At 40.0% G+C, this 264,657-nt stretch overlaps 7 protein-coding genes across 7 annotated transcripts; 3 read left to right on the top strand and 4 right to left on the bottom strand.

Annotated features, from left to right (window-relative positions):
* Positions 1–31,384: 31,384 nt before the first annotated feature.
* Positions 31,385–42,248, top strand: CSTA (cystatin A). The gene is made up of 3 exons (XM_065876868.1): positions 31,385–31,450; positions 38,368–38,469; positions 42,120–42,248. Exons 1-3 carry the CDS (start codon positions 31,385–31,387, stop codon positions 42,246–42,248), a joined length of 297 nt encoding a protein of 98 aa, XP_065732940.1.
* A 15,719-nt stretch (positions 42,249–57,967) lies between these two features.
* MIX23 (mitochondrial matrix import factor 23) lies at positions 57,968–79,523 on the bottom strand. Its single transcript, XM_065876873.1, has 5 exons — positions 79,473–79,523; positions 69,697–69,822; positions 64,875–65,021; positions 60,154–60,213; positions 57,968–58,018 (listed from the first exon to the last, which is right to left on the bottom strand). The coding sequence occupies exons 1-5, from the start codon at positions 79,521–79,523 to the stop codon at positions 57,968–57,970; spliced, it is 435 nt and encodes a 144-aa protein (XP_065732945.1).
* Positions 79,524–80,789: 1,266 nt separating this feature from the next.
* FAM162A (family with sequence similarity 162 member A) lies at positions 80,790–118,779 on the top strand. The gene is made up of 5 exons (XM_065876583.1): positions 80,790–80,901; positions 109,738–109,860; positions 112,588–112,696; positions 115,775–115,883; positions 118,557–118,779. The coding sequence occupies exons 1-5, from the start codon at positions 80,868–80,870 to the stop codon at positions 118,647–118,649; spliced, it is 468 nt and encodes a 155-aa protein (XP_065732655.1). The 5' UTR covers positions 80,790–80,867; the 3' UTR covers positions 118,650–118,779.
* Positions 118,780–121,594: 2,815 nt separating this feature from the next.
* WDR5B (WD repeat domain 5B) lies at positions 121,595–122,587 on the bottom strand. The gene has a single exon (XM_065876910.1). The coding sequence runs from the start codon at positions 122,585–122,587 to the stop codon at positions 121,595–121,597; it is 993 nt and encodes a 330-aa protein (XP_065732982.1).
* A 9,088-nt stretch (positions 122,588–131,675) lies between these two features.
* KPNA1 (karyopherin subunit alpha 1) lies at positions 131,676–210,816 on the bottom strand. The gene is made up of 14 exons (XM_065876913.1): positions 210,630–210,816; positions 176,502–176,635; positions 163,229–163,336; positions 160,148–160,247; positions 157,984–158,078; positions 151,169–151,300; positions 149,837–149,925; positions 149,377–149,476; positions 148,481–148,644; positions 146,139–146,217; positions 142,322–142,447; positions 140,052–140,179; positions 134,189–134,367; positions 131,676–132,723 (listed from the first exon to the last, which is right to left on the bottom strand). The coding sequence occupies exons 2-14, from the start codon at positions 176,628–176,630 to the stop codon at positions 132,536–132,538; spliced, it is 1,617 nt and encodes a 538-aa protein (XP_065732985.1). The 5' UTR covers positions 176,631–176,635; positions 210,630–210,816; the 3' UTR covers positions 131,676–132,535.
* A 12,083-nt stretch (positions 210,817–222,899) lies between these two features.
* On the bottom strand, positions 222,900–249,865 carry PARP9 (poly(ADP-ribose) polymerase family member 9). The gene is made up of 10 exons (XM_065876341.1): positions 249,851–249,865; positions 248,903–248,978; positions 245,532–246,376; positions 243,194–243,421; positions 241,745–241,945; positions 238,668–238,728; positions 235,546–235,911; positions 231,669–231,805; positions 230,879–231,053; positions 222,900–223,270 (listed from the first exon to the last, which is right to left on the bottom strand). The coding sequence occupies exons 1-10, from the start codon at positions 249,863–249,865 to the stop codon at positions 222,900–222,902; spliced, it is 2,475 nt and encodes an 824-aa protein (XP_065732413.1).
* A 5,295-nt stretch (positions 249,866–255,160) lies between these two features.
* Positions 255,161–261,353, top strand: DTX3L (deltex E3 ubiquitin ligase 3L). The gene is made up of 5 exons (XM_065876995.1): positions 255,161–255,350; positions 256,200–256,402; positions 258,262–259,797; positions 260,224–260,441; positions 261,284–261,353. The coding sequence occupies exons 1-5, from the start codon at positions 255,161–255,163 to the stop codon at positions 261,351–261,353; spliced, it is 2,217 nt and encodes a 738-aa protein (XP_065733067.1).
* The last annotated feature ends 3,304 nt before the right edge of the window (positions 261,354–264,657 follow it).

The following is a 264,657-nucleotide window of genomic DNA, read 5'->3' as shown; positions in this document are numbered from 1 at the left end:
CGGAAAATATTCAAATTATAAGCAGAGATTTCATGGAAAAAGGTATTCCATGCAAGTGGAAATTGAAAGAAAGCTGGAGTAACAATACTTATACCATGTAATGAAGTTTCAAGCAGATGAGCATACCATATTAAATAAGAATCACCCTACTAGGTCAGTGGCCACGCCTATAAAGTTTTGCTAGAGCTCTAATTGGTCCCAGGACTTCTACAGAAATATGTTTTATTTACTCATGTTTTATTTATTCCACTATATGGAATAGTGTAAAACCAGGAGTGGGATTCTAAGCAGCATCGCAGATAGACTATATGTCCTTGGATGAGTTGCTTAATCTTTCTTTCTCTCGGTTTCTTATATAAAGTGGATATAATATTACCTGTCATAATTACCAATTATTGTTACTTTCCAAATAAAATAATTGATGTAAAGTCACTTTCAGGAACATGGGAAAGCTATGGAAAATCATTAACACTACAAGTGACTGAAGTTAAGAGGGTTTGCTTTTGAATACTCAAAAAAAGAAAAAAAAGAAGTACCACGGAATTCAATGATTTCATCTATTAAGTTTCTTAGTTAGAAACAATGGAATCCACTCTAGCTACTTTAAGCAGAAGGGGATTTGTTATAGGGTATAAGAAAACTTATAAACATTTTTTTTTTTTTTGCCTGTGCCCTGCGGCTTGAGGGATCTTAGTTCCCCAACCAGGGATCGAACCCGGGCCCCTGCAGTAGAAGCACAGAGTCCTAACCACTGGACTGCTAAGGAATTCCCAGGAAGCTTATAAACTTCTAATGATCCAAGTCTGGATGCTACACAATCAGGAACAATACAAGCAGAAGAAATGCTTAATTCCTCCATGGGGTCATTTTGGCAAAAACCTTACTACCTCCCATGCCTTGCACTCAGCACCTGTGACCCACTGAACCAGACACTAGAACCTTCATTGCAGCTGGAGGAACCAAAGTCCTCTGCCATTGTGCTTGGCCCCGTTAATATCAACTTTCCAAGACTCCCATCAGTCATATGCAGAACTCTATGTACAAGAGAGTCTGGAAAAGTGGCCTTTGCTGTCCAGCCTGTGGAGTACAGGAAAACGTGCTGGAAGAAGGTGGATGATGAATGAGCCAGTCTGCAGTATCCACTGCCCACAAACAAAGCATGTTTAAGATCAAACACAGGGACTTTCCTGGTAGTGCAGTGGATAAGAACCCGCCTGCCAATGCAGGGGACGCAGGTTCCATCCCTGGTCCGGGAAGGTCCCACATGCCGCGGAGCAGCTAAGCCCGTGTGCCACAACTACTGAAGCCCTCACGCCTAGAGCCCATGCTCCACAACAAGAGAAGCCACCGCAATGAGAAGCCCACGCACCGCAACAGGGTAGAACCCGCCCACCGCAGCTAGAGAAAGCCTGCTTGCAGCAACAAAGACCCAACACAGCCAAAAATAAATAAAATTAAATCTTTAAAAAAATAATAAATAAAGGTTAAACACAAAATGAAAAACACACTCTGCTGAGAAAAAATAAGCAAAATTTGATTCCCTTTCATCTTAACAGCTGTGGTAGATAGAACAGAAAGATACTGTGCTGAAGACAGAACTGCAGCCGGCATTTTGCCATCAAAGAGATGCTGCTGGCAGGTAAGAGAGAGCAAGCAAGGGCAAGCACTGCAGGGGGTGGGACTGGAGGGGTGGGAGGATGGGAATTTGATTATAAGGTCATTAGCACTACTGGACTTTTTAAATGATATGCAGAAGTTTGTGTGTCTGTCTGTGTTTGTTGAATAGCCTGGAGAAAGATACATAATCATTTAATAGTGATTATGTCTGGGTTAGAATTATGAGTGATTCTTATTTCCTTTTTAATATTTTTTCTGGGTTTTTTCCAGGAGTGTGACTTATAGTAAAACAAGAAAAATCTGTTTCTTGGATTATCAAATGTGATGATACTATGGTCATGTTTTTTGTTTGCTCTTTTTTTTTTTTTTTTACTTTTTATTTAGAAATCATTTCAAACTTACTTCTACATAGACTTACTTATTATTAACATTTTACCACATTTGCTTTGTTGCCAACACTGTGATCATTTAACAAAATATGATGCACACTGAAGTATTTATGGTTGCGATCATACAATGCCTGGAATTTGTTTTAAATACCACAATGGGGGAGGAAATAAGGATGTAGGGAGAAAGATAAGAAAGAACAGCAGAAAGTTAGTTAATGGTTGTTGAAACTGGGTGATAGGTACATAGGGCTTCATTTTTCTACTCCTATTTTTTAAATTTTTTTCAAATTTCCATTAAAAAATTAATGTTAAAAACCAGCCAAAGGATAAAAAAGGATTCACCAGTCAAAAAAATCACACAAAAGATTTCAGTGATTTGAATGGCCCTATTCATCACAAGAGAAGTTAATCTATCAAACACACAAACAAAAAGAACCTGAAAGTCTGCCAAGCAGCTAAAATTTTAGTTGCAAAGCAAAAAAATTTTAATGTAAGACCTTTACAACAAGGTTCAAAAAGCAATTCTCTGGAGTATATCAGAAAGGCCTTGTTGGAGCCTGATGAAAGACAAGTCTTCCTGGATCTTCACATGATCTATTATGATCCTATCCTTAAATGAACCAGCTGTGGACTGGTTCAAGTTTTCTGGATTGTCCTCGGGCAATAGGTTTAACAGATCCCTCTTAGCTTTAGTGCCAGTAATTTTTCTTTTATGAATATACTCCCAGGGAAATAAGCCAACAGGCAGCAAAATTAAGTACCTATGTGTTACAACTACATGAGCCCCCACTGGGGCCACATGCGGGGAGGCCTGAACCCAGGGGAGCACAGACACACTGCTGAGGTCCCAAGATGCAGATAAGAAAGAGTCCAGACACTCAACACCCAGGAGATGGCTGAGGAAATTATGCTATGATCCCATTGCTGGAGAGCCCAGCCACAAACATCAGATGTGACAGGCATGTGCACTAAGTCAAAGTAGGTAATCAAGCTTAGAAATAATAATAAGGGGGAGGGCAGGACACAGAATAGTTATGTCCACACAGAATAACATGAATAAAGTTTCATTGAAAAGAAGAGGAGGGAATACAGGGGAGGAAAATAGTTTATTGTTTGCTTCTTTCTTTTGTAAAGTTACATAACTTCATTGAAATGAGGGAGGCAGGAAGAGAAGAGGAACAAACACAGCCTTCCCTGAGGTACTTTAGCTATGATTTAAGGACTAATAAAGCCAAGATACAATGGACAGTAGATTAGAAGAAATCACTTGCAGGCTCAATCCACCAGAATTCTTGATTGGATAGGCTATGGAGAGCATTAACCCATTCATTTCCCAATACCCTGGCCAATATTAAGTGACCTTAGATAAGGTAGAAGATAAAACATACAAAGAAAAATTTCAAAAATAACTTCGTTATACAGGTGCGGTAAGTAAACTTTAAACCAAATATGAAACAAAGAAAAAGTTATTGGCATTCCTCAGCGTCTCTTTTTTCAGTCTCTTGACCCTCCTCCCCTCCCCCACGCTAATGAAGGCACGAGACATCTCTGTCCTGGACTTTCGCAACTGCAACCATCATATTGAACAAGCAAGGCTCCAGAACCTCAACTCTTAGTAAAGTGTTACGCTGTGACACTATACGAGGCTGGGTGTCGACCCCATGACCCACCTCAGATCTGATTTTACCAGATAACCCAGGAGGAGGTGAGTGTGACCCACCCCCACCCCCACCCCCAAACTTACGGTTTTGAAGTGATAGAAGAAGATAACTAGAATTTAAGATGTTGAGTTGAAGCAAATTATAGGATTTACGCCACTTGGATTCTCTTATAGTCAAAGAAAACACAACTTCCTTATCAAAATCAAACAAAACTAGCAAGTGAAACTATCTCACTTCAGATAAATCAGATACACAAACCAGCACTATCTTCCAGAACCAAATTATGGCTCCACCTGGTTATGAGAATGTAATTTTGTGATAAAAACCTTCTAATGCCTCTTATATTAAATTCTCTTGTATAGGGTTCAACATAGGATCACCTTTTACTAAATTCCAGTGCAAAACAAACAAACATATAAGGTTGCAGTGGGACTCCTGTGAGTAAGTAATGAATCTTTATCAAGCCACTTCCTGTCATAGGCAGAATAATGGCCCCCAATGATGTCTATGACCTAATCCACAGAACCTGTGAATATGTTATGTTACATGGCAAGGGAGAATTAAGTTGTATATGCAATTAAAATTGCTAATCAGCTGATCTTGATATAGGGAGAGTATTCTGGATTATTCAGGTGGGCCCAATGTAATCACAAGTCCTTATAAATGGAAGAGAGAAGCAGGAAAGTCAGGGTCACAGTCAGAGATTTGAAGATACTACTATGTATAACATAGATAAGCTACAAGGACATATTGTACAGCACAGGGAATAAAGACATTATTTTATAATAACTTTAAATGGAGTATAATCTGTAAAGGTATTGAATCACTATGTTGTATACCTAAAACTAATATAATATTGTAAATCAACTATATGCTTCAATTTTTAAAAACTATATATATTTTTTTTTAAAGAGAGATTTGAAGATGTTATGCTGCTGGCTATGAAGATATAGGAAGAGACCATAAGCCAAGGAATGTAGGTGGCCTCTAGTAAGCTGGGAAAAGCAAGAAAGAGTTTCCCCTAGGGTCTCCAGAAAGGAATGCAACACCTCGATTTTAGCCCTTTTTGGACTTCTGGCCTCCAGAATTGGAAGATAACAAATTTGTGTTGTTTGAAGCCACTATACTTGGAGTAACTTGTTACAGCAGCAATAGGAAACTATTACACTTACCTTTTCTACCATGTCAGTGGCGGGTGGGCTTTCTGGCTTCAACATTCTATGGCTGCAAACCTTCAGGAGCCATGAAAGAATGAGTCAAACCAAAAGATTTTGTGGCTTCAAACCACTGCAGCTTCTGAAAACTTTCACATGGTAATAGGAATTGGTTGTCATAAAATTAATTTGACAGTCTACTCTTAGAGTTAAATGACACTGCGAGGAAAAGTCAGACAAATGTCCTGGTCTCTTCGAAAAGTCAGTACCATTTTTAAAGCCCTTTGTAGATTATAAAATTCTAAATAGCAACCAAAAGTAATGTGTGAAATTTGAATTTGAGTGAAATTTGGGAAATGAGAATATGGGCTGGTTATTAGATGAAATTAAGGAAGTATTGTTAATTTTTTTAGGGGTGATGATATAGTTATGTAGGAGAATGTCCTTATTTTTAGGGGATGCTGGCTGAACTGTTTAAGGGTAAATGATCACAGTAGTTGCAAATTACTTTTAAATGTTTCATGAAAAATATAGATACAGGGCTTCCCTGGTGGCACAGTGGTTGAGAGTCTGCCTGCCGATGCAGGGGACATGGGTTCGTGCCCCGGTCCGGGAAGGTCCCACATGCCGTGGAGCGGCTGGGCCCGTGAGCCATGGCTCCTGAGCCTGCGCGTCTGGAGCCTGTGCTCCGCAACGGGAGAGGCCACAACAGTGAGAGGCCCGTGTACCGCAAAAAATATATATATAGATAGATAGATAGATACATATTGAAATATATGGCAAAATATTAATAATTGTTTAATCTGAGTGGTGCTGTGGGGGTGTTTATTGCACTATTTTTCTGACTGTGTAGAAATTTTATAATAAAACTTAAGAATTTATTTTTTAAAACTTTATAAATGTTTGTCAAGCTACTGCTCAGAAACTTTACATTTTAGCTTAAAGTGCCCTCTATGCATAGAACTTTCTTTCTAAAATTATTTGTAGCAAGTCAGATTTGTGGTTAGAATGTGGCAAGATAAGCACCATCATATGTAAAATAGTTTAAATGAGTTTCCAGTTAGAAAGCTGATGGGGAAAAAAGTAATGTCATCCTATGAATCAGTGGAAAGTTACTGCTCTCTAATTGAAGAAAGTAACCTGGTGGAATGGGGATTTTGGTCTCAGCAGGTCAGAGATTTTCATTTCTTGATTTTGTCAACAGAAGGAATAAAAGTGAAACCCTGAAAATAAGAAGTGGAAACTATGGACAAGTAAAAGAAGGCAGGCACAAAAATTATTCCCTGAGCCTCCACAGCCTGGAATCAGAAGCAGAAGGAAATTGCAAGAAATATGTGTTACCCAGTTTCCTATGGACATATTACTACAAGAGAACATCAGAAGGAATTAAAGAACAGGATTCTTGTCAGTCCATAGATAAGAATTAGTTAGACTTCCACAACTTATGCTGCCAGTGTCCTTGTCCCTATGGTGAGCCACAGCCACCCCTCCCGCCTCTGCAGGAGGCCCTCCAACACTAGCAGTTTCAGGCTCTGGACCAGCTTCTCCAGTGAAAAAAGGCATTGCTTCAGGCTGATCTGGCACCCCGTCTATAACCAGAAAGGAAAAAGTTTTGCCTCTTCCAAAATGTCATTTAAATGGAATCATACAGGGCTTCCCTGGTGGCACAGCGGTTAAGAATCCGCCTGCCAATGCAGGGGACATGAGTTCGAGCCCTGATCTGGGGAGATCCCACATGCCATGGAGCAACTAAGCCTGTGCACCACAGCTACTGAGCCTGCGCTCTAGAGCCTGCGAGCCACAACTACTGAGCCCATGAGCCACAACTACTGAGCCCGCGTGCCACAACTACTGAAGCCCATGTGCCTACAGCCCATTCTCCACAACAAGAGAAGCCACCGCAATGAGACACCCGCACACCACGACGAAGAGTAGCCCCCGCTCGCCGCAACTAGAGAAAGCCTGCGCACAGCAATGAAGACCCAACGCAGCCAAAAATAAATAAAATTTAAAATAATAAAAAATAAAGGGCTTCCCTGGTGGTGCAGTGGTTGAGAATCTGCCTGCTAATGCAGGGGACACGGGTTTGAGCCCTGGTCTGGGAGGATCCCACATGCCTCAGAACAGCTAGGCCCATGAGCCACAACTACTGAGCCTGCGCGTCTGGAGCCTGTGCTCCACAACAAGAGAGGCCGCGATAGTGAGAGGCCCACGCACCGCGATGAAGAGTGGCCCCCGCTTGCCACAACTAGAGAAAGCCCTCGCACAGAAACAAAGCCCAACATGTTCTTTAAAAAATTTTTTTAAAAATTAAAATTTCTGGGGCAAATAAATATATGATGGGAGGACAACCAGATAACCATTCCAAAAAAGATCAAATTGGATAATACCTCAAACCATACACAAGACTAACTTCCAAATGCATCAGAAGTTCTAAATGTAAAAAATAAAATTATAAAAATACTAGAAGAAATATATGGTGAATTCTTTTTTTAACCTGAATGTGGGGAAAGGCTTTCTATCTATGACTTGAAATCTAGATTCAGTAAAATACTGATAAAGTTGACTACATAAAAATTAAAAATTGTCACATCACAAAAAAAATACCAAAAGTAAAGTCATATTGGCAAATCACTAACTGAGGGGAAAATGTTTGCAACATATATCACAGATAATGGGCAGTATCTCTAATATATAAATTATTTTTAGAAATCATAGAAAACAAAGACCAAAAACCCAATATAAAAATAGGCAAAAGATATGAACACACAATTCACCCTAATGTGAGAGAAGGAAAAGGCTGTAAAGATGAGCAGGCTCCTCTCCTGATGGTTTATAAGCAGAGTTAGAGGCCACCAACTTCTCTTTTAATAAAACAATAAATACCAGCTAGCTGCAATGGCTTTCAAAGAATATCAGGTGTTTCCAACACTTCTGAGTGGTACTTAATTGAAAACAACCTAATGAGTTAGAAAGCTGTGGTACAGTCTAACAACAGGGTCAGTTTTATCAATGATTAATGACAAAATACACCAAATTGTATGTGTGATTTTGCATTTCTTTACATCTGGCTTTAAACGTGAGTAAGGAAGAACTAAGGACTATGCTTTTCTAAGACACAAAACAAAGCAGAAAAAAAAAACCCTCTATTTTTATTTCTAACACTTGACTAGACAGCATTATGAACCCTTTAATCAATGTTCACTATTAAGAGGCTGGAATTTAAGGTTGGTTCCAACGATGAAACCCTGTGATACTATGATAATTCTCTGATAGCTCAGCTGGGCAAGCATAACCAAGGTGCCACTGGCCACTTGGTGGCAATAGATCCTAATTGTCTTAAAGTCCTAAATGGGTGGATTTGGAAACTAATTTATAATGACATTTCATGCAGGTTACAAGGTGCTTTAGTTGGAAAGGTTAGCACAATCCCAAATATCCTTTAAAAGGGCATTAGAAGGAAAGAAAACATATCCTGTCTTTGTTAAAAACAGTTATGGATACATTCTAGAACATTCCATTAGGAAAGATCTTTGGAGCTAGAAAAGGTTCAAAGGGAGGAGAGAACTGCTGACATAGTAATGATAACTAAAAAGATATAGGCTGAAAAGAGACATCATGAATAATATTAAGAGCCCACTTACTGTTTAGCCATCTGAGCTAGCCAGTTACCCTATCAGGGCCTCATTTACTTCACCTGAACCCTGAGCTAGATCAGCGGTCAGCAAATTTCCTGTAAAGTGTCAGTTAATAAATGTTTTAGGTTTTGTGGGCCACACATTGTCACAACCGCTCAACCACGTCATGGTCGCACAAAAGCAGCAATAGACATTACATTTAAAAATAAGCAGGGCTGTGTCCCTGTAAAACTTTAGTTATGGACAGTGGGAAATCTGAATTTTACATAGTTTTCACATGTCATGAAATATTATTCTTCTTTTGATTTTTTCTTTTTTTACAACTGTAGTTTGCTGACCCTGGGCTGGATGGTCTCTGAGCTCCCTTCCAGCCCCATGTCTCTGTTGATTGAACTGCTGTAGATTCCCTACTTAACTAGCACTGGGGTTACACTTCTTTTACGCCTTCTTTTACAACTTAAAGCAGTTTCTCAAGCTTTATTTACTCACATCTCATTAGAGAAGATTTAGAAAAATGTCACATCATATGTAGCTCACAATTTTTTTTTGGCTGCGCGGCATGTGGGATCTTAGCTCCGGCATCAGGGATCAAACCAGCACCCCCTGCCTTGGAAGCGCAGAGTCTTAACAACTGGACAATCAGGGAAGTCCCTGTAGTTCACGATATTTTAAAGGCAGCTAACTTGGGTCTCCCAAACATGTACAAATATGGGTTTTCAACTTTACATGTCCTTCCTCTCAACTCACCACAAGGAGAATCCAAGGCTTGTGCTCGTGCATTTGAAAATCAATGCCTTACAGTTGCTTAGACTTGAAAACTCCCAGCGGGAAAGCCCCCCCCAAAAGCCTCACTTCTGCTTTCTGCTGGAAAAGAACACCAGTTTTCCACAAAATCCTATGTAAGGGAGGATGGCTAACTTAATCTTACTCCGTGGACCAGAGAGGGTTCCAGGTAAGACCTGGACTTCACTTCCTCTCAGTCCTTCCTTTCTTCCACGTGGTCAGAATCCACAGTATGAGAGCGAGCTAGGGTTCCTGCACTTGCCCTTCTCCCCTGTTCGCCTAAGACCATGAGACAAGATCTGATCAGCTTGATGACCACGTAACTGGTTACAATTGCTACAAGAATAAAACGTAGGAAGTTTACAGTTACGGTCCATGTGTATAAAATGTCTTTAAACTGTAGAGGAGAGAAAGAAGTTAGTTGCTTTTAAACACCTACCTGGTGACAAGCAGCCTTAAAACTTCTCCTGGAAGGATGGGACATTATAAAATGGCCCATCTTCATAAATGAGTCTTTCCCTGTTAAGGAGCCGCATCAGAAAGACGCCCTGGGGGCGTGAATACTGAGTGCCCAAGGTGAACCAGCAGAGCAGCACTGGGTCACATCATCTCTTGTGTGAGCCTGCTTATCGTGTGAAGTCCATGCAGACCATTAGCATCCTGGGGCACATGAGGCCTTGAGGTTTAACCCACTTACCCCAGCTCACCTGTACCAAGGAGGAGCTAGGACTCAATTCAGACCTGCCTAGAAAAGCAGTTATCCATTCATTCTAGTTTTCTGTCTCTCTATCATATCCATCTGTCTAGTCTAGCTATCTATGTACCTATCTCATCTCAACATCTCCTCCCTGAAAAGCATTAGGTCACTTACGTTTGAATAATTAAAGTCCCCTAGGAGTTATTTGGCCAATCAAACCAGGTTAAAAGACTCCAAAGAGTAGTTGTCCACTGGGAATTTACCAGATAATCTTACCTGCAATGTTCTCTATCCAATCCTTATCACAAACCTCGTTATGAGAAATGTTATTTTTGCAGGATAGCCAGAGAGAGTGGAGCTCAGGCTCTTAATACTCCAAGTTTGACTATTAGATCAAGTCAGAACATTAGAGACCCTGATAAGCCACTCTTTGACTTTACTAAATTATAAAACGTGACATCATTAACATGACTGAAAGTTAATAAAAACTAAAGTATACTTTAAAGTTCTAAAGCTTCTTATTTTTTAATATTTATTTATTTGGCTGCGCCAGGTCTTAGTTGCGGCACATGGGATCTTCGTTGCAGCATGCGGGATCTATTTCCCAGACCAGGGATCGAACCCGGGGCCCCTGCACTGGGAGCAGAGTCGTAACCACTGGACCACAAGGGAAGTCCCTCAAGTTTCTGATTATTATAAATTAATTCTTAAAATATCCAAATCACTGCTTCATTCCTTTGAAATAGTGTGAAGGAATGTCAGATATTGTTTAAATAACTCCATGATATTATCAGATGTTGTATGGATTATATCTTACCATTCTGCCCCATAAAGCTTTATGCCCCATAAAAATACGTGCCTGGATTTGAAGCAATGTAGCTGAGAATGACCCTGTTTCTCATTAGTACTTTTGTTAGGATTTTGGAAAATTTTATTAATTTCTACAGAAAGTAGAAAAACAAATGAGTGGATATAAATTTCAAACCATAGTCTAAATATCAAAGAAATATAACTTGATTTTCTGTATTTCTATTCCTATTCTGAGCTCTCATCTCACAGAGAAACAGCTTTAACTCTTTGGGGGTTTCCCTTACTTCCTCTGGGTTGTGCTGTTGTTCCAGAACCTTACATGATGCCGAAGATGGGGGAATACGGGTCACAATCTGGTTCCAAGTCTCAGCAGAGATGTCCACCATTCCAATCAGCCTTCCCCTCTGCTCCCATCCCTCACTTGGGCACAGGGATTTTTGCAAGGCTGCCTAGCATCCCACATGCCTGGATGCACCTTGGAGCTGCTTCCTTTTTAGGGTTTTGCTACCACCCCCCTTTGCTCCAGGCCCCCACGATCTCTATTCATTCATCACTTCCCTTCCCCTTAGCCAGGACAATATTTTCAAGTCTCACTTTGGTTTCAAACACCTTTTCTACCTCTCCCTATTCTAGAACGTAACCTCTTAGAAACAGAAGCCAGAAAGTCTAGCAGACTTCTGCTTTCTGACATGCAACATCCCTTCCTTAAGACAGTGAGGACAGCGTGACCACTAGCTTGAATGGGCAGGGGAGATGTATAAGAAGAGCAAAAATATAGATAAATATCTGAAATACTATCTGGCCATTCTTTTATTTTTCAGTATTTACATAGGCTCTTAGATGCCTTGCTTGCACAATTTTGTATCTGTCATCAACCCACTTACTGAACTAAGTTGGCAAATTTAATTTCTACTTTTAACCCCATTTTTCTCAGTTGAATATTCTCTCTACTTTGTCCCTGTATTTCTGTAATACCAAGGATCCTGGGACTTGAAAATATAAACTAAACCTAACCCCCCAAATCAGGGCATCTGATCACCTTCACTAAAGAAATTGATATACTAACATCCTCTAATCAATAAATATATGTGGGCAGGAGATTATATTGAACAATGTTTATGCAGCATTATTTATATTGGCAAAAAATGGAAACAACCTAAATGCTCAATAATGGAGAATTGTTTAAATAGAGTAAGATCACATGATAAAATTCTAAGCATCAATTAAATGTCGAGTTGTAGAAGAATATGTGATAATATAGGGAACTAGTCACAATAAAAATAATAAAGGCAATATGAACCGTACAGTCACAATTTTATGAAGGACATACTTCAATAGAGTCTATAGCAAAAGGTTGGAGAGTTAAAAAGGATCTCTGGGCTTCCCTGGTGGCGCAGTGGTTGAGAGTCGGCCTGCCGATGCAGGGCACACGGGTTCGTGCCCCGGTCCGGGAAGATCCCACGTGCCGCGGAGCGGCTATGCCCGTGAGCTGTGGCCGCTGAGCCTGTGCGTCCGGAGCCTGTGCTCCACAACGGGCGAGGCCACAACAGTGAGAGGCCCGCATTCGGCAAAAAAAAAAAAAAAAAAAAAGGATCTCTGTGTGATGGGATTATTAATGATAATTATTTCCTTTCCATATTTTTAAATATTTCTACAATGCACATATGTTGTTTTCATAATCAGAGAAATAATGTTATTTGAAAAACTAAGCATTTATTGAGCTTATGATTTGTGTACCACGTATATGCTATACCTCAATAAAAAGATTTTTAAAAATAAAAAAGAGCAGAGATCTTTAACAAGGAGAATAAGAAAGAAAAGAAACATCTCCTGAGATGATCTCAGCCCTGACTGGGCTTCCTTGCTCACCAAAGAAATCTTTTGTACTAATTAAATTTCTTGGCTATCCCATGGAAAATGTGCTCATTTTTTAAAAATTCTCATATACTACTGTGCCTAAGAAAAGTATTTTGCAAACCATATGTACACTAATTACTGATCCAAAGAGGAGATTGTACTGCAGTCTCCCCACAGCTGACTGCAGAACCAGGAAGTAATCAGAATATGTCATACAGGTTATGAATGTCCTGGATCACAGGTTAAATGAGTCATCGAGAACCTGGTGGGTAAATCTGGTCTGACTACTTGTCCTGGACTTCCTAGCTCCTGACTCCGTCCTCAGAGCTCTGCTCTGGCTGTTTGACATCCCCACCCTCTTGCACAGGCTTGCAGAGCAGATGAGGCCAAACAATGATATTCAGAAGGAGGAATGGCGCTTGGCTGAGGCATGTCTAGTGCAGAATGATGGATATGAAGGACAAGAACCCGCTTGCCATTGCTGAATCTGGGCCTGACTTCACCTATAAGCACTTTATTTTTTTTTTCTTCTATCTGAATCAGTTAGCTCCATTTGGAGATATCAGGTGGTTTGTTTCAATCAACAATGTCATCCTCTAGTGTCTTCTGCTTGGTTTCAAGGTTATTGTGTAACCAGAATTGTAGAAGAGGGTTGATTTCTATGACTTGTGCTGGTTAATGTTCTTTTAACTGATCTCTGACACTGAATATTCAGAGAAAGCCTCAAAATTACATCCTGAGCCTCTAGGTCTAGGTGACTTTTAATTAACATTAGTTTAACTTGTAGGACTTTAACCATCCTCAATTCATTCATTCATTCAACTATTTATTGAATGCCTGGAATGTATAAGACACTATGCTAGGCACTGGGGATGATGTAGGGAACAAAAGAGACATGGTCCCTGCCTGTGAAGCTATGGTTTAGATAGAAGTGCAGACCAAAAAACAAAAGCAAAATAAACAATTCAAAAAAAAAAACAGCAAAATAAACAATCTAAAAAAAGCAAAACAGGCAATTCCAATACACTGTGGTAAAAGCTCTGATAGAGAAATTACCATCACAAAGTGCCATAGGAGTACCTAGCAGAGGCATACAGCCGGCAGTGAGGGGAGGGGAAGTTGAGGGAGGGGGAGTTGGGGAAGATCGTGTCCCCAGGGCTCAGGTCTTGTGTTAGTTTGCTAGGGCTACCATACAAAGTACTACAGACCAGATGGCTTAAACAACAGAAATTTGTTTTCTCTCCTTGGCATCTAGATGTCCATCTTCTCCCTTTTCTTCACACGGTTTTCCCTCTATTTATTTGTGTCCTAATTTCCTCTTCTTATAAGGTCACCAGCCATATTGGATTAAGGCCCACCCTAATGACCTCATTTTAACTTAATTACCTCTTTAAAGACCCTGTCTCCAAATACAGTTGCATTCTGAGGTACTGGGGGCTAGGACTTCACCACATGAATTTAGGGGGGGACACACTTCAGCCCATAACAGGCCTGAAGGATAAAGAAGTATCAGCCAGCCACATGGAAACACTGGGAGAGGTTTCCAGCATGAGTAGAGGCAGCAAGAAAGGCACTCTAGGAGAATTTAGCAGGAACCAAATCAGAAAGTGCTTGTGAGCCATGTTAAAGAGGGAGAATTGTATCCTAAGTACAATGGAACGCTATTGAAGGGTTTTAATTAAGGAAACGATATGATCAGATTGGCTGTTTCATATTTGGCTGTTGTGTGAAGAATGGATTAAAGAGGAGCATGGTTGAGACTTCCCTGGAGGTCCAGTGGTTAAGACTCCATGTTTCCAGTGTAGGGGGCATGGGTTCAATCCCTGGTCAGGGAACTAAGATCCCCCATGCTGAGCATGGCATGGCAGGAAAAAAAAAAAAGAGGAACATGGTTGAAGGGGGAGACCGGGGGGAGCTATTGCTGTTATTTCAGGGAAGATCCAATGGATCTATTTTTCTAGATTCTTTAGATTTTATCTTTGGATTAAACTAACTCAAGGGATTTTTACACTGATTATTTTTTCTTTTTTTTTGGCCTCGCCATGCAGCATGCAGGATTTTCCCCGACCAGGAATTAAACCCATGTCCTCTGCATTGGGAGCACATAGTCTTAACCACTGGACCACCAGGGAAGTCCAAAGTTGCTTTTTCTGCATTGCCCTTCCATCCGTATACAAGAAACAGAATTCGTAAGCCTTGTGGAGCTTGCAATTACCGTAAGGATGTGTTGAAGACAGCCCTCATTGTTTTACATAACTTCTCTTTCTAGGCCCATGGGAGAAAAGTCCATCAGGCCTTGCTATCAGGAGACAGATATGCTTATCATTAGAAACTCTTTTTTGTTGTTATTATTGGAGTATAACTGCTTTACAATGTTGTGTTAGTTTCTGCTGTACAATGAAGTGAATTAGCTATGTGTATACATATATCCCCTCCCTTTTGGACCTCCCTCCCCACCGCATCCCACCCATCTAGGTCACTACAGAGCACTGAGCTGAGCTCCCTGTGCTATACAGCAGGTTCCCACTAGCCATCTATTTTACACATGGTAGTGTATTTACGTCAAACCTAATCTCCCAGTTCATCCCACCCTCCCCTTCCCCCACTGTGTCCACACAACTGTTCTCTACATCTGTGTTTCTATTCCTGCCCTGCAAATAGATTCATCTGTACCATTTTTCTAGATTCCAAATATATGCGTTAATATACGACATTTGTTTTTCTCTTTCTGACTTACTTCATTCTGTATGACAAACTCTAGGTCCATCCACATCTCTACAAATGACCCAATTTCATTTCTTTTTATGGCTGAGTAATATTCCATTATATATATGTACCACATCTCCTTTATCCATTCATCTGTCAATGGGCATTTAGATTGTTTCCATGTCCTGGCTATTGTAAATAGTGCTGCAATGAACATTGGGGTACATGTGTCTTTTTGAGTTATGGTTTTCTCAGCTTATTTTCTCATCTCCATGAATCGTGTAAGTAATCCTGTTTCCTTCTTCACTTTGGCTCCAAGGACCTTAAAAGCCATATTTGTAGTTTGTCTCCAGCAACTAACCCTACCTTAGATATGCCAGCATTTAGTGTAATAACCTCACCTTGGCTTCATTTTTTTTTTCTTCTTACCCTTATTTTTCTTCCCTCCTCCATTCCCTATTCCTTTAATTACATATGGTACATGTTTATCTTGTTGATGTGTTTTAAGCACCTGGGCAGGCGGATTGGAATCCTTTTTAGAATATTGCAGGGTGGAATAGATCATCAGTTCAAGATGGAAAATTGAAGGCTGTTGTATGAATGTTGATGAATGTTGTTTAAACCCAGATGTGTAAGGAATGATAACCAGGGCCAAACAAGGGTTCCCTTTACAGTTTTGAAACCTGCTTCAGTTGTTCCACAGGTTTATCAGTTCTGACCTGCTTCCTGGCTAGCCCTCAGTTGCTGCCCAAGACAGAGATCGCCAAGGCTCTGGCTACCCACAGTTTCCAGGGGTGTCCTGCTTTTCTTGCCATTAAGTTGTCAGTCTCTCTAGAGCCCAACCATTTTCTGTATGAAAATACAGAAAATATTTTTCAGCTTATCTGTAAAATGTAAGCCCAGCTTCTCTGTATGAAGAGAAGAAAGAAAGCAAAAGAAGAAAAGAAGAATGTGACCCTTATCATTCTTATATATGTGAAACTATGTTTTATCATGAGAGAGACACAAATAAGCAGACAGACACCCGAAGGTGTTACAGCCTGCCGGCAAAGTGATTGACTGGATTTCTCTCTCTTTGTGGTTTTTAAGATCATTTAAACTGGTAGTTAAGTCCAGTCCCAGTCCTATGATTAACAAGCACCGTGAACCCCAACTGATCTTCAGTTTCCTCAACTGAAAAATGGAGAACTTGACCAAAACATGTTCAGCAAATGACCTTCAAGGACTCCAGAGGTCTATGGTGGGTGGTTGACCCCTTCTCCCAAAATGAAAGTGGTGAGACTTATGAATTTTCTCACACATTTGCTGGGCAGATGCTGTGTTTGATAACCTCGGAAATACAACGGGTAGCAGCCAAGACAACAGGGTCTGCCACGGAAGAGATTACAATCAGATTGTGGAGAAAATAAACAAAATAGAAGTGTAATACCTGCGAGAACAGGAATATATAGTGCAAACCAAAAGCTAAGGGGAAACAGAAAGCTCTGGGTGGTGTGGTTTTTGAAAGCAGTACTGAACATAAACTGATGGAGAAGAGGAAGGATAACATCCATGTGAAGGGGCATTGTAGGAGCAAGAACGTGGAGGCAAAGATGAGAATGAGGAAGGGCGTGAGAGACACTAGGACTCACCTGGAGGGGAGTTCCGAGGGAGGAGGCTGGCTCAAGAAGGATCTTGAGTACTTGAGTGTGATTCTTAAGAATTGAGGGTGGATTTGATCGATGACAGGAAATTCCCAGGTTATGGAGCAACATTTTTGATGGTGAATGAGAAAGAGTTTGATTTTCAGGAGGGACTAGAAGGGCGAGACCCAGCTAGGAAGCGTCAGCAATAATCCAGTAAGGGGAGGAGGACAGTTTTGATGGACTGATACCTGTGAAATCAAGGACGGGTGAATTTGAGAGACCTTGTAGAGTCATAAACCGCCAGTGTATTTCAGTAATTCCTGGCAATATTGCCCCTGGGTTTCTATGCAATTGAGCCTTTAAGTTAGCTTCCCAGGATCGCAATAATATGATGCCCAGACCTCATTTATTCAGTTTAATGCTAGGTTTGGGTTGCTAATGCTCCATTTCAGTCTTTAGAAAGCCCTCTATAAGAATACAGTATTTCGGGGCTTCCCTGGTGGCACAGTGGTTGAGAGTCCGCCTGCTGATGCAGGGGACGCGGGTTCATGCCCCGGTCCAGGAAGATCCCACATGCCGCGGAACGGCTGGGCCCGTGAGCCATGGCCGCTGAGCCTGTGCGCCCGGAGCCTGTGCTCCGCAACGGGAGAGGCAACAGCAGTGAGAGGCCTGTGTACCGCAAAAGAAAAAAAAAAAGAATACAGTATTTCTAAATATCAATGGATGTAAGATAAGCGATGGTTTAATGTTTAACTCTATCTTACCTTCTTTCCCAGGGTGGCTGAGTCAGTGCAGGGGAAAGGGAACACTAGAAAGGTTAAAATGGAAATGACACAGTAGGCAAAGGGATTCCACAGATTGCAGAGAAATATTGATCAGTTTGAGTTTTGATTAACAATGTGGTGAGGCTATGATCATCTTCTGTCCTCTGCTGATTAAATAGCTCCACCTGGGACTTCCCTGGTTGCGCAGTGGTTAAGAATCCGCTTGCCAGTGCAGGGGACATGGGTTTGAGCCCTGGTCCTGGAAGATCCCACATGCCGCGGAGCAACAAAGCCCGTGAGCCACAGCTACTGAGCCTTCACTCTAGAGCCCGCAAGCCACAACTACTGAGGCCACGTGCCACAACTACTGAAGCCCGGGCACCTAGAGCCCGTGCTCCGCAACAAGAGAAGCCACCACAATGAGAAGCCCGTGCACCTCAACGAAGAGTAGCCCCTGCTCACTGCAACTAGAGAAAGCTCTCGTGCAGCAATGAAGACCCAACACAGCCAAAAATAAATAAACCTGCCTGGTCACAGAATCCTCAGCTAGGATTGGGGCCATGGCTATTGGACTAGGACAAGCACTTTTAAGGACTGGCTCATTACATGACCCCAGTTGAATGTGCTACAATGTGAAACCCAGAATCGACTTGCCTTTAGCTTGATATGAACGACACGTTACCAACATCCGCTTTAGCTCTTTCCTTGAGCTGTGTTCATTTGTTTTCTCTTTGTAAAAATGGCTTCCAAGTAGCAATGGACTGGTCTTCCAGATTTCCTCCTTTTCACTGCCCTACTACATCTGTAAGCTTAGGACACCAACATTGTTATTTGCTAGGTCTCTAAATTTAATGCACACAAGACTTGCCTGGGGAGCTTTTTTAAAATGCAGATTCGAAGCCTCACCCTAGAGACTGTAATTTAATAAGTGTGGGATGGGGCTCAGAATCTGCATTGAACAAGCATCCCAGGGGATTCTGGTGTAAGTGGCCCCCAGATCATATGTTGGAAAGCACTACTAAGTTGAACTGGCAGCACAATTAGCCCATGCCAAGCCAAACATAAATTAACATATAACAAGAAAGCTTTGAGAGCACAGCCTTAAGTTTATGTATGAGTCCATTTTTCCCAGGGTGTATGCTGACACGAAGCCATACTGGAAGATACCTATGATCCTACAGTATGCAGCAGGACAGAATTTTCTCCCTAGGGAGAGGCGTAGTAACATTGATTGCATAATACTACTCCACCCTGGCATTTATCAGTCATAAAAATTGACTGAGCCAACTCCAATTCTGCCAGGTCACTTGATGAGTATCCAGGGTGTGTAAACCCCTATAATTCCCTTCCCTGTCCCCTCAAAGGGCAATAACACAATGTAACTCAGAAACTAAGCTACTGGGCAAAGGTCATACAAGCGTTTCTACATTGTTCTGAGAGTTCCCAAAAGCCAGTGGGTTTGCTGAAATCACAGTTCCTTTGTCCTGCAGAGAAGGAGAAGGTGATCGATGCTTCACTCCCTTTTGAAGTGAGAAAAGCTGCAGGTTGCTGAAAAATTTATTCTTAAATTCTAATTCATATGATCCAGCAGTTCCACTTCCGGGTTTTTCTGAAGAAAACAAAATCACTATCTTGAAAAGATATCTATCTGCACCCCCACGTTTATTACAGCATTATGTATGTATAAAGCATACATATATATATATATATATATATATGCATGTATGCGTGTGTGTGTGTGTGTGTGTGTGTGTTATTCAGCCATTTAAAAAAGAAGGAAAACCTGCTATTTGAGACAAGGTGGATGGGCCTCAAGGGCATTATGCTAGGTGAAATAAGTCAGGCAAACAAAAGCAAGCACTGTATGGCCTCACTTATATATGCTAGCTAAAAAAACAAAAAAAAAGAACAAAATTTTTAAAAAAACAAACTCATAGAAACAGAGAGTCAATGAGTAAATCAGCCATTTCCAGGGGCAAGCATGCGTGAAATGGATGAAGGTGGTCAAAGGGTACAAACTTCCAATTATAAGATGAATAAGTTCTGGGGATGTAATGTACAGCACGGTGATTATAGTTAACAATACTGTAATTGTATACTTGAAAGTTGTTAAGAGAATACATATTAAATGTTCTCAGCACACACACAACAAGGCAACTATGTCAAGTGATGGTTGTGTTAACAAACCTTATTGTATGGTAATCATTTCACAATATGTACATACATCAAATCATCACCTTGTATACCTTAAATTTACCCAGTGTTATATGTCAATAATTTCTCAATAAAGCTGGGAGAAAAAGACAAGAGATAACAAATACTGGGGAGAATGTGGAGAAAAGGGAGCCCTTGTACACTGCTGGTGGGAATGTAAACTGGTATAAACACTATGGAAAGCAGTATGGAGGTTCCTCAAAAAATTAAAAATAGGGCTTCCCTGGTGGTGCAGTGGTTGAGAATCTGCCTGCTAATGCAGGGGACACGGGTTCAAGCCCTGGTCTGGGAAGATCCCACATGCCGCGGAGCAACTACGCCCGTGAGCCACAACTAATAAGCCTGCACGTCTGGAGCCTGTGCTCCACAACAAGAGAGGCCGCGACAGTGAGAAGCCCACGCACCGCGATGAAGAGTGGCCCCCACTCGCCACAACTAGAGAAAGACCTCAAACAGAAATGAAGACCCAACACAGCCAAAAATAAATAAATAAATAAATAAATTTTTTAAAAAAGTAACAAATGTTCAAGTACAATTGGTGTCTTTTTTTTTTTTTTTTTTTTTGCGGTACGCGGGCCTCTCACTGTTGTGGCCTCACCCGCTGCAGAGCACAGGCTCCGGACGCGCAGGCTCAGCGGCCATGGCTCACGAGCCCAACCGCTCCGCGGCATGTGGGATCCTCCCGGACCGGGGCACGAACCCACGTCCCCTGCCTCGGCAGGCGGACTCTCAACCACTGCGCCACCAGGGAAGCCCCCAATTGGTGTCTTTAAAACAAATAGAGTGACCATATGATCCAGCGATCCCACTTCTGGGTATATAGCCAAAGGAAATGAAATCACTATCTTGAAGAATACTCCCATATTTATTGCAGTATTATTCACAGCATTCAAGGTATGGAAACAACCTAAGTGTTCATCAACAAATGAACAGATAAAGAAAATGTGAGATAGATGATATATTGAATAGATAAAGATATATGGAACGTTATTTGGTCTTTAAAAAGAAGGAAATTCTGCCATTTGTAACAACATGGATGAACGTAGAAGGCATTTTACTAAATGAAATAAGCCAGACATGGTATCTGGCTTATTACTGGGTAAACACTACATGGTATCACTTATATGTGGAATCTAAGGGGAAAGAAAGCAATTGAACTCATAGTAACAGAGAGTGGAATGGTGGTTTCTAGAGGCTGGGGATGGGAGAAATAAGGAGAGGCTGGTAAAAGGGTACAGACTGTCAGTTATGAGATGATTAGGTATGAAGATCTAATGAGAAATATGGTGACTATTGTTGATAATTCTGTATTGAATAATTGAATTTTTTAAGAGAGTAGACTGAAGTTTTTCACTACCCCCACCCAAAAAAGGTAAATATTTGAGGTAATGGAGGTGTTAATTAACTCAACGCTGGAATCCTTTCACAATGTACATATATATCAAATCATCACAATGTACACTTTAAATACCTTACAGTTTTATTCACTAGTTATACCTCAAGAATGCGATGAAAAAAATATTAAAGAAGATTTAATGCAGACACCAATCACTAAATTGTATATTTAAATAGAGTTTAAAATCTAGTGAAAATTTAAGAAAATGTAAACACATGGGGACAACTAGATACTTTTTTTCGAAGTTTGCAGCTCTTCTCTAGAATTGTTCAATCCAACATGTTTTTCCCATATTATAAAACTACGTCCTCTCTTGTGAGCAACTTCTGCCAACTTTAGATTGTTGGAATGAATAAAGGTGGGTCCCTGGAGAAGGATGGAGGTAGAAGAGGCATTTGTGGTTTAGCAAAGTCAGAACAAGTTTTTGAATCAAGGAAACACTGCTTTATCTGTACAAAGGGGAGGTGATCACCTAACTGGTGTGATTAATAGATTAATAGACTATAAATACTTCCCAAAATGTATTTGCTCGTCTCATATATAAAATTTCACCATCGTATTTCTTCATCTCAAAGCACTTACTCCAGCCAGAATGTCAACATCCATGAAAGATTTTTGTTAGTCATTTGTACCTTTTTGTGACAGATTTGCAGATTCTTTCCTAACAGTACATTTTAATAGATGGGACAGGGAAAGTAGGTGAGTATAGTAACAGCAAAGGGGATTGGGGAAAGGATGAAAATCTGATAGCCTCGGTCACAGCCTAGGTCACTCCCTAAATTCACATAACCTGGTTACAAACCTGGCATTTAATGCCTTTACCAACAGAAGATCTATATGCATTGTAGGAATATAGTTCTTAGGGACGGGGTAGGACAAACTTAACAAACGTGTGCCATTTCCTTCCACGTGCCTTACTCTATAGATCTAGATTTCCTTGGAAAGATACCTGAAATTTGCTGTCTTTTCCCCTTTCTCTCTCTCTCTTTTTTAAAAATTTTATTTATGTATCTATTTATTATTTTTGGCTGCATTGGGTCTTCGTTGCTGCACGCAGGCTTTCTCTAGCTGCAGCGAACAGGGGCCACTCTTCGTTGCGGTGCACGGGCTTCCCATTGTGGTGGCTTCTCTTGCTGCGGAGCACAGGCTCTAGGCGCCTGGGATTCAGTAGTTGTGGCATACGGGCCCTAGACCGCACGGGCTTCAATAGTTGTGGCGCATGGGCTGAGTAGTTGTGGCGCATGGGCTTAGTTGCTCCGCGGCATGTGGGATCTTCCCGGACCAGGGATTGAACCAATGTCCCCTGCATTGGCAGGCAGATTCTTAACCACTGCACCACCAGGGAAGTCCCTTTTCCCCTTTCTCTTGACTTATCAGGACCTGATGGGAAAGAGACACTTAATAGTAAGTGTATAGATCTATACTTATATAGTCAATTTATTTTCAACAACTGCATTGATTAAATTCAGTGGTGAAAGAAGGCTTTTTGTTTTGTTTTGTTTTTTTCCAGTAAGTAGTATGGAGCAACTAGCAGTCTAGCAGAAATTTCCAGAACAGAAGAAAAAAAAAAAAAAAAGTAGGGAGCATGGGGCAAGACTAAAATAGGCACTTCATGAAAGAAAACATCCAAATAACCAATAAGCACATGAAAAGTTCCCCAAAATCGTTACTCATTAGGGAAATGCAAATTAAACCACAGTGAGATACACTATATAACCACAAGAATGGCTAAAATTTAAAAGACTGACAAAACCAAGTGTGAAAGTGGATGGAGCATTTAGAACTCTCATGAACTGTCAACGGACTTTAAATGGTACAACCACACTGAAAATTATTTGGAAGTTTTTAATAAAGTTAAACATACACTTTCCCTATATCCCAGGATTTCCACTCCTAGGTATATACCCAAGAGAAATGACTTGTTCACAGCAGATTTATTCAAAATAGGCAAAAACTAGCAACAACCCAAATGCCCATCAGCAGGAGACTGGATAAACAAATGTGGTACATTCTTACAATGGAATAGTGCACCACAATAAAAAAAGAAAACAAAAAAAGAACAAACTATTGATAAAAGCGACAACATCGGTGAATCTCAAAAACATCAGAAAAGAAGCCAAACACAAAAGAACATCTATTATATGATTCCACTTATATGAAGCTTAAAATGGGCAAAACTGGTGGTTGAGCGAACGGTAGCGACTGGGAAAAGGCATGAGGAAAATTGGGGGGATGATGGAAATAGGATATAATTTACTATATGGGTGTATACAACTGCAAACACATAGGCATGTATTACTGGGCTGTGCACTTGAAATGTGTGCATTTTGCCACGCATAAATTATGCTTCAATTTTTTAAATGGGGGAAAGAAATCCCACCTGGAACCTCAAAGTACGTGTAGCCTAGATGGGAATTGGGAGCCTCCGTGAAAAGAGATCTAGGTAGGGTTACCACACCCCTACTCTGGAGCTGGGGGAAACCCTATGACTCCCCAAGAGTTTACTGAGCCCTAAGGTCTCCCGATTCTCTTCTGTTCACTCTGCTTTCCTCCACAGCAATACAGGCATGAAACTGAGACAGCGCACTCCCCCTCAAAAAAAATCCTCTCATGCCAAGCATTTTGCAAGTTTAGTCACCTTTCTGCCGGTTTGAAGTCACAGGGAGGGGTCTCATCATGGAGCACAGGCTGGCCCCCTGCCACCTGGCGGGCTGAACTGTTCCCCCTCCTTCTGAAGGCAGAACAAAAATTGCTTTTCTCAAGCCAGGAAGCCAGCCAACACCCAGGCCACAGGGTCTCAGCTTCCTCCCTAAATGGGGCTGAAGAAGAAAATTCTTTTGTAAGAATAGAGCACTCCTTCTAAAAGGAATTCTGGAAAATACAGAATTCTCCTCTCTCCTCTGTGCGTAGCCATGCCACTCTGGTTGAAGCAAAGAGCAGAGGCAAAGCCTCTAGGGGAAGCTAACTGCTATTTCTTCTTCCATGCTTCCCCTTCCCCTTCACTTCCAGGCGCTGGGAGAGCTCTGAGAAAACTTTAGAGTCCCTTGAGGACAATTTGAAAAACACTGCACTAAACTTTAGGAAAGGAAAGAACTGTGACAAAAAACGCAGTTTAAAAAAGAGGGCATTAGCCATGTGTCCAAAGAGCTGGAGTAGGGAGTGGCTGGAGGGGAGATTCTAGTTACACGAGTGTTAGCACCGGGTGCTTTGGGATCTGCTATGGTCACAGGCAGCCACCCTCTAACTGCCTCAACAGTCCATGTGCATTTCTAACATGCAAACATCCACTGGAAGAGGCCACTGGCCCGTGAACTCCCCTTTCCCTCCACTGAGGCCTCCTCACCTTCTTCCTTCCTCTTCCTCTCACTGTCACAGCCCCTTCTGCAGGCCTGGCCCTGCTTAGATGTTAGTGACAGGACTGATGTGGGCTCCCTCAGTCCCAGCATCTTCCAACCCCTCCTCAGAGGCTGGCTCTATTATTTTAGAGATTTTCTATTTCTTCATGATTTACTCTTAGAAGACCGTATGATTCTAAGAATTTGTCCATTTCTTCTAGGTTGTCCAATTTGTTGCCATATGGCTGTTCATAATATTTTCTTATAATCCTTTGTATTTCTGTGGCAGCCATTGTAATTTATCCGCTTTCATTTCTGATATTATTTACCTGAGCCTTTTCTCCTTTTTTTTTTTTTAGTGAGTCTAGCTAAAGGTTTGTCAATCTTGTTTATCTTTTCAGAGAACGAGCTCTTAGTTTCATTGATCTTCTCTGTTGTCTTTTTAGTCTCTACTTCATTTATTTCCACTCTGATCTTTATTATTTCCTTGTCCTGACTTTGCGCTTCATTTGTTCTTTTTCTAGTTACTTTAGGTGTAAGGTTAGATTGCTCAGTGAGATTTTTCTTGTTTCTTGAGATAGGCCTATAAACTTCCCTCTTAGTACTGCTTTTGCTACATCCCATAGATTTTGGTTTTCATTTGTCTTCAGGTATTTTTTTTATTTCTCCTTTGATTTCTTCATTGACCCAATAGTTGTGGTTTTTTCCAGCTTTCTTCTTGTAGTTGATTTCTAGTTTCATACTGTTGTGGTCAAAAAGATGCTTGGTATGATTTTAATCTTCTTAAATATGTTGAGATTTGTTTTGTGTCCCAATATACAGTCTATCCTTCAGAATGTTCCGTATGCCCTTGAGAAGAATTTGTATTCTGTTGCATTTGGATAGAATGTTATGTAAAAATCTATTAAGTCCTTCTGGTCTAATGTTTCATTTCAGGTCACTATTTCTGTTTTGACTTTCTGTCTGGATGACTTATCCATTGATGTAAGTGATGTGTTAAAGTCCCTACTATTATTGTTCTGCTGTCCATTTTTCCCATTAAGTCTGTTAATTTATATATTTTGTGCTCCTATGTTCAGTGTATGTATATTAATAACTGTTATGTCTTCTTGATGAATTGTCCCCTTTATCATTATATAAGGTCCATCTTTGTCTCCTGTTACAATTTTTAGCTTGAAGTCGATTTTATCTGATGAGATATGGCTACAACTGCTTTCTTTTGGCTTCCAGTTGCTTGGAGTATCATCTTCTACCCCTTCATTTTGAGCCTATGTTTGTTTTTAGAGCCGAGATGATTCTCCTGGAGGCAACATATAGTTGGGTCTTGTTTTTTTAATCCACACAGCCACTCTGTCTCTTTTGGTTGTTGAATACAATCCATTTATATTTAGGATGTTTATTGATAAATGAGGACTTAGTACTGCCATTTTATCTTTTGTTGTCTGGTTGTTCTATATCTCCATTATTTCTTTTTCCTTATGTTTCTGTCTGCCACTTGGTTGGCGGTTTTCTATGATTTTTTTTCTCTGTTTCTCCTTTTTTTATGTTTTGCATCTCTACTCTAGATTTGTGTTGTGTGGTTACCATGAGGTTTATATAAAACAGCTCATAGATAAAATAGTCCTTTTTCTGTGATAGCATCTTATCTTCATTTACCTATACGAGTTCTGTCCTTTTCCTTTTCCCTTTTTATTATTATTATTTGTTATTGTTGTCTCTATCCCTTCTAAGGTTGTGATTTTCTTACCAAGTTGAAGTAGCTATAGTTATTTTTATTGATTTCCTCCCTTTAACCTGTGTACTCTAATTAAGTGTTTAACAACCTATTCTGGATTGATGTGGTGATGTCACACTCTCCTGGGCCAGGCCAAAGCCACACCAGACAAAGGACAGACGTTCATGGCAAATGGGCCACTCTTCTCGTTCTGTCCATGGGGCCCCTTGCCTCTCCTCCCTGCCCGTCGGTGGTGTGTGGAAGGCAGGGGTGCAGCAACCAGCTGGCGGTGCTGGAGTCCTCTGATACAGCAGACACTGTCGCTTCAACTCCTCCCCGTGGTGGGGAGGGCCATCCTGCCACTGCACTGCACTCCCATCCGTCAGCATGTGAACATGTCTCACCTGGCCCCCTGTGGTGCCCACGGAGCACTCCAGGTCTCCCCTCAGGTGCCTGAGGCTAAGCGATGAGTCGTTTCCCTTTCCCAGCTAGCCCCTCGGGTCTCCACTGCAGTGGTGTGTCCTGTGAGCAGCTCTCTTGGGGGGTGGAGACAGAAAGGGAGGCACACCTGTCCCCCTTGCAGGGCCAGGTGCTGCCTCCTCATGGTCATCCCCACTCCATGGGGGCAGGGGGGACTGGTAAGTGATCACCAGAGAGGTCGCCAAAGAATATGGGGCTGGGTGTGGTGGGAGAAACTCCTAGAGATCTGAGTCCACGCTGCTATGTCCCATCATCTCTGCATAGTGAGGCAAACACTGGTTTACCAAACCTTTGCTTTTCCATCTCCGGGTGAGTGACCCTCCTCCCCTTTGAAGTCCCAAACCACCACCCTCCACACCCTCTTTGGTCTTTAGGAGCCAAAGGTGTTTTTCAGAGGAGGGCTTTGGCCATTTTGGCAAGTGACTCGGTTCTCCCGGCAGGGTTTCTCCCGTGGATGCATGTGTAGGGGAGCAGAATTTGCCACCCTCACCTATGTCTCTTTGGCATATTGTTTGAAGCTGGTTATTTCTTGAGTTGTGGAAAGGGCTCTGGAAACCAAGTAGGAGTTGCCCTTTCATAAGGAAATTTTCCATTTGTAAGCGTGACTCCCTCTCAGGACCTGGAAGAGGAAGATCACCCATTCTCTAAAAAATCTTATTGAGGACAAGGACGGCCAGAGAGGGGAAGGCACGGACTTAAATGTGCATCACAATCACCCTTGTCCACTGTGTTTTCCCTGGTCACCTCCCCAAATTGATTCTCTCCACCCTTGACATCCTCGTTTGTCTTTAGCTGAGAATGGTATTGAAGATGAGGGCTTCAGCCACTTTGACGAGTGAGTCAGTTTTCCTGGGACTCTCTCACGTGTTATTCAACTTTGACTTTCTCCTGTTCATCTGCTGTCTTGTGTCAATTTAATTCTTAGATCAGCCAGAAGAACCTAGAAAAGTAGAGGAAAAGCTCTTCCTCACTATCGATACACTTGTCACTATGAGATACACTTGTCAAAACCTATAGAATGGGGACTTCGCTGGTGGTGCAGTGGTTACGAATCCGCCTGCCAATGCAGGGGACACGGGTTCGAGCCCTCGTCTGGGAAGATCCCACATGCCGCAGAGCAACTAAGCCCGTGTGCCACAACTACTGAGCCTGCGCTCTAGAGCCCGCGAGCCACAACTACTGAAGCCTGTGTGCCTAGAGCTCGTGCTCCGCAACAAGAGAAGCTACTGCAGTGAGAAGGCAGCACAGCGCAACAAAAAGTAGCCCCCGCTCGCCACAACTAGAGAAAAGCCCGCATGCAGCAATGAAGATTCAATGCAGTCAAAAATAAATAAATTTTTTAAAAAATTCTTTAAAAATGAAAACAAACCTATAGAATGTACAACACCAAGAATGAACCCTAGGGTAAACTCTGGACTCTGGGTGATCATGAGGTGTCCACGTAGGTTCATCCGTTGTGACCAAACGTTGCTCTGGTGCAGGATGTTCACAGAATAGTTGAAGAGTGAGTGCCAGGCTCTGAGCGCCTGGAGGGCGTGGGGCAGGCAGGGAGGAGCAGGGGACAGAAGGGAACGCTCTGTCCTCTCTGCTCAATTTTGCTCTGAACCCTAATCTGCTCTAAAATATAATTCAGACTATTTGAATACAAACAAACAAGAAAAAAAAAACCCTATTCTGATATAGAGTTGTGATTTTCTGATTCTATTTACTACTTTACTCAAAGTTTTGTGTACTTTTGCCTTTTTGTTTCAGGTAGAAGAGTTCCTTTCAATATTTCTTGTAAGGCAGGTCTAATGGTGATGAACGCTCTTGGCTTTTGTTTGTCTAGGAAAGCCTTTATTTCTCCTTCATATCTGCATATTCTTGGCTGACAGTTTTTATCTTTCAATATTTGAGTATATCATTCCATGCTCTCCTGTCAGGTAAAGTTTCTGCTGAGAAATCTGCTGATTGCCTAATGGAGGTTCCTTTGTAGGTTACCATCCTTCTTTCCCTGGCTACCTTTAAAATTCCATCTTCATCATTCAATTTTGACAGTTTGAATATAATGTGTCTTGGAGGAGGTCTTTTTGCACTGAGGTAATTAGATGTTCTCTTAGCTTAATGGACTTGTATCTATATATCCAGTTCCTTCCCCAGGCTTGGGAAGTTCGCAGCTATTATTTCCTTAAATAAACTTAAATAAACTCTCTGTTCCCTTTTCCCTCTCTTCTCCTTCTGGGATATCCATTATCCTAATACTGCCCTTCCTAATAGAGTCAAACAATTCTCAGAGAATTTCTTAATTCTCTCCCCATTTACCTGTATCATTTGTACATTTCTATCTTCCTGATCACTCTTTCTCTCTTCCATGTGGTCTGCTCTATTTCCAGTGCTTTCTGATGCATTCTTCCTCTAATTTATTGAGTTCTTAAGCTCCAGAATTTCTGTTTGGTCCTTTTTAGAATTTCAATCTCTTTGGTAAAATACTCCTTCTGTTCATTAAATTTATTCCTGAGCTCACTGAACTGCCTTTCTGAGTTTTCTTGTAGCTCGTTGAGTTTCTTCATGACAGCTGTTTTGAATTCTCGATCAGTTAGGTTGCAATATTTCATGGCTTTTTGTTTGGTTTCTGGAGAATTGTCCATTTCTTTTTGTGATACCATCTTACCATGGTTTTTCACGGTGCTTGATGAGTTTTCCTCTGCCAGTGCATTTGAAGTGGCAAACACCTTTCTTCTTTAGGTAAAGCTTTTTTTTTTTTTTACTTGATTCTAATCAATTCACCAGATTACTAATTAGGAGGCTTTCTTTTGTTTTTCAGTAGGTGGAACTATAACACATTTCTGGTTTCTTTTACCTGAGCTGTCTCTCATTATATTGGGTTGGCCAAAAAGTTCGTTCGTGTTTTTCCAGAAACCTTATGGAAAAACCCAAACGAATTTTTTGGCCAACCCAATACTTGAGAATTGGCACTTTCCACTCTCACTGCCTCTGCCAAAGATGTCACCACGTACCCTCATTATAGCTGCTTGTGCCTCCAGGTTTTCTGGTGCCTTGCTGCTTCTGGTGTCACTGATGTCATTGGTGTCACCACCTGGACTCCAGGATGGCTGGCGCCTCCACCTTGTCTGGATTATGTGTGGCCAGAGCTGAGCCAAAATCTTAAGATGACTTGTGGCCTCTTGAGTGAGCATCATGTCATCCACATTTGCTATTTTTCTAAATACATAGATAAAGGCATTCCAGGGACTTCTTTGGTGGCACAGTGGTTAAGAATCCACCTGCCAATGCAGGGAACACTCTTATATTGGAAACTCTTTTGTTCCTTTTGAACATTTTTATCATGTGCACATGTTACACATTCAAAAAATTGAATAAAATAATACAAATAAATATTCACACAAAACAAGTTTTACTTCTAGATAATTTGCCTGCAAAAGCCCTCACACATGTACAAAAGGAAAAAAAAATGCCTCTTGTTTATAAGGGTAAAAAACTGGAAACAACCAAAGTCTTCATCAGTAGGGGAATAAGTATGTAAAATATGGAATAGTATATAGCACTTAGAGGGAATGGATAAACGGTAGATAGATAAATAGATAGAGATAAGTAGATAGATAAATAGATCTATCATAGAATAACACTTAAAGGAAATGGACGAGATTGATCTCTCTGTGTATCAACACGGAATGACTGAAAAATATATTAAGTAGAAAAAAGCATAATATAGAGTATATGTTTAGCATAAAATTTAAGTAGATTTTTAAAAACACACTAAATAAAAGTATAAAAGATGGGCTAGAAGGATACCAAACTCACAATGTAGCTTACAAGTGTGGAGAGCAAGATTGGGGGTTGAGGAGTGGGGAACTTGTGATATCAATAGTTTATTTCTTGAAAACAACTACCAGGAAAAAAAAAAGGAAACAAATATGACCAAATGTTAAAAGTTTTCATTCTGGATGATAGGAATACAGGTATTTATTGTTTTATCCTTTGTGTTTTTCTGTATTTTAAACAGTTCTAGAAATATAAATAAAAGTAAAATACAAACATCCAGCCAAGATTCTCCAGATAGATCTTTACTTTCTTTATAAAGTCAAGTCCACTTTAAACCATCAGCCTTGACATTATTAAAAAAATATTCCTTTAAAAAATAAAGTTTTTGTTAGAAGTTAAACATTGGGAAACTCTCTGGTTGTGGTTTAGGATTTCATACTTCAGATGCAACAGGATGGAACCAAGGTCAAAGAGAATGCAGGGAAGTTTGACTCTTGTTCCAGCACTACGCCTTGTACACACCCACTTGTTCCTCCACAGCCCCTCCTTCTTGCCAGCTCCTGTTAGCATATTCTGCTGAGGAAGCAAGAAGACTTACTTCAAGACATACCCCCTTTGTCCCTTCAAGATGTATTTTCCCTTTGCCTTTTGTTCTTTGAGGAAAATAAAACATTCTACAGGTGGAGCTTGTGAACAACACCTTCTTTAAAAACCAGAGCCTCCACCCTTACCTGACCACTTCAGCGCCAGCATCCTGCCCTGAAAAGACGCAGTTAGCCAAAATGATATGTGGAGGCTTAACTGAAGCCAAAGCTGCCACTCCAGAAATCCAGGAGATCGCTAACACGGTGAGTAGATGCAGCTCATGAAAAGGTTTGATCCCAAATCTTGGTTTAGGTTGGCCCTGTGTTAAATGTGTGGGTGAACATCAAAACCAGAATATGGGGAAATGTGTGGTTTCGTTCAGGTTTCCTTACAACTGAAAAGTTTTTCAGATGAAACCTCTGATAATTCTAAATGTGAGAGTGATATTGAGCAAGTCATATCTCTTCTCTGAGCCTCAGGTTCCCCATTTGTAAAAGAAGAATTTTTATTGGATCATCTCTAAGGCTCTTACAATGTATGGTTCTAGGATTACTAATTCAGTTTCTAATGAAACTTTTCTATTCTCACCAAGTGGAGCCAACATGTAATTAAAGTCTGAGGTTGTTAACAGTTGATGAACTAGGGACTTCCCTGGTGGCACAGTGGTTAGGAATCTGCCTGCCAATGAAGGGGACACAGGTTTGAGCCCTGGTCCAGGAAGATCCCACATGCCTTGGAGCAACTAAGCCCGTGTGTCACAACTACTGAGGCTGCATGCCACAACTACTGAAGCCCGCGCACCTAGAGCCTGTGGTCTGCAACAAGAGAAGCCACCACAATAAGAAGCCTGCGCACCACAACGAAGAGTAGCCCCCGCTCGACGCAACTAGAGAAAGCCTGTGCACAGCAATGAAGACCCAATGCAGACATAAATAAATTAATTAATTAAGAAAAAAAAAGAAACTGCTTATGGTAAAAAAAAAAAAAAAACAATTGATGAACTAGACATCAAACGCACTACAGGAAAAAAATTTTAATAGATTGAATGAAGAGCAATATCATAAAGATGATCCACTTACAAACCTCCTACAAATCTGACTCAATGTTTTAGTATTTGGAAGATGATTAAACTAGTAGAGAAGTGGCATAGTCTATGGTGATTCCAAGATTCATTATGGTGAAAATAGAATTCAATGTGTTTAGCAGGTTAATACATTTTTCTAAGTGTTGTCTGGTTAGCCATTACCTATATAATAAAAATTTATTGTATTGCATATTTTATGAAAAGAAAAAGTATATAAATTTCTATTTTAGGTTTGTAAATTGTCGCCCTATTTTCTTGTATCATTCCTTCTTGCTTTTTCTCGCTGAAACTTCATTCTATGACACTGTTTGGCAAAGATTAGCTTCTTGTGTAAGTGGAAGAGATGGGATTCTCTATGTTAGGGCACTGAGAAGCTCTCTAAGAGAGCAGATGCCTGAAATTCTACCACTCATTCTGTGGGGCTAAGTATTTCCCTCTCAAGAGTTCTTTTAAAAAAGTAGTTACTCTACAATAATGTGAATAAATATATGTGAAAGAATATTAGATCAAAAGTTTCAATTAGACACCAAAATACAAGGTGTCTTAGAAAGTGCACATTCCAAAGGATATGGTAATCCAGATGCAAGTTTTCAAAGGAAATAGCTAATAATAAATTAGATGATTCACCCATGTTAAGAGTAAAAAAAAAAAAAAGTAAATACCTTGTCACTTTTTCTTTCTTGAAGAAGGTAATATTAAGTTATTAATGCCTTCATTCAAATCCCTGTATTGTCAGTGTTTTCAAACTTGAATGTGCACACAGGTCACCTGGAGGTCTTGTTAAAAGACCAGATTTTGGGGCTTCCCTGGTGGCGCAGTGGTTGAGAGTCCGCCTGCTGATGCAGGGGACACGGGTTCGTGCCCCGGTCCGGGAAGATCCCACATGCCGCGGAGCGGCTGGGCCCGTGAGCCATGGCCACTGAGCCTGCGCGTCCGGAGCCTGTGCTCCGCAACAGGAGAGGCCACAACAGTGAGAGGCCCGCGTACCACAATAAAAAAAAAAAAAAAAGACCAGATTTTGACTCAGTAGGTCTGGGGTGGGCCTGAGGTTCTGCATTTCTAACCAGCTCTGGTGATGCCCAGGCTGTCCATGACCTCACTTGCCTGCAGTACTACAGATACAGGGTATTCTGAGAGGCCTATGGGAGATGGGCTTTCTAAAATCAGAGGGTGGGCAAAGAATCTCAATTTCATCTGTGAAATGAAAATAACACCTCTTGCCCTTCGACCTCAGAGCCGTAAGGACTAATGAGAGCACCTGCATAAAAATGACTTGGAGGGAATTCCCTGGTGGTCCAGTGGTTAGGACTCTGAGCTCCCAGTGCAGGGGGCATGGGTTTAATCCTTGGTCGGGAACTAAGATCCCGCAGGCCGTGACTTGGAAACGAGAAAGCAATGTGCATAGGTGAGGCATTACAATTGTTTACTTCAGATTTTTGCCTGAAGGAGGGGAAGGTCATCCCATAGAGAGGGGAAAGCATCAGAAAAATGATGACTGCATGTTCAAGGAATTTGACATCATAATGAAAGAGAGAGGTTGGATCAGTTCAGAAAGAGAAGAAAATCAAACAAAAGGCTTGGAAAAAAAAAAAAACAACAAAAGGCTTGGGGTTGAGAAGACTTGAACATTTTTGAAGGCAGAAGAAAGGAGTTTCTCCATTCTGAAGATAACAGAGACTGGAAGGTAATGCTGGTATCAGGTACTAAAGGCTGTTAGTACTTGGGTCCAGAGTACATGTGGAAAAAACCCCCTCTTCCAAAGATTCTCTATGCCCCTCTTCTTTCCTCTTTCCTATTTGGGGAGACAAGTTGTCACGAAGGAAAACAAGCCTGGTTTCTTCATTCAGAAAACATTGATTTGGGAATTAGCTGGAGGTCCAATGGTTAGGACTCTGTGCTCTCACTGCTGAAGACCCAGGTTCAGTCCCTAGTCCGGGAACTACTAAGACTCTACAAGCCGTACAGTGTGGCCAAAATAAAAAGAAAAAAAAGAAAGAAAGAAAACACTGACTATGTACACAGTACTGTGTGAATTGCTATAGGGAGAGAAGGGACATAAAAAATGTCCCTACCCTCAGAGAAATTTGTAAAATAGATTGGAGAAAATGGATACACACAAGGAAATAAAGAGCCAAACATGGCCCCATCCATAAAAAGCCATAATTAAGGAGCAAATGAATGGCCCACTGGCAAAAGCCTCTGGATCACTATGGCTGATCCATTATCTTATGCCATATGTAAAAGACCACTGGATGAGAATTCTGAGTATGTTTATGTGCAGGAAGGAAATGTTATTTCAATAATTAGTTTTAGAAATAAGGGCTATTATTACACATGCACAGATGCATACACACAAAACATACACACACACACACACACACACACACACACACACACACACATACCCCTAAGTCAAACATGACTGCTGAATACCATTCCTGGCATACACACAGATCATGCTTTTTGTCTGCCAGGACACCACACAAACACCCCATCTGCATATCATTATGGACACATCCAGGAGCTTAGCATGTCATGGCTCTTGCCCACAAATCTGTGTTCTCCTCTCTGACTACAGCCCCCTCATCAGTCACCTCTCCCATTGTCCTCACGTCCAGAGAACCTGCCATTCATCCACACCAGAATCCTTCAGACACTCACCTCCCATCTTCATCAGAGCATGCCTAGGCCCACTCTATCACTCACCCAGCTGGATCGCATGATGGGTGGTTTCATACTCTCCTCTACCCCTGATTTCCATGGCTTCATGAGCTCTGGCATTCCAGTCCTTAATTAGAGGTCACTCCCACTGCCACAACTTCCTCCTCAGCTTCTACTCCAGGTTCAGAGAACTTTGCTCAAGGAAGATGTAGAAACACAGAAAACTCACCCATTACACATCTACAGATTCATGCCAGTGAACAACCACAGCAGGACCCTAGGGCTGCAAGGACATCCTTTCAGTCATATCCTGTTGATCCTTTTCTAGAAACCCCACAGAGGTGGATCTGGACCTTCTCTCTCCTCAGTTTCTCAATCCATCCCATCCCCATGGCCCAACCAGATGGCGTTTCAGTTCTTTCTCTTAAAAGATTGCAGCTGGGCTTCTCTGGTGGCGCAGTGGTTGAGAGTCCGCCTGCCGATGCCGGGGACACGGGTTCGTGCCCCAGTCTGGGAGGATCCCACATGCCGCGGAGCCTGCGCGTCCGGGCCTGTGCTCCACAACGAGAGAGGCCACAACAGTGAGAGGCCCACATACCGCAAAAAAAAAAAAAAAAAGAAAAAAAGATTGCAGCTATCTTGTTCTAGAATGCCCTGAATTACTTATCCCCTGTTGATCTCATTCCTCTCTCCAATCTAAGACTTTGAACTCCTTAAGCCAGGTGCCATCATTTCTTGCATACTGGGTGCCTTGCCCCATACATCCCCTGCCCTCAAAACACAGGTGACAAATGTCCACAAATCACCTCTCACCAACCCTACTGTACTCTCATGTTGCTACCCAAACTCTCCTTTGTTACTCTCTAAAACTTCCCAAATATGACCTATCCATGCTGCCACCATTATCTTTCTATGCATATTTTCCTAAATTATGCATAGTCCAAGTGTTTCTGCAGAATGATTACAGGTAGCCTGGGTCTTGGGTTCAGTGTGGCTTAAATCCTCAGATCCTGGAGAACTAGCAGCTTACCGAGATTCATGCTCTGCAGCAACAAGAAATGCTTGAACAGCTCTGGGGTAACTGCATTTTACCAGGCGCTCCTCCCTGGAAGCATCCTTCCCCTGCTTGGGACCCAAGTAACAAACCTACACTGTTCCCTTCAGCACCTCAACCACCACCATGCATGGCAGGCGGAGGAAGGTGAATGCCAACTGTGTTCAGTTCAATGTCTGTCTGTTTACCACCAGACTCTGGACCACCATTCCCAGGTGCCCTTCACCCTCCTAGCACCCGTCCTGGGGGGTCTTTCAACAACAACCTGCCTTCTGAATAAGGTTTCACTGATCAGCTCCTTCCAACTCTGCCCCTTTTCCTCCTGCTCACCTGAAATCTCATCATCCCAGGTTCACAGCATCCAACAATAGAGCAATACCGATCTGTTTTACTGGAAAGGGGGAGCAGGGCTACGGGTTATAAGTACAGTGAGCCTGCAATCAAGGCACGCAGTCTGATAGGTGCCAGAGCACTTATAGAAACAAACCAGGACATTTGAAATCAACTCTCTGATGGAAAATTCTGGACTTGTGGACTGCATAGATACAATGGAAAGGTTACAGATTTGGATGTGTTTCTAGGACAGATAGAAATAAAAATGTCTGATACATAGTTTAAAAAAAAAAGATAAATCAGATACTCACTATTCAAGGCATTTAAAATGCCAAATAACTATAATCAGTAATTTTTCAGCCATTAGCAGTCATGTTCTCCTCACAGCCTTAGGTTCCTCATCTGCAAAATGAGGCTTAAATAGATAATTTGGGGTCTTGTGTAGAGATTAACCCTTCCGCAGCTCCTAACTTGACTGGTACCCAGTGGCTCAAAAGGCTCAAAAGGATTAGGTAGGGGGGAACAATAAGACACTGAACTCTTCCCTTACTCATTCTCTCTGCATGCTTGTCCACTTTTCTCTTCTCTCTCCTGTGCCCTACCGCTTCCCATTTCTTTCTTTCTTTTTTTCTTCACTATTTTTTTCCTTACTTTCTCCACTTTTCAACCTCACTTTCCATCTCAAGAAAGCAATCACATTCCTCCCATCTATTCTGAATGTTACAGGAGAAATGGGTAGTGGTCGGAGAAGTGTTTGCCCTTCAAAAATGGTCTGAGAACTCAAAGAGTTTGCAAATGTCTAGATCTTTGAAAGCAATCTGGTACCCAAGCCGAGGCACAAATAGAAAAGGTTTCAAAATGCTTGCCCACTGATGGGAAGGACTGTGTGGCCTTGGGAGAACCCTAGATGCACTGGAGGCCTGACTAAAGCTGTATATGCACATAAAATGTTATGGGCTGTGGCTTCCCTGGTAGCGCAGTGTTAAGAATCCGCTTGCCAATGCAGGGGACACGGGTTCAAGCCCTGGGCCGGGAAGATCCCACATACTGCGGAGCAACTAGGCGCATGAGCCACAACTACTGAGCCTGCACGTCTGGAGCCTATGCTCCACAACAAGAGAGGCTGCGATAGTGAGAGGCCCGTGCACCGCAATGAAGAGTGGCCCCTGCTTGCCACAACTAGAGAAAGCCCTCGCACAGAAATGAAGACCCAACGCAGTAAAAATAAATAACTAAATTAATAAACTCCTACCCCAAACATCTTCTAAAAAAAAAAAAAAGATGTCCACGTCCTAATCCCTGAATCCCTTAAATATGTTACCTTGCACGGCAAAGGGACTTGTGGGTGTGATTAAAGTAAGGGCCTTGAGATATGTTATACTATTTTTGCAACTTTGAGTCTGAAATTATTTCAAAATAAAAAAAAAATTGTAATGAAATAGTAATTACAGTCTCCCATTTTTATTAATCAAAGACATGTTTACCTATTTGTAAATACATATTTAACAGATTTGTAAATCACATAAATGGAGTTCGATATAGCCTTGGTAATTTGTTTCCTCTAGTCAACAAAAAATTAATCAGTTGATTAAGAAAGAAATGGGAAATTTTTTCGAGCCAAATTATGGATTATAACTCAGGAAGAACAACATCTCAGAAAGCTCTGAGAACTGTTCTACCCATTAGAAGTCAAGGCAGATATATAAGTTTTTCGAGACTGAGGGCTGTACATCAAATGATGTATAGTTGACAGTTTATTTAATCCAGATCTAAGCAGCATGGTGGTGGGTCATGTGATTCCTTACAAGATAGAGGAGGGATGCTATCTTTTAAGGAATTGTCTTGTCGATGCTAGGAGCATGTTACTCTTTATGGTTGAACAGGTATTCCTGATGATGGGAGTGGTTTGGCCGATGCATAATGCAGATACAAAATGCAAAGTGGGGGGAGAAGGGAGGCCAAAGGGCAGAGAGATTTTGTTGTTGTTGTTTAAATTTCTCTTGTCTTGCCATAAAAATATGACTTTTATTTCATACTCTTTTCTTAAGGTTAAACCACAGCTTGAAGAAAAAACAAATGAGACTTATGAAGAATTCGAAGCTGTGGAATATAAAACTCAAGTGGTTGCTGGAATTAATTACTACATTAAGGTTAGAGTTCAACATTCCCTTTAGCACTAAAAGATATTGTTGTATCTTTCACTTTATGCAATGCTCCCTGTCGCCCCTACCTTATAATTTGTTCTTTCTCCTTGTCCTAAATCAAGATGCCCACCTAGCATGGTACTGCCCAAGTGGTAAACTCTCAAACTTGGCAGATGATGGTATATCATCTTTTTCTTGTGAATTTAGAAAGCTTTCTTATATTAATTCTTAACTTAATTTCCAGGAAATGTATAGAAAAAGACTTCAGAAGTCAGAGCATGCTTAGCTTGTGGCCATGGCATCTTCATGTGGGATCCTAGGATCCTAAAGATGTGGGGCTGGACCAGATGCTATCTTGAAGTTTATTCCATCTCAAAGCTTTGTGATTCTACGTGTCTAAATTAAATGGGTTTAAGGAATGATTTGAATCATTAGCTGGGAAAATAATTTAAAACAACTTTTGCCCTTTAAATAAGCATTTTGATTAATATAATTTAAATATATTATTTTTGTAACTCAAATAACTAGTTTCAACTTGTGGCACTATAGGTGTAGTTTGAAGCAGTGGAGTATTAAAAGTAGTTTAAAAATTAATTTTGTAATTATATCAGAAAATTAAGTGATGCACTGATCCAGTTCTAAATGAAGAAAACTTTTGTGAAGTTATTGAGAGGGAACCAATCCAACAAATCAACCATGGATATTTGGAAGCCATTTTCAACCTTTTGTATTGAGAAGATGATAATTCTCACTTCGTAAATAATTACAACAGACATTCAATTGTATTTACTTAACCTTTACTAACCTACTTGACGATGGCACAATCCGGCTTATTTCTCTTTAACAAACAATTAACCACTTAAGATACAAAATTTTTTTAAATGTTTTCAGCAAAAAAAATAAAATGTGTTCTTAAGCAGCTCTGCATGAAAAAATTACAAGACTGGGTCACGTGAAAAGATCAGCCCAAATTGGGAGATTGGGATTGACATATATACACTAATATGTATAAAAGAGATAACTAATAAGAACTGCTGTATAAAAAAATAAATAAAACAGAATTCACACACACACACACACAAAAATCAGCCCAGTCCTACCGCATTTGAGGTCCTGGTACATGCCAGGTGCTGGGGTGCTACACAGGGGTGAGATCCTGCCTTGTCCTCAGAAAGCAATGGTCTTGTTTCCTCCCTTCCTGCTTTCTTCACAGCTAGAAAAGAATGGTTTCTAGTTAAAAGTGGTTTCGTTCAAAGATAAGAAACATTCCATCAAAATCGGGATCATTATTTTAATAATTTATGATTAATCCAAGTACAAAAATTTCACATACTAACCAGCTCACACATTTCTTAAAAGGCCCATCAGAAAACTATCTTGGAAATTTCTTCCCTTAAGACCACAGTCCCCTTCCCTCCCTACCTCACCCTCCATCTGCTATCAAATTTCTCCTATGGGATTAAAGTCACTGACCACAGTTTCCTCCTTACTCCCTGGCCATCTAGCTGTTGACCTCTTTGATCTGAGACACTCACTCTCTGGATTTCAGATCTGGCTGGTGATGTGACTTCCTCTTGTTTTTCTCAGGTACCTGTCAAGAGGCAGGTGGTAAAATGGAAGGATTGTAGGCTTTGGTGTCAGACAGTCCTGGGTTTGAACATTTACTCGGCTTGTTTGACTGGTTAAAACCTGTGCGATCCACAGCCCCTCATCTTCTCTGAGCCTTAATTCCTTTAGCTTCACAACATGAGTAATAATAACCTACTTTGCAGGGTGTTGTGTGGAATAAATGAACTAGAAATTTACTAAGCACTTATGGGGACTTCCCTGGTGGTCCAGTGGATAAAACTCCATGCTCCCATTTCAGGGGGCCCAGGTTTGATCCCTGGTCAGGGAACTAAAAGTTCACATGCCACAACTAAAGATCACACATGCTGCCACAAAGATCTAGTGTGCCACAACTAAGACCCGGCACAGCCAAATAAATATATAAAAATTTTTTCAAAAAAGAAAAGAAGGGCTTCCCTGGTGGTGCAGTGGTTGAGAGTCTGCCTGCCGATGCAGGGGACACGGGTTCGTGCCCCGGTCCGGGAAGATCCCACATGCCGCGGAGCAGCTGGGCCCGTGAGCCATGGCCGCTGAGCCTGCGTATCCGGAGCCTGTGCTCCGCAACCGGAGAGGCCACAACAGTGAGAGGCCCGCGTACCGCAAAAAAAAAAAAAAAAAAAAAAAAAAGAAAAGAAGTTTACTAAGTACTCACAATGTGCCAGGCACTGTCCTAAGAGCTGGGCGTGTATTATCTCATTTAATCCTCTCAACATGTCTATAAGTATGATCATTTCCTTCCTGTTGCTGATAAGAAAATTGCCCCCTGGGGAGGTGAACTAACTAACAAAGGTCACAATACTATAAGAGCACAGCCAGAATTTGAACCCAAGTAGTCTGACACTTACCTATTAGCTGTGCTGCCTCTAATAATGTATGCAAAAGCTGGTGCCCTGTTCCAAGCACAGAATAAATGTTTTTGAAATGTTACCCCATAGAGTGAAACTAACACAGATGTTGAAGTTTGGCTTTGTCACTTATTAGCTGACAGATTTATGAAAAATTACTTAATCTCTCTTAATCTGCTCTGCATCTGTAAAATGGTCCTTGTTCCACCTTTCTTCTTGCCTGGAACAAAATGTAAATATAATCAAGTATATAAGATGGTCATCATAGTGTCTGACTCATGGTAAACATTTGATAAATGACATTTATTAAAATTAGTTTAGTTAGATTTATATATAAAGAATGAACTAGTGGTTATCTGTGGGGAGAGGGAATGTGGGAGGGGCAAGATAGGGGTAGGAGATTAAGAGGTACAAACTACTAAGTATAAAATAAATATGCTACAAGGATATATTGTACAGCACAGGGAAATAAAGCCATCCTTCTATAATAATTTTTTTAAATAAAATAAAATTAGGTTAGGAAGGGACATCAGAGCACAGTAAATATTATTCAAAGACAAAACTTTTACTGTCTGAACCAAGAACAAAAGTTGGAATTCTTACCATAGTTTTCTAGGTCCCAGATTCATGCCCAGATTACCATTTCAATCTTCATACCAATGATTTCCCAGCAAGATCCCTTTACTTCAGAAGGGAAACTAGACTCTACACCCCTGGGCCCTGCTCAGTTTTACCTATGGGCATTTATAAAGCAGGTTCTAATATAGATATGGGAACCACACATCCCAAATTCTCTAGGGCAATTCCGATTTTCTTCTCCTTGCTCAAACCATGTGACAAAGTATCCCAATTTGGGAGTTGGAAAATGGAAACATCAAAAAGACTGTCACTTGTTTTCTTGATCTGTGCATCTTTGAAAATGAAATGCAACTCTGGACTTTCATTTGTGCACAGAATATAGTAAACTATAAAATAAAATAAACCTAGGACCTATGTCTCTTGCCATGCCTTTAGCCTGCCCTTTCTCTCATAAAAGAAGATGGAAGGTTTATGTAAACTAAGGGTCTAAGAATGGTGGTCTAGGAATGCTATTCCAAAAGAGCTTATTGCAGCTACATCTTTAGAGGTCTGTAGATCTTTCATTTGACATGGATCCGTGTGAATGAATCTCCTTTTTCTTTTTTTCTTTTTTTTAACTTCCAGATACGAGTAGGTAATGATCGTTATATGCACATAAAAGTATTCAAGAGCCTTCCTCAACAAAATCAGACTTTGGCACTTACTGGCTACCAGGCTGACAAAAGCACGGATGACGAGCTCACCGGCTTCTAGCGACATGTTCTGAAAGCAGTCGATTCTTTCCACTGTCTCCTGATTAATGGCCCCTGCTAATAAATGTAACTATCAATAAAGAAGTATTCCTTTTCAAATAAATTAATCTCTTCTACTAGCTCTCGTCTGTTGTTTTTTTTTGTTGTTTTTTTTTTTAAGATGTTGTGGGGAGCTTCCCTGGTGGCGCAGTGGTTGAGAGTCCGCCTGCCGATGCAGGGGACACGGGTTCGTGCCCCGGTCCGGGAAGATCCCACATGCCGCAGAGCGGCTGGGCCCGTGAGCCATGGCCGCTGAGCCTGCGCGTCCTGTGCTCCGCAACGGGAGAGGCCACAGTAGTGAGAGGCCCACGTACCGCCAAAAAAAAAAAGATGTTGGGGGTAGGAGTTTATTAATTAATTTATTTATTTTTGCCGTGTTGGGTCTTCATTTCTGTGCGAGGGCTTTCTCTAGTTGTGGCGAGCGGGGGCCACTCGCTATCGCGGCCTCTCTTGTTGTGGAGCACAGGCTCCAGACGCACAGGCTCAGTAGTTGTGGCTCACAGGCCTAGTTGCTCCGCGGCATGTGGGATCCTCCCAGACCAGGGCTCGAACCCGTGTCCCCTGCATTAGCAGGCAGATTCTCAACCACTGCGCCACCAGGGAAGCCCTCTTGTCTATTTTATATAAGAGTAAAATTACTTTTTCTTTCTCAAAATAAATGCTATAGCTTGAGAGTAGAAATTCCATACAAACTGATGTCAGTTGGAAATCTTAGAAAAATTACGGAGGCCTAATGCAACTAGCTAAAGGATAAAACCACCACCACTCCCACCATTGGCAGGCCAGATCTTGGGTTATCAGTGCCCTGGGGCTGCTCAGAATTCAACGCTCCACCTCTACCCTCACATTTTAAAATTAAATCAAGTATTTTATTAAGCATATTTATATTTTAAAACAATCTCAAACTTACAGATAAGTTGCCCCCCCAAAACTTTTTTCCTGGACATTTGAGAGTAAGTTATCTACAGTGATGTTCCATCACCAACAAATTTTGCATTTTGCACCTCCTACAAATAAGTACATTCTCCTGAAAAACTGAAATATAACCACTAAAATCAGGAAATTAACACTGAACCTGGAACCAAGCAAGACCCCATGGGGCTCCTGGGCACCAAAGCCTTTCTGTGTCCCCTGTTTCTTGTTTGTAGGAAATAGGCTTCATTCAACCTCCATGACCTTCCCTGAGTTCCAAAGGGCAGGTTCAAACTATTGCTAATCTGGGAAGGGAGGGGGATGTGAAGACAGGGAGGAGGAGTCAAGAAACAATAGTGCAGGGCTTCCCTGGTGGCGCACTGGTTAAGAATCCACTTGCCAATGCAAGGGACACAGGTTTGTGCCCTGGTCTGGGAAGATCCCACATGCCGCGGAGCAACTAAGCCCACGTACCACAACTACTGAGCCTGTGCTCTAGAGCCTACAAGCCACAACTACTGAGCCCGAGTGCCACAACTACTGAAGCCCGCGTGCCTAGAGCCCATGCTCTGCAACAAGAGAAGCCACATCAAGGAGAAGCCCGTGCACTGCAACGAAGGGTAGCCCCAGCTCACCACAACTAGAGAGAGCCTGTGCGCAAAAACAAAGACCCAAAGCAGCCAAAAATATTAATTAATTAATTAATTAATTTTTTTTTTTGCGGTATGCGGGTCTCTCACTGTTGTGGCCTCTCCCATTGCGGAGCACAGGCTCCAGACGTGCAGGCTCAGTGGCCATGGCTCTCGGGCCTAGCCTCTCCAAGACATGTGGGATCTTCCCAGACCGGGGCACGAACCCATGTCCCCTGCATCGGCAGGCGGACTCTCAACCACTGCGCCACCAGGGAAGCCCTAATTAATTAATTTTTTAAAAAGAAACAATAGTGCAGCCTTTGGGCAGGGTCCTGGTTCCTCCTCAAGGGATATACATGACAATATCTTTGAGCTCTTCTGCAGAACTAAAATCCACACCAGACTGAAGACGTTAACTACTTGGTGAAGCATTCTTCCTCCAGATAGAAGATCACAGTTCAATACCACCTGATGCCAGATGATCTCTAGATTGCAGGAATGCAGGTCCTGCAGGCACCCTGATCCTTATCAGCAACCCCACCCCTTGACTATAAGACTCCTCACAAGCCCCCTGGGTTGGGCTACACAATTTTGAAGGCATTAGCCCACTGTGGGCCCCTTTGCCTGGCAAGGCAATAAAGCTATTCTGTTCTACTTCATCCAAAACTCTGTCTATGAGATGCAATTTGGTGCTGGTGCATAGAGGCCGGGTTTCGGCATCAAAACATTTGTTAACATCTAATCTTCCAGACAACATTCAAATTTCCCCAGTTACCACAAAAATGTCCTTTATTGCAAAAAGATCCAGTCCAAAACTTTGTGTTCCACTTAATTGCCATTTTTCTCTTTCTTATTTAACACTTTTATTGAGATATAATTTATATACCATACAATTCACCCAAAGTATACAATTCAGTCGTTTTTAGTATATTCAAAAATATGTGAAACCCTTACCACAGCAAATTTTTGAACTTTTTTAAAAAAGATTTTTGTTTTTGATGTGGACCATTTTTTAAAAGTCTTTATTGAATTTGTTACAATATTGCTTCTGTTTTGTGTTTTGTTTTTTTGGCCACAATGCATGTGGCATCTTAGCTACCTGACCAGAGATCGAACCTGCACGCCCTGCATTGGAAGGCGAAGTCTTAACCACTGGGACACCGAGGAAGCCCCACGAATTTTAGAACATTTTCATCACCTCAAAAAGAAACTCCATGAACTGTCAGCCCCCATCCTTCTCCACACCCCCACTCCTAAGCAAACACTAATTTACTTACTTTCTGTCTCTATGGATTTGCCTATTCTAGACATTTCATATATATGGAATCATATTATATATGATCTTTTGTAATGGGTTTTTTTCGCTTAATAAATATTTTCAAGGTTCATCCATGTTGTTGCATATACCAATATTTTATTCCATTTTACAGCCAAATAATACTCCATTTTATGGACATACTACATTTTGTTTATTCATTCATCAGTTGATGGATATTTGAGTTGCTTTCACCTTTTGACTATTATGAACAATGCTGCTATAAACATTTGTGTATATGTTTTTGTGTATACAAATGTTTTCTTTTCTCTTGGGTATATACCTAAGAGTAAAATTGGTGGTTCATAAGGTAACTCCATGTTTAAATGTTCAAAGAACTTACAAACTCTTTTCCAAAGCAGCTGCCTTATTTTACATTCCCACCAGCAGTATATGAGGGTTTGGATTTCTCCAACTTCTTCATTAATGCTTGTTATTACCTGACTTTTTGAGTCTAGCCATCCTAGTGAGTGTGAAGTGGTATCTTATCATGGTGTTTATTTGCATTTCCCTGATGACTAATGACATCAAGCATCTTTTCATGAGCTTATCATCCATTTGCAGACCTTCCTTGGAGAAATGGCTATTCAGATCCTTTGTCTATTTTTAAATTGGGTTATTTGTCTTTTTATTATTGAGTTGTAGTTTTTGCATATTCTGGATACAGGTAACTTATCAGATATATGATTTGCAAATATTTTCTCCCATTTTGTGGTTGTCTTTGCACTTCTTGAGAGTGTTCTTTTTTAAAAATTAATTAATTTTTTGGCTGCTTTGGGTCTTTGTTGCTGCACGCGGGCTTTCTCTAGTTGCTGCGAGCAGAGGCTACTCTTTGTTGCAGTGCACGGGCTTCTCGTTGCAGTGGATTCTCTTTGTTGTGGAGCATGGACTCTAGGCGCACGGGCTTCAGTAGTTATGGCACACGGGCTTAGTCGCTCCATGGCATGTGGGATCTTCCCGGACCAGGGCTCTAACCAGGGCCCCTGCATTGGCAAGCGGATTTTTAACCACTGAGTCACCAGAGAAGTCCCCAACAGTGTTCTTTAAAACACAAAAGATTTTAATTTTAATGAAATCCAAATTATCTGTTTTTTCTTTTGTTGCTCTTGCATTTGGTGTCAGATCTAAGCATTCTTTGCCAAACTCAAGCTCATGATAATTTACTCCTGTATTCTTCTAAGAGTTGTGTTGTTTTAGCTTTTATATTTAGGTTTTTGATAACTTTTGAGTTAATTCTGTAAGTAGTATGAGGTAAGGATCCAATTTCATTCTTTTGAATGTGGCAATCTAGTTGTTCCAGCACGATTTGTTGAAAAGACTATTCTTTCCCACATTGGTCTTGGCACACTTGTTGAAAATCAGTTGATCGTAGGCACATGAGTTCATTTCTGGACTCTCAATTCCATTCCATTAATTTATATGTCTATCTCATGCCAGTACCACACTTTCTTGATTACTGTTGCTTTGTAGTAAGTTTTGAAATCAACAAGTGGTGAGTCCTCCAACTTTGTCCTTTTTCAAGAATGTTTTGGTTCTCCTGGATCCTTTGAATTTCTGTATGAATTATAGAATCTGCTTATAAATTTCTACAATTTTAGCTACAAATTTCAGCTAGGATTCTGATAGGAATTGTGTTGAATCTATAGATCAATTTGGGGAGTAGTGCCATCTAAACAATATTAAACCTACCAATCCATAAACAAGGATGTTTTCCCAATTATTTACACCTTCTTTAATTTCTTTTGAGAATGTTTTATAGCTTTCAGAGTATATATTTTGCACTTCTTTTGTTAAATTTATTCTATAGATGTTCTTGTAAATGGAATTGTTTTCTTACTTTCATTTTTGTTAATTGTATGTATATTAAAAAATGCAATTTTTCTTGAATTCTTCAAACTTGCTGAACTTGTTTATTGGTATATTCCTTAGAATTTTCATATACTACAAATCAGCTCATTTACAAAGAGATAGTTTTACTTCTTCCTTTCCAAACTGGATACCTTTTATTTTAATTAAATACCTAATTGCACTTGCTAGAACCTCCAGTACAAAGTTGAGTAGAAGTGGTGAGAGTAGATAGACTTGTCTTGTTCCTGACCTTAGGGGGAAAGCATTCAGTCTTTCACCATTAAGTATGATGGTATCTGTGGGGTTTTTGTAGATGCCCTTTATCAAGCTGAGGAAATTCTGTAATATGTTGTGTTTTTTATCATGAAAGGACATTGGATTTTGTCAAATGCCTTTTTTCCTGCATCTATTGAGATGATCATGTGGTTTTGTTTTTTTATTTTATTGATACAGTGTATTACATTAATTGATTTAGGAATATTAAGTCAGCTTTGCATTCCTAAAATGAATCTCATGTGGTCATGGAGTATAATTCTTTTTTATGTGCTACATTTGGTTTGCTAGTATTTTGTTGAGGGTTTTTGCATCCATATTCTTAAAAGATATTGGTCAGTAGTTTTCTTCTGATGCCTTTGGTTTAGTATCTAGATAATACTGGCCTCATATAGAATGAATTGAGAAACATTCCTCCCTCTTCTATTTTTCGTAAGAGGTTGTGTAGGATTGCTATCAGTTCTTCTTTAAATGTTTGGTAGAATTCAGCAGTGAAGCCATCTGGGCCTGGGCTTTTCTTTGTGGGAAGTTTTTGACTACTAATTTAATCTCTCCATTTGTTATAGGTCTATTTAGATTGACTATTTCTTCTTAAGTTGGTTTTAGTAGTGTGTCTTTCTAGATATTTTTCCATTTCATCTGTATATTCTACTTTATTGGCTTATAATTGTTCACAGTAATCCTTCCTTGGCCTTACCTAATGGATTTTGGACTGAATTGTTTAGGAAGGAGAGGGAAAGAAGAGGGAGAGGTGGGAAGGGAGAAAGGAGGGAAAGGAGGATGGGGAAAGAGAAGAGGAAATTTGTTTTAAAGATGCCCTAAATAATGTCTCCCTCTGTGTTCTGCACTCTGCTCACTACCCTGCTAGTGCCACTTGCCAATCCGCCACCCCCAAATAATAACATAGTATATATTAAGTGCTTATTATGTGTCAGGTAGAGTTCTAAAGACTTTACACATATAACTCATTTAATCCTCATAACAACTTCATGAGGTAACTATTATTATTATCTCCTCTTTACAAAAGACTGAGCTGTAGAGAGGTTAAGTTACTTGTCCAAGGCCTCATGGCTAGTTAGTAAAGTAAGGATATGATCCCAGGCTGTTTGCCTCCAGGAAAAATGCTCTTGATCCATACACTTCACAAACACAAGCTCAGAATTCATTTACTCAGCTATCCTGACCCCTGAAGGAGGTAAGTGAGAGCTTGAAATAGTGATTTTTTTTTTGTAACCACTGACAACTCTAAATGTTTCTTAATAAGGAAACTGTTCTATTCATCTGCCTTCAGCTCTTAGCACATAGAGATTTAGTTCAATAAATGATCTAAAAGATCTCCACTGGCTGGCTAGTATTAATATTGTAGGGCTTTTAGGGAACAGGGACTGCCACATGATAGCACTGGCCTAATAAGAATCTTTTTCTGAACAATGCAAACACGGACACAAATATCTATAGCTGTATACACAGAGGAGCTAGACAAAGATATATGAAACTCCATAATCAGATTGATTAGATTTATTTTTACTTTATCCTGATTTTGATATAGAAAGTCTGAATATACCACATGTTTAGGAATTAGTCTAATGAGGGGACTTCCCTGGTGGCGCAGTGGTTAAGAATCCGCCTGCCAGGCTTCCCTGGTGGCACAGTGGTTGAGAGTCCACCTGCTGAAGCAGGGGACACGGGTTCGTGCCCCAGTCCGGGAAGATCCCACATGCCGCGGAGCGGCTAGGCCCGTGAGCCATGGCAGCTGAGCCTGCGCATCCGGAGCCTGTGCTCCACAACGGGAGAGGCCACAACACAACAGTGAGAGGCCCGTGTACCGCAAAAAAAAAAAAAGAATCCGCCTGCCAATGCAGGGGACACGGGTCCGAGCCCTGGTCCGGGAAGATCCCACATGCCGCGGAGCAACTAAGCCCGTGCACCACAACTACTGAGCCCACGTGCCACAACTACTGAAGCTCGCATGCCTAGATCCCGTGTCCCACATCAAGAGAAGCCACTGCAATGAGAAGCCCGCGCACCACAACGAAGAGTAGCCCCCACTCGCCGGAACTAGAGAAAGCATGCGTGCAGCAACGAAGACCCAATGCAGCCATAAATAAATAAATACATTTATAAAAAAAAAAAAAGAATTAGTCTAATGAGGAACACACAGAACCTATGCAAAGACAATTACAGCACCTCACTGTCAGAAATTAAAAACTTGAATAAATGGATAAACATATCCTGTTGCTGGTTAGGTAGACTTCATGTTAAAGAAAACATAATAATAAATAGGAATAAATAGGAAAGAAGATCAAGTAATATGTGTAGTGATCCTCAATCTTGCCTACATATTAGCACCAATTAATTTATAAATTAAAAAAAAAACCTAGATGGGGACCCCACTACAGACCAATTAAATAAAAATCTCTGGGAAACAGTCCAGGTGATTCTAATGTTAGCTAGGGTTGAATACCTCTATGATATAAAGGAAAAGAGAAAATGGTTTAATGGAAATGCTTGCCCTAATGGAACTGAAAATATATTTCAAAGTTTAAAATATTTCATTTTTCTGATAGTAGGTTAAAAACAGAATAGACAATGGGAACAGAAAAAAAAATGTAGGAAAGTGTGACCCAAATCTGTTTAAACCAGGTAAAATAAAAATAGTATGAAAATAATTTTTTATTTACTAAGTTTTGTTGAAAAATACATTTGGGGGGAGATAATCATTTGGATCCATATTTTGTATATATCATAATAGTTTGCAAATTGGTTTAAATTTAGAAACTGGAATATTTTAAAAACAGTTTTAAGATAGATGATTTTTTTAAAAGGGAGTGGCTTACTTAAAGGCTAAGGAAGTGGTGTGTGAAAAAGTAGATGTATTCCCCCCAAATTGTTGGGATTCCCAGAGTAACAAAAAAGAAAATAGACCTACAACTGGATAAACTGTTGATGGAAAGGGTGTTCAAAAGTTGGTTGGCCATTTAGGACTCATCCAAATAAAGGAGCAGGATTTTCCCCAAAAGATCTGCCTTCTCTTAGCAAAACCACTGCAATCAAAGGAAAAAATTACATTTCTGAAACATTTCCCCCACCAAATTTGAAGTGGAATCTGGGAGCAAGAATCTGTTCTTTACTGCAAAAGTTATTTTCCCTAACCCCAAAGGAAAGACTGACAGAATGCACTCTCGCCTTGCAAAGCTGAGGGACTCAACCCCAGATATCTGTCAGGCACTTCCAGAATTCTCTGCCAAAGACCATGGTTAAATGGGTCAACTGAAGATTCAGAGGGCATGATTCTGCCCAGGGTTGTAGGCAATGCCTACTCTGTTCTTTCTTGGGAAACAGGTTTTTTCCACTTACCTAAGGGAGTGAATTGATCAATTTCTGGCGTGTTTCTCACTTAGAAGGCCAAAACTCATCTTGGATGCTGGTCTGACTCTTCCCTTGCTGGAATTGAAGTTCAGACACCATGGGGAGTTTCTTCCAAGGTATCCAAACACATCCATTGTGCTCTAAATGACAATATGAGAAAGTATTGGATGAAGAAAAAATGTCCTAATGTCAGTGGATTATTTTTTAATTTAATTTATTTATTTTTGGCTGCATTGGGTCTTTGTTGCTGCACGCAGGCTTTCTCTGGTTGCCGCAAGCGGGGGTTACTCGTCGCGGTGTGTGGGCTTCTCATTGCAGTGGCTTCTCTTGTTGCAGAGCACGGTCTCTAGGCACGCAGACTTCAGTAGTTGTGGCTCGCGGGGCTCTAGAGCGCAGGCTCAGTAGCTGTGGCACACGGGCTTAGTTGCTCCACAGCATGCGGGATCTTCCTGGACCAGGGCTCGAACCCATGTACCCTGCATTGGCAGGCGGATTCTTAACCACTGCGGCACCAGGGAAGCCCCGTCAATGGATTATTTAAACAGGGAGATACTGCTTGGCCACCTGAGTCACTGGGAATGTTCTTGATAGGCTCCTTCTGTTCAAGAGAACTTTATTTTATGTAATGCAGGGATTTATCATAAAGATGTATCCGCTGAGGAATCTGAATTCATTCCAAACAACTAGGTCTCATGGAAAAGAGGGACCCACACAGAACTGGATCTCACAGCCAGAACCAGGATCCAAGGCAGCTCTAAGAAACCGAGGAGCTGTGATGGTATGTTTTTGCTCTAGGGGCCCGTCGTTAATGGGTCTCAGCTATTCCCCAAGAAGCTGTCTGCATCTCTCTCTCTGTCCACCTTTATGCCAGCTCCAACTGGCATTCTCTTTACTATTCTATATACCTTTCTCTGCCTCATGGCGTGCATCCTCACAGCTCCTGCTTTCTCGGAACACTGGACTCACTGTCTTGGTCCCTGTTGCACCTCATCATCACTCTTCTTCAAGCTTCACCTCCCACTGCTAAGTACATCATTTTCACAGTATTGTCCTGATCACCTGTTTGCTCCAGGACTTGTCACAGAACACTGGCTAACTTAAGGTTTGGCAGTTCTTGGGTCAGTCGCCCAGTCCTGGTCCAATCAACATAGTATAAAATGGGCTACCAAGGAGTGCTCTCTAAGTAGGAGCTGTGAATCAGAGTATTCCCTAGAAAGGGCTCTTGTATGGTATCACATGACAAGTATATAGACGGGTAGATGGATGGATGGACAGACGGACAGGAACAATTTGTCCTCAGAGAAGTAAGGCATGATTGATTAGGGAGACAGAAACTGAATGTGGGTTGAACAGCTGAGCAAAGAGAGAATTGCATTTGCACATTGATATGTTTGAATGAGATCTGACTCCAGCCCTTAGGAAACAAGTAATGCACTGATCCTGGCTGGACTGGCTATTAATGCCAAGTCTCCCTTCTTAGGGAAATGAGACAGATTTCCCCCCAGCTGCTTCACACACTTCTGGCTGTTCCTTCATGTAGGGCCTGGACTTCACCAGCCTTTCCCTAGTTATTAGTTTCTCCCAAAGTTCATTCCCCTCCCTCCCCACCTTCCCCGTCCTACCTCCCCGCCCACCACCATGCAGCTTTCAGGATTTTAGCTCCCTGAACTGGGATCGAACCCCGGCCTGTGGCAGTGAAAGCACAGAGTCTTAACCGCTGGACCACCTGGGAATTCCCCCAAAGTTCATCCTCTAAATGGGGCAATCATGTAAAATGTTACCGAAAGCTCTGTACACAGGTCGAATCTCGGAAACAGAGTTTTGGGTGAAGTAGAAAAGGATAGCTTTATTGCTTTGCCAGGCAAAGAAAGACACACTGGGCTTCTGCCTCAAAAAACTGTATCTCCTGGGCTTCTCTGGTGGTGCAGTGGTTGAGAGTCCGCCTGCCGATGCAGGGCACACGGGTTCGTGCCCCAGTCCAGGAAGATCCCACATGCCGCGGAGCGGCTGGGCCCGTGGGCCATGGCTGCTGAGCCTGCGCATCCGGAGCCTGTGCTCCACAATGGGAGAGGCCACAACAGTGAGAGGCCCGCGTACCACAAAAAAAACCAAGAAGACAAAAAAACAAAACTGTATCTCCTAACCAGGGAGGATTTGGTGAGAGGTTTTATAGCAGTGGTTCACAGGTGGGGTCTCTGACAAGATCAGGGTGTATGCAGGGCCTGCCCTCCCTTAATCTCATCTCAGGTGGTGGGTCTCCTAATCTTGAGGAACTTCTCTAGTGCCTTTAATCTTGCCTCAGGTGGTTTCTTGGCTACTCCTCCCTCGATTAGCAACTGTTCCACCCTTTGGAACTCAGGGTAGGTCATGGAGGCTGTAGTCTTGCCTACAAGAAATGGGGGAAAAAAGGGCCCCCATGCCTGGGAGCCCCACAGGGCCCCGCTTGGTTTCAGAAGTACTTAAAATGTGCCTAATTTGTAGTACACACAGAGCAAATGAGCTATTATTAGTAGCATACTTTTCATTCATTGAACAAATATTTGGACGGTGGGCTGCATTTGGCTAAATATAACAAAATCCTAAATATAGAAGCTTAACCAAACAGGTTAACCACTCCTGTTACATCCCTTGAATGAACAGATAAAAAATCCCTGCCCTCACATTATAACAAATTTGTAGACACAGATAGCCCGGCTGGAATTGGCAACCCACAATGCCATCAAGGATCTAGTCTCCTTCTATGTTTCTGTTCAGCCATCCTTAACATGTGGTTTTCATCTTTGTGTTTGTTATCACATAGGCAAATAGTCCTCATCCTTGGCACTCTAACCACACTCCGGTAGAAAGGAGGAGGAAGGGATAATGCCTTTATTAGGAAGGTAAGTTTCTCATAATGCCCCAGCAGTCTTCTGCTTATATCTCATTGGCTTAAGTTGTCTCACTCTTATCTGGGGCTGCCAGGGAAGCTGGGCACACTGCTACTCTAGACAAAATCAGGAAGGGGAAAATGGATATAGGGTAGAAAACTAGTAGTTGCTCAGGTTCATCCATCCAGGCACCGAGAACCTTGAAAGCTGGTGGGGTAGAGGTAAACCAGTAATTGAACAGTGTGATAAAGATCACAATAGGGGCTTCTGGAGCCTGTGCTCCGCAACAAGAGAGACCATGACAGTGAGAGGCCCGCGCACTGCGATGAAGTGCGGCCCCCCGCTGGCCGCAACTAGAGAAAGCCCTCGCACAGAAATGAAGACCCAACACAGTCAAAATAAATAAATAAATAAATAGATAGATAGATAGATAAATAAATAAATAAAAAGATCACAATAGAGGTGTTTATCATGGGAGCACATAAAAGAGACACCTAATTTGTATTTCAAAGATCAGGAAAGGCTTGCTGAAGGAAGTGATAACTGAGCCAAGTAGGAGCTGGCCAGAGAAGAGAGTGTGTTCAGAAGTTCAGAATTGAGACCAGGTCTTTTCTGGGAACAGAAAGTAGCTCCCTATTGGTGGGCAAAAGAGTGTGCTATAGAGAGGGGTGATGTTGGAGGTAAGGACTTCACAAACTGTTTTGAAGAATTGGTACTTATCTTCAAGGTACTAAGAAGCCAGTGAGGAATTTCAAGCAGGAGACAGATTTTCTTGCTAGTTTTAAAAACTGGAATGGAAAAATCACTGTCTATAGCAATTATTTCTAAATGCCAGTGGATCTGCTGTCCCTTTTTAACGCAGCCAGGAGATGCACAAATTCACTTGGCCTAGCCCTCTCCCCTTTTACAGGGATGCCCTCAGCTGGCCACTGCATTCAGAAGCTGGGAGCTATCTTTGTTTAAAGTTACTAACATTTTGGCCTTCCTCCCTAACATAATGCTGTGGGTAAATTAGGCTTTTTCTGGAAATGCCGTCCCTATCAGAAGTGATCACTTTTTTTTTTTTAAACATTGGAGTTTTTTTAATATATTAATTTACTATTTATTTTTGGCTGCATTGGGTCTTCGCTGCTGCGCGGGCTTTCTCTAGTTGTGGCGAGTGGGGGCTACTCTTCGTGTGGTGCATGGGCTTCTCATTGTGGTGGCTTCTCTTGTGGAGCACGGGCTCTAGGCGCGTGGGCTTCAGTAGTTGTGGCTCGCAGGCTCTAGAGTGCAGGCTCAGTAGTTGTGGTGCACAGGCTTAGTTGCTCCACAGCATGTGGGATCTTCCTGGACCAGGGCTCGAACCCGTGTCCCCTGCATTGGCAGGTGGATTCTTAACCACTGCGCCACCAGGGAAGTCCCAGAAGTGATCACTTTTTGACTATTTTCTTTACTCTGCAGTGTTCATGCTCAACTAAGTATTTTTTTAAAAAGAAACAATTAAGGCTTACCTAAAAGGTTAAGTAGAGACAGAAATCATGAGTACCCTAAGTGATGATCTCTGATGTCTTTGATTAGATCATCCATCTCCAGGCGGAATATTTTTTTCTTGATTTGAAATGAGACCACACGTTTGACTAATCTCCCAGCTTCCAAGTTATTCCTGGATGGTCAAATAGGTGGTGTGGCACAGAAGCACAGTCTACTGCAGTAGCACTGGGTACATTATTGCTGTTTCCCAAACTGGTATCTTTGGAGCACAACCTGAAAGAGACTGACTGAACAGTCATTTGAAACCCACTCTTTACTCCCCATTCCTGGTTCCTTGCTTTGGGGGCTGCGGGGGGGTCAGGGGGGAGAGCGGGGGCAGAATGGAACTTTTAACACTTCCTAGCATGCTATATAATTACTTTCTATTGTTTGTCTCCCCTCACTACATGTAAGCTTTTTCAGAGCAGGTATTTTTTTTCTGCTCTGTTCACTGATGTGTTAGCAGTGGCTAATAGTGCCTAGAATCTGGATTTGGAAGGTACTCAAATACGGGGTTGGCCAAAAATTTCGTTTGGGTTTTCCCATAACATCTTACAGAAAACCAAACAAACTTTTTGGCCAACCCAATACTTGTTAAAAGAATTTGCAAATGGATTATCATCAGTGTTTCCTCTATGGTTATCTTCTGTTCTGCTGAGGAAAGGCCAAACTCATCTCAACTTTTGCACCTTCTGTTTCTTCTCTTTTTGGCTAAATCCTACCTATCCTTCAAGCAACAAAATCAACAAATTGTTTTAAGGCAGCGATTACATGCAAGACACTGTTTCAGCAGGCAAATCAACTTTCAAAAGCAATGCACCATCCCTTTCTTAAAAGTTGGAGGCTTAGGACTTCCCTGATGGCGCAGTGGTTGAGAGTCCGCCTGCCGATGCAGGGGATGCGGGTTTGTGCCCCGGTCCGGGAGGATCCCACATGCCGCGGAGCGGCTGGGCCCATGAGCCATGGCCCCTGAGCCTGCGCGTCCGGAGCCTGTGCTCCACAACGGGAGAGGCCACAACAATGAGAGGCCGGTGTAACGCAAAAAAAAAGTTGAAGGCTTAAAATGCCATTCATCACAACTAAACATACTATTATTCATTTATACTAAAAGTCACTCCATACTATCATAATTGCACATTTTCATAATATGGTACATTGGAATGAGTCAAGCATCCTGCTAAAATTGGATTGCCTAGATAATACTTTAGCAGATGTGAAATTCTGGAAAGGCTCTTATGAATCCTTTCCAAGGATTCTGTTTCTGAATTCCCTGTTGAGCACCTTTGTTGAGTTTTATTTTTATCCTCACATGTATCCTTTCAATTCACTCATCCATCCAAAAATTATTAAACATCAACGTTCTGTCATGCACCATTCATTAATAGGTAAGTCCTACAGAAAATCTTTTTCACTGCTGGCACTAGGAAATTTTTTTGTTGAAAAGACTACATTATAATCTTAACAAAAGTAGGTCTTGTTTATCAATATCCGCAACAACTACAACAGTATCTGAGCCACAGTAGATGCTCAAAAGCTTTTTTTGAAAGAATGGTGAGCACTTTATACATTTATTGCTCACTTCCAAGTGCAGAATCTGATGAGAGTCAACATACTGAACACACAAGCCTATCCACAACCCCGCTGGGTCTATCCAGCTGTGCCAGAGCCAGGAAGCTTCTGTTTAAATCGTGGTAAGCAGAGTCCTAGAATGACTCTCCAAAATGTCCCACTCTAATCCCTCAGACTGTGAATATGAGACATTACATCTGTGATGTCACATTTCCCAGCAAAAGGGATTTGCAGGTATGATTAAAGTTGTAATCAGTTGACTCTTGAGGTAATAAAAAGGAAGATTATTATGGTAAAACTAATATAAACACACAAACCCTTTAAAAGCAGTCTGTCTATAGCAGAAAAGGAAGTCAGATTCCAAGAATGAGGATTCAATGCACTGTTGCTAGCTTGAAAAGGGAGAGGACCATGGTGTCAAGAAATATGGGTGGCTTTCAGGAGCTTAGAGTGGCCCATGACAGGCAGCAAGGAAACAGGGACTTCTCTTCTTACAACCGAAAGGATCTGAATGAGCCTGGAAGCAGATTCTTCCCCTGGAGACTCCAGACAAGAGCCCAGTCTGGGCCACAACTTGATTTCAGCCTGTGAGACCCCAGGCAGAGAACTCAGTCAAGGCTTCCTAGCCTTCTGACCTACAGAACTCTAAAATAATAAACAGGGGTGATTTTAAGCTGCTAAACTTGTTAAACAGCAACAGAAAACGAATACAATCATCCTGTACTAGAATACCATTATGCAAGCCCTCCTCTACTTTTCCATTTTCTGAATTTGTTTTACTTTGCTTTCCTTTTCATGGTCCACGGAAACATTATCCAGGAAAATATTTCCACCCAATATTAGTTTTTGCATATGAAAATGAGGTAAGTTAAGGTACTAAGAGAATTTCTTTGGACAGTATCCAGCCTATATTACTGCCCTTTAACTTAAGAGCAATAAACCTAAAGAGATAAAACTATCAATGACCAAAAAGGTCTATGCTCATGCCAATAAATTCGTAAAATTCAAAAAGGTACAATATAAATCAAATCAGATATTAAAATTGTATTTAAATTCTCTTACAAGAACTTACTGCCTCAACTTGGAAAACAATCAAATAATTATGTACACTGAGTCAGAAAATTATTTTAATAGTTACAAAATATCTTTTTTTTTTTGTTGTTTTGTTTTTGGTTTTTTTTACAGAATCAGTATAAAATAGCAGTTGATTTCTCCATAATTATCAGAATTATTTATACTTGAGGTCTTGGGTAAGTGGGGCTGAAATCAACAAAAGGTCTTGGATTGTTGGCTCAGAAATCTTCCTGGGAAGCCCACCATGTTGATGTCTGTCATGCTTAACTCTTATGAGATGACCCGGTCCTTTTTTTAAAAAAGTATCTTTTTATTCATTCTTTGGAGGCTTGAAGTGAATTCGGCAGCGTTCATTAAACACCTAAGATATGTGAACAGAAACAAAGGTCACTGAGTCATCCTGTATAAATCAGGCCTGGAATTCAATTAAATTTGGCATGGGTCAGGTGGATATAACCTTTTCTTGTCCCAGGTCAACAGGTTTAGGAAACAGAGGTGTTTCCTCACTGGTTCAAACTGACTTACTAGGTGCTAAGAGCTAAGAAGGCCTTGATATTCATTTATATGATAATTTTAATATTTTAATAAAATTTAAATTATTCAAGGAAAAAATCATCACAAGCTAGCTTATTTGGTAAACTAACAAATATGCTAGTTCCATATTCTGGACATAGTTTGGACAGTCAGACAAAAATATCTAAATTAACTTTAAGATAAAGCTTTTTAAAAATCCTTTTATAATGTAGATTTTATTTAGATATCTGTCATGCTTTTCTAAATGAGGGCCAGATCCTTCTCACATGGAGATATACTTGAAGGGAGTCCAGTCTTTTGCTAAACTGTATAAATTTATATAATGTTTTATTCTATTTATCTTGCTTCCTAAAAACTAAACAAATAACGTATCATAATGTTAAAAGAACATTCTATTATTACGTGTCATGTGGGACTATGTCAAATAACAATTTTGGTACATCCATTCAATGGGATATAAGCAAGCATAAAAAATCAGGAAGTTCTTTATGTTCTGATTTGAAAAGATCTCCAAGATATATTAAGGGAAAAAAACAAAGTGTAGACAACATACTTCCATTTGTCTGATAAAGGGGGAAATGTGTGTGCTTTCAAGGAGCAAACACCTTATCACGTAGGTGGAAAGGGCAGAAATAAGAAATCTCGGCAAAGAGGATAGGATAAAGAAATGTGATAAAGCAAAGGAAATCGATTTGTATTTCACAGTTTATTCACGGCTCTGCAAGTTGGTACACTCCAGTTTTGTTTTGTTTTTTTTGCGGTACGCGGGCCTCTCACTGTTGTGGCCTCTCCCGTCGTGGAGCACAGGCTCCGGACGCGCAGGCTCAGAGGCCATGGCTCACGGGCCCAGCCGCTCCGCAGCATGTGGGATCTTCCCGAACCGGGGCACGAACCTGCATCCCCTGCATCGGCAGGCGGACTCTCAACCACTGCGCCACCAGGGAAGTCCAGTACACTCCAGTTTTTGGTTCAGTTAACCTCTCTCTGGATCCAGCCCCATTCCACTGGTTAATTTCAAAGGGTAAAACAATTTTCAGTTCATTCTTTCAGATTTAATAGATTTTGCCCTTTGGAAATCTTTGAAGTTTTAGAGAGGATGTGCAGACATACTTTTTCAGAAAACTAAAGTTGGAATTTTGTAATTTTTTTTAAGTTTTATTGGACTATAGTTGCTTTACAAAGTTGTGTTAATTTCTACTGTACAGCAAAGTGAATCAGCTATACATATACATACATCCCCTCTTTTTTGGATTTCCTTCCTATTTAGGTCACCACAGAGCACTGAATAGAGTTCCCTGTGCTATACAGTATGTTCTCATTAGTTATCTATTTTATACATAGTATCAATAGTGTAGAATTTTGTGATTTTTAACTACATGTAAAGTCCTGGGATCCTGGTCCCCCAATCTAATTCCTAATTAGAATCACGTAGGTGGTAATAAGGAGCATGTGAATCTAGAAGCCATAAAAAGCCCTATTATCAAATACCAGTAAAACTACATACAAACAAAGTTTCACGATCAGATATGTTAGAAAACAAACAACTGTGAAGGATAATGATATGAAAATTTATGGAAAGTAACTGAGCTCAGAAAAGCTAACTTGAACAAATAACCTGGTTGAAGGTTCTAAGTTAACAACTAATAACTCTAAATATCAAATAGCCCATAATTAGTATTAGGAAACATACCGAATGTCTCCAATTCTGTTCCCATGACGATCATGCAACTCTACCATATGACTGTAAAGCTACTTTTTGTAAGATGGCTCTAACTTGGATTCTAAACACAACCTGCACCGCCCCCCCCCAAAAAAAGTTAAAGCCTTCAATTGCTTGTAAATGAAGGATCTTTATTATTCTTAACTGCCCAAGGCACTCTTTGCCTCCCCCCTCCCTTGGTTTCCCTTTGCTAGTTCTGCTTCCCCTCCTAGTTCTCTCCAAGAACCAACATTATTTTATACCTTCCAGCTCCTGTCATTTACCACTTCTTCAACATTCAGTTCTGACTGCATCCATTTCAACTGCAAGAAAGGAAAACAAAAATGAAGTTACAAAAATTTAAATTAAAGAACTAAAACCAAACTCTATGTTTTCCTAACAAAACCAGCTGCTGCTCCTGCATTCCTTATTAATGGTAATACTTAGGCCAGATTTCAAAACCTTCTTTGACATAGCTGTTCTCCTCATATTTGATCAGTTGCTAAATCGTATAAAGCCATAGTTCTCAAGCTTTGCTGCATGTTATAATCACCTTGAGCTTTTAAAAAAAAAAAATCTCAAATGTCCAGGTAGTTCACAGAAAGAAAACAAATGGCCAATAAACCTATTTTTAAAATGTACAATTTTATTCATGTATGAAGAAATGTAAATTAAGCCATAATATGACAAAAAAAATTTTAATACAAGAAATCTGATGTCTGATAAAACCTAGTATTAGTGACGGTATGGGGAAAGATACACTCACATATATTTTTAGTAGGAGTACAAATTGTTTCAACTTCTATGGAGAGCAATTTGGTAAGACTTACCAAAAATGTAAATTCACATGTCCTTTAACTCAATAACTCCAGTTCTAGTTATTGATCCTACTACATAGATTTGCAAAGATAGCACAGACGAACAAAAAAAAGGACAAGGAGGTGGCAACCTGATTTGAATAAAAGAAAAAAGAAACAGGAAGAAAAACAGAGAAGAAGAATATATAAAGCTCAAGTAATTGAGAAAGGGATGAGTTTTCCATACCTTAACCGTACAGCCAGAGGTGTGAGGCTAAAAATGCTAGTCTTTCTTTTTAACTGCCAACCTAATCACTCCATCAAAAACGTAGCCAATTCTATTGCCAGGTCCAGATGGCAGGCCCATCATCTCCTAGTTGCCTCTGGTCAGAGAGACCTGAAAGGAAAGAAGCTAACCAATTCCAGGAGGAGAACCTGAAAATATTCAGGAAAATTAGGAGAAAAAAAGCAGTACAGGTTGAGGCAGCCAAGAGGTTAAAAGCAGGATGATTTCTTCAGGCCAAAGTCAAGACCCAGGCCAGGAGATCTGGGAACAAAATGCCAGAGGGATTCTGGGCAACCATGAGTTAGGTACCCAGACCAAAGAACCTAACCATAAATTAGGAGTACAACTCAGGCAGGAGGTTTGAGAAATATGCATATAACACTAATAAGACTGGATGTGGTACTGATCCAACGCTCCTTGTAAACTCCCTTCGTAGACTCAAAACTGCTGTCAGAGTATGGGCCAGTATATAGGATTGAAACCATGAACAAGGGGAAGGACTGCATTTCTAATGTGCTGTGGAGTAGTAACAAGCCTGAGGAAGCCCACCTGCTTACATCACAGCAACCTTGGTTTCAGATTTTAATCAATTATATCGACCCAGAAATCATTAAAGCTTCACTGCTCTGTCAGAGCCTGGACTTTCTGCCAAAGAAGTAACAACTTTAAAGAACAGTGTTACAACAGGCCACTAAGACAGTATTCATAATTGCTCTCAAATATTTAAAGGGATGTTGTGTAGAAATGGGTTTAGACTTATCCAGAGGGAAGATTAAGGAACAGTAATTACATGCTACAAGGAGACAGATTTTCACACTAAGTAAGAAAATCTCTGAACAATTACAACTGTCCAAAAAGAGAATGCACTGCCACATAAGACTGTATATCCCCTCAACCCCCTTAATACTGGTTAAACAAAAGGTGGAAACCACTGGTTGGGGGGGATATTGTAAAGAGGATTAATATAACAAATACGGAGTCCCAGCGACTCAAAAAGGAAAGAAACTGCTACTTCATTATCAGTCAATATGCAAGCTCTTACATATATTATACAATTTAATCCTCACCAAAAAAAGAAAATATAAGGAGTTACTATGTATCAATTCCATTTTACAAACTGAAAATCAGAAGTTTCAGAACAATTAATTTACAAGGTTACAAAACCTCCAAATGGTAGATGGGATTATTTCTTTAGAGCTGTCTGGCTTTACAATCCATGTTTTTTCTATTCTTGAACACCGCAGATATTACAGCCAGCTTCTAATGCAATTTCAGTGCCAACAACAAAATGCTACCTTTGAGATGGTTTTTTTTTTTTTAAATAAATTTATTTATTTATTTATTTTTGGTTGTGTTGGGTCTTCATTGACACGGGCTTAGTTGCTCCGCGGCATGTGGGATCTTCCTGGACCAGGGCTCGAACCCGAGTTCCCTGCATTGGCAGGCGGATTCTTAACCCCTGCACCACCAGGGAAGTCCCGAGATGGTTGTTTTTGAGGCTCTGGGTCTTAAACAGGTAAACTTCATCTCAAAGGCTACTAAGAGGTGACAGCAGGTACATAGTTCCAGCAAGGAATGTGCTTTTTCTGAGGTAAGGATTCAGGTAAAGAACTGGGAACTTTCAGACGGGCATCACTGTATGTAAATAAATTGTTCACTAAAGTAATCAGAATTTGACTCTTAGTCACAACTTAAGGTAAAAACACTGACTGAATTTAGAGTAAGATGAGATGGGTTATAAGGTCCCAGTTCTACCACGTACTAGCTTGTGACTCTGGGGATGTCAGTATCTCTAAGTCTGTTTCCATATATAGAAAATGAAGAGGTAGAGCTGGAACATCTCCAAGAGCTGACTCTTTCTGATTCTATAATCTCCATAGCAAACTTGAAAAAGAAAGTCAAGTTTCCTTATTTGCTTAAATACTACTACTCATGGTTAACTTCTACTCTAGTCCTATGCAGTATCACAGGCCAGAAAACTACCTTTCATAACTCACTGGCTGGTTTCTAAAACTCCTCCTTACAGTGACTGTGCTGGGCTCTAAAGGCATATGGGCAGAACAGAGGGCAGACAAAATTGTGTGACATATCACTCACAAACACTCACACTGGTTTTTGAACTTTGCACTCTGCTGACAAGAGTCACTCTATTCTTTGTCTGACTTAATTTGCAAATAATCATTTTTCAGTTTCTAATTTAACAGCCCTGCCCTGCACTTTCCTTTGTCAATACTTCAAGAGCCTGTTAAAATACAAAATCCAAAAATACTAGATCTTAACCAGCTTTCTATAATTTATCTATAAGCCTTCATCAACATGGAGGGTAGGCTAAGATGACCATTATAGCCTAAGTTCACTGTCTGAAGAACCCACCACTGGCTGATGAATGAGCAGGTGTGGAACACAGGGCTGAAGCAGTTGTCATGAACAAAGAGAACAGAAAAGACAGTGGATGAATCCTGTATCCAGTGAAACACACTGCATCAATGGGATGACTAAGAAAGTGCACACCTGTGTGCAGCAGCAGAACAAAGGCTTGAGAGACAGCAAGATCCCTTTTTCAAAGTTTGGCTACATCTACTAAACAAAGAGCAAACTTCACAAGTTGTTCGGTATGAAAACATGATTCCATCTCACTGCATTTTCAGTCACCTGACATGTAAGGATCAGTAAGTCGCCTGTTACACCATCTTAAAATACAGACGTGATTTTGATAATTATACAGTGGTCATGTAAGGAAAAGCCCTTGTTCTTAGGAAATAACCAACATATGTAGGGGTAAAGGAGTATAATGTGCCCAGCATATTCTCAAAATGGTAAAGGAAAAAAAAATGTGTATGGGGGAGGGGGAGGAAGACAGGGAAAGAGGGAGGGAAGGATGGAGGGGGAAAGAAGAGTAGAGAGAATGAACTGTAAAGCAGGTGGAGCAAAATGTAAATAGGTGAATATACGTAAAGGGTATATGGGACTTCCTTGTACTGTTCATGCAACTTTTCTGTAAGTTTGAAATGGTATCAGAAGAAAAAGTTACCCCTGAAGGCCCCCTCCCACCCCCACCCTCCTCAAAAGACAGCAATGCAGTCCACAAAATAAAATATGGCATACACTTCAACTGTTTTCTTGACGTGTCACGTTTAAGGGCTATAAAGAAATAGCTCTGCTTCATTAACTCTACTCTGAGGTCCACACCCCATCTACATGACGGCTGACTTTGGGAAAATAAAGCTTGCTCTGACATAGAACTCACTGGACACTTGGTGTTCTCCTAAAAGGGAAAATGGCAGGCATGGGAGATGAAGTGGAAACAAAGGAGAGTCTGAAAAGAGTCAAAGACCCATACCACCCTCTCCACAGCAAAGAAATAAACATAATGAGGTTCTGGTGGCCCTGGTTATATTTAAATAGTACTATACTTTTATGGCAGAAGGGGGTAATATCCTGAAGTTAAATATCTATATTACATTTCAGCAGATTTCTACAGCTGAAACCAGAGGTAAATATTTTCAAAATGTAAATATATTTAAAAAACGTTTCTTCTCAAGTCAAGCTTCAAAACATAGATACAGATGTGATTTCCCTAGACTTTTTGATGTGGTGTTGGTCTATATTAATCCTTGTATCTTTGTGGAATATATAAAGGAATGGAAATAACATGATTACATGCTTCTTTTAGCTAAAACTTGCTACACTCCATACGTTCATGAAATGCACATTAATTTACCAATTAGTATTGAAATGTAATAAAATAAAGCCCATTAAAAATGAAGTACTAATCTCCTAATCATTTTGTTTTAAGTAATAACCATCTCTTACTCTGAGTTTTTCATATTAAAAACTGGCTTTATTTTGAAGGCTAAGTTTGGAAACCTTGCCTCAGAAATGTAAACCCTGTTCAACTTACCTTTGTCTGTTCTTTTCTAAGTTGCTTTAATAATGTTAAATTGTCCAAATTCTTTTCTCTCTCTTCTCGGAGCTGTTTTACTACTGATGAGGTCTGAGCTATACAGTTTTTTATGACTCGGTCCCTACTGGCATGAGCCGCCATCAACTAAAAGAACAAAAGAAGGAAATGAGAAAAAAAAAAATCACACCAATTTGTCACATTTCAGTGTTTTAAAAAAACTTTTTTAGGCTACAGAAATGTAATACTTTCTAAAACAGTTTTTAAAAACTGAATCTGTGGAAGAGAAGATTGTGCTGAATGAGCCAGCTCAAAGGCAGCAGCTGTGAGGGTGAAAGTGAAGAGGTTGGGCCGTCCTCTTCCTCACTAAGCTCCCAGGCCTTCCTGCTCCTCTTCCTGCACTCCTTGCGCTGCGCTTTGATTCATCTCAGTCTCCTTCCTACACTCCCTTCTCTCCCCTTCTTGCACCTGTGTGTTCCTCTACCCTACACCCACCCTCACACACCTTCTGGGCCACTTCCTATTGCTGTTCTCTTTTTGTTCTTTCATTGTTTTTTTCAGCCTCATGTTGTCAACAGTGCAAAAAATTATAAAGTAAGTGATATAGAGAAGCTCTTAGTTACAATAAAGAAAAACAAAGAATGCTACATTTACCTATGTCAGATAGAACCCTTTTCAAGATTTTAAACTTTAAGTACTAACAAGGAAAAATTGTACATGAAGTGGAGGTCACTGATTCCATCAATTGTGTGTGCTGACGGAGAGTAAAGGATGACAAACAGAGCAATTATTAGCCTTCATCTTAATGTAACAAATCCAATACAATAATTTGCATCTATTTTCTGCCTTGTTTCATTAATTATGATAGTCATGTTTCAATTCAAACATACTCCCATGATCATAGCCAAATTCTGAAGATACCCCCAAAACTTGGGGTGGAGGCAGAGCAAAATACTAAAATAATATGCAATCGTCATTATAATTAATGGTGCATAATAACAGTGGTTCACCTCCAACTAAAATTTAAGTGTTGGCTTGCTCCATTTAATCACGTTATATCATTCCTTCTCCCCTCTGAAGGGGGAATATCCCAATGCTATGCTAGTGATGGCTGTATAGAAATAATCCATTATATATATTTTATATAAAATATGGGACTAACAACCATTCTATAGGCATTCCTCATAAGTTATTTGAAATACAGCTCTTAAATGGTCATATTGGGACCCCGTGGTTGAGAACTACTGGTCTAATACACACCAGAAAAGAATAAACCTTTATATTTCTAGAGGGGAATACTAAAAGTGCATTAGTTAAAAGTTGTACCCATGTGAAGGGAGGGAATTTCATAACAGACGTTAATCCCACCTATAGTATATTTCTCTAATAAGCTAATTTTTTTCAGTGTAACATTTAGGGTTCACAAGGACAGCCTCAAGGCCCATATTTATTAGCTAATATGCTGCTTCTGTTACAGGCTTCAGTTTCTTCTTTTGGAAAATTATGGATTATGAGTAAATAATCACTAATATCCTTTCCACCTCTAAAATTTAGGGGCAACATGACTCAGTACATTGCTCAGATACCAGATGCTATTTAATTACTTTGATATTTTGTCTAACCCCCCAGCAATTAGTGAAACAGCATTAGTACCAACTAGAAGTCTATCACAATATTCTCATTTTTCTGTCTGCATTTTAAAATCAATTTCAAATTTTGTACATTTTATTAAAATGTTCAGTATCTTTCTTTTGGTCTCTCTCCACACAGTTTCCTTCCTTGGCTGGGCTTTCCTCCATTATTCCCCTCGTTAGCTTGGCCCCTTACCTGTGGATACACTTCTAGATGCAGACTACCCTCCTACCCTCACCTGCTTACATTTCCTTCAGATTAGCCCCACTGTGAACCCACTTCTATGTGAACAGGAATTACTGGGCAAATCACCTTTTACTCAGTATTATCAATTATTGTGGTCTGTTTTCATGACCATCCTTCAATAAAATTCAAAACTAAGAGCATATGCAAGAGGAATATGCATGGACTTCTTTCTGTACATATATGTCAAAGAAATGAGGACGCTTGATAACTAGTAACAGATGGGGTGACATAAGCCTACTAGAGAAAAAATAACATGAACCCAGGCTTATTAGCTCATTAGTATCAGATGCTTGAGGATTTGGTCATAAGAGAATTATTTCTGATACCTAAAGTGCTTATAAATGAACTGAGATAAAATTAAGAAACTCAGTAAAGTAAAACTTTGGTTAGAGGAGAAATATAACCATAACATAACCATACTTCCTTTGATTTGGGGTAAGCAATTCTGAAATGAAGACACTTGGGGTGGGGCAGGAGAATGATTCAAAACTAGTCTAAAGGGGGTATATCTAGGACTTCCCAGTTTTATTTTACCACAACTTTGAGAACTTCTTTTAGTCTGAAATTTTCACCTACTACCTTTTAATCATTATTTTAAAATAATGCTTTTTGCCTTTAAGGGAAACAGAATGTCATTTTCCTGATTATAGTTTTTTGGTGTTTTTCTTTCTAGAACAAAGGTTAATTCTAAATTTCCCAAACATCATTTTAGAATCCTAACAACGACCCTTAGTTTAACTATCATTAAAAGCAAAACACTTAAATATTGTGAATCAGTATGTTGTACACCTGAAACTTATGTAATATTGTACATCAACTATACCTCAATTGCAAAAAAAGTTAATAAGTTTTTGTCACAGCATTTTTTGTGTGTTTTAAATCTTCCTCCAGAACTTCTGACAAAAGGATGTAAGAAGCATACTTTTTAAACATAGTCCAAAAGTTCATTATATTAAAGAGATAGCTTTAAGAATTACTCTAAATCAATCATTATGACACTGGTAACAGTTTTGCATTTGTAAAGCACTGTTCCAAGTTCATAAACTCTTTAACTGTTCAGTATTGATTTTTATGTTTACCTTGAAACTAAACAATAAAGGAAAACTTCATATATTGAGGGAATATGCTCTAATAAGGGAATCTTACTGAAATTATTTCATTTTTACTAAGATTATATTTTTAAAATTTGGAATTTCTAAAATCAGTGCTTTATAATAACTTTGCTTATCTTCTCCTATGAAGAAGTATTATCATTAGAGTGCACAAATATTCCTTCATCGACTATAAAAGGAAGGGTCAGGGACTAAAGACAGTCAGGGTGACCGTAAACAACTTGGACATGTCACAGAGTTCCACTTCTTAACTGAGACAATATCTAAGGGAACTCAGTAGTACTTGTTAGCATGGGTGCTCTATTGCAGGCTCAACCCCTGGAACAGAGCTACTTGATAAATAATCCTTTACATACATTCATGTTGCTGGATCCCTCTAGAATACAGATGGAGAAAAACCCAAACACATACACAAGAATATCTAAAACAGAAAGGTTCCAAATTTAGCATGCCAGTTTATCCTGGTTCAACAAAGGAATAAGAAATAATAACAACAATAAGAGAAGCAGCATTTATATGTAAAACATTTAGTACAGTAAGCACTTTATATTAACTCATTTAATCCTCTAACAATTGACCGGATACTTTTCTGATACTATTTTACAAATAAGGAAACTGACTCAGAGGTTATTTCAAGGTCACCCAGCTAGGAAGTAGCAGAGGTGAGATTTAATCTATGTTGTTGGAATCCATGTTGTTAATCGCTATACTATAAACCTCTAGGTTAATAAAAAGATTCTAAATGGAAACAATTGAATAGATTATAGAGATTATATATATATGGGTAGTGAGGTGGATCACTAAAGCCATTACAAACTTCTACCAATAGTTCTTTAGACAGAGCTACCCAAAGAAACTAAGTGAACTGTCGAACCTCATAATAAATTAGGCCTTGGACCCATGCTCTCTACTCCCAATACTGGAGTCTACTCCTTAAAGCCCCCGTCCTTACAATTTTATGAAGCCACAAGAATTACCTGACCACTCAACAAAGTAACATACTTTCACATAAAAGCAGAAAAAAAATCAGCAGTTACTACTTTGAATTTAAGTGATATGAATAAGTTTATCCAAAACTCATTTTTTTTTCATAATTGAGAAACTGACTTTAGATTTTAAGTAATACAGTAATCTTCTGGTAGAGCCTAAAAGAGCAAACGCCATATATCAGCTTCCAAATTAATGAAAAAAAATAAGTAAGCTATAAAAAATGCTTAGCTACATCGTTATTTCCTTTCACTTTTAGAAATTAAAAAAGAGAAATAAAGGGGATCTTTAAGAGGCAATGAAAAAATATATACTTGAGAAACCAAAGCCTCAGAAAAGGACAATTTATCTGTGGCTTTTCCTTCTCTCCTACCAAATGCTTCTTTTCCCTTTCCTGATGAGTCAGGGAAGATAGAAGATATATTGATAAAAAGTGTGAAGGGTTTTAATTCTTCCTTAAATCAGGTGTCTAGCTTCTTAAGATTGATTCATTCAAAGATCCTGCTCTTGTTTCACTGTTTTATTGTACTTGACTGTTTCACTTTCTCCTTCATTCCTTGAAGCATAAGCTTTCCTTAAGTTAAAGGCTGCTCAGGAGGGGGTCAAAAAAAGGCTGCTTTCATTCCTTAGAACTGTCTCTACCCAGACTTGTACTTAAGATCACACATTTTCTTTAGTTTGTAGAAACCAGATCAAAACTTATATATACCCTCAGGTGTGGGCAAGAAAACATGAAGATTCCATTCTTGCATCCACAGTTTAATTATGTCAATTGTTTTCTTATTTTGCCTACAGAGAAAGGCATAAAGGAAGCACAAAAGAAAAGACTCAAAAGATACACTTACAGACTCATAAAGTTGTTTACAGGTTTGGCTGGCATCAATTTTCCCTGCAAAGGAAGCTGTTGGAACCGTAGTGTTTAATTCATGTACTATTCTGTCATCAATCGTCCTCATCACCTTGAGTAATTCCTATATATATTTAAAATAAAAGAATAGTAACTTGAATGGAAAGTTAAGTGGTTAAAAAAAGACCATTTAAGCAAAACTAAATAAATAAATAAAGCTCTTGGATATGTTACAACCCTGTGAATTAGGAGTGGGGAAACCACACTATATATAGTGCAACCACAGAAAAATCTTTTTTACAAGAATGAGAGGTAGGTTATGTAATAGTAATTCTAACAATTGGCACAACTCTTTCCTTGGTCCCACTGTGATCATCTTAAGTGTAAAGATGGTTTCATTCATTTGTAAACCCCATGTTCCGGCACGGTGCTTAGCAAACACTGTGTTCTTTCCATCTCCAGCATACAGCCAATAAAGGATTCTACTGAATTTGATTACCTCAACTTGTCCAAAACAACCCAGCATCATTGCTTGCTCTGTTCCCTCTTTGTCTATCATTCTAAAATGTGGTGCTAGACAGAAATTTCCTAGAAAGATACACAAGAAACTATCAGCAGTGATTAACGGGCAGACGTTAATCTATATCTTTTCAAGCTTTTTTTCCTTTCAGGCTTTTTCTTAGTTTTTTACTACGATTGTGTATTATTTTTGTAACAAAAATAAAGTATACTGCTAGAAAAGGAATCAATCTCTTTGTGGCTTTCTTGTTCATAGAACAAGTAGTTTTACCTTTTCTCAGTTACCCAAGTTCACATTTCCCAAGGATCTCTCTCCTCTAAAAGAGGCTCCAACTCTCAAAACCCAATCAAAATAAAAATAATACCAAAAGGGCAGGGAACTTAGAAAGACCCTGATGAGTATACCAACACAGCATAGTCCCTTCTCCCCACATTTTGATTAGGGTGCTTCTTTTCACTTGTCACTAGACAAAGGCTGGGCATCAGCTACCTTCTGTCTGCAGATGATATAAACTCTAGAAAAGGTTTCTAGTAGTATACCCCTTTCTTTCTCTTTTAATCCACCCTTACCTCACCCTGGCCCCACAAAACAAAACAAAACACAATCACAGAAAAATCATTAAGAAAACAGAAGTGTATAATACTACGACTATACCTAATGAAAACATCCAGGAAGTTAACATTCAATATTAATGTGTATTAAAAGCATCTTTGCTTGATCCTCTACTTCGTTCAACATATGAACCTATTTCTTTGCCAAACTTAAATCCATCACTGAAATCAACTTCTTCATTCCTTTCATCCTTTTTTTTTTTGGTCATATTAAAAATGACAGATTTTGGGCTTCCCTGGTGGTGCAGTGGTTGAGAGTCCGCCTGCCGATGCAGGGAACACGGGTTCGTGCCCCGGTCCGGGAAGATCCCACATGCCACAGAGCGGCTGGGCCCGTGAGCCATGGCACTGGGACTGTACATCCGGAGCCTGTGCTCCGCAACGGGAGAGGCCACAGCAGTGAGAGGCCCGCGTACCACAAAAAAAAAAAAAGACAGATTTTAATCTGAAAATTGGCAGGAGTGCGATTTGCATACATTATTTAATCCTATGATTGTGAATTAGTTATAGTTACCATTCATTTTTATTGAATTATAGTTGATTTACAATATTCTATTAATTTCAAACATACAATGTAATGATTCAGTATTTTTATAGATTATACCAAATTTAAAGTTATTAAAAAATATTGGCTATATTCCCTATGCTGTATCATCCATCTGTTAAAATAAACTTTTATTATGATTAAAGTATTACACAATCATTTTGGAAAAATTAGAAAAAAATTTAAAGAAAATAGAATCATCCATATTTTTAAATTAATTTTTATTGGAGTATGGTTGCTTTACAATGTTGTGTTCAGTTTTTTCTATACATATCTGCAAATATTTTTATCAAATTGAGGTATTGTATAACATTTAAAAGTTTTACTTTATGGAATTATGAGCATTCTTCCCTTGTTACCTTGAAGACATTTTTAATAGGTGCATAAATATTCTGTTCTGTAGAGGTATCACAACTTATTTGACCATTTCCCTCATAATTAACAGCTAGGCGTTTCCAATTATAATAACCATTTAGGCCATTCAGTCTGTCTGCAGCCTAGATTCTATTCCTACCAGGCTATTAATCTTTAATTAGTAATTTAATGCCCTTTTCTAGAACCCAATCTAGAAGCAAAACAGCTTGTAGAAGGCTCATAATTTAGACTAATAAAAACAGGCAAACATCAGATCTAAAACCAACTTCACTGTCTCATCCCCTCTTCTTGTATCTTTCTATTTTCGTCAATAGTATCAAGATTCTCTGTAAACTGGAATTCTTAGGGGATAATCTTAACATATTCACTAAGCAACCACAATTTAAAATAATGTTTTATGTACAGTAGAGGATATATAATGTCAGTAAGTGGCAAATTTCAAACAAACAGCGGCAGTACTATTTAGAGTCAAAAAATAGGTAAATAGCAAACAGGGACCTTCCTTGCCAACTTTACCTCCTACAACTTGCCTATTAAAACAAAACCAGAAAAAAACCTTTAAAATCCCTCTCGTCTTTCCCTCTCTCTAAATCGAACTGATCCTGAGGCCAAGGTTTACATTATATCTTTTAGATAAGGCTTTCCTTGACTGAGAGTCCTCAGCAATCTTTCTTCTTTAAACATATGCAGCAATTAGAGAGACCACAGAGTTGATTCATTAACTCACTCTTCATTCAAAAAATACTTACTAATGTCTACTGGTTAGGCACCATTCTAAACACCAGGGCTATAATGGTGAATAAAATAGAAAAGGCCCTTGCTCTTATGGAGCAAAATTCTCAGAGGGGGAGAGAGACAATAAACAAGTACCGCAATAAATGAGATAATTTCAGTACTGAAAAGTACTACAAAAAAGAAAACTGGTAATGGGATGAAGAATGACTAGGTGGGGCTGAGGGGGCTAATACTTTAGATAGGGAGATCAAGGAAGGCTTCTCCAGGACATAACATTTGAGCTGAGATCTGAGTGATATAAATAAGCCAACTAAAAGGACATCTGGGGGAACAAGTCAAAAATTAAGAGGCAAGAACAAACTTGGGGATGTTTGAAGAACTAAAAGGCGGCAAGTGGGCTGGAAGTGAATAAGGGAAAGAGTGGTATTAGGTGAGATCAGAGTTGAGGAGAAAATAAAGGACAGTAGAGACAACAGAAACAATTAAGGGTTTTTTCCTAAAGGCAACAGGGTTTTAGGCAAGGGAATGATATAACGATTAATTTTTTAAAAGATAACTTCGACTGCTATGTGGAGAATGGAAACAGGGTGATCATTCAGCAGACTACTCTGGTGGTCTAGGCAAGAGACAAAGAGGTAGCAGTGGAATCAGGGAGAAGTTGGATTCAGGATATATTTTGAAGAGAGAGCTGATAGGACTTGCTGATGAATTGGTGATGGGGGATAAGAAAAGAAAACAGAATGACGCTTAGGATTGAGACCTGAGCAACCGAATGGATGGTAGAGTCATTAATTAATGGTGGGGAGAGAATGAGAGAGGAAAAGATTTGGAAGGAGTGGGAAGATCAAGATCCTACTCTGACTCAGGATATTTTACATTTAGGATTATTGTTAATTGTTTGCGACACTGGTATTGTTTAAAATTGTAACCTTTTAGAAATAAAGACTGAAATATTTACAGAACAAAAGATCTACCTGGGATGTGCTTCAAAATAATCTGGTTAGGATGGGGAAAATGGTAGTATATAAATGAAACAAGAGTGGCCATGAACTGATTGTTGGAACTGAAAGATGAGTACACAGGGATTCATGGTACTCTCTCTCCTTTTGTGAAATTTGAAATTTTGTAAAATAACAAGTTTTTTTAAAAAATTCTGTTTTGAACGTGTGAAGTTTGAGATGCCTGTTAGATATGAATAAAAAAGTTAAGCAGAAAGTTGAATATACCAGTCTGACACTGAACTGGGCTGAACTTATATTAACAAATTTTATTTATTTATTTATGCATGCCTGCATGCTGCACGGCTTGCGGGATCTTAGTTCCCTGATCAGGGATTGAACCTGGACCCTCAGCAATGAGAGCCTGGAGTCCTAACAACTGGACTGCCAGGGAATTCCCCAAATTAATGTTTTTAAAGCCATGAAACAAGAAGAGATCACTGAGGGAGACTGTAGCGAATAAAGGGGGTTAACGATCAAGAAGGAACTCTAGCATCTAAAACTACAGGAGAAAGACTGAGATGTCACAGAAGTCAGAAGAAGAAAGGTTTCAAGAAGGAAACGGTCAACTGTTTTGAATGTTACTAGGAAGTCAATAAAGATGTGGACAGAAATTAACTTTTTAGATTTAGCAGGATGGAAACTATGGGTGATTTCACAAGAGTCATTTAAATAGAGTGTTTAATGGACTGAAAAGTTAATGTGGCTTAAGTACAGAGAATAAGAGAAAGCATGGTGTAAAATGAGGTCCACCATTACAGATCATGTTATAGGATTTTAGTCTTTTTCCTGAAAGCAATAGGGAACCAATGAAGTGTTTAAATACAGTGGAGTTACATGATCTGATTTGTATTCTGAAATGATTGCCTAAGTTAAAGAATTAAAGTGTGGAAAATGGATTAGAGAGAAACAAGAGTAGATGCAAAGAGGTTAGAAGACTGACGCAGGTGAAAGATTTTATCATTTCCTAGAGTTTTGATTTACTTTGAACTTTAACTAGTTTTGAGTCTGATCATTAGCAATACAGCCAATTTTCCCTCCAATAAAACAATTTGGACATACTGTTAAGTTCCTTACAGCAATGGGAATTTATTGGCATTAGCTAGGTAATAAATCAAACAATTTCAGTCTTACAAATGTGAATTTTCAAATATGTGTTCTCTGTGTGCTAAAGAATCATCAATATATGATCTAGAGCTTGGTTTTTAATATGAAAGACACCAGCTATCTATATAACCTCTATCTAATCTAACCTCTAAATAAAATGAGGTTATTTTAATCAAAATTGTTCAATTGCACGAGCTACATTTCAAGTGCTCAAGAGCCACATACTGCTAGCGGCTACCATACTGGACAGCACAAGTTTCCACCATCACAGAAAGCTCTACTGTACAGTGTTGAATTCGAGATAATATGACAAACTGATAGTGCACTTGTTCAGGAATTGTTGAGAACTGTAAGCTACTTTTAACTATCACAGAAAAGATACTAGGAAAGCTAAAGATAAGGGGGGAAAAGGGGTAAGGCTCAGGAAGGAATTTCTTTCTAAATTGCAAAAGGAGAAGGAAAAGAACTATAAACTACCTCACTAGGCACAAATTTCTTTACAGTACAAAAGGTGCCAGAGCTCTTAAGGCAACTCCAAGGGGGTCTAGAGAAAAGCCTGGGTACCCTCACAGACTGAGAGCAGATGAAGGTTAATACAGGCACATAAGTGCTGCCATTAAACTATATGTGTCATTCATAAGGAATTACTAACTACCTACCTGATACTTAGTTCCAATGGCATACCCTCTCTCTCACAAATTCACCAAGAAAATATAAAGAAGACACCCCTGAGCAGATAGCATACAACAAACTGCAACACAAGTCCACAGAGATAATACAGAAATATACACAGTTCAGTGGCTCTCTGAAGACTACATCTTTGTATAGGAGCTGGAACCCTAATCAGCTTCTAAGTGTCAAAGAACAGCAGAAGATAACTCTCCAAACTTTGTAGTGCCTCCAGCTTCTCCTTTCTCCTCAAAACAACAAGAAATTCTGATATATCATGAATCTCTAACTTTAGGCTAACCCTTTATTCAGGCACTTACCTTGGAATTGCATTTTATGTATTACCTTTAACTGTGGGGTGAAAATCTCACCCTCTTGGAAGGCAATTTCAGTACTGAAGGACTGACCATATCTAGCAGCAGGGAGGGGTGGAGAAAATTTTCTACTGCCCCTACAATTATACTATACTCTATTCCTAAGGTTACTCCTTAGATAAATTCTTTTTATTATTTTGGGACGCTTTTAGAGTACACGGGGGGGGGGGGGTGGTAAAAGGTCTACTACTTAACAGTAAAATTAAAATGTACTCCACAGAATGATCTGAAATTTCTTAACCTTTCTTCTCCTCACTCTCTGCCTGAAGGTACCCAGAAGTAGATCCCATTCACATGGTGCTCTTTCTGGCTCCTCAAACTCCATTTTCATAACAATGCTCACACTGTGCTTCCCCCAAGCCAGAAATATAGACTTGCCTACAACTGCCAGAGTCCTGTGCGGTCCTCTGCACTCCTAGGCAAGGGAACAGGGAGCAGCTAGGTATGCTGCAAAAGATACCATCACTGATGCTAGAAAATAGTCTATTTAGTCTGTACCTAATTACCAAACAACTCAGAATCAATTGTGTGTAAATAAATAAATATTCTTACCAGAAATACCAAGACTTAAACATTCTAGGAATACTTAGTTGATTTTCCTCAGGTGATATATGAACTGGGTCTCAGAGTCAGGAAGAAGGGATTTCAGAGTGTTAAGTGGAAAAAAGCACACAGAAATGACAAAACATCATGTGTTCAGGGAAAAGTAGGCCTATGTGGCTGGACAGCAGGGTTCAAATGTACATTGGAAGTGGCAGGGGTTGGGGAGAGAGAAGTATGTATGAATACGGGCAGTGGTGAGAGTTAACTAAGCAGAGGCACTTTGGGATTGGATTTTAAAAGGACTTGTATGTCATGTTAAGTAGTTTAGACTTAGTCGTATAATCTTGAAATTAGATGCATGGTTCAGATCCTAAAATTTAGAAGATAACAGTATGAAGCCATAGCATTTTGAAGGGGAGATATATTAGAGAAAGGAATGACTGAAGATAAGAAGAGCTACAGCAAAGCTAATTGCAAAAATGATAGGGCGCTAACGAAGACTGTGGGCGTGGTAATAAATCTTCCTAAAACATTTTTGATCAATTCACCCCCTCTGCTCACTGACTCCCTAACCTCACACTTGGCATTCAAGGCCTTTCATAACCTGGTTCCAATCTTTTGTGTAATCCCAATGTGCTCCTGTGCAAATTCTGAATTCCAGCAATTTGCTATATCCCCCCCAATATATAAAACTTTCTGCCTATATACTATTCCTTCTACCTAGAATTCTCCTGGTTCTGTCCACCTCTGGTACAACTCAATTACCATCTATTGACTTAATTCTCTCTGAACTGTTACAGCATTGTGTTCATATTCTAAATATCCTCTACACGTTTTATATCTCTGCTTGAGTTCCTTGTCTTATATCCTGCCCACTCAGTCTCTCCAAGTGCCTGATACCTAGCAGGTTTCTGTTATGGACTGAACAGTGTCCCCCCTCGGCCCCCCTCCTGCCCCCAATTTCGTATGTTGAAGCCGTAACACCCAGTGTGACTGTTTTTGGAGACAGCGCCTTTAGGGAGGTAATTAAGGTTAAATGAGGTCATAAGGGTGGGACACTAATCCCATAGAACTGGTGTCATTGTAAGAGGAAGAAACACCAGAGATCTCTCTCCCTCTGTGTGCACACAGAGGTCATATGAGGATACAGTGATGAGGTAGCAACTTACTTTGAAATGCATCAAAAATTAAAAATAAAAAAGGTGGATTGACGGACAGATTGAGGGATGGTATGTGATTTAGTAAATACAGTGAATCACTGTAGAACCTACACAGTGGGTACATGAGTATTCATTGTAAAATTCTTTGAGCTTTCTACAGTGTTTCAACATCTTCATAATAAAATTCTGGGGAAAAAGTAACTAAATCTTTATAATAAAAAGTACACAATTTTCTGTTTCTCTTCCACAGTATTCAGTGCAGTGCTTTTCACATATAAGGTACCTACATACAAAATGTAATGGTTTCACAGCTCTAAAAAACATAAACTTTGATTAATAACTTGTGAGTGTGCCAGTTAACTACAGTTTATAATTTTACAAAATTCATTTAAATGTAAATGTTATACTAAAATTTTATTTTCAGATACATTTTTTTACATTTGTATGCCTCTGAAGCAGTAGGGGCAAAAGTTCTTATACTCATTCACAATGAAGTTAAATGATATGCCAAGGCCAGCTCTGGAAAACCTGATCTTCTGACTTTTAACCCAGGGTATTCTCCATTATAAACCACACATTTGGAAAAGTCCTAGAGAAACAATCTAAAAACTTCTCCAGGTTTCACTAATGAGATTCATTTTATGACTTTTTAATTTACATTAATTTACATTATCTCTGTGAATAAAATGGTTCTGCAAGACAGTTTAGCTTTTGCCCACTTACAACATCTCATCTGAACTTCCAAAAGAAAATGAAAGTGTTCTTTTAAGCACTGTTGAATGTTTCAACAGCTCAAAGAGATCCTTTGAAATTTGATTTTAGAGATTTAAATAATTATAGAGATGGAAGCCATTTTAAATGTTATTTAACATAATCTTATTTTACAGATTCAAAAGTTAATTATGGAAGGGGTCAGGTGATTAGCTCAAGGTCCCAAAGCTGTTAATGGCAGAAGTAGTACTAGAACCCAGAACATCCAACTCCCTAACCAGGGTTCTTTCAGATAAACTTTAAGGCTATCATAGCTCAATTATCTGAGCTCATTAACCCAAGTTAAATCACAGGACTAACGTGACAAGACCAAGGCCACAAATGGGCTGGTTAACCTTAGAATCCAACAGTCTTTTTTCTACCTTATTTAAGATTTTTACAAATATTTGTTAGGCACTTTGATCACATGATCACATTTGAAGTCTGCTGCTGTTGTGCTGATCTAATCTGCGCAGCTGAAGTGGTGAAAAGGGTGTATATAATGCTGGAAAGACTCCACAGAAACTTCTTTGACCAAATGATGTTTGTCAAATAATTCAATCTGTTGAGATTATCTTCAAGAATATCACTCCCTAAAAACGGATGCAAGCACACAGCTTACTACAGAGGTCAGTGATACGTGAAATGATTTTTCATTATCTTTAGTTAAAAATACATTTTTCTTCATTTTTAAATTCCACACTATTATCAAGACAGCAGCACTTATGCTTACATTGGAACAGATAACTTTCATTGCAACTTCGTCAAAATCCAGACCCCCTGTTCTTTAATTCGTGGGTTAATAATCAGCCCTAGACCTCTGGTGTTTGAATATATAAAAGACATAACCTTTTTCTTAAATGTTACATTTTCTCTAATGGTTGGGAAGGCAGAGAACCAGCGCAGGTACTAGGATTAATCGACCCTTCAAACCTCCAAACGTTCTGACCCATCAAAATACTGAAACTCGTACAATTTTTTTGTTTTGTTTTATCAAGTAAATAAGCTTTCCTTCACTTTCTTCTCTCCTATAAATACTCAGCTTTAAACAGGAGGGGAATGACAGAGACTAAGAACTGAGTTCAGAGAATGACTAAATGGTTGTTGCAATCCTTACCCACCCGGCCGGACTCGGCTTTGCCACCGAGGAACCACTGGAGTTTCTGGGTGCAGTTACTCAAGGCCTGGGAGATCCATGACCCCAAGGCAGCAGCCTCGCTCCCTAAGGCCAAGCCCGCGCCCCCATGACCTCCAATGTCTCGAAAAAGGAGTTTGGAAATATCCGCTTTTGCCACAACTGGTCCGCACTCCCTCCCAGGCCAGAATAGGGAACAGGGTCCGGGGACAAAAGGAAGGTCACGCCTGCCGCGTGAGGAAAACCCCGTCACCTGGAACTCGGCGAACTCCTCACAGTTCACACCGCCACTGGGCGCCGCCATATTGGACACACACGAGGCCCCCGCCGCGAGCCAATCATCGCGAAGCAAAGCTGTCCGCGGCACCGCCTAACAAAAAATATTGAGAGGAATCTCAGCAAGAAAGCTGAGCTCGAGGTTTGTCTTTTCCCCTTAGCCTCGCCCACATGTAAACCCGTAACGCTGCTATCCTTCTTTTCACTCCTGTGCTTTAAACATGTCCTCCTGGAACTGGCCCAGGTGCATAGATCGAAGAATGTCAGAACTTGAAGGGATCGTTTTACTCCAATCCCATTTACTTAACAAAAAGGGAAACAGTTTCCTGGTCGCACCAACAACGTGGTTTGAGAAGGAACTCTCAAGTAGAAGTGAGGTTTTTCTTAACCCTCCCGTCCCAACGCTTGAGCAGAGGGGCTTTTGTTCTTTAAGAATTTGCGCCCACCAAGAAATGTCAAGAAAAGACATTGATGGCAGTGGGGGGTAAGGGTTGAATAAGGTGTTTAGGTGTGGAAATAATGAAATGTTTAGTTTTATAAAAATAGGCAAATAGAAAACAACATAGGAAGCATACATGTGAATTTCTCAGGTAGCCTGAGAGTTACTCGCTAAAGCCAACCAAGAGATGAAGGCCACTGGTCACTAAGAACCCAATTACGCAGTTTTGAAAAAGGCATGTACACATTCATTGAAAATACTGAAAATGTACTGAAATACTGATTTATCTAGGCAGGGTGATTTCGGGGTCTACAGGTCACAAAAGTCCTACTTAGTAAGCATATTACTTTTCTCCTTTTTTGTTTTTTTTTGCGGTACGCGGGCCTCTCGCTGTTGTGTTCTTTCCCGTTGCGGAGCACAGGCTCCGGACGCGCAAGCTCAGCGGCCATGGCTCACGGGCCTAGCCGCTCCGCGGTACGTGGGATCTTCGCGGAGCGAGGCACGAACCCGGGTCCCCTGCATCAACAGGCGAACTCTCAACCACTGCGCCACCAGGGAAGCCCGACTTTTCTTCTATTTTAAACGGATACTTTCTTAGGTGCAGAGAAGGCCATTGCAAAGGCCCTCGAAACCAAGACTCCAAGACAGCAGTTTTAGGGCTGCTTCCAAGACGCGGCGCCAACAGAGGCGTGGCTAGGCAGGGCACGCTGCCCGCACAGTCTGAGCGCCAAGCACGACCCACACGCTCCACGCTTCTAATAGGCCCCGCCCAACGCCCGGACGTCACTCATGACCCGTTCGCTCTGCCTTCACCTCCCACAAGCCCCAACCCAGAGTCCGGCTCGGGTCTCTCAGTTCTCTGCGCTCGGCGACCTTGAGCTTATCCGCGCCACCGGCCTTGCAGCACTGTGTTGGTCGGCGGAGTAGGCGGCCATGGGGAGCCTCCGCGGCCTGCGCCTGGCGGCTGGTGAGACGCTGGCCGGACAGGGGGTGGGCGGGAAGCCAGTTCGGCCGCTGTGGGTGGAGGAAGCCTGCAGCCTCCTCAGGCGTGGTAGTTGCTCTGTTCCATTACGCTTTCCCCTCAGGTAGTTCGGAATCCAACCGCAGGGTAGTAATAGGGGGAGAGAGCAAGGGATGAGCGAGCAACTGGTAAGCAAGACACGGCGGGCTAGCCGAGAGTGACCCTCTGTATCCAACCAGCTGCCACCAACTTAACGAACCCTTTTGCTCCCGGATCACTTTTCCGACCCCCAGCCCCTGTGAGCTCAGTTCTTAATGCACTTCCCATCCCTAAAACTACCCCATTGCCTGATTCATTCAGCTTTCCACGAGTCTCGAGCCTCCCCCTCCCCGCCACTCCCACCCCCACCATCTCTAGAGTTTATCTCTCAGAGAAAATTTTGAGTCTAGGGTTTCCTACCTATTTGTTATCTGATTAGGCAAGGGATGTATGGTCTCCCAGAATAACAGTAATTGTTTTCCTAAAATGGGGGGGGTACATTTCTTGTAAATAATTCTACAATAAAGTGCTTTAAATTTCTTGGAGGAAAGTGTTATGTAAATGCAGGATCTGTGGTTTGTTTCCCTTGTAGACATTTGTGTAATGACTATTTGGAGTCGGGGTTTAATTTGCCTTCTTGGGGAACCAGTAGAGCCTTTGCTTAGTAGGGGCTGAGAAATCAGTGTTTGCCTCTTGGCTGTTTTCTAGGCACCAGGGCAAATCACACTTTTGGTTACCTTTATGAACTTTGATAAGGTGTAATGATGGATTCCTTAGTACCAAAACGTTGTTTAATTCAGATTTTACAAGAAGAATCGCCCTAAATTTGACTATTGAGATAATGCAAATGTACACTGTAAATGAAATAATGTAAAAAAAAAAGTTATCCTTGACATTTCTTATTTTGCATTTCAGTGGAGAATGGACTGGAAAACATGTCTCATGCTGAATATTATTTACTTCCTTTAAAACAAATACCCTTTCTGCTAAAAGAGATTAATTTCATTGATTTGTTCAGCTTAGATGAACTAATTCCCCTAAAATCTTTTGTACACATCCTGTTAACCTTTTCAGCAAGGTGAGTGAAAGAATCATTGCTCTGTAAAAAAAAAAAAACCCTGTAAAAGGGACTTTGACTACAGAACCAAGACCGAGTGTTTGTAAGTAATTCATCTTCTTGCCTTGAGAATATATTTATGTACTATAAGGATTCCAAAGCCTCTCTCCAAACTTTTGACGTTTAAGAACTTTACCATTGGGCAGTCAGTCAAAACAAAATTCCTTGAGCAATTTAAGAACAATTTATTTTACTCCAGATAGATCCACTAAGGATGTTATATGAGCAACTCTTCCCAAAGGATCTCTGAATGTCTGATGTTTTGTGAGCAACTTCAAGCAATTTGCTCCTTCACCCACTTTTGCCCATTTTATTTCTAAATACTTTGACCTACATTGTTTTACTTGATTGATTTCTCATAGTAGCCCTCTTAGGTAAGTCTTATTGTCTCCTCTCCATTTTACAGATGAATAAACATGGGTCCGAGGGTTAGATGACTTGTCCCAGGTTGATCCGCCATAAAATGTTAGAGTCAGGAGATGAGTCAGTGCCCTCTAATTCTGGAACTGTACTCTTTGCTTTGTTCAGACTGCTTGTTCAGATATATATGTACATGTATTTGTCATAGCTAATAGGGTCTCTTTGGTGTGAAATGGAAGAGTCATGAAATGCAGATTTACTTGTGAAATGGAAGCAGTCATTCATATGCAAATAGTTTTCAAGTAAGAACGATTTAACTGGCAACTTTACTAAAGGAATGGTAGATCAGATAGAAACATAATCTAGGCATACCTCATTTATCCAGAATATTATTTGGAAGAAGATACTTTAGGTGAATGAAATTTCAAAAAGCCAAGGCTTAATCCTTTAAATGATGGACCCTTATTTTTAATTGTTTCTGTTGGAAATCTTTGCTATAGTCCCTTAACAAACAGAATGTAGGCTTTTTCGATCTTGAATTTGTTTACTGTTTTGTAGATGTACCTGTAGAAATAGGTCAGGGTTGTTAACTTTTGGTTCTTGGTTCTTGGTTCTTTGGTTCTTCACAGATGAGAGATTCTGTGAACCTCTGAAATTGCATTCACATTTTTATGATTATATGCCTGTTTGGGGAAGAGAGGATCCATAGCTTCCATCCATTACTCAGAGCAATCTGTGCTAAGCTAAAAAGCACTTTTATGATGATTTGGAACTAAATGGCTATTGATCCACACTACTGTGGGTTCCATGAGGGTGAAGATGGGGTCTGTTTTGTTTTTACTAAATCTTCAGCACTTACCAGTGTCCAGCTCATAATAGATAGGCAGTAGATACTTTTTGGAATAATTGTTTTTAATGTTTTATTATTTTTAATAAAATAATTGTTTTTTATAATTATTACTTTCTATATAATAATTATTAGATCAAAGGAATGGAATGGTCTTATAAGAATGTTTCTTCACACCTTCAGAAAAGATTTACTGCCTTAAACTCCTTTGACTTAACAGCAGATTTTAAAATGAATTTATTATTGTTATTTTATCAATGCAGTGGGCCATGGGCATTCTCCTTGTCAGTTTTACCCACATCCTAGAGCATTAGAATCAATGGATAACTTAAAAGTCATGTAGTCATGTACTACCCTAAGTTTACAGATGAGGAAACTTAAGGCCCAGGAAGGAAATTGACTTGCTAAGGGTCACACAATTACAAAGCTGGGAATATCTCCTGGTTCCCATTCTGATTTTATTTCTACTACATTCTGCTCCTTCATTGTACTTTTTGTTTGTTCTTACTAATCAGCCCTAAATGAGTACATGCCCATTTTTACCATTTTATGCCTCCAGTCTTTGGCTTTGCTTATCCCTCCCTCCAGGTCTTGCCAACAGGTTTTTACTGAGCAAACACTGTGTGCCCTGTTCACTATGAAACCTCTGGAATGAGTGGACTGCCACTCTTCCTAGGGCTAAAGTTTATTGCAATGAATAAGCAGACCTATATAATATACCTGGAGAGCTTATACAAGACAGTATATATTAAGTTCTAGATTGCAGAACAGATTTTTTTTTTTTTTTTCGGTACACTGGCCTCTCACTGCTGTGGCTTCTCCTGTTGCGGAGCACAGGCTCCAGACGCGCAGGCTCAGCGGCCATGGCTCACGGGCCCAGCCGCTCCGTGGCATGTGGGATCTTCCCAGACCTGGGCACGAACCCATGTCCCCTACATCGGCAGGCGGACTCTCAACCACTGCACCACCAGGGAAGCCCTGCAGAACAGATTTTAAATGCTGCTCTGGTGTCCTGAAGCTGGTTCCTCCTGGCTTTGTGCATATCTCTTTCCAGTTTCACAGGTAGTCATGTTACACTGGTAGCTTGAGATCTGCCATGGTGAGGGTTATTGGCAAACACTACAAATCAGGGCTTTTACCCACCACCCCCCTCCCAAGAGCCAGCATACCACTGGTTTTAAGAATTCAGAGATTGAGGGTTCTTTTCCCTAAACTATGTAGCCTCTGAGAGCATAATCTGACCTTAAATATTTTTACCACTTCATCCTCATTTTCTTAGTGTTGACTCAAGTTGCAATCCCCATTTTTTTTAATGAAAGTACATAGAACAGAAAATTTTACAATTCATCCCAAATGGTAAGAGTAAATATTGTTTTAGTCATATATATGTACACACACATAGGTATACGTATATATAAATGTATGTGTCTGTATTGGTGTACTTGGTCATTAAATAAAATGCATTTTTCCCTTGGAAAAAAAAAAGAATTCAGAGAAAGGAAAAGTAGTGTAAGTTAGGATTATCTACTGAAGGTTCCATTGAAACAGAAGGGATGGGAGAGTGACACGAGCAAAGGTGGGGGCAGTAATGAGTCTGCAGAGGGTGTGGGGGGAGAAAGGGCAGTAGGGAGAGAGGATTATCTTGGATTTCAGGAGGTACTAATAGGAGATGCAGTTGGCCTTTGAGGGTTTGAACCAGATGAATTTGGACAAAAAGGAAACCTTCAAGAAGAAGTAATTAAAAAATATTTTTGGAAAATTAACATGGTTGCTGCATACAGCATGAATACCTGCTACCTGTGAAAATATTACAGTAATCCGTAGGTGAAGTGATGATGAGAATGACGAAAAGAGAATGTATCTAGGAAGTATTTTGAAGAAACTGTTAGTATGACTTTCAGACAGAGTAATTTAAGGAAGACATAAAGACTGAAGTTTTTGAGCATGGAGGACTGAAGGAGTGCTACTCCGTTGTCAGAAATAAGAAAGTTGGGAAGGCTTACTGATTTGGCAGAGAGGATGGTGCACTATTGAGTGGGAGGTGGCATTGAGTTATAGGTGAGGATAGAACCTCAGTCCCAGACCTGAGGACAAAGGAGGGGTAAAGTTAGGGAAATATATGGGAGCCATCAGTGTAGAGCTGATTATTAAAACAGAATGGAGGAGTCCTCCCTGAGAGCAGTGCGGGACAGAGGCAAAAACTGAACCTTGGAGGCCTGACGTAGTGTAAGCAATAGGAAGTGGCAGAGGATATTAAAGAAGGTAGATCACAGAGGTCGGAGATGAAGGGAGAAAACGTGGTGGTGTAATGTAAGGGAGGACTGAGTCCTTGTAGAAGGATGAGATCATTAGAGTCAAATGGCCACAAAGATGGGAAGAGGAGAGTCAGATGAGCTAATGAAAAGATTCTAAAAGACATATTCATATGACTAGAAAGAGATCACTAATTTACAGCAATTTTAGTAAAATGAGTGGGGGAAGAAACATTGTAGTTATCGTGTGGGTGATGGGGTCAAGGTAGTAAATACATGCCACTTATTCAGTCACTTCCACTATGAAAGGAAGGAGGTAGTATTTTATTTATAGGAGCTGTTGAGAGCAAGTGAATGTTTTGTTTGAGATAGTGGACCCTCAGTACGACTGTGGTGTAATAAGTCAGGAATTCTCATCAACTACCCGTAGATGTATAAATTGATTCAGCCTTTCTGGAAAGCAGTTTTTTATATATTTTAAGAATCTTAAGATTGGACCTAGAGATTATCATACTAAGTGAAGTAAGTCAGAGAGAGAAAGGCAAATATCATATGATATCACTCATACGTGGAAACTAATTTGTAAAAGATACAAATGAACTTATTTACAAAACAGAAGCAGACTTATAGATATTGACAACAAACTTATGATTACCAAAGGGAAATATGGTGGGGAGGGATAAATCAGGAGCTTGAGATGAACACAATTGCTATATATAAGATAGATAACCAGCAAAGACCTACTGTATAGCACAGAGAACTCTACCCAATATTCTGTAATAACCTATATGAGAAAAGAATCTAAAAAAGAATGTATATTTGTATATGTATAACTGAATCATTTTGCTGTACACCTGAAACTAACACAACACTGTAAATCAACTATACTCCAATAAAATTAAAATATTAAAGAAGAAAAATGAATCTTAAAAGGGTTCATGTCCTTTAACCATCATATCCTTTAGCCCTCCACTACCAGGATTCTATATAAGAAAATAACCAGAAATGCCATTAAAGATTTATGTAGAAAACTATTCATTGAAATATTATTTGTAATAGTGAAAAATGGGAAATAAATCCAGCCATAGGAAATGATTAAATTCAGGTTATATCCATTTGATGTTATACAGGTATCAAAAAGGTTTTTTTTGGTTTTTTTGGGTTTTTTTTGCGGTACGCGGGCCTCTCACTGTCGTGGCCTCTCCCGTTGCGGAGCACAGGCTCCCGACGCGCAGGCTTAGCGGCCGTGGCTCACGGGCCTAGCCGCTCCGCAGCATGTGGGATCTTCCTGGACCGGGGCACGAACCCGTGTCCCCTGCATCGGCAGGCGGACTCCCAACCACTGCGCCACCGGGGAATCCCTCAAATGTATTTTTAAATTAATCTCGGAAAAGTGTGACATAAGCAAGATATGGAATTATCTGATTTTGGAAAACGTATATGTTGTGTATAAGTATAGGAAAAAGTCTGGGAAGAAATACACCAAATTGTTATCCCCAGATGGTGTGATTATGGATGCTTTTGTTTTCCTTCATATGTTTTTTTAGTTTCCCAAATTTTCTGTTATGAGCAAGTGTTACTTTTATAAGTTAAAAGGTTTTTCGTTTGTTTTAAGAGTGGAGAGGCAATGTTTGGCAGGAAAAAGGCAGTGGAAAGGAAGGATCTAGAGTTTTTGAGAATTTTGGTACAACATCTCTCAGCAAGAAGGGTCACAGTTGGAGTGGTTCAGAGTGAAGGAAGGCTAGTTTTCTTCCAAGCCTGCAGGGATGGATGAGAAAACAGATGGAGAGGTAGGGAATCTCTTTCTGTCACAAAACCTATTTAGGTCAACAGCTAAGGCAGAGAGGGTTTCAAATAGCCACTGTTGGGAGTGGGCTGGAATGATGGGCGGAAAAAAGATCACCAAGGAGTGGCCCCATATCACTGAAATTTGGCCACCAGAGACATGGATACTTTGCTTTCCATAGGCCCACTCCCCCACCCCAACTTAAAAAAACTGGCCAGATTCCAAAGGTTTATTTATAAATCTGTTTTTTAGAACTCTTAAGATTTTTTTTCCCATAGAAACAATGTTACAAATGGTAGTTAGGGTTCTAGCCAGCCCACAAATCTCATAATGTCAGTGTGTCTTGCCCATTTTTCCTTCCTAGAATTTTTCACATCTGTTAGTTCCTCTGCATTAAGACCTATAACTGTCCTCTTTCCTTTGCACAACCCACTTGAACTACAGTGTTGTGACACCACTTAAAAGGTTTCCACATTTATGTCTACCCACTTCTGCTTCCTTTACCCTACTTCTCCCCCACCCCTGGCCTTCCCTGCCTTCTGCACCCAGATTTATCTGCCGTAGTCACCATGGTTAGTGTTACTTTCCTGCTCAAAACTGCTCTGCCTGTTTCCCAAAATCTTTTTGGGGTATGGCAGACAAAAGGCTCTCACTGTGGGAGAGCATGCATAGGCACAACTCTCATAGCCAGAGTGCATTAGGCCAGTATCATCACTTAAATTCTCAACCCTAGAGCATCAGCAAGGGTGTTAGCAAGGCAGTTAGGCTTGGGAGCACTGGTTGCCTGGCAGGCAGCTGGAGAATTCTCTGTGCAAATCATTGTTTGAAGCCAGAAGAAATCCATCCCTTTTCAGAATAGGTACAGACAGGAGTCTGCAGTTGCAGTCAAGCTGTTCAGGTCTCATCGCTGAAAAAGCTCAGAGCAAGTTAATGTTTCAGGTTTGTTCATTTGTTTTGTTGTGGTCAGCCTTTAGGGCATTCCCACCCAGCTTCTTCTAATGTAGAAAGTAAATCAGTGGTTTTCTATTCTAAATGAGCTCTGGGTGGGAATAAGAGCTCCAGCTTCCGGAAGTGACATAATTGCCCTAACTTATTCTTCTTTCTAGTAGGTTTACTGAGCAGCTACAAACATTTGACATATGATTTCATCATAACTATAAAATACAGTATTGACTAGATAGCCTATGTGTAAGAACCTTGCCATCCTCAGGATAAGCATACATTTAGTTTTTTCCTCCTGAGACTTAAAATTGACTCCGATTCACAAAACAGACTTTCAAAGTTCCTTATTCAGACTTGCTTTTTCCTATCACAGCAAACATTTCAGGACAAGCAGTATCCTATTTCAATTCTAGAAGGATTAAATAGGCATTTGTGGGCTAGCATGAATACCGCCTAAGTATTTAGATCAAGAAATCTTTCCATGGGACATGAAAAAGGAATATTGTTGCCTCATAAACAAGGTGCTTCTCCCAGCCAGGATCATGGTAGCTCCTGGCCTTCTGGAACACTAGGAAAAGAGTAAGGTGGTTGGGCTGAGAGTCTCACAGCAGTGTTCTCGGGTCAGCTCTGTAGCTCCAGTCATTCATCGTGAGATAATGAGACAGTGGCTGTTTACCCATGGGGGCCTCCAGCTGCTGTAGAGGAGGGATGTGAAGTAAAGCCTTTTCCACGGAGGATGAGGATGAGAACATGGAGGATGAGCTGTAGAACAGTTCACACTGCATGTCATCAAGTAACTGAGAAGTGTATTAGAGACTGCATGCTCTGTAAAATCTGGAAGCTGGGGATATTTTAATACTCCACAGGGATTCCAAACTTTCAGTGTAGTGAGTTACATATTGATATGCAGAAGTTAGAAATAAAGCAGAGCTCCTTTTCAGTGAATTGCTGTTGAAAAGAGCGATTTTTTTTTCTGTAGGTAGACTGTTTATTCAAGAAATGAGACAGTAAAATATAACCTTAAATACAGACAAAAGCAGATCTTCTTAAATCTCATTAGAATCTTATTTATAGGATAGATTATAGGAATAGACCAGTGTATCTGACCTTTATAGCAAAACATGTCATATTTAAAATAAAGTACGGAAAAATTGTTTAGAAAATACATAAAGTAGGGAGTAATATTTTGCAGGAAGTAACCTAATTTTGGAATAAGAACATGTTTATTTCCACAGTGAAATTTTGTTTGTTTTTTGTTTTGTGTTTTTCGGTACGCTGGCCTCTCACTGCTGTGGCTTCTCCCGTTGCGGAGCACAGGCTCCAGACGCGCAGGCTCAGCGGCCATGGCTCACGGGCCCAGCCACTCTGCGGCATATGGGATCTTCCCGGACCGGGGCACGAACCCGCGTCCCCTGCATCGGCAGGCGGACTCTCAACCACTGCGCCACCAGGGAAGCCCTGAAATTTTAATAACATCTTTTATAAGAGCATTTTTTTAAATTGGTTTATGGTTGATTTACAGTGTGTTAGTTTCAGGTATATAGCAAAGTGATTCAATTGTACATATTTATATTCTTTTTCATATTGATTTCCATTTTAGGTTGTTACAAGATATGGAATATACTTCCCTGTGCTATACAGTAGGTCCTTGCTATTTCTCTATTTTATATATGATAGTGTGTATCTGTTAATCCCAAACTCCTGATTTATCCCTTCTCCACCCTTTTTCCTTTGGTAACCATAAGTTTGTTTTCTATGTCTGTGAGTCTGTTTCTGTTTTGTAAATAAGTTCATTTCTATCATTTTTTAGATTCCACATATAAGTGATGTAATATGATATTTGTCTTTCTTTGTCTGATTTACTTCACTTAATATGATAATCTCTAAGTCGATCAACATTGCTGCAAGTGGCATTATTTCATCAAAAAGAGGGATTTTGAATGCAGCCAGAGACATAGGTATTTAGCTCTGCAGGTGTGCCCTGGTCATTCATGTAGCCTATGTTCAACAGGGACTCTAGCTGGTTGTGCTAAAAAGCAGCAATTCTCAAACATGGCAGCACATTAGAATCACTTAGAAAATCTTTCTAAAAAATACTAATGCCAGAGTCCTCGTCACAGAAATTGGGATTTAATTGGTGTGGGATGGCCGTGTGTGTTGGGTTTTTGTTTTTCTGTGGTGATTCCAGTATACAGAGTTCGAAGTCCCTCTTTTTAGAGTAGTGCTTCTCAAACTTTAGTATGCATAAGCATCATGTGAAGGGCTTGTAAAGACATTTTTCTAGATTCTGAAGGTTTGGGGTGGGGTCTGAGAATTAGCATTTCCAGGAAGCTCCCAGCTGAGGCCGAATAGCACTGTTCTAGACTTTAGAGTGTGTGGTATTGGTTTTCCTGTGTCTGGCACACAGTGTGTACTCATCAGCTATTGAATGAATGTAGCTATTTGATTCTTGAAATTTAATGTTCATATGAATCAGTTGGATAGCATTAAAAATACAGATTCAAATTCTGTAGGTCTGGTGTGGGAGCTGAAAGTCTGCATTTCTAACAAGCTCACAGGTGATGGCAACAACATTTGAGAACAGCAAGGTGTAACAAGATATGTATCGTGTGTAATTTTCTCCTCTCATTTCCACCAAGGTGCACTAGGCAGATGACCTTCACCTGGACATCTTTGGTCTACCCTGAATTGGACACATTTCCTACTATACCCCATTTCTTTCCTTTTCTATCCCATTACAAAAACATATTGGAGTACAAATGAGTGAGAGTGACATTTTTATAGAGATAACATCAAATCCTCTCCAATTTTTAAAATATTAAATAAATATAAAAATTTCATAAACTATGTATAAAGTAAAAAACAATAAGATGTAATTAATACACGTTTAAAAATATTCTTATTTAGAATAATTTTAATTTACAGAAAAGTCGCAAAGATAGTACAGAGTTCTATGTACCCCTCACCCAGTTAACCCCTAACCCCAGTTAACATCTTACATAACCCACAGTACATTTGTCAATACTAAGAAATTAACAATGATACTTTGCTATCAACTAAAGGACAAACTTCATTTAGTTCTCTCCAGTTATTCTACTGTTGTCCATTTTGTGTTCCAGGATCCAATCCAGGATACCACATTGCATTTAGTTGTCATGTCTCCTTAGTCTTTGCTGATCTGTGATGGTTTCATATTCTTTGATTTTCATGATCTTGAAAATTTTGAGGAATACTGGTCAGATATTTTGTAGGTTGTCCCTCAATTAGGTTTTGTTTGATGCTTTCTCATGGTAAGACTAGGGTTATGGGTTTGGGGGAAGAATAAATAGCACAGAGGTAAAGTGCCCTTCTCATCATGTCATATTAGACAGTATATAATATCCACATGATTTATACTGGACTCATTTTATTTTTTATTGATGGACTCATATTTTTTACCTTGTTATAATCTATTACTCTTATTTATTTTGTTGTTCAGATTATGCCAGTTTAGGCTTTATCAGATCAGCTTCTGTGTTCCTTTACAGGCCCTCATCATTTTGTTTTTTGGACACTTCCTTACTTTCTGGCACTACAGGATGGATATTCCAGACTCATCTTGTATTTTCTCTGCCCCAACATAGAATCAGCCAGTTTTCTCCAAGGAGCCCTGGTTCCTTTCATTGGATAATCGTATTTAGACACCAGGATCTGGCAATGAGTGTGCTTGTTGCTACTCAAGTGTCACTGATTCCAGGCCTTCCCAGTGGGTAGAGCTGGAAAATACATGTGTGTATACTAAACCATGTGTATACACATAATTATGTCTCTGTCTCATATCATCTTTCTATATGTATACACACATGTATATATGGAAAACTAAAGGTGCACACACTGAGTTTTCTGACTCTGACCCAGCACCACATTCATTCTAGCCTTCCACCCTTGCTTTTGGAACTTCTTTCTTTGACAATGAGAAACCTGGCTCTCATTATCTACCATTTAGTTACTTCCTTGTTCAATCCTAGTATATACTTTCTTTGACAATGAGAAACCTGGCTCTCATTATCTACCATTTAGTTACTTCCTTGTTCAATCCTAGTATATACTTATAAAGTAGTTTCAGAATTGTTAACCAGTACTCCTGTAAGAAACAAATTTGCCAACTAAAGTACATTTCTCTTTGTCTTTAGTCTTACAGTTTCCAGTCAAAACAATATTTTCCAAAGTTACTTAGGTCAGCTCCTTTTTTCCCACCTTGAAGTTTATAAGGTTAGATCACACATTATTTCTAATACAATTAGATACATTTGTCACAGTCTGCTTTCCATCCTGGGAATGATCCAACACCCTGGTTGATATTATAAAATTTGCATATATTAAAGCTCTCTGTGATGTAGTTTTAGGGGTTTTGACAAATGCCATGATTTTATTTTTAAGCAGATCATTGGCAGACTTCATAACTAGCAACATACGTGCAACAAACCTGGCAGCTGATCTTCACACAGGTTAAGAAACAATAACTTAGATAATCTAAAAACCTCCTCACCAGCATTCATTGAACCTTCATTTATCATCACTGGTTCCCAGAGATTGGTCACATTCCAGGTAACGTCACTGATGGTTATCTCCAGGAGAGTCTTGAATGATTCTGAGAAAAAAAGCATCCCCACCACTCTGCACTGTCCATCATAGGTAGGAAAGAATGCGAAGGAAGGGACAACAGGGCAGAAGGCAGTACTTGAATCAGCCTCGAGACTGACCCACTAGAGCCACCAGCCAGCAGTAATAACTCTAAGGCACAGATTTACAAATTGTGAGCCCGCAGACCAACAGTACTGGCATCAGCTGGGAAATTGTTGGAAGTGCAAATTCTCAGGCTCCACCTATACTTACTGAATCAGAAACTCTGCAAATGGGGTCCACTAGTGTGCGTTACGAGTCCTTTGGGTGATTCTGTTGCATAGTAGAGCTTAAGGACTTCTACTCTTAAGATTAACTAGCCATTTGCCAGTCAGAGCCTTACGGGCACAGTGAGGCTTCATCTTGACTTCTTGCTAAGGCTTTGGGGACACAGAACTGGTCAGCCAGGGACAGGCTGCAAGTGTAGCCAGATGGTTTAACCCTCTGGGTTTAACAGCCCTTTAAGGGCTGGTTTTCTTTTGGTTTTTTTGTTTGTTTTTAATTGTGATCCACCAGAGGATGGAAAATTTGGGGCTTGGATGTCTGGGGCAATATATTCTATCTCTTTGAGTTAGAAAAGTGGTCTTAATAATGATACTAGGGGAGGGGGAAGGGTAAGCTGTGACAAAGTGAGAGAGTGGCATGGACATATATACACTCCCAAACGTAAAATAGATAGCTAGTGGGAAGCAGCCGCATGGCACAGGGAGATCAGCTCGTTGGTTTGTGACCACCTAGAGGGGTGGGATAGGGAGGGTGGGAGGGAGGGAGATGCAAGAGGGAAGAGATATGGGAACATATGTATATGTATAACTGATTCACTTTGTTATAAAGCAGAAACTAACACACCATTGTAAAGCAATTATACTCCAATAAAGATGTTAAAAAAAATAATGATACTAAAACTTTTTTATGCTTTAATTTTTTTGTAATTGCAAAATAAAGACCGCAATCACATCAAGACTTCATATATATATATTTTTAGTGATGTCGGGTTTTTTAATTATTTTTTACAATGGTTTGTTATTTCTAATGTGTATAATATCATGTTTGTTTATGTTTTAATAACCATTTATACCTTAAGGAGGTACAAATTCCTGGCCTCCAGTATGAAGTTGTAGTAAGAAAAGTTGGGAGATATTTTCTGATCTAGGTAAACCTCTCATGCCTTTAAGTCCCTATTCTTCACCTCCACCCCCAGGTATGTCTGTGACCTCAAGTACTACTTCTCTTTTCATTATTCCTCTGTTCTAGCCATGCTGGCCTCCTCTTTGTGTCCCTTAGGGCCTTTGCACTTACTGTTGTTTCTGATTGAAAACCCTTCCACCAGATACCTGCATACTAGCCCCCTCACTTCCTTCAAAAGTAGCATTCTCAAAGAGAACTTCTACTTCCCTATCTAAAATTTCACACACACACCACATTCTAAGCACAGAAACACTGTCACTCCCCATTGTTTATTTTTTCTCTCTGAAATTTACTATCTAACTATATATATACATATATATACGTATATATGTATATTTTCCCCCCTTCCTCTAGTAGAATGTAAGTTCAGCTGGCATAGATTTTTATCTGTTTTTTATACTGCCTGGAACAATACCTGACAAGTAGTATTTGTTGAATGAATAAATATCTCCAAACGTGCGTCTGTGTGACTGACAGTAAGTAGGTGTACATGGTAACATTTTTGCTTTATCATTATTACCCAAACTGAGCTGAGAGGCAGCTTGTCTTTTATTCTCCTAAACTGCCTCTGTTCTAATTAAGAGGGATGGGGAAGGACAGTACCTAAGGAGATAAATATTGATTCTTTTTCTGTTTCCTCTTTAGACAGTAGAGCTCACTGCCAGTTAACTTTGTTGCTTTCTGTCTCAGCACCCGCCAGAAGGCAATGGGACAGGATGGTGTGAGATAGGGATTTATAGGTCACATTAAACCAGTGGTTCTCTGGGGAAGATGAAAAAGTCGAGATGGATGGTGGTGATGGTGGCACAACGATGTGAATGTACTTAATGCCACAGCCCTGTACACTTAAAAATGGTTAGAATGGTAAATTTTGTGTTATATGTATTTTACCACAGTTTTTTTTTAAAAAAAAAAACACCAAAACACAGTGGTTCTCAAAGTGTAGTTTCAAACCAGCAGTAGCAGCTTCAACCCAGAATTGTTGATTCCAAAACTGGAGGTAGGTGTGCCTAGTGATTTGTATTTTAACAAGCCATTATGGTGGTTCTGATGCATACTGAAGTTTGAGAGTCACAGCATTGAATACTTGTTTTAATCCTTAGAGCTATGGAAAACTTTTGAAGAAGTTCATAGAATTTCTTCATGCCCTGAGAACTGTATAAAATTACCTTGATCAGAAATTCTGACCACCTTAGGGGTAAAATTGAAGTGCTCTGAAAATGTTTTGAGGATTAGTGCTTTAAGTAACGTTTCAAGAAACAAACTTAACGCTTAGAGTGCCTGCTGTGTTTCAAGCATCTTGCCAAATGCTCTCACACTTGTTTTCCATTTAACCCTCAAATCAGCCCTGGTGAAGTAAATACTACATTACCTATTATACATTTAAAACAAGCCGAGATCAGTTATAATTTATCTACTTTTCTTACAGTGTATACTTACTGTCACTAGGTGGCACTGGTGGTGTGGTTACTCAGACCCAGGCAAAGCTTTCTGGGACTACCTGCCTAGAAAACTGAAATAAATGAGGCCTTTTATGAAAGAAATCAGACTGCAGACAACCACAAATCTTGATACAAGTAGAGGTTCTAACTTAAGGTATGTCAGAGTTAGTACCTCTGAAAAGTCACTCCTATAAAAAGCAATGAAAACATTACCATAAAGTCTTAAAATCAACCTTTTCAGAACTCTAGGAAATAACCAGAGGCTTGTGACAGTCTGTGTGGCATTTGTCGAAGAAAATGACTTCATGGTAAGAGCAACAAGGCTAATGGAGTTTTAACTGATTCCTGTCTCCTCTTGGCTTCACAGTAGCCTTGAAAACTAATACCTCAAAATTGCAGTAGCTCTAAAAACCTAGCAGACACTGAAGAAGGCAGAATGGATTTGGAGCTCCCCCAAACCCCTAGCCCCAGAGGACTGTTACTATTTGGCCTGTGTGGCAGTTCCATGGAAGTGCTCACTCACAGGGCTTGCCTTTTTTTTTATTAACCTGACTCAGAGCTAATACAATTCGAACAGCTTCTTTCTCACTCACCCCAGAGCATGCCCCCAAATGCACACATAGCCCTCCAGCAAAGGCTGGCAAACTTATTGGTGCAAGGCATTTAAGGAAGTTTCTGTCCAGTTATTAGTGGACTACTAAGCTAACATAGAACATAGACTTCTGTGGCAAAACACAACAAAGAATATTGGGGAATACAGAGCATTGGAAATAGAATTGAGAGTCTGGAAATAAACCCTCATATTTATGGACAAATGATTTTCTATATTATGTCAAAACAATTCAACAGGGGAAAGAATAGTCTTTTCAACAAATGGTGCTGGGAGAATTGGATATCCATATGCAAAAAAATGAAGTTGGATTCCTTCCACACATACAGATCTAAACGTTAAAGCTAAAACTGTAACGTTCTTAGAAGATAACATAGGAGTAAACCTTTGTAACCTTGTATATGACACCAAAAGCTCAAGCAACAGAAGAAAAAATGGATAAGCTGGACTTCATCAAAATTAAAAATTTATACATTTAAAGGACATCATCAGGGACTTCCCTAGTGGCACAGTGGTTAAGAATCCGCCTGCCAATGCAGGGGACATGGGTTCAAGCCCTGGTCCAGGGAGATCCCACATGCCACAGAGCAACTAAGCCCATGCACCACAACTACTGAGCCTGTGCTCTAGAGCCCGTGAGCCACAACTACTGAGCCTGCGTGCCGCAACTACTGAAGCCCACATACCTAGAGCCCATGCTTTGCAACAAGAGAAGCCACCACAACGAGAAGCCTGCACACCGCAATGAAGAGTAACCCCTGCTCGTTGCAACTAGGAAAGCCTGCACGCAGCAACGAAGACCCAACGCAGCCAAAAATAAAAAAATAAATTTATAAAAATAAATAAAGGACATCATCAGGACTTCCCTGGTGGTCCAGTGGGTAAGACTCCACGCTCCCAATGCAGGGGGCCCAGGTTCCATGCCTGGTCAGGGAACTAGATCCCACATGCACGCCACAACTAAGAAACCCACGTGCTGCAACTAAGCCCACGTGCTGCAACAAGAACGAGCAGAGTCAAAAATAAATAAATAGGGCTTCCCTGGTGGCGCAGTGGTTGAGAGTCCGCTTGCTGATGCAGGGGATGCGGGTTCGTGCCCCAGTCTGGGAGGATCCCACATGCTGCAGAGCGGCTGGGCCCGTGAGCCATGGCCGCTGAGCCTGGGCCTCCGGAGCCTATGCTCCACAATGGGAGAGGCCACAGCAGTGAGAGGCCCACCTACCGCAAAAAAAAATAAATAAAAATAAAGGATGTCATCAGCATCATGAAAAGACAACCTGCGAAGTGGAGAAAATATTTACAAATTGTATATCAGACAAGGAACTTGTATCTAGAATATATAAGAATGCTTATAACCCGATAACAAAAAGACAACCAAGTTAAGAAATGAACAAAGAAGCTGAATGAACATTTCTCCAGGGAAGATATACAAAGAGCCAATAAACATGTGAAAATATCCTCATCCTCTTTACCCAGTAGGGAAATGCAAATCAAGACTATGTTGGGAAGGAAGAAATTTTCCTCTACCCTTCTCGGTTCTTGTGGCGGGTCTAAGAATTAAGTTGACATGAGACATAGTGAGTTGACATTAACTAACATGTATACATGAGAGAGACCCTGGAAAACTGAGTAATTTGCTGAAACGGCTGAAACCCTCACCTTAAATACCATCTTCAGGTAAAGACAAAGAGGATGTTGGAAGTAGGGGTTTGAAACTTCAAAGGGGAGGAAGGCAATTGACATGGAGATGGAATAGCAAATGTTTGGTAAATAAATGTTTGCTGGGCCATGCAGAGACAATGGCAAACAGGATGGACTCTGATGTCCAGGCTGTTTCCACCACCACACTTAGCCCATATTCTTTACAGATATCTCTGATGATAGCTCTCTTCCTGGAATAGACCCTCTATCTACATTTTTTTTAGGAAATTAGGGGAAGGCTAAAGTTTCTTCCTGAGTCTTCTGGGCCTTGATTGTTTTCAGCTAAAATAATCCACATGCCAAAGAAGACATTTTGGGGTGGCAAATTTCGCTTCACTACGACCACAGTGAGCTACCATGTCACACCCACTAGGATGGCTTTTTAATTAACAACAACAAAAAAACAAGGCAGGATGTAGAGAGATTGGACCCCTCATACATTGCTGATGGAAATGTAAAATGTAAACACTTGGAAAAGAGTCTTGAAGTTTCTCAAACAAGTAATTCTGTGGAGTTGCCATATGACCCAGTACTTTCACCTCTTACTATATGCCCCAAAGAAATTAAAATAGATGTTTACTCAAAAGCTTGTACACAAATGTCCATATCAGCATTATTCATAATAACCAAAAAGTGAAAACCACTTAAATGTCCATCAACTGACTAATGTATAAACAAAATTTTGGATATCCATGAAATGGGATAAAATTTATCAGTTAAAAAAATCAAGTACTGAGTACTTCCCTGGTGGTCCAGTGGTTAAGAATCCGCCTTCTGATGCAGGGAACGCAGGTTCAATCCCTGGTCAGGGAACTAAGATCCCATATGCCGTGGGGCAACTAAGCCCATGCCCCGCAACTACTGAGCCTGTGTGCTCTAGAGCCTGTGTGCCACAACTAGAGAGAAGCACGTGCGCCACAATGAAAGATTCTGCATGCTGCAATGAAGATCCCACGTGCGGCAACTAAGACCAGACACAGCCAAATAAATGAATAAATAAATATTTTCAAAAAACCAAGTACTGATAAATGCTACAACATGGACAAACTTTGAAAACATGCTAAGTGAAAGAAGCCAGTTAAAAAGGCCACATATTGTGTGATTTCATTTATATAATTAAATACTGTAGTAGTGATCAGTACATAACTTTGTGTATATAGAAAAAACTACTGAATTGTACACTTTATTTTTCATTTAGTATATATATTTAAAAATTTTTTACTTTATATTGGAGTATAGTTGATTTACAATGTTGTGTTAGTTTCAGGTATACAACAAAATGATTCAGTTATACATACCTCTGTTCTTTATCAGATTTTTTTCCCATTTAGGTTATAGAATATTGAGGAGAGTTCCTTGTGCTATACAGTAGGTCCTTGTTGATTATCTATTTTATATATAGTAGTGTGTATATATTAATCCCAAACTCCTAATTTATCCCTCCCCTCCACCTTTCCCCTTTCGTAACCATAAGTTTGTTTTCTAAGTCTGTGATGCTATTCCTGTTTCGTAAATAAGTTCGTTTGTATCATTTCTTTACATTCCACATCTAAGTGATATATGATATTTGTCTTTCTCTGTCTGACTTACTTCACATAGTATGATAATCTTTAGGTCCAGCCATGTTGTAGCAAACGGCATTATTTCATTTTTTTTTTATGGCTAGTATTCCATCATGTATATATACCACTTCTTTTTTTTTTTTTTTTTTTGTGGTACGCGGGCCTCTCACTGTTGTGGCCTCTCCCGTTGCGGAGCACAGGCTCCAGACGCGCAGGCTCAGCGGCCATGGCTCACCGGCCCAGCCGCTCCGCAACACGTGGGATCTTCCCGGACCGGGGCACGAACCCGTGTCCCCTGCATTGGCAGGTGGACTCTCAACCACAGAGCCACCAGGGAAGCCCTACCACTTCTTTATCCATTCATCTGTCATTGGACATTTAGGTTGCTTCCATGTGTTGGCTATTGTAAATGGTGCTGCATTGAACATTGGGATGCATGTATCTTTTCAAATTGTGGTTTTTCTCTGTATATGCCCAGAAGTGGGATATGTGGATCACACAGTAGCTCTATTTTTACTTTTTAAAGGAAACTCCATACCTTTCTCCATAGTGGCTGTACCAATTTACATTCCCACCAACAGTGTAGGAGGCTTCCCTTTTCTCCACACCCTCTCCAGCATTTATTGTTTGTAGACTTTTTGATGGTGGCCATTCTGACTGGTGTGAGGTGATACCTCACTGGAGTTTGGATTTGCATTTCTCTAATAATTAGCGATGTTGAGCATCTTTTTATGTGCTTTTTGGCCATCTGTATGTCTTCTTGGAGAAATGTCTATTTAGGTCTTCTGCCCAGTTTTTGAGTTGTTTGTTTTTCTGGTACAGTAAGTCCCCTACATACGAAACTTCAATTTGCGAGCTTTCAAAGATACAAACGTGCATTCGCATGTACAGTCACGTAAGTTAGTTCATGTGTCTGGCGTTCATTGTCACGTGCGTGCATCCTGTACAAGTGGTTGTGCTTTTATGTACTGTACAGTACTATACAGAGTACAGTAGTACAGTATCTTTATTTCAAGCTAGATCTGCAAGGGAATTACTTCATTGAACTCCTTGCTATGCAACACGAGGAGCTTACTAATGAAGACCTGATGGAATTGGAGGCTGAGAGAAAGTACGAAGAGAGACAAGAGGAAGAAGAAGTAACTGAAGAACTGAAGAGATTCATGATGCAGGAAATGACAAGGGGATTTTCTTTATTTGAGGAGGCATAGGACCCGAACGTAGAATGGTACAGAAAGGTTGCAGCAGCTGTTCAGAATGCAGTCCAGTGCTACTGTGTCATCTATGACAAGAAAAGAAGAGCTACTACCCAGACATCACTGGATCGTTTTTTGAAGAGTGTAGATAGAATTGAATCCAGCAAGGAACCAGAACCTGTGCCATCAATGTCAGGCATGAGTGAAATTGCAGCTTGCCCTGTCTCCTATTGCTGATGACCCTTCAGCTCTACCATTTCCCACCTCCTCTCCCTCCTCTAGTCAGTAAGTCTTCTTGCCTTTTCTCTTTTTTAAATTTTTTTATTTTTTTTTGCCTTTTCTCTTGATGCCAGCCCGTGGATGCCAGCTGTTGTGCTGTACTACTGTACTTTTCAAGGTACTGTACTGTGAGATTAAAAATGATTTCTTTATTTTTTGTGTTTGTTTTTTATGTATTATTTGTATGAAAAGTATTATAAACCTTTTACAGTACAGTACTATATAGCCAATTGTGTTAGTTGGGTATCTAGGCTAACTTTGTTGGACTTACAAACAAATTGGACTTACGAATGCATTCTTGGAATGGAACTCGTTCGTATGTAGGGAACTTACATTGAGCTGCATGAGCTATTTGTATATTTTGGAGATTAATCCCTTGTCGGTTGCATTGTTTGCAGATACTTTCTCCTGTTCTGTGGGTTGTCTTTTTATTTTGCTTATGGTTTCCTTTGCTGTGCAAAGCTTATAAGTTTAATTAGGTCCCATTTGTTTATTATTATTATTATTTTTTAAACAAAACGTTGGGGGTAGGAGTTTATTAATTATTTATTTTTGTTGTGTTGGGTCTTTGTTTCTGTGCAGGAGCCACTCTTCATGTCTGTGCGCAGGCCTTTCACTATTGTGGCTTCTCTTGTTGAAGAGCACCGTCTCCAGACGCGCAGGCTCAGTAGTTGTGGCTCACGGGCCTAGTTGCTCTGTGGCATATGCGATCTCCCCAGACCAGGGCTCGAACCCGTGTCCCCTGCATTAACAGGCAGATTCTCAACCACTGCGCCACCAGGGAAGCCCTATTATTGTTTTTATTTTCATTACTCTAGGAGGTGAATCCAAAAAGGTATTACTGCGATTTATGTCAAAGAGTGTTCTGCCTATGTTTTCCTCTAAGAGTTCTATAGTATCCAGTTTTACATTTAGGTCTTTAATCTATTTTGAGTTTATTTTTGTGTATGGTGTTAGGGAATGTTCTAATTTCATTCTTTTACATGTAGCTGTCCCAGCACCACTTATTGAAGAGACTGTCTTTTCTCCGTTGTATATTCTTGCCTCCTCTGTCATAGATTAATTGACCATAGGTGCGTGGGTTTATTTCTGGGCTTTCTGTCCTGTTCCTTGATCTATATTTCTGTTTTTATGCCAGTACCATATTATTTTAATTACTGTAACTTTGTAGTATAGTCTGAAGTCAAGGAACCTGATTCCTCCAGCTCCATTTTTCTTTCTTAAAATTGCTTTGGCTATTTGGGGTCTTTTGTGTTTCCATACAAATTAAAAAATTTTTTTGTTCTAGTTCTGTGAAAAGTGACACTGGTAATTTGAAACAGATTGCACTGAATCTTTAGATTGCCTTGGATACGATAGACATTTTGACAACGTTGATTCTTCCAATCCAAGAACATGGTATATCTTTCTATCTGTTTGTGTCATCTTTGATTTTTTTCAAGGGTGCCTTATAATTTTTGGAGTATAGGTCTTTTGTCTCCTTAGGTAGGTTTATTCCTAGGTATTTTATTCTTTTTGATGCAGTGGTAAATGAGATTGTTTCCTTAATTTCTCTTTCATTGTTAGTCTATAGAAATGCAGCAGATTTCTGCGTATTAATTTTGTATACTGCAACTTTACCAAATTCATTGATGAGCTGTAGTAGTTTTCTGGTAGCATCTTTAGGATTTTCTGTGTATAGTATCTTATCATCTGCAAACAGAGACAATTTTATTTCTTTCTTCCAATTTGGATTCCTTTTATTTCTTTTTCTTCTCTGATTGCTGTGGCTAGGACTTCCAAAACTATGTTGAATAAAAGTGGCTAGAGTGGACATCCTTGCCTTGTTCCTGATCTTAGAGGGAATGCCTGCAGCTTTCCACTGTTGGGTATGATGTTTGCTGTGGGTTTGTCGTATATGGCCTTTATTATGTTGAGGTAGGTTCCCTCTATCCCCACTTTCTGGAGAGTTTTTATCGTAAACTGGTGTTGAATTTTGTCGAAAGCTTTTTCTGCATCTATAGAGATGATCATATGGTTTTTATTCTTGAGTTTGTTAATGTGGTGTATCACACTGGTTGATTTGTGGATATTGAAAAATGCTTGCATCCCAGGGATAAATCCCATTTGAACATGGCATATGATCCTTTTAATGTATTGTTGGATTTGGTTTGGTGGTATTTTGTTGAGGATTTTTGCATGTATGTTCATCAGGTATATTGGCCTGTAATTTTCTTTTTTGTGTGATATCTTTGTCTATTTTTGGTATCAGGGTGATGGTGGCCTTATAGAATGAGTTTGGGAGTGTTCCTTCCTCTGCAATTTTTTGGAACAGTTTCAGAAGAATAGGTGTTAACTCTTCTCTAAATGTTTGATAGAATTCGCCTGTGAAGCCATCTGGTCCTGGACTTTTCGTTTGTTGGAATTTTTTAATCACAGTTTCAATTTCAGTACTTGTGATTGGTCTGTTCATATTTTCTATTTCTTCCTGGTTTAGTCTTAGGAGACTGTACTTTCCAAGAATTTGTCCATTTCTTCTAGGTTGTCCATTTTATTGGCATATAGTTGCTTGTAGTAGTCTCTTATGATCCTTTGTATTTCTGTGGATTCAGTAGTAACTTCTGTTTCATGTCCACTTGAGAAGAGTGTGTATTCTGCTGGCTTCAGATGGAATGCTCTATATGTAACAAGTAATTCCATTTGGTCTAATGTGTCATTTAAGATCTGTGTTTCCTTATTGATTTTCTGTCTGGATGATCTGTCCAGTGATGTAAGTGGGGTGTTAAAGTCCCTTACTGTTATTGTGTTACTGTTGATTTCTCCTTTTATATCTGTTAATAGTCACCTTGTATATTAAGGTACTTCTATGTTGTGTGCATATATATTTACAATTGTTATATCTTCTTCTTGGATTGATCCCTTGATTATTATATAGTGTCCTTCTTTGTCTCTTGTAACAGTCTTTATTTTAAAGTCTATTCTGTCTGATATGAATATTGCTACTCCAGCTTTCTTTTGATTTGCATGGAATACCTTTTTCCATCCCCTCACTTTCAGTATGTATGTGTCCCTAGATCTGAAGTGGGTCTCTTGTAGACAGCATATATACAGGTCTTATTTTTGTATCCATTCAGCCAGTCTATGTCTTTTGTTTGGATCATTTAATTTGTTTACATTTAAGATAATTGTCAATATATATGTTCTTATTGCCATTTTGTAAATTGTTTTGGTAGGTGTTTTCTCTTCCCTTTCTCTTTTGTTCTGTTCTCTAGTGATTTGATGACTAATGTTAGTGTTGTGTTTGGATTCCTTTTCTTTTTTGTGTGTATCTATTGTAGATTTTCAGTTTGCAGTTACCATGAGGTTTTGATGTAGCAATCTCTCTCTCTCTCCCTCTGCTCTCCTCTATGTCTCTCTCTCTATATATACATACATACATATATATATGTATATATATATATACACACACGTGCACACACACACACACACACCCATATATATATATATGATTGTTTTAAGTTGCTGGTCTCTGAATTTCGAATGCATTTCCAATATCCTGCATTTTTTGTACTCTCCTCTTCTATCAATTGTTGGGTTTTGTTTTTGTTTTTTGCAGTATGCGGGCCTCTCACTGCTGTAGCCTCTCCCGTTGCGGAGCACAGGCTCCGGACGCGCAGGCTCAGCGGCCATGGCTCACAGGCCCAGCCGCTCCGCGGCATGTGGAATCTTCCCGGACTGGGGCACGAACCCGTGTCCCCTGCATCGGCAGGCGGACTCTCAACCACTGCGCCACCAGGGAAGCCCCGATTGTTGGTTTTGATATCGTATTTGTGTGTGGATTATTTCCTACCTTTACTGTATGTTTGCCTCTACTGGTGAGGTTTCCCATTGGTAATTTTCTTGCTACTAGATGTGGGGTTTTCTGCCAAGAAGTTCCTTTAGCATTTGTCATAAAGCTGGTCTGTTGGTGCTGAATTCTTTTAGATTTTGCTTGTCTGTAAAGCTTTTGATTTCTCCATCAAATCTGAATGAGAGCCTTGATAGGTAGATTATTCTTGGTTGTAGGTTTTTCCCCTTTCATCACCTTAAATATATCATCACTCCCTTCTGGCCTACAGAGTTTCTGCTGAAAAATCAGTTGATAACCTTACAGGAGTTCCCTTGTATATTATTTGTTGCCTTTCCCTCGTTGCTTTTAATATTTTCTCTTTGTCTTTAATTTTGGTCAGTTTGCTTACTATGTTTCTCAGCATGTTCCTCCTTGGGTTTAATCCTGTATGGGATTCTCTGCATTTACTGGACTTCAATGACTGTTTCCTTTCCCATGTTAGGGAATTTTTCAGCTATTATCTCTTCAAATATTTTCTCAGGCCCTTTCTTCTTCTTGGACTCCTATAATGCAAATGTTGGTGCGTTAAATGTTGTCCCAGAGGTCTCTTAAACTGTCCTCATTTCTTTTCATTGTTTTTTTCTTTATTCTGTTCGGCAGCAGTGATTTCCACATTTCTGTCTTCCAGCTCACTTATCCGTTCTTCTGCCTCATTTATTCTGCTATTGATTTCTTTTAGTGTATTTTTCATTTCAGTTATTGTATTGTTCGTCTCTGTTTGTTCTTTGTATCTTCTAACTCTTTGTTAAACATCTCTTATATCTTCTCAGTCTGTGCCTCCATTCTTTTTCTGAGATCTTGGATCATCTTTGATATCATTACCCTGAATTCTTTTTCTGGAGGGTTGCCTATCTCCACTTAATTTCATTTTTTTTCTGGGGGTTTACCTTGTTCCTTCATCTGGAATATACTCCTTTGTTGTCTCATTTTATCTAACTTTCTGTGATTGCGGTTTCCACAGGCTGCAGGGTTGTACTTCCTCTTGCTTCTGGTGTCTGCCCCTGGTGGGTGAGGCTGGTCTAAGAGGCTTGTGCAGGCTTTCTGGTGGGAGGGACTGATGCCTGCCTACTGGTGAGTGGAGCTGAGTCTTGTCCCTTGTTGGGCAGTCCTGTGTCAAGAGGTGTGTTTAGAGGTGGCCATGGACTCAGGAAGATTTTAGGCAGCCTGTCTACCAATGGGTGGGGCTGTGTTCCCACCCTGTTAGTTGTTTGGCCCGAGGCATCCCAGCACTTGCACCTACCGACTGTTGGGTTGGGCCAGGTCTTGTTGTCTAAATGGTGGCCTCCAGGAGAGCTCACACTAATGAGTACTCCCTGGTATCTCTGCCACCAGTGTCCTTATCCCCACAGTAAGCCACAGCTGCCCCCCACCTCCACAGGAGACCCTCCAAGACCAGCAGGTAGGTCTGGACCAGGCTCCTATGAAGTTACTGCCTTTTCCTGGGTCCTGATGTGCACAAGACCTGTGTGCATCCTCTAAGAGTGGCATTTCTGTTTCCACCAGTCCTGTGGAGTTCCTGCGATCAAGCCCTGCTGGCCTTCAAAGCCAAATGCTCTAGGGGCTCCTCCTTCCAATGCCAGACCCCCAGGCTGGGGAGCCTGGCCCGGGGCTCAGAACTCTCACTCCTGAGGGAGAACCTCTGCGTTATAATTTCCAGTTTGTGGGTAACCCACCCAGTGGGTATTGGATATGATTGTATCGCAGATGCATTCCTCCTACCATCTTGTGGAGCTTCTTCTTTGTCTTTGGATGTAGAATATCTTTTCTGGTAGTTTCCAGTCTTTTTTGTCGATGGTTGTTCAGCAGTTATTTGTGATTTTAGTGTTTTTGTGAGAGTAGGTAAGCTCAACTCCTACTCTACCGCCATGTCTCCAATCCTCCTTTACTTTCAAACTGAGAGTTGTGGTGGATGAGCTTTTTGCCTTCCCCAGATGGTTGAAGCTTACAATTTTTGTTTTTGGAAACCCTACCGCCTCCTTATTTCTATTATTATTTTTGCAAGAAAGGTATAAAGAGAGTTGGAGTGGAGGTGAGATTTGTGATTGAGAAAGCCCTGGACTCCCTTCTCCATCTTTCACCTCTTTCTCTCTGATTGGTTCCTGTCCAGCAGCAGATTGAAGCAGGAGATGATTCTGAATTTTATACTTTAAAAGGATGAATTTTTGATATGGAATTATGTATCAATAAGTGTTGTTTTAAACATCTTTAGACATATATAAACATATGCCTATGAGAAGTCCACAGTGATATCTTTTAGATTGCTATGTTTAAAAGTTTTCTTAACAGCAAGAGAAAAAAAAAGCAAGGGAATTATGTTTCTCACCAACTATGGGAGGTCCAGTGCTATAATCACATTTTACTCTTCGTTGCTCTCTTGCATCTCCTTATTGTTTCAAACTCTGAAGGTACAATGACACTCAATTAGGAGTTTGGAATTTCAAAGGTACACACTGTCCACTAACAAATAGATTTTTAAAACTGCTTGAATTCTCCTGTGATGGTTTTTTTGTGTGTGGTACGCGGGCCTCTCACTGTTGTGGCCTCTCCCGTTGCGGAGCACAGGCTCCGGAGGCGCAGGCTCAGCGGCCATGGCTCACGGGCCCCGCCGCTCCGCGGCATGTGGGATCTTCCCGGACCGGGGCACGAACCCGTGTCCCCTGCATCGGCAGGCGGACTCTCAACCACTGCGCCACCGGGGAAGCCTTCCTGTGATGTTTTAAGCACAAAGCTGTGAGGGCACACTCTTGTCGCGTTAAAGGCAAGTCTTGGTCATGTTTTTCTTTGTCACCCAGAGCATCATGGAGGGGCAGGACCCTGGTCAGATTTATCGTTGGTGCCTTTCCAGCTTTCTTTTCTGTTTCATTCTACTGCAGTGCTCCCTTTCTTCCATGTCCTAGGACCCTAGGGCTCTTTTGTGATCTTCTGACTGAATCCTATACCAGCCCTGCTCTCTCTTATACCACGGCACCCCCATACTTAGAATTATCCTGTTTTACCCTCATCAGAACTGTTTATGGCTGTCTCTGCTTTGAATTCTGATTAATTATTGACATTAAAAATGTTCATGTTAACGCTGAAGGTGAAAATTTCTAAGTTCTTAAGCATGCATTCGTTTTAAGAAGGAATGTGTTTCTTAGGTTTGTTCACTGAAAAGGTCTGGAAACAGTGACATACTCAGTAACAATGAACCTCCCTCAGGCATCTCTAAGAACATTTTCTACTTAAAGGAACCAGAGCACTTTGGAGGAATGTCTGATTCCAAATCTGGGGCAGGAAGCATTTAAAATGAGTACAGAACATGTTAGAAAGTAAGGCAGCTATAAATGATTACTGGGCGCATGTTGAAAGGACCCAGGAGCCAATTAGAAAGGTCCCCAGTGACTAAAGATAGGAACATCTGGGCATTAAAAAGAAAAATAACTGGAATAGACTGGAGCACATCACATGTGTTAAATGCAAGAGTTCCTTATGTTACTTATAAACAAAAGGTTACCTGTGGAGGTTGCAAGGAAACCAATTCATTAATTTGAAAACTGGCAAATAAAGGGAAAGACTCAAGCATTTATTCTACATTTCTTATATGACTTTTACCTCAGGATAACCAAATAAGTAAAACAGAAAAAAATACTACCATCTTGCAACCCCTAATGAAACAGTCACCAATGTCTGCATAAAACATTAGATGAAAGGTGATGGAGAACTTTATAAGGATGAGTCACACTGATAGTATCTACTGCTCAATCTTAATATCACAAAAAGACAAAATCGATGTATACCTTAGGATGTCATACGGTAGGGTGTACACAGTACCGCCTATGACATTTTCTTGCTAAAAATTCTAACCTGAATCTGATGAAACCTCAAAAATCTGTTTACAAGAAATAGGGGAATTAGAAGAATATGTTAAATAACACCATGGGGAGGCAATCAGCAAAACCTAAAGCGAGGGAAATTCGAACTAATGATCTAGTTTCTTCAACAAATAAATGACAGGAAAAAAAGGAGGGAGAGACCTATACGGCATGCATCAACCGTATTCAGTGTGTGCACCTATTTAGAATAAATCCACTGTAAAAAAAATTGTGAGTCCGTTGGAGAAATTGAATCATAATGTCATTTGATCATAATGTGCTGATATCAAAGGAATATTTTTTAGTTATGTTAATGGTATTCTGGATATGATTTTGAAGTTATTATTGTTTTGAGATAAGTACTGAAGTGTTTATCGATGAACTAATAGGTTGTTGGGGATTTGCTTTAAAATAATCCGGTTGGTGGGAGGGAGTGGGTGGGATTCAGACGACACAATGTTGGCCATGTATTGATAATTGCTGAAACTGGGTGGTGAATACATAGTGATTTGTAATACTATTCTCTATAGGTGCTTAGAGCTTAGACTTTAAAAATTAACTGCATACATATACTGTATATGATAACATAGTTTTATACATTTGTATGTATATAAATATATATATAGTTTTTAAATTATACATAAATTGTGACTGTATCTAAAGTTGATTTCTAATTGGAGAATTATGTCTTGGAAGGAACAAGGCTTTCTAAAGAGCCCCTTGCTGGCCATTGCAGCCCCCTACCCAGAGTTTATCAGAACAGTATTGGCAACTTGGCATCTTGTTTTAGCACTTCTGGGAGGTTGCTGATCTTTACCTCAATGGCCAAGGGTCATAATCCATAATATTCCCACCAGAATCATTATTGTTATGATAAGACACGTGAGAAGTGCTTTTATAAAACTTACAGCTGATAAAGTGTTTATGGTGTAAATTCGTAATTTCCTAGTCAACAAAACATGCATATTTTAAGATAGCACTAAGCATAGCACCTTAAATATAATACATGTATCTTACATATAGAGTAGGATATTCATTTTTAAGTGAGTTAATCTTTATAAGTGAAATTGTATCTTGCAGGTATTTCTCATTTTGAGACATCGATTTCCTTTCTCTGAAACATTTTTCTCTCTTTTCTAGGAAGTTATTTTAGGTTCTGTGAAAGAGATGCTTTCTCATCTTTAAGGCTTACCAGAAACTCTGATTTGAAGAGAATAAATGGATTTTGCAACAAACCCCAGGAAAGTCCAAAGCCTCCAACCCGTAAGTTAGTCTTTCCAGTTATGGACTAGGCAGCTCCCAAAGACTAGAATAACTTGGAATCAAAAGAACCTAGGGGCTTCCCTCGTGGCACAGTGGTTAAGAATCCACCTGCCAATGCAGGGGACATGGGTTCGAGCCCTGGTCTGGGAAGATCCCACATGCCACAGAGCAACTAAGCCCGTGCGCCACAACTGCTGAAGCCCGCGTGCCTAGAGCCTGTGCTCCACAACAAGAGAACCCACCGCAATAAGAAGCCCGTGCACCACAACAAAGAGTAGCCCCTGCTTGCCACAACTACAGAAAGCCCTCTCACAGAAATGAAGACCCAACACAGCCAAAAATAAATAAATAAATTTATTAAAGAAAAGAAAAGAAAGAACCTAAAAGAGAGGTGGTCACAGGGGTCCCTATATCATACCCTATCATGTAGTTCAAATTGTGCTTATATTAGCTGTGCTTACATGTGGCAGTGATTTCTTCATTTTTCTCGTTTGTCATTTTCATCTCTTCCCTCAGGGATTTGACTGGAGCTTTTTATAGGACTATAGATGCACCAAAGTAAATAGTGGTCTAGAAATCATCTTTTAAGGAACCTCAAAGATGAACCAAATCAAAAAATGATGTTTTAGGTAAAATATAATTAGGGCTATGCACTGGCTTGTACATTGACTTTAGCCATGTTTAGTCCTATCCCTAACTCCAAACCCTGTCATTGTCACCACTGTGGAAGAAGGAGCATAATATATAAACTGTAGGGTCCCAGGAACTATTTGCTTGTTGCTTCTTCATGGCAGTGCACTAGGGCTAGGCAGGTATTGGTGAGTGGAAAAGAATTATTCTCAAAGAATATTTATCAAGAGCTTCAGAATGTTTATACCCTTTGACTTGGTATTTCACTTCTGGAAATCTATCCTAAGGAATAATCCCTATATGTGGAAAGAGCTTTGAATGTCAAGATGTTCCTATTTATATATATATATGGAAAATGAGAAATTAGTCTAAATGTTAAGTAATCTGGGAATGATTAATTATATATGTTAGATCTACTTGATGAGGTTGTGCAGCTGTTGGAAATAGGGCTTATAAATACCGCATACTGGCATGGGAAGTGTTTGTCATCATGTTAATGAACAAAGCAGGCTACAGAATTCTATATTGTGCATAAGCACAAGCATGGTACGTATAGAAATTACGTATATATACATATGTATGGGGATAAGACTTAGGAAACACACCAAAATAAAAATATAGTGATCATGCTATGACAGGAGAATCAGGGGTGGTTTTTAAATTTTTCTTTTTTCACATCTATACTTTCTGAATTGTCTTTAATGAGTATATAGTACATAAAATGGAAAAAAAATTTAAAAAACTCTAGAGAAAGTTGTGCCAAGCACTGGAATGGTTAAAAGATAAAAATCACCGCAGTTCTATTTCTGTACTTCTAAACCTCTTTTCTTGACTTTGGTTCTTTATGGATTTTTTTTCCAAGTGACCTTCCTGTTCCTTTTGCTGTTGCCTTCTGGTTAAGTGAAAAGTGCAGCTTAAGCAAAGGTGATGTGTATGTAGTCAAGGAGATGGTCTGTCTGCAAGAGAGATGTAGGCATTATATGGAAGTTGGATGAGATTATCTCCAAGGTCCTTTCTAACCCTGACATTCTGTGATTCCCTAGCTTTTTCTGCTCCTTGCCTTCAGTGACTTCCCCTTCCTTTGAAAGGTTCTCTTATAGTCTATGTTTCTACCTTTCTTGTTCATTTTCATCTTTGGCTGCTCTGTTTTCCTCTGCTGCCTCTTTCCCCTGTCTCCTTTCTGGGTCATGCCCCAAGGCTCAGCCCCTGGTCTTCTATGTTTCTCTATCATCCTCACTGGTTCTCCCTTTGCACTAGTGGTTATCTCCACTCCCAACTTATTAATGAAACCTACTCAGATGGCATGAATTTAAGTCAGTAGATCTAAAATGGCATTCATGCTTTTTCCTCTCCTGACTGGTTCTTTTCACAATCTCCTTATTTTGGTTAACAATACTGTTATTGTCTTACTCATCCAAGTTTGAGGTTCTTCATGAATCCTTCTTTGTCTTCATCTCCAGATTCTTTCAGTCATCATCATATTGACTTTGTTGTCTCTCTTCCTGCTGTTATAACTCTAGTTCTGACTATATCACCTCACCCTTGTATTGTAATACCTTGTATTATAATCTTCTGTTTGGACTTGTTACCCACTCTGTCCTATCCTTTTGCTTTCCATCCATTATGCAGATTAAATTTTCTAAAATGTTAACTTCTTCCTTGCTTCAAAGTGTACAGTAGTTCTTGAATCAGGTCTAAAAAGCTTAGCCTGCCATTCAAGTTCTTTTATAATCTGATTTTACCTACAAACTTTTTTTTTAATTCTACTGAAGTCAAACAGGCTCCTCACTGTTCTCTTTTTAGTTCATCCTTCTCACCTTTATAACTTTGTTCATGGTGTTCTTTCAGCTTTCAATGGCTATGGCTTATATTGGGAAATAATGCTTTTATTTTACTTCAGTCCTCACAGAATTTTTGAATCTCATTTAAGAAATGAGCAACCTAAGAAATTCCATCCAAACAAAGCTCTAATTAGCTTGAGATTTCTCAATGATTCTGTTTAGTGAATAGCTAAAAAGCACAAATAGCATTTTAATGTTGCTAAATTTGAGAGTCAGTCTCATATGAGTAAGATATCTTCTCTTGTTTTCCTCATAGACACTTACAGCCACAGAGTGCCATTGCATAAGCCTACGGATTGGGAGAAGAAGATCCTAATATGGTCAGGTCGCTTCAAAAAGGAAGATGAAATCCCAGAGACTGTCTCGTGAGTGCTGAATTTAGGGTTGTAAGCAGCTTTTATTTTTCAGTGGTCTATTTTAAAGGAAAAGCAGTTCCTCTGAGTCTGACTACTTAAAACCTTTCAACCAAATTTTAAAACAGTTTCCACTTCTCTAAATGTTTCCTCTTTGGCAAGTACCTGGAATAATAACAGTGCTGGGAAATCTATGTGTTATCATTGATACCTTATGCAGTGCCTAGTGAAGAGCTGTTAGATACTCTGAAGTCAGCTGATTTGATATCCTCTCCTAGCTGCAGAAAGTGACTAAATTAGTTTTTCTTTCTTACATTTCATTGTTAGTGTATAGAAATGCAAGAGATTTCTGCATATTAATTTTGTATCCTGCAACTTTACTGAGTTCACTGATGAGCTCTAGTAGTTTTCTGGTGGCATCTTTAGGATTTTCTATGTATAGTTATCATGTCATCTGCAAACAGTGACAGTTTTACTTCTTCCTTTCCAATTTGGATTCCTCTTATTTCTTTTTCTTCTCTCATTGCTTTGGCTAGGACTTCTAAAACTATGTTGAATAAAAGTGGCAAGAGTAGGCATTCTTATCTTGTTCCTGATCTTAGAGGGAATGTTTTCAGCTTTTCACTGTTGAGTATGATGTTAGCTGTGGGTTTTTCATATATTGCCTTTATTATTTTGAGGTATGTTCCCTTTATGCCCAGTTTCTGGAGAGTTTTTATCATAAACTGATATTAAATTTTTTAAATTAATTAATTTATTTATTTTTGGCTGTGTTGGGTCTTCGTTGCTGTGTGCGGGCTTTCTCTAGTTGTGGCGAGCAGGGGCTACTCTTCATTGCAGTGCACGGGTTTCTCATTGCAGTGGCTTCTCTTGTTGCGGAGCACAGGCTCTAGGCACATGGGCTTCAGTAGTTGTGGTATGCGGGCTCAGTAGTTGTGGCTCGAGGGCTCTAGAGCGCAGGCTCAGTAGTTGTGGCACATAGGCTTAGTTGCTCTGTGGCATGTGGGATCTTCCTGGACCAGGGCTCGAACCCATGTCCCCTGCATTGGCAGGTGGATTCTTAACCACTGTGCCACCGGGGAAGTCCTGCTACTTTCATTTGTCTTTCTGTCTGCTGTTCTGTTTGGGTGATCTCCATTATTTTATCTTCCAGATCACTTATTCGTTCTTCTGCATTATTTAGTTTGCTCTTTATTGACTTTAGCCTGGTTTCACCTCAGCAGTTGAGTTGTCTAATTTTGATTGGCTCCTCTTTATAGTTTCTAAGTCCTTGTTACAGTGATCTGCATTTCTAGTGATTGCCTTTCTTAATTCCTCCAGCATTTTTATTACCTGACTTTTGAACTCGGGTTGTTAAGACTGGAGAGGTCTGTTTCTTCAGCCTAGAGAAACAAACCAACTTGTTTGTTCTTTCAGGAGATTTCTCTTGATCTTTTAATTGGGAGTGGTTCCTATGTTTTTTCATTTTACTTATATTTCTCTGACTCTATGAATTTAAGGGAAACAGTTATCTACTGTGGTCTTGAAGGGCTATTTTTACGTGGGAATGACCCTGTGTAGCCTGTGTGAGTCCAGTATTTTTGGTGTGAGGGCCGTTTTTGGTATGGATGTCTGCCACATCTTTCCTCAATGCGTGTTGGCTGTTATCTCCTTCATAGTGGTGTGATTTGTGTTGTGGTAAGCAGAGTCTGCACTGGATCTTGTGTTGAGTGGGACCTTCTCTTTGCTCTATTGTTGTCACAGCCCTGTCATGGGCAGGGTCTGTTCCCCAGTTGTTGGAAGAGAAGCCCCCAGATCCGGTTCTAAGCTATGATGTGAGGTAGGCAGGAGTGGAGTGCTCCGGCTGGGAAAGGAGCTGCTGTGTATTCCCCCCCAGGAGCTGACTACCCAGACATGTGCTCTGTGACGTCGCCTGCCACCCACTGTGCAGGCTCACAAGTACACTGTTGTTGGCGTGGCCCTCAGCCCCGCCTCTGCTGTGGAGACACCGGTATTGGCTCTGATTTCAGCCCCACTTCTGTGTGTGTGCACCCACGAAGCCTGTTGCTCCTGGCACAGGACCCGTCTCAGCTACAGGAGAGCCAGTAATCAGCAGCTCAGATTATCCCCAGGCGCTGCCACAGGCATAAATTCGCCGAAGTTGCACACCCGCAGGGAATCGCCTCAGATTTCAGCCCTACCTCTGTATGCGGGCAACCACCCAGCACTTGCACATTCCCAGAACTCATAGCGGCTGAGCCACACCCACTGTGAGCTCACCAAGAATGAGGCTGCTGTGGCAAGTCCCTGCCCCTACCTTAGCGTGCTGACAGTGGGGCTCCGGTGATGGGCGTGGGCTGTGTCCTCCACACACTTCCAGTTGCAGCCTGGACTACACCTGAGGCCCTTCGGGCTGCCTCCGCACAGTCACACTGAGTCTTCTCCCCGGGTTTGTCTGCTGAAGCCCAAGTTTCAGCCCCGAGCTGCTGCACACACGCCAAGAGGCGCGCGTCTTGGGCTGGGAAGTGCAGCAAGATGGCCAGGGCCACCTGTGCCGGTCTCTCTCTGTCCTGCCTACTGCAAGCCGGCAGCTTCGCTCTCCGCTGAGGCTTACTGTGTGTCCCAGTGGACCTACCAGTCAGCTAAGGGGCCTCCCAGTGTGAGGGACCTTTTCCGCTTTCACGGCTCCCTCCCGAGGGTGCAGGTCCTGTCCCAATTCCCTTTTTTTTTTCTTTCTTTTGTCCTACCCAGTTATTTGGTGATCTTTCTTGCAGCTTTAGTTGTATGAGATCTTCTGCCAGTGTTCGGTGGGTATTCTGAGAGAATTATTCCAAATGTAGATGTATTTGTGATGTCTTTATGGGAGGATGTGAGTTCTATAATACATCCTTCTATCTTCATCTACACCCCGTTATTGTGTTTCATATACAAAGTGAATTGTGAAAATGCTCCATCCTCCCCAAAGTCCTGTATGATCTCTAGGCCCCATCTCCTTTTTTATATGTATAGGCACTACTCTACTCCTGATTTGTGAGACACAGATTTATATCCTTCTGACAACTTCAGAAAGGGAAATGTTAACTTTCTCTCACGATCCCGTTGTATTACTAGGTTTGAGATGCTCGATGCTGCAAAGAACAAGGTCCGGGTGAAGATCAGCTATGTAATGATTGCCTTGACAGTGGCAGGATGCATCTTGATGGTTATTGAGGGCAAGAAGGTGAGAGTGGACTTCCCGTCTATCTTTGTGTATTTTCCACAAACAAACCTAGAGGAAGTCAGGGGTTGACCCTTGTATTTATCTTCTGTGATGAGGAGGCTACTTCCTACATGAGAAATGATAAGAAACAAAATAAAACATAGTAGGAACAAACCTGAGATATGAGGCCTGGAGATAAATAGCAAATCCTATCTTTGGCAAGGTGAAGGACTAAATTAGTTTTGGTTAAGTAAAAAAAAGTGTTTAGTTATCACAGATGTCATAAGTAATGTAAAACAAGTAGTATGACACTGGCATACTTACTAATAACTCCTTGCATGTCTGTAAAGCACTCTCATGTTTTTATTGCTCCTCACTCTGCTCTTGGTGAGTGTTCTTATCACTGTTCTTTACTTGATGTTCAAACTGGGCCATATATCTAAGCTCCTAAGTGGTACATAGGAATTCAGGTCCAGAAATCCACTCATTATTAACATCTGTGTTACTGTCTTCCAAGTACCTTGCGGTTATCTTATTTAAACCTCACAACAACACTGCAAGATAGATAATTTGATTAGGACCTCATTTATAGATGAGGAAACATCGCTTAGAAACCTTTAGTAACTTACCCAAGTTCACACACATCTCCCTAATGGCAGAGCCACAGTTTGAACCTAGACCTGTCTAATTGAGGTGATGGTAAAAGTGCTCCCAGTTATTGCTTGCTCATTATGTAACAGGTATTGTTAAACTTATTTAATGACCACAATAATTCTAAGAACCTTCTCTTATTATCCATGTCTTGTAAAAGAGGAACCTGAAGCTTAAAGATGTTAAATAATTTTCCCAATGTCACATAGCTAATAAGTGGCAAGACAAAAAAGTGGAGCCAAGTTTGCCAGTTACCAAACTGCATATATACTGTCTTGTGATTAAAATAGTTATTTTTATATGCAGCAGTACTGGCCAAGGCGTTACTTTAACACCATGCATAAGTCTATATATCACAGCTTCCATGTGGAAAGAGATGTCTCATATCTATTGTCAGATATTTAAAGGGTTCTTCTGCAAACCCAGTGGTAACTGACACCCTTATCCCCAGTGAGTCCAGAGTAAAAGAAATGAACTTCTGGCTCTCTTTAGAGTCTTGGAATAGAAGATACTGACCATTTAGGCTGATGTTATGGGAGCATGAAGGGCAAGTGTGGAGGCCTGGGTGAATTTCTCGACTACTCTGTTCCTGCCCCACTTCAGTATTTTTTCTGTCTCCCTCTTTGACTTTTCATGCTTAGCTCTCAGACTGAACCTGCAGAAGCATGTAGACGGGACATAGGGCTTTCTAGAATTCTGAGAAATCTGCATTGCTTTTGTCTACTTGATTATACTAGCTGAGTTTATTTATTTTTTAATAAATTTATTTGTTTTTGGCTGCATTGGGTCTTCGTTGCTGTGCACGGGCTTTCTCCAGTTGCGGCGAGTGGGGCCTACTCTTCATGTGGTGTGTGGGCTTCTCATTGCGGTGGCTTCTCTTGTTGCGGAGCATGGGCTCTAGGTGTACGGGCTTCAGTAGTTGTGGCTCGTGGGCTCTAGAGCACAGACTCAGTAGTTGTGGCACATGGGCTTAGTTGCTCCGTGGCATGTGGGATCTTCCCGGACCAGGGCTCGAACCCATATCCCCTGCATTGGCAGGCGGATTCTTAACCACTGTGCCACCAGGGAAGTCCTACTAGCTGAGTTTAAATACTCCAGAAACAAATCACTTCTGAGGTCTTCTCTAGCCTCATCCAAGGGATGAGGAGTTCCTCTCCTGTTCTATACCATAAAATTTTTTCTCTTTTATGGAACTATCCGTTTCTAATTGGTAAATGCTACTGGAATGAAGAACTTTTGAACTTAATGTGATTTAGAAGACAGAAATTAGCCATTGTGTTTTGTCCTCTCCATCAACTTACCAGTCCGATTCTCCTCCCCTCCCCATACTTAATTCTTTACATGTGAAATCACACAGATAGAAGAAAATACCACCTTATAGGGTGCTGTCTTCACTCATTTGGTATAAAAAATTTGAGACTGGTCTGTTTATGTAAGCTTCAAAGAGATGTAACAAGTCACAGGGAGGGAAATAAGGGAAGAGGATGGTTGTTTCTCCTCCACTCCTGTTTGCTCTCAAAGGATGGAAAAGCAGGGTAGACACTGCTGGGAGTCATCAGTGGTAGTATTTGGTGAAGTCTGGGATTCCCAAAGCTGAATGTTTTTGGTACAAGAGGAGTAAGGAACTAGAAGGGTGTGAAAATATACAAATGAGTTGGGGAAGGAGAAATGGTAGCAACAAAGAAAAGTGAGAGGAGGGAAAAAAGGGATAGAAATGGAAACAAGAAGGTATTTAATACTAAAGAGAGGAAAAGAGAAAGACAAGGGAATACATTATAAAGGGAGAAGAGAGGCTGGAAGATTTGAAGAAAGGAGGCCAGAAAGGAGAAGGTAGAGATGTGGCATTTCTCTCTGGTGCTTGAATGGGTGAGCTGCTGTTCTAGGAAGGATCAGAGGAGGCAGAAGGCGCGTGGAGGGGCTGCTGTGCCCGGAGCACAAGCAGCCAACCCTTCCATGCCTGTACTTCCCGTGTCAGCGTCAATGCAGTGACATCCTCCCCAGACCAGCATAAATAATCACTTGTTCAAATTGGTTTCACTTTAGGGTGCCAAAAGACACGAGTCTTTAACAAGCCTGAACCTAGAAAAGAAAGCTCGTCTGAGAGAAGAAGCTGCTGTGAAGGCCAAAACAGAGTAGCAGAGATATCCATGTTGGCTGGATTTTGAAAATCTAGAAACAATGTTGCAGTAACAGGCCTTATTAAAATGAATGTGGTATGAGTTCCCTAATTCTGCTCTAGAGCTACAAATAAATTTTCTTAAAGAAATGACTTGTCTATATTTTACGGCTTTGATCCAGGTTAAATGCAGCCTCAGCTTTTTTGAGAAAATGAAAGAATGAAAAGTGAGACAACTTACTTGAACTTTAATATTAACTCTTCTTTAGAGAGTCAGGTCCTGTACCTTACTTTAATTCCCATTACCAAAGTGACATCTTCCCAGAAGCCAAATGGTTTCTAGTTCTGCATTTCTCTCTCTTCAGTGTCCTCATTTCTGAAGAGATAATAAGGAGGGCCAGCTGAGTACACTGCCCAGGTGCACGTTGGAGAGCTAACCTCCCCAAATACCCTGGTGTTTCTCGAGAGCCCTGGGAAGCAGCCAGACCACACTATGCCTTTGTCAGGCGTGCTGGAAGACAGAGGCTTTTAGGAGAAGTCTTTGAAAAAGTCCCGGCAAGGTGATGATGGAGGTCTGGCCACAAGTTTCTGAGGATTTTGAAATCCCAGCACTGTGGAGTCGCTTGGGGCCAGCACAGTCACCTCTTCTGCTCCATGGCTTACAATTCCCAACCAGTCCTTTTTATTCTGCCTTTACACTAAATTTCTCAGTTATGAATATCTATCAAATGCATTTTCTTATTAGTGTTGAAAAATAAGCATTTGCATCTGGTATGTATCTTACTTACAGTTCGACGAGGGTGCCAGGTTGTCTCACATTTAGGTATGGATGCTGGTTTCTATTTAAGTATTTCATTTATTCTCATGTGCTTCAATACTATTAACGGATGGCAGGTCCGCATAAACATCCCAACCTGCTGGTTCTCTTCAGAGGGTTATAGCAGATTAAAAAGTAATACATGCAGCTGTTTGGGAATTTGGTTTAATAAAATACTCAGTAAAATGTAATGCACCACTCTACCTACAGCTTCATAATCTATCTGATGATGTTAATTGTGTCTGTCTATATACTTTACAGTACTTTAACCTTAGCTTCATTTTAGATATCAAGCTCTTTGATTTTTATCACTTGCAAATTTATCATCAAAAAGCATTGCTTTGTATACATTTTAGTAGATTAGTTTTTCTTGATTATTTTGGAACATTTATGTTACGTCTTATCTAAATATGGGTTTTAAATATGGGTAAAATCTAATGTACTTCTTTTTAAAAGTGTATCATCTTTCTTTATAGAACAATACCATTTTTAACTTCTAAAGAAGCATTTTAAAGTGTTGTATCTTGGAGATATATTGTAATAAAATGTATGATTAAGTCAAAGCTCAAAAATGCTACCATGCAGCAAGAATTTATATAATCATTTCTCATTTTGTGTCAACTCATATTCAGTAACTTATAGTGACTACCTCTTTTTGGGTTAAATATAAATTTCATGACCAGTATTTACGACCTGCCCCTATCTAATCCCGCTTCTCCCAGTACCCTCACTTATTAACTTCTTAGCAGTCACTCACCTACTAGTAACTCTAGTATCTTATACCGCTTACAACTTGTCAAGCAGATATTTCATGAGCACTATTAAAAGCAACAAGGGCAAAACTGTCTTCTTTTGTATTCTATAATACATACTTTCAATTAAGTGATCATTGTACTATGTTTTGCTTAATTCCTAGATTATTTTTTCATGTTTATCATGTCTCTATAGGTAAAATGGGCAGAAAACATTTTCCACGTCATATTTCCTGTAAGCCCTATTTGAATAAAGTTAACATGTGAGGCTATGGTTAGATACTTTTAATCAACAAAAATAATAGTATAGGGAATTGACTCCAAAAACTTATTGAAAGCAGGCAAGGAATGAAGTTGTGATGGTGGTATAATTCATTGTCATTTATCAAACATTACTTGAGTCTCTCCTATATACAAACAGTGAGAATACAAAGATAAATAAAACATACTTGACTCTGCAGAGCTCATAGTTTACCAGACACATGGCCCATGAAACCATTACAACACAAACTGGTAAATGATATATTTTGAATTTTATAACAAGCTATAGCAAGAAGCAAGAAAACCGAATTCAGCTGTCAGCTGTGGCTGGAGGCAGGCAGCCAGTGATGGTTACACCAAGTGGTGATTTTCTGAACTGAGTCTGTAGCATGGGTAGGTTTAGGTCAGACCTAATGAAAGAGAGCAGCCTCATTCAGACATTGAGCTTGCCCTGAGAATCAGGAGAGGGCAGTCTGACAAGGTAGTGAGAGGTCCTTCAGTAAAATGCCTTTATAATTTTGTTCTGGTTTATTTTTATTTTGATAAAAACTTAAAACTTTTAGATCCTCAGAACAAACACAACCATTGCTTATTTTCCCCAATTTACAAACTTGATTCCATGGACCATTTCACGTCCCATCGTGTAGGCTATCACTTAAAGTGTATGAGTGTCATCTGACATAAATCTCCAATCCACCACCATCCTAGGCTTATTCTCTTAATTCACCTGATCACCCAAACCAAATACCTTGGAGTTATTCGAGACTCCCTTGCTCCCCTCATTTAATCAGTCATCCTGTCTTGTGAGCCTTACTTCTAAATTTTTGTCAAATACAGTGATCCTCTAGAATAGTCACTGAGAGGAACAGAATGAATCTGCTCAAGGACAGACACGAGAGATTAATAACAGACCTTAAGATTAAAGTCAGAAGCCCTGGGATCTAGACTTGCTTTTCCAACTGTGTTGCTTTGCAAATTGAGGTTATAGGTCTTAAAATCTTGTAATTCAAGGCAATGTTTTTTAAAAAATACAAAACCATGCCAGAATTGAGAGGAAACCATCTTTTAAAATACCTAACCTTTTTTTTTTTTTTTTTTTGGCCAATCTGACTCTACTACTTGATTTCTAAAGGGTTTAGTAATTACTCATCCACAATTTAACTGTTTTGTCATTTCCTAATGCTGCTGATGCAATGATGTTTTCTGTAGGATGACAAGCTGCTGAGATTACGACATCTGTATGGCCTTGTAATTTCTGTACAATCTCTTTAGTCTGAAGGTTCCAAATATAAACCAGGTTATCCTCTGAACCAGACACAATCCACTTTCCACCAGTAACTGAAAAACTGGCAAATATGCAGTATTTCTCGTTCTTGTGACCAGTATATGTCTTCAGGCATCTGCCTCTGCTATAATCCCATAGTTTAAGAGTATTGTCCAAAGTTGCAATGAGAATATATTTACCATTTGGAGAAAATTTTACAAAAGAGACAGGAGGGTTATCATCATCAACAAGTGTTTTTAAACACTGACCTGATGCAGCATCCCAGATTCGACAGACACCATCATAGCTACCTGACACTATCAAGGACCCGCTACAATTAAAATGAACAGCAGAAACTGGGTCAGAATGAGCAGACAAAGTCTTAAGGCACTTTCCTGTTTTCTCCTCCCATATTTTCATGCTCTCATCAAAAGATCCTGAAATGATGAGGTTAGATGGTGGATTGAAATTACAGCAAAAAACATAATCACTGTGCCCCGTAAGCGTTTTTAAACATTTTCCAGATCTCACATCCCAAATCTTTAGAGTTTTATCATCTGAGGCAGAAACAAGACGACCGGAATCTGATGACCAGGCAACATCTGATATTTCCAGATTGTGTCCTTTAAGTGTTTTCTCATTTTTTCCATCATAGGCTCCCCAAATTATAATTACTTTATCGGCAGAAGAACTTGCCAGCCATTCTCCATTAGGACTAAACTTAACTGATGATACTGCTTCCGTATGTCCCACCAGAGTAAATTTCAGAGCATAGTTTGGTTTTTCAGACACACAATTGCTCGGATTGGCTGATGAGGAGAGAGCCGACTCTGCTTTGGCACCTCCTGACTCCTTTGTAGTCATGACTCTGAAGCTCCAAGTCTGTAGGCTGGCTAGATGTCCGGTCCTGAACCAGGCAGCCAGTATTTTGGCCCTTCTGTCCAGTAAAATGAAGATAAAAAACATCGGACTCAAAAAACAAAAAATCAACAAACTAAAAAACGGTCTTTTAGTGACAATAATTTCTGGATCGTTTTTAAACTGCAATATACACTGATACAGCAGCACGGCTTGGACCGCTTCAGTTTTTCCTCGCTTTTTCCTCTAAACAAATACTTGAGAAATACTATTAAAAGGGTCCTGTGCGCTGTCGGCAAGTAAGGTATTACTGCTGGGTATTCTGCGAATGTATAAAGCGGTCCAAAGCTGCACGCGGAGGGGTGGGGCGAGGGGGGGGTGGGAATCTACAGAAAGTATTTCTCACCGCTCCTCCCCCCAGCTCTGAAATGTTTGAGACTACTGAGCACCCCTACCCGCCAGACTTTAGGTACTCTACTTGAGCATGAATGAATCACCGCTTTAAACAGATTTCAGAAGCTAAGTGAAAACCTGCGTGGGCTCGGTTCCCTGAGGTCCAGGCCTGCGGTTCCCTCTCCACACCGCTCCGTAGCGAACTAACGCGAGGGCAGCACAGCCGGGCGCATGCGCAGAGGGTGCCCTCCCACCACTTCCGAACCGAGGTGACTTGTGGGGGAAGCCCGCTTGCGCTTGCGCAGAAGAAAGTCCTGAGGTTTTCTTCCGGCATTCTGCACCCTCGCCCTCCAGGCGCGAGCAGTTTGCTGCGTTCTTGGGCGAGAGGGAAAGTGAACAAGACTTCTTCCAGACCTCACTGGCTAGCGTGGGAAGCAGTGAGTATTTCGAAGAACATTCATTACTTTTTGGAAACCGTGTGACGAGAACGGACTGAATTTTGCGATGCCCGTAGCTGCAGGGTTAAGCCCCCATTTGGATGTAAGGCGCTCAGACGGCGCGTTTCTTAGCAGACCGGGGCCCACCCAGCGCCGATGACTGCGTAAGCTCCGTCTGCACAGGTGGCTTTCATTCTGTTCTCCACCTGCTGTGGTGTAGAGCCTGGTGGGGGGTACGAAAGGCTGCAAGTAGGCGAGGGGGACGTAGCTAAATTTACGCCCAGATTGTAAGACTTCTGATTTAAAAAGTGTTCCCTAAACGTTTCGGGAAGGATAAAGAATATGTGTTAGAGGCCTTTAAAGGCCAGTGCCGAGGTAGCCCGACATGGTAGTGCCGGGGGAAATGAGCAGACGTTTGTCTTAGCACTTCCTTATGGTTTAAATTTTCCAAAGACAAGGAAAGTTCACATCTGCATAGGTGTTTGGAACGGAAAAGGTGGAATGGGGTAAGAAATGTGTAAGGTTACTCGTAAGTAGGCTTTAGCCAGCCCTCCCTACTTTAAAGAAATGATTAGTGGCTGTGAAGTACGTGAAGGATAGATGCTTTTCAGGTGTAAATTACTCTTTAAACAAGAATAAGTTTATCAAAAATGGAAGCCTGACTATTTTCTCCAATCCTGTATAGTCTGTCCCTTGGTATCTACAGGGAATTGGTTCCACGACACCCTGCCCCCCCGCCCCGCCACACATCATACCAAAATCCACTGGACGCTCAAGTCTTTTGTATAAAATGCTGGAGTATTTTCATATAACCTACTCACATCCTTCCCTATACTTTAAATCATCTCTAGATTACTTACAATACCTAATACAAATGCTATGTACATAGTTGTCAGGATGAAGCAAATTCAAGTTTTGCTTTTTGGAACTTTCAGGATTTGGGGGGGAAGATTTTTGATCTGTGGTTGGTTGAATGTGAGGATGTGTAACCCACATGTAGGGAGAGTCGATCGTAATTGCTCAACAAAGAGTGCCCAAGAGAGGCTGTTAGTGTTGTTTGAAAGGTTTTCCTGGTAGCCAGTTGAAGTGAAGAGGCAAATGTGTCTCATGATGTTTTCTGTCAGTCACCAATTAAAGCATTTGGAAATAAAGGGTCTCCTGTCCTATACATACTGGGGATAATTTAAAGTCTTGCTTTTATAAGGCACAACAGCATAATTAGATCACCTAGAATAAACTAGTAAAAACCTCATTACTTGACCCTACTACTCTAGTTTGGAATGTAGACAGGAATTGACCTAGCTAGTGCAAATTAACAGTATAAACACAATGTGGTGCTGAGAATGGGAAGAGCATCTTTAAAATGGTTTGAAGCATCCATTTTTATACATTATCTTAATCTGATTAAACTCCACCTCCTCCCTCTCCTTTCCTCCTCCCATTTGCCAGCGTTAGAGTGATTTTTACTGGGAAGCTTAGAAACACTCTAAATAACTCATTAAAAAATAAATTTAAAAGCACTTCACAGAACATAGGTTTTGTTTCAAAGAATATAAGTAAATCTGTATTTTTCCAACACAGAGTAAAGAAAGGCAATTAGACAAGGTAAACACATGGTCTGAGGGCTAAGATGGGTGTTCGTACTGGAGTATATTTAGCCCACTAGAAATACCACAAGCATGAGGGAGAGAGGGGGCACACAACTAAGAATGTGTTGACAGGAATATCCAGAAATGATTTTGCGTCAGATTTTCCCGAAATTTGAGTGAGAGATTTCAGTATTAAAATTCATTTCTTGGTGTCTGCAGTGTTTTTATGAATAGCATCAGGAACTCGTGTAAAGAAAAAGCTATGAACATAACTAGTTAAATCTTTATTCATTAGTCATGTTCTAATACTAACATGTAGTCCTAATATTGTAGTCCGTATGGATTAGGACAAAGAATTAGTTTACTTCCTTGGGAAGAGGGGAGCATCAGCAACTGTGGAGTGTGTAGGAATAGGGAATACTGATACAAGTAAATCCAAAGTGGCTGAAACCGTAACTAGAGATTTGCATTTGGGGCTCTCAAGCAAAATTCCTTACTCGGTCCCGTTTTTAATCATTTCTATTTTTGCTACTTTTAATCTTCGCCAGATAGGTGATTTGGAAGTTTCTCTCCTATTAAAGTTTCTTTAAATTTCCCATAGAAGTTTTAGAACTGAACGTCTCATCTGTGGTTGAAAGGTTTATTCTCCTTGCCACCCAGTAAAGTTGCAATTCTAAGTAGAAATATTGCCACAAATGGGTCATTTTTTTTTTAATTCTAAAAAAATTGGGGGTGGGGGGTGGGTATGTGTGTCAGACCTTAAACACGGCCTGGGAGTGATTCCTATACTAAGGAACAACTTGACTGACGTCCTTCGTAGCAACTGATTACCAAATCCAGACCTCAAAAATCAAGCATAATAGAACTCTATACATACCCAGTTGCCTAAAACCACTAGCAATTTAAATATACAAGCATCTCTTTGGGCTAAATACGGGGTGGCCATGCAACTTATCTAAACTGAGACTTCTTTAAAGTGAAACGGGGCACTAAAATAATTAACAGGTGTTGATTTAAAAACTGGGACTGCCCCCAGCAGATCAGAACAGTAAGTGTGGACTTCCCAAGAGGGTTCTCCTCATTGTCAGAAGTTAATCTTGGAAGATTCTACACTCTTTGTATGCTAATTTGCACTCCAGCCTTCGCAGATCTCTCCCCACCACTGTGGTCTTCTGGGTTTCTATTTTCTCCTTACCCATAAATAATGCTGGGGCCAAGTGTTTTAGATAGGGCAGTGATCCATATTGTGGACACCCGCTGGGCTCCTTTGGCTTCCTCAGGTTAAGTGGGTATAGATAAAGGAATTTAGAGAGTAATTTCATTCTTTGGAAAAACATTCAAGATCACAAAAATGACCATTATTGATTTTAAAATTAGAAAAATACTTTTTTTTAAAAAAAAAGGTCATGAAGAACCTAGGGGTTAAGACGGGAATAAAGACACAGATCTACTATAGGATGGACTTGAGGATATGGGGAGGGGAAGGGTAAGCTGGGACGAAGTGAGAGAGTGGCATGGACATATACACTACCAAACATAAAATAGACAGCTAGTGGGAAGCAGCCGCATAGCACAGGGAGATCAGCTCGGTGTTTTGTGACCACCTAGAGGGGTGGGATAGGGAGGGTGGAAGGGAGGGAGATGCAAGAGGGAAGAGATACGGGAACATATGTATATGTATAACTGATTCACTTTGTTGTAAAGCAGAAACTAACACACCATTGCAAGGCAATTATACTCCAATAAAGATGTTTTTAAAAAATACTTTTTTTCAAAATGGCAAATGAAATAGGGGCAACAGTCATCTAAGCTAGCTTTAATAAACTTGTAAACCCTACAATTGTGTACTATGGATGACAGTGTAGTCTGCAGGAACTAAGACTGTTTTAAGATTTTTTCTTTTCAGAAAAAATACCTGGTCAGTGGAATGTCAAAAATGGTAGAGAAGCAATCACAGAATGAATAAATACATCTTTCTGTTTCTACTGATTTGTCACTTAAATTGGAAGAATGTATAAAGAAAGTATTCTCATGCAGCAATACATACAATGTGTAAAAATGAAAAATCTCTATTTAATAGCCTAATAAGGCAACCACCACTTCCACATTGGTTGGATATAATTGGCAAAAAAATGTTTTCTTCTTAAAGTATGCCAGAAGAGACTGATGAGCTATTTCTGGTGTATATATAAACATGGTGTTGATTATATATTAGTTACCCTGTAAAATATACCCATTAACTTTTCTCAGAAGGCATAGGGTTTTTGGGGGTTTTTTTGTTTGTTTGTTTTAATATAACAAACCTGTGTTATGACAGCGTTTGCTTTTGTAAACTTCAGGTCAAATTATGTCTCCTGAAAGGAGACATAAAACATATAAATAACACTTAAATTTTGAGACACTAAAGAGTGTTATATTCCATATAAAACACTTAAATTTTGAGACACTAAAGAGTTGCTAATCCTTGTTTCAAACAGCAGCATAAAGGAATTCCTTTGAGCTTTCTTTGGTTACCAAGTACCCTTTACTAATATCACATAGATGCACATTCCTTCAGTCATTTAATATTTATTGAATGTCTACTGTGTGCAAGGCACTCATCCATGGCCTGACCAACCACATTCAAGTACAAAGAATCATTAGAACCATTCCAAATCAAAGTGTAAGAACACTTTGACAAAGGACATAGAGTGGTCAAAATGACGAGGTAAGCAGAACATACTCAACAACATACATTAAAAGGTCTTTTTTTTAAACTTTGGACACTCCTTGTGTTGACACTCCTTTAGGAAGCTGTGTTAAATTCACATCCATGGATGGCACTGCTTTCTGTGGCAGCATTCTTTGTTCCAAAGCCTTTCCCTCTCTGTCAGTACTTCCTACATTTGAGTTTGTTGAATGGAAACATGTTTCTGAGTTTAGCCATTATGCTTCTAAACTCAAAATCAAGCATTTATATATTATTTTTAACTTGTCAGGTCATACAGAATTTTAGCACCACAGAAGGGGAAAGATGTTTGGACTGAGAGGGTCTACACTCCAGATTATATAACCTAAAAGCAATTCATACCTGATTTAGTCATTTCAAGGGGACTGATAAGGAAGAACGAGAAAGAATGGCCCAACAAAACAAGAGTTGGCCCCGCTATGGTTGCTGTGTCTTGTTCTGGGAATTCTTGGCACAGAACACCTCACTGTGACTGCTGCTTTCTTCAAGACACACAACCTGCAGGGCTTTTCCCCACCTTTAGACAGTGTCCAAGGTGTGACCTTGAGGCAAAGTAAATTCTCCTAAGTGTTGATTTTGTCACTATAACATAATGACAATTATCCACCTCAAAGAGCAGTTGAAGGATTAAATGAGAAAAAGTGAAAGCCCTTACTTAGCCAGGCACCTGGAACACAACAGTGGTTCAAATAACGACTAGTTGCCTTTATCTGACCTGTAGGAAAACAGACTGGGACCTCCTTGTCTACCCCTAGCTGAAAACAGAATGGAACTTCATCTACCCTTAATCCTTTCTTATTACCCCAGACTTCCAGATGAATTTTATGTCCAGTAGCAATCTGATATTTTTAGAATCAGCAGATAATGATATTTATTTTACTTTATCACATTCTTCTGATGCTCTGGTACCCATTGTTACTACCTGTCCTTTTCTGACAATAAAGCATGTCATAGAATATTCTCCAAGTTAGAGCAGACTTACTGTACTAGTAGTACTACATCTGCCTTCAATTACTTTAGCTTCTTAAAGATATATATGTAACTTTAACTTTTGATGATAGAAAAAGATAGCCAAGAATATCTCCCAGCGGGGTAGATACATATTTACTCTGCTCACCTCACAACAGAAGAAAATGGTTCTGTTAACTTCAGATGGCAAAAAATTCAGATTTGAGACTTCCATATATATGTATACCTGTCTCTGCAAATGAGCAAATTTTGGAATGTAGGAGGTAGAACATAGTAAATAAATATGAAAAGCAAATAATACCTCTTTCTAAAAGTGGATCCCTTTTCTTTAGTGAAAATCACCCTTAGACATCACAATTTCTAATATATGTAAAAAGCCCCAAGCCCTTAAACAGCTATAATGACTTGCCTATTGATATAAAAATGTTCACAAAATTCATTAGCGAGAAAGAAAAATTCTTCGACCTGAGGAAAACTCTTTCATAATGCAACCCCAAATTGGGGTATTAAATAACTGAAATATTTATTTAGCACTAGAGAAGTAAATTCATAGTTGCCCGTGGGTGGCCATGTACAACAAAGGATAGTTGACAAAGTTTGATTAATAAAATATACTACATATTTTTCCTTATGCAAAGTCAGCAACAATCTGGAATAATTCAGATTTATTATGGGATAACTGTTAAAGTTTATATCTGTAACAATAACGATGAAAAATGACCCAGAGCCCATTCAGCTTCATCTGGCAGATGGAAGGAACAATCCTAGGGCAACAGAATTTTCGAAAACAGTACAGCTGATATAAATTAAGTTTAAAAGGGTTCTAATTACTTAGTGACAACATGAATTAAAAGTGTTCCATGGAGAACTCTGTCTCCTAATTCTCACCATTCTTCGTATCTATCATCTTTACCTTTTTTGGTGTCTCTCAATCTGGCCGTTATCTACCTCCTGGTCCTTCAGATACAAAGTGCCTTTACATCCCAAATGTTATCAATGCTTTTTTTTCCCACTAAAGTTCTCATTTCAAAGAATACACTTTGAAAGTTTGGAGGAGGAAGAAAAGGAGAGGAAAGTAAAATCAAGCCACTTCCCAACCCCACCCCATCAGTATATTAAACTACAGAAGAGTTTTCCTGTGTTGAAATTAGCATGCTTTTGTAATAAGTAACATCTTAATGATAAGATTATACAATAAATGGATACAATCTGCCAGGTAGAGAACTAAAAATAGGACTTAACAGCTACCTCCTAAATGTCATCCTATTACCAAAAAGGCTGCTTTATCAGTTACAACAGTTATGCTGGGATTTAACTTTTAATCAATTCCAACTTTTATATTAAAAAAAATTCATTGCAAAAAATTAGCTCGTTATCTCATGGCTCATGAACTTCTAGGACAGAAGCAAGATAAATTCCTCTTGTTTTAGACAGGAAATAGACCACATTAGTTAAATGGACTTTGTTTTAATTCATTCATTGAGACACCTGCAATTGCTAGCAAAAATTCCCAATGTATGCTCTTCTTGCTAACTTGGGGAAATAATTTTGTTTTATATTTTTTCCATTCAAATTGGTTTATCAAAACGAGCTGAAATTTTTAAAATTATCTAATAGAAGGTACATGATTTAAAACATCCTAGAGAAATGTGTTACCAGTAATTTACAATTTAAAAAAACTCAGCCACGAAAAAGTCAAAGCTAAAAACAAAATTTTTACTATGAATCAGTGTTTATATTACCCTTCTGAAAGAAGTTATATTTTAATGTGATGTAAAGGCAACATTGAAAGTTTTTCTTTAAATTAACCACCTAATTTGTCCCTAAAATTACAAAGAATCAAAGTCTTTTACAGGTCAAGTGCAGTAAACTAAAATGTTCTTTCAGCACAAAGCAGCACTAGAAAAAGTAACAGTTATAGATGGGAGTTGACTAGTTTTGCGTGGCTGCTCCATCAGTAACAGACAGACATCAGACGGTATCCATCCAGAGCACAGACACAGTTACAGACTAGATGCAAAAAATGCATCACACGCTTGGCTGATAAATGTCCTCTGTCTTTGTATCTTTCTACTTTGAATGAAGTGGATTTTTTAAAGTTTAAATCAGATCACGTAAGTTGGCTGCTTAAATAACATGATGAGGTATGAAAGCTCTGAATGTCCCTAAAGTTCAGCAGGATTTACCAGAGACATAACAGCTTGCCAGGGGAACTTCCAACTAGTTATGCTTTGGGGTTATAATGAATTCTAGAAGAGGACAAAATTAAAGAGGTTTAATAAAAGGATATTCTCTGAAAAAGTGAGCAACTTTTCCTTCAGAATTCATTTTTGAACAGCACATCAACAAAAAATCTTCTCTGATAATATATCCCAACATTGAGTCAAGATGGCCAACTAGCACCAAGAAGTCGTATTGAACTCAGTTGCAGTTCTCTTGGCAATTAAGCTTATTTTTTCATTCCAGTCTGAGCACAAATGTGGATCACTGAAGACAGTACTGGAAGCGCCATTTGCAGGTAGAGATTGCAGTCATCATTAAATGAGCCAGAAGGTAGAACTGTTTTTATTTTATGGAGGGGACTTGACTGGGTAGTACTAGTAGGAGATGAAATGAAATGATTAGGGAACAATGAGGTTATAAGAAAAAGATCACTGCCCTTATTTGGGTTAAACAGGTCATGTCCAGAAGATGGTTATTTAAGATAAAGATGCTACTTATGTGCAGCATGAATACATTAGAATCCAGCTGTACCCAACTAAGGGAAAAAAAAGAATTCCCTAAGTAACCTTTAAAAGCATGTGTTACTTGCCAGTCACAGAGGGGAAAAGCACCTAGGGTGAACTCCAATTTAATGAGGACCTTGATCAGGACCACAAAGCCTGAAACATTTGTTTTAATGCAGAAACACAGCCTCTAGTCACACTGGTTAAGTTTGGGAAAATCAGAGGGCTTTTTTTTTTCTATTTGTTTTTAACTTGTTTATTGAATTACAGGATACGGTTTCGACCACTAAGGATTCTAAATCTTCATACCAGCATTAGAATTGAACCACTTCCAAATCCTAAGACACATAAGACCAAAGAGAAGCAGTAGCCATACAAATTAATATGTGCCCCTCTCCTTTTTGCTCTAAGGGAATCTTCAAACCAGTATCACATTTAAGAGTCAAAGTGTTAATTCTTCAGCATTCCTGACAACTAGAAAGCACATTCACTGAAGGCTGAAGGTGAGGGAGCGGATGGTTGAATATCTGTGGAGAATGGTGCCAACAGAGGAAAGAAAACCATCCAATCTCAGTAAGGATTAATGCAAATTTGGCTAGAAAAAGCCACCAGGTAATCCAAGGGTTCACTGTGGAAGAACTCATGAAAAGTACTCTGAAGTACACAACAGGTCTAAACATCTCCCTTGTTGCAAGTAGTTGTGTGAAATTCAAGATAAAGGTTTAGTCTCATCTTTTAATGTATTTTTTCCCACATTAAAGGGAATGAGCAGTCCTCTTTTTTCCCCCAGAAATAAAAAAAAGGGAGCCACATTATTATGTGTATATTCCCATGACTCTATAATATATAAGTGTGGATCTCCACAGCCTAGGGGTTTTCCATAAGAGAGCGGGCCGTTCTGGTTACCCTTTTATTAGAAGGGTATTCCACCACAGAGAGCCAGAGGTTTTCCAGATGTGTGTAAGAGAGCAGGTGCGCAAGGCAAGCAAATGAGCGCAAACAGTATTATGGAAAACATTTGAGAAGTTAGCTCCATGAGGACTGTGGGCTCCACAAGAGGACTCGACTGGGTAGCCTGGTCTGACACAGGGACATGAAAGCAGAGTATTGCTTCAAAGCTGGAAACCTTCCATAGGTGCCTCACACTGCTGGAAGATGTACTGCTGCTGGCTAAGGTCAACCTGGGGTGCAATGCTGCTGTCTTCATCCTCGGTCCCGAAGTAATGCTCAATGAGATCAAAGGCCTTCTGGTAGATCTCTTGGTTTTCATGACTCTGTAAGAATTCAATTTTATCCAGACCTAGAATGAAGAATTAAAAAAAAATCTGTTGTATATCTGTTGGAAATTCTAATAAAACTATATTTTGCCATGTCTCTTTCCTTGACATAAAAGGAAGATTCTCTATATCTCATAAGCATCTTGCAGCAACATAGAAAACATTGCTGGGATTACATCTGAATAATACTATTGCAAACTGACATCTTAAACACGTGTGCAAGAGACAGCCCGTCCCCAGAAGCAGCAGTTTCTGTAACAGTCACAGCATCCTGTGCCCAAGGCCAGGAACAGAAGTTTTCCTATTGGACTGTGTCTGTGGCCTAATTTATTCTTTGCTCTGGTTCTATCTACCTAGGCCCTGAGCTATCCAATATCATTTCAACACATGTGTAATATCCTTAAATCAATCAGAATCAGTTTCTATTGCTTAAACTAAGAAGTCTAACCAGAACAATTAGCCAACACATACTCCTCCCTTTATTAAGTTTAAGCACATCTGAGCTAGGCTTTCTTTTACCTATAGCCATAAGCAATCTAACTGCTACAGCGATACTGGAAATAAATGTTAACACTGCTCAGAAGAAAAAAAATACATATTCATATATGTATCCATATTTATATATATATATATATATATATATATATATATATACACACACACATCCAAAAATTAACAAAAGTTCTCTCCTATGGCAAAAGATCTGGGTAGAGGAACATTTGTCTTTTCATACATTTCAAAATTTCTTACACTAAGCAGGAATATAGTTTTTATAATCAGGCCTTTAAAAAATGGTAAACTGTTAAAAGTCATTTTGGAAAACAATTCTGCATTATCTGATAAATTTGAAGATGAATGTGCCCTATGATCCCTAATTCCAATTTTAGGAATAAACAAGCCCTAGAGCAGTGGTTTTCAATCCTGCTATGCATTAAAATCACTTAGGGAACTTAAAAGTTTTAAAGCACAGTGGTAAACCAGTGATTAAGAGTATATTTAGAACTGAGATTGGAAGGATGAGGAAACCAAACAGCAGATAGTGACTCTACTGTTTCTAATGAAACTCTTATTAGAGTTTACAGTCAAGAACACTTTAGGAACACAGGAATTGGGGGATGCAACTCAAAATCAGAACTCTAAAATCTTACAAGAGAAAAGGAGTGGAGTCGGGCATTGTCTACAGTAGATATGGATGCTCTTGAGGCTCAGATGGACTAGTAAGAATACAAAAGTACCCACAATGGCAAGCAGAGTCAGGGAATGGAAGATCCTAACAGCCCAGTGTAAAAAGGGCTCAACTTAAAAGGGTACTTGCTTCTCTTCACATCTACAATGCATCTTCATTTCCAATTCTGCATACTAAATATTACTCATAAGAGAACAACTTTTTTGTATGAGTTTGCTAATGACAGGTGTGGACAAGCCAGAAAAGCATGGAGAAAAAGGAAAAAAATAATTTCAGGACATCTATTAAACAATCTATCTTACCATAAGCTTCTTCAATCAAAGCACAGTAAGGATTAATGCCAGTGCCATTCCTTTTGGCTTCTTGTTCTCCAAGCCTCAGGATATTTTCCAAGCCATTTAGGGCAACCTGTACAATCTTAGAGTCCATGACTGTGAGGAGATCACAGAGTGGCTTGATACAGCCCAGTTCTACGAGGTACCTAAATTAATACAAAGAACAATTTAGTCAAACAAAGCTTTTCATTTCATAAAACTTTTATGAAATTGGTAGGAGAGAAATCCTCAAATTCACTGTAGAAATAAAAGTAGGCACCCCTTCAACCATACAACCTACACCTTGTCAAAAAAAAAAGTTCTCTGGCACCATCACCATTTTTTTTTCCCTCCACAATTATTAGACTCGAAGAAACTGGAATACTCTCTTACTTTGACTATGAGTGATTCTTCAAAATAGTATACTTTTGATTAATTTCATTTTTGTTTCTATAGGTAACCACACCTCTGAAACAGGACACACTTGGTGCTAAAGCCAGCACAAGCCCAACAAGCCAATTCTACTGTGTACAAAGAACTCTTAAAACTCAAAGATAAGAAAACAGAATTTAAGAATGGGCAAAAGATCTCAACAAAGATATACTGATGGCAAAAAAGCATATGAAAAGACACAACATCGTATGTCATTCAGGAACTGCAAATCAAAACAATGATGCCCCTACACATCTATTAAAATGGCTAAAATCCAAAACACTGACAATACCAAACACTGGTAAGGATGTGGAGAAACAACTCTCATTTTTTTTGCTGGTGGGAATGCAAAATACGATAACCACTTGGAAAGACAGCTTGGTAGGTTTTTGTTTTTGTTTTTTTAACAGCTTTCCATATGATCCAGCAATCACACTCCTAGACATTTACCCAACTGAGATGAAAATTTATGTCCACACAAAAACCTGTACAAGAATTATTTACAGGAGCTTTATTCCTAACTGCCAAAAACTAGAAGCAACCAAAATGTCCTTCAATAGGTGACTGAATAAACTGTAGTGCATTCAGACAATGGAATATTATTCAGTGATAAAAAGAAATAAAATGAGCTATCAAGCCATGAAAAGATATGAAGGAACCTTAAATGCATATTGCTAAGTGAAAGAAGCTAGTCTGAAAAGACTCCATACTATATGACATTCTGGAAAACAGAAAACTTTTATAAAGGCAATAGAATAGTGGTTGCCAGGGATTTGAGGGATGGAAGTAAGGGAGTAGTGATGAATAGGTGAAGCAGAGGGGATTTTTAGAGCAGTGAATAATACTACAATGGTGGAAACATTTATCAAAACCTATAATTGTATAACACAAAGAATAATCCTTAATATAAAATATGAACTTAAGCTAATAATGTATCAGTACTGGTTCATTAACTATAACAAATGTAACCACACTAAAGCAAGATTTTACTAGAAGAAACTTAGAAGGGAGGGAAGTATACAGGAACTCTGTATTATCTAAATTTTTCTGTAAATCTAAAAATGTTCTTTAAAAAGGCTTAATTTTTTAAAAAGTTTTATGTAATATTTAGCTTTATTATTTACAAAGGAATGAATTTAATAGTATTGTGTGTAATTTTATTTAAATATTTACTGACAATTTAGATGATATGTCCTCGGAATAGACTAGGTCAGTCATAAAGAGACTAGGTAAGCTAAGGCATGAAGCCATTTCTGACCATTTCCCCTTCCTTTACACCAGTTTTTAGTTAACCATTCCTTCAACATATTTACATAATTCTCAGTTTTTCTTAAAAAAAACAAAACCAAGCCTCTTTAGATTATAAATGTTAGTTGCTGCAAATTTGAAAAATACAGAAAAGCATAAAGAAAAATAAAAAGTACCCAGAGATAACCACCACTACAACATCCCAGCTGAGCTACATACAAGCTGGATGACTTTGGACAAATTATCTGATCTCTCTATGCCTCAGTTTCCTGAACTGGAAAAGTCTGGGAATCAAAGACTTAAGTCTGTCACTAAACCCCAGCAAAATTTTAGAGTAGTTAACTAAACAGATGACTTACATGTCTGCACTTAAACTTCACTGGCCTATATAGGCAAGTCTATAGAACACCAACTGGATTTCAGAGATTTGTTCAGAATCTCCAAATTGTCTGCAAACTCGATCCTGGTCTATGCTTGATATGATTTTCTCTCCCATCTAGAAGTTTGGCTCAGTAACCTCTAATCCTTACATCGCTTTTAAAAACCTCATTTACTTTTGTAATACTGTCTGGTTGTGAAACCTTTTATTATGAAAACCAGTGTTCTGAAAACTTGATTCAGAATTAAAAACAAATTTTAAGTTCTAGAAAGCTTCTAGAACTAGTATATAATTAAATGAATAAATACTAAAACTTTCTTGTTGAAAAACTCTACCCAAAAATGTGCTAACAAGGGCTTCCCTGGTGGTGCAGTGGTTGAGAGTCCGCCTGCCGATGCAGGGGACACGGGTTCGTGCCCCGGTCCGGGAAGATCCCACGTGCCGCGGAGCAGCTGGGCCCATGAGCCATGGCCGCTGAGCCTGCGCGTCCGGAGCCTGTACTCCGCAACGGGAGAGGCCACAACAGTGAGAGGCCCGCGTACCGCAAAAAAAAAAAAAAAAAAGTGCTAATAAGTAAATCCAGAGTTTTGAAGATGTGAGGTTTTATATTTGCAAAAATATGGTATTATTATTATTATGGCACAGTTCATTAAATGAGTTTTGGGTTCCCAATTCTAGCCACTTAAATTATACCTCCTTACAAGATCAGAGGAATTCAAGGTGCTGTTTTCTGATGCAACCACTCATCTTTGGAGATTTAAGACCACCATAGTGGTATTTCACTACTGATGCAAGTTTCTCCAAAGATAGTAATTTGCACCAAAAAGCAAAACAGGTCACCAGAGGACCTGGGCTGTATAGGAGTTGGAAAGTCATATTACTTTGAGAAAAGCACTGCAAGAAGTATGTCCTCGGGAAAGTCTGAAGACTTGAAAAGATGACTAGAAAACTGGCACAATTCTATGATTAAAGTCTGGAACTGGCTCCAATGGGTGGTGTATTTCAAACACTTGGATAAAGCAATCACTGGTCACTGACGCTAGCTGGCTTTTGCAGCAGAAAAGGCTTCCATTAAGAAAACTTTCTGGGTAAGGAAATTTAGTCCACTAGACTTTACTATCTGGAAAAGTGAATTATATTTCTCAAATATTTCTTCTGATGAAAAACAAACTCACTGTGTCTTAAACCATCTCTCTCGGAACTTCCCTGGTGGCGCAGTAGTTAAGAATCCGCCTGCCAATGCAGAGGACACAGGTTCAAGCCCTGGTCCGGGAAGATCCCACATGCTGTGGAGCAACTAAGCCCGTGTGCCACAACTGCTGAGCCTGCACTCTAGAGCCCGCAAGCCACAACTACTGAGCCCACATGCCACAACTACCAAAGCCCACGCACCTAGAGCCCATGCTCCACAACAAGAGAGGCCACCACAATGAGAAGCCCTCGCACCACAACAGAGTAGCCCCGGCTCACCATGACTAGAGAAAGCCTGCACGCAGCAACAAAGACCCAACGCAGCCAAAAATAAAGCAAGCCATCCCTCTCAAACAGGATTTTGCTTCTTCTGTGTCCTAATTTTTATCAACAGAACCAGCTTTTTCTCCGGTCATCTTTGGCTCTTTCCTTTCCTTTGCAATCTGTTAACCTGCCACCAAGTCCTACAGATCGTTATTTCCCATATCTAGACCTATACCTCATGCTACAACACTTTTTTTTTGCCACACCTGGCAGCATGCGGGATCTTAGTTGCCCGACCAGGAATCAAACCCGTGCCCTCTGCAGTGGAAGCATGGAGTCTTAACCACTAACCACCAGGGAAGTCCCTACAGCTATTACCTTAATTCTGGCCATCACAGTATACTAAACTACTGCAATGGCATCTTAATTGCTCTCTTTCCTCTCCTCAAAACACTATGTTCTTGGGACTTCCCTGCTTCCCAAGATTAAGGCCTTCATCCCAGTTTTCAAAGTCCATCAATTCCTTAATTCTTCATCCCTGCACAGAATAACCTATAGCAAGATTGATTTGCCTCTTCCAATAACATTTACTGTGCATATTCCCTCATGCTATTCTCTCTCCTCCAAAATTGCCAAATCTCTACCCAAATGTCAAGTTTCATCTCTTTCATGAAACTTTAATTCCAGGCAACATTCTTTATCCTTCATTTTTAAGAACTGTAGTATGTATTAGCATTTGATTATATTTAACCTAAAATTATGAGTACTTCCTAAGTTATTCTAACTGGTTCTTGCATCTAAATCTTGTCTTCTCAACAATAAGCAGAAGCCACACAGATATCTTTTATCAGTAATAAAGACAGCTTATTTTCTATAATTTGGACTGTAACAGTTTTATAATAATCTTTCAAGATAACTCTTTACCCAGTTAATAAAAAACTGCTAGGAGACTGATAATTAACTCTATTATTATAAATAGCTATGCTGAATTGTAAAAAGGGATAGTAGGCATTCCATTCCTCTCTAACAGAGCAAAATACCCCTGAATACTTTCTGATGAAAGATACCATAGTATTTTAAAATGTCTTTAAAATATGTACCTGTACAGTTTCACTATTTCAATTAAGAAAACATATTTGGTATAAAATATAGTGACAATAATTATAAATCTGAATTTGAACATAAGATAACCATCAACTGTTCTAATAACTTCTATATTACTTCATATTACTGCCATCTGGTGGTGGCACACTTAAAAATCATAGTACCCCAGACCGAACTCTGGAGGTTAAAAAAGACCCAATCCCCTACAAATATGCTCTGAAGACCACTTGAAGTCCTCCTTGGCTAACCTATCCATGATGAACTTCACCGAAATAGCTACTGCATGTGTTAATCTATTTAAGTTGTATTATTTCACGTACATACTTATTTTCTGTAATCTTATTTTCTGATCAGCTTCTGAAATCTTAGGACTACTTTACCTTCTCATGTTGAAATTCCCAACAGAGCACTAAAGAATCAGCACTGGTTGAGCACTTACATTTAACCCACAAAGCGACAATATCAGAAGTAGCTACGTTTCCCCCATATTACTACATATATAGAAGGGGTTAAATGCTTTAACACTCATTGGTAACCATATTCTCTCCTCATTTGAATTCCCCAAAGAATCTTAAGGCAGGCTAAGAGTCTAGGTTCCATTCTTCTTTTTTTTTCTATCTGAAATACTGTATATTTCCATAATTAACCATCTGATTATATGATGTTCCTTTGAGGAACTGATTCCTATCCATATTTATGCCTACTCTAGCCATTAAGATGATAAGTTGCTGCCCTAGGGGCCATTTAAGTCTCAAGCTAATACACAGACCTCTCCCTTTACTGAATAACATAGTCCTTTAGGAGACCTGCCTCTACTGAATTTGGCACTTTATTTTAAGGCATATCAATACATCTCTTTCAAGTCTGTCCAATTCTACTATTAAGACATCTAAACTAGAAATAGCGAGAGTTAGCTATTAAAGTTAGACTCTAAGAATTCTACAAGTAACCTTCTAGACTACCCAAGATGTTTTTGATCAAGCAGCTTGAGAGCAGGCTCAAGCCACCCCTATAAGTATTTCGATCACCTCAAACCTCAAACTATGCCTTCCCTCTTACATCCCAGAATTATCTTCAGCAATAGAGAATGGGAGCGATATAAGGAATCAAATATACGCTTGAGTCTAATTATGAAACTGAGAACAATCTTCCAAGAGGCTAGAGTTGAGCATTCTTAATTGGGAGACAGTAATTTTCCTTTAATTTACAAGACACTACTTGGCTAGTACTTACTTGATCTGTTCAGCTGATCCTCCAGAAGTTGCATTTGTGATGGCCCAAGCTGCTTCTTTCCTTGTACGAAACTCAGCAGTTTGTAATATACTAATGAGGGCTGGGAAAATGTTGGCATCTATCACAGTCTAGAATGAAAAAATTAAACGGAAAGGGAAATTACAAGAGTTGTAAAACTGTTCATGACACTAATTATAACTTTTCAGCTAGCTTCACTAATGACACCCTTCCCCTGTTAAAAATAAACTGGGGGCTTCCCTGGTGGCGCAGTGCTTGAGAGTCCGCCTGCCGATGCAAGGGACATGGGTTCATGACCCAGTACGGGAAGATCCCACATGCCGCGGAGCGGCTGGGCCCATGAGCCATGGCCGCTGAGCCTGTGCGTCTGGAGCCTGCGCGTCTGGAGCCTGCGCGTCTGGAGCCTGTGCTCCGCAACAGGAGAGGCCACAGCAGTGAGAGGCCCGCGTACTGCAATAAATCAATCAATAAATCAATCAATCAATCAACTGGAAGGAGTTTAACTCCTCATTATCCTTAACCTTTTGGCTATACTTAGTATCACTAACAACATCCTCCCTGGAGTTTGTGACCTTGTAATCTCCTAGTTTTCTACCTGGGTTCTTTTCTCTTTTATTTTTCTCTCTTGTTCCACTCACCATAACAAATTATAAAAGTTCAATTTTCTTTCTTTTCCTCTGCCATTCTCATTTCTCTCATAGCATCCACTCTCACACGTGTGCTCTACCTCTCCAGTCCACATTTCTCACTGGGGCCCCAGCCCAAGGTGGCTGACAGCTGACTTAACATCTGCTAACCACCTTAAACATATCATCTGCTCTTTGTATCAGGTCTCCTTTCAAACCTCTCTAGTTTACAAAGGCTGTTTTTATATTTATTTATTTATTCATTTATTCATTCTAAATTCAATCAGTCACCAAGTCTCCTTTACATTCTCAATTCAGGACGTCCTAAGTCCATCTTTTCCTTTCCTTTAGCACTGCCACCATTCTATTCCAAGCCACCACCTCCCACACAGATTACCAGAATAGCCTTTAGACAGAGTACTTTTACTCAATCCCTCTCATATACTAAAGCAGTCTTCCTCAAATTGCTTTCTTCATGTTTCTCCTTAGCTCAAGAACCTAAAATGGGTTCATATCATTTCATTTATCCAAAAACTGAGGAATTCTATATGAGAGCCTGGTGGTAGCAGACAATAAAGTGCAGCTGAAATCACCCTGATGCATGCTATAAAATGCCACAGTTATCAATCTCAGTCCCTGACAGCCTCCTGGGGATGACTAACCATGCTTTCCTGGTCAAGAACTCTTTCTATTACACCACTGAAGGAAGTCAGTAAAATTTAGTGGAAAGGTGCTTCATCTTGGTCCTGTCATTTACTAGAGGTATCCTTGAGCAAATCATTTTATTTCTCTGAGCCTCAGTTTCATCTTTAATTGAGAATGTTGGGTTAGATGACCTCTATGATTCCACTCAGCTCAAAGTCCCATAAGTCTATGGTATATCTTTTCCAGCTCATTATTCCAGCCTTTCTCATGGCTTATTCTGAACCATTTGGCCTATGGCTTAGCCTTTCACTTGGATTACTCTCCCACTAATACAAGGACAAAAGTAAAGGGCAGATAACCATTTAGAGAAAACTGGGTCCCCAAAGAGTCATGAAAAGTTGAAGCAATCCAACACATGGGTCCACTAGAAATTTTTTTTTTTTTTTTTTTTTTTGCAGTACACGGACTTCTCACTGCTGTGGCCTCTCCTGTTGCAGAGCACAGGCTCCGGATGCGCAGGCTCAGCGGCCATGGCTCAAGGGCCCAGCTGCTCCGCGGCATGTGGGATCTTCCTGGACCGGGACACGAACCTGTGTCCCCTGCATCAGCAGGCAGACTCTCAACCACTGCGCTACCAGGGAAGCCCAGAAAAGAAATCTTTTATTTGGCAAGAGTAAAGCCAATCTGTTTAGCGTAAAGTCCATCAAAACATTTTGAAAATACAAGATACTATTTCTCAGATCTTGACAAATCATCAAATATTAAAGGCAAAGAGAAAAAACCAAGGCCTAAGTGTAAGTTTCAAAAGATTTAACCTCTATAATGTTGGATAAAAAAAGTAAGAAATAGACTAATAAGACAACATTGGAAATTAGTGTTCTCCAAGGCAATAATGAAAAATTATACATACTTTAAAGGCTGACTGAAAAAAAACCGTAACTAATAAAAATACAGAACAAAAGACAGGTGCTATGAGATTACCTGGATCTGTGCCCTATTTCCAGCTGTGATGTTAGATATTGTCCAACATGCTTCCTTTTTGATAGACTCCTTTGGGCTACTCAGCAAATGCAATAAACTCTGCAGAGCTGAGCAATTCAAAATTACCTAAAGAAAAAAGTTTGAAAATTTTACTTATCGTATTAATCCAAACTGAAGTAAACCTTTAACTCAAAGACTTTATTTTCAGAAAATACAAAGAAATAACATCTCTCCTTGAAATTATAGAAATAACTTTATATATGTATAAAAGTACTCACAGCTAATAAGAATTCATTTCTAAGATTATCAAAGCAGTTTCACTATATACACTCACAACTGCTAAACATATTTAATATGGCACAATATGCCTTATTCACTTTCCTATGCCTATAGCATATGAAAATGTCTTTTGGGTAAATGTATCAAGTGGCCAGAAATTCAAAAGTGGTCTCAGATTTTTAAGTCTTCTGATAATTCTCTACCTGGAAGTCAAGGAATCAATACATGCTTAGTTAAGTATACCAGGTGCTTTATAGGATACAAAGATTAAAAGTATATGCCCTCAGCTATCAAAAAGCTTACAAAGGTGAGGATGATATACATGACAAATATACATGAACAAGGAGATCTACTCTACCAGAAACTAAAATCGTAAAGTTATAATGATTAAAATAATATGTGACAGGCTCAAGAATCAATCACTGAACAAAAGAATAGGATATCTAGTCTAGAAATAAATACAAGTATTTATAAAGAATTAATAAGTATGTAATAAAATTAATCCTTTCTTCCTCCAATGACTGGTAGTCTTATTTAATAGATGGTATTAGAATAAGGGACAACTAGTTGAAAATATTTTAAAAATCAATTCTTAACCCCAAACAGTAAAATAAATCTGCAACTTATTTAAAGAGTAAATATAACAAAGAAACCATAAAGCAGAAGAAAATATTAGTTAGTAGCTGGTTTGGGGACAGTGAAGGACTTTCCAAGCATAAAAACAACAGAAGAAATTATAGGGGAAAAATTAAAATTTCACCAAATAGAAATTTTTGCATGTCAAAAACTCATATGAAAATGAAAATGCACACCACACAATGTGAAAAAGTATTTGTAATGGAAAAAAGCGTTGCTGTCTTTAGTATGTAAATTGGTAAGAGAAACTACATTTTTAATAGAAAATTACCTCACAAAGTAACAAAAGAAATGCAAATTACAATGAAGCCGATTTTTGCCTATTAAATTAACTCAAAAAATAACAAAACTTGTGGTTTAACAGGTACAGTCTTTCCAAATAACAGTGTGAAAGACATCACAAAGCATTTTTAAATGCCAAAGATGTGGTGTGGAAAATAAGCATGTCAGAAGTTAAAGAATACCTGGGGAGGAGTAGTAAGGAAAAAAACACTTCACGGGAGGGGGTGGGAGGGGAACCCCTTGAAACACAGACAGGATTTCATAAGCAAAGAAGAGGGAGGACACAGCAGACAGAAGGGTTAGAAATGAAAAAATGCTGAAATGGTTCTTTATCTCACAGGCATTAAAGAAGCTCATTGTTTCCAGGAGGAAAATAATGTGAACAAAGTTATTTTAGGAAAGATTAAGCTGTTATTAGGAAGAATACACTGAGAGGGGTAAATGCCTGGGAGATCAGGAGGATGAATAAGATAGGTACAGCAACAACCCCTGCATGTGAGAAAACAGGGCCCAAACTAAGGTAATCAGATGTAGATCTAGAAACACTAAGAATCAGTTAAGACCTGCTGACTTGCTATACAAAGTGTGAGAGATGGAGACACCAAATATGACTGCAAAGTTTCAAGACTGGGTGAACAGTTGTACCATTAACTGAAATGGGAAAAACCAAGACGAGAAGGCAAGACAGGTACTGGAGACATGGGACTGGAACTTGAGAGAGGTTGGAACTAGATGTGTATGTTCAGAACTTCATTTATTCAGTAAATATTTTTTGAGTCTCTATATATTGTGCCAGGGACTATTGTAGAAGCAACAAAAATGAACAAGAATGACACAGTTCCACCTCTACAAGCTTACAATCTAGTAGACAGTTACAATACAGTGTGGTAAGTGCTATGATGGATGAAACAAAATAAGGAGCACCTAATTTAAGAGTCAGCTTCTTGGAGAAAATGTTAATACCAAGACTTGAAGAATGAAAAGGCATTAGTGGCAGAGTGAGGATTTGTGTGAGGGACTGGTCAGAACAGGGATGGGGATGGAAGCATATGTTCCATGCAGAGGGAAGCAAGCCATGTGTCAAATTTCAGAAGTTAGCGTGATCATAGCTAATACAGCGGAACAAACATGGCAAAAGCAGAGAGTATGGCACGGGAGGGGGCAGACAGAAACTTTTTCTGAATAGCAAATATACCAATATGGTTTTAAAATTCAGAAAATAAAAAGGACTATATAGTTAAAAGCCTCCTTTCCATTCCTATACCCCAGCTACCTGGTTCTCCACAGAGACAACCAATGTTATTAGTTTCCTGTGTATGCTTCCTGAGAAATTTTATGCAAATACAATCAAAAACATACATTGTTTTCTTCTCCTCTCCTCCCTGCCTGTTTTTTACACAAATAGTAATATATCCTACATACTATTCTGCCCCTTGTTTTTCTTTTTAAACAACAGAACCTAGAAACCTTTCCATATACACGCCTATGAGCTGCTTCATTCTGTTGCACAGCATTTCATTATACAGGTGCCGTATTTTAAAGGATCGTAAACACTGTCCAAGGACAATAGGGGGCCATAAGAAGATTTTAAGAGAATGACATGATCAAATTTGCATTTTACAAGCATCCTTCTAGTGATATGGGAATGACACAAGAAATGTCTGAACTAAGCACTGCAAGGAATGAGTAGAAATAGCAGTCATTAGTGACTGATGAGAAAGGTGGCATAAAGGGAATAATCAAACTAATGTCCAGGTTTTTGGCTTGGGTAACTGCTGGGGCCATTCACTGAGACAGGAACATAAATAAGCAGAGGTCCAGGTACACCAGTTCCCTTGCAGACAGAATAAATTTAAAGTTAAATATTAAGAGTTGGAAGACACCTGAGAACAAATTCAGTCTCCTAATTTTAGAGATCAGAAAAGTGAAGACATTAAATGTCTTGCTGAAAGTCAGAGCTGGCTAAGAAAGAGCTAAGGCTAAAACTAATCCCCTCCAGGGGATAATCCCATAAACAGAAAAGAACAGGTAAAGGAACTTGCTAAGGAGAAATAAATGGTCAATGAGGCAGAAGACCCAAAATACTTCAGCACCACAGAAGCCTAGGAAGATAATTTTAAAGATGGTGCCAATGCATCTGAGAGATCAAGAAGAAAAATGGCTAGGACAATCCACTGTGAGTGATGTATCTTGATATAAAATTTGAACGGAATAGAAGGTGACATTAAGAACCAGGAGGGAAGATACTTCTCACATAGGAAACTTACCGTGTACAAAAAGGAGGAAGCCATCAGGGAAGATAAGATGAAGATGACAGAAAGGATGCTACTAGAGGCTTCTGATGTTCACAAGAACCCCTTCAAGTAGAAGTAGTGGGAAATAAACCGAACCAAAAGGATAAGTTACACCATAGGGAACCCAAAATTGCCACAAAGCAATAGGTCAAGACAGAGATAGTGAAGGTATTGAAAGTAGTTGCCAAAGCCAACACTTTTAACAAACATTAATGAAACAAAGTATCATTTCTCCCCATGTGAGTTAAATACTGTAACAGAAACATAATCAAGAGGGGTTCTGCTATTTCTGAAAGAAAAAATAAAGAGATACCATTTATTCATACCTGTGTCTGAATATCATCGCCTGTGACAATGTTTCCCACAGCTCGCAAAGCAGGAGAAACCACTTTATAATCATTATGCCTGCAACCATAAAAAGATGTGTTATATCCAACAGTTCTATCTTTAATCTCTTTTCCTTAGGGCTGAAACCCAAAAGAAATTAACATGTGATCGGTTCTTGGAGCAGAAAGGTACCTATGGTGGTTATTAAAGGAACCCTATCATGATGAGGAAATGTTTTTGGTGTCCCCAAGAAAGGCTGTCTTTCCTTTTGTTTGGTACTTTTGGATAAAAACTACAAATCTGTTCTAATAACCCTTCCCAGGTATTCAATCACCTGGAGTCCAAGTTTTCCCTCTCATTCATTAATGCAGGTTTCATTTCCTCTTTACTTGGTCTCTATGGTTGCTGAGATAATGGAAAGAGATAGTAACATTTATACAGCACTTTTAGGTTTTACAAATCACTTAATTTTCACAGGAATAAAAGTATATCAACAGTTGAGCTAACTTGAAAATGAAAGCCAGGCCTCATACTTCAAATAGTAGACTCTTTCTACTAAACCTCAGCTGACTTACTGGTCTGAAAAACCCCTCCACAAATCTTTTATATATCTGAAGACAGATATTAAGTCTTGATTTTAGGCTAAGTAAGTTAATATCCTTTAACTTTCCTTAAATATCTTTTTTTTTTTTTTGCGGTACGCAGGCCTCTCACTGTTGTGGCCTCTCCCGTTGCGGAGCATAGGCTCCAGACGCGCAGGCTCAGCGGCCATGGCCCACGGGACCAGCCGCTCCGCGGCATGTGGGATTCTCCCGGACCAGGGCACGAACCTGCGTCCCCTGCATCGGCAGGCAGACTCCCAACCACTGCGCCACCAGGGAAGCCCTAAATATCTTATTTTCTCTCCCCTTATAATGAGATTGATCACTCTTCTCAAAACTGTGCCAGTTTCTCCACATTTAAGATCCGATGACTAAAAAGAAATGGTTAAAATATTTAGTAATCTAGAGACTAAAGAGTACAAAAGGTTACTCTCCCAGATTCTGAATGATGTACTTCTGAGTCCTCCAGCATTATATTGCTTTTAATTCACAACAGCATTATGCTGCTGATCTGTACCCAGTCTATAACCCCAGTTTTTTTTTTAATGTACAGTTTTACATCTTTATTGGAGTATAATTGCTTTACAATGGTTAGTTTCTGCTTTATAACAAAGTGAATCAGTTATACATATACATGTGTTCCCATATCTCTTCCCTCTTGCGTCTCCCTCCCTCCCACTCTCCCTATCCCACCCCTCTAGGTGGTCACAAAGCACCGAGATGATCTCCCTGTGCTATGCGGCTGCTTCCCACTAGCTATCTATTTTACGTTTGGTAGTGTATATATGTCCACACCACTCTCTCGCTTTGTCACAGCTTACCCTTCCCCCTTCCCATATCCTCAAGTCCATTCTCTAGTAAGTCTTACAACCCCAGAGTTTTTTTTTTTTTTTTTTTTTTATGCGTTACGCGGGCCTCCCACCACTGCGGCCTCTCCCGTTGCGGAGCACAGGCTCCGGACGCGCAGGCCCAGCGGCCATGGCTCACGGGCCCAGCCGCTCCGCGGCACGTGGGATCCTCCCGGACCGGGGCACGAACCCGCGTCCCCTGCACCGGCAGGCGGACCCTCAACCACTGCGCCACCAGGGAAGCCCAACCCCAGAGTTTTATATTCTATATATTATACTATCTAATTCATTCCACATGTCATCTTTGGGGCAATGTTTCCTTGCATCTACTTTGTACTTACTCCAATAAATTTCACATGGCTTTTAATTATACTATTTCCCCATTATGTTATCACTCTTAATTTTTTTCTTTGATACTATTTTCTAAAAATTTGATTAATACAGTCTCAAATTATTTATGCCATCAGTAAATCTTCCACTTCATAAATGAAAGGCATCACAAAGAGATATAGCAAAATAAAATTCAAAGTCTGACACCAGTCTAGGTTAAGCTCTAAATGAGACAAAAAGATGAAGAAATGACCGTTTTTGGTGGCAGTGTGCCTTCTGCTATCCAGTGGTTGGTCTCAGGTCATTAATCATGAGCTAGAATTACACAGATCAAAATTTTCCAAATGTTTCTGCTAAAGGGCTGCTTACAGCAGAAGAGTGAGAGGTTCTTTATAACCCTCAAAACAATCAAACAAACAGATTTGACATGAGTATAAAAAAGTAACAAAAGACAGTAGCCTAAAGCACAATAAATCAGTATAATGCATTAATATTTGAGTATCAGCAACTAGAAAACTAATATGAGAGACAAAAGTACAGACACACTTTAAGATATCTTACATCAGCAGCTCCACAAGTCTCCTACATACTCCTGCATCAATGACTGCTTGAATTTTATCATTGGGTCCATCTGATAAATATGAGAGGGCCCAGCAGGCATCAGCCAGTACATCAGTGTCACTGACAAACAGCAACCAGGAAAGCACATTCAGACAGGGGGAAACCTATAAAGGGAAGATGATATGATTATGAAATTCAACAGAATAAAAGCAAGAAATGAGGGGGGAAACTCCAGAAAGCAACCAGGCACACACCTGGTGACTTCTGGTGTGATTAATACTTCTGAAGATGGAGCAGTAAGTGGCCAAGTGACATTTCCATCTTTGGGAATGCTGTCAATAACCCTGCAGTTTACTTTGATGAGGTAGTCAGAGCCCAAGGAAAACAGTTTCAAAGAGCAAAGTTTAATATATACCAATTCTCAGAGTGAGATTCCTTGTCAAAACACTCTTTGTGGATCAGAGAGGTAAAGGAATTTTCCTAAGTGTTAAAGCTAGGAAATTCTGCATTTTAGATACTTTGTTACAAACAAAAAATGCCATGTTTTAAGAGTAATTCAGAGCTTTTTAAAGGCAGTGAAAATTTATTTCAAATTCAAACAAAAATAAACAAAAAGACCTATTTTTCTAGAAACAAATTATTCTCTTTCTATTCACATTAATATTGGTTCTTAGACTCTTCCCATTGCGGAGCACAGGCTCCGGACGTGCAGGCTCAGCAGCCATGGCTCACGGGCCCAGCAGCTCCGCGGCATGTGGGATCTTCCTGGACCGGGACACGAACCCGTGTCCCCTGCATCCGCAGGCGGACTCTCAATCACTGCGCCACCAGGGAAGCCCTCTTAGACTCTTTTAACTGTACTTTTTCTGCCAATTTCCCACAAGCATAATCCTTACCTTTGCAAATTCTGGAGGGGGACTTTTTCCTCTACAGAGATTAGACAAAGCCCATACTGCATTCCGGGTCATGGTCAGGCGGTTTTGCTTTGAAAATAACCTATAAGCATAATGATGCAATGGTAAATGATATAATGGGCATTAATTCTCTGATGGCATAATATAAATATTTAACCACTTAATGCTACTGATAAACAGATGTCTTCAAACAGCTCTTCTCTACAACAATAAAGCTTAATTAATTCTAACACAAGGAATTCAAAATTTTGGCACTTGAATAAGATAGGATGCCCAAGGAAATGATCTAAACAAGTTAGTAAGAAAATATCTGTAATGAAAAGTAACACTAGGAAATCCAAAATGATTTCCAAAGATGCACTGTTTTCTGAGGAACTTCCCGTATTTTTATTATTCACAAAAAAAAAAAAAAAAAAGAAAAGAAAAAGAAAAAGAAACTTACTGCAGCAGAGGGGGAAGAATATTGCAGTCTAAAACATAGTCCCTGCACATGGTACTATCTCCAGCAATGTTGCCAAGAGCCCAGACTGCCTGTGAAAGAATTATTCATTAATGACAGGCTGTAGAGTTTAATTTTCTCATAATTCCTTCAAAAAAGATGCCAACATATCACAATAACTCTTTACAAAATTATACAGTAGTTAATCAACATATTATACATGGACATTAACTATTAAAACCCCTAAGTTCACTCAACAGGGAGTCAAATGAAATAGTTGTGGGATTGGTGGAAGAAGATCAATACTATTATATAAGTATACATGTATTGAATACTCATGGGAGTAAACTTATTAAAAGGAGGTACCAGTTCTTATACATTTTTTTTTTTTTTTTTTTTTGTGGTACACGGGCCTCTCACTGTTGTGGCCTCTCCCGTTGCAGAGCACAGGCTCCGGACGCACAGGCTCAGTAGCCATGGCTCACGGGCCCAGCCGCTCCACGGCATGTGGGATCCTCCCAGACCAGGGCACAAACCCGTGTCCCCTGCATTGGCAGGTGGACTCTCAACCACTGCGCCACCAGGGAAGCCCCTTATACATAATCTTAGGGGGCCCTACCCTTAAGTAACATTCCATACAGCCATTGGAACATAGCAGAGATCCAAATGGCTTACTCAGCTGATTACAAATGTATTTTAAGCTTACTTACAAAAGAAAACAGTGAGCCAAGAATTTAAGAGCAACCAAAATGCAGAAAACTTTACTCAATTTTTGGGGATGATGGATGTATTAATTATCTTGACTGTAATGACAGTTTCATGGATATATACATATGTCAAAACATCATATTATACACTTTAACCATATGCAGTTTACTGTAGGTTGATTATACCTCAATAAAGCTGTAGAAGAAAGTCATATTCATTTAGTAATGATTTATATTTATGAATTTGACAAACTTTGCGGTAATTAAAATTTCATGTTTTCTAAGTGATTTTCTGCACAAAAGTGGCAAAGACTTGCTATGTCAATCAACACGAGAGATTACTATAAGAAAAAACTCAGTAACTGCTTACATGGTCTAAAATGTATATCTATGGGACTTAAAGAATTTCAGGGTTGGAAGGGAAAAATGGTTTTATGTTTCTACGAGAAATTCTGCCTATATTCACTATGAAATTTTCTATTTTGGTTAAGTTTAGATTTCTAGAACACTCCCTGTGATGAACCATGGATTGTCATATCTAAGCGGTAAAACTGAGATTCTGAATATAAGACTGAAGGGAAAAATTGTATTCTTTGACCTGCTTCTCTTTACTTGTTTCAATTTTTACCTGCTCCTGGACATCTTCAAACTCTGAGCTGAGCAACTCTATGAAGATAGGCACAGCTCCTGCCTGAATCACAATCCGGGTCTGAAGAGAATTTCCTGAAGCAATATTTGTCAGTACCCAAGCTGACTCAAACTATAAAGATAAAAATAATTTCATTATCTTATTAGAATTTAATAGCTTGTTTACTTATAACAATAAGGTTTTCTGTGCATGAAGAAAAGAATCTGAGATCATTATTTACACATAATCTATCAGGTAAATACTATATTAATTTTAAATGAAGAATTCCTGAAGAAATAACCTTAGCCTAGAGGAATACTCAGGGTGTCTAAAATTTCAGATCAAGGCAGAGCTGACATGAGACCGTAAGAAGAATGAGGGAGTGCTTCATATACTGACATGGAATGATCTCCCGAGACATAAATGGAGGAAAAAGAAAAACAATGTACATTAATATGGTACCATACTGTATTTTCCAAAAGGGTTAAGAAGGAATATATGCATCAATTTACTTATTGCACAGAATATCTCTTGAAGGAGTCACAATAAACTGTAAATACTTGTCACTTACATAGAGAGCTCGAGGTGAATGGGAAACAAGTATGGGAAGGATAGGCACTTACAGTAAAGCCTTTATGTACCTTTTGGCCTTAAACCATGTTTATTATCTAATAAAAATAAAATCAAATAATTTCTATAAAATGGGCAGAGTGAAATGGCGAAAGAATAAAACTGTAAAATGTGTAAAATACAGGCAGAGTGAAAAAGGCAGAAGACAACTGAAATGATAAGTAGTCTGAAAGGAGTTAACGGGCATACAACTAACAGAAATGGCAACTTCAGAGCATAAGAGCTTCCAGTAAATGAGAAGTCTCCAAACCAAGGCACAGAGGTAAGACTTTTTTAAAAAGAGCATTCTTAAAGTTGATAAACTGGTAAACAGTATGAAGGAAATTATGGCCAACAAAAAATACAGCACGTTATTAATTCTACACATCTCTACAGTAACTTGACTCTTTAGCCTAATATGATGAAATCCAAGAATGACCTCTTAAAATCCAAGAATGAACTTATATTACAATTCTATTTAGAGTTCTTAAATAAACTTTAGTTTTGTTTCCTTCTCCTGTTCTGTCTTCTATTTAATATTCTTTAATGAAGCACATATGGGGAAGAAAAAAAATTCAGTGACATGCCCCTTGAATGAGAAATCAATAAAAAGTCATCAAAAGATGGAGCTGTGACTCCTTTAAGCTTTGGGGTCAACTGAAAGGCAGGTGTCATATGGAAAACTAAATCGTCAATCACTTGGGGTACTGGAAAATGAAAGAAATGGGAAGACAATCTGATTAGCCCAGTCCAAAGCTACATGAATGGTAGTAAATTTATAGCAGAAGACACTTAAAGAAGGGATATTCAAAGAAACCTAAAATTTGATATACAGAAGTGAAATAAAGTGGTCTGATATCTAGTTAGGACACTGATATTACAGCAGCAGGGAGGCCAGACTAGGAGCACCACAGTTAAACATTTTTTTGCCTGATAACTCTTTGCTATAAGAGAAGTTCAGGAGACTTTTAAACACTGAGTTTCATAAAATAAAAACTCATATCACCTCTGTAATTAAATTACTACTCAAACCAATGTACAAACCCTTTTCAGTCTGTCTGAATTGAAACTTGACATTTATACAGTACTTTATACTTTCAAAGCATTATTCACATACTCTCAGGTGTTCCTTACAACAACCCAGAGAAGCCTGGCTTTTCTAGTTTATGAATGAGGAAACTATCAGAAAAAGATCCAATGATCACTAATCATTTGAGTAATGCCAGTCAAAGAGAGCTAGATTACAGCCTCCTAATCTAGTAGGCTTATGGCCCCAACCATAGTTTCCTCTCTGAAACACACCTGTAACACTGACAAGAGTCTTCCAATTGCTTGCAGTTTTGGTATCTAGGGCAAGAAATTTCAAATAATGATACGACACATTATTTAGGGTTATTATTTATTATTTAGGGTATGCTAAAAGGAAAACACAGTTCACCTAAAATGTAGCTTCTTTTGCTTACTAGGAAAATGAACTATGGAGTGGGTACAAAAGCCAACTTTCCTACAAGAAGAAAGGCTCAAAGTTCAACAGAGAGTCATCAGCATCTGAGACCATGTCAAAAAAATGAAAACTTTGAGGAAAAGCAACCTGTGAAGAATGAATAAGATCAGCATATATAGCAATCTATATCAAAGAGAAAAAGGTTTGCAGTGAAATTTTGATGCAAAAGAAATGGTGACAATAAACTGAGTAGATAAAGGATATATTAAAGAGTTATCAATGAGAAGAAATTAGAATGATAATTGCTAACAGAAGTCAAACTGCTGTTTGTCTGATGAGGTTTAGCCCCAAAGGTCTCCCAGAAAAAGACAGATTTCCAGATGCCACTGAAATGAATAAAATGGAGAAGCAAAACAGAATAGAGTGACAATGATTAGGAGAATGGAGAATAAGTAAATAACAGCCAGAACATGAATGGAAGAAACTCGGAAGTTAGGACTTCTCAACAAAATAAGAATGTACCAGAGTTATGTTTATCACTAAAAAGTACATATCTGAAGGCAAACAAGATTCAAGGTCTCTCTTGGTAAGAATGGAAATCAGAAAGTAGTTTTGCCATTACCGGGGAAAGAAGTAGATGAATAACTATAACCAGAGGGCCAGTGAAAACTCAAATCATATGGATTAATGAGGCATTGAAACACACACACACACATACACACACACACACGGCACTCATTACTGTGATGTTTACCTTGTAAAAACTTATCAAGCTCTATTTGTGCAATTTTCTATACCCATGTGTATATGTGTGACATGAGAAGGAGGCGGGAGGAGAGAGAGTGAGAGACAGAAACAGAGAAACAGAGAGAGAGGCAGAGAGAAAGAGAGACTGAGAACTCCTCATGAGTATAGACCCCTATTAAAGTGTTGGAAGAAGCAACTTTCAAATGTGTTTAATATGTAAGTATGTTTTAAAAAAACTGGTTGTACTTTGAACTATGTAGTTTCTCTTTCACTGGGTATCGCAGTCTTTATTTTTTTGAGTGGGGTGAACATTTCTGTCTCAGGTCCCAGACTAGATTTTAACATGAAAGAGAGTTGTGAAATGGGAATGTCCAGAGTTGATACCAAAAGCAATTGCATAAAGTTATAATAGAAATGGCCAGAAAAGGTAATTTAACCATGCAACTCAAGAAAAACTCAGCAACAAGATGAAATGAGAAAAACTTAAGAAATGGTATCACCTGAAGTAGTACCCAAAACTATTATAATCTTTACTCCTCTTTGTTTTAAACTACTATATTCTTAGTGTTCCAAGAATGGCATCATGCAAGGAAACAACCTGTCATGCAGCTGTGATTGCTTACAAATTGTAATTCCACTATTATTTTTCACTGTCCAGAACTTTCTAAATAAGGCTACAACTGAAATCTGAAGGGCACGCTGAAGATTTTGGTATGTTCTCTTGTTCCTTTCTCAATCTCTACCTTCTGGTGCTCAGTTCCTTAAAATAAGGAAAATGAGAATCCAAAACTGAAGTACTTCTGACCTCCTATCAAGTTTCCCACTCCAGGTTGAAGTACGCCTGGTTCCCTTTCTCCATTTGGATCAGGACTCTGTTGCTGGCCACTTTGCCGGTTCCACTCTGGTTCCTAGCAAATGCCAGGCTCACCTGGAGAGCAAGTGAAAAGAGAGGCTCACATCAGAAAAATAAATCCAGATATCAAACTCTGCAGAGAACAGTGCCTGAGTCATCTGAGCAACCTTTTAAGATAGGTAGAGGGATCAATGAAGATGGGGGAAAAACACAGGAAGATGAAGGCTTAACTGCAGTTTACCACATTAAGCTTTTAGTGTGGACAAGAAAGGTAGAAATGGGAAAACTAAACCAATTTAATTCAAATTTACAACTTTAAGAGGAGTATCTGTTTAATGACTGGAACTAGGAAGCAATTTACTTATTTCTAGCTATTTTTATAAGCTTCTATAAGAAGGTTTGGGAATATACCATCTCAGCACTGCAAAGGACAGTACAAAGATGTTGGACCTGGACTCAAAAAAACAAACCAAGTGGGCCCGGGGAATACACCATAAGGCAGACCAATCTCATGTCAAGGCTCTCATGTATGGCTGAGGCCTACATGTCACTGTGTTTGAGAATGCTGTTAGTTAAACGGCAGAGTCGGCTTCCGAAGTCCTAGATTCCACCATATTCATCTCATCTGAGGGCAAGTGAGTATCTAGGTAGCACTGCCAAAAGCAAGCATTTTTATCTCCCTGGTTTGCAGTATCCCACTGATAAGGAAAGCCAGAAAGAAAGTGAAGAAACCCTTCACTAGGATTCACAGTTCTTTATGTATGGAATGAAGGGAATAATTTTGTCCAGTGATTTATTATTGAGTTTAGCTATCATGACTACATATTATTACTCTCTTTCTAGAAGAGAAATGGCAAACACCCCATTCCAAAGACACACTATTCAAATTTCTAATAAGCAGGTAGGAATATCATGGATAACTCACATCCTAGTGATCTCCAAGAAGACAGAGGAAGGAATACCCTCCAAGCTTCCCAGAGCATGTCTAATTATTTAACAATGAAGTCTCCTGGCTCTAAGGTCTCCATCAATATATTTGCTCCTCCTGCTTCTGGGGTAGTGAAGGGTACCCATTAGTCACACTGGAGAAAGAACACCATATTGTGTTTAAATGCACACAGAAGAAAAGCTGGGGATGATGACCTTTATATAATAAACAGGTTCGTTATCTCTAGAGTCTTTGGATCGCTAAGGTGAAAATCATGAGGTGGTCACTTCCAGAGGAATCATTTCTCAATCTTTCAGCCTAATTATTAGTTAGGCTGCACAAGGGTGGAATCTGAGAATTCTGATAGAAGCAAATTAGAAATTTCTGAAGGCTTTCATCTTCAGATGTGTTAAGATACAAACTCTAGGATTACAAAATCAAAAATGATGTAGAATTTACAAGTGTTAGCCAGGAGAGGGCACTGCCTGAGAGAATATACTGTGCTCTTTAGGGAATACTGGAGAAGGTGGGGATGGGGAAAAACCAAATTCTCTGACATTTTTCATTTTAGGACTAGAAAGTTATACCATCTTCCTTTAACACACTAAGGAACTGGACCTCTGCAACCACCTACTAAAAACTGCTAAGTCCAGAAGTAAATTTAATATCTCTGAATTACTCTCATTGTCAGAGACAGGATAGAAACATACTTCCACATGAACAAAATGATAAATTTTCCCTACCTCCCTCTTCCTACAAAGCTTTTCAAATGATAAACTGCAGTAAGGCTCTTCATTTGGTCCCTCTGGTTCTCTTGACAGGTTGCTTAAGGGGCTCAGGCTCTGTTCTCTGCAGTATTGGTTGTCTGGATTTCCTTTTTTTCTGAGAAAAGTCCTCTTTCTTTGCTCTCTAGGTGAACCTGATTATTTTCCAGGTGTCTGGTGATCTTGGCCTTAGATGGGGACCAGAATTACAATCCAGGAAGCAGCCAACAAAACAGAATCTTAATTCAAATGAACTTGGGGATTAGTAAATGTCAAACTGGAGAAGAAAAACTGATGGGACACTGAAGTACTCTACCTTTTCTGGACTTCCTGTTTTTCCTCTGGAAGGAACTCATCACCGCAACAAAGAGAGTAAAAGAGAGAGAAGGATGGGATGGGAGGAAAGGAGAGAAAATATCAAGACAAAGCATCAAGTCTTATGAATTATCAATAATGCTCTGGATAGTAAGGAACCTGGGGAGAGGAGCTGTTACTTATACTTATAAAGATGCCCCAGTCCTTATTACACCCTTAGAGTAAGGCAAAGGTAAACATGGGGGTGAAAGTTATCTTTATGATTAACTTGTTATTAGCAAATATTTACTTGGAAAAATAACCCCATTTTGTAATCTATGTAGGACCTAACCAATCTTTATAGTTGCAGAATCTTTCTAAAGGGTCTGAGCCACTCAGATTAGATCCTACAAGTGAGAATTTAGGAATCACAGGTATTTGTTAAAGAATAACTCAGAAATTGATTCAGTTGGTTACTCCAAGGAAGTCTAGCTACTGAATTACTTAATTACTAGTTTATTTAAGATCCAACTTTATTCAGGAACAATATAGTATTTTTAAATTTCTAGATAACTCCCAAGATGAGAGTCAGTTGATAGTTGGTTCTTTTTACTGTAAAAATTATCTAATCCAGAAGCTGTAGAATTTTCTCTTGGAACCCCTATACAGCAGTACTAATACAGTAAATTAACACAGGAGAAAGCACACACATTCCCAACAAGGCTACATCCTTGTCAGCTCTTTTGGGGTGGGGCCGGGGGTGGAGGGGAAGGATTAATTAGTACCAGGTTTGGGGATCAGTGAGTGTCTGATCTAGCCCATGTTACAGAGCCCTGAGAAACCCAACAAGTACAATCTAAAAATCCTTCAGAACCAAATTTTACATAGTCCACACTTAGGTCCTTATAATGGCTCCTCTACTGCAAACAATTCCCTACCAGGTAAGCATGATCCATAGTCATCATAAAATAAAAAGTAACAAGAATTTTAAAGAGTAAAACCAAGGGCCTGGATGTTAACAAAGCTATCAAAGCAGCTTGCAATGTGGTTGTCAGGAACATCAGTATCAAAAAATTAACCCTTCATATAGATTAAAATAAGTAACAAATCTGTATACAAAATGTAACTTTGTAAAGGGAATTAAGATATGAGGCAAGAAATGAAAATGGTCCGCACCTGCAATGTACAATTCTCTTTTCGTTTGAGGAACTCCACAAACCTGGCCACTACTCCTGGTGTGCTGATGACTTCATCAATAGGAGGATTAGGTTCTGTCTCCCCATAAAAATAAAAGGAAAGAAGAAAAATAATCCTTTGATTTCAAGGCAAGGACTTTATAAAACTCAAACTTACTTCATAATATCCCTCCCTCCATCTTCAGCATCTCTTTCATATTGTAAATCCAAAACAGGAAAAAAAATGTAAAACTGAGTTCAGTCACTTTGAGACTAGGGTAGTTAAAAGATTTCATAATAAGGGAAGCCTTAATATGGAAATATGATGGGCAGAATTCTTAAAATTACTGCCTCTACTATTTTAGAAAACTTAGAAAGTATGGGGAAAAACATCAAAAGACAACCACTGTTATTATTTTGGTATACTTCCTTCTAACCCTTTTTCTGTGTATGGGTTTTAAGTCTTTTTTATTTAACATAAATTGTCGGAAAAAACTGGATTAGGAGATTCTGTGCTTGCAGGATCTAATTTTACTGCTGTAGTGATAAGTAGGAGTCAGCAGAAATTCACTAAGAATGACTTGCCAAATTAATCTCATTTTCATTTATGACAATAGAGTATCTTATAAATAAAGTCATTCAATAGAAACTTGTTGGGCAAATAGATTAGAAATGTCCTGAACGATTAGCATTGTAATTTCAGCAAGATATTTGACAAAGTTTTTGATGACATTCATGTAGCTACGCAAGAAAAATGGCGGCTGGATTACAGTACTACTAGGGACTCTTAGCTAAGTCAATGGCCTGTACTGGGAAGGGATGACTAATGGTTCAATGTTAATTTGCAGCAAGCTCTAATGACATGTTCTTTGCCTGGTTCAACATTTTTATCAACCATTCATATAAACACAACAAATAAATTTGATGATGACAATAAAAATGAAGTAGTTAACGTGCTAGATTACAGAAACAACATATAGAAAGAATAACAATAAGCCTAAAATGGCAATAAAACAACAGGGATAAAGCAAAATTCAGCTTTTAGATTTTTTTTAAAGCAATTTTTAAAAATCCACATGACTTCACAGACGAAACCTAAAAATAGTTCATAAAGAAAAGTACTAGGGAGTATAGATCGCTGAAAATGCAATGAAGCATTACTATGCCATGACTACCAAAATAAACCAAAATAAATGATGCTAGCCTGGAGTACATTATTGGAATGTATAGTTTCAGGACAGGGAAGGCAATCTCCCACCACACCTTAGAGTAATAAGAATGCATCTGGAGTACTGTATTCTAATTATCACATTTTAAGAGGAATGGCTGGCAAACTAGAATACATGCAGGAAAGTAGCAGTGTTGAAAGACCTTGGAAAACCACATTATCTGAGAAACCCATCTCAGCATGCTGAAAAGAGATAAGACATTTTTAGAAGGGTGGGGACGGTAATATGATAATGGCCTTCAGCTATTTTTAACAGGTGGTCATCCAAAAAGCAATTATTTTATGCTCTGGCAGTCGGTTTTCTTTCCAGTTAACCTCAAGGGATATATTAATTTACCACTAATGACTCCAAACAACCATAACTTACTATGGGGGGGAGGGGGTGGTCAACTGTTTTAATGCTGATTTACTATCAACATTTTAATATGGCTCAGAGTTCCAGAGTTCTCACTTGCCCAGATAACAAGAAGTATTATATCCCATTCTACCCTAATTATACACACACACACACACCAAAAAGGTAGTTATCCTGTCCATCAATAAATCCATACTTAAATTTCAGTGATAAACTGCTAACATTAGAATCAACAATCACTACTCTTTCAAGTGATATTTTAAGTTTTTCTTAAAAAAGAGTGGAATTTCTCAATTTGAATTAACATGAAATATTGCTACTGTTCTTATCACTTTAAGATCTTTTATAAGATACCTCAGAAATGAAAATAATGCTGCCTTCTGGTCCTGGTAAGATCACACAAATAAAAAAGGAAATTCAAAAATTAGCCATGGCTCATAATATACCTATGTCTGTATGTGTCCTTTTATTCTGTTGATAGAGATACTCCAAAGCAAGTTATCTGTAGTGTGAAAAACAGATTATGGGAAAGTAATACTTTGTAAATAAATGAAAAATATACTTAACATATTCAGAACTCACCTTTTGAAAGCAGTTTTCTGAATTTCTGTGTTGCTGAAAGCTGTTGCTCTGGGCTATTGGAAAATATCATTTCAATCATGTCAGAAGTAATAACACCACCCTGGAATCACAAACAAAATACAAATATAATAAAATTTTAACTTAAATTCAAAGGAAAATAAAGATAGTACAAATTGTGGCCAAGTTACTGAGTTAATTATATTTATCTACAAGAGTTACACAACAGTAGGATAATCTTTGCATATATAAATGTATGAGATGATTAATAATGTGATGAAGCCAAAAATCTTTGTCTATCATTAAAAAGCTCACAACCGTGAGAAAGTAATGTTAGTAGTAAACACTAAGACAAGGTGTTTATTCTTCTTCCTCTCCTGCTCATCACATGGCTGGCTGTTCCTTGTCATTCAGATTAAATGTTAAATTATAAAAGAAGCCTTTCCTGACCTTCAAATCTAAAGCAGCTACTCTATCTCTGTGATCACATCACTCTTATTTTAATCCTATGCCCAGCCCTTTTCAGTTATCAGTTATTCTTCTTAGTTATCTGTTTATTGCTTAGGTTCCCCCAGTATACTGTAACCTCCATGAAAGCAAAACACCCTATCTTACCACTACATCCCTGATGGGTGGCATACTTTAGACGCTCAACAAATATTTACTGAATGAGTATAGAGTAGTCTTATATAAATCACAGATTCTTGCCACTGTCAAATTCAACAGCTGACTCTTAAATTTATTTAAAATTTCTATTTTCTTGCCTTATTAAAACTTTCCAGTTTCCCACTAGTTTCTTGCTTTACTAGCACTTTCCCATTTCCCACTACAAGCCATCCTCAGCATTAGTGGTTAAACTTTCTTCTCAGGATCATTTGTCACAATGAAATAAAGTTCTTATCATTTCATGAAGGGTAACAGTCAAGAAGATAAACTGTGAAGAAAGCTGCATTGAGCTGTACATGCAAGATGGTTGGTAAGCAATACCTAACACTTAAGAATAACCCATAGGGAGAATGAAGCATTCTGCTCTTACAAGTCAGAAAAGTAACTACTTTGAAACTTATAAGTCTGATTCCTGAATAAGCAAAAGTACCTGTATGATTTTGCTATGATTATATTTCCACATATATCTTTGTTTTCTTCCCTCTCTTATCCCCTTATCATATAACATAAGATGTATTAACTTTACATTCATAGTATTTAAATATTGTTAACTTCACATCAGAGTATTTAAGTTACAGGATATCCAAGAGAGAAGTAAATATCACCCAAGGACTTTTCCCCTTCTGGGGAAAAGGTTAGTGCATTTTCAGCTGCATGCAGGAGAGCTGTATCATGTTACAAGGAGGCATGACCTTGTCATTGTCTTTATCTGAGACTCAGTATGGTTTAAGGAGTTGGGTATGGATGCCACAATGACAAGGAATACACTGGGACAGTTAATTTTATGTGTCAACTTGGTTAGGTTATGGTACCCAGTTGTTTGGACAAACACCAATCTAGATGTTACTGTGAAAGTACTTTTTAGGTGTAATTAACATTTAAATCAGTACACCCGAGTAAAGCACATTATCCTCCAAAGTATGGGTAGGCCTCATTCAATCAGTTGAAGAGCAAAGACTGAAGTTTCTTGAAGAAGGAAATCAACCTCAAAACTACAATATCGGGACTTCCCTGGTGGTCCAATGGCTAAGAATCCGCCTTCCAATGCAGGGAACGCAGATTCAATCCCTGGTCGGGGAACTAAGATCCCAAATGCTGTGGGGCAATTAAGCCTGCATGCCACAACGAGAGAAGCCCGCACACTACAGCGAAGAAGAACCTGCGTGCCACAACAAAGACCCAGCGTGGCAAAAAAAAAACAAAAAACCTATAATATCAACTCTTACCTGAATTTCCAACCTACTGGCTTACCCTACAGATTTCAGACTTAACAGCTCCAACAATTGCATGAGCCAATTCCTTAAAATCAAACAATTGGTGGATCAATCTATCTCTCTCTTCCTCTCCCCCCACCCCCAAATTGGTTCTGTTTCCTCTGTAGAACCCTGAGTAATATAGTCCACAAAATACTTCATAATCATTTAATGTCCACTAAAAAAAAAGAGAGAGAGAGAACTCTTCAACTTTCTGAAGAGCCTAGAACAGTTCACAAAATAATAGTGTTGGCAATAACGTCTACATAGATTCCAAAGCAATTTAAACTGCTCTAATTCCAAAAGAAAGCTCGTCCATAAAAACTGGATATCTATGAAGTAAAAAAAGAGAAAAAAATCTATAAAATACTGTGAATATGCTACTATTTGCCAAAAAAAAGAGAGGGGTTTTTCTCAAAAGGAATAATAAGAATCTACTAACAGTGGTTGCCAGTGGGGAAAGAACTGGGTGACTAAGGCAGCAGAAAAAGATTTTTTTTTTTTTGAAAACCATGTATATATATGATCTATTAAAACATATACAATTGATCAAAATAAACTGGAAATCTAGACAGGTGTGATCCATATAAATAAAGCATAATTTTTATCTGTTTATGCAACCTCAAGAAAGTTACAAAATGGGTTACAATAGAAAATTCCAATAGTTGTGATGTGGAATCAGTTTTTAAAATCATATGAATATGTCCAATTTTGTACTTGGAATGAGTAACAAATTGGGATTTCCTTTAAAGTATTGCTTATTATCAACTTTTAAGGAATAATTTTATAATTATCCTTTTAAGTTTTAATAGCTGAATTGATCTCAAAATTAGTTAATTCTGTTTAACTGCATGTTATTCAAAATATAATAAACATTTTATGAACCACGAGTTTACAGATATAGTTTCCTTTTAAAACTGAAATGCCAAGTACTTTTTGTAGCCATCTAACCTTTTTTTTTGTTTGGCTGCACCACACAACTTGCAGGCTCTCAGTTCCCCAGCCAGGGATTGAACATGGGCCACTGCAGTGAAAGCCCAGAATCCTCATCACTAGGCCACCAGGGAACTCCCCTAACCTTTTTATTTTAAACTCCAAAAAAGATCTAACCTCATATCTTCATCAGAAAAAGAGTAAAAAGAGGTTCTTTCATTATCCCACTTACTGGTGCCATCTCCATGTTATTAATCTGAGCCTCATGGAAGCCTCCATCTGACATAACTTCTTCTTCTGTTTCTTCTTCTGCTGTAGCAACATTTCTTCGCTTGAATAACTGAAAAATAAAAGTCTGTTACTAAAATAATTCTAACACAAGGTAGTTCAACATCCAAACACTAGGCACCCCACTTTTAAAAAGGCAATAAGGATGGAGCTTTTTGAAAATCATTTTTAAAATTCTAACGTTTGTGCCACCTTCAACCTTTCCTGATGAGGAACTATTTCACAATTCTCCAGTCTTATAATCTAATGCAATTAAGTATCACAACATACTATCACCAACCCTTGATGAGGTAAAACTTAACAAGAGAGGCCTGACACTACATGACATATAAAAAACACACATAAGGTTGAAAAAGGAGCTGAGGCATGCTTGGTCATTTCCCTCTTCACTATTGAAGTAGGTGATAGGATAGTCTTACCAATACATCAGGGGAAATAGGATAAAAATGTTGTTAGAATGACTTAATACCTCCCTCATAACCCTAAAGGACAGTGGATCAAGGCTTCCTGACCTTCCCAACCTGTCCACAACCAATGATGACAAATGACCTCTGCTTGAACACTACTTTTAAAGCACCCGTTAATTTGTGCAGGCAAAGGAGAATAGTTCTCGCTAATGGCAACTCACTAAGATGCTTTCCGTTACATCCTAGGCAGTACACTTATTCATTAAGCCATGACAGAGTAATAATAACTTATCCTCTCACCCTATATGACTAAAAAAAGCAGACCAAATCCCTAAAATCATAGGTTTCAGACATCAGACAACAGAGGCAGTGATCCTTCAGAAGAAAAGAAACAAGGTTAGTCCTACAATTGCCTGGATGGAGTTTCCAGCCTGCAGCACAGGTAGGGTGAACCTAAACAGGGTCTAGAGGCCCCCTCAAGTGAGGAGACAGCATTCAGAACTGATGAGGCCAAGACACCTAGAATCTACAAGGCAGAGTACTGAAGACAAGCGATCAACACAGAACTCCAAAAATCTGTGAAAGGTTCCCCTTAAGTCTTTACTGGCTTAGTACTTACAAGCGCAGGTGTGTGATGAAAAGGTCCAAAGCTGGAAAAGAAACTGCCTTCAAGGAGCATGCAGAACAATTTTGAAGGTCACACAGGTCAAGCAATCATTCATGTTTCACCTAGCTGTTAATTGAAAAGACCTCCAAATATATGGGGCACTAAGGAGAATACTCGGAAGGGTATTGACTCAGTAGTGAGATAAATTAGTCCCAGATTAAAGACTGTTCTGGTCCAGCCCAATGAAACATAAAAGCAAACTGGTTTCAAGTAACTTAACTACATCCAATGATAAATTCAGAATTACACATATTAAAAGAATACAAAAAACTCCGACAAAGGAGGTAAAATTTACAATGCTCGGCATTCAATCAATAACTAATAAGCATGCAAAAGAAGTAAGAAAAGACCACCCACGAGGAAAAGAAAAAGCAATCATATCAATCAACATCACCTATAAATGGAAAAGATGGAAGAACTGGACAAGGAATTAAAATAGCTGTTATAAATATATTCCATGTATTCAAAAGTAGAAGAAAGTATAACCATGAGAAGGAGATAGGAATACATGAAAAAAAAAAAAGGCAAATCAAACACCTAGATATAAAAAGTACAATTTTTCAAATGAAAAGTATGCTGGAGGTGATTATGGTCAGATTAGATATTGTAGAAGAAAAGATTAGTGAATTTAAGGACATCACAAAATAAAAGGGATGGAAAAAAGGCTGAGAAAATATGTACAAAACATAAGTCAGCTGTGGGACATCAAGTGGCCTACTACACACATGCATTGGAGCCCCAAGGATGGGGGTAAGGAAATGTATTTGGAAAATTAATGGTCAAAACTTTCCCAAATCTGTGAAAAATACAAACCACAAATCCAAAATCTCAAAGAACTCCAGGAAGAAATATGAAGAAAACATGATAGGACATTATATCAATGTTTAAAATCAGGAATAAAAAGATAAAATAAAAGATAAAGCAGCCAAAGGAAAAAAGACATCTTACATGCATGCAGGGAAACCAAAGGTAAGACTGACAGCACACTTGCTGCTAGAAACAATGCAAACCAGAGAGTGTGGATCAAACACAGTTAAAGTATCACAAGCGACCGCTGGGATAGCCACTACAGAAGTTCCTCAAAAAACGAAAAAAGAATGAAATTCTGCCATTTGCAACAACGTGGATGGACCTAGAGAGTACTATGCTTAGTGAAATAAGTCAGACAGAAAAAGACAACAACAGATACTCTGTGTTATCACTTACATGTGAAATCTAAAACATAAAACAAACAACTGTAGATAACAAAGGAGAAACAGACTCACAGATATAGAAAACAAACTAGTGTTTATCAATAGGCAGATGGAAGGGGAGAGGGATGAGATAGGGGTATGGGATTAAGAGACACAAACTATCAATAGTATGTATAAAATAAATAAGCAACAAGGATATATTGTACAGTACAGGGAAACATAGCCATCATTTTATAATAACTTTAAATGGAGTATAATCTATAAAAATACTGAATCACTATCTTGTACACCTGAAACTAATATAATACTGTAAATCAACCATAGTACTATTATAAAAAAAAGAAATCCAAAAAAAAAGGGCAGGGGCTTCCCTGGTGGCGCAGTGGTTGAGAGTCCGCCTGCCGATGCAGGGGACACGGGTTTGTGCCCCGGTCCGGGAAGATCCCACATGCCACAGAGTGGCTGGGCCCGTGAGCCACGGCCACTGAGCCTGTGCATCCGGAGCCTGTGCTACGCAACGGGAGAGGCCACAACAGTGAGAGGCCTGCGTACCACAAAAAAAAGAAAGCGGGGGAGAGAAACTGTTAAAAATGGAGGTAAAATACTTTTTTCAGCAATGCAAAAGAATTCATCACTAACAGACCAGCTCTGTGAGGAAATGTTAAAGGATGTTCTTCAGACATAAGGAAAATGATACCAGATGAAATACAGATCAAAAAAAAGAATGACAAACACCCAGGAATTCCCTGGCAATCCAGCGGTTGGGACTCTGTGTTTTCACTGCTGAGGGCATGGGTTGAATCCCTGGTCGGGGAACTAAGATCCCAAAAGCCGCAAGGCACAGCCTAAAAAATAAAGTTTAAAAGAAAGAAAAAAAGAAAAGGAATGACAAACACCAGAAATCGTTAAAAGGTAGTGAAATTGGACTTCCCTGGTGGCACAGTGGTTAAGAATCCACCCGTCAACGCAGGGGACACGGGTTCGAGCCCTGGTCCGGGAAGATCCCACATGCTGTAGAGCAACTAAGCCCACGCGCCACAACTACTGAGCCTGCACCCTAGAGCCCACGAGCCACAACTACTGAGCCTGCATGCCACAACTACTGAAGTCTGTGCGCCTAGAGCCTGTGCTCCTCAACAAGAGAAGCCACTGCAGTGAGAAGCCCACACATGGCAATGAAGAGCAGTCCCCGCTCACCGCAACTAGAGAAAGCCCGCGTGCAGCCACAAAGACCCAATGCTGCCAAAAATAAATAAATTCTATAAAACATTCAAAATAAAGATTAAAAAAGAAGAAGCCGGACAAACAAGAATGCACATTGTATAATTTCATTTATGCAAACTAACGAGTGGTGACAGAAACAGATCAGAAGTGGCTTGGAGATAGGATGAGACGGGTAGAGAAAAGGTACCATAAAGGTGTACCAGAAAAGTCTGGGGAGATAAACATATTCACTATCTTAATTATGGTGATAGTTTCACAGATATATACACATGTTCAAACTCATCAAATTGTGCACTTTATTGTATGTCAACTACATTGACATATATCAATGCCATATTGACACTGTCAATAACGTATGACATATTGTATACCACAAAGATTTTTTTTTAGTTAGAAAAGAGTAATAACTAAAGTAAATTTAAATACTTCTATTATGTTAAACACTATGAGTTTCTAATAATTTTAAAAATTATTTATTTATTTTTAGGGGCGCCAAGGGCATGTCACGCGGGATCTTAGTTCCCTGACCAGGGATTGAACCCATGTCCCCTACAGTGGAAGCATGGCGTCTTAATCACTGGACCACCAGGGAAGTCCCCTGCTAATGTCTTAATACACATTCACCCTTTATTGCTCCCCTTGGAGGATGCTAAGGAACCAACTCATTATTTTGAAAACAAAGGAAGAGAATCAAGTATTTCTCTTTCCTATATGATTAGTAATTCAGGAAAACAAAAAACTTGTTGAGGAAAAGCTCCTCTTTAGAGTGACCTGCTAGTTAATAAAAGCAGAAGGAATGATAAAATGATCACTGCAACTCCTGGTAAAGTAATGGATCTAGGCAATGACCATCAAAGGTTACTAAGCTTGAGGTGAAAAACTGATGGGTGTTGACTAGAGGCTTGATATTAAGGAACTGTTAACTTTTTCAGGTATGATAATACAGGCATGACTTGTAGATATCGCAGGTTGAGTTCCAGACCACCACAATGAAGTGAGTCACATGAATTTTTTGGTTTCCCAGTGCATGTAAAAGTTATGTTTACACTATACTGCAGTATATTATAGGAAGTGCCCAAAAACATTATGCCTAAAAAATACAATGTATATCTTAATTTAAAAATACTTTATTGCTGGGGCTTCCCTGGCGGTCCAGTGGTTAAGACTCTGTGCTTCCAATGCATGGGGCACGGGTTCGGTCCCTGGTCAGGGGAACTAAAAGATCCTGCATGCTGCGCAGTGCGGCCGAAACAAAACAAAACAAAACAAAATTTTATTGCTAAAAAACGTTAACCATCACTTGAGCCTTCAGCGAGTCATAATCTTTTTCCAATATCAAAAAAAAGCAACATCACTGATTACAGATCACCATAACAAATACAATTATAATGAAAAACTTTGAAACGTGAAAACTACCAAAATGTGACATAGAGGAACGAACTGAGCGACTGCTATTAGAAAAATGATGCCAACACACTTGATGCAGGGCTGCCACAAACTTTCAATTTATTAAACACATACACACACACAGTATCTGTGAAGCATGATAAAGCAAAGTGCAATAAAACTACTACTCTGGTAAGCCTTTATCTTTCAGAGATACATACTGAAGTATTTGTAAATGAAATAATTTGATGTCTGGGATTTACTTCAAAGTAATTCAGGGCATTATTTAACTTCTGTCTAAAGCAGCGGTCCCCAACCTTTTCGGCACCAGGGACCGAAGACAATTTTTCCAGGGACTGGGGCAGGGGGGACAATGGTTCAGGTGGTAATGCAAGCAACGGGGAGCAGTAGGGAGTGGCAGATGAAGCTTCGCTCGCTCGCTCGCTCACTCGCCCACCGCTTACCTCCTGTGCGGCCTGGTTCCTAACAGGCCACGGACCGGTATCGGTCTGCAGCCCAGGGGTTGGGGACCCCTGGTCTAAAGGACACCCTCCAACATTGCTTGTAGTACAGATCTGGTGGTGATGAATTTTTTCAGTTTTTGTATGCCTGAACACAGCTTTGTTTCACCATAGTTTTTGAAAAATATTTTTGCCAGCTACAGAATTTAAAGTTGACAGTTTCTTTCTTTGAGTAATTTAAAGATGTTTTTCTGCTGTCTTCTGGCTTGCATTATACACTATTAATGAGAAATGTGATGTCAACTTTATCTTTGTTCTTCTTTATATAACACGATTGTTTTCTCTGGATGTTCTTAAGACTTTCTCTTTATGACTGGTTATAAGTAGTTTGGCTATACCATGCCATAGTGTAGTTTTCTTCATGTCTTTCGTGGCTGGAATTCACTGAGTTTCTTGGATCAGTGGGTTTATAGTTTTCAATAATTATGAAAGTTTTTAGCCATTATTTCTTCAAACATTTTTTTCTCTTCCACCCTCTCCCCTCTGCTTCAGGGACCCAAACCATGTATTAGGTTTCTTATAAGTTGTCCCATCACTCACTGATGTCTGCTCTTCCGTGTGTGCGTGCGCATGTGCATGCGTGCACACGCGTGTATTCTTCTCTCTTTTTCATTTTGGATAGTTTCTAGTCTTAACCCTTGAAGTTCATTAATCTTCTCTTCTGCAATTTCCAATCTACCACTGGTCCTATCTGTGTATTTTTGTTCTGACATCGTAGTTTTTCTCTAGAAGTTCAATTTGAGTCATTTTTCTATCTTCTATGCCTCTACTTAACGTTTTGAACATAGTACAATTACTTGACTGTTCTCCTGATTAATGATCATGTTCTCCTACTTCTTTGTACACCTGGTAATCTTTGTTTGGATGCCAGACACTGTCAATTTGACTTAGTTGGGTACTGGATATTTTTGTATTCCTATAAATTTTCTTGGGCATTGTTCTGATATGTAGCTAAGTAATATGGAAACAGTTTGATCTTCTTGGATCTTGCTTTTATGATTTACTAGGTAGGTCTGAAGCAGTACTAAGTCTATGGCTAATTAATCTCCACTACTGAAGCAAGACTCTCTTGAATACCTAATGCCCCAAGTATTATTCCAGTCTGGCTAGGGGAACAGGCACTATTCTTAGCCCTATATAAATGCCAGGCACTGTTCCCTCTAATCCATTTGGGTATTTCTCCAGCCCTGGGTAGTTTCCTCAAACATATGTGATCAGTACATGCTGAATATTCAAGGAAATCCTTTGAAGATCTCCAGTTCTCTATGTATAAAGGTCTGTCCTTCCTGGTATTCCATCCTATGAACTCCATTTGTTTTGGTGTCCCAGGACTCAGCTCTGTCTCAACTCAGGCAATCTATGGGCTCTGCCTTAGTTTCCCCTCCCTGTGTTGAAACTTGGAAACTCTCAGGCAGCAAGCTGAGGCAAGTTGTAGAGCTCACCTCATTTGTTTCCCATCTCTAGAGATTACTGTCATCAAATGCTTGATGTCTGGTTTTTTGTTTTGTTTTGTTTTTAATTGAGGTATAGCTGATTCACAATATTGTATTATTTTCAGGTATAAAGCGAAGTGATTTAAAGATAGATCATTTTTCATTATAGGTTATTACAAGATACTGAATGTTGTTCCTTGTGTTATACAGTAAATTCTTGTTGCTTATCTATTTTATGTATAGTAGTTTGTGAACCCGATACTTCTAATTTATCCCTCCCCTACCTCCCTTTCCCCTTTGGTGACCGTAAGTTTGTTTTCTATGTCTGAGTCGAGTTCTCTTTTGTATATAGATTCATTTGGATTATATTTGAGATTTCACATAAGTAATATCATATATTTGTCTTTTTTTTCTGTCTGATTTACTCCACTTAACTATGATTTTCTACAGGTCCATCCATGTTCCCGCAAATGGCAATATTTCATTCTTTTTATGGCTGAGTAATATTCCATTGTGACTGTGTGTGTGTGTGTGTGTGTGTGTGCATGCGTATGTGGCCATGTGTATGTCTTCTTCAGAGAAATGTATATTTAAGTTCTGCCCATTTTTTGATTGGGTTTTTTTTTTGATGTTGAGCTGTATGAGCTGTTTGTATATTTTGGAAATTAAGCCCTTGTTGGTCACATTGCTTGCAAATATTTTCTCCCATTATGTAGGCTGTCTTTTTTTGTTGTTTATGGTTTCCTTTGCCATGCAAAAGCTTATAAGTTTGATTAGGTCCCATTTATTTCTGCTTTTCTTTCTTTTGCTTTGGGAGACTGACCTAAGAAAACATTGGTATGATTTATATCAGAGAATGTTTTGTCTATGTTCTCTTCTAGGAGTTTTATGGTATCATGTCTTATATGTAAGTCTTTAAGCCATTGTGAGTTTATTTTTGTATATGGTGTGAGGGACTGTTCTAACTTCACTGATTTATCAATACATGAGGCTGTCCAGCTTTCCCAACACCACTTGTTGAACAGAATTTCTTTTCTCCATTGTATATTCTTGCCTCCTTTGTCGAAGATTAATTTACCATAGGTGTGTTGGTTTACTTCTGGGCTCTCTATTCTCTATTTATCTATGCCCATTTTTGTGCCAATACCACACTGCTTTGATTAGCTTTGTAGTACTGTGTAAAGTCTGGGAGGGTTATGCCTCCAGCTTTGTTTTTTTTCCTCAGGATTGCTTTGGCAATTCTGGGTCTTTTTTTTTTTTTTTTTTTTATACGTTACGCGGGCCTCTCACTGTTGTGGCCTCTCCCGTTGCGGAGGACAGGCTCCGGACGCGCAGGCTCAGCGGCCATGGCTCACGGGCCCAGCCGCTCCGCGGCATGTGGGATCTTCCCAGACCGGGGCACGAACCCATGTCCCCTGCATCGGCAGGCGGACTCTCAACCACTGCGCCACCAGGGAAGCCCAATTCTGGGTCTTTTATGGTTCCATATAAATTTAAAATTTCTAGTTCTGTGAAAAATGTCATGGGTAATTTGATACGGATCTCATTAAATCTGTAGATTGCTTTGGGTAGTATGGCCATTTTAACTATACTAATTCTTCCAATCCAAGAGCATGGGATATCTTTCCATTTCATTGAATCGTCTTCAATTATCCTTCGTCAATGTTTTATAGTTCTCAAGGTATACGTCTTTCACCTCCTTGGTCAGGTTTATTCCTAGGTTTTTTTTTTTTTTTGGACACTATTTTAAAAGAGATTGTTTTTTTACTCTCTCTTTCTGATATTGCGTTGTTAGTGCAATGAAATGCCAACAGATTTCTGTATATTAATCCTGTATTCTGCTACCTTGCTGAATTCATTTATTAGTTCTAAAAGTTTTTGTGTGGAGTTTTTAGGGTTTTCTATATAGAGTATATCATATATCATCTGCATATAATGACAGCTTTACCTCTTCCCATCCAATCTGGATACCTTTTATTTCTTTTTCTTGTCTGACTGATGTGGCTAGGACTATATATAAATACATAAATACTTATTTGCTCTATTTATATATAACAATATATAGTTTCAGAATAAATATCAATCCTATATGATTACAAAAAGCAGTTAAAGATTTGTTTATACTTTTTTGTCCTCACGATATATCCCAATATAGATAATTAATCATATTGCCATATTTTAAAGTTTATTAAATAACTCCTTTCTATGTAGTTTAACCACAACAAGCATGATACACAGTAAGCGTCCTTTAATTACTTTTATTTTTAAGGATAGCCTCCCTCATGTTGATTTAGTTTTGTTTTACAATTACTTAAAACATTTACATGACTCAAAAATCAAACCTAATCACTAAAATTACATCTACTGGTAATGGCAAAACTTATATTCACAGGCAGGGTCCTTAATATGGTATGATGGAATTTAAAATCAAAAACACAATACTATTTACATCACAAGGATGACAAGAAAAGAAGTTAAGAAATCACCTAAGACTACAGCTATGCAACAAGCCCACAGGATAAACAATACCGACTGGAGCAAGAGGACAACAAATATAAGATGAAGGTCTCTAGAGTAAAGAAATAGAACTGAAATTATCTGAGAGTTTAACCAAGTAGAAAATCAGACAAAAATAATTTAAAAGAACTGTAGGACAGAGAAGACAGCCAGGAATTAGAAGAAAGCCAAGCAGTTAAAAAATGAGACAATTAACCCCAGGAAAAAACAAAGTATTAAGAAAGGAAATGCAGGGCTTCCCTGGTGGCGCAGTGGTTGAGTCCGCCTGCTGATGCAGGGGACACGGGTTCGTGCCCCAGTCCGGGAAGATCCCACATGCCACGGAGCAGCTGGGCCCATGAGCCATGGCTGCTGAGCCTGCGCGTCCGGAGCCTGTGCTCCGCAACAGGAGAGGCCACAGCAGTGAGAGGCCCGTGTACCACAAAAAAAAAAAAAGAAAGGAAATGTAACCACAGTATACTATTCAGCTCAGCAGTGAATTCTTACATACTGTTATATAACTCTACACTAGGAAGATACACAGGTGAGGGAAAGAGTGGTTTAAGAGCTTAAATCCTCACCTACTATAACAGAACATCAATAGATAATACTTTAAATTGATAAAGACATATAGTAACATACACATATTACTCAGAAATGTAGCAGTATAAACCACGTTGAATAGCTGAGAGGTTGAAAGTGGTTTACTTGGGAATGAGACCAAGAACACTGCTGGTTTGGTTTCAAGTATTTTAGGACTATTTAATTTTTTCAACTATGTACATGTATTATTCAGAGAAAAGTAGGTTGGTTTGTTTTCATCTGCTTCTTTGACCAGTTTAATTAAGCAATAATTGACATACATCACTATATAAGTTCAAGGTATACAGCATGATGGTGTGATTTACGTTTATTATGAAGTGACTACCACAACAGGTTCAGCTAACATCCATCTTCTCATATAGATACAATAGAAAGAAAGAAAAAAAAATTATTCATCTTTCCTATATATCATACACCAGTGTTAGCTACAGTCATGTTGTACATTCCTCCCTCATACTTATTTATCTTATAACTGGAAGTTTGTACCTTTGGACCACCTTCCTCCAATTCTCCCTCCCCCAATCATCCACCTCTGATAACAAGTCTGATCTCTTTTTCTATGAGTTTGGGTATTACTGTTTTTTGTTTTTAGATTCCACATATAAGCATGTGTCTTTCCCTGTCTGGCTTATCTCACTCCACATAATGCCTTCAAAGTCCATCCTTTGTTGTCTCAAAAAAATAGATTTTAAAAAAGACAAAAACGGCCAAAATAATCATGATTTGTATACCATGTACAGACTACATGTTGACTGAAATTGTAAACAAGTTATTCAGTGGGAAAAGTTGGCTGTCCACAAGTTTTATCAACTTGCTTACTTCACAAAATATTTCTTGTAACTAAAAACATCAATCAAGCCTCCATTCTTTATCACTATGGTTTTTACAAACTTCTTAGCATCATTATGTTACCTACACACATTGAGTTAGCAAGAGTCTGCTTAATTCAAAATATTTTAATAATAAATGCAAATTTCATCTTTTTATACATAAAAAATTATTAAACTGGCTCAATCAGAATGACATCAGCTAGTAAAATTTTTGCCAAAAAATAAATTTTAGTTTGGTCTGCTGGTGTCAAATAAATAAAGGTCAACTATACAGTGCTGCCTAAATAACAAATATTAAGTGCTAGTCTGCTGAAAGGAAAGCTCTAAAAGATGCAGTTATCTTTTGTGTACTTGGCAGCATCAATTCCTGTACTACCCTCGAATCTAGCTGCACAGCTGGCCTAAGCCTGTGACTTTTCCAGATAGATGACTAAGCAACTGCAGAAAGATAAACAGTACCTAAATGAATCTGTATATTACTGATGTTTACTATTTTACAAATTAGGTGTGAAACAAGTACTGCTGTGATATTAAGAAGGCTGATTTGCTTTACAGTTCTCCTTACATAACATGGCACATATGAAACAACAAAATTAAGATTTTAAATAGAGCAATATTCCAGAAACTTATCACAGAAACCTATTAAAGCCCTAGCAGTTTCAGACACATACAATGAAGATGACAGTATTTCAACTACAAATGTTTTTAGTCAGGTAAGTGGGGCCATACTTGCGACCTGACAGAGCATCTGCCTTCAGGCAACTGAATATGAAAAACTTACTTTTTGTTTATATAAATTTTACAATGAAGTCTAATAACATGAATTCCCTGTCACCAAGAAGAAACAGTATAAAATAAACACTGTTAATGGCAGACTGTCATTACTACATCTTCAAATGCCTTTATGCCAAATATAATGTATAAGCTAGTGGTTATATTCAGACCTATACTTGTGCTTGTGTGCGTACATACATGTATTCACATTTACGTGTAAATATAAAATAATGCTGTTGTAATACCTGAAATTTACCCCCAAAATAGAAGCTAAATAAAAGCTCATGCAAAGAAAAGGTTCCACTTCGAATAAGACACAGAGATGAATAAAGATGCAACAAGAAACCAAGAGAAACTCATCCTTTTATGAATAAGTGATTGCTTTCAAAGACAGTAAAGCAGAATGTTAAGAACTCATAACTTAATTTGCTGCATTTAATATAAACTCTATTACAATATTACAAACTCATTGCCCTCCCGCCAATAGTAATAATGATCAAGTGATTCAAACATCTACAGCCCAAACAAATAAAACACTGAGGTTGTAATGCACTCCTGGACTTCAAATAATTGGATTATCTAGTGCAGTGTTACCCAAAAGAACAGTGTATGTTGAATAACTCACTATAACTGTAAACTATTTATAACAAATTGCCTTATTTCTCAGGTATGAAGGATTCTGACTCATTCACTTGCCTTTTATGGAGCTTTCATAGTGTGGGGGTCAAATGGTCCTTCCAAGCTCAAGCCTTAGCAAAAAAAGTCACCTAAGTGTTCTGCCTTTAAATTTTCTTGCCAAAAGGGATGGACCATTTGTCCTAAGCGCTTTAAGAGAAAGGTAAAGAGAAGTTGAGTCTCAGATTCTCCTGTAGACATTCTCAGGTTAAAAATGATCAAAAATCCTTGTCCTAAATGTCCTTATGAATAATACAGAATTCAGGGGTGAAAAGACTTACTCCTTGAAATTTTGTTTAAAATACTACCTAATAAAGAAACATAAAGATAGAAAGACACAAAGCAAGTACAGCAAACTGTTGATAATTACTGAACCCAAAGGGTGGGTTTATGAGGTTCATTATCCATTCTTTATTTTTGTACGTTTATAAATTTTCAGATTAAAATTCAGAATGAAAAGCAATGTTCTGTTGGTCACTTGAGAATTCATTAATAAACACACAAAATCCTAAAGAAGTTGGAGCTCTAGAAAAATAAAACAAATAGGCCAAAATTTTTTTTTTTTTTTTTTGCGGTACGCGGGCCTCTCACTGTTGTGGCCTCTCCCGTTGCGGAGCACAGGCTCCAGACGCGCAGGCTCAGAGGCCATGGCTCACGGGCCCAGCCGCTCCGCGGCATGTGGGATCTTCCCAGACCGGGGCACGAACCCGTGTCCCCTGCGTAGGCAGGCGGACTCTCAACCACTGTGCCACCAGGGAAGCCCCAAAATATTAAATAGTAGTTGGGAACATGAGAACCTGAGAGATTTCTTCATTCTTGTATTCTGCTTTTCATTACCTCCACTCCCCTACCCCTAAAACATGTTGATTTTATAGTTGGGAGGGGGATATACACCACACAAACATATGTATTAAACATTGTTAAAATTAAAATACAGGACAGTGCTGTCAGGATTAAAAAGAAACATTAAGTTCTTTAAGAGAAATTAATTAAGGGTAAAGGACTTACCTGCTCTTCTCTTTTCTGCTTACGTAACTGCAGTCCTTCTTCCTCTCTCCTTCTGCGCATCTCATCAGGATTCAGGGACTTATTTTTGTAACTTTTCAGGCGAAAGTTCTCTCTTCCTGGGGTAGTCATGACTTCTACAAAAATAAGAGGGAGGGAGGGAACAGATGAGCTCAGCTGACTATAAAGAGCTCTGTTACTTCAATAGCTCAATCTTTTAAACATATACGTGCTCAGACCCACCCCACAGGAATGTCAAATGGTTACTTTAACAGCTTTATTAAAGTGTACAATTCAGTGTCTTTTAGTATATTCACAATTATGTGCAAATCAACACCACTGTAATATTTTAAACATTTTCACCACCTCAAAAAGCTATCACTCCTATTCGGGATATTTCATGTGAATAGAATACGTGTGATCTTCTGTGCCTGGCTTCTTCAACTAAGCACAGTATTTTCAAAGTTCATCCATGTTGCAGCATATATTAGTACTTTATTCCTTTTTTTGGCTGAATAATATCATCCCATTGTATGGAGATACTCCATTATATTTATCCACTCATCAAATGATGGACATTTGGGTTCTTTCCACTTTTGGGCTATTATGACTAGTGCTTCCATAAACACTTGTCGACAAGTTTTTATGCAGACTTATGTTTTCATTTCTCTTGGATATATGCCTATACACTCTGTTTAATCATTTCAGGAGCTGCCAGACTATTTTTCCAAAGTGGCTGCACCATGTTACATTCCTATCAGCAGTATACAAGTGTTGCCAATTTTTCCATATCCTCACCAACACCTGCCATCACAACTTTTTTAAACTGAAATACAGCTGATTTACAATATTGTATTAGTTTCAGGTGTAGAGCAAAGTATCACAACCTTTTGATTCTAGTCATTCTAGTGGGATAGATGTCTTTTAACATATTTACCAACTACATATCCTCCATAAAAAATGTTTATTCAGATTCTTTGCCCATTTTAAAATTGTGTTGTCTTTTTACCATTGAGCTGTTAAGAGTTCTTTAGATAGAAGTCCCTGTCAGATACATGATTTGTTAATATTTTCTTCCATTTTATAGGTTGTCTTTTCACTTTCTTGATGGTCAAATCTACTGTTAAAACCCTCTCATGGGGCTTCCCTGGTGGCGCAGTGGTTGAGAGTCCGCCTGCCAATGCAGGGGACATGGGTTCGTGCCCCAGTCCTGGAAGATCCCACATACCGCAGAGTGGCTGGGCCCGTGAGCCATGGCCGCTGAGCCTGCGCGTCCGGAGCCTGTGCTCCGCAACGGAAGAGACCACAACAGTGAGAGGCCCGCGTACCACAAAAAAAAAAAAAAAAAAAAAAAAAAAAAAAAAAAAAACCCTCTCATGAATTTTGAAGCACCTAAAGTTTTAAATTTTGATGGAATCCAAATTAATCAATTTCTTTTTCTGTTGCTCAATGCTTTTAGTGCCATACTTAGGGATTCTTAACCCTCAGTTTCCTTCTAAGAGTTCAAGAGTTTTATCTCTTACATCTAGGTTTGTCATCCATTTGGGTTAATTTTTCTATGTGGTTTGAGGTAAATGTCCAACTTCATTATTTTGCATGTGGCTACCAGTTGTTCCAGCACTACTGAAAAAACTATTCTTTATTGTACAGTCTTGACACTCTTGTTGAAAATCAGTCAATCACATATTTATAGTTTTATTTCTCAACTTTCGATTCTATTCCCTTGATCCATAAATGTATCCTTGTGCCAAATTCCACACAATCGTATCTTTTTTGTAGTAAGTTTTAAAATCAGGAAGTATGAGTCCTATTTTATTCTTTTTCAAGATTGTTTTGACTCACCTTGATACACTGCTATCCCATGTGAATTTTAGAATCAGTTTGTCAATTCCTACAAAGAAGTCAGCTGGGATTCCAATATGAACTGCACTGAATCTGTAGATCAATTTGGGGAGTACTGCCACCTTAAATGTTAACTCTTCCAACCCATGAACACAATTTTTTTTTTACTTAGATCTTTAATTTCTTTTGACAATGTTTTGTAGTTTGCAGTGTTCTACAATTCTTTTGTTAAATTTACTCCTAAGTTTTTTGTTGTTGTTTTTTTTTTTTGCGGTACGCAGGCTCACTGTTGTGGCCTCTCCCGTTGTGGAGCACAGGCTCCAGATGCACAGGCTCAGCGGCCATGGCTCACGGGCCCAGGCATGTGGGATCTTTCCGGACCGGGGCACGAACCCATGTCCCCTGCATCGGCAGGCGGGCTCTCAACCACTGCGCCACCAGAGAAGCCCGTAAGTATTTATTAATGCTATTGTAAATGGAATTATTTTCTTAATTTCACTTTTGGATTGTTCATGACAAATCCATATAAATACAATCGATTTTTATACATTGATTTTTGTATCCTGCAACCTTGCTGAACTGAACTTGTTTATTAATGATATTTTATTAGTGCATTCTTTAGGATTTTCTACATACAAGATCATGTCGTCTGCCAGAGATAGTTTTTGTTTGTTTGTTTGTTTTTTTAAGAAGATGTTGGGGGTAGGAGTTTAGTAATTTATTTATTTATTTTTGCTGTGTTGGGTCTTAGTTTCTGTGCGAGGGCTTTCTCTAGTTGTGGCAAGCGGGGACCACTCTTCATCGCGGTGCGCGGGCCTCTCACTATCGTGGCCTCTCCCGTTGCGGAGCACAGGCTCTAGACACGCAGGCTCAGTAGTTGTGGCTCACGGGCCTAGCCGCTCCATGGCATATGGGATCCTCCCAGACCAGGGCTCGAACCCGTGTCCCCTGCATTAGCAGGCAGACTCCCAACCACTGCGCCACCAAGGAAGCCCTGCCAGAGATAGTTTTGCTTCTTTCAAAACTAGTAACCTTTTTTGTTTTAAAGTCTAATTTTTCTGATATTACTATAGCCACTCCAGCTTCCTTGTGGTTGCTACTTGTTTATCTTTTCCCATCCTTATACTTTCAGTGTATTTGTATCTTTAAACTTAAAGTATGTCTCAGGGAATTCCCTGGCAGTCCAGTGGTTAGGACTCTGCGCTTCCATTGCAGGGGGCACGGGTTCGATCTCCAGTCAGGGAACTAAGATCCCACATTGTGACGCGGCCAACCATAAATAAATAAATAAAGTATGTCTCTTATAGAGAGCATATAGTTGGATTCAGCCTCACAATTTCTGCCTTTTTAATTCGACTGTTTAATTAATTCATATTTAGTGTTATTACTGATATAGTTGGAGTGATGACTGCTTTTCCATTTTTCATTTTCTGTCTCATGTCTTTCATTCCTTTATTACTCTTTTACTGCTTTCTTTTGCATTGATTTTCTAATGAAGCACTTAAATTTCTTTAGTGATTTTTTTCACTGTATTTTTTTAGTTTTTTTCCCCCAGTAGTTGCTCAAGGGCTTACCATACCCTTTCACTTAGAATCAGCTTCAGACTTACACTAGCTTAATTCCAATGAGATATAGAACTGTTATGCTATATAATTCTATTCCCTTCCCCCCCATTTTATCATATTGTTGTTATACATGTTAATGTTACAAATCCAACAACACAGTTATAATTATTACTTTATCATCTACAGTTACTTCCTTAGCTTAAGATAGTTTTGCTCCCACTCACCTCCTGAGCTGTTATTAGCAGATACATTTCAAATACGTTACATTTCTATAGGCCCAAGAATTCATTACGGCAAGTCCCCTACACACAAAATTTCAAGTTGCAAACTTTCAAAGATGTGAACATGCGCTCACATGTCTAATCATGTAAGCTAGTTCATGTGTCTGGTGTAAATTGTCATGTGTATGCATCCTCTACAAGTGGTTGTGTTTTTGTATACTTTACTGTACAGTACTGCATACAGTACAGTAGTACAGTATCTTTATTTCAAGCCCAGGATGTCCAGAAGCAAGCATAAAAGCAGCAGTGATGTAGCCGGTACCGCTAAGAAGCGCCAAGCAATAACAATGGAAACAAAAGTAAAAATACTGAGAGAGTGGAGCAACAAGAGGAAGAAAAAGTAACTGAAGAACTGAAGAGATTCATGATGCAGGAAACAGCAAGGGCATTTTCTTTATTTGAGGAGGCAGTTAGTTTTTGAGGCACATCACCCAAATGTAGAACAGTACACGAAGGTTGCAGCAGCTGTTCAGAATGCAATCCAGTGCTACCATGTCACACATGATGAGAAAAAAAAGAGCTACCCAGACATCACTGGGTCGTTTTTTCAAGAGGGAAGATAGAATTGAATCCAGCAAGGAATCAGAACTTGTGCCATCAACGTCAGGTGTGAGTGAAATTGCAGCTTGCCCTCCTTCCCCTATTGCTGATGATCCTTCAGCTCTACCATTTCCCATCTCCTCCCCCTCCTCCAGTCAGTAACTCTTCTTGCCTGTTCACTCAATGCCAGCCCCTGTATGCCAGCTGTGGTATTGTGCTACGGTACTTTTCAAGGTACTGTACTGTAAGATTAAAAATGTTTTCTATTTTTGTTTTTTTATGTATTACTTGTGTGAAAAGTATTATAAGCCTATTACAGTACAGTACTACATAGCTGATTGTTAGTTGGGTACCTAGGCTAACTTTGTTGGACCGATGAACAAACTGGACTTACGAACATGCTCTTGGAACAGAACTCATTCGTATGTAGGGAACTTACTGTATATACATTATTTCACACAACTGCTTTTTAAATCAGTTTTAAGAAAAAAGGAGAAAAATATATGTGGTTATACACTCTCTTTTAAAATTACATCATTACCTTTACTGGTGCTCTTTGTTCATGCGGATTGAAATTACCATCTGCGGTCACTTGCTTTCAGCCTAAAGAACTTCCCTTAGCCATCTTGCAAGGCAAGTCTGCTAGTAACAAAGTCTCTCAGTTTTTGTTATCTGCAAAGTATTTTACCTTCATTTTTAAAGGACAGCTTTGCTGGATATAAAAAAATTGGGGTTAACAGTATTCATCTCTGAGTTCTTGGAATATATTGGGCTGGCCAAAAGGTTCATTGTTTTTTTCCGTATGCTGGCTCTAGTAGCGCTTAGTTGTCTTTAACTTCATTCGAAACAATTTTGTTAAGATTATATTGTGACAGCTGTCATATCAGCGTGCATAAAAAAAACTTATCAAAGTTGGCGAATTTTTGTGTAGCCATTTTAATACTGAAGATGGAGGAAAAAAAGCAACATTTTCAGCATATTATGCTTTATTATTTCAAGAAAGGTAAAAACGCAACTGAAACGCAAAAAAACGATTTGTGCAGTGTATGGAGAAGGTGCTGTGACTGATCGAACGTGTCAAAAGTGGTTTGTGAAGTTTCGTGCTGGAGATTTCTCGCTGGATGATGCTCCACAGTCAGGTAGACCAGTTGAAGCTGAGATCAAAACAAGACACTAATTGACAACAATCAACATTATACCACACAGGAGACAGCCGACATACTCAAAATATCCAAATCAAGTGTTAAAAATCATTTGCACCAGCTTGGTTGTTAATCGCTTTGATGTTTGGGTTCCAGTAAGTTAAGCGAAGAAAACCTTCTTGACAGTATTTCTGCATGTGATTGTCTACTTAAACGTAACGAAAACATACTATTTTAAAACAAATTGTGACAGGTGATGAAAAGTGGATATTTACAATAATGTGGAATGGACGAGATCATGGGGCAAGCAAAATGAACCACCAACAACCACACCAAAGGCCAGTCTTCATCCAAAGAAGCTGATGTTACGTATATGGTGGGACTGGAAGGGAGTCCTCTATTATGAGCTTCTTCCAGAAAACCAAATGATTAATTCCAACAAGTACTGCTCCCAGTTAGACCAACTGAAAGCAGCACTTGATGAAAAGCATCCAGAATTAGTTAACAGAAAACTCATAATCTTCTATCAGGATAATGCAAGACCACATGTTTCTTTGATGACCAGGCAAAAAATGTTACAGCTTGGCTGGGAAGTTTTGATTCATCTGCTGTATTCACCAGACGTTGCACCTTCGGATTTCCATTTATTTTCGTCTTTACAAAACTGTCTTAATGGAAAAAATTTCAATCCCTGGAAGACTATAAAAGGCACCTGGAACAGTACTTTGCTCAAAAAGGTAAAAAGTTTTAGGAAGATGGAATTATGAAGTTGCCTGATAAATGGGAGAAGGTAGTGGAACAAAACGGTGCATACGTTGTTCAATAAAGCTCTTGGTAAAAATGAAAAATGTGTCCTTTATTTTTACTTAAAAACAGAAGGAACTTTTTGGCCAACCCAATATTATTCTACCACCTTCTGGACTCCATTGTTTCTGATGAGAAGTCGGCTGTAAGTAATCGGCTGTTTCTCTCTTGCTGCTCTGAAGATTCTCTCGTCTTTGATTTTCAACATTTTCACACTGATATGTCCATTTGCAGATTTTCTTACATTAATCCTACTTGAAGTTCTTTGGGCTCTTTGGATGTATATGTAGGTCAGTGTTTTTCAATAAATTTGAGAAATTTTCAGCCATTATCTCCTTGAATACTTTTTCCGCTTTTCTTCTCCCCTCTTCCTCTAGTACTCTCATGTATACTGTGGTACACTTAATTAAGCTGTGACAAAGCGAGAGAGAGGCGTGGACATATATACACTACCAAACGTAAGGTAGATAGCTAGTGGGAAGCAGCCGCATAGCACAGGGAGATCAGCTCGGTGCTTTGTGACTGCCTGGAGGGCTGGGATAGGGAGGGAGACGCAAGACATAAGAGATATGGGAACACATGTATATGTATAACTGATTCACTCTGTTATAAAGCAGAAACTAACACACCATTGTAAAGCAATTATACTCCAATAAAGATGTAAAAAAAAAAGGTTACCCCACATTTCTCTGAGGCTCTTTTCAATTTTATTCATTTTTTTCTCTCCCTTCCTTGGATTTCTATCAATCTATTGGAAAGTTTGCTAATTCATTCTTCCACCAGTTCAAATCTACTATTGAGCCCCTATAACTAATTTTTCATTAGTTATGTTACTTTTCAACTCCAGAATTTCCATTTGGTTCTTCTTTAGAATTTCTGTCTCTTGATTGTCTCTATTTGATATTAGTTGTCATCATACCTTCCTTTACTTCTTTAATGAAGGTTTCCTTTGGTTCTTTGAACATATTCATAATGGGTACTTCAAAGTCTATGTCTGTTAAATCCAACATCCGTTCTCTTTCACAGGCAGTTTCTGTTATCTGCTTTTTCCAGTGTATTAGCCATACTTTCCTGGGTTTTGTTTTTGTTTGCACATCTTTTACCTTTTTATTGGGAACTCAACATCTTATATAATACTCTGTAGCAACTCTAGGTATACTCCCCCACCCATGAGGTTTTATATTTTTATTTGCTTGTTTGTTTAGTAACTTGCTGTTTTATTTTAAAGAAGTCTACTATCCCACCCCACACCCAGCCCCCTGCACTGTTAAGCCTCTGATGCTGGTCCTCAGGGGGACATAACCTGGATATGCCCACAGTCATCTTGCCATAGAGTAATCTTTCAGGACTCACTTTCCCTGACTACTCCCAGCTATTAACCTCCACTAACTGCCAGTTGATTGCTCTACTGATTTAAACGACAGCTTCAGGCATAAATTGCTCTGCAGAGGAATCCAATCAAATTCAGGCTCCTTAGAAGGAGCAGTTTCAGGTCAGTGCTTGACATTAACTCTGTCCCCAGGAAGTCTCCTTCCAGCTGTCTCTTATCCCAGTTCTTGCTGCAAGCTCAATGGCCTGCAGTTTAGCCTGGATCTTTTTGAATCTACAAATCTCCCAAGTGCCTTTCACCACAATCTCCACTGTTTCTGAAAGTAGCCTTAGGTTTGAACTTCTCCAGCTCTACTGCAAATGAAGTCAGTGCCTTGAGGAAGAGATTAGGAACTGTTTCATGACTTGCTTCTCACCCCTACCCCCAAGCAAAATCTCTGAACCAGGGCTCTCAAGATGAAGGTGTGGACAACAGCACACTCTTCTGAGTGACAACACATTTAGCAACTGAGTATTTTGTGGGGGATAGGTAGCAACCTGAGGTCTTCTCAGCTTGTCTCTCCTGACATGGAGCTACCATCTTATAAGACAGGGAAAAGGTGATCTGTTCTCTAGTATGCTCAGCAACTCTGTTACCAAGGTAGAGCCTCTGTTCCACAAGTGGTGACTGGACAGTAGCCCCCTACCTCTCCAACACATTTTCCCAAAACTTAGCCATAACAGCAGGCAGCTGGGGGCAGGACGAGAAATCCTGATCCTGCTTCTCCTGGAAAGAAAACCTTTGCTCCAACAGGAAGCTCTGCATTTACTGTATACCCTAGGACCATTTCCAAAGCTCTAAATAGTTGTTTCTTAATAGTTTTCCTCAGTTATACTAGGGAGCAGATCTGCAGGGCTCTTATGCTATCAGACTGGAAGTCAAAGAAACAGTTATTTTTAAGAAGATGACTTTGATGCAAGCCTGGTTTGAGAATCATTAATTTATACTGTGCTATGTCACATCACCTATTTTACCTGAATCTCTTAAAAACAAACAAACAAAAAACCTACAGGGCAAGAATTATTATTCTCATAGGTAAGGGTTCAGGAGGCTCACAGATAATTAAGCTTAAATGAGGTCATAAGGATGGGGCCCTAATCCAATAGGACTGGTGTCCTTATCAGAGGAAGAGACACCAGAGATCTCTATCTACACCCACTGCCCCCCACCGCCCCACCGCCATGTGCTCAGAGAAAAAGCCATGTGAGGAAACAGAAGGTGGTCATGTGCAGGTCAGGAAGAGAGGCCTCACCGGAAGCCAACCCTGCTGGAACCTTGATCTTGGACTTCAAGCCTCCAGAACCATGAGAAAATGAACTTCTGTTGTTTAAATCACCCAATCTGTGGTACTTTTTAATGGCAGCTCAAGCAGACTAATACATACACCCAGTGGTATTTCGTCAGACTGGACTGAAAGATTGGTGCAATGCAGATGAGAATTTGCAAATAATTCTGAAGGAATCATAACTAATGGTGCTGAGAAATGACACAGAGAAGAGTTGGATTCCTGAGGCAGGCAGCATTTTGGTTCTGAAATACCACAATACAGCATAACAGCAACAGTGTTGCAATGAAGTTTCAGGTTAAAGGTATAGTAGTATAGTAACAGGGCAAGACCTGGATAAAGTTTAATAAGACCAAAACCAATCAGACTTAAATAACTGGAAGCCTAGATTCAACATGGAGCTGGAAGGGCAAGCAGTTAAGGAAAGGCAATGTTGGGAACATAGTACACATATACAGAGAGAAGAAATGATAAAGCAAATGGAGCAAAAGGTAAAATGAACAACTGGGGAATGTGGATGAAAGGTAAACAGGAGGGCTTTGTACATTTCTTCTGTAAGCTTTAAATTATTTCAAAAAAATTTTTAAACTACAAAAAGTCTAGAAGGAAAGAAATGGTCACACAAAAATTAATTATTCATTTGCTTTTTATTAAATTGATGTAAGAAGCAAGTCCAGAGAAGATGTCTGGCCTTGAAGCCCGATTTTCAAATTTACTTCTTAGCACCAAGATGTAAGGGAAGGTACTAAACTTCTGTGAATCTGGGTTTCCCTTATTTGCACTATGGAGATAATACCTTATAAGGTAAAGAGAAATAACATATGAAAGCATACTTCCACTGTCTGGCCCATATATAGATCATACCTGATATTTGTGTAGTGAAGACATGGCTATAAATAGCTCTAAAGGTTCAAAAAAAGATCCTGTCTGACAAAACTGATCAGGGGTGGCTTCATAGAGAAGATGGTGTTTCAGCTAGATTGTGAGGGATAGATAGGAATCATCAGTTGAGGCTAAAAGAGAAAGACCCACGAAACAGGGAAGAGTACAAAATAAAGGCACAGACGTTAGAAAGAACAACTGATGAGAACAGTAGTAAGTCAAGTTTGATTAGAGAAACTGTTCTTTAAAAGAGGTAGGTAACAAGAGAAATGCAAAGGCCTCTTGGTTTTTTTCTTTCTTGTTTGGTTAGATTTCAGTATCCAAGAAATAACAAATGACTCCAGCATTCTAATAATTTCTACCTACCATTCATACAGTGCACTTGTGCCTTTGAATTTCAAAACATTTCAACAAAAAAAGAAATGCAAACAGTATGGAAGGGTATAAAAAGAAAAATGAAAGTGTACCTCCCCCATTGTTTCTAAAGGTAACCACCATCAAGTTCTCTGTATATCCTTTCAAGAAGTGGTTATAGGGGGCTTCCCTGGTGGCGCAGTGGTTGAGAGTCCACCTGCCGATGCAGGGGACAAGGGTTCGTGCCCCGGTCTGGGAAGATCCCACATGCCATGGAGCGGCTGGGCCCATGAGCCATGGCCACCAAGCCTACGTGTCCAGAGCCTGTGCTCTGCAACGGGAGAGGCCACAGCAGTGAGAGGCCCACGTACCACAAAAAAAAAAAAAAAAAAAAAAAAAAGAAGTGGTTATACAAGCACAAACACACCCTTTTGGTTATTACTGTATACTGACAGAACAATTCTATACACAGTTCTGCACTTTGCTTCAACTTTTGACAACTTTCCATACCAACGCCTATAAAGCCTTATCATTTTTAACAATATAGTAATTAATTGTTGTAGCATAACTAGACCCTACACATAACTGACAATTAAGCTTGACTCCAATTTTCTGTCAAAAATAATGCTGTAACCAATATTCTTTTTCATGTATTTGTACATATTTTGCAACTGTATCCATGAATGAATTCTAAACAGTGGAACCTCAAGGTCAAAAATGTTCACTTCTGATTCACTTTGTTATAAAGCGGAAACTAACACACCATTGTAAAGCAATTATACCCCAATAAAGATGTTAAAGAAAAATATGTTCACTTAAAATTTTGATATTGTCAAAAAGTTCCCTCTAAAATATTGCACCAATGTACCAGTGAATATGAGTGTTAACAGTTCCCCATCACCATCACTAACCCACGACTGAATCAAAATTTTTGACATTTGACAATGTGATATGTGAAAAAAATGCTTCCAATGAACACTATTTTCATAATACTCTTAGTTATATGCTTCTTTCATTTTCACTCATAAGTTTTTCAGAGGCGTGGTGATGTGATGGTATCAGTCTGGTGCCTAATGGGATGTTTGCTGTGTATTCCTGTGTTTTAAAATTTTGTTTTTATTTCTAATGCAGTAATTTTGCAGATACACAATAACATAAAGGTTTTTCAGGGTCCTCAATAAATGTAAAGTTCTGAGACCAAAAGTAAATGAGAACCCTTGGTCCAGATAATCCTTTCAGTCTTAAGAGGGGGGAAAAAGAAAACCTTTGATATTCAGATAGCATTCAATTCACAGATTAAGGAAACATCTTTACAATACTCTATCTTCTTGGTCAGAAATTAAATACGCATTTCCATTTATCTCTTTTGTTACAATGATAAATGTGATGCTTCCTTCCACTATATTCTAACTGGCTACTGTTTGTTTATAGGAAAATTATTCATTACTATATGCTAATTTTTTAAAGCCAGCCACTGAATTAAATCAACTACTGAATTGTTTCTGATACTTTAGCTGACACTCTTTATACTGGGGATTTTTCAAAGGGTCATGTTTACTGGGGTACAATTTACATAGAGTAAAATTTGCCATTTAAGTAAATATCACAACAATTAAGATAGACATTTTCCTCACTACAAAAAATTCTGTCAGGTCCCTTTCTAGTAAATCCACTTGCCCCAATCCCAGGCAATCGGTCCCTATAATTTTGCATTCTCCAGAATGTCAAACAAATGGAGCCATACAACAGGTAGCTTTCTGTGTGTGGCTTCTTTTACTCAGTATTAACTAATTTGAAAGTCCTCCATACTGTTGCATTTATCAGTAATTGATTCCTTTCATTGCTGAATTGTGTTCCATTGTATTCCACAATTTGTTTATCTATTTACCAGATGATGGACATCTAGTTTGCAGTTTTGGGTGATTATGAATAAGCTACTATAAACATTCACATATGGCATTTGTTTAGATAAATGATTTCATTTTTCTTGGGTAAAAACCTAAGAGTGAAACTGCTGGGTCATATAGTAAGTACATATTTAACTTTACAAGAAATTGTCCAACTGTTTTCCAAAGTGGCTGTAACATCATGCATTCCTATCACCAATTTATTATAGCTCCAGTCGTGTCATAGTATTGAGATATATATATATTTTTAAATCACATCTAAGTACCACCCATCCATATCTATTTTATTGAAGTTTTAAAAACCTGAAATGTGTGTTGAATTAGATCAAATGCCTTTTGGCAGTTATTAAAACGGTCACTGTTTATCCCCTTTGACATATTAAATATGGTGATATATTAATACACTTTTTTTCTTTCTCGGTATGCAGGCCTCTTGCTGTTGTGGCCTCTCCTGTTGCGGAGCACAGGCTCCAGACACGCAGGCTCAGTGGCCATGGCTCATGGGCCCAGCTGCTCCGCGGCATGTGGGATCTTCCCGGACCGGGGCACGAACCCGTGTCCCCTGCATCGGCAGGCGGACTCTCAACCACTGTGCCACCAGGGAAGCCCCAATACACTTCTTAATAGTCAATGATTTTTGACTCTTGGAATAAACACACTTGGTCACAGTGTATCATTCTTTTTAGTTCTATCTGTTATCTTTTTTTTACACTAATTTAAATTTTATTTAATTAACATACATTAAAATTGACTTGTTTTGTATACAGTTCTATAAATTTAACACATGTATAAATTTGTTCAGCCATCACCACAACCAAGATACAACTGTTCCATCACCTCAGAGAACTGCCTTGTGATATAATTTTGTAGTCACACTCTCTCCAACCTTTAACTCCCAGCAACCATGGATCTTTTTTCCATCACTACAGCTTTGTCATTTTGAGATCATCATACTAATGGAATCATACAGTATATAACTTTTTGAGACTGACTTCTTTCCCTCAGAAAAATGCCAAGTTGTCTCATGTTAATAATCTATTCCCTTTTATTGCAAAATAGTTTTCTATTGTAGAGATGGACCTCAGTTTGTTGATCACATTAGGTTACTCCCTTTTTTAGGAGATCATAAGTAGAAAAGATATAAACATTGATGTCCAGGTTGCTGTATGAAGATGAATTATCATAGCCTAAGCAGGAGTGGCATGCCTGAGCCATATGGCAAATATATGTTTTAAACTGATTTTTAAAAAATACCTGCCAAATTGTTTTCAGATTGTCTATACTCTTTTGCATTTCTACCAGTAATGCATGGGATTTCCAGTCTCTCTGCATCCTCAGCAGCATTTGATATTTTTATTTTAGCCATTCTAACAGCTTGTATAATGGTATCTTGTGGCTTTAATTTCCATTTCGCTGATGGCTAATGATGATGAACATCGTTTTATGTGCTTATTTGTCACCCATATATTTTCTTTGGTTAAACATTTGTTCAATCCTTTTGCCTACTTTTTTTTTTTGCGGTACGCGGGCCTCTCACTGTTTGTGGCCTCTCCCGTTGCAGAGCACAGACTCCTGATGCGCAGGCTCAGCAGCCATGGCTCATGGGCCTAGCCGCTCCACGGCATGTGGGATCTTCCCAGACCGGGACACGAACCCGTGTCCCCTGCAATCAGCAGGCAGACTCTCAACCACTGTGCCACCAGGGAAGCCCTTGCCTACTTTTTGATTGTTTTCTTATTGGTGAGTTTTGAGAGCTCTTATATATTCTGAATATAAGTACATTGTGAGATAAGTGATTTTTAAATATTCTTGCAGCCTATAGCTTTCCTCTTCATTCTCTTCATACCTTTCACAAATTAAATATTTTAACTTTGATAAAGTCCAATTTATTATTTTTATTTATCTTTTATGCTTTTGGTGTCACATCTGCAAACTCTTTTCTATCTCAGGTCATCAATATTTTCTCCTACATTTTCCTCTAAAAGTTTTACGGCCTTAACATTTTATATGTACATCTACGATCTATTTTGAATTAATTTTTGTTTAAGGTGTGAGGTTTGGGTCAAGTTTCAGTCTTTTGCATATGGATGTTCAGGTGTATCAACACCATTTTCGTTGTGTTTTTCCCAGCTTTATTCAAATACAATGGACAAATAAAAACTGTACATATTTAAGGTATATAATGTGATGATTTGATATACGTATACACTGTGAAATGATTACCATAATCAAGCTATTTAAATTATCTATGACATCACATAGTCTTCTCTTTTTTGTGGTATGAACACTTAAAATATATTCTCTTAGAAAACTTCAAATATATAATACGGTATTATTTGCTATAGTCTCCACGATGCACATTAGACCCCCAGAACTTACTCATTTTATAACTGAAAGTATGTACCCTCTCACATCTCAGTTTTCCTACCCCCTCAGTCTCTGGCAACCACCATTCTACTCTTTGCTTCTGTGAGTTCAACTCTTTTATGTTCCACATATAAGTGAGATCATACAGTATTTTTATCTGCCTGATTTATCACCTACCATAATGACCTTAAGGTCTATTTATACAGTTAAAAAGGCAGGATTTTCATATTTCTATGGCTGAATAATATTCCATTTTACATTTATGCCACATTTTCTTTACCCTTCCATCCATCTATAGACACTTAGATTATTTCCTTGTCTTTGTTATATCGCGAATAATGTTGCAATGACATGGGAGTGCAACTCTCTCTATGAGATAACTGATTTCCTTTGGATATATAGCCAAAAGTGGACGAGCTGTATCATACAGCAGTTCTAATTTTAATTATGTGACAAAAGTTCATACTGTTTTCCATAGTAAGCTGCACTAATTAACATTCCCACCAACAGTACACAAGAGATCCCTTTTCTTCATATCTTTGTCAGCATTTATTATCTTCTGTCTTTTTGATAAAAGACCTGTGGGCTTCTCAGATATGGCCTTTATTATGTTAACATACATTCCTACTACACCTAATTTGATGAGAGTTTTTATCATGAAAGGATGTTGAATTTTTGTCAGATGCTTTTTCTGCATCTATTGAGATGATCATGACATTTATCCTTCGTTCTGTTCATGTAGTGTATCATATTAATTGATTTGAATATGTTGAGCCATCCTTGTAACCCAAGGATAAATCCCATTCGCCTCATTGCGTATGACTCTTTTTTTTTTCCAACATCTTTATTGGAATATAATTGCTTTACAAAGGTGCGTTAGCTTCTACTTTATAACAAAGTGAATCAGCTATACATATACATATATCCCTGTATCTCTTCCCTCTTGCGTCTCCTTCCCTCCCACTCTCCCTATCCCAACCCTCTAGGTAGTCACAAAGCACCGAGCTGATCTCCCTGTGCTATGTGGCTGCTTCCCACTAGCTATCTATTTTACATTTGGTAGTGTATGTATGTCCATGCCACTCTCTCACTTTGTCCCAACTTATTCTTCCCCCTCCCCGTATCCTCAAGCCCATTCTCTAGTAGGTCTGTATCTTTATTCCTGTCCTGCCCCTAGGTTCTTCATGATCATTTTTTTTTTTTTTTTTTAGATTCCATATATATGTGTTAGCATACGGTATTTGTTTTACTCTTTTTTTTTTTTTCTTTTTTTGCAGTACGCGGGCCTCTCACTGTTGTGGCCTCTCCCATTGCGGAGCACAGGCTCCGGACGCGCAGGCTCAGCAGCCATGGCTCATGGGCCCAGCCGCTCTGCGGCATGAGGGATCTTCCCGGACCGGGGCACGAACCCGTGTCCCCTACATCGGCAGGCGGACTCTCAACCACTGCATCACCAGGGAAGCCCCTGTTTTTCTCTTTCTGACTTACTTCACTCTGTATGACAGACTCTAGGTCCATCGACCTCACTACAAATAACTCAATTTCCTTTTTTATGGCTGAGTAATATTCCATTGTATATATGTACCACATCTTTACCCATTCGTCTGTCAATGGGCATTTAGGTTGCTTCTATGACCTGGCTATTGTAAATAGTGCTGCAGTGAACACTGGGGTACATGTGTCTTTTTGAATTATGGTTTTCTCTGGGTATATGCCCAGTAGTGGGATTGCTGGGTCATATGGTAATTCTATTTTTAGTTTTTTAAGGAACCTCCATCCTGTTCTCCATAGTGGCTGTATCAATTTACATTCCCACCAACAGTGCAAGAGGGGTCCCTTTTCTCCACACCCTCTTCAGCATTTATTGTTTGTAGATTTTTTGATGATGGCCATTCTGACTGGTGTGAGGTGATATATCATTGTAGAGATTTTTGCATATGTGTTCCTCAAGGATAATGGCCTGTATTTTTTTTCTTATGTTGTCCTTATCTGGATTTACTTTTTTTTAATAGTCACAGTGTATCATTCTTTTTAATTCTGTTAGTTTTCTTAAAAATTTCTAAATCAGTATCCACACATAAGATTGATTATTTAATAAAATACCCTCCTCTTTGGGGGTAGGGGTGGATATTGTATTTGTCACATGATTCCAATTTTATGACATTCTGGAAGAGGCAAAACTATGGAGAGTTAAAAGATCAGCGGTTGCTAGGGGTTTAAGGGATGAACAGCAGAGCACAGAGGATTTTGGAGGCAGTGAAACTATTCTGTTGGACTATAATGGCTGATACATGTCAGTAGACATTTGTCAAAACCCACAGAATGAATGTACAACTCCAAGAATGAACCCAAATGTAAACTATGGGCTTTGGGTGATAATGATGTGTCAGTGTTGGTTGGATTATAACAAATGTACCATTCTGGTGGAAATGTCAATGGTGGGGGCCCTGGGTGTACAGGCGTAGGGAGTAGATGGGAATTCAGTAGTTTCCATTCAATTTTACTGTGAACCTAAAATTGCTCAAACAAATAAAGTCAATATTTTAAAAAAAAAATCGAAGATTTCTTCTCTGATATTCATAAATGAGACTGGGTTCCCCTCTTAGCAGGGGAAAGAGATTATGTTTGCCAAGTGGGAGAGCTTTTTCAAAAACAAGACGCCTCAACTGTCCTTCCAAAGAGTTTGATGAATAGGTCTGAGGCAAACACGAGGTCTCTAGTGTTGTTTTTTCTTTTAAAGACTCCCAAGTGAATTCTGATATGCATCTGCATGCAACTCAAAATCACTATAGCAGAGCAAAAGTTTTATTGGAAAATAATGCAAAATACAGCTGAAATGTAGGCTTCAGTTGGATTGAAGAGAGCTTAGATAACAAATGAAATAAAATCTATAGAGGTTTATGATTTCAAAAAAACATGTAATAGTATGGGAAAATTAATTTATCCTAAGCAAATATTTTTAGGATATTATCACCTAAGTGATTAATTGAAAAACTTAAGTTATTGTCAATAACTTTTCACTCTCTCAGGAATCAGAAGCCTTTAAAATTAAAGCCATTATGCCCCATTTTCCTCTTGTTTTCTAGGGAAATAAAGCCAAAAAAGCAATAAAGTTAAAAACAAGATGCAGGGGACCTTGAAGATGGCGGAAGAGTAAGACGCAGAGATCGCCTTCCTCCCCACGGATACACCAGAAATACATCTACACGTGGAACAACTCCTACAGAACACCTACTGAAGGCTGGCAGAAGACCTCAGACCTCCCAAAAGGCAAGAAACTCCCCACGTACCTGGGTAGGGCAAAAGAAAAAAAGGAAAAACAGAGACAAAAGAATAAGGACGGCACCTGCACCAGTGGGAGGGAGCTGTGAAGGAGGAAAAGTTTCCACACACTAGGAAGCCCCTCCGCGGGCGGAGACTGCGGGAGGCGGAGGGGGTAGCTTCGGGACCGCGGAGTAGTGCACAGCGACGGGTGCGGAGGGCAAAGCGGCGAGATTCCTGCACAGACGATCGGGGCCGACCGGCACTCACCAACCCAAGAGGCTTGTCTGCTCACCCGCCGGGGCGGGCGGGGCTGCGAGCTGAGGCTCGGGTTTCGGTTTTGGACGGAGCACAGGGAGAGGACTGGGACTGGCGGCTTGAACATAGCCTGAAGGGGATAGTGCACCACGACTAGCCGGGAGGGAGTTCGGGGGAAAAGCCTGCACCTGCCGAAGAGGCAAGAGACTTTTTCTTCCCTCTTTGTTTCCTGGTGCGCGAGGAGAGGGGTTTAAGAGCGCTGCTTAAAGGAACTCCAGAGACGGGCGTGAGCCGCGGCTAAAAGCGCGAACCCCAGAGACGGGCGCGAGCCGCGGCTAAAAGCGCGAACCCGAGATGGGCGCGAGCCGCGGCTAAAAGCGCGAACCCCAGAGACGGGCGGGAGACGCTAAGGCTGCTGCTGCCGCCACCAAGGGGCCTGTGTGCGAGCACAGGTCACTCTCCACACCCCTCTTCCGCGGAGCCTGTGCAGCCCGCCACTGCCAGGTTCCCGGGATCCAGGGACAACTTCCCCGGGAGTACGCACGGCGGGCCTCAGGCTGGTGCAACGTCACGCCGCCTCTGCCGCCGCAGGCCCGCTCCGCACGCAGTGCCCCTCCTTCCCCCATCCCCCAACCCCCGGCCTGAGTGAGCCGGAGCCCCCGAATCAGCGGCTCCTTTAACCCTGTCCTGTCTGAGCAAAAAACAGACGCCCTCCAGCAACCTACACACAGAGGCAGGGCCAAATCCAAAGCTGAGCTCCTGTGAGCTGTGAGAACAAAGAAGAGAAAGGGAAATCTCTCCCAGCAGCCTCAGAAGCAGCGGATTGAAGCTCCACAATCAACTTGATGTACCCTGCATCTGTGGAATACCTGAATAGACAAGGAATCATCCCAAATTGAAGAGGTGTAATTTAGGAGCGAGATCTATGATTTTTTTCCCTTTTCCTCTTTTTGTGAATGCGTACGTGTATGCTTCTGTGTGAGATCTTGTCTGTATACTCTTGCTTCCACCATTTGTCCTAGGGCTCTATCCGTTCATGGTTTTTTTTAAAAATTTTTTTTCTTAATAATTAATTTTAACTGTAATAACTTTATTATACTTTACCTTCGTTCTTTCTTTCTTTCTTTCCTTCCTTCCTTCCCTCCTTTAGACAACGAAACACCCCAAATTGAGGAGGTGGTCTCTGAGAGCAAGATTTATGATTTTTCCCCCTTTACCTCTTTTTGTGAACGTGTATGTGTATGCTTCTGTGTAAGATTTTCTCTGTATAGCTTTGCTTCCAACATTTGTCCTAAGGTTCCATCCGTCCCTTTTTTTTTTTTTCTAAATATTTTTTTAATTCAATAACTATATTATACTTTATTTTATTTTTACTGTATCTTCTTTCTTTCTGTCTTTTTTCCTTCTTTCCCTCCTTCCTTCCTTCCTCCCTCCCTCCCTCCCTCCTTTCTTTCCTTCTTTGCTTCTTTCTTCCTTCCTTCCTTTCCTCCTTTCCTTCTTTCTTTACTCATACTTCTACTAATTCTCTCTACTTTTTCTCCCTTTTATTCTGAGCCGTGTGGGTGAAAGGCTCTTGGTGCTCCAGCCCAGGAGTCAGGGCTCTGCCTCTGAGGTAGGAGAGCCAACTTCAGGACACTGGTCAACAAGAGACCTCCCAGCTCCACATAATATTAAACGGTGGAAATCTCCCAGAGACCTCCACCTTAACACCAGCACCCAGCTTCACTCAACGACCAGCAAGCCACAGTGCTGGACAACCTATGCCAAACAACTAGCAAAACAGGAACACAACCCCACCCATTAGCAGAGAGGCTGCCTAAAATCATAATAAGGCCACAGACACCCCAAAACACACCACCAGACGTGAACCTGCCCACTAGAGAGACAAGATCCAGCCTCATCCAGCACAACACAGGCACTAGTCCCCTCCACCAGGAAGCCTACACAACCCACTGAAACAACCTTAGCCACTGGAGACAGACATCAAAAACAACGGGAACTACGAACGTGCAGCCTGCAAAAAGGAGACCCCAAACACAGTAAGACAAGCAAAATGAGAAGACAGAAAAACACACAGCAGATGAAGGAGCAAGATAAAAACCCACCAGACCTAACAAATGAAGAGGAAATAGGCAACCTACCTGAAAAAGAATTCAGAATAATTATAGTAAGGATGATCCGAAATCTTGGAAGTAGAATGGACAAAATGCAAGAAACAGTTAACAAGGACCTAGAGGAAATAAAGATGAAACAAGCAACGATGAACAATGCAATAAATGAAATTAAAAGTACTCTAGATAGAATCAATAGCAGAATAACTGAGGCAGAAGAACGGATAAGTGACCTGGAAGATAAAGTACTGGAAATAACTACTGCAGAGCAGAATAAAGAAAAAGAATGAAAAGAACTGAGGACAGTCTCAGAGACCTCTGGGACAACATTAAACACACCAACATTCGAATTATAGGGGTTCCAGAAGAAGAAGAATAAAAGAGACTGAGAACATATTTGAAGAGATTATAGTTGAAAACTTCCCTAATATGGGAAAGGAAATAGTTAATCAAGTCCAAGAAGCACAGAGAGTCCCATACAGGATAAATCCAAGGAGAAATACGCCAAGACACATATTAATCAAACTGTCAAAAATTAAATACAAAGAAAGCATATTAAAAGCAGCAAGGGAAAAACAACAAATAACACACAAGGGAATCCCCATTAGGTTAACAGCTGATCTCTCAGCAGAAACCCTACAAGCCAGAAGGGAGTGGCAGGACATACTGAAAGTGATGAAGGAGAAAAACCTGCAACCAAGACTACTCTACCCAGCAAGGATCTCATTCAGATTTGATGGAGAAATTAAAACCTTTACAGACAAGCAAAAGCTGAGAGAGTTCAGCACCACCAAACCAGCTTTACAACAAATGCTAAAGGAACTTCTCTAGACAAGAAACACAAGAGAAGGAAACGACCTATAATAACGAACCCAAAACAATATAGAAAATGGGAATAGGAACATACATATCGATAATTACCTTAAATGTAAATGGACTAAATGCTCCCACCAAAAGACACAGATTGGCTGAATGGATACAAAAACAAGACCCTTATATATGCTGTCTACAAGAGACCCACTTCAGACCTACAGACACATACAGACTGAAAGTTAGGGGATGGAAAAAGATATTCCATGCAAATGGGAACCAAAAGAAAGCTGGAGTAGCAATTCTCATATCAGACAAAATAGACTTTAAAATAAGGACTATTAAAAGGGACAAAGAAGGACACTACATAATGATCAAGGGATCGATCCAAGAAGAAGATATAACAATTGTAAATATTTATGCACCCAACATAGGAGCACCTCAATACATAAGGCAAATACTAATAGCCATAAAGGGGGAGGTCGACAGTAACACATTCATAGTAGGGGACTTTAACACCCCACTTTCACCCATGGACAGATCATCCAAAATGAAAATAAATAAGGAAACACAAGCTTTAATTGATACATTAAACAAGATGGACTTAATGGATATTTATAGGACACTCCATCCAAAAACAACAGAATACACACTTTTCTCAAGTGCTCATGGAACATTCTCCAGGATAGATCATATCTTGGGTCACAAATCAAGCCTTCGTAAATTTAAGAAAACTGAAATTGTATCAAGTATCTTTTCTGACCACAACGCCATGAGACTAGATATCAATTACAGGAACAGATCTGTAAAAAATACAAACACATGGAGGCTAAACAATACACTACTTAATAATGAAGTGATCACTGAAGAAATCAAAGAGGAAATAAAAAAATACCTAGAAACAAATGACAATGGAGACACAACGACCCAAAACTTATGGGATGCAGCAAAAGTAGTTCTAAGGGGGAAGTTTATAGCAATACAAGCCCACCTTAAGAAGCAGGAAACATCTCGGAAAAATAACCTAACCTTGCACCTGAAGCAATTAGAGAAAGAAGAACAAAAAAACCCAAAAGCTAGCAGAAGGAAAGAAATCATAAAAATCAGATCAGAAATAAATGAAAAAGAAATGAAGGAAACGATAGCAAAGATCAATAAAACTAAAAGCTGGTTCTTTGAGAAGATAAACAAAATAGATAAACCACTAGCCAGACTCATCAAGAAAAAAAGGGAGAAGACTCAAATCAATAGAATTAGAAATGAAAAAGGAGAAGTAACAACTGACACTGCAGAAATAAAAAAAACATGAGAGATTACTACAAGCAACTCTACGCCAATAAAATGGACAATCTGGAAGAAATGGACAAATTCTTAGAAATGCACAACCTGCCAAGACTGAATCAGGAAGAAATAGAAAATATGAACACACCAATCACAAGCACTGAAATTGAAACTGTGATTAAAAATCTTCCAACAAACAAAAGCCCAGGACCAGATGGCTTCACAGGTGAATTCTATCAAACGTTTAGAGAAGAGCTAACACCTATCCTTCTTGAACTCTTCCAAAATATAGCAGAGGGAGGAACACTCCCAAATTCCTTCTAGGAGGCCACCATCACCTTGATACCAAAACCAGACAAGGATGTCACAAAGAAAGAAAACTACAGGCCAATATCACTGATGAACATAGATGCAAAAATCCTCAACAAGATACTAGCAAACAGAATCCAACAGCACATTAAAAGGATCATACACCATGATCAAGTGGGGTTTATTCCAGGAATGCAAGGATTCTTCAATATACGCAAATCTATCAATGTGATAAACCATATTAACAAACTGAAGGAGAAAAACCATATGATCATCTCAATAGATGCAGAGAAAGCTTTCGACAAAATTCAACACCCATTTATGATAAAAACCCTGCAGAGTGTAGGCATAGAGGGAACTTTCCTCAACATAATAAAGGCCATATATGACAAGCCCACAGCAAACATCATCCTCAATGGTGAAAAACTGAAAGCATTTCCACTAAGATCAGGAACAAGACAAGGTTGTCCACTCTCACCACTCTTATTCAACATAGTTTTGGAAGTTTTAGCCACAGCAATCAGAGAAGAAAAGGAAATAAAAGGAATCCAAATCAGAAAAGAAGAAGTAAAGCTGTCACTGTTTGCAGATGACATGATACTATACATAGAGAATCCTAAAGATGCTACCAGAAAACTACTAGAGCTAATCAATGAATTTGGTAAAGTAGCAGGATACAAAATTAATGCACAGAAATCTCTGGCATTCCTATACACTAATGATGAAAAATCTGAAACTGAAATCAAGAAAACATTCCCATTTACCATTGCAACAAAAAGAATAAAATATCTAGGAATAAACCTACCTAAGGAGACGAAAGACCTGTATGCAGAAAATTATAAGACACTGATGAAAGAAATTAAAGATGATACAAATAGATGGAGAGATATACCATGTTCTTGGATGGGAAGAATCAACATTGTGAAAATGACTCTACTACCCAAAGCAATCTACAGATTCAATGCAATCCCTATCAAACTACCACTGGCATTTTTCACAGAACTAGAACAAAAAATTTCACAATTTGTATGGAAACACAAAAGACCCCGAATAGCCAAAGCAATCTTGAGAACGAAAAAAGGAGCTGGAGGAATCAGGCTCCCTGACTTCAGACTATACTACAAAGCAACAGTAATCAAGACAGTATGGTACTGGCACAAAAACAGAAAGATAGATCAGTGGAACAGGATAGAAAGCCCAGAGATAAACTCACGCACATATGGACACCTTATCTTTGATAAAGGAGGCAGGAATGTACAGTGGAGAAAGGACCGCTTCTTCAATAAATGGTGCTGGGAAAACTGGACAGGTACATGTAAAAGTATGAGATTAGATCACTCCCTAACACCATACACAAAAATAAGCTCAAAATGGATTAAAGACCTAAATGCAAGGCCAGAAACTATCAAACTCTTAGAGGAAAACATAGGCAGAACACTCTATGACATAAATCACAGCAAGATCCTTTCTGACCCACCTCCTAGAGTAATGGAAATAAAAAGAAAAATAAACAAATGGGACCTAATGAAACTTCAAAGCTTTTGCACAGCAAAGGAAACCATAATCAAGACCAAAAGACAACCCTCAGAATGGGAGAAAACATTTGCAAATGAAGCAACTGACAAAGGATTAATCTCCAAAATTTACAAGCAGCTCATGCAGCTCAATAACAAAAAAACAAACAACCCCATCCAAAAATGGGCAGAAGACCTAAATAGACATTTCTCCAAAGAAGATATACAGAATGCCAACAAACACATGAAAGAATGCTCAACATCATTAATCATTAGAGAAATGCAAATCAAAACTACAATGAGATATCATCTCACACCAGTCAGAATGGCCATCATGAAAAAATCTAGAAACAATAAATGCTGGAGAGGGTGTGGAGAAAAGGGGACACTCTTGCACTGCTGGTGGGAATGTGAATTGGCTCAGCCACTATGGAGAACAGTATGGAGGTTCCTTAAAAAACTACAAATAGAATTACCATATGACCCAGCAATCCCACTACTGGGCATATACCCTGAGAAAACCAAAATTCAAAAAGAGTCATGTACCAAAATGTTCATTGCAGCTCTATTTACAATAGCCCGGAAATGGAAACAACCTAAGTGTCCATCATCGGATGAATGGATAAAGAAGATGTGGCACATATACACAATGGAATATTACTCAGCCTTAAAAAGAAATGAAATTGAGCTATTTGTAATGAGATGGATAGACCTAGAGTCTGTCATACAGAGTGAAGTAAGTCAGAAAGAAAAAGACAAATACCGTATGCTAACACATATATATGGAATTTGAGGGAAAAAATATGTCATGAAGAACCTAGGGGTAAGACAGGAATAAAGACGCAGACCTACTGGAGAATGGACTTGAGGATATGGGGAGGGGGAAGGGTGAGTTTTGACAGGGCAAGAGAGAGTCATGGACATATACACACTAACAAACGTAGTAAGGTAGATAGCTGGGGGGAAGCAGCCGCAAGGCACAAGGATATTAGCTCGGTGCTTTGTGACAGCTTGGAGGGGTGGGATGGGGAGAGTGGGAGGGAGGGAGATGCAAGAGGGAAGACATATGGGAACATATGTATATGTATAGCTGATTCACTTTGTTATAAAGCAGAAACTAACACACCATTGTAAAGCAATTATACCCCAATAAAGATGTTTAAAAAAAAAAAAAACAAGATGCAAAGCTGGTGGTAAAATAGAAATGTACTCTACTCTTTCAAAATGAAATCTCCCAATTTCCCCTTCATGTCTATTTAGTTAAAATTATCAAAGTTTGCTTATTATTCCATCCAGAGTGATTTTATCTATTCCTATCTATTCACACTGCCACCAGTCTGATCCAGGCCCCTGTCATCCTACAGCTAGATAACTGCAACAGCTCTAACCAGCCTTCCTTAACCTCAGTCTCTTTGCTCTTCAATTCATCCTTCGCACAGCTCTCAGATTTATCTCAACACCTTTTTCACTATATAACTTCAATGCCTAAGGACCTAAAATGAGTTTTTAGCACTACTTAGATCAAATCTGAACTTCTTTGTCCTACAAGTTCCCTTGGCTTTGATACTCTTTTCATTTCTCATCAATCTATTCCCAAAACACACTGAGTATAGATCTTTTTATGTTTTTATTATATTCAAGTATATATACTGGTATATATATTCAGTGTGCTGAGTCAATCCAAGCAGTCAGTAAGCCCCTAACCATTGTGAATATTTAACATTCACAATATTCTTTGTTCAACACCATAAAATGTTAGTATACTTAATTCCATCATATAAATTGAGTATAATTTTATTAGAAAACATGATGTGTATTTAATACTAAAAAAACCAAAGACCACAAGAAAGTATGACTACAAAAAAAGCAAGTTACAGGTTTATGAATTTAAGCATAAATGAATTTTAAGTATAAAAAATTTTCAGTTCAGTTGCGAATATTTTTTGAACCTATTTTTTCATTAGAGAATGGAGAGGTGTGAGCCTGCACCCCAGAGTACATGCTCTCCCATTTGTAAATATTAATTACTCATCTGTTGTTAACTTCTAGTCAAGTAGCAGTGGGTCCCTTTAAAATATTTTAATAAAACTTAGGAAAGAAAAATGACATTTAAAATATCCTACCCATTTCTTCCCAGTAAAATTATTAGAGTACCTTTATTTTAGTGACAACATTCTTGCGTTCAATGGAGGCAAGGTTTGAAAAACCCTGCAATAACCCTCCTCTGTGAGAAGTCAATGCTACAGATATGATTCGTAGGTGCTCACCTCTGATTACATCTCATAGCTCTAACTCCATTAACCTAATAGAAATCCCTACTTTCTTTCATGTCCCAGCTTCAGACCTTCTTCAACTGAGATGTTTACTAAAAACCTTTGACCCTGAATTCTGACCTCACTTCCAGTATCTACAGGTTCCCAACATGTAAGGTTCCCCAGAGACATTCTCAATATCCAACATTTAAAGGAAAATATTTACCAAAGATTTGGGGAATTCACACCCCAAGATTCAGTAATTCCACTTTTGGAATGTACACAAAGGCAATAAAATCAGCAGTATGTAGAAGAATATTCACAGCAGCATAACTTACAATGAAAAACTGTAAACCTAAAAATTCCAAAACGAGGGCTTGGCTATGGGACATAATCATAACATACTGCGAACTAAGGAAAAACAGAACATTAACACATGACAAATCGGGGTGGTAGGAATAAAACCCCAATTTATACTATTCTCTATACTTTTTAAAACATTTTATAACTTAGAATACAAAAATCTTAAGTGGAAATTAATATTCTTCTTTATCTTCCAAATTTTCTACAGTAAGCAATATACTACTTATACAATAAGAAAAACTTTCAAAAAGTAAAGCTGGAAGCATATATTATATTTACTACAATGAGGCTTCCCAGCCTAACTAAAACATTAAATTTCTTTACTTTTGGCTAGAATTTTATCAACTCAACATGCTGTTATTTCATCAAAGTTCTAATTGAATACTTCAGGTCTTTATGAAAGGGAAAAACTACTTCCCCCTTATAGCTGGATATTTTTAGAGAGAAATCTTTCCCCAAAAATGGCATAATGGACTCCTTCATGGGGGGGAAAAGAAAAAGTGCAAACTTGCCTTTATCCAATTCATATCCATTACTGAATCTAATATATCTATTACATGTACACTTATAAGGGTTTTAATGTTTTAAATTAAGATTTAGCACCTACAGGATGTATGTGCTTTCCTCCCAAAACATATTAACAACTCGAAGCTCAGAAATTTAATTTTAATCTTCAATACTAAACAAAGTACTAAGCGTACAACACTCAAATGCCATGGAAAGAATGAACAGGCCAGATATAAGAGTTCATGTAAAGAAATAAAATGATGGATTTGGTAGATTAATCCATACCAAAATTATCTTTTTAAAAAAAAGGATGAACTACAAAGATAGAACACAAAAGGAGAGAATCAGAGGTGACAGATGAGATGTCAAAAACTTTTTAGAAGCCTTGAAACAGATGGCCCTGGGACTTCCCTGGTGGTCCAGTGGTTAAGAATCCATCTTGCAATGCAGGGAACATGGGTTCGATCCCTGGTTGGGGAACTAAGATCCCCCATGCCGCAGGGAAACTAAGCCCGCGTGCCACAACTACTGAGCCCGTGTGTTCTGGAGCCCGCTCGCAGCAAGGAAAGATCCCCGCATGCTGCAACGAAGATCCCATGTGCCGCAACTAAGACCCGACGTAGCCAAATAAATAATTTTTTTAAAAAGATGGTCTAATGATATTTTACTAGCGAAGTGGAGAACTCTGAAGCCTAAGCACCTGTAAAGAAGCTGATTCACACTGCCCACAAGCAGGAAGCGTCATAGACAGGAGCCCCTGCCCCCCCACCCCAGGCATCTCTGAATGTAGAGTGAGGAACAGGACTAAAAACTAGCAAGTTAGCTGAAAGTCTACAAAACAGCCATCACATTCAGACTTCCTCCTCCATTGTGCACAGCCAGGCAACAGTCCATCCCCAAGCCCCTATGGATGTTGAGAGCATTACTCTGAAGAAACTAAACTAGAGAGACTCTAAAATGAGGGACTCCAGTGTAGGTGATGTGCTATACAAAAGATAGGATTACATGAACACAATTAACAGTGAGAACGCCAGCTTCTTTTCTAAGACAAGTTCTCAGAATTTGGCATCCAGGTGTATCCTCCAGGCAAGACTGGAGGCTCTCTTTTACTTTTTTTTTTTTTAATTTTATTGAAGTATAGTTGATTTACAATGTTGTGTTAGTTGGAGGCTCTCTTTCTCAAGGAAATTGACAAGCCCAAGAGAAAAGAACTATGAGAGTCCCCTCCCCCTGTAAATGGCCACAGCTCCCTGTCCACCCTTTAACAAGCCACACCTATAGTTTCCAATTCAGTTTTTAGCACTTCACTCTTAAATAGGAATGGACAACCGTAAGTTTACCAGACATCCAGGGAGAGCCTCTACAGAGAAAGACTGCAATGGAAACAAAGGAACTTCGAAGAAACAGAGCAATGAGGGGTACAAAACTTTAAAAAAAAAAAAACAAAACACCATCATTAATACTGTCCTCAAGAAGACTATAGTGTCTATAAAATAATATAAAGATACCATAAGAATGAGCTCTAAGAAATTAAAATATGGATAGGAATTAACAATTCAATAGAAGGGCTGTAAGATAACATTAAAGAAATCTCTCAGGAAACAGAACAAAAAGACTAAGTGATGGAAAACAGGAAGGAAAAGAAAATTAAAAGAACCACCTAAGAATTCTAAGACCCAAATAATACAAATTCCAAGAAAGACAAAAAAATCAAATGAGAAAGATTATCAAAGAAACAATGCATCAAATTTAGAGTATTCATTCAATGAAAGACACCATGGACAAAACTAACAGAAAGATGACAGGCCTATAAAAGATATTTTCCATTCCTAAAACCAACAGACCTCCACAAGGAACTCCTGCAAACCAAAAAAAAAAAGACAGGAGGAGTTCCCTGGTGGCCTAGTGGTTAGAATTCCAGGCTTTCACTGTTGTGGCCTGGGTTCAATCCCTGGGTCGGGGAACTGAGATCCTGCAAGCTGCGCAGCACAGCACAGCCAAAACAAACAAACAAACAAACAAAAAAGACAGGGACCGGAAAGGAAAGATAGACAAAGTACAAAACAGACAATTAACAAAAGGGAAAACCTGAATGGATACAAGAGATGCTCGAATTCATTAATTATCAGAGAATGTAAATTAAAACAATGAGATACCACTTTATACCCGACTAGCAAAAATTAAGAAGTTAGATAAAACCAAGTACTGTCAAAGATGTGGGCAAATAAGAAAACTCCTCACTGCTAGCAGGCACATAAACTAGTTCTCCTATTCTATGACCCAGGAATCCCACTCCTGGGCATACATCCCAAAGAACTTCTCACACAGGTCCACAAGGATGTACAAGTAAGAGTATATTTACCACAGTGTACTTGTGATGCCAGAGAGGCAACTCAGATGTCAGTGATTAGGGAATAAAAAGTAAAATGTGGTAGATGCACATTGTGGAATTCTACATTATACGCAACTATATGCACACACAACAAAACAGAAAGGTCTCCAAACAATGCTGAGTAAAAAGAGTAAGAAACAGAACAAGGTCTATAACACAATATATAAACTAAATACACAAAACGCACTACATATTTCACAATGATTCACATACAGTCAAGGAATGTATCAGCCACAATGCAGTGGGTGCCTACTAGAAAGGGTAATGGAAGTAGGGCTCAGAAATGAAAGAAAAATTTAAAGGACCTTGTATAGTTTGATGATAGTGTCAAGAACTGGGAAGCATAATTAACTCAAACTCTTTTTACCCAAGGCCCCAATAATAATAATAAATAATAAATAAATTTCCCAAAACTAAAGGACACAAATCCCCGGCTTGTAAGGGTCCATCAAGTGCCCTTAAATGAAAAAACAAACAAACAAACAAACAATCAAATCTAGGGACATTATGGAATTTCAGGGGTTAAAAATAATACCCTAAAAGCTTCTGGAGATTGGAGAAGACAGGGAAGGTCACATACAAATGAAGAAAAAGAACGCCTTTGGACTTCAACAGCAACATTAAAATGCAGGAAACAATGGAGCTATGACTTCCAAACTTTTTAAGCCTAGGTTTTTATACCCAGCCAGATTACTGATGAAATGCTAAGGTAGAATATAGATTTTTTTCAATCATGCAAGATCTCAGAAAGTTTTCACTTCCCAGGTACGCTTTCTCTGTAAGTTAAGAAAATATGGGAAACAGGAGATCCAATGCAGGAGAAGGGCAAAGAGAATTTTAAGGGCGACATAAAGAAAAGTTCCAGGATAACAGCTGTGAAGTATACCTAGAAAGTAACCAGTCCAGATTGCATTAAAAGGACAGAAGGTTCCAGGACAGCAATCTCATGGAAATGGAAGTGGGGAAAAAAGGTGTTACTCCTGGAAAAACAAAAATTGGTTAAGAGAAGAAATGATATCATAATATACTACATGGTTCAGCTATAAACATTTACATAGTTATAACTGAACGTTGACTTAATAAACACCTGTGATAACTATACTAAAAGGATGGGAGAGGCAGTGTGTAAATGTGGAGGAAAGTCAATAGATAATGTCTAAAACTGCTGTATCAAGAAATAGCAATAGAAGTTATTTATAAATATGAAAGAGGAAACAGCTAAAAAAGGAAATTGGTGGCCTCTAAAGTGCAGAAGCTAGGACAGGGGACAGTTGTTTTCAGAGAATATTCTAATTCAAAAACTGTATTTTTTAATGGCAGTAAAGCAAGGAACTCCAATAGCCCTTCAGCTTTTAGTAAATTAGATCTTCACAATATCATTTCATGATGTTAAACAAACTGCATCTAGTTTGTTCTGCTGGAGACTGCACTGCAAACCAAGACAAAAATCAAGCTTTAATGATTGATGTGAACATAGTACAAATAGCCCTGTGATTGAATACCAGCTCCATCACTTATTCTGTGAAGTAGGGCAAGTTACCTAACCATCCTGTACCTGTAGCCACCTTCTCAAAGTGGTTTTGCAAGGGTAATTAAGTGAAAACACCTGATGCAGTGCTTGAGCCATCAACAGATGTTAGTACCTTTTGCTTGTCTTTCTGCTCCCTAGCTAAAAACCCCCATTTTGACCCCAAGCTGCCTTGCTGGTCACAGAATACGGAGACTCATGGACAACTCAGCACATATCCCTCCTCATGCTGAAAAATCAATCATGATGAGTAAGCAGACTTATCTTTGTATATGAAGAGCAGCATTATTCTTGTTATGTGAAGGAGATTATCCCCATTATCCACATTTTGGATTATTGCCTGCTTTCAAGAACTGTCCCAATTAGTCTACTACACTAGATCAGAACCATTTTGTCACTAAGGTCTGTCATGTAGGGTCGTTATCATCTTTAAAAACAAACAAACAAAAAACTGTACGGGGGCTTCCCTGGTGGCGCAGTGGTTGAGAGTCCGCCTGCTGATGCCAGGGACACGGGTTTGTGCCCCGGTCCAGGAAGATCCCACGTGCCGCAGAGCGGCTGGGCCCGTGAGCCATGGCTGCTGAGCCTGTGCGTCCGGAGCCTGTGCTCCACAGCGGGAGAGGCCACAACAGTGAGAGGCTCGCGTACCGCAAAAAAAAAAACAAAAACAAAAAAAAACTGTACGTTCCACGAGTCTTCATCCCTGCTCTTTCACTGCAAGGACTTAAAATTTCCTAATGAAGGTCCTATCTGGTCCCTCATTATCCTGGGGCCACCTCCTGCTCACTGCAGCAAGAATAGAGGCAAGTCAGCCCCCAATCAGCTAATTGAATTGTTTACCATTTCCAACGTTTTCTTCCACTATTACGGCTGAATTCAGAATACCTTGCAAAGTACAGAAACCTTAAAACAAAGAGATTAACAGGGAATTATCTTTATCATCACTATGTCAGTCACCTTTACTTCCACGGCCAAAAGTCTTAGTTGATTTTATACAAAGCATACATACTTCTAGAAACAATCTGACAAGACTTAAAAAGACTAAATCATAAATCATCAAGACTTTATCATTAATTCAACAGTAAACTCCTCAAGGCTTATGTCGTCTGATTCCATATGAACTTCCTTTGCTATTTAGTACAGTTTCTGCTCAATTTTGACTGATAAAATGTCATGCAGTCAATATTTTTACTCATTATTTGTTAGTCTTCCCTGCAACACTATAAATTCCATGACACAAGAACAGTGTCTTCTAGGGGCAGGACAGGAATAAAGATGCAGACGTAGAGAATGGACTTGAGGACACGGGGAGGGGAGAAGGGTAAGCTGGGAAGAAGTGAGAGAGTGGCATGGACATATATACACTACCAAATGTAAAAACGATCGCTAGTGGGAAGCAGCTGCATAGCACAGGGAGATCAGCTCGGTGCTTTGTGACCACCTAGAGGGGTGGGATAGGGAGGGTGGGAGAGAGATGCAAGAGGGAGGAGATGTGGGGATATGTGTATATGTATAGCTGATTCACTTTGTTATACAGCAGAAACTAACACACCATTGTAAAGCAATTATATTCCAATAAAGATGTTTAAAAAAAAAAGAACAGTGTCTTGATCATGTCTACATCCCCAGTCTCAGGGCCTATGAACACTCCAAGTATTCGCTGAATTAATGGACCAAATAAAGAAAACGCAACCAAGAAGTGTGCAAGGAGAGGAGAAAAAATTCCTAAATTAGCAGTGATTCTGGTTCTAAGGCTGGTTCTAACAAGAGCTGGAACACCTTAGGTAAGTTACCTAACTTCTCTGACCCTCGAAGCTTTAATCTGCAGAAAAGGAAAAAATAACATACTTCAGAGTTACTGTAAGCGTTAACGTTTTACTGTACAAAAAGTATTTAGCACAATATCTAGAAAGGAGCTCAATAAATGTTCATTCCTTTACCTTTCCTCATGTTCTCCACCTTAAAATCCGGTATTACACATAAAAGTGACTTCCAAGAATAAATTACTTCAGTAAAAGTACAATAGAGTTCATTCTCCATTTGCTTTGAAAAGTTAAAATTTCATCTCTTCAATCTTTAAAATGGAGGGGGACTAGCTTGTGAATTACTTTCAAAATATCACAAACACAAGAACAAGTTAAGAAAAAAACAATGTCAAGAATGAGCCTTGAAGCAACGTGCGGGATGGGGGGGGAGCGGCGGGGCGGGGAATCACTCATCTACTGCGAAGAAATAGGGGTTTTTAAGGCAGTGCTCACTAAACGAAAAAAGGCTTGAAAAAGGTAGAAACGTTATTTAATAGTATGTTTTAGAAAAAAATACTTCCCAACTGTTTATTCTGAATTTAAACCTTAAAAAATTAACTATTTTGACATCGTGAGCTCAAAAGTGGAACATTACATATAACTTCCATTCAAACCTAAAACATTCCTTCATGACGACTTCCCAGACTCCAGTCATCCTTCAGTTTCATCCTCCCATTTTGAGCTTAATCGAATACCTCGCCGCTTCCCTTGCATCACCACTGACACACGCTGTGTGCAGACGAAGTTCTGTCATTCCTATAATTACCACACCCCTGTCAGACGCTTCAGGCCCATGTTGTTATGACATCTGTAAACTGCAGTCCTCCGTCTGTCTCCACCCGCACCGCGCCCGCCCCCCCCCCCCCCCCCCCCGCTTCCAAACCACCGGCTCCGGCTCGGGCTGTAACTTGTGAATTCCCGAGACGGTCCCCTCCGGCCTCGGTTAGGATTTTTACACGCCCCCCACCCCTTGCTCTTTCCTGCCTCAGTCGCCGCACTCCGTGCGGCCCACCCACGCCCCCAGCTCGCTCGCGCCGGGCCGCGGCGCTGGCTCCGCACTCCCTCCTCTCCGCCCCGCTGCCTCGGCGCCCCGCAGTCCCCGACGCTGCTTCCAGCTCCGCTACCGAGCCGCCTCGCCCCGCCTCGCCTCGCCTCCACCGGCGTTCCCGATGGCGAACCAGTGCTCCCCACCCCCACCGTCCTCTCAGCGGACCGCGCGGCCGTTGGGACTGCCTGGCCCGTGACGCACGGACGCGCAACGAGCGCCCAGGCCCAGGAACCCGAGCTCCAGCACTGCCGGCGGCCCGCCCTCACCGCGGGGCCTCCCCCGCACACAACCGGATCCGCCGGAGTCCCCGGCGGGAGGGGGAGGGGCCGGGGGCCGCCTGGGCCCCGCACTCACCAAGTTCAAGGCAGCCGATCCCGGTGCCACTGCTGGGGTGAGCCTCTGGCTCGCTCGCTCGCCTGCCGTGCCTCTCCCGCACACAACCTCGAAGACCCAGCTCGCGCCTCAGCTGTGCTCACCAGGCCTCGCTCGCCGACACCGCCGCGCACCCAGCACAGCGAGACCCAGCTCAGCCGGCGTTCGCAGTACGCCTGCGCGCGGGGGCCGGCCCGCGCGCCTGCGCGCGCCTCTCCACCACCCTGCTGCAGAGGCTGCCGGGAGATGTAGTCTTCCAACCGTCCTCGCGAAGCGCCAGCGGTTAGCCGGGAACCAGTGGAGAGTCTGGAGTCGGGAAGGAGGTCTGGTTGACAAGGTTCGCAGTTAGTGGCGAAGGTTGGAGAGCCATTCTGGAGTGACAATGAAATGGTACTACTTAGGCTGAATTGCAAAGTTATGTCTACAAACTTGTCTTCGAAGCTCTTCCAGGGCGGATCGATCCTTGCTCACCTCTGTCTATAGCCTCTGACAGGCTTGTTACCTAATACACGTTTACTGAGTAAATAATGGAATGAATGAAGCCTGAGGGATTACTAAAAAAGAGTTATAAGTCCGCGCTTCGTGTCTAAGGCATTCACATGCAGCATGTTTGAGAAACTTATGGGTATTTCCTTTTTTAGTTCTCTCCCGTCCCCTTTGCCTGATAATGTATATAAGCAGTATCAAAAATCATTAAGAAATTAAATGAAACACAAATGCTTGCTTTACTCAATAAATGCTCTCAGACGAAAATTTGGGACAAATAGTTGTTACTGTTAAATCTGATGGAATTCTCTTTGAGCTTAATCGAATTGTTTTTGAGCAGTGGCTTCAAAAGAAGAAAGACTGAAGCCAGCCAAGCAAAGGTCACAGAATACAGTCTCACATGCGACCTGGTTTGTCAAATCAATCCAAACACCCACGGAGAAGCAAGGTGAAAGAAATGGGGTAGCTCTGTAACATAAGTGTGGGAGAGAGGGCCTTACTGCCTGAATCCTAGGCTATGCGATGTTCATTTGTCCTGGATCTCTTTCTGCCACGTCAGTATTCCCCACTAACGGTGTGTTTTCTAGGATGAGCTGAGTTTGAGCAAGGGCACTGGGGAAAGGGAATGTGTTCTAAGTGAGAGACTTGGAGGCAAGTGTGTGTGACCGCAGCTAAGCTGAGGACAGATCACTTTATTCCAATCAGGAGCTAATATTATTCAGAGCTGGACTTTAGTGTTTGTGAAAACTAGTTTCTTTCTAGTTCACCCTTACTCCTAGTTAAGAGTATCCCGTGAGGGTCTGGACCAAAAGTCTGGGGTATTTACGAGGGCCTCTCTTCCTTGACCCAACCTCTTCAGCCCCATGAGACAGTCAAAAGCTCTACTCAGTTTTTCAGCCACTGCTTTCAGAATTAGCAATCACTTCAAGTGGAAAAGTAACAGCAAACATCAGGCTCACCTCTCATGGGTTCCCTTTCTTTTCTTCCAGATCTTGGATCCACAGATTCTCACTGCTGTGGTAGCTCTTCAGTGCCTTAATGTTTTTTATATTTTGTCCAGCTGTTCTCTGTGGTGGGAGGATTTGTTCAAGACAACAACAGTAGCCCATTGCTGAAGCAGAATTCCTATATATACATTACTTTTACAAAAATGTTATCATACCATACATGATGTTTTGTTAGCTAATGTCTCTCTGACTATATCTTTTTGTATTAAAATTTATTTTTAATTTTAAATTATAGAACAGTAGTTTTGCTATTACAAGCAACACTGCTGTGAACATTCTTGTACATGTCTTTGTGTGTACAGGGAAACTAGATCCTAAGACATTGTCCTAAGACATTGCATCTTTAACCTTACGAGATGTGACAGGCAGAATTCTCAGATGGCCCCCGTGATCTTTGCCCCTTGCTGTTACCCTGTATAATCCCTACCCCTTGAGTGTGGGTGGGAGCTTTGACTTACTTCTGGCCAATAGAATATGGCAAGGATGATTACATTTCATTATAAGTCTCTGTCTTAGCAGACCAGAGCTCGACACTCTCCTGCTGGCCTTGAAGAAGCGAGCTTTCATGTTGAGAACTGCCTATGGAGAGGGCCACGTGGCAGGGAACTGCAGATGATTTCTAGCACCTGGGTGCAGCCTCCAGCTGATAGCCAGTAAGCAAGCCAGGGCCCTCAGCCCTACAACCACAAGGAAATGAATTCTGCCAACAACCTGAGACAGGTTGGAAGTGGATTCTTCCCCAGTGAAGCCTCCAGATGAGAAGACAACGTGACTTACACCTTGATTGCAGCTTTGTGAGACCCTGAACAGAGGAACCAGCTCAGCTGTGCCCGTAATCCTGGCCCACAGAAACTGTGAGATAATAAATGTGTTTTAAGACACTAGGTTTCTGGTATTTTGTTCCACAGCGATGGAAAAGTAATATGCTAGATATTGCCAGATTATTTCACAAAGTGGTTGTGCCAGCTTATGCTCCACAAGCAGCTGATAAGGTTTTCTTTTCTAAACAACCTTGCTAACATTTGGAAATGTCTTTTTTATTTTTGCCAAATGGATGGGTGTGAAAATACATAATAATTAGACACATATATTAACATAAACACACGAAAAATAAGTTTTTACTTGCAATGATATATTCCGTTGTATTTTTTTCTGTTGCATAAATGCTATTACTTAAAATAGCAATAGGACTCATTAAAAGTGGCAACTAATAATAATTAATAGAAGGACAAATTAAGAAAATAATTTGTGAGAAAAATTTATAGCATAATATATATATATTTTTTAAACATCTTTATTGGAGTATAATTGCTTTACAATGTTAGTTTCTGTGTATAACAAAGTGAATCAGCTATACATATACATACATCCCCATATCTCCTCCCTCTTGCTTCTCCCTCCCACTCTCCCTATCCCACCCCTCTAGGTGGTCACAAAGCACCGAGCTGATCTCCCTGTGCTATACAGCATAATATTTTTATGTTTCTTCCTGTCCTCTGGTTCAGCAACTTATTTTAACTCTTTCTTAAACTCTTTATCACATATCCAAATTTTGTAGCCTATATTATTCTATATTCTATATGTATATTAAGATACATAAATGTAGGAATTTTATGAAGGAGAGTATATATACAGTAGAACTTGTTAAACAGATAATACTCCTATTACAGTTTTAAGAAATGATATGTTTCTGTCCCATGATAGAGTGGGATATTTTTTATTCTTTTTGTTTCCTTTTTCATCAATATTTCTCTGAACTGCCTGGAGCCTTTAGGACATCTTTTCTTTTATGTAATGGTAAAACCAAATACAGACAAATATAAAATTAGTTTTGACTTGCAGCTCTGTTCCTCTGCCTGCATTGCACTGATTCTTGTTGGCACAGATGACATCAAGCTAAACATTCCCTCAACAAAAGTGTTTGAGCATAGAACAGTTAGGATTTTAATTACTAGTGCAGCACGTTTTTAAACTTGTAGGAATTTGTTTCTGGTTCTCCAAAATGTCCACCCATTTTGTATCTACAGACTTGCTTTGGTAAACCAACTGTTTGTCAATCAGGTCCTTTGCATCTATAAATTAACCATTTCTATATCTAAAATGCCCATTGTTTTTAAAACATTCTGAAGCACATTGTATGTGATCATAAGTTAAACCTCTCTTCCCCAGAAAAAATGGTTTTAAAGCATAGAGGTAATTTGAACTTGTGAAATTGAAGTTAGATTTCAAATAAATTTACAGTTTTAGTGAAGAAATTCAGAAAGTCCTGTTTAATTTGGTTACTTTTTTCTAGGGACATTTTTTTTAAAGTTCTGAAAGTCTTATTTCCAAAAATTAGTCTTTTTTTTTCTGTTTGAAGTTTTTGTCGCAACCTGCATATAACATTGAATAATTGAGATTCAGATGGTTCATCCTTTTCTAGACTTCTTATGACCTCTTCAAGGATTATCAGACAGTTTTGGAGAACCAGCATGTTTATTTCTGTTTCACTGTAATTCTTCTCTCCGTTCTCATCCTCAATGTATTGCCAAATTGGAGCAGGACATTCTTCTTGTTCCACGCTTTGAAAATATGATTTTATGGCAGGCTGACATTATAACGTCTTTTCTATGGCTAGCAACAATGATCGCCATCTTGTAGGTACATGTTTAAGGAAGCTGTCTCTTGCCATTTCTATAGTCAAAAATGTCGTTAAATGCTTCCGCACATTTTGAGGAAGCTGAAATGCCCAGACACTTTCATTATGAAAACTTCTGTATCGCAGGTAAGCAAACCACACCCCTCTTTAAACAGTGTTCTGTATAAGATGTTTAGTCGATGAGATCGTTTCATTTTCTTTGGTAAGAAGTTTAGAGACTGAATAGAATTTGTCAAAATTAACATTTGCCCTGAAAGCAAATAAATAAGCCAAGTCTACTTTGTCTTTGGACAGATATAACACACTTTGTTTTATGTGTTTGTGGTTTTATTAAAATCTTAGACATCAAGAAGACAATTTGAAACTCCATTTTTCAAGTAAAATTACCTTAAGAGCTAGGGGAGACATTTTCTGAATCAGGAAATAAAACCTTACTCCGTTCCGTAGAGCAATGAAAGGCACGATACAATAATGCATATTGATTCATGTGATACGCCCAAGCTAATTCAGCAGCCACTATTTTCAACTGAGCATTGGTGTCTTTGGGAGAAATTAAACAAACTTTTGATTGATTTTGAAGTACCTATCTGTCTCATCCTGGACTTGTAAATTTCAGTCTCCATATGTGCTTTTACATCCCCTTCTCTGCCATACACATCAGGTTCCCTAGATGCAGAGCCTGAGATGGGGATTCTTGTTCAAGTGACTTATTGGGAGAGTGCTCTCATGAATGTGGGAATAAAGGAAACAGTCTAAGGCAGGGGTGTCTTACAGTGCTGTCTCAGTTGAAGACTAGCTTTAGTCTGATTACATGGGGAGGCTCTAGAGCACACATAGTGCCATTAGAGTAAGTTGAACACTGTAGCAATGGTTGGCCTTTTTTTACTCTGATGTCAGTTATTGGCTGAGGTTTGTCCCTGGGGAAAGGAGTGGGAGCCTTCTAGCAAGCTGGCTCCTGTTAGCCCTGCAATTCGTCAGAGGAGGGGGCAGCTGAAAGTTATCAGCCAGCACTCACAGCAAGTAGGGGAATGGGTGTACTGGCCAGATGAATGGAATACATTTGACCAGTACAGGTGGGAAAGAGGGACAAACTGTTCTGATTTGCCTGACCTTCTGGGTTTTAGCACTGAAATTCCTACATCCTGGGAAACCTCCCAGGACACACAAAAAAATCCTGATCGGCCTTCCCTGGTGGCGCAGTGGTTGAGAGTCCGCCTGCCGATGCAGGGGACGCGGGTTTGTGCCCCGGTCCGGGAAGATCCCACATGCCGCGGAGCGGCTGGGCCCGTGAGCCATGGCCGCTGAGCCTGCGCGTCCGGAGCCTGTGCTCCGCAAGGGGAGAGGCCACAACAGTGAGAGGCCCGCGTATGGCAAAAAACTAAAAAAAATTAAAAAAAAAAAAAAAAAAAAATCCTGATCTTTTATGATCGGTGTGGGAAGTTGGGGGAAAAGTACAAAACCATATATGCCCAAAAATAGAGGCTGAAAGCAACACTGCTTATTGTGTCAAATGGATACAGCACAGATTATTCGACTTCTATAGTCTCTGTCGTTGTTTTTTCCCCCCTGTTCACTGATATTGGTAACCATGATTTACAATTCACGGGAGTGATCATCCATTGTTGCATCATTCTGAGGGATGCGACCAAAGTGTGCAGTTTAAGTGCATTGTAATCATAAACATTAGCGATACATCTTTGGCTTTGCCTATGGACTAACCATTGTGCCTCATACAAGTTAAATTTTTTAACGTTATGAGTGTGATGATCATGTTTTATAAGAGAGTGAGTATAATACCAGCAACAGCATGATGACATCACTGAAAGAAAGCTCAACGACTGTGTAATAGTAATTACATATGGAAGGACAATGTAACTGATTATGAAGGTAAATAAAAACAGAGCATACTGTGCAATATGCAGAAAAGAGTTTGGGATGTGTACAACTTTTGTTAAATTTAATTCTAGTTACCTTATTTTTTGCTGTCGCTATTATATTGGTTAAAAAAAAAGCCTTTACATTTATTGTTTTTCATGCATAGAAATGAAATTGACTTATATAAATTTCTATTTAGAATCTTGCAGAGTGCTTTTATTAATTCTAATAATTTGTCTCCAGATTTTCTTGGATTTTCTATAGACAATCATATTTTCTGTGATTTAATGACATTTTTGTTTCTCCATTTTTAGTGTTTTTTGTTTGTTCTTTAATGTGTTTGACAGGAGCTCTAATGCACTGCTGAAGGTGATAGGAAGCGTCCAGTGTCTCATTCCTGATTTTGTAGGGAATCACTCTAATGTTTTACCATGAAATACGATCCTTGCTCTAGGTTTTTGGTAGATATCCTTTTATGAATTCTTTACCAAATGATTTCTCTCTATATATTGAAATGTGCATACCCTTTAATATATTTATATGGTAAGTTACATTTTAGGTTTTCTAAAGTTAAACTATCTTTGCACTTCTGAGATAAACCCAACTTGACCATGATTTATTTATAAAGAGCTGAATTACATTTATTAATACTTTGATGAGAATTTGTGCATCTATTTATTAACGTAAATGAAGCAGTCTGTACTTTTCCTATCTTGTACTGTTGTCTATTTTTGGTATCAAAGTTAAACTAGCTCTGAAAAATTTGTTGGGGAGGGTTCCCTATTTCTGTTCTCTAGAAGATTTTATGTTTATAATTCCAGAAGATTGGAATTATCTGTTCTTTGAAGATTCGGGAGAACTCACTAGTTAAATCATTTAGCCTGTTGTATTTACTTGTTTACTTGTTAGGAAAATTTTTAATTACTAATTCAACTTATTTAATAGATACTAGAAAATTCAGGATTTCTAGTTCTTCAGTCAATTTTGGTAAGTTGTTTTTTCTAAGAAAATCTATATTTTGTCTAAATTTTCAATGTATTAGCATTAAATTGTTTTGTCTATTTTTTTAATTTTTGCAAAGAAACTGCTATTGACTTTATTACTTTTCTCTGTTGTATGTTTTTATTTATTTTCTGTTTTTATTCAAGTTTATTTTGATTTTCTTTTTTTTTAATTTTTTAAAAATTTATTTATTTTATTTATTTATTTTTGGCTGTGTTGGGTCTTTGTTGCTGCTTGTGGGCTTTCTCTAGTTGCAGCGAGCGGGGGCTACTCTTTGTTGCAGTGCACAGGCTTCTCATTGTCAAGGCTTCTCTTGTTGCAGAGCACAGGCTGTAGGCACATGGGCTTCAGCAGTTGTGGCACACAGGCTCAGTAGTTGTGGTGCACAGGCTTAGTTGCTCTGCTGCATGTGGGGTCTTCCCAGACCAGGGCTCAAACCCATGTCCCCTGCATTGGCAGGCGGATTCTTAACCACTGTGCCATGAGGGAAGCCCCTGATTTTCTTTTCTTACCTTAAATTGGTTACTTAACTGATTAATTTATGCCTGTAGATTTTCTTAATATAAGCTTTAAGGTTCTATAACTTAAGTACTATTTTAGTTTTATGTCAAAAATTGTATTAGTAATATTTTCATTAACGTTCAGTTCTAAATATTTTCCAATTTCTGTTAAGTTTTCATGACCCATGAGATGTTATTTTGAAGTGTATATCTTATTTCCAAATGTATTTATTTTTAAGCTATTTTTTTTTTATTGATTTCTAAGTTAATTACATGATGGATGATGGCCAGAGAACACAGTCCAATAGAGAATATCTTAAAACTGTTGAACTTAGAATATGGTCAATATGTATAATTGTTCTGTGTATACTTGAGAAGAATATATATTCTCTAATTGCTGGGTGGAGGGTTCTGTATATGTTCATTAGGTTAAAACTGTGTTCTTCAAATCCTCTATAGTCTTGCTATTTTTTTTAACTGAGTGTCTACTAGGTCCTGAGAGAGCTGTGTTAAATCTCTAAGATAGTGGGTTTGTCAGTTTTGCCAGTAATTCTGTCAGTTGTTGCTTTATATAGTGTGAGGCTATGTTATTACCTTAATTACCATCATTATATGCCTATCATTATATCTATCCCCAGTTAATTGAATCTTTTGTTATTGAGTAGTCATTTATCCCTAATAACATTCTTTAACTTAAGGTTAAACTTTGGGATTTGTTTGTTCTTATTTTTCTAATTCCTTTAGGTGTCAGTTTAGATTGTTTGAGATTTTTCTTGTTTACTGAGGTAGGCTTGTATCACTATAAACTTCCCTTTTAGAACTGCTTTTGCTGTGTCCTATAGATTTTGGATCGTTTTCATTTTCATCTGTCTCCAGGCATTTTAAAATTTCCTCTTTGATTTCTTCAGTGACCTACTGGTTGTTTAGTAGCCTATTATTTAGCCTCGATATGTTTGTGTTTTTGGCAGTTTTTTCCTTGTAATTGACTTCTAGTCTCATACCATTTTGGTTGGAAAAGGTGCTCAGTATGATTTCAATCTTCTTAAATTTACTGAGACTTGTTTCATGGCCTAGCACATGATCTATCCTGGAGAATGTTCCATGTACACTTGAAAAGAATGTATAGTCTGCTGCTTTTGGATGGAATGTTCTATATATATCTATTAATTCCATTTTGTCTAATGTGTCAATTAAGGCCAATGTTTCCTTATTGATTTTCTGTCTGGATGATCTGTCCAGTGATGTAAGTAGGGTGTTAAAAGTCCCCTACTGTTATTGTACTACTGTCAATTTCTCCCTTTATGTCTGTTAGTATTTGCTTTATGTATTTAGGTGCTCTGTAGTTGGATTTTTAAAATCCAATCTATCTGTGACTTAACTAGCAAGTTTAGTTCAAATTACACATATTATGATCACTTACGTATTTGGAACTATTTCTTCCATTTTGTGTTGTCTCACTTTTTTTCCGTCTGATTCTTTTTTTCCGTCTTCCCTGATTTGCCTTTTTTGGATTTTTTAATTCTTTTTTTTTTTCATTTTTAAATTTTTGGTCTACTATTTAGAAGTTAGGTACTTTATTTCCCTTGTTTTAGTGGCTTCCCTTAATAATGCTAATCTCTTGAATGACACAAGGACTTTAAATCCCTTTAACTATTTAACTACATTCATTAATCCAACATTTTACATGGTTCATTTTTTCAGTATTTTATTTCAGTCTTATTTTATTCCACAAATTATTAGTTGTTTATAAAGACAGTGATTGTTTACCATTTACACATTTACCATGACTTCTTGAAGCTTAGATTTTTCTTTGTTTTTTCCCTCCTCCCTGAATTATATCCTTTAAATTTTAAATTCCTTAAGTAAGAGTTTATCTTTTGTTGGTAAATTCAGTCTTCAGTGGTCTGAGAGTGTCTTTATTCAAGAATTAAGGCAAGGGCTTCCCTGGTGGCGCAGTGGTTGAGAGTCCGCCTGCCAATGCAGGGGACACGGGTTCATGCCCCGGTCCAGGAAGATCCCACATGCCGCGGAGTGGCTGGGCCCGTGAGCCATGGCTGCTGAGCCTGCGCCTCTGGAGCCTGTGCTCCGCAACAGGAGAGACCACAACAGTGAGAGGCCCGTGTACCGAAAAAAAAAAAAAAAGAAAGAAAAAAAAAGAATTAAGGCAAAATAAAAGCTTAGCTAATTACAGAATTCTAGGTTAACAGTTCATTTTTCTCAGCCCTTTGAATATATTATGCAAATGCCTTCAGGCTTCAGTATTAGTTTTCTATTACTGCCATAACGAATTACCACAACTTTAGTGACTTATAAAAGCACAACTATACTGTCTCACGGTTCTATAGGTCAGAAGTCAGGCATAGGTCTCACTGGGCTAAAATCAAAGTGTTGGCAGGCTTCACTCCTTTCTGGAAGCTTTTGAGTCCATTTCCTTGTTCACTCCAGGTGTTGGTAGAATTCAGTTCCATGCAGTTAAAGAACTGATTTCTCACTTTCTTCACTGGTTGTCAGAGGCTACCCTTAGCTCCTAGAAGCTTCTCACTGGTCCTTGCATCTCAGAACAAGCACAGGGCATCAAATTTTTCTCATGCTGCCATCTCTTATGTGATTAGATTGGGCTGACCTGGATAATCCTGGTTAATCTGAAGGGTAACTTTATTTTTATTTTATATTGAGGTATAGCCAATTAACAATGTTGTGATAGTTTCAGGTGCACAGCAAAGTGACTCAGCCATACATATACATGTATCCATTCTCCCCCAAACTCCCCTCCCATCCAAGCTGCCACATAACATTGAGCAGAGTTCCCTGTGCTATACAGTACGTCCTTGTTGGTTATCCATCTTAAATATAGCAATGTGTATATGTCGACCCCAAACTCCCTACCTATCCCTTCCCCTGACCCTGAAGGGTAACTTTAATCACATCTGCAAAATGCCTTTTGCCATGTAAGGTAATATATTCACAGATTCAGGAGGTTAAGGTGTGGACATCTTTGCAATGAGAAGAGGAAGGACATTATACTGCCTACAACAAGAAATATGTTGTCAGTCTAATTGTCATTCTTTTGTAGATAGCTTGACTGTTCCCTCTGCCTGCTTTTAAGATCACCTCTTTGGTGGCCTACAGTTTCATTATGTTTCTTGGTATGGGTTGTTTCTTTTCTTACCCTTGTGAACACTGCCTCTCCTCCATTATCTTTTGACATCTCTATTAAACATATGCTAGATCTTTCAAATCAGTCCTCTCACCCTCAACTCTGTACCACAGCCTCATGCACAGGCGTGTGAACACCTCAGCCCTCATGTCCAAGCTCCATCCCTGAAAACACTTACTCCGTGGCCATTCTTGATGCAGACTGTGGCATAGTCTACCCTTGGGAGAGAGACCCAAGGAAGAGTCCTGGAAGTAGACTTGAAGCTGTGTAGGCGGGAACTTAGAGTTCCAGGTACCTAGTGGGTGGCTTAGAAGTGAGGTGCGCAGGTTCCAAATGGACACATTCTCTTGACCTTGTGCATTCCTCATCTTGTGGAGATGGGCATGGCCAGAGGAAGGTTGAGAGTGAGACCCTCTCAAACCAGAAGTCCAGGGCGGGACTCCTCTTGCCCATATTCAAGGGCAGTAACATATGAGACAATAAACATGCTTCTTTTAAGATGAAGAATGCTGGCTAAGGTAAGATGAGGAGGAGGAAGTATTCTAGACAAGAGGTTGAGGATGTGAAGGTCAGGGAAGTTTGGAAGTATAGAGAGATATTGATTTCAGAATAGGAAAGAGATGCATGCTGAGATTAGCTGGCCACTACATTGCAGAAATCTGAAGTCAAATATGGCCACAGTCACAGTAGATTCAGCCTTTTTAAGAGCTCTCTGCACAGAATACTCTTCCAACTGTGTTCCCAATGTGCTGCGTTCCTAATTTGCCTATCTTAAAAATTCTTCAGGTCTCAACTTGAATTTCACTTTTTTTTAAAGGACTTCCTCCCAATCCCAGATTAATTTATCCTTCTCCTCCTTAAATTTTTCCAAAGAATCTGTAATTCCTCTTTTGTTATACCGAGTCACACTTGTTAAGTTGTCCATAGCTGCCTTTCTGATTATTTCGGCTGAAAGCTTTAGGAAGACATTTGTCTTGTCCAGCATCGTAGCCCCAGCACCGAGAAAGTGACTGAAATACATACATCTGGTGACCAAGATATATTTGGTGAATTAATAATTTAGCCTCATGGTGCCTGAGTGGCATTACTTGAAATAGCTGAATCCAAAAGGGGTAGCAGTAGAATATTGGCCGTCTGGTGTCCTTCCACTGCAAATAAGTTCATTTTACACATAATTTTCAGAGCCAGTTACTTTGACAAAGGTGATTTATTTTGATATATAAAGCACTTTATAAGATTCTCTGGAAAATCTAAAATCATCTTGCCGTCTTAATGTTACACTATCATCATTTTACAAAATAAAAGGATTGGATTATATACTGGAAAATCTCTTCATTACATGTAAAACATTTTTGCTATTGCCTATGGTAAAGAAGATAAAAGGACAACTTGAAGGAGAGGGAGAGGTCCTAAGAGTGTTTTAGTTGTTATCTACCCACCCCAACCCCAAGAGAGGAAGACAAAGATGAAGGCACTAAGATGATAGTTTATTTGACATATTCAAACCACTCTTTGAGTCACTGATGGTCATTATTTGGTTAGTTCCTCCAAAGGAAGGTCATACCTGTTGTTAAAATGATGTGGAGGTTAATCAACAGAGCTGCCACTTGAGAGTTTCCTCCAAGGCTGCTGTGGAGACAGCACCATTTGTCCTGAGTAATCCTGTACATGATTTTGGATGCAAGTCCACAAATACTGGGGCACAGCCTGTGTGTCACTAAAAATGACAAAGGTTTCAGGGCTGGAAACATTGTCAACCACACTGTCATGGCAATCTACGGCTCCAGGATGCAATGGTGGGGGAACAATATTTAACTGATGACCCTTGCAGAAGGAGCCTGTGAGTACTTCAGCCTCAAACACATAGATCAGCTTATCTGTGGCAGATGTTTTCTTGATCTGGTGTGCTATGTTTTTGAGGTTCTTGGTGAAGTATATTCCAGCTCCATATTTTGGGTCTGATAAGAGAAAAAAAATTAAAGATTATTATGATCTGACAAATCACATTGCCTATTTGGGTACTAAAATGTATTCACTCCTTAGTCCTCCAAATAATCACCACTTCCTGCTCTCAAGTCCCTGTGTCTGTAGCAAAGACACCCAAAGTTGTTCACTTGGGGCAAATTAACACTAATATCACGAAAATAATGATAGCTTACATCTTAATATACCATTAGAGTTTGTAGAGGAGTCTATGATTTACAAAGCATTTTTACATTGATTATCTTCAATTAATACGTGATTTGGGTAGGATCTCCATATAGCATGAAAAATCTGAGGTTCAGTGAGAGTATGACTTAAGTCAACTTACCAGCCGAGCAGCTAATAAAGACAGCATAATGTAGGGAAGGTTCTGTTTCTATTAGAACATGGCCTGACATCTACAAGCTACAAATAAGGATATGTCTAGAACTCTTTAGAGCTAGTGAAAAAAGCATGTAAGAAAGGCAAAGTGTCTTCCAAATTCATGGACAGCATTACACGAAAAATATGTCAAAATAAGGGGAATGCTGAGCATATGAAGTAACGTTAGTGTGCATGCTACATTGTTCAGGAGGAGACACTCTGGATTCTGGGGACACAGACATCTGGTTACTAGAGGGATATTCTCTACTGTGGGGCAGGGATAGGTGTGGTAATACCAACCTCAAATAGGAGGCAAAGATGAGACTTGGTTCCTCATCTACTGGCGCTTAGTCTAGGGATTTTTCCCTGTTCCAAAAGCTAATCCAAATAGATGAATCTCTAACTGAGGGATGTCAGTATTGACCAGACAGATGGAAGGAGCATTTGGAGGGTTCTAGCAGCTTCCCTGGTGTCCCTGAAATCACTCCATATAATCATTCACTGCCCCATTAGTTCTGGCCCTTGAGACACACCCCAGTGAGGAACAGAAACCTCTCTAGATCTGAGGCTTGAAGTCACTTTACTGGGTATGAGCAAGTGTCCTGGGCCTGGACACAATGCGGGGCGCTAAAGCCCTGCCCGTCTGTTAGAGAGCATGGCTGAATGTTAGAGAAAGAAAAGGTGTGTCCAGCTCCCTGAACCTCAGCCACAGTTGGAGGCTGACCCCGTCACATCCCAACCCTTCAGGCTGACTTCAGACCAAGCCCTGAGGCAGTTACTGAATGAACCCTGTCACAGAAAGACTCCTAAGGCTGGACTGAGCCTAGAACAGTCTGGGCTCTGGTCCATGTTCTCCCCTCCCTACACCCCAGCCCACAGTGGCCTGTAACCTGGGAACTCTGCATCCATACACATAGACAGGTCCTGGTTTGGGGGTGGCATCAGTGGGGCCATGGACACTGAGATTGGCTATCAGGCTTGGGGCCAGTCCCAGAGCAGGTCAGTGGGGTGCAGGGAACCACTGAGAAGCAGCATGAAGGCTGAGGCCAAAAAAAAAAGGCAGTGATCACCCAGAGCATGAGCCTGGCAAAATAGCCCACAGAGAATTTCTACATGCTTTTGATCTAGGTCTGTGCTCACCAGGAAGTTTTCCATTCATCAGGCATCCTTAATACTGTGATACAAGGAGGATGTGCCCTATTCCAACCACTGGAAATGAATATTCTCCACACTGATATATATGCTTGTCATCTGTCTTCTCTTCTCTGGAATATTAAGAACTCTCAGGAAGCTGAGGACCAAACTCTGGTCCTCAAGGTAATAATCCCTGCTTAATGCCCTCTCTACCCCTACTTAGAGGGGGAAAAAACTGAAAACTTCTTTGAAGCCATATTCTCTCTCCCTCCTTCCCTTCCATTCTTCCCTCTCTCTTTTTTTACATTTACTTGGGACATAACCAAACACTGTTTCAGGTTCTAGAGCAGCACTGAACAATAGAAGTGTAATGGAGGGCTTCCCTGGTGGCGCAGTGGTTGAGAGTCTGCCTGCCGATGCAGGGGACATGGGTTCGTGACCCGGTCTGGGAAGATCCCACATGCCGCGGAGTGGCTGGGCCCGTGAGCCACGGCCGCTGAGCCTGCGCGTCCGGAGCCTGTGCTCCGCAAGGGGAGAGGCCACAACAGTGAGAGGCCCACGTACCGCAAAAAAAAAAAAAAAAAAAAAGAAATGTAATGGAAGCCACATATGTAATTTTAGATTTTCTAGTCACTGCATTAAAAAAGGTAAAATTAATAGTATATTTTTTAACCTATTATATCTAAAATGTTATCATTTCAACATGTAATCAACATAAAAATTACTGAGATATTTTACATTCTTTTCTTTGGCAGTGGTCTTTAAAATCCAGTATGTATTTTTTTGACACTTACAGCACATCTCAATTCGGATTAACCACATTTTAAGTGCTCAATATCCACATGTGGCCAGTGGCTACCATGATGGACTTGAGCTTCAAAAGTGGCTAAGACATGTTCACAAAGAGAACTCCCCACATGTAAACAGATAAAATACAGTACAATTTTATGTGGCAAGAAAATATTTTGAGATAAAATTCAAAGATTTCTTTTTTGGGGGTTTCTTCTTGCTCCTCGTTCCTCTACCCATTGAGTTCTTGCTACTTATCACCTCAGAGGCAAAAAGAATAAAATTTAGAACAAATTCAATTGAATATACATATATATGATATATACATGTATGTATACATAAATGACAAAATTATTTTTAATCAAGCAGAGAATATAGTCATAAAAGTCTGGCTTTCAGAGTTAGGTTTTCTGAGAGAGAAAAAGGAGGTTTTTTTGAACCAAAAGGCCAAAAGCCTGAAGAATTTAGAGCATGGAGTTTATACCATATATGAGAGAGGAAAGAATACAAGATATTCTAAAGCAGTTTTCTTACTTCAAGATAAAAGTTTTGGGCTTCCCTGGTGGCGCAGTGGTTAAGAATCCGCCTGCCAATGCAGGGGACACAGGTTCGAGCCCTGGTCCAGGACGATCCCACATGCTGTGGAGCAAATAAGACTGTGCACCACAACTACTGAGCCTGTGCTCCAGAGCCCGCGAGCCACAACTACTGAGCCCACGTGCCTCAACTACTGAAGCCCGCACGCCTAGAGCCCGTGCTCCGCAACAAGAGAAGCCACTGCAATGAGAAGCCTGCGTGCCACAACAAAGAGTAGCCCCTGCTCGCTGCAACTAGAGAAAGCCTGCAAGCAGCAACAAAGACCCAACTCAGCCAAGACTAAATAAATAAATAAGTTAATTTAAAAAAGAAAGATAAAAGTTTTTCCTTCTACCTGGTAGTAAGAGAAGAATCAGAGAGGACATGACTAGAACTCTTGGGGACTCTGAGAACTTGCTCACTTTACTGCCTCACTCCCTTGAAAGAGCCCTGGGAGCCAAGATGGAGCAGAATAATAGAAATCTCAGAGAAACTGGGGGGACTTCCACAGCAGAAGGGACCATTGCCTGACCCCGCTGAGTGCAGCCCCTCACCCAGCCTGGCACTTGAGTGGAAAGTAGCAATGGCTGGGAAGATGTCCAGAACAGGTGAGGACAGCCCCCCGCAAGAGCCCGCATTTCAGCTTGGAGGATGAGCACACTCAAAAGTTTCCTGTGCTGCAGGAGGCCCACAGACCTGGCCGGGAAACGATTTCCCCCGGCATGAAAGACAGAGCAGCCTGTGTAGACACTACTTAAGAGCAAAGGGCATTGGAAATTTAAGTCTGGGAAGGTGCTAATGACCAAAGCCCAGGGTGGCTTACCTACCAGAGGACACTGGGGGCAGAGGCCAGATGGGGGGCCATAAGCTAGACCACCCTCCCCACAATGCCTGCCCACCATCTAGAGCAATCTCAAGGATATTAGGAGAAGAAAGGGCAAAGCCTTGCAGGAACTGAGTTTAAACACCAAATGGGGACTTCCCTGGTGGTCCAGCAGCTAAGACTCCGTGCTCCCAATGCAGGGGGCCTGGGTTCAATCCCTGGTCAGGGAACTAGATCCCACATGCCACAACTAAGAGTTCGCATGCTGCAACTAAAAGATCCCACATGTCGCAACTAAGACCTGATGCAGCTAAATAAATAAATATTTTTTAAAAAACAGCCCAAATGGACTAAGAAAACTCTGAAAATGACTGAGTTCATCCTGAACTGTCAGGATGGAGTTTTCCATATCTGTGGACATGGGCGCATGAAAGCTAAAGTTCAGTTATAGAACCCTAAAGAAAACAAGTCCCACACCTGAGATGTGTGGGACTGTAAAGTTTTGTACTTGTTAGATTTACAGATGTAACAAAGCAATGAAGTACAGGAGCACACAGGGAAGCAACTTGCTGGGCCTGCAGGAGCTGCAGAAGGTGTCAAACAGGAGATGCCATTTGAACTATATCTTGAAGAAGGAAGAGGAGTTCGCAGGACTAGAAAGGGTGAGGACAGAAGCCATTCCACATGGAAAGGCACAGAGGCATGAAAGCATACAGCACGTCTTTAGGAAGCTCTAAGAAGTTCACAGCTAGTGTGTTGAGGAATATAGTAAACGATAAGCTGGTGAAATAACATGGGTCCAAGGCCTTAAATGCTCTGCTAAGGGGTTTGGGTTTTTTACCTTGTAGGCAACTAAAAATGTAGATGTTAAACGGGCGTGTAATTTTTTAGCATGCTAATTCTGGTAGCAGAGTAAAGGACAGGTCAGATGGTTTTGAGGCAAGGAAAAGACCAGGTAATGGTCTAGGCTTAGGGGAAGATGAACTAAAGCAGTAGGAACAGAGAGGTAAGTCTGGACTGAGAATTTTATTGAGAATCACTAGAACTGCATGACTGCCTCAATATGAGAGCGAGAGAAAGGAAGGAATGGAGGATGATAAAGTTTCCAGCCTAGGAGACCTGGTAGATGGATGGGGGTATTAGCCAGTTTAGGGAGTATGGGGGGTGGGGTGGGGGGAGCCCCTTTCTTAAGGAAAAGTATGGCCAAGAAAAGCGTTCAGTTTGCGGTGGCTATGGGACATCTAGGTAGAGGTGTCCAAAAGACAGAAATATGGGCCTGCGGGTCCGGAGAAACGTAGGGGGTTAGAGTTACAAATTTGCAAGTCATCACCATAGAGGTAGGAGTTGAAGTCATGGGAATAGGTGTAATCACGCAGGGGGACATTGTAGAGGAAAAAGAGCGAAGGTTCCTTCAGAACTCCAGAAAATACCAATATTTAAAAAAAGGACAACAGATGGACTCACTAGATTTAAATTATAAGGGCAGGAACTCTATTTTGTTTCACCGTTGTATCCCTCCCACATAGCACAGGGCCTGACGCTTAGAATGGTTTTCAATAAATACTTATGGAATGAATGAATGAATCCAATAAAGAAACTGCAAGCATGCAGGAACATTCATCCAAGTCTTACAAGCAAGAGATGAATTCAGAATAGAACTGGCTAGAATGCAAGAAAGATAGAAAAAAATAAATAAAGCTTTGTTAATAGAAGCCCCCTCTACCAACACATGGCATCTAAGTTTACTGAGAGTCCCATAATTTGGAACCATGCAGGTGTGAAAAAGCCAGGAGCCTTTACACTCCAAATGAAAACTAGGTTAAAAAAAATGAGTTGCTCAGTGGTGACAAAACTGATGTCTCCAGGGTTTCTCAGGCACGTTCAGTTAAACGTTCTCACCAGACACATTGGCACAGGTCACATTATGAGTATTATCTCCCCACTGAGTCTGAATTGCCTGAATTCCCTCAAGGCAGTAGCTGTTGAGCTAATGGCTAGGGAAGTGGGCAGAGCACAGAGGCCAGTAGGTAAAAGACCAGAATCTTGAGGCTTAAAGACTAGATGGAGACAAGATATTTGGCTGGGTTAAAAAGACACAAACTTGACCAGAAACAAACAGGCCTCATGCTGCTTAGTTTTTAAAGGAATCGTATGGCTGAAAAAAACTACAAGTCCAGCTATCAGTAGCCTGGGAGCATTCTAGATCCCTAGGGCAATCCATAGACTCCTGGTAGGCAGTTCACCTAGAAATGACCAAGGGCGGCAATACGTAAGGAAGATTTTTCCCAGAGTGCAAAACAAATGTCTTACTCCACTCCCAGAATAGAATACTATACCGGTCCAGCAGCACGTGGTTAGTGGTGTAGACCAGTGACTTGTGTGTTTTCCTTTCTCCCCTTTCGAACTGGGAGTTTTTATTGCGGTTTTCCTGCTCCCTCTCATATCGTTGTGTAATGAATGTATTAGGAAAATTACCTTGCCTTTAAGCTTTAAGAAAGTACTGTCTGGACTTGAGGCTGATAATAAGCTAAGATGAGACTTTGTGACAGTCTTCCTTGGGAGGATGGTGTGTGTCTTAGCTACTTGGGGAAGAAATATGTGCACAGATGTTGGGTAGGCAATTAGCAGTGTCTACCACAGAACTGAAAAGAGGGCACTCGCTGGATTTGAAAAATATGAGGATTGTGATGTTCTTAGAGTAGTTTAAGTCAAAATAGGAGGGGCAGGGGTGGAGTGCAGAGATGCCAGCTACAATGGGTTTAGGAGCAAATGGAAGTCGTGAATTTTTAAGATTTTGCCAGTGAAAGGATCATACTGATCATCACTTCCCTGGTTACACTCCAAGACTTCTTGGTGGGGATTCATTTATCAATTTTTACCCCCAGGTGAAAAATTGTTCAGGTCCAATTTTTACCCTGGGTATTGCTTATGTTTTCTCTGGGGCAAAGAGATCATTTCCAGAGCCTTTGCTTTCCAGAAATCAAGCCTTGGAGTAGGCTCTGCAGGAAGGATCATGCTATGTATTTGAAAGGTAAAGATCAAAAGCGACATATTTAATGGACCAGGCAAAATCAAGCTGCCTCGCTAGTATCCTCCATGATGATTACTAAACTTCTTAGCTTCTTATGGAGAGATTTAAAAGAGAAAATATCGCAGTAAAGTATGAAATATTTTTGTACAACTGAGACATAGAAGCTACTACACGTAGAACCCCCATAACTAAGGTGATGCCTAATTCATTCACTGGCAGCTACTGGAAATGAAGAGCATGGAAGAGAAAAGACCAGGGCTTCCCTGGTGGCACAGTGGTTGAGAGTCCACCTGCCGATGCAGGGGATGTGGGTTCGTGCCCCGGTCCGGGAAGATCCCACATGCCGCGGAGGGGCTAGGCCCTTGAGCCATGGCCGCTGAGCCTGGGCGTCCGGAGCCTGTGCTCCGCAACGGGAGAGGCCACAACAGTGAGAGGCCCGTGTACCACAAAAAAAAAAAAAAAAAAAAAAAAGAGAAAGGACCAACTTTATTATATTCAGGAAAATGCTCTTTTAATTAAGGGAGGAAGATTGTTTGGTAGCGTTGATAATAATTTCGTTGAGATAAGAAAAAAAAAAAAGCTCCAGGGTGCTCTCTGCAGATAGGACACAAACACAGAAAGGGGAAAAACAGTGTGAACTGTAGCTCTTACTGCAAACAATTTCATCAACATAAAAGCCACCAGCCACAGTATACGTGAAGGAAAAATTTTAAATATGACCCTTTCCAAATAACTTTACCACTAAATCCCAGTTGTAAATGACCCCCTTACCAAAGCAACAAATGCTGTTAGTGGTGAGTCATCTGCTGATGTCTGCTCACCAATTCCTGCATAGAGTAACCCCGATTATGAGGGACTGACACCTACCGCAGGGCACGGAGTACATTCTGTGAAAGCCGACTCTGCATACCATTTTGCAGAACTGGTGTGGGACTTGCTGAAACAACCTGTGGCTCACAGGTTTCCCATGGGTTCTCTCTTCCATCATTTTCTTCCTTCTTTGGAAGGCAGCCATGAGAAGTGCATTGTCTACCTTCTCCACCTACAGCCCAAGGAAATGAAAAACTGAAAAAGAAACTGGAGAACTGCTACTTAAATTGCCTGCTACTCTTCTTCAAAAATAAAGGCACTTATGTGCATATTACTTTGCATGTGATTTGCTTTTCATATAAAGTTGCTAAGAGTCTCTCCTGGCCCCAACCCTCTCCTATTTTGACTTCTATCTCTTCAAAATTCCCTGTCCCTACTTCGATAAAAATTCCCTGAGCAATCACTATGGGATTGCTGGTAATGAAATGGTCAACTGCAGACACAGTCTTTGCCCTGTTAAAGCTCATAGTTTAGTGAGAGCTAAAAATAGGTAAATAATTATAAGTGTGATAAATGCTATTGCGTTTCTTTTATTTTGCTTCAAGACAGGCAGATAGCTTATCTCTGAGTCTTGGGTCTATGCTTCTGTACATCCTGACATCATTTCTACCACTTGATTCCAATTATATCTCTCATACCTGCCCATCCCTGCCCTCCTTTCAGACTAATTCCTAGGATTCCAGGTCATTGAGCAGCTAGCTTAGAGACATTAGCAGGGGAGTTCTTCTTTTGGCTGTAGAACCAAGTGAGAGCAGATAAGTCAAATTCCTCCCTTAATTAAGTATACCTTTATAACCCACAAACCACAGTCTTCAAACTGTTTCTTTTGATTCTGAATTTCTCGAGTTGAAAGCTTCAGGCATTTCAAAAATGTATTTTCCTTCATTGGATTCTGGTTTTCTGGTTGCTGATCAATCTGCTGCCCTGAAAATGAGTAACATAAAACTTTGTCTCAGTGCTCGTGAGAGGGAAAGGTTTGTAAGGAAATTAAATGAGGGAATTCCCTGGCTGTCCAGTGGTTAGGACTCAGTGCTTTCACTGCCGGGGCCTGGGTTCGATCCCTGGTCACGGAACCAAGATCCTGCAAGCCGTGCCCCATGGCCAAATAAGTAAATAAATAAATAAACAGAAATTAAATGAAACAAATTATAAAAATTTGGAGGAATATATAAGCAGTTTAACTTGTATGCCTCATATGTTTAGGACATGCAAGGACAGCTATAATACCATGAGAAGTCACAGGATAAAATAGGGGGTTAATAAATTTGTCCTCAGGACTTCCTTGGTGGTCCAGTGGTTAAGACTGCACACTTCCACTGCAGGGGCCTCAGGTTTGATCCCTGGTCCAGGAAGTTCCAGATGCCGCGGGGTGCGGGCAAATAAATAAATAAATAAAATAATCGAGCTCAAGAAAAAACGTTACATCCCATGGGAGGCAGAATCTCCCACAGAATAAATAAATAAATAAATTTGTCCTCAGATGATTTGGATTATGAAGCTGAGGGGATAAAAGAAAAAAGAGCATTAATATATACTCCCCCCATCAATGCTGTAATGATGATATATAGTTGTATTGCTAATAGGAAATGTTTGTATTTCTAGCCAGGATGCCAATCAACAAAAAACATAAGCATAAGAAAATGTTAAGGGGTGATGGAAAACGGTATGACATTTATGTAATACCTCAAAGTTTTCGAAACAGTTTTGTATCTCTACCTCATTTGGGTATTACAAACCACCACTGAAATAATTAACACAGTTTTACAAATAGGGAAATTGAAACTCAGAGAAGTTAAGTGACTTGCTCAATATCACAAAGCTAATAAGTACAGATCCAAGATTATAAACCTGGCTTTCACCAGTGCTTTCTGTAAGGGGCAAGGTAGAATATTTAGTATATATGTTATTCATAGGCCACCCAACGAAGAAGAACAAAATTTGGAGATTAATAGTTTGTGGTGTCATGTCTTTCCTCCCTTCCTTCCTTTTCGCTCTTTTCCTTCCTTCTTTCCTTCCTTAACTTCTTTCCTATTTTACATTCAAGGGACAACCTTTTATTGCCCAAAGGAGCTCCTTACTGGACTAAATACACAGATGGACATATGAAAACACCAAAAAAGGCTTCTTTTCTTTCAGTTTACTTTCCATTTGACTTAAGACCAAGTATACTAAAATGACCTAATCCCTAGCACATTATCTAATTGAGTGGGCTCAATTTAACCACAAAAAGCAGATGATAAATTCAGAGAAACTTATAGAGGGCCAAGTTGTAAATCCAGAAAGCAGGAAAGCGGGAGGAACATAACTCCATAGCAGAGGAACACCAAAGCCAAGACATTTCAAAGAGATTGTAAATTAAATCTGGAGAGCAATAGCTCACATTTATAAAGTATAGTATAAGAGTTCAGTTCTCTTGAGTTCAGCAAACATTTACTGAGCTCCTATTACATGCCAGGCACTGAGCTGGGCACTGGAAACTCAAAGATCCACGAAGTCCTGCCATCAGAAACACTCACCAGGAAGGATTAGAAGAGAACCATAAAAGAGGAGCACATGCCTATCTTCTACTATTTAAAACATACTGTTCTGGTGGATAGCTGATGCTCCCTGTAGTAATAACTCATTTCAAAATTACCCATTTTGGGTTTGCCCAGTGGCGCAGTGGTTGAGAGTCTGCCTGCCGATGCTGGGGACACGGGTTCCTGCCCCGGTCCGGGAGGATCCCGCATACCGCGGAGCGACTGGGCCCATGGGCCATGGTCGCTGAGCCTGCGCGTCCGGAGCCTGTGCTCCGCAACGGGAGAGGCCACAACAGTGAGAGGCCTGCGTACCGCAAAAAAAAAAAAAAAAAAAAAAAAAAAAAATTATTCATTTTGTTAATGTAGATCTTAACCTGATTAAGAGGGGGTGAGTCTCTATGAACCTCTGAAACGCTGCTGTAGAATAATATGCTTAGTCATCAACTGCCAAAAAATGCCACCTTGCAGCAGAGCAAGGGACTTAACGTGACTCAATTGCCAACAGCTAGGAGAATGGGCCAACTTTACGAAGGCAGTTAAAGTAATGCCACAAGCATTACAGGACATCAGTGTTTTTTCTACCTTGTTCTCTTGAGAAGTGTCAATGTCAGTTTAAAAACCCCCATTCACTATGTTTTAAGAGCTAAGTAGAAATCATAATCTTGGGTCTCATTCTTGAGTATTATTTTTGTCCATGTTTTTTGACATTGGGTTTTCTGTGGACTATGGATACAACATTTATTGCAAACTCCCACTCACTTCGACCATATCCGCCTGAACTATTTTTACAAACACATGGTGAAAATAAGACGTTCCCTGAAGTTTTACATCTGAATTTTTGCACTAAAGTCACTCTCCATGTTACAACCAGTGATCTTTCTAAAATACAAGTCTGACCTGTCTTTGCTTAAAATCATTCAAGGCTCTCCATTTGTTTCAAGAAAAACTCTGAATACTTTCATGTGATTTATAAAGTCTTGCATAACCTAGGCCCAGCTATGGTCTGATTTCTTGAAAGTTTCTTTCTTTGCCTTACTAACTCCTACCTATTCTTCACTTCTCCATTTGTGACACATCCCCTGAGAAGCTTTCCCCTTACCTCCCAAGTCTGGGTTAGGTGCCTCACCTAGTTGTTTCCAGAGCACTTTCACCTTCCTGTTCATAACTAACCTGCTTACCTCTCAGTTTCCCCAGTTAGATTTTTTTTTTTTTGCGGTACGCGGGCCTCTCACTGTTGTGGCCTCTCCCGTTGCGGAACACAGGCTCCGGACGCGCAGGCTCAGCGGCCATGGCTCAAGGGCCCAGCCGCTCCGCGGCATGTGGGATCTTCCCGGACTGGGGCACGAACCCACGTCCCCTGCATCGGCAGGCGGACTCTCAACCACTGCGCCACCAGGGAAGCCCCCCAGTTAGATTTTGAGTGGGAACAATGTTCATCTTATCACTGTATCCCAAGCATCTAGCACAATGCTTCACATAACACGGATGCAATACACATTAGTTGAATAAATGAAGAAATAAGCCTCTATTTCCCAAGACAGTATTTTCAATGGTATGATCTCCCAATTAGCTCTAGGGCTAAGTTAAAAGGATCTCTCCAGACCCAAATTCCCATAGTCATCCCGATGGATTTTGCCCCATTGAATGAGTGATACTTGAGTGGACCTCACAATACCAATGAAATTTACTCTGGTGGGAAGGCTCAAAGTAATTTTAGGGCTCCTAACGCTGTCAGCAATAAATAATTGCAATAAAACTCAATTAAAGAAATGAATTAAGTAAGTGGAATGTGTCTGCATTTGAATGCTCCATCTGCAGAATTAGGGATGTACTTTTTTTCCCTAGAGCCTGGTCTTGGGTTATCCTGGTCATAATTGCCTCTTAGGCAATCCATGTCATCATCAGTAAACCCAATCGTGTGTGTGTGTGTGTGTGTGTGTGTGTGTGTGTGTGTGTGTGTTCATTTACTAATAATTAACCCTGCTGGTAGAAAGAGCCAAAAAACGGTTATAAAAGTTATGGCCTAACAGACCCAGCATGGTTTGCTCTCTCTCCTCTTCCATTCTATCTCTCACTTACACACATGCACGCTCACGCCCAAAAGTTGGAAGGGCTGACTTTCCAACTTAATTGAAAGTTACTCACCTGACAAGCTCCAAAGGATGCGCTCCTTTTTTCTTGCTATTTCCTCTTGAACTTCACACAGCATAAGTTCAATGTTCATAACTGCCTTAAAGAGGTCAGCCTGGGCTCCTTTAATCTCTAAATGTGCTTTTCCCGGGCTGATAATCTCTGAGATAGAAACCCGTGAGGTTTGCTGAAGCTCAGACAAATAGCCATGTTCCTTTTTCCCGAGGTAGAGGATATGCATATCCTCAATGATGTGGTAGTCCTGGAGGGTCAGTATCCTCTGGATCCATGCTTGGGCCTCATCTATCTTTTCCTGATTGGATCCCACCAGATTGAGGACAGGAAATCTATTTTCTCTCTTCTCTCTGGTCCCCTGGGGGACTGAAAACACTATCATAAGCAACCACAGAAGGCAGGTGGGTTTTAAACCAGTACAGAACAAAACACCATAGCCACTGTTTGCCCTGGGCATCCTTAGTAGTAGCAGCCTCAATTAAGTACCTATCTCTGAGAGCTTTGCTGGGCACAAAGAAAATCTAAATGGATATATAAGTGTCTCCTTGGGGACACAGAGTTTAGCTTATCATGTCTTGCCCCTGCTATGTTGCATCTGTCAATTTACAGAGGAGTTCACCTTGTAATCTCATCCTGGATGCTAACCAACTATTATTTCTTGCTGAATGGGATTTTCCGTAAACTCTTGTTACCACCAGGTTTAAAATCAAATATCTCTGAAAGCCATAGATAAAGCCAATTTTTGAAAAATTGGAAATTATCATAGTATAATGAAACAAAAAAGTACCCATAATTCCACTACCTGGGATTCCTTTTTATATCTTATCTGTATATGACAGGACATCTTGCACCTCCACAACCAAGATTTGGAGTTCAGTGCTGCTAAACAATGGAATATTATAGCAATGAAAAGGAGTAAACTTTAACTATACGGATAAATCTCAGAAACATATTTTGAGGGGAAAAAGTAAGTTGAACACTTAATATTTCTAGGATTATCCTAAGTGCTTTACATGTATTATTTTATTCAATTCTCACAATCCTATGAAATACGTACTATTAGTAGGACCCATATTACAAATGAGGAAACTGATTCAGATAGTTACTAAGTGACATGCCCATAGTTATAGGACTTGTAAGTGGTGGCCAGGGAGCTGGTAGGTGTGTGGGCAACCTGACTCCAGTGCTCATACAATTCTGCTTCCCAGTGAGTGATCTCAGGACAGTAGTGGTCATTAGCATCTTTTCCCCTGATATAGCAGTTGGGTGGTACCAGGAGCTATGAAAAAGTACCAGGACATACCTAAAAGTAGGAGAGGGAGAATGGCCTCCCTCTGGTAACAATAAAAGCCAAAGTTTTAGACAACAGTAAGAGGTGACAGAGATTCTTATATTGATGACATACTTTTTAAAAAAAACGCTTGTTCTGCCTGGGAGCTTATATTATTTTTAGGAGAAAATAAAAACAATGCATGGTGATATTTCATTTATCCATCATTATTAGGAAAGAAGAGTTGTTCTTCTAGGTAACTAAATTATTGAAATCACTCAAGGAGTCTCTTCTAGCACCAAAACATAATTCACTTTAACTATTTATTAGTTAAATACTTATAATAGAAACATACTTCCCTGCCGTCCTAAATAGTTTAACTTTTCCTTAATAATCTGAGATCATCATCATTAATCATTATTAATGTCTGTTACTGTCCTGTACTATAATTCCTTTATCGATGGCCTCAAAAATTACTGAAGTAAATGGCAACGCCTGGCCCCATTTTTCAGATTAATGATATAGGGACATTTGTATGTTCCTCTTGCATATTATCCTCTCCTAAAACTCCTCTTATCTAACTTCCCTAGAGTCACTGTGGTTTCCCAAACATGCAGTGCATTTGTTTGCTTCTGTGAGTTTTCTTCACTTTGGGTGCCCTACCCCCACCAACTCTGGCCATTGAAAATCTTGCCATCCTCAAAGCCCAACATAGAACCATCTTGTCCATGAAGCCATTCTTGCTCCCTTCCAGTCAAAGGGCATCTCTCCCTCTTCTAGGCCACCTTGGGAGTCTGTCCATCCTCTCATTCATTATTTATCCCCTGGCATTTGTTTAATGCTTCGTAATTTACAGAACATTTTTACATAATCTCCAGTTATCCTCACAACAATCTGTCATTATCACCATTTTACAGATAGATAAATAGGCTCATAAGAGGTGCAGTCACAGGCCAGAGCTCTTCAAGTTCCCTCTTCTTCATTTCCAACACTGCTGTACACTGAATGTCCAAAAGTGAACTCTTCTAATAAAGGGTATAAGCAAATCATTTCGACCCTAATAGAAAATATCCTAATAGTTTCTATTGCTGGTTGAATGTCCGGTGTTCTTAACATGTATAGAACACTGTGGATTAAAAGACTATTTCAGAAGTACACATCCTAGTTGTCATGACACAGTTCCATCTCAGTCCACTCAAACTCCTCTATAGGAATGGAGTTATAAGACAAAGTTAATCCTTCTCCAACAACTACCAGGATTGGTTTAGTCCAGTGATCCCCAGACCTGGTTCTGCAGCAAAACTGACCAGGAAGCATTGAAAAATATACATGCTTGGCCCAGACCCAAAGTTCCTGAATCAGAATCTGTAGAGTTGGGCCATACATATTTTTGTTTGTTTGTTTTAAAGTTTCCATCACAATCCCAGTGATTACTCAGGTTTGGGTAGCATTGGTTTAATCCACTTATTATTATCTGGTATTACTGAGATGTATTTTCTATGATAACTAATAAGTAACCCCATTTAGATGGCACTCCATTCAAATCAGAAAGCGTAACTGGCTTAGTAAGCTTATGAGAAAAATATAGAGACATCTATTTGTGAATGAGCTATCCACACTGTGGATTACCTACTTCAACTTAGCTTCTCTCTGTTCATATCATGAAACTAGACTGAGCAAAAACAGAATCATGGTCAGGTATAGAGCACATTGGTATCCAGGCAGGAGCACAATGAAACATGTTTGGCTTATTTATTCATCTTCTCCCCTCCATTAGTTTGGATGATCAAGAATAAAATGAGCCTATGATGGTAGACTCTATTTCTAGATCCGTGAGTTTCTTACTCACCACCAGGGTCATTGTTGAGACCCTGCAGCTTCAACTTATTCTTTTCCATTTCAGTGCTGAAAACCTACGAGAAGCAAAACAGAGCAGAGAGTCCTAAGTGGGGCTTTTAGCCACTGTCATCAAAATCCCTCTCTCTACCTACACTCACATACTTGACCTCATCCACTCTTTCACCCCCCATTTCCACTGCCACAAATCTAAAGCAGCCTTTAGGAAAGTCCTCAGGAACAGCAAGTGCGGCACTGCACTCTATTAGAACATGTAGGGGAAACAAGTATAGGAAAAATGGAAAAGAAAAAACAAACAAAAGCACCTTAAAATCTGGCATACAAAGAAGGAGAATGTACATCCCAAGGCAGAATATCACTTATTCATTCATTCATTCATTCATAGATATTAATGCCCTGCTAATTGCACATTAGGCACTGAACTAAAGCTGTGGATATGTCACTGAAGAAGACAGAGGAAGATGCTCTTGTAATCAATAAAACAAATTCATTTTAAAAAGTGATACGCACACCATGCTTTGTTTGTAGATTAAATAAATGATCAATTCCTGTAAAGTGCTTATAATTGTACCCAGCATATTATAAATATTCAATATGTTAGCTATTGTTATAATTATTAGTATGTGACAGTCTACACACAAAGATTTATGTATATTGCCAGGTAGATCCTTTAACATAGTATCTATTTGAAAAAACTCATCTCTCCTAGGGTTTGGAACCACCATGCCCAGGGTCTTCCTTGTTTAAAGTTGATGCAATTGGTAGTAATTCTTCATTGAAAAAGACGGTAAATAATGTAGTAAAGACTACATTTTTCATTGCATCTGAACTTTAATAATGAAGTTTCTTAATCTGTAGTACTTTTTCTTCATAAATTATATTTGCAGCTGCTATTTACAGAGCAAAAAAGCCCTCAATCTTACCATGCTTATTTAGTACCTGGAGAGGTCATAACAGGGAGGGACTTCCCTGCCCTCCAAAACAAATGACATAACATTATCTGCTGATACACAGACTAATAACAGCTGACAAACACAACATGGATAAAAATCAGTTCTCTTACAAAGTCACTTAAAAGTCAGTGCGTGTCGCAGGGTTAGAAGTCATTTAGGCAAGGCTTTTGAACTGAATGTGAAAGAAAACTGTAACTTAATCAGTATCAATAACATAGAGGGTGTGGATGACAAGCAGACAAGTCTGCAAGTAGTTTGGAAAAGTAGATCCAAATGACAAGAATTTGGCAGTTTTTCCAGCTCTGTCCACGAATGACTAACACCTCATGTGAGGAATGTGAGGAGTGTTCCTAGTAAGGAGTTCCTTTTTCTGAGACGTGATGTCTGGCACAAGGTACATATGCAATACATATTTGTTAAATAACCCAATGAATGACTGTTCATGGCCTTTTACAGATACTCAGTGGCACCCAGGACCCTTATCATCATGAAATACGAGTGAACGCAGTATTTCAGTCAGCTGGGGAGTTATTTACTCATTGTCATCCATGAACTGGAAATTCATGAGTGTGTGAACATAGATATCACTTTATTGTGAGCTCAGTATGGGTTGGTCTTCCTGAGTCAGGTCCACTCTAGATGCCTGAGAAATCCATTTTCTGGAATGTAGGGACCTTGCCGAGGTAATGCCCCCTGTGAAGAACTGTGTAAGTGCCCTCTGATCTTTCTGAACATACACCCCTCATTGAAAGACTTATTTAGGAAGAAAAGATGTGCTTAGCAGAAGACCAGAGGTGTACACATATGTGTACGTGCACGTCATACTTCCACATGGATATAAGGTAGTGTTAACATTGAAAAAAGCCTGAAGGAATGGTCAATGTTCGGGGTATAACATAAATTACTTTGTAAGATAATCTTCTCCTTTGAGTTACAAAACTGAAAGCTGTATCATCTTTCAAGTTATTTTTTCTGTGTTTTTGCTTAGTGGTTCAGAACACAGGCTTTGGGGTCAGACCAACAGACACAGGTTGGTATCTTGGCTCAGCCACTGGATGGGTGTGTACATATTAACCTCTGGTCCCATTTGTAAAATGGAGATGACAATAGTGGCTTCATCATGGGACTGAGGGGAGAATGAAGAGAGACAGCTTCTTCTTGGCACAGTACCTGGCTGATGCAACTCATGGCAACTACTGTTATTATTAGCCCCTGGGGGAGCCCTCAGACTGTGGTTGATCTTTTCTGTATTGTTGAACCGCCATTTACATTTTTGTTTGTATGTTGAAGAGAATGAGAGCCTTCTTTTCTAGTTGTGGTTAATTCCTCTTACAGGGATGTGGTGCTTTATGGACAGTCCAGAGATGTACTCAGGGCACCTATCTGGGCCCAGTAACAGTCCTCTGCTGGGGGCCGGGGGGGGCGGGGCGCGACTGGTGAACTTCATTCGAATGACAGGATGTTTAATTTTGTCAAGAAGGTAAGCTACTTCATTGGGTAATTCACCAATCTTTCAGGTCAGCTGTGGATGAGACAGTGGTGTACTGGAGCTGGCTTACACTGGCTCATGAGACCCCACTGTGAACACCTCTTTCCAATTCCTTCTTCAGTGATGTAACATGGATAGCTTGACATCAGCAATGGAAATCAGTAAACACTACAAACCTCCCTGTGTCTAGTGAGGCAGCAAGAGGAATAAGAAACTTTACACTTGTTCCAGAAAAGAACAAGATAGAACAAGTCTGTTTCCTTGTAGGGAGAGAGAAAATGGCAACCACCCACACGGAGACAGCCTGGGAGGTGGGAAAGAGAAGGGGTAGGAGTAGAGGACCCCATAAAACTAGGAGGTTGCTTACCTTTAAGGAGCAGAGGGAAGAATAAACGCCAACAAAGGACAAGACAGAAGCTAGGTAGTGAGGTTAACATGGCTTGTACAATGACATTCTTTACTAGGTCAGAAGTGAGCAATTTATAAAATTAAATTTCACCAAGTTAGACCATCACCATGCTGTACAGCACTTAACAGGCCCCGTGCCTTACTCTGGAGATACTAAACAGATGTTGTTGAGTGAATGAATGAACAAACGAACTGAAGTACATTTCTAAGACATTAACTTACCTTATATAACTGCTGTTCTTTTGGGAAGATCACAAACTTTACAGTTAATTGTTGCAAATGGTGTCTGGCAAACATTAAAACTTCATTAAACATAATCTCTGCTGCTTCAGAGATTCCAGTCCCAAGGGCAGGAAAGGAAATGGAAGTTATATTTAGCTCAAGGCATTTTCCCAAGCATTTCTTCATTGCAGTTTCCAATGTCTGCAGGAAAAACACAAATTCAACATCAGCCTTGAGTCAAAAATAAGACTTCACTTACCCCTTAATCCTGCCCGTATTTTACAATGCCAGCCTCCACTACTCCTCAGGGCCATGTCCATCCCTCCTCAGAGAACAGGAAAGGTACCACTCCATAGGGGACCCATTATAGCTATAAGGTTAGATGATGAGAAATGAAAGGGCTGAGAAAGTGGTCCATTTTGTGCCATTCAGGACGTCTGAGCATCGTGATTTCCCTCAGTTTATGTAGCCTTCTCCCCAGGTTAGAGAGCCAACCTTCAGTTTATCCCCACTTACCTGCCACTTCTGGGTCAACATAAAGAGCTTTAATAAAAGGAGGTAAAGGTTAAAGTAAGTAAGCAACATTTATTTAATGTCATTAAGATCTGTTACATAATTTATTTTTGGCAGATTTACACTTCCATCAATGTTTCAACATTCAAACTGAAGACTAATGTAGGAAGGTTATCTAATAACCTTCCTACGTTATACTAATATATATTATACTAATTACATATACTAATTATACTAATATATATTAGTTATACTAATGTAGGAAGGTTTTACTAATGTAGTAAAAACTGAGGGGTAGAGAGTGACTGGCGGACCAATTTGGGATTTGAGGGCTCTCTAAACAAGAGAAGACCAGAAATGGAGACAAAATAAAGATAGACAAAGGTAGAAAAGGGGATTAAGTTTCCCTCTCTCCACTGGTCAGGAGGTTCCCCCTATTCTTTAATGCATGTAATTTACGTCCCTCAGTTGTAGAGTCAGGCAGAAAGCTAAGCTCCACCACAGGCACAGACACCACAGGTGATAGATTTGACTGGAATGGTATTGGAAGGGAGATCCGGGTACTCCTGGAATTTAACAGATGGCAGGAGATATGGAGAGGCTGAATCCCAGGCCCACTAGTAAAAGGCCTACAGGGTCACTGGGTGCAGTGAGGTGAACAAGTGTGCAGACTGAGGGAGCCCTGATGTTTCTGTGTCTATTTGTGGTAGGTCCACTTAAAATTTAGACATGGGTTAGGTGATATTTTAAATTAAACTTCTTAAGATAACTTGTGACAGCAATACCTGTTTAGTATTTCAGGTATTCACAGGAGTACTAGAGAATGGGGATTATTCCACTTGACAATAACATTTCATGAATGTAATGACAGGATGGAAATTCAACAGACTACATAGACTCTGGAGATACAGAAAGATAAATTTATTTTGACCTTACCAGTTTTTGTTCAGAATATCCTGAAGGCCACAACACATGGTATACGTATTTGCAGGGCAATTTAAATCCTTTTGTGACCAGTACCAACTGGGAATCTAGTGGTGTTTTAGTCATATTTTGGCTAAATTCCCTTTCTATTTCATCTCCTGCTGCTTGTAGAATTGATTTTGACACAGATGTAGCTCTAAGACCACAATGTGTATATACAGAATTAACAATTACATTCGTCTGAAAAGGGGAAAAAATGAACAAGATTCAGTGTTAAATGACTTTTTCTTAAATGACTAATTTAAATCTTTATTTCCCTGAAGAGCTTTGAAAAATACATTTGAAGATCCTAAATCCACAGACATATCACTTAATAATGGATATAAAATTTCCAAAGCGTGATCATTTGACTGCCATGAATCTGTCTGTCCTAGTCAGAAATTAGGTAAAGTATGTAGATGATACAAGTTTTATTGCAAACATCTGTCAGCCCCTTGCTGGCTTATACCCACAATATCCCAGATTCACAGCATTCTCTATGATTTGTTTTAAGCTTTATCAATAAGTGGTTTCAGTCTCTGCCCCACTGTCATCACTTTTTGCTGTTTCTATGGGAATTTTCATTTTGTCTTACAGAGTGGAAATAAAATTTCTCAGGCAATTTCTATCCCCTAAAGTTTGTGTTTTTTAAGGTAAGTAGTACATGGTGAAAGAAAGCAGAAATGGGACAAAAAAGTCTTTGGTGGGAAATAGGCCTCCTTCTTGGTGGGGTCCCCAGATCCCCCTAATTCAACCCGATGGCTTTGGCTCCCTTTGGGGGTAACTTCGGTACTTCTCATGGATGTTAATGAATGCGTCACTTTGAAAGTGAAATCAGAATTTGCAAGTCGGGGGCATTGGCATCCTTTACAAATTTTAAAGTTCCTTGTGTTGGCAATAATTAAATACAATAAAATTTTAGTTAAAGGGACAAGTTACTCAACCAGGATGTTTCCACTTTAATTTTAAATTGGCATATTAATGATTTATCAAATAAATATTTCATCTCATGGGGTCCCCACAGTCTTCTTTCTAATTGTCTTGCAGGAAATAAATGGCATATTTTCACTTGTGATTAAGTCTATTTGATTGTGGCCATAGGAGAGTCAGATCCAGGGGAAAAATAGAGAATATAGCCTTATATTCTTTCTCTCTCTTCCTCTGTTGCAACCCTTGCTCCCTGCTGCCCCCTTCAGTTATTCATCAGTAATTTGTTGAACACCCAGTTGCATGCCCAGAGACCAGCCCCACGGCTACAGAGATGAACAAGCCACGATTTCCACCTTCGAGGTACTCCCTGCCTGGCAGAGAAGCTGCACTAATTCAGAAATACCTAGGTTCACTGTTACCCTGACTCTCTCCCCTCCCTGTCAGGGTCCTCACCTTTGTGCCCTATGATCCCTGGCTAAATGCGAAGTTACACTTTGTATCCTCCACAGCTCCTGTATCCTCCACAGCTCCTCACCTTTGTGCCCTATGATCCCTGGCTAAATGCGAAGTTACACTTTGTATCCTCCACAGCTCCTGGCACAGAGCCATATACTCAGAATACGATTTACAGCTCCGCTTAGGTCTCCTGACTGGTCCAGCCTACTACTTTTGATCTGTCAATTCCTCTGTATCTCTCTGATCCGTCATTCTAACCACCCAGGCCTCTTCTCCTGCCAATTCATAACTATCATAACTTGAGATCAGATTTAAAACTCACATCTTCTGAAGTAATCCTTCTTGATCTATTACACTCCACTCTTGTCACAAATGTATATACTCTTAAATATGAATTCACTTTGTATTAAGACTTTTTTGTTTATTATTGCTAGGTTGCTTTAGAAATGTTCAGATGGTTTGTCTCCCTAACGAGATTTTTCAAATAGAGAATCTTTTTACATAAAAAGAATAAAATAGATTTTAAGTTCCTCAGAATCAAAGATTGTTCTATTTTCTCATGGTGCCTAAGAGTAATGGCAATAATAATTATAAATACTTACCACATGCCAAGTTTTATTCTAAGCAGTTTATGTGTACTGATTCCAACTCTAAGATATAAGTGCTATTATTATCCTTATTTTACGGATGAGGAAACTGAGGATCAAACGGTAAAGTAATTTGGTTCAGGTCACCCAGTTAGTAAGTGGCAAAGCTAGTATTGAAATCCAAATGGTCTGGCTATGAAATCCATACTCTTAACCTTACTTAACAAGATGCTTTCTAAACCGTGTTTGAAATAGTATATGCTCAAAACATACTTGATAGGTAATAAACAGTTCAGCGATACCCTTTGGGAGTGCAAGAGAATAAAACAAAGACTTACTTCCTGCATTTCAATGTGGCCCTGGACAATCTGGAGAGTCAGGTTGTTCACAACCATAGTATTGAAAAGGTGGGTGGCTTCTTGACTCACCCGGGACCCCAGCTCGTTCCTCCCTAGGATGACTTCTGAAACAGTTTTAAAGGCAGCAACAGTAGGGTCCTCATTGCTTACCAGGTGAATTTCTTTCAAATTACAGGCTAGTTGCATGTTTTGGAAATAATACTTGATAGTTTCCACAATGACCAGTGTACACAAATCCAGAGGGAACTGGAAAATCCCAGAGCTCAGGGCTGGAATAGCTACTGTCTCAGTGCACCCATCACTATTGACAAAATTCAAAATATTTATAATGGCTCTTTGCAGTTTATCGATACATTCCTGGCTATCCATTAACCCCCACTGAGGCCCAACAGCATGGATAATGAGTTTGCAGGGAAGCTTCCCTGCTCCTGTGATAGCTATGCCACCAGTTGGAATTTTGCCATATGAGGAAACATATCTTCTGCTCTCCTCTTGGATTTCAAGGCCGCCAGCTTTCACAAGGGCCTGGGCCAGGCCTCCCCCATGAATGAGATCTTCATTGGCTGCATTCACCACAACGTCAACAACATGCCTGGTGAGGTCATCCTTCCAGACAGATAACTCTAGCCTGGGCACCAGCATTTTTCTGAAGACTTGTAGAGACTCACTGTTACCTTCCTGGGCTGGAGAAACTAGGGTAAAGATACAGCTAAATTTTTTCTGGAGGACTTCCCACAGCTGACTCTCATTATCTTTTAAAATTTTGAAGTCATTGTGATTAATGGAAATTTGCCGACTGTAGTTTTCTCTGAGATTATCAATCTCTGGAAAAGGAGAGAAGATAAAAAATAAAGAAATGAGCAAGCGTCCCTTTGAAAAGGATGTAATTCTGCTTCACACCAGGAGACTGAGCTTCTTCTGTGCAAGAGGAAAGACAAGCTTCCTCTAGGCCCCTTCCTGATTCTCCCTCTCACCTAGACCTGTCATTAGACCAAAGATATCCAAGAGTTTTCAATGGTAAGTCACCACAAAGTGCTTAGTCGTGTGCCTGGCATACAGTAAATATTCAATAAGTGGTAGCTACTATGATACAATGATGGTGGTTTAAAATTGTGTGTATCAGGGCTCATAGATTTTAAAAATCTACATAAAAATGGCAAGTGTGGGAAGACCCATGCTTAAGGCACAAGTATTAGAAAGGACTTACTTATGAGTCAAAAATATGTGGAGGCTTTATTCATAACTCATTAGCCTTTGTCCGTGTCTTGGCTTGGGTCCTCCTAGGAGCTGATTCTGAGGCGGAGGTTTGAATGTAAGTTTATTTGGGAGGTTATCCCAGAAAACACCAGGGGTGTGGGATGGGAAGAGGAGAGTGGGAAAGTGAGACAGGGAAAGTAAAGAAATGAATAAAGGGGGCGTTACAAAGCAAATGAAGCTTTAACTCCACAGGGGGACAGTTTAGACCATGTGTCTCAGAATTATATCACCAGAGGGGTCAAGGAGCTGGGATATTTGTCCAGTTTTTATCAGTCATTGGTCGAGGATGCTCCTGGGGACATAGTCCAGCACATGGGTGGAGCACTGACAATATGACAGTAAACAATTCTCCACCATACTCTAGTTTTGTAGCGCGATTTTGGTGGAATTAAAACTGATTGGCTGCGCTTCCCTGGTGGCACAGTGGTTGAGAGTCCGCCTGCCAATGCAGGGGACACAGGTTCGCGCCCCGGTCCAGGAAGATCCCACATACCGTGATGTGGCTGGGCCCGTGAGCCATGGCCGCTGAGCCTGCGCATCCGGAGCCTGTGCTCCACAACGGGAGAAGCCACAACAGTGAGAGGCCCGCATACTGCCAAAAAAAAAAAAACTGATTGGCTAAAAATTATTTACTGCATGTGGCAGCAACATGATGTGCTGCTCAGATCCCCCTTCTGTGAGGGGGGCAGTATGGTTAGCTGACAGCCTCCAGTTGTTAGCCCCTCAGGGCCCATCTCAGCCTTCCAACCCAGGTCATGCTATTCTCAGGGTGGCTCCCATCAATGGCTGAACAAGGCCATTGATGTCCAATGTGGGACTCCGCCAATGAGCAACCTCAGACTGGCAGAGCTTTTTTTTTTTTAATTAATAAATAAATTAATTAATTTTTGGCTGCATTGGGTCTTAGTTGCTGCATGTGGGCTTTTCTCTAGTTGCGGTGAGCAGGGGTTACGCTTCGTTGTGGTACGCAGGCTTCTCACTGCAGTGGCTTCTTTTGTTGCAGAGCATGGGCTCTAGGCGCACGGGCTTCAGTAGTTGTGGCTCGCAGGCTCTAGAGCGCAGGCTCAGTAGTTGTGGCGCACAGGCTTAGCTGCTCCGCGGCATGTGGGATCTTTGCGGACCAGGGTTCGAACCCGTGTCCCCTGGATTGGCAGGCGGATTCTCAACCACCGCACCACCAGGGAAGCCCAGACTGGCAGAGCTTCGCCAGGTTTACATTACAGTCTGATGGTTCCACCTGCCCAATCCAGTTTCTTCTCTTTTCCTTTTACCTTCTGCATTCCTAACTCCATCTCAGTTTCCGCGTCCTGGAGAACCCAGCCCGTGCCAGTGTATTTCATGGGGTCTAAAGCATCATCACTATATGCCACTGAGAAAGGAAAAACGATGCCAACTAAACCTATCAGTGGGTAGAGAGTAGCCTTACTTCAGAGATGTGAAAAAAATGTGTGCCCTGAAACAGATTATAGTGTAGTAATTATTTTTTACTTCAATTCCCATTTCTAATCTGAGCCACCTAGAAAGACCTCTGGTGACCTCAATTACAATCACCTAAAAGCAGCAGCACATGAGTAGTCCGAGCCAACAGGCTTGTGCTTTGGTTGAAAATCTCAAGTGGGCCACCCAAGTTTAGGCAGGTTCCATTTTGGCTCTTTATTTATTTATTTTTTTTGCAGTACGTGGGCCTCTCACTGCCGTGGCCTCTCCTGTTGCGGAGCACAGGCTCCGGACGCGCAGGCTCAGCGGCCATGGCTCACGGGCCCAGCCGCTCCGCGGCACGTGGGATCTTCCCGGACCGGGGCACAAACCCATGTCCCCTGCATCGGCAGGCGGACTCTCAACCACTGCGCCACCAGGGAAGCCCCTGTTTTGGCTCTTACAAGCCTTGTTGAGCAAGGAGACAATCAGTGGGTCACCTCTTATCAACAGTTTCAGTTCTAGGGCTGTGGTCAGAAGGGTCTCACATCTTGTGGGCAAAGGATAAGATCAACGGGAGCCCTAAGGGAACACATCTGCTGGTGCCACACTGCTTCCGAAGCAGTCCCCCTTCTGAGGCATATGCCCGGTCCCCACAAGGTCCTGCAGTCACGCACCTGAACATCTGTAGGGGGAGATAATCTCCTCTGTATTCCCCTTTCTCCACTGAGGAAAGATATGAGCAAAGATTTTCTGAGACAACAGTGGGAGTGAGGTGATCCTACCTGATTTCTCATTGTAAGCTGCTGCTCCAACACCCTGTGAAAAGTGAGAGTGGTTTAAAAAAAATTGAGACCAAATGATTTACAGATTACTGATAACAAATACCGTTTCATAAACACAAAGCAACAGAAACCTTCCTAAGAGCACTGGGTTTGAGGGGGAAGGGGAACACGTTTGTTTGTTTAATCAGTGTGCCTGAAATACCTGAAATACTAAATGTTCCAGCCAACACTGACTCTACCCCGCTTCCCTAGAGGCCAATGCACTTTTAATTCTGGATGGGATGAAGGGCTGGAGATTACCACTTGAAAAGGCTCAAAGGTCACAGACCAAAATGACCCAAAACTCTCAGCCAGGATCCAATCTCCAAAGGTTTGCGGGGTTTCTCTAGACAGAACAACACGGGGACATGATCCTCATCAGCGACACCTCCCCATCTACCACTTTCAATTGCTTACTTCATGATACAAGCCTGAATGTGGAATTTTCAGGATAAACAAATGAGGTGCCTTTTCCCTGGTCCCTTATTTTTATTCCTCCTCCATCCTCCTCCTCCCCGCGTGCTGCAAAAGCAGAATTGCTGAATGAGTAGAGAGAATAAAAATGATACTGAGGCGACATTTTTAAAAAATCACCCATCCTCATGTTGACTCTGTTGATTATACTAGCATATTCTTGAGTCCCCATCTCTCGCATGGGGCAAGGAGAAAACTTTTACTGGGAGAGTAAAACCAAATAAGTATACCAGTTATAACTGAAGACCCCAGATTTTTTGCTGTTACAGGAAGAACTATTCACGTGCTGATCAAAGTTTATTACTTATATACATTTATGCTTTTTACCTTGGAAAAGTCCATCCTCCAGGTCTCTGGGGTCTTTCAATGTTTACTCTGTTTTGTCTTTCCCAAATGTGGTGGCCCCCTTCTAGGAATGAATAGAAGGATGTAATATGATGAGCATCTTAGGGAATTTGGTGAGAATACACAACAGGAAGACTAAACAAGATTTCTGATCTTGAGTGATTTTTAATTTCACTTGGTGAAGATGCACACATTGTTTTCGCTGCTGTTGTTACTGTTTACCCTCTATCCTTTACAGAGAGATTCAAAGAAGGGAAAGAACTGTATGGGCTACAGCAGGGAAAGCTTTATGAGGAAGGTGAGGCTAGAGCCAGGCCTTAAAGGACGAAGCAGGCTTTTACATATTTAGAAGAGGATGATGATACCAAATGGTAAAACTAAGCACAGCATTCAAAGAGCAATGAGGAAAAACCAGCCTATGGGTGAGTGAAGACCCCTGGAGGGTGTCCAAAGAGAGGGAACTGTGCTTATGCCTGTGGAGGACATACGTTACTGAGTTTGTGATAAATATCTCTGATCGAATTAGAAAGGGGATTGTCTGGATAAAAATCAGAGACCGTGGGAAAACATATTTTAATAATTTTTCCTTCTAACAGGTAGGAATTAAAGACTGTGAATTTTGAGGAGAATAATAATAAAAATGCTTAAAGACACCGTTGCCCACACTTGTTTCCACATAGTTGCCTCTAGGCCTCTGAAATTATTTCTGATGCCTCTACAATAGGAAAATTTTGTGCGACTCTCTACAGCATCAGAGCACCATCATTCTTTCTTTCTTTTTTTTTTTTTGGTAATATTTATTTATTTTATTTTTGGCTTTGTTGGTTCTTCACTGCTGCGCACAGGCTCTCTAGTTGCGGCCAGCAGTGGCTACTCTTCGTTGTGGTGCGCGGGCTTCTCAATGCAGTGGCTTCTCTTGTTGCGGAGCACGGGCTCTAGGCATCTGGGGTCAGTAGTTGTGGCTCATGGGCTCTAGAGTGCAGGCTCAGTAGTTGTGGCTCACGGGCTTAGTTGCTCCGCAGCATGTGGGATCTTTCTGGACCAGGGCTCGAACCCGTGTGACCTGCGTTGGCAGGAGGATTATTCTTACATGTCAGGAAAAGCTGCAAGTCCAAGTATAATCCAAAAATGCAGGGAGAAGATGCATTTTTGCCTCCAGAGGGCACTGCTGTTTTCACAAAAGAAGGAAAACTGCCGCATCTGCTCCCACTGTGGGCTTCCAGTGGGTTTTTCTTTAGATGATGTTGCACTTGTTTTCTTTTTTTCTCATTATTAATTTTTATTGGAGTATGGTTGCTTTACAATGTTGTGTTAGCCTCCATGAATCAGCCATACACATACAGATATCCCCTCCCTTTTGTACTTCCCTCCCATTTAGGTTACCACAGTATATTAGGTAGGGTTCCCTGTGCTATACAGTATGTTCCCAGAAACCGTCTATTTTATACATGGTATCAATAATGTGTATGTGTCAATCCGTCTCCCAAGCCCTCCCTCCCCACCCCTTTCCCCCTTGGGATCCATACATTTGTTCTCTATGTCTATGTCTCTATTTCTGCTTTGCAAATAAGATCATCTATACCATTTTTCTAGATTCCACATATATGCTTTACGATACGATATTTGCTTTTCTCTTTCTGACTTCATTCATTCTGTATGACACTCTCTGGATCCATCCACGTCTCTACAAATGACCCAATTTTGTTCCTTTTTATGGCTGAGTAATATTCCAATGTATATAGGTACCACATCTTCTTTTCCATTCCTCTGTTGGTGGACATTTAGGTTGCTTCCATGTCCTGGCTATTGTAAATAGTGCTGATATGAACATAGGGTGCATGTGTTGTTTTGAATTATGGTTTTCTCTGGGTATACTCTTGTTCAGACCAGGCTTCAAGGGCTCTGGGACAGACTTGACAGTGGCGGATGACACTCTTTTAACCCCAAAGAAATTAAAAACAAGGAGCGTATTGTCCAAAACATTCAATCTCTTCTTTTATTTTAACAACAATAGCAACAAAAGCCTTCCCAGCTTTCCATCACTGGTTCCTACTATGTTCCTTTCTCTTCATGGGCAGCATGAAGGAGCTGACTCTCCATCCACCTGTCTGCTCAGCCCACTGCAGTCTGACTCCCAGCTCAGCCCCAGCCTCCTCTGAAACTGCTCACAGTGTCTTCCACGTGGCTAACCCCAGTGGACTCTCTTCTGTCCTAATCTTTATTTGACCTCTCTCTATAGTTTCATTCTTCATTTCATTCTCTGATTCCTGAAGCTCTGCTTTTTGGCTTCTCCTATACCATCTTCCCTTGGTTCTTTTGTTACCTCTCACTTTGCCTTTACAGACCTTTCCCCTGGATTCAGCCTCAGTCAACTGTCCCAGGATTTTGTCAAGAGGCACATCTCAGCTCATTCTGTACACCCTCAAAGGGTGATCTCATCCACTCTCACGACTTCAACTCACCAGCTGCAAATATGACTCCCACATCTGTATCTCTAGGCTATGGCTCTCCTAAGCCTCACTTTTCAAGACTACATGAACGTCCCATAGTCCCCTCAAACTCAGCTTCTGCAAAACTGGACCCATAGTCTCCTCATTTCCACTCCCCGCACCGCTACCTACCCTCACCCAACCCCCTCCAAAATCCATGCTTTATCTCCTAGATGCCACAACTTGGTAAATGATACACCATTTATCCACTCAAGTCAGAAATCTAGAATCTTCTCTTCTGTCCCATATTCAACTCATCACTGGGTCTTGTCCACCTAAATCACTTTCAGATACGGCCCTACCCTCCTTGCCCATTGTTACCACTTCACTTCAGGGCCTCAGGGCCCCTTGCCTGAGCTATGGCAATACATTCTTTTTAAACATTTAAATGTACTTAATTTTATGTTTTATTGTTTGAATTGTTCAAATTTTGAAAGTATAAAAGGCTCCCTCCTACTCCCCTCACTAAATTCCCTTCCCAGAGGCAATCACTGTTATTAGCTTCTCCTGTGTCCTTCCAGAAGCATTTTTACACAAAAGCATCTTTTTTTCCTCACAAAGAAGGCATTTATTTGAAAAGCACTCTCTGCTCAAAACCTTCTGCAGACTCCATCACCTATGGTAAAGATCAAGCTCTTCAGCCTGGCATTCAAGGGTCTCTTTGCCATATCAGTCTCCCAGCCTCCCCTTTACACACCCAATGCTCCGGCGGAACTACAGTGCTGCGAAATGCACTACTCGATGTTCTGCAAACTCTCCTTCACCTCTGGGTCTTTGCCCTCAGGGGGAGGAAGCTCTGGGACTTCACCTTGGTCAGAATGCTCTTCAGAGCCTGTGCCCATCCTCGAAAGGTAGCATGTTACACACTGTTCTGCATCTTCCCTTTTCCATTTAATGTATTCTAGAGATCTTTCCATGTTGGCACACAGAGAGGGTCTTCCTTCTTTCTACTGCTCATTGCATTCCATTGCATAGATGCACTATAAGTTATTCAACTGCTAGTACCCTCTTTTACGGACACAAGGAGTTTCTAATCTTTTTTTTTTTTTTTTGTAGTACGCGGGCCTCTCACTGCCGCGGCCCCTCCCGTCGCGGAGCACAGGCTCCGGACGCGCAGGCTCAGCGGCCATGGCTCACGGGGGCCCAGCCGCTCCGCGGCACGTGGGATCCTCCCGGACCGGGGCACGAACCCGCGTCCCCGGCATCGGCAGGCGGACCCTCAACCACTGCCACCAGGGAAGTCCTCTAATCTTTTACTATTATAAAAAAGGCTGTAAAGAACAACTTAGTACATAGGTCACTTCACAGAGGTGCTAATCAATAAACGGGACAAATTCCTAGAAGTGGAACTGCAGAATAGGGATGTATATGCAGTCATAATTCTGATAGCACTGCCAAATTGCTCTTCATAAAGACTCACCCATTTCCAGTCTTACCAGCCACGTGCCAAAAAACCTTACCTCTGGCCTCTCCACCTCCATTCATCCCTGCATGGAAATGTGTCCTTCACGTGATTGTCAACACCAGCTTTCTAAAATGCACATCTGACATGTCACTCTCCTGTTTGCCCTGCCTACGAGCCTTCCATATCTCGTTAACCGATCTTGAAGACTTTTCACTGTCTAGAACTGTGCTGTCCAGTGTGGGTCATTAGCCACATGTAGCTCTTGAGCACTTGAAATGCGGCTAATCACAACGGAAAGGTGATTTAAATGTGAGATAAACACTGGATTGCAACGACTCAGGATGACAAAAAAGAATGTAAAATATGTCATTAATAAGTTTTTAACATTGATTACATGCCTAATGGTTAATTTAGGATATAGTGAGCTAAATAACATAAAATTAATTTCATCTGTTTGTAATTTAAAAATTATAGCTACCAAAAATTTTAAAATGAATATGTAGCTCACATTATATTTCTATTGGACAGCACTGGTCTAGACCCTTCCTCTGTCATCTCCCTTACTCATCACAGCTTCCCAAGGCCTCAGTGTCCCCTCTGTGCTTCAGATACAGTGGTCTCTGTGCTTTTGATGCTCCCCATCCCTCCCTCTCCTTCTCTCTTTTAAGATTCTTTTTCAAACTTCCTATCAAGGCCTTCAAGAGATTTTGCTTTTTTAGTCACAAGTCTACCTCACCTTACCAGCAGGTGAGGTCAGGTGCCTCCCCTTTCACCTTTATTCCCTAGTACACAGGGCACAGCATGCAGTTGTTCTGTATTGGCCAAATCGAGAAATGAGAGCAGAAAAGCCCCAAGAGCCAGTCTAAAGCATAGCGTTAGAGAAGGTAACATGTGATGTGTCACAACGCAGGTGAACAAATTCAAATTTTTAAAAAATGTAGGTAAGTTTAACCTGAATTCAGAACATGTATTACATTTCAGCTGCAAATAATAGTAACAACAGTAAGAGTTAAAAGGAATCAAAAACTCAGGAGAAACTTTCTTTGACTTGAGCATCTGCCCAGTCTCCATCCTCACCAGGGGAGGCTTGGCCCTGGGCGCGTCTCTCGACCGCTTCTCCCCGGCCCGTTCCCCGCCCGAGTCCGCAGGAGAGGAGACCCGGGCGCCTCGGCGCCCCACCGCCCCGGGAGCAGGGGACGGGACCTACTCACCCGGCAGTCCGCGGCAGGGAGGACACCGAAGAGAGGAGCGGGTGCGGCTCTGCCGGGAACCGAGAGAGATCTCCGGGAAAGCGAAACTGAAACTTTGCGCTCCAGGGCGGCGGGCCCCGACGCACCCCCTGCCAGTGCCCGGCACAGCGGCGTCGCGAGTCGCGGCGTCATCCCCGCGCGGAGAGCCATGGCTTCGAACCTCTGCCCGCCGTCCCCGCTGCTCGTGCGGGTGTCGCATCCCGGCACCCGCCTACCATGGAAGCTGGAAAAGTACTTCCAGAGCCGGGAGTCGGGCGGCGGGGAGTGCACCGTGCAGGCCCGGGACCGCAACGACCCCAACGCGGACACCTTCCGGGTGCAGTTCGTGCATAGGGCGAGTGAGCTGCGGGCCCGGGCTGGGGGGCAACCACCGTCCTTGGGAAGAGGGGAGGGGTGGGGGGCTCCATGCAGACCCAGTTCAAGCTGACCTAGGAGAGAGGGCGGGAGAAAGTCTGGTGGGGGACAGGAACCTGGGGGTCCTGCTGGCAAGAGGCGCAAACCCAGAGAGTAGGACAGAGCTCACAAGTGCCCAGTCTCTGACCTGGGCCGACTATGCCTTAAAGTTGATACTTCGCAGTCTCCTCGCCGTGACTCCTATGTCTCAGCTCTCAGAACACGCTTGCCACCCCCAGATGCCTGTCAGCCCTTGTCACTTAGGAATTTCACTTTTATGTTTTACATAATTATTCCACTGATTTGTTTTTGAGAATTCGAAAAGTTATATATGCTCACTATGGAAAAGGGAGAAAAGAATAAAGAAAACCACCTGGAGAGAAACAATGTGAACATTTTGATATATTTCCTCCCAGCCTTTTCCTCTGAATGTCGGTAAACACATAGTAGTTCTAAAACTGAGTCTACACTTCTGATTCCTGCTGTTTTCACTTAACTCATAATGAGTGTCAGGGAAATGGGGAACTGGCAACAGTTTCAGGAACATGACTTTTAATGAGTGGACGATATTCCATTATCATTAAGCTTTCCTTTCTACAGTAGAACTTAAGCTGCCTACTTTAGAGTTTTGAATAGCTCCCTCACCTTATCACCAACCCACCATTCCAGGATATGCAGGGAGCAGCCCTTACTGGGAGGGTTGTTGGGGCAAGGTACAGATGCATGAGTAAGAGGATTATTTGAAATTGCTCCCATTTCTATGTGTATGTATATATTTAATGTCTCCACTGAAGGTAAGGAGGGAGTGTTGAAGAAAGGAAAGCACCAAATTGTGGTTGACAACCAACCTGTGGCTATATTCCTGGAACCCAATGACAATGCAGTAGAGAACACCAGGATGTCTTCTTTGACACAGTCACGAAAAGGGGCAAGACCTGGTGAGAAGCATCCAAATGAAAAGGACATTTCTAGCGCTGTGGATTCCTGTGTCCAGAAGGTGAGTATTGAAGGAGCTAGGTATGTTCCTGCAGCTAACTCTCCAGTCCAAGGACCATTTGCTGAGGATTTATTATGAGCCTGGCACTGTTGTAGACATTGGGACACAGAGGTGAACACAACAGACAGGTCCCTGCTGGGGAGAGGTACATAGAAAGACAATAAACAAGAAAACAAAATAAATAAAACCATTTCAGAGAGTGATACGTGCTAAGGAGAAAATATAATGGGGTTTCGCCTTAGAGCTTGACAGGGCCAGGGCAAGGAAGGAGAAGGAATCTGTGTTATTTCCGACTAGAAGTCAGAGTCTCTGAGGAGGTGACATTTGGCCTGAGGCTTGAATGATGAGCAGGGGCCAGCCATGCAGAGTCATTGGACTGCCTACTGTGTGCCAGGCACTGTCACAGGAGCTGGAGATCAGCCAGGAGCACAGCAGACCCTGCCCTCAGGGACCTTACATTCTAGTGAGGGAACCAGACAATAATAGTAAACATATAGATACGGAATAAAATATCTGCCAGTGTTAAATATCTGCTAGGAAGAAGAATAAAGCAGGATAAATGATAGTAACAGAACTACTATTTTAAATAGGATGTCAGGAAAAACCTCTCAAATGAGGTGACCTCTGAGTAGAGACACAAATGAAGTAAGGGAGCTAGTTAAGTGGATTTCTAGGGGAAGAAGTTTCTAGGCAGAGGGAAAAAAACAAGTGTAAAGCTGACAACCCCCTCCCCCACTCCCCACACACATCCAGACAGGAGCTCACATCCTGAGCCCAAGAGCTTCAAAGAGAGAGACTAGCGTGGCTGGAGGGCAGAGAGCAAGATAGAGAGTGAGAGAGGAACTTGGAGAGGTACCTAGAAGTCAGGTCTTTGAGGGATGAAGGTTAGGACTTTGGATTTTAACTTAAATGTTAGGAGATTCCTTAGATGGTTTTAAGCAGGGGAATAGAGTGATCTGATTCACATTTCTGCAGGATCACTCTGGCTGCTGTGTGGAGAACAGAATCTAGGAAGAGGCTGAAGTGGAGGGTCAGAGTCCAGTTAGGAGGGGTTGCAGTGAACCAGGCGCAAGGTGACAATGGCTTGGACTCTGGTGGTCCTGATGGAGGTGTGAGAAGTGGCTGGATTCAGGAAACATTTTGAAGATCTAGAGGAAGGATGTTATATGCAGAGGAAATAGCTTGTGCAAAGACCTCAAGGGAGAACAAAACATTAGAAATCTTGCTTTTATATTACATTCAATTTGCCTCTGTCCTTTTTCACCTAATCTGGTGTTTGTCTTATACTTGAGCCTCTAAAGGCCAGGGTTTAGAGGGCCCAGCAACATTGCATGCAGTTAGGGGGTTAGTTTTGTTTTGTTTTTTAAAAAGAGAAAAAAAGAAAGAAGGACGAGGGCAGAAGAGAAAAAACAATAATAGGAAAAAACATCATCCTCAGATTTATGGCTCCCTCCCAGGCTTACACTCTTCAGTGAGAGACACAGCAATTTACCCAGAAAGTCGAACGAAGTGCCTTCCCTCTGCCCTACTCCCCAAGGTCAAAGCAAGAGTGGCAGCTCTAGAATCCGGACTTCCTGTCCATGGAACTTTTAAAAATGTTAGTGCCCGGGCTCTACATTTACATCAGAATCTCTGGAGATGTGCTTGGGCCTTGGGTGTTTGTTTTTTTTTTTCCTCCCCAGGCCATTCTAATGTACAGACAGGGCTGGGTGCCTCTGGGTTGTAATACATTGCATGCTTTGCAAAAAGGATTGGAAAGAAGTCACAGTGGTTATTTCTCTAGTCTCTAGACATTCTCCTGAGAGGAACGTAGACCTGGATGTCTAATAGATTTTATTTGTTCCCTTTTAAAATTTCAGATCTTTCTTACTGTCACAGCTGAACTGAACTGTCACTTGTTCTCTAAAGAGCAGAGGGAACACATCGCCATTCTCTGCCCCAGTGTTGAGCGAGTGAAGGGCCATGAAGGAATTGAGAAAGTGCGTGGTGACTTCAGAGATATTGAAAAAATACATGGCTTCTTGAGTGAACAACTCCTAGAAAAGGAGCAGAAACGAGAATCTTCCCCTTTGACAACAGAGAGGGAGCCACTCCATCAGCAGGACGGGAACAGCTGTGTTTCTCCCTCTGAACCAAAAACCAGGTCGGAAGAAAAAAGCAACCGTTTTGAAGTTCCCTTGGCTTTCTTTGAATACTTCACATACACCTGCCCTGATAAAATATACTCAATAGAGAAAACGTTTGGTACAAAAATTAAAACTCAGAAGAGTTCTCCGAATGTGGTCTATTTAGACTTCACCTCAAGTCAATCAGGTAACCTCAGAGCAGCTCGCGAGTCTTTTGTCAGAGAATTTCAGAAGAGTGTGGAGACTCTGAAGCAGGAATGTGTTACTCTGGCAGACAGTAAGCAGGCACACAAAATCAAACAGGAATTAAATCACCAGTTTACAAAGCTCCTTGTAAAGGAGAAAGGAGGAGAATTAACTCTCCTTGGGACCGCATATGACATTTCAGCTGCCAAACATTTTCTTGCCTCAGAAATCTCTGAAAGTCTTGTCAAGGCACCTGTGAAAATATCGACTCCCAAGCACATGATGAATGGAATTGAGGTTGACACTGCTCACTATCAGCTTTTAGAAGCAGAGTTACTCCAGGAGATATCACAGATAGAAAAGAAGTACGACACTCAAAGTAAGGTTTTGGGAACAAGTCAGAAAACCTGCATTCTATTTGAACCTAAAACCAAGGAGTTAGATCTGTCTGTGCATGCTTATTCAGGTTTCACTGATGCCTATCAACATGTCTCAGGTCAGATTATGAGAGAAGTTCTTTTGCTGAAACTTTTGGGCAAGGAGAGAAAGCACTTACGTGGGACCAAGTTCTCTGATGACTTTCGAAAAAGGCATCCAGATATAGACTTTGTGCTAAATCAAGAGTCAGTGACTTTGATTGGGTTGCCAAATCACCTTACAAAGGCAAAACAGTATGTCTTAAACAGAGGGAGAATGTCTCCATTAGGTAGAGAGAAATGGAGTGAAACACCCACGGACACTGATAGTAATGATTCAGAAACAGCTTCACCAACATTGCAGCACTCTACCAGTTCTGAGGTGTCAGAAGTGGACAAGGAAAAGGACATATGTACTATCTGTTTGAACACCATTAGTAACAGACAAGTGCTGCCAAAGTGCAAGCATGATTTCTGCAGCCCTTGTATCAACAAAGCCTTGTCATATAAGCCAGTCTGTCCTCTGTGCCAGACTTCCTATGGTGTCCAGAAAGGGAATCAGCCAGATGGAAACATGAGTGTCATTTTCAAAAGAGACTCACTTCCAGGTTATGAATCCTATGGCACCATTGTGATTACTTACAGAATTGAAGGAGGCATACAAACAGTAAGTGTTTCTGAGGTCCATGGGTTTCTTTCCAGTGTGCTGGGATTACCAGAGCAACAGGGACTGTTCTGTTACCAATTAGACAGTGGATTTCCCAGGTAGTTACCTCCATGGTCATATGCAAGGATTTTAAATGCTGATAACGGTAACAATGTTTACTTATAATTTAGGTATCTTTTGTGTCTATTAAGGCAGAGAAAGGGTGGGTGGTGATTGTGCGCTGGAGTGGGGGAAGTCAGGAAGGTGGACAGTGTTCCCAGCATGAACTTGGGGAAAGAGGAGAAATATGAATTCTATGGGGAACGTGAGCAAACCTTGAATACTTTTGTTGGTTTTTGTTTGTTCTATATGCATATGAACACATCTACACATCTAGTAAAATTCTGACACAATGTTTTCATGTGACATTTTCTTGCCTTCATATAGAAAGAGCACCCAAACCCAGGAAAGAGATTTTCTGGAATATGTCGAACTGCATACTTGCCTGATAACGAGGAAGGAAAAGAGGTTTTGCATCTGCTTCGTAGGGCCTTTGACCAAAAACTGATTTTCACAGTGGGAGACTCTCGAGTATTAGGAGTCTCAGATGTCATTACGTGGAATGATATCCACCACAAAACGTCCAGGTTTGGGGGACCAGAAAGGTGAGAAGCTTTCGAAACAGAATGGCTGCTAAACAGAATTTAGAGGTCGTAAAACATGGCAATTTGAGGATGTGACTGCAAGGAGACAGTTTCTAGCAGTGGGATTGGATGCCGTGTTTTGACAGATGCTCATCTGGGGTGATAATCTCAAAGACAGAGAGATTGCTTCGTATGACCTTCTACCCTCCCAACCACAAAGTGTCATACAGTTAATAAATTTTGCATCAGTGGGCAGCAGATCTTCAGAATCCAAGATGAATGGTATCTAAGGTGATTTAATTTGGGGTTTCATGTCTATTTGAAGGGTAGATCCTAGGAATGTTATTTACTTCGTCTTCTTTTAAGATCACCCTTTCTTCTACCCTCCCCTCCCATGAGTCCATAGAGATCCTAAATTCACTTGGCTAACAGAACTCTAGAAAAAGTCTTACTTAATGGGGATGGAAGTTGTATTATGGGCATTCCACTTGCTGTTTATGAAATTCAGATAGAATACCTCAGACCCTTAATATTCAAGAGGGAATACATCTTAAGGCTTAATTTCCCAAATTTGAAAATCTTCCTGTAGCAAAATGATTACCATCCCTAAAAATATAGTATATTATAACCTTATAAGAGTCATTGCTTACCATGAGCTGAAAATTAAAGTCTTGTTGGAATGCAGATCCTGGGCAGACAGCTAGGCCTGCTCACTAGCGAAATGACTCACGGCAGCACACTTACAAATCAGCCTTCAGGATTGCTTGTGAATACTTGCAACACTGAATGCTAATGCCAGGGACCTACTGTACAGATTCTTTAAAACCATCTGTGATGAAGCTAAGGGCCTTTTTCTTCTGCAGGTATGGCTACCCTGATCCTGGCTATCTGAAACGCGTCAAACAGGAGCTGAAGGATAAAGGAATTGAGTAAGAAGGGTATTGGAAGGATAAGTTGAGCCAAGCTTGCAAAAGGCACAGTTGAAGAAGCAGAGTAAATTCTAATCTAAATCCTTATGTAAAAACACCGTTAAAATTGTTTCATCTCAAGAAGTGGTTTGTGGGGAATTCCCCGGCGGTACAGGGGTTAAGACTCCGAGCGCTTCCACTGCAGGGGGCACAGGTTCGATCCTGCGGTTGGGGAACTAAAATCCTGGCTGCACAGCCAGAAAAAAAAAAAAGAAGAAGTGCCTTGTGTAAGAATCTGCTGGTCTGTCATTTCTGAAGTGTTACATTTTCTGGAAGATCTGTGTAATCTTGCTGCAGAGGTAGTGTGCCTCATTCTCGTGTCATCTTTGTGGAGGCTAGAGGGGTGGAGTGCTGTGGATCTGAAATCATCTGTGTTGTTCAGCTGAAGTACCAGCTGTCAGTGGATCCTCCTTTTATTGCCATCTCTCGGGTAGTCCCTCAGTTTTGTCTGTTTGCTCTTTGATCCCTCCCCTAAAAGTAAAACCTTAACGTGAAGGGTGGTCGGGAGGGAGGAGGGCTTTGGTTATGGAAAATTAGAGACGACGTTAACCTCCCTGCACCATGGCCAGAGGAGTGGCCAGGACAGAGACTGAGCAACCTTGGTAATAAAGGGAATAAGGCTATTATTTTTGACAACACAGAGCCTGGTGAACAGTTGGTGCTTAATAAATGTTTGCTGCCTGACTCAAGTTGCTAGTAACCCCGCAGAGAAACATGTTCCCTAAATCTTTGGCAGAGGCAGGAGTAAGGAAGACAGCTCTGGAGTCCTCACCACTTATTTGGGAAATGGAGTTTCTTACTCCAGAGCTCATGATCTCTGAACTCTGACCGGCCTCTAACTTTGTCCTTGCTCCCTGCTGATTCCTATAACCTGCCATATGGTGTGCACTTCCCCTGCCCTAGTAATGCTACCCATCTCTGAACATTTTTCCCTCTGGATATAACTGTACGTTTTCTTTTTTTTTTTTTTTGCGGTACGCGGGCCTCTCACTGTTGTGGCCTCTCCCGTTGCGGAGCACAGGCTCCGGACGCGCAGGCTCAGCGGCCATGGCTCACGGGCCCAGCCGCTCCGCGGCATGTGGGATCTTCCCGGACCGGGGCACAAACCCGTGTCCCCTACATCGTCAGGCGAACTCTCACTGCACCACCAGGGAAGCCCTATTGTACTTTTATGTATACCCCGCTTGCAGTTTTAACAGATAAATCACAGGAATCTCCACAGACTCTCATGAGAAAAATGAGAAAAAACCCTTTTCCTCCCTTTTGCTAAGTCCTACCACGTCATGCTTTCTCCCTTAAAATATGTCTCCCTAAAATTGTCTGGACAGAGAAAAGGCTAGAGTCGTGCCTACCATAAAGAATACGGACATGTCAAAATTTACTTTTAAATGGTTCCTCAAGTCAGAAGAAAGTTTTAATAGCAAACTATCTCATTATCCATGTCCCAGCCTCTCTCCAAAAATGATGAAAGAGATGTCATTTTCTTTTCCTAAAGATACGTGTACACACAGTTTTTTTGGTCAGACAGTAATAGTTAATATCATATACTTATTTTGTCCCCTTTATGAGAGCTTTATATCTGTGTGATTGATACTATTGGCATCCCCGTTTCATAACTGAGAAAACATGCAAAGAGAGGATAAGTACCTTGACAAAGATCACATAATTAATAAGCAGAAGTTCTGGGATTCAAAGGAGTTAGTCTGGCTCCAAGGCTTCTGTGCCCTAGAGCTGTACTGTCTCCTACAGGGGTCTTTTCCTCCATGGAGGAGGCTGAGGACTCCCCATTATTCTGAGCTGCTCTCAGAAATGGATTCCTGCACAGTGCTCAAAGCAGATTTCCTCTGAGGAGTTCCTGTTTGAAGAACTTAAAAACCCAGAATCTTTTTCTTTGTCCAGAGAGTTGAGGAAGTTTAAGGTAAATGATATGTCTTTTTAAAAAAAATCAGATTAGACATTTAGTTTTTGGTGATTCACTAAAGTCTTAGAGTTATGATTGTTTTGTATCTATGGATATTTTAGCTAAATTTGCTTCAAAAAAGCAAAAGTTTGGTCCCTGCTAAGGTCTGGATCCTTGATTGCAATGTGTATGCAAGTTTCATGGTGTGGTTGGTGAGCCTTCGGATTACTGCTTTTGCTCTGTAGAAGGTATTATCATTGGTATCTGCTATAAATAAAGTTATATCCATTTTAGAAACAGATTGCGTTCCTTCCCACTTCTTCTTCCTTAGGTTTAGATTCTGGGTGTTTCCTACAATACATACAGTGTACAACATACCATGTGGGCAGATGTCTTTGCTTGATTTTGTGTGTAGCTTTTGCTAAATAGTATCACAATAGAACTTTACTGTTGACTTCACTGCTGCCACGTTCAGCTGTAAAAATCACATTTCTTAGTATTTTTCCTCCTTAACACATAGGTTACTACAAAGGTAAAGGTAGGCTGCAGGTTTCATCACTTCTCTCCTTCTACATTATAACCCATCAAACTACACTTGCCCCTCCTTGCTGCAAGAGTTTTTGTTTCACCTTTTTAGCATTAGTGCTGGATTACTGAAATGGCTCACTAGGCCCCAGCAAATTAAGGCACCTTTTTCTCCAAAAAAAAAAAGAGAATTACAAGTAATATTGAGATATTTGATGTCTCCCTAAAGATAGTAAGTTTCTGCATCCAATTTCAATGTGTGGGATTTTCCCCCATACATCGAAGCAATCCAACACCAGCTGAGTGTCCTACAATTCAACTCAATTCTGACACTTTCTACCTGGGGATAGCATCAGATTCCAGAGGTAAGGGCTCAGCCCCACAAGACTGCCCTCCAGTTCAGGTGCCAATTGCAAGTCCAGATTGTTCTTGTGCTTCTGACCCAATGGCTATAAAATCAGAGGTTCCCATGACCCCCTCCTTGGGTTCAAGTAATTTGCTAGAGCAGCTCACAGAACTCAGGAAACCAGGTTACTCACTAGATTACTGGTTTACTATAAAATGATTTAACTCAGGAACAGTCAGATGGAAGAGATGCATATGGGGAAAGGGCATGGAGCTTCCATGCCTTTTCCAGGTGCGCCACGAAACCGAGCAGAACCCTGTGGGGCTCTTCTGGGTATGAAAGCATTTCCGTTTCCCCCATTTCTTGTTTGTAGGGAAAAGGTTTCAGCCTCCTAGACCTTCCCTGAGTTCCAAAGGGCAGATTCAAACAGTTACTAATTAGAGGAGTGAGGGAATGCAGAAACAAAGGAAAGGCAGTCAAGAAGCAATAATGCAGCAA

The sequence above is a fragment of the Phocoena phocoena genome, chromosome 4, assembly GCF_963924675.1.
Source record: "Phocoena phocoena chromosome 4, mPhoPho1.1, whole genome shotgun sequence".
Taxonomy (NCBI): domain Eukaryota; kingdom Metazoa; phylum Chordata; class Mammalia; order Artiodactyla; family Phocoenidae; genus Phocoena; species Phocoena phocoena.
The sequence above is the reverse complement of the archived record's forward strand: the minus strand, read 5'-3'. Positions and strand labels throughout refer to the sequence as shown.

What these genes read in the sequence shown, in the direction of transcription:
- CSTA (XM_065876868.1), top strand. Translation starts at nt 31,385, where the DNA reads ATGATATGTGGAGGCTTAACTGAAGCCAAAGCTGCCACTCCAGAAATC. An exon ending in TCCAGGAGATCGCTAACACG is followed by an intron (nt 31,451 to 38,367) that starts GTGAGTAGATGC and finishes TCTTTTCTTAAG; the next exon opens with GTTAAACCACAGCTTGAAGA. An exon ending in GAATTAATTACTACATTAAG is followed by an intron (nt 38,470 to 42,119) that starts GTTAGAGTTCAA and finishes TTTAACTTCCAG; the next exon opens with ATACGAGTAGGTAATGATCG.
- MIX23 (XM_065876873.1), bottom strand. Translation starts at nt 79,523, where the DNA reads ATGGCGGCGCCCAGTGGCGGTGTGAACTGTGAGGAGTTCGCCGAGTTC. An exon ending in GTAAACAACTTTATGAGTCT is followed by an intron (nt 65,022 to 69,696) that starts GTAAGTGTATCT and finishes TTGTTCTTTTAG; the next exon opens with TTGATGGCGGCTCATGCCAG. An exon ending in TAAATGACAGGAGCTGGAAG is followed by an intron (nt 58,019 to 60,153) that starts GTATAAAATAAT and finishes CACATATCTTAG; the next exon opens with GTGTTTAATGAACGCTGCCG.
- FAM162A (XM_065876583.1), top strand. Translation starts at nt 80,868, where the DNA reads ATGGGGAGCCTCCGCGGCCTGCGCCTGGCGGCTG. An exon ending in AAGTCCAAAGCCTCCAACCC is followed by an intron (nt 109,861 to 112,587) that starts GTAAGTTAGTCT and finishes TTTTCCTCATAG; the next exon opens with ACACTTACAGCCACAGAGTG. An exon ending in TGGTTATTGAGGGCAAGAAG is followed by an intron (nt 115,884 to 118,556) that starts GTGAGAGTGGAC and finishes GTTTCACTTTAG; the next exon opens with GGTGCCAAAAGACACGAGTC.
- WDR5B (XM_065876910.1), bottom strand. Translation starts at nt 122,587, where the DNA reads ATGACTACAAAGGAGTCAGGAGGTGCCAAAGCAGAGTCGGCTCTCTCC.
- KPNA1 (XM_065876913.1), bottom strand. Translation starts at nt 176,630, where the DNA reads ATGACTACCCCAGGAAGAGAGAACTTTCGCCTGAAAAGTTACAAAAAT. An exon ending in AGCAGAAAAGAGAAGAGCAG is followed by an intron (nt 163,337 to 176,501) that starts GTAAGTCCTTTA and finishes TTTATTTTTCAG; the next exon opens with TTATTCAAGCGAAGAAATGT. An exon ending in AAGAGAATTGTACATTGCAG is followed by an intron (nt 151,301 to 157,983) that starts GTGCGGACCATT and finishes TTATCTTTATAG; the next exon opens with TTTGAGTCAGCTTGGGTACT.
- PARP9 (XM_065876341.1), bottom strand. An exon ending in CTCCCCCTACAGATGTTCAG is followed by an intron (nt 246,377 to 248,902) that starts GTGCGTGACTGC and finishes CTCCTTTTCCAG; the next exon opens with AGATTGATAATCTCAGAGAA. An exon ending in CATCCTTTGGAGCTTGTCAG is followed by an intron (nt 231,806 to 235,545) that starts GTGAGTAACTTT and finishes ACTCATTTTCAG; the next exon opens with GGCAGCAGATTGATCAGCAA.
- DTX3L (XM_065876995.1), top strand. Translation starts at nt 255,161, where the DNA reads ATGGCTTCGAACCTCTGCCCGCCGTCCCCGCTGCTCGTGCGGGTGTCG. An exon ending in TTGAAGGAGGCATACAAACA is followed by an intron (nt 259,798 to 260,223) that starts GTAAGTGTTTCT and finishes GCCTTCATATAG; the next exon opens with AAAGAGCACCCAAACCCAGG. An exon ending in AGGTTTGGGGGACCAGAAAG is followed by an intron (nt 260,442 to 261,283) that starts GTGAGAAGCTTT and finishes TTTCTTCTGCAG; the next exon opens with GTATGGCTACCCTGATCCTG.